Source organism: Ranitomeya variabilis, chromosome 5, assembly GCF_051348905.1.
Source record: "Ranitomeya variabilis isolate aRanVar5 chromosome 5, aRanVar5.hap1, whole genome shotgun sequence".
Lineage (NCBI taxonomy): Eukaryota > Metazoa > Chordata > Amphibia > Anura > Dendrobatidae > Ranitomeya > Ranitomeya variabilis.
Window position 1 is genome coordinate 645,626,325 of NC_135236.1, and position 288,358 is coordinate 645,914,682.

General features: G+C 44.4%; 1 protein-coding gene across 4 annotated transcripts; it reads left to right on the plus strand.

The window, feature by feature from the left end:
- The first annotated feature begins 72,910 nt into the window (after window positions 1–72,910).
- On the plus strand, window positions 72,911–180,162 carry CDX1 (caudal type homeobox 1). 4 transcript variants are annotated; one of them, XM_077266314.1, is made up of 5 exons: window positions 72,911–73,746; window positions 76,824–76,874; window positions 84,956–85,000; window positions 173,203–173,348; window positions 179,451–180,162. In XM_077266314.1, exons 1-5 carry the CDS (start codon window positions 73,314–73,316, stop codon window positions 179,661–179,663), a joined length of 888 nt encoding a protein of 295 aa, XP_077122429.1. In that variant the 5' UTR covers window positions 72,911–73,313; the 3' UTR covers window positions 179,664–180,162. The 4 variants fall into 4 exon arrangements, with proteins under 4 accessions (XP_077122429.1, XP_077122430.1, XP_077122431.1 ...); XM_077266315.1 differs by lacking the exon at window positions 84,956–85,000 and having other exon boundaries at window positions 72,923–73,746; XM_077266316.1 differs by lacking the exon at window positions 76,824–76,874 and having other exon boundaries at window positions 72,986–73,746.
- The last annotated feature ends 108,196 nt before the right edge of the window (window positions 180,163–288,358 follow it).

A 288,358-nucleotide genomic window follows, 5' to 3' on the forward strand; every position in this document is an offset into this window, starting at 1 on the left:
TGGCGGGCGGCGCCACTCTGGGTCCGACTTGACGGGCGGCGCCACTCTGGGTCCGATTTGGTGGGCGGGGGCACTCTGGGTCCGATTTGGCAAGCGGGGGCACTCTCGTCCGATTTGGTGGGCTGGGTCCGATTTGGTGAGCGGGGCAATAATGATAAGACTACAGATAGTGCTTTGTAATTGTGCTGTACTGTCACTTTAAGAGCTGATATTATCTGACAAAACTTGTGACCTGGTGGGCTGGTAGAGTTTATAAGCGTTGGCATAGTAACTGGGTCTCACTGCGCATATCAATGAGGTAATCAGCCAGGTGGCAGTTATTTTTAGAAATTGCCTCAGAAATCAGGCCCATTATAAACGTATTGGAAAATTTCCCTATTGAAATGCATTGAGACACTTTTTTCAAACGCAAATTGCGCCAAAACTACAAATCCGATCGACACGAAAAATACTTAGCACACCTCTCAGGAACGCTGGCTTCGAAATGACACCTCACTGGAGTCTGTGAGTTTAGCGGTTCGGGCCGCATTACGTGCGGACTGAATAATAATAATAAGAACTAGATGGGTATTTCCTGAAGGAACTACAGATAGTGCTTTGGAATGGTGCCCGGGCTGCCCCTGCAAGACTTTCACACTTGGGTGCCCCTCAGGTGCTGGTTTGGTAGTTGTAGCCCCTCAGGGTTGAGGCTTGGTGGGCCGGGTCACTCTGGGTCCGATTTGGTGGGCCGGGTCACTCTGGGTCCGATTTGGTGGGCCGGGTCACTCTGGGTCCGATTTGGTGGGCCGGGTCACTCTGGGTCCCATTTGGTGGGCCGGGTCACTCTGGGTCCCATTTGGTGGCCCGGGTCACTCTGGGTCCCATTTGGTGGCCCGAGTCACTCTTGGTCCGATTTGGTGGCCCGGGTCACTCTGGGCCCGATTTGGTGGCCCGGGTCACTCTGGGCCCGATTTGGTCAACCCGGGTCACTCTGGGCCCGATTTGGTGGCCCGGGTCACTCTGGGCCCGATTTGGTGGCCCGGGTCACTCTGGGGCCGATTTGGTGGCCCGGGTCACTCTGGGTCCGATTTGGTGGCCCGGGTCACTCTGGGTCCGATTTGGTGGCCCGGGTCACTCTGGGTCCGATTTGGTGGCCCGGGTCACTCTGGGCCCGATTTGGTGGCCCGGGTCACTCTGGGTCCGATTTGGTGGCCCGGGTCACTCTGGGTCCGATTTGGTGGCCCGGGTCACTCTGGGTCCGATTTGGTGGCCCGGGTCACTCTGGGTCCGATTTGGTGGCCCGGGTCACTCTGGGTCCGATTTGGTGGCCCGGGTCACTCTGGGTCCGATTTGGTGGCCCGGGTCACTCTGGGTCCGATTTGATGGCCCGGGTCACTCTGGGTCCGATTTGGTGGCCCGGGTCACTCTGGGTCCGATTTGGTGGCCCGGGTCACTCTGGGTCCGGTTTGGTGGCCCGGGTCACTCTGGGTCCGATTTGACGGGCGGCGCCACTCTGGGTCCGATTTGACGGGCGGCGCCACTCTGGGTCCGACTTGGCGGGCGGCGCCACTCTGGGTCCGACTTGGCGCGCGGCACCACTCTGGGTCCGACTTGGCGGGCGGCGCCACTCTGGGTCCGACTTGGCGGGCGGCGCCACTCTGGGTCCGACTTGGTGGGCGGCGCCACTCTGGGTCCGATTTGGTGGGCCGGGTCACTCTGGGTCCGATTTGGCGGGCCGGGTCACTCTGGGTCCGATTTGGCGGGCGGCGCCACTCTGGGTCCGATTTGGCGGGCGGCGCCACTCTGGGTCCGATTTGGCGGGCGGCGCCACTCTGGGTCCGATTTGGCGGCCCGGGTCACTCTGGGTCCGATTTGGTGGGCGGCGCCACTCTGGGTCCGATTTGGCGGGCGGCGCCACTCTGGGTCCGATTTGGCTGGCGGCGCCACTCTGGGTCCGATTTGGCGGGCGGCGCCACTCTGGGTCCGACTTGGTGGGCGGCGCCACTCTGGGTCCGATTTGGCGGGCGGCGCCACTCTGGGTCCGACTTGGTGGGCGGCGCCACTCTGGGTCCGATTTGGCGGGCGGCGCCACTCTGGGTCCGATTTGGCGGCCCGGGTCACTCTGGGTCCGATTTGGCGGCCCGGGTCACTCTGGGTCCGATTTGGCGGGCGGCGCCACTCTGGGTCCGATTTTGCGGGCGGCGCCACTCTGGGTCCGATTTGGCGGGCGGCGCCTCTCTGGGTCCGATTTGGTGGGCGGCGCCACTCTGGGTCCGATTTGGCGGGCGGCGCCACTCTGGGTCCGATTTGGCGGGCGGCGCCACTCTGGGTCCGATTTGGCGGGCAGCGCCACTCTGGGTCCGATTTGGCGGGCGGCGCCACTCTGGGTCCGACTTGACGGGCGGCGCCACTCTGGGTCCGATTTGGCGGGCGGGGGCACTCTGGGTCCGATTTGGTGAGCGGGGCAATAATGATAAGACTACAGATAGTGCTTTGTAATTGTGCTGTACTGTCACTTTAAGAGCTGATATTATCTGACAAAACTTGTGACCTGGTGGGCTGGTAGAGTTTATAGGCGTTGGCATAGTAACTGGGTCTCACTGCGCATATCAATGAGGTAATCAGCCAGGTGGCAGTTATTTTTAGAAATTGCCTCAGAAATCAGGCCCATTATAAACGTATTGGAAAATTTCCCTATTGAAATGCATTGAGACACTTTTTTCAAACGCAAATTGCGCCAAAACTACAAATCCGATCGACACGAAAAATACTTAGCACACCTCTCAGGAACGCTGGCTTCGAAATGACACCTCACTGGAGTCTGTGAGTTTAGCGGTTCGGGCCGCATTACGTGCGGACTGAATAATAATAATAAGAATAAGAAGTTTACCACGGTGGAATAACAGTATAGTGCTTTGTTCCAAAGCACTATAATAAGAAGTTTACCACGGTGGAATAACAGTATAGTGCTTTGTTCCAAAGCACTATAATAAGAAGTTTACCACGGTGGAATAACAGTATAGTGCTTTGTTCCAAAGCACTATAATAAGAAGTTATCCACGATGGAATAACAGTATAGTGCTTTGTTCCAAAGCACTATAACTAGCCTTAAATAGTTGCAGCACGTTTAGGACCTTCAGAGAAGGACCAATGGAGTTGCTGCAGTACCTTAGCATGTGACCCCAGATCTCCACTGAGAGATCTTGCCCTGGGCATGCTCAGAGTGCAAAGCAGGACTTAGTCCTAGCACCTACAAGGACCTTCCAAGAAGGACCAATGACCTAGCTGCAGTACCTGATCATGTGACCCTCGATCTCCACTGAGAGATCTTACTCTGGACATGCTCAGAACGTGAAAAGCAGGACTTAGTCCCAGAAGCGTCTGCTCGCCGCTGCCCAGCACTGACTTCAATGGCAGAAGCAGGAAATGCAGCAGTAACTCTTAGCACAGAGTCAGACTGAGCGAGACGCTGGGATCGACGTCCCCGCTGAGCAGGTTCCACTGCGGCCGGAGAAGAATGGGAGACCGCAGCGGAGATGGCCCGAGATTCCCCCTGTGCAGAGGCAGGAACTCGACCCCTAACACCTACTCACTGCATTCGCCGCTCTGCTTCTCCCTGTGCACTGAGTCCTCATGCAGTGTGCACTTCCAAATTCTGCCATATATCCTTACTGTCTCTACATGGCCTCAGACCATCTGACTATGCTTCTGTCTCACCCTCCTGTACTCCGCATACCTGCTCAGATCGATGGGTCAGCTGCTGTAGGTCCAGGGACTGCCCTGGACTGACACCTGGCCGAGCCTAGCCTTACCACCAGAGGCTGTAGCAAAAGCCAGATAGTTGCTTAGTCATGCCACTGAAGGGTAAGCCTGGCACATGGCGCAGTGGGTCCACACCCATCTCGGTCACAGTAAGCTCAGGATATGGACTCCGCTGACAAATCAGGATTCAGTGACTCCAAATCTCTTGTACAACAGTAAAACCTGCTGATGCAGGCAATCTGTCTCGCCTCTCATCTGTGACCGGTCATCCTGTCACGGGGGAACTGGGTAAACTAATGTTGGTTACCCGGGCCCCTGCGATATCCCTCAGGCTAGGGAAACCCTGTCTGTCCCTTTCCCAGAAGTTACACTAAAGGTGTGCATGTCTGGGCCACCAGGCCTGACCCTGACCCTGACTCCTGTTTCAGCCCTAAGCTGAAACCACCACCCGCCACCCAGTGAAGAGACCTCACAGAAAGCACAGACAGGGAAAACTGAAAAACGCACCACGCCGCAGACACACAGGAATAAACTATAATGTGCACAGGGCAAAATAAATACAAATAGGAAGGAGGAATATGACAAAGGATTATACACCACCAGATACAATATTCCTGCAACAAGACCACCACTCCAGACCGGAATCACCAGGCATAAAGCACAAGCTATAATCGGTGACGCCCAAAGTCCAGCGCGACTATTTAAAGGCCGTGGGCGTGACCCAGCCTCCAACCTGATTACAAGCTAGATTAACCCCGAGCAAGCTGGATAAAATCTAGCCGATGCCACTGAGCGTGTAGTGGACATGAGTGGAATTACTGCTGTCTGTCGGACGCCCTAGTGTGAACAGCGTCCGACATGACACATCCTTCCTCCAGACTATTGATTACTCCTGAGGATCCGCCTCGGTTCCAGTTTCTAGTGGTGCAGCTAAGCTCCAGCTTCCAGTTGCCTCTCGCTTTGATGGACCCCAAGGAGAACTGTGACTTTATTAACAAGTGTCTAATCCTCTTCACTTTCCACCCCTATCTCTTATCTTCAGACCAAGATTGCATTCATGGTTTCTGTGTTGTTTGGGCATACCCCATTTGGGAGCATGGTGGTCCCGAGACCCGTGGCATAAGGAATTTGGAGGAGATGTTCTGAACAGTATTCAAGGAACCAGTATGCACGTTGTCTGCTGCCTTATCCCTACTTAAGGTAGCTTCACACTAAGTGACGCTGCAGCGATACAGACAACGATGCCGATCGCTGCAGCGTCGCTGTTTGGTCGCTGGAGAGCTGTCACACAGACAGCTCTCCAGCGACCAACGATGCCGAAGTCCCCTGGTAACCAGGGTAAACATCGGGTTGCTAAGCGCAGGGCCGCGCTTAGTAACCCAATGTTTACCCTGGTTACCAGTGTAAAATGTAAAAAAACAAACAGTACATACTCACCTTCGCGTCCCCCAGCGTCCGCTTCCCTGCACTGACTGAGCGCCGGCCCTAACAGCAGAGCGGTGACGTCACCACTGTGCTGTACTTTTACTTTACGGCCGGTACTCAGTCAGTGCAGGAAGTGGACGGCGAGGGACGTGTGACAGACATCAGAAGGTGAGTATGTACTGTTTGTTTTTTTTACTTTTACGATGGTAACCAGGGTAAACATCGGGTTACTAAGCGCGGCCCTGCGCTTAGTAACCCGATGTTTACCCTGGTTACCATTGTAAAACATCGCTGGCATCGTTGCTTTTGCTGTCAAACACAACGATACACGGCGATCTGACGACCAAATAAAGTTCTGAACTTTAACCAACGACCAGCGATATCACAGCAGGATCCTGATCGCTGCTGCCTGTCAAACTCAACGATATCGCTAGCCAGGACGCTGCAACGTCACAGATTGCTAGCGATATCGTTTAGTGTGAAGGTACCTTAACTCTGAGACAGGGCATGCACACCATGGCTCAGTATGATTTACGTTTCCGTACCATGGTGGCAGAATTGACCTAGAAGGAAGAAGCCCTGGTGTCAATCTTTTGCCGGGGATGGTCTGGTCATATTAGGGATGAGATGACAGGCAGAGATTTGCTTTCCTCTCTGGATGCCCTTATACACCTGTCCAGTAGGATTGATCTCAATTTCCATGAACAAACTCTGGAACAAGCACAAGTATGTATAGAGACAACGTGTGCATGTACTGCAGAAGCCTGGGACATAAATGTTCATCAATGCCCAGTGACGCCCAGAAGCCTTCAGCGTCTTGAGACAATCGGAGAGACGACCCTGAATTTGAAAGTTAGCTTTACGAAACTTTGGGTCTGTAAAGAGAGGTCTCTCTTCACAGCAGCCCATTTAGACTCTGGCTCTGCTGCCAACTTCATCCATCTGGACATGGTTCTTCAGCTTCAGCTTCCTAAAGCTTGATCTTCCCCTAGCTACTGTCTCCATTGACAGACAACCCCAGGCAAAGACTATTCGACATGTCCCACTTCCAGTGACCCTGCAGATTGAAACCCAGCATTCTGAAAGAATCTCTTTCTACGTGCTACCTAGATCTGTAAACTCTGTTCTCCTGGGTCCCATGGTTTCATCTACATGTGCCGTTTGTTGACTGGTCCACCGGTCTGGTGCTTCAATGGGGACCATCATGTTCTACCAACTGCCATGCCAAGGTCTTGACCAAAACTTCTACAGTGTGACATCCCATGAGATATATGTAGACAGCTATTAAATCTGCCATACCTTCGGACCTGCCTTTCCTTCCTGAGACTAGTGTCTTATCTCAATCTAGATCTGATTCAGCACATCTTTAACTCGGTTAAGATTATTGAAGCGGCTCCTGATCTTGTAAATGACTTCTCGCTGGATAAGATCTTTGCTTCGACTAGGAAGAGCAGAATTCTTTCCTGGGGACACAAATCCAAGCAAGCCAAGAACGTTCAGGACTTTGTATCCGCCTCTCCAGAGTGTAAGGGTACCGTCTCACAGTGGCACTTTTGTCGCTATGACGGTACGATCCGTGACGTTCCAGCGATATCCATACGATATCGCTGTGTCTGACACGCAGCAGCGATCAGGGACCCTGCTGAGAATCGTACGTCGTAGCAGATCGTTTGGAACTTTATTTCGTCGCTGGATCTCCCTCTGTCATCGCTGGATCGGTGTGTGTGACACCGATCCAGCGATGCGTTCACTTGTAACCAGGGTAAACATCGGGTTACTAAGCGCAGGTCCGTGCTTAGTAACCCGATGTTTACCCTGGTTACCATCGTAAATGTAAAAAAAAACAAAACGTACATACTCACATTCCAGTGTCCGTCAGGTCCCTAGCCGTCTGCTTCCCGCACTGACTGACTGCCGGCCGGAAAGTAAAAGCAGAGCACAGCGGTGACGTCACCGCTGTGCTCTGCTTTCACTTTACGGCCGGCACTCAGTCATAGGTTCATAGTCATGGTGCTCCAGCCTGAGCATAGGTTCCTAGTTGTAGTCTGTCTCTAGGTATCCACGTTGTTGCATGTTTGATTTGACTCTCCTGTTACCAGCCCGGCTTGTTTTTCCCCAATCACTCTGATCTCTCCGTCCCTGACTCGAGCAAGGTATTCTGACCCTGTGCTGCTAATTTCGACACTGCCCTCTGGGGTAAGGCCAACCTGTGGCGCAGTGAGCCTACACCCACTTCTGCCACGTAAAATGATATCTGTGATCCATTGTCTTATTCGAGGATAATCCACATTTTTCTTAATATGTAAATTAGCTGTTAAGATTTATGGGCCGTACATAAATTTCCCTGAGAATCTGCCTCCACAGCTTATTATACATGAAAAGGGGTATTACCAGTGTGAGACATGTAATGATTGACAGTCTACTCTTCTGATCTACATGTCTTACACTGGTAATGCTCGAGGAAACAAAAGTGTGAGGGAAAAGTAAGAGGGGAAGTGTGAGGCAACAGTATGGAAGGGCAGTGTGACAGGACAGTATAGGGGAAAAATGTGTAAGGGAACAGTATGGTAGGAGAAATGTGTGAGGGGACAGTATGGCGGGAGAAATGTGTGAGGAAACAGTATGGAAGGAGAAATGTGTGAGGGAACAGATCTTGTATGAAAATGTATGGTCAACAATGTCCTCTCTCTGGCTTGTTAAGTGTAAGCTCTTATGATAAGTGGGGTTCTTTCTCTCCTCTTCCTCATGTATATATTTTTGAGCAATTAAAAGCTTTCCTGTATTGAGATTTATTGTGAATTTATTCACCGCAAATCAAATTTGGGGGAAAATTGAGCAAATTCGAATGGAAAAGATCTGCTCATCTCTACTGTGAATGCTTATTTTTGCACATCTGTTTTACCAGTCCAATTTGACAAGCTTTCAAGCTTATACTGTAACCGGCTGCCACATTTTGCTTTCTGTACATGTACACAGTGGCATAACTAATGACGTATGGGCCCAAGAGCAAAATTTGGAGCTGGGTTCCCCACTGCCAGGATGTAACTCAGATGCGCGGGCTCGAGTGACTTTGATAGAGTCTGTGTTAGCCCATAATAAATAACACAGATAAAATATATAAATCTGACAGAAAAATAACAAAATAATTTAAGTAATACTTCTATCTTATACAGTCATGTATTTAGTGATTAAGAAATATTATTCCCATACTATTACTGAACAAAGTACACTATGCTAACACCAATATTATTTCTATACAATGACAAAATGTGTCTCCACACTATGACTATATATTACGAACACAGGGCAGCATGGAGGCTCAGTGGTTAGCATTGCAGTGCAGGGCTTCTGGGTTCAAATCCCTCCAAGGACAACAGTTGGAAAGAGTTTGTATGTTCTCCCCGTGTTTGGTGGGTTTCCTCTGGGTACTCTGGTTTTCTCCCACACTTCAAAGACATACTGACCAGAAATTTAGATTGTGAGCCCCAATAGGGACAGTGTCTGCCATGATGATGTCTGTAAAGTGCTGTGTAATTAGTGGTGCTATATAAGTGATTAAAATAAAATAATAAAAAAATCATGTCTCAATATAACCACCATCCTGTTATTTAACAAAACCCACTATAGCTAGGCCAATATACCAATAATGCCACCACACCTTGACCATATATTACCATCATACCGATTATTAATAAAAATCACTGTACGAACACTAATATTACCCACATATGAAGTGCCTGTTAGGACCATGGGATACTCGTTACCGGGTCGGCACAGTTCTTAAAGGGGTGGTCACAGTGGCAGTGACCCGGTCCGTAGCCCTGGGCGTCCAGTTAAAGGGTATGAATGGAAATAAAGTCTAATGTAGTAATGTTCGTGACGCCACCTGTGGTACTCGGTCAGAGATGGCCGAGGCTGCTTAAAGAGATCCCCTGTTGCCGATGGTAATGCAGCTTAGATGGTTTTTCTCCCCACAGGTGGAGCAGAGGCCCCAGGGCTACCAGGACAGTCTATGAGGGGTTGTAGATGTTGGGGTGCAGGAAATAATTGGAGGACACAGGATTTGCCGTTCCTTTACCTTTCACTGGTGAAATTGCAGTCCAGGGCACAGGTTACATGTGATCTTTGAAATCCATGCAGCCTGGAAGCGGTTCGGAATCCCCCTTGCCAGGTGGGGTTGGAAGCCTTACTTTCTGCGATGAATTCTGGGTTCCTGATGCTTATAGTTCTCTTCAAGTCCTCTCAATCTGTCCCTTAGGCGGAACACTACCTGCATAGCAGGCAGTTCGAGCCTTTTTACAGGTGCCCCTCTCTCGAGGTGACTCCGTCCTCTAATCTGCGGCTGTGCCTTCGGGTGCCAGTCGTGGCCAGGAGACCTGCAATCTCCTGCCCTTTGGTTTGTGCTGTGGGGCATACAGTTCCCACCTCGAACCCAGGTGTCTGGTTTCTTGCACTTAATCCTGGGAGTGAGCTCAATCGCAGCTGCACTCCCAGTTTCTCTCTCCTCTTGCTTCCTCTCTCTTCACTGTCTCTCACAGACTGAACTCTATCTCCTCCTCTAGACCAGAACATATAGGGAAGAAACCGGGTCTAGAGCTCCCCCTTCTGGCCTGGAGTCAGGAAAGTGTTGTATGTAAGTGTTACCTGCTAAAGGAATTCCTTCTCGCTTCCAGGCATGGCACCATCCTCCCTGGGAGGCAAGCAATGCCACTGTGACAACCGGATTCCTGGGGTGTCACACATACAATGATTATATAGTGCAAAATATCAGTATATACAGTACAGATAACACCAGAGACCCACTTGTTATGCCTCCTATGGAAGAAATTAGTTTTCTCTTTTCTTTTTCATCTTCTATCTTCCCCTGTCCATTTGAAGACATGTTTAAAGGTGAGTTAAAAGATTCCGGGATCATCTACTGTATATAGAGTACACCTCGTTCTGGTTGAAAGAACAGATAGCTTGGTTAAAAGATGTTAACTAAGTTCCCCATGATTTTTACATGTATTAATGCAAATTGTCTATTCAGAGAGAAAGGGGACTAGAACTCTAGTGCCACCTATTGGAAGTAGCGATCCTAGCAGTCAATGTTGACCCTTTAACGAGCCTTGTCCTATGACTTAGGATAAAAGCCAAACCAGAATCTCAGCTTGAAGACACTGTGTTTTGGGGCTTTAAGTCTCCTCATCTCGGCATGCTTAACATGTCACTCTCCACAAGGGGACACGATGCTTCTTGGATGCCAGTCAGACGCCTCTCACACAGCCAAACCAGATCTCACACATTGTACTGATGAGGGGCAGTACCCCAAAACACATTGTCTGTAAATTGAGATTCTGGTTTGGCTTTTATCCTAAGTCATGTGACAAGGCTCATTAAAGGGTCAATATTGACTGTTAGGATCGCTACTTCCAGTAGGTGGCACCAAAGTTCTAGTCCTCTTCCTCTCTGAAGAGACAATTTGCATAATTCCCGCATTGTGGCTTTAAGTCTCCTCCTCTCGGCATGCTTAACATGTCACTCTCTACAAGGAGAGATGGTGCTTCTTGAATCCTAGTCAGACGCCTCTCACACAGCCAAATCAGATCTCACACTTTGCACTGATGAGGGGCAATATCCCAAAACACAGTGTCTGCAGATTGAGATTCTATTTTGGCTTTTATCCTAAGTCATGTGACAAGGCTCGTTAAAGGGTCGACATTGACTGTTAGGATTGCTACTTCCAATAGGTGGCACTAGAGTTCTAGTCCTCTTCCTCTCTTGGCTTTAAGTCTCCTCATCTCGGCATGCTTAACATGTCACTCTCCGCAAGGAGAAACGGTACTTTTTGATCCCGGTTGCATGTATTAAAAAAAGTAGAATTTATACATTCACTTATTGAAGTGTGCTGCCACATGCTATTTTATTCCATTATAATTTTTGCAGCCACGACTCATCTCTGCAAAATGTAACACACTGACATTAGAATTGTCCCCATTGTGAAACCCATTCAATAGTGTTGTCCACCTATTACACCTACACAGGTGTAGCATTCTTCTTTGTGGCGCCAACATAGTAGTAATATTCCGATTTGTGGTCCCATACACTAAATATCTTTCCCTATTTGGCCCTCATAAATGATGCCCCCTATATTATTAATCTTCTCCTATGTGACCATATACAGTAATCCCACCCTATGTTGCCACCATGCAGTAAAATTGCCCCCTATGCGGTCTTCATACAGTATTAGTTTCCTCTAATGTGACCCTATAAACTAATGTCCTGTTATGTGGCTGCCATACAGTAGTTATGTTCTCTTAATAGCCTGTATAAATTAATATTGTCCTCCTATATGTCCTCCATCTAGAAGTAATGCTCCCATTGTGCCACCTCGGTCTGCCCCTACAGTGATCATCACGCTACTATTAAAAATGTAAGTGCAGGTGTCACGATTCCACCCCTTAATGTGTTTGGGATGCAGTTACTGACAGCTCAGCTGGGCAATCTGGTGCAGGGGCATGCTGAAGCTGTCAGTACTTCGATTGACAGCTCAGTCATCCAGACTGGTGCAGGGGTGTGCTGAACTGTCTATGTTTTGATTGACAGCTCGGCCAGCCAATCTGAAACTGGGAGGTTCTGGGCTGCCTTCAGGTGTTGCCTGTTCCCGGTGACTGCCCAGCTACTTAGCTGAACTGTCAGTCCCAGACCTCTGCCAGACATATATTCAGCTCTGTGTAGTTTGTCTCTCTGTGCCTTGTGTTTTGCTCTTGGATCTTTTTGCTGTCTGATCTTGGGACCTCATTCTGACCACCTATTTTTCCCGTTCCCTTTGCTCTGATCTGCTTTCCTCTTGGTAGTGTGACCTCGGACCATTACCTGACTATGCCTTTGACTCTTCATCTATTTATGACATACCCTCCTGGCTTTTGGTGTTGGACGCCTTGACTACCCTGACACTCGGCTTGTCCACGAGAAGTGACAGCATCAAAGCGGGGAAGGGAGCCAGTGGCTCTATACTCCACAATAGTTTTGCTCAATAATCCACAATGGCTAAAATAGTGCTGGCCCTGGAGGGTCTATCACCTGTGACTGCAATCATTAAGCACCTATGTAAACCTATCTACTGAACATTTTTATTTCCTTTGAATAGTAATGTACAAAATGTATGGTAAAAGTGGCAATGGTTATAGACCAAGGCAATATGAGGCTTTGAAGCAAATATATACTTTTTTAATTAATTGAACCTAGCAAGTTTGAATATCAGATGTTTTGATCATTCTACCTAGGACACAATTACTCGCCTGACCCTGCTCTGATATGGGCATATTTTAAAAAATTAGTTTCAGGTTTGAATTATCTTAATCTTCAGAAAAATTCAATAAGCACCAAATTGATTCGTCATTGACACAAATTAAAAATTACCCAAATAGACATTTATTGTGCTCTCTTTCCAGACCCTGAAGCATAATAAATGTAGGGGAGGAGTTTTAAAACAATAACGATTATCCTCACCTATCTTAGACCTGCTTCTCACCTGTCTTCTCAGCGCAGTTCCTTCACTGGTCCTCTGGTCTTTTCTGAATTTTCTGGTCTCCAGTCTTCAGATCTTTTGGCCTCTGGATATTCCGGCCTCCAGTCTACGGACCTTCCTGTGCTCACAGACCACATTAGGCCTAGTCAGTGACGTGAGGCTTAATTGGGCCTCAGACAGATGTGATTTCTAATGAATACTTGAAGATCCAAAGCAACAACTCCTTCTGGCCCAAAAAATAATTTGGCACAATGACAGCAATGTGGCCGCTATTTTACCGGAGAGGAGTGAACTGAATCAATGAAAGATTCAAATTTTGGAAAATCCAAATTTTTTAATGAAATTCGTAACAAATTTGATTAGTTATAGTTGCTAAATGAATTCAATCAACTCTATCATTGACCACCACCATCAGTCTGCCTCAATTAAACTATGACAATGAAGGCTACAATATCATTGATAGCTACTTTTCTGCCATGATAAAAGCCGCATCACCACCGCAACGGTGCCAATGTGTTTCCCTAATGTCCTCATTGCTTTATTAAATGGTTGATTTATTATTGATTTCTTGTTTGGCTATATAGCGGAGTTTTACCTCATAACAAATTTTTGGCATCAGATATCAAATGTTTAAATCCAATATGGGAGAATCCAAAAATTACATCATAATGATCTTTAATATGGTTTTCTTGGAAAACAAAATGTTGTTTCTTCATCAAATATTGGGTAGATCAGCAATGACTATTCCATATCAGATGGGATACATTCTGGATGTTTGAGGACTTTGACTTTGTTACATGACATATACAGTATTTAGGAGGGTGTCACCGTCTCCCTTCCTTCCTTTCATCCGAAATCTCACAGGTCTTTGTTCACACCAAGTATGTTGAAAATAAATTAATTGCTGTCTAAGTGTACATTGCCTGCATTACATGGATTAATGAGATTATCACACTCAAGAAGCTTGTTGCTTTTGCTCCATGCAGTGATGTACAATGGGCTACTGGTCCAAAAGCAATAGGGGGTATGTCATTAGTTTACTTAAGATTAGATAAGATGTTTAATCTTAGACTTCTTGAGAAGAGCCCCACCAAGAGACAGGCTAAACAAATTGACTTGAGATCATGAAATTGCTGTAATTCTGTAGAGAGGAAACCTGGGGAATACTGTTGTATTTCAATTAGAAAAGGCCATAATATTTTTTAAGCACTTGAGAAATGCATATGTGGATGTAGCTGAACAGGAAAAAGTACAGCTGCCCCCTTAGACCCCATACACAATAGGCCCCATACACATTAGACCCCATACACATTAGTGCTTCCACACACATTAGATCAGGGGTCTCAAACTGCATTCCTCGAGGGCTGCAAACCATATATGTTTTCAAGATTTCCTTAGCATTGCACAAGGTGCTGTAATCATTATGTGTGCAGGTGATTAAATTATCACCTGTGCAGTGCAAGGAAATCCTGAAAACTTGACCTGTTTGCAGCCCTTGAGGAATGCAGTTTGAGACCTCTGCATTAGATAGTTGTAAGTCGAACATTTGTTTGCTGGAACACTCGGCTGAAGGTTCAAATTGTTTTTAAAGGGGAGAAATTGAAGCTGGCCATACACATTAGATTTATGTCGGCCAAACCCACCAATGTCGACGGGTTGGCAGACTGTCTAATGTGTATGGGGGCACCCGGCGATTGATGGTCCTAAGAGATGTCCATCACACATGTCCGATTGTGCACTTAGATACTCCATCGGCTGACGTAATTCGGCAGCTTTATTATAGAGAACACAAGAGTGCTCAACTGAATGAGCGCTCTCATGTTTGGGGGATTTGGCTGAGACAGCAGTTGGCTAAATGATTTTTCAGCCTACGGCCATTTAAAGTGTATGGCCAGCTTAACGAAAGGGATCTGGTTGACCTTTATCTCCCTTGACATCATTTGTTGGAGGGGAGAGTTAGAAGGTCCCTATGCACATTGGTTGTCATCTGAGCCCCCCAACACTGGCTGACTTTAGCCTTAAATGTATGGGGGGCAGTGGAGTTGATAGATTCCACCAATTTCAACAGGAAAAGATGACCATCTAATACGAAAGAGGACCTGGCTCTCACATGTTGGATTGCTCTAAACTGAGTGTGCATATATAGGGGATGGGGATCTAAAACGAGTGCTTTTAAAGCACCTTTAAATAAGTTGTTGGGATTTTTAAAAAGCTATCCAACATCTGAAATTGTTATAAAATATTTAATGACCATCACTACCGCTCCAGTGATCCTTGCCAGTCCTGCACCGATGACGTTGCAAGGCCGGATCCTTTTCTCCTCCCTACATCATTTATTGTGGGAGAGTCAAGTGGTCTTCATACACACATTAGACATTTGGCCAATCCTACCGAAACTGAAAGGTTTGAACTGTTTTTATCCAATGTGTATAGAAGCCTTTATGACACTGGACAATTATCTGGAACTAGCATTTCTAGGAACAATTATTTCCCAATTATCGTTTGTTTAAACAGGCTGCCAATCATCTGAATAATGAGAAAAATGCTCTTCCATCTGGTGAAATTAATTTTAAGCTTGATTTTTATGCAAGCTTAAAATTACTTTCACCAGATGGAAGAGCATTTTTCTCAGTCTTCAGGTGATTGGCAGCCTGTTTAAACAGGCGATAATTGTCATTTCCCAATTATCACCTGTTGAAACAAGCTGCCAATCATCTGAAGAATGAGAAAAACGCTCTTCCATCTGGTGAAAATAATATTAAGCTTGCTTAAAAATCAAGCTTAAAATTAATTTCACCAGATGGAAGAGCGTTTTTCTCATTCTTCAGGTGATTGGCAGCTTGTTTCAACAGGTGATAATTGGGAAATGACAATTATCGCCTGTTTAAACAGGCTGCCAATCACCTGAAGACTGAGAAAAATGCTCTTCCATCTGGTGAAAGTAATTTTAAGCTTGCATAAAAATCAAGCTTAAAATTAATTTCACCAGATGGAAGAGCATTTTTCTCATTATTCAGATGATTGGCAGCCTGTTTAAACAGGCGATAATTGGTAAATGACCATTTTTGCTTGTTAAAGCAGGCTGCCAATCACCTGAAGAATGAGAAAAATGTTCATCCATCTGGTGAAATTAATGTTAAGTTTGTTTAAAAATCATTGATCTCTGCAGCACATCATCCTGTGTAAACAGCCCATGTGCTGCCGAGAACAGTGCTATTCTATGCACACAGAGCGATTGCATTAATGGTATTCTGTGGGCATGAAAGTGTGATCGACCTGAATAAACAGAATATTGAACAATTTCCTTGCATAGTCGACCAGTGGTCATTTAACGGTCACATTCGCTTAGTGGATGCATCCTGGACGCTGTTACATTATAACTGTTGGTCAAAAACTTCCGCTTAAATCTTTGTTTTCAAGAGCAAATATTGAGCTCCGAATGTTTTCTCATTGACTTTATATGAGCAGCTTTAAAAAAAAAATGGAGAAAACAAGAAGAATAAAGTTTATCAGTTCAATCTTTATGGCTCCATTGTCTCCCACACAGAACTCTCCTATAGTCAACTCAACATAGTAATGAATAGGGTCCTTCACATACAGGAAGAGACACCTGGAAATGGCCATTGGTTTTCACTGGCTATTAAACTACAGCTTCTGCTTGTTCTTGTTATCTCTATTCATTTTTTATTGCTTCCCATAGCCCCTTTTTTTGGAAGTTTCTAAAGTTCCCTACTAAATTTCAGACAGTCACAGGTATATTTCAATTACGAAAATTTTACCGTGTATAAACTTTGCAATTCGCATTGTCTTTCTTGGTTGGTCTGTGAAGTTTGTGGGTTTGGATGATAGCACAAATCAGAGATCCATTTCTTGACTTTCTCCATCACTTGATCTGTGCTTCTGTTGATTTAGCACATTGCGGAGTTCAGTCTTCACAATCTGGCAGCACATTGCGGAGTTCAGTCTTCACAATATGGCATGAAGACCAAATCTCACGATGACCAAAAATGTACAACATGGCAGAACAATTTCTCCTCCGCCTCTGGCCAACATTTGTTCTCCTGCCTCTTACCTCTTGAAGGTACTTCTTAATTTAGTTCGTTCTGAGACACCAAGGGCCCGATTCATCAAAGCTTCTACACCAAGATTTTGGGATAAAAAGCTTTGAAAAGTCACAAAATTTTAGCACAATGCGAGGTTGGTCTAATTTATTGCGACCTATGATGTTCTTAGGCCATTTTAGCTCAGCTCCAACACAGTGGGTTGGGCGTGTTAACCCCCTTCTCATCAAAATAATGACAAGTGGACGTGTTCCTTATGCAACAAATCTAACTCCAGTCCTGGACTGGAGTAAGATTTGTGCAAGGCGTACAAGGAGGTGTACACCACTTTTCAGGCACTCTTGATTCATTAAGTGGCATGTGCCTCTCAATGATTCATGAGTGTTTGACTCCAGCACGCCTACACATCATGACTGTCGAGAAATTGCCTTAGGTGGGAAGAAAGTTTTCTCCCAATATTGAGCAATAAGCATCTTCCTCTTGAGCTTTTTGTCTTCCCCTGGATTAACACATTAGGTTGAGGGTTGAATTTGAAGGATTTATGTCTGTTTGTAAAGTGCCGCGGAATATGTTAGCACTATAGAACTAAAATGGTTATTAAATTATTATTACCTTCACCCTTAAAACCTATGAAACTATCATGATTCACGAAAAAATTGTCAAAAACACAGATTGCTTGGAATTCCAATCCTAGTGGAGAAAAGGAACCTGACATTGCCCATTTATCCAAACCAAAAGGCCTCGGAAGGCTAAGAACTAGTAAACTCTCAGAGATGGGAGAGCTAAGGGATTAGAATAGTAAGTAACCTGATAGCCTCACCTCAGTCACTGTGCTGGATACACTGCCAATGTGTAAAGTGCAATGAGATATTGCTCAGTTATCTGCCTGACATTATAAAAATTCCTCTGATTAACACCTAAAAGACCAAGGCAAAAATAGTGGTATCACTAAAAAAATAGAGTGACTTGCAATGTACCTTTGTTCAGTGTGAGACCAAACTTTGTGATTTAATTTACCCTCTATATCAGTAGTCTGAATACTGGTCTAATTTCTACTTTTAATCTGAGGCCAAAAAAGCAATTCCTGACCATCATGTAAATTAAAGGAAATCTGCCATCAGGTTTTTACCACCTAATCTAACTGCAGCATAATGTAGAGAGGGAGACCCTGTAGTTTTCATAAAATCACAGTTTTATCAGCAGAAGATTATCATAGAATCATGGAATGTTAGAGTTGGAAGGGACCTCCAGGGTCTTCGTGTCCAACCCCCTGCTCAACGCAGGATTCACTAAACCATCTCAGACAGATGTTTGTCCAGCCTCTGTTTGAAGACTTCCATTGAAGGAGAACTCACCACCTCTCGTGGCACCCTCACTGTTAAAAACTAATTCTAATATTTAATCTGTATCTTCTCCCTTTCAGTTTCATTTCATTGCTTCTTGTGTTTCCATGTGCAAATGAGAACAAGGATGATCCCTCTGTGACGCCCCAGGGTACTGGTTGTCACAGTGGCATTGCTTTCCTCACGGGGAGAGTGATATAACACTTGGAAGCGATGAAAGATCTCTTTTATCAGGCAATCACATACACACATGTTCATACTCCAAGCCAGAAGGGGGAGCTCTGAACCCAGATTAAGGGGAACTTCCCTATATTCTAGTCTGGAGGGAAAGGAAGTCAGTCAGTCTGTCAGAGGACAGAGGAGAGAGCAGTCGGACATTGAGTGTCAGAAGGATTGAAGGGACTGTGCAACCAGAGTTGCTGCAGCTCCTGGAGAAAGAGAAGTAAGAAGGAAGAACAGTGTTAGAGAGCGTGCAGGAGAGTGGAGCACAGGAGAGAGACACCAGGGGAGGACAGCTGTGACTGGGCTACCTCCCTGGAAAGCGCAGAAACCGGTGGCCGGAAAACCGAGGTTGTGTCGGACTCCAGGAGGCACAGCAGAAACCGTCAGGACAGCTGGATTATAAATCACCTGTCCACCTTAATACCCAGGAGGCACAGTGGCACATAGAGCCCAGGTAATGATAGAGACCCTGTAAAAAGGCTCGAGTCACCTGTCATACGGGTTTGTGTCCTAAACTATATGGGGGACAGAGAGAACTGTGAGGACCTTATCAGAAGCCATAGGCAGTAAGGGACTACATCACCACCGCGCTTTGAGGAAGGCTTTCATCTCCACCTGGTAAAGGGGACTCTGGATTCGCTTCCAAGCCGGCCAGGCCCTGCCTGTACCTGTGATCTGGTGCCCTGGACTGCGGTTGCCTGAAGCCTACAGTAAAACAGGTAAAGACTAGAGACTACACACCTGTGTCCTCCATTTCTTATTGCACCATTCACAATCTTCATCTACTCTGGGAGCCCTGGGGACCTACTTCACCTGTGGGAAGTTATACCATCTAGCTGCCATACCATCATCCCAGAGGACCCCTTTAAGCAGCGTCGGTCCCTACTGATCGAATACCACAGGTGGCGTCACGAACAAACTTTATTACCTAGCCCCGACCTATTCAAACGCGCTCTAAAAACCCATCTCTTCAAACAAGCATACCACATTACTCAGTAAACTAACTTTGCCCTGTTCCCTCCTTCCAAATATTATTCTAAATCTGCACCCTACTATTCATCTATCTCCACACCCTCCATGCTGATGATAACTGCACTTGATACTTGACTGTTGCACTTAAACACACAGGCTGATGACCGGATCATGCAGCTTTATATGAAAATCCCTATTTATTATAATTGCCAGACCTGAAATAACAAGCACTTTTCACCTATTGTGTCCCCCCCATTTCCTTGTAGATTGTAAGCTTGCGAGCAGGGACCTCACTCCTAATGTCACTGTTTAAATTGTCTTAACTTGTATTTAATTTGTCTGTACATGTCCCCGCTTAATTGTAAAGTGCTGCGGAATATGTTGGCGCTATATAAATAAAGATTATTATTATAAAGATTATTATTATTACAAATTCCTTTAAAGACATTTCCTTTAACATGGGCGCCCAGGGCCAGGGACTGGGTCGCCGCCACCTTGACATCCCCCCTGTAAGCTGACCGGACCCGGTACCGAGTACCCCATGGCCCTAGCGGGCAACTCATTTTGGCGTCACGAACAGGATGGACTGACCCAGTGAACTGGGTCATGTGCGCCTAAGAGACTGTGCTGTGCTAAGAGACTGTTAACTGTAAATTGCCGCCATTATTGCGCCACGAGGAGCGCAGGAGGAGAAGGGCGTACCATCATGGGTGGGCCCAGCAGAACGGCGCGAAGATCATGCCCGCCCTGTTATGATTTTCCCAATGGCAGGGAAATCAAAAATAACAAACGGACTAGCTCTCGGGTGATGGAAACTAAAGTGACCGTGACCTGAACCTGACACAACACTGGAAGTAGCCGGGGAGTGTTTCCTACGATGCCCTAGACACCACGCGCCAGCCGGAGATCTAACTACCCCTATCAGAGGAGTATACAGGCCTGCCTTACCTCCAGAGATGAACCCCAAAAGGAGATAGCAGGCCCCCACAAATATTGACGGTGAGTCAAGAGGAAAAGACATACGTAGGATGAACAGCAGATTTAGCACAGTGAGGTCCGCTTACTAGATAGCAGAAGTACAGGAAAGAGTTACTTCACGGTCAACTTCAAAACACTACTCAAAAACACCATCCTGAAATTACTTTAAAACTCCAGTGACAACTCATGCCACTGGAGTGGCAATTTCAGTCCACGAGAGCTTCCAGCTGCAGAGAGTCACATTGCAGATAGCTGGACAAAAAATAACATTAACTAGGAACAAAATTCAACTTAGCTGAACTGGAACTTGAGGCAGGAGAATGCAACAGAATGCTACTGATACATTGTTGGCCGGCATCGGACCAGCAGCCAAGCAGCCTTAAATAGGAAACTCCCCTAATGGGTGTCAACAGGTGATCAAGGATAGAAGAAGGCAAATAAGAGGCAATACCATAAAACACCACCGGGGGAGCCCACAAACAGAATTCACAACAGTACCCCCCCCTTAAGGAGGGGGCACCGAACCCTCACCAGAACCACCAGGGCGATCTGGATGAGCACTATGGAATGCACGAACCAAATCAGGAGCATGAACATCAGATGCTGTCACCCAAGAATTATCCTCCTGACCATAGCCTTTCCACTTAACCAGATACTGAAGTTTCCGTCTGGAAACACGGGAGTCCAAGATCTTTTCTACCACATACTCCAACTCACCCTCAACCAGCACAGGAGCAGGAGGATCAGCAGACGGAACAACCGGCACCTCATACCTCCGCAATAATGACCGATGAAAAACATTATGAATAGTAAAAGATGCTGGGAGGTCCAAACGAAAGGACACAGGATTGAGAACCTCCAGAATCCTATAAGGGCCGATAAACCGAGGCTTAAACTTAGGAGACGAGACCTTCATAGGAACAAATCGAGAAGACAACCAAACCAGGTCCCCAACACAAAGACGAGGACCGACACGCCGATGACGATTAGTGAACTGTTGAGTCTTCTCCTGGGACAACTTCAGATTGTCCACAACCTGTCCCCAAATCTGATGCATTCTATCAACCACAGCATCTACTCCAGGACAATCCGAAGATTCCAATTGACCGGACGAAAAGCGAGGGTGAAACCCTGAATTACAAAAAAATGGAGAAACCAAAGTGGCAGAACTGGCCCGATTGCAAACTCTGCCAATGGCAAAAAATCAAGCCAATCGTCCTGATCAGCGGACACAAAACACCTCAAGTAAGTCTCCAAGGTCTGATTAGTACGCTCAGTCTGGCCATTAGTCTGAGGATGGAATGCAGACGAAAACGACAAGTCGATGCCCATCCTGGCACAGAACGCCCGCCAAAATCTAGACACAAACTGAGTACCCCTGTCAGAAACTATATTCTCAGGAATACCATGCAAACGCACAACATTCTGAAAAAATAGAGGGACCAGCTCAGAGGAGGAGGGCAATTTGGGCAAAGGTACCAAGTGAACCATCTTGGAAAAACGGTCACACCCCACCCAGATGACGGACATCTTACGAGAAACAGGAAGGTCAGAAATAAAGTCCATAGAGATGTGCGTCCAAGGCCTCTTAGGAATAGGCAAGGGCAACAACAACCCGCTGGCCCGGGAACAGCAGGGCTTAGCCCGAGCACAAACATCACAAGACTGCACAAAAATACGTACATCTCGAGACAAGGAAGGCCACCAGAAGGACCTAGACACCAGATCCCTGGTGCCAAAAATTCCAGGATGACCTGCCAACGCGGAAGAGTGAACCTCCGAAATAACTCTACTGGTCCAGTCATCAGGGACAAACAGTCTACCAGGCGGACAGCGATCAGGCCTATCCACCTGAAACTCCTGCAAAGAGCGCCGCAGGTCTGGGGAGACAGCTGACAATATCACCCCATCCTTCAGGATGCCAGTAGGTTCGGAATCACCAGGCGAGTCAGGCTCAAAACTCCTAGAGAGGGCATCCGCCCTCACATTCTTAGACCCAGGCAGATATGAGACCACAAAGTTAAATCGAGAGAAAAACAACGACCAGCGCGCCTGTCTAGGATTCAGACGCCTGGCTGACTCAAGATAAATTAGATTTTTGTGGTCAGTCAAGACCACCACCTGGTGTCTAGCACCCTCAAGCCAATGACGCCACTCCTCAAATGCCCACTTCATGGCCAAGAGCTCCCGATTTCCAACATCATAATTTCGCTCAGCGGGCGAAAACTTTCGAGAGAAAAACGCACATGGTCTCATCACTGAGCAGTCAGGACCTTTCTGCGACAAAACTGCACCTGCTCCGATCTCGGAAGCATCTACTTCAACCTGGAACGGGAGCGAAACATCAGGCTGGCGCAACACCCTTTTTGGTCAAATCAGTCAAAGGTTTAGCAATGGCAGAAAAACCCGCTATGAATCGGCGATAGAAATTAGCAAATCCCAAGAATTTCTGAAGACTCTTTAGAGAAGTAGGTTGTATCCAATCACAAATAGCCTGAACCTTAACAGGGTCCATCTCCATAGATGAAGGGGAAAAAATATATCCCAGAAAGGAAATTCTCTGAACCCCAAAAATACACTTTGAGCCCTTCACAAATAGAGAATTAGCTCGTAAAACCTGAAAAACTCTCCTGACCTGTTGAACATGAGATTCCCAGTCCTCCGAAAAAATCAAAATATCATCCAAATACACAATCATAAATTTATCCAGATATTCATGGAAAATATCGTGCATAAAGGACTGAAAAACGGAAGGGGCATTCGCGAGACCGAAAGGCATTACCAAATACTCAAAATGGCCTTCAGGCGTATTAAATGCGGTCTTCCACTCATCCCCCTGCTTAATCCGCACCAAATTATACGCACCACGTAGATCGATCTTAGTGAACCACTTCGCCCCCTTTATGCGAGCAAAAAGATCAGTCAGTAAAGGTAACGGATACTGGTATTTAACAGTAATCTTATTCAGAAGTCGATAGTCGATACAAGGTCTCAATGAACCATCCTTTTTACCCACAAAGAAAAACCCTGCCCCCAATGGAGACAAAGAGGGGCGAATATGACCCTTTTCTAAAGATTCTCTGATATACTCCCGCATAGCAGTATGTTCAGGTACAGACAAATTAAACAAGCGACCCTTAGGAAATTTACTACCGGGAATCAACTCAATAGCGCAGTCACACTCTCTGTGAGGGGGGAGAGAATCAGTTTTAGGCTCCTGAAAGACATCATAAAAATCTGACAGAAATGCTGGGATCTCAGAGGGAGTAGATGAAGAAATGGGAACCAAAGGTGCATCCCCATGAATCCCCCGACATCCCCAACTCAGCACAGACATTGATCTCCAGTCCAAGACTGGATTATGAATTTGTAACCATGGTAATCCAAGTACTAATACGTCATGTAGATTATATAACACAAGGAAACGAATAATCTCCTGATGGTCTGGGGTAAGATGCATAGTCACTTGTGTCCAATATTGTGGTTTATTGCTAGCCAAAGGTGTAGAATCAATACCCTTTAGGGGAATAGAAACTTCCAGAGGCTCTAAATCAAACCCACAACGCTTGGCAAAGGACCAATCCATGAGACTCAGAGCGGCGCCAGAATCCACATAAGCATCCACGGTAACAGATGACAAAGTACAAATCAATGTCACGGACAAAAGAAATTTAGACTGCAAGGTACCCATAGAAAAAGATTTATCAACCTTTTTATCAACCTTCTTTATGCGTTTAGAGCATGCTGATATAACATGAGCTGGATCTCCACAATAGAAGCACAACCCATTTTTGCGCCTGTAATTCTGTCGTTCGCCTCTAGACAATACACTATCGCATTGCATATGCTCTGGTGCCTTTTCAGAGGTCACCGCCAAATGATGCACAGGTTTTTGCTCAGAAGATACCGCCATATGGTGCACAGGTTTTTGCTCAGAAGATACCGCCATATGGTGCACAGGTTTTTGCTCAAAAGATACCGCCATATGGTGCACAGATTTTTGCTCAGAAGATACCGCCATATGGTGCACAGATTTGCGCTCCCGTAAACGCCGATCAATCTGGATAGCCAATTTCATGGCATCATTCAGACCTGTAGGCACAGGGAACCCCACCATGACATCCTTCACGGCATCAGAGAGACCTTCTCTGAAATTAGCTGCTAGAGCGCACTCATTCCATTTAGTAAGTACCGACCATTTACGAAATTTCTGGCAGTATATCTCAGCTTCATCTTGCCCTTGGGAAAGAGCTATCAAGGCTTTCTCAGCCAAAATCTCTAAATTAGGTTCTTCATAAAGCAACCCCAAAGCCAGAAAAAACGCATCTACATTTAATAACGCAGGATCCCCTGGCGACAATGCAAATGCCCAACTTTGTGGGTCACCCCGCAATAGAGAAATAACAATTTTAACCTGTTGCGCAGGATCACCAGCAGAGTGAGATTTCAGAGACAAAAACAATTTACAATTCTCTCTGAAATTCAAAAAACGGGATCTGTCTCCGGTAAAAAATTCAGGCATAGGGATCTTAGGTTCAGACATTGGAGCACGTATAACAAAATCTTGTAAGTTCTGGACCTTTGAAGCCAGGTTATTCAGACCTGCAACCAAACTCTGTGGATCCATGATTCAAACAGGTGTAACCAAAGCCATTCAGAGATTAAGAGGAGAGGAAAAAAAAAAAAGGCTGAAGACTGCAGTTTAAGCAAGGAGTACAAATAAGCACTAAGGTGCACTTTCCAAACACAGAAGGAAAAAAAAAACCTTTTCATATCATTTCCTGCTTTAGTGCATAGTTTTAACACATGTGGCCGGCCAAACTGTTATGATTTTCCCAATGGCAGGGAAATCAAAAATAACAAACGGACTAGCTCTCGGGTGATGGAAACTAAAGTGACCGTGACCTGAACCTGACACGACACTGGAAGTAGCCGGGGAGTGTTTCCTACGATGCCCTAGACACCACGCGCCAGCCGGAGATCTAACTACCCCTATCAGAGGAGTATACAGGCCTGCCTTACCTCCAGAGATGAACCCCAAAAGGAGATAGCAGGCCCCCACAAATATTGACGGTGAGTCAAGAGGAAAAGACATACGTAGGATGAACAGCAGATTTAGCACAGTGAGGTCCGCTTACTAGATAGCAGAAGTACAGGAAAGAGTTACTTCACGGTCAACTTCAAAACACTACTCAAAAACACCATCCTGAAATTACTTTAAAACTCCAGTGACAACTCATGCCACTGGAGTGGCAATTTCAGTCCACGAGAGCTTCCAGCTGCAGAGAGTCACATTGCAGATAGCTGGACAAAAAATAACATTAACTAGGAACAAAATTCAACTTAGCTGAACTGGAACTTGAGGCAGGAGAATGCAACAGAATGCTACTGATATATTGTTGGCCGGCATCGGACCAGCAGCCAAGCAGCCTTAAATAGGAAACTCCCCTAATGGGTGTCAACAGGTGATCAAGGATAGAAGAAGGCAAATAAGAGGCAATACCATAAAACACCACCGGGGGAGCCCACAAACAGAATTCACAACACCGCCCCCTGCCAGCACTGTTATGTGAGATGGAGGTGTCCGTCAATCAGAGAACTCTCCCTTCTAATCAGAGATGGCGGGGAGAGAGAGAAAGAAGCACTGACCCCGGATGAGGGGAAGGAGCATGCGGAGCGGTGTGCAGGGAGGCGACCTGCAAACATGGCAGCGAAGCACACGGGGGACATTACAGAGCACAGAGGATGCAGGACACCGGAGCGCGGGGTGGAAGCAGCAGGCTCCTCTGGCTTAGAGAGCGAGAACCCTGATCCGCTGCCGACGGTGAACCTGGAGCTGGTTAACCAGGAGGTGGAGTAGGTAATGCGACAGATGCTGCGGCTGCAGCTTGTGACTAAGACTAAATGGAAGGAGAGTCTGATGGAGCGGGTGACTGGACGGCAAACAGCGTGGCAGCCCGTGGCCTCGACCTCTGGAACACTTACTGAGACGACCGGTACCAGAACATCAGGTACGCCTACTACCCTGGTAGATGAGGACACCCTGCTAGGGCCCTTTGAACCCCCACCAGCCCCAAAACCCAGCTGGCCAGCTGCTAAGTCACATAGCTTGGGACCGGATGGCAAACATCAGGGGCAAGTTAGCAGACCCATTGCTGCCTGTACCGGCATCACAGGCAAGCATGACAGAGTCTGCAGAACAGACCTGGGGGGAAGGAGCCCTGAAAACCATCCTTACCAGGGAGGAAATATGCCAACAACAACTCTCAGGGCTGGAGGCAGAAAGACAGGAACGCAAACTCTGGCAAAGGTGCTGGAAGAACCTAGTGACAATCTAGCGACCAAAGCCAGGGTCTGCAAAAGCAGACACACTGACCAGGGACCACAGGGACTAGTAACCGTAGTCTCTTTTGACATCAGAAAAGGATGGGGGTTCATTAGAGAACCCGGACTGCAAAAAGACTTATTTGTGACACGCCGTGATGTGGAGTCCCACCTTCACGAAAGTCACCCTTACAGAGACCTGCAACCAGGAGACCGGGTGTCTTACACGCGGCACCAAGGAGAAAGGGGCTGGTATGCCCTTAACGTACTTAAATGTAAAGGTACAGAGGCTTAAACCCGTGAAGCTGCATCAGATAAAGAGACAATAGATGAACAGCCGAGGAAAACACAGTCCACTCAAATGTCTGCTATGGGACTGATTTTGTTTGATCCACAGGAGCATGAACTGCCTGGCCAAAAGGTCATGGACCCCAGGACCTGCCCTGGAAGAAAAAGTGAAAAAGCTCTGTTCTTGAAAGTTATTATGATTGTTTCTGAAAGTTGAAATGACAGTTCCTTAAAGTTTGAAAATTTAAAGAGACAGTGAGGTCATGAGCAATGTATGATCTAAAAACTTTCTTGTATATAGTTGGAGCCTCTTTAGGTGCTTCCTATTGGTTTTACAAAGAACCTTTAAAAGCACTGTTTCAAATGTTGCCTTAAAGTTTATATTTGTTTACAGAGACCTGAAGAAAAACCCGTTTGGCGTGGCAGAACCTTGGGTCTGGATACACGCCTTGTAGCCTGCCCAAGTCCTACATTGAGGGTTTATGATGCGTCCCTCGCATCGTTGCTGCTGTTTAAGTGTTAATATATGATTGACTTGAAAATTGATTGCACTTTTTGAATAGGAAAACGTTGAATTGGTTGCAGTTTTTTTAATAAAGTGATAGTGCTTGATGTATTAAGAGAATAGCCGGATTTGTTGCACTTTAAGAAAGTGGTTAGTGAGTTAGTATAATAATATGCAGATAGTGTTGAATATTATAGTGAGAGATAGTGAAAGAAAGATAGAACTGATGTTTGTTTTTGCACTTCAATAAAGAGAAATCTAAGTAGTATACCTGTAAGGGTAGTCGCCGTTACATAGTATTAAAGGTTATTTATATTTTGTAAATATGTTCCAGTAACGTTAAAGCATCAATTACCTCCCATAAAGGGAAGCCAAAGTTTTATATCCATTTAACCTGTTTACATGCATTTAAAAATTTGTATGTCTTTTTATTAACCTGTAACTGTTTTCTTTTCCCAGTCCGGGAGTACTGGATTTAACAGGGGTGAGTGTGAAGCCCCAGGGTCCTGGTTATCACAGTGGCATTGCTTTCCTCACGGGGAGAGTGATGTCACACTTGGAAGCGATGAAAGATCTCTTTTATCAGGTAATCACATACACACAACATGTTCACACTCCAGGCCAGAAGGGGGAGCTCTGAACCCGGATTAAGGAGAACTTCCCTATATTCTAGTCTGGAGGGTCAGTCTGTCAGAGGACAGAGGAGAGAGCAGTCGGACATTGAGTGTCGGAAGGATTGAAGGGGCTGTGCAGCCAGAGTTGCTTCAGCTCCTGGAGAAAGAGAAGTAAGAAGGAAGAACAGTGTTAGTGAGCGTGCAGGAGAGTGGAGCATAGGAGAGAGACACCAGGGGAGGACAGCTGCGACTGGGCTACCTCCCTGGAAAGCACAGATACCGGTGGCCGGAAGACTGAGGTTGTGTCGGACTCTAGCAGGCACAGCAGAAACCGGTAGGACAGCTAGATTATAAATCACCTGTCTGCCTTAATACCCAGGAGGCACAGTGGCACATAGAGCCCGCACCGTCATAGAGACCCTGTAAAAAGGCTCGAGCCACCTGTCATATGGGTTTGTGTCCTAACCTATATGGGGGACAGAGAGAACTGTGAGCATCTTATAAGAAGCCATAGGCAGTAAGGGACTACAACACCACCGCGCTTTGAGGAAGGCTTTCATCTCCACCTGGTAAAGGGGACTTTGGATTCACTTCCTAACCGGCCAGACCCTGCCTGTACCTGTAATCTGGTGCCCTGGACTGCGGTTGCCTGAAACCTACAGTAAACCAGGTAAAGAGATTGCAAACCTGTGTCCTCCATTTCTTATTGCACCATTCACCATCTTCACCTACATCGGGAGCCATGGGGACCTACTTCACCTGTGGGAAGTTATACCATCTAGCTGCCATAAAATCACCACAAAGGACCCCTTTAAGCAGCGTCGGTCCCTACTGACCGAATACCACAGATGGCGTCACGAACAAACTTTATTACAAATTCCTTTAAAGACATTTCCTTTAACATGGGCGCCCAGGGCCATTGACCGGGTCACTGCCATCGTAACATCCACCTGTAAGCCGAGTACCCCACGGTCCTTGCGGGGACGACTCACCTCTACACTGTGATATCCCAACTTCTGTTGCCACGTAGTGCTCCATATTCATAACCCCGCCCCCATCACTGATTGTCAGCTTTTTGTCTATGCACAGTGCACACAGAAAACTACCAATCAGTGGTGTGGGCAGAGTTATACAGAGCTCAGCATCAAAGAACTGGTAGATGTGCAGAAAAACCAAGGATTATCAAAATAGGAGCAAGTAACCCAGCAAGTGTATGCACACACAAGATCTTCAGCTGGATTCTGCCTAAACTCTGTCAGAACACGCAATCCAATTCACATATGCAAAATGACTGGCTGTGCATATGTTCAGGATTTTGATTCTCTTTTCCACTTCAAGTTTTTGAAATTCCCAAGTGGTAAAAAGAAGCGACATGTCCATTCTTCTGGTGATTTTTCCACTAGGAAGAAACTCTGTGCTTTACAGTACAAGTCAGTGGGAAAGCTGGGCCTGGGCCAAGGAGAAAAATAACTGGACTGTTGCTCAGTGGTCCAAAGTGTTGTTTTCAGATGAGAGTAAATTATGCATTTCATTTAGAAATCAAGGTCCCAGAGTCTGGAGGAAGAGTGGAGAGACCACAATCCAAACTGCTTGAGGTCTAGTGTGAAGTTTCCACAGTCAGTGATGGTTTGGGAAATCATGTCATCTGCTGGTGTGGATCCACTGTGTTTTATCAAGACCAAAGTCAGCGCAGCCATCTACCTGGAAATTTTAGAGCACTTCATGCTTCCCTCTGCCGACAAGCTTTTTGGAGATGGAAATTTCATTCTCCAGCAGGACTTGACACCTGTTCACAATGCAAAAAGTACCAATACCTGATGTAAAAACAACAGTATCACTGTGCTTGATTGGCCAACAAACTCGCTTGACCTTAACTCCACACATAATCTATTTGGTATTGTCAAGAGGAAGATGAGAGACACCAAACCCAACAATGCAGACTAGCTGAAGGCTGCTATCAAAGCAACCTGGGCTTCCATAACCCCTCAGCAGTGCCACAGGCTGATCACCTCCATGCCACGCCTCATTGATGCAGTAATTGATGCAAAATGAGCCCCGACCAAGTACTGAGTGCATTTACTTTACTGAACATACATTTCAGTAGGCCAACATTTCAGATTTAAAAAAAAAATCAAAAATAAAATCAAATTTTTGTAAGAGGCACCACAAGTTGCCGCACTGATTTCTCTATTACACAATGGAAACACAATATACAAATAAACCTTTGCTTCCACTTTGCTTCCAATAGGGAACAGTAATTTTCCTCTAAGAACAGTGTCCATCACTCTTAACCACTTAGTAATAGTTGTTCCTCTCAAGTAGAAGGAAGGTTTACTACTCACAATGGTTTATGGTTCAGTGTAAAAGGGTTAGGACAGTTGTAGACACTTCCCCTTTAGTCCACCAATCCACACACAGACAGAGAGCTCTCTGTTATGACCTTTGGCCAGGCATTCGGGCAACCAGTCCTCACCACGCGCTGTACTTGTCTCCGGCTGTTACGATACTCTTTGCACTTTATATAACCACTGGTTCCCATGAACCACAGTTTCCCTTTCGGTGTTACAAGCTCTCTGGCTTCTTCAAGTGTCGTATCAGTGGGTCTCAGTATGTTGTCTTTCATTCACGATTTCTCCATATCCATGTCCTCACTATATTTTTAACATTTTTAGCTCCTTATGGCTGTCCCAGGCCTAGACCTCTAGAAGCTCACACAACAATTCTAGTTATTTGTCATACCACTCTTTGTGCACACTCAATTACCAAATACAGTATATGCCTTACTAAATGCATCTCAAACTTCTCTTGTTGAGTTGTGGAGCATCATCTGGGCGTCATAACGCTCAAGGCAAATCAGCATAAAGGCCCTGTCACACATAGCGACGCTGCAGCGATACAGACAACGATGCCGATCGCTGCAGCGTCGCTGTTTAGTCGCTGTGTGGTCGCTGGAGAGCTGTCACACAGACCGCTCTCCAGCAACCAACGATGCCGAGGTCCCCGGGTAACCAGGGTAAACATCGGGTTGCTAAGCGCAGGGCCGCGCTTAGTAACCCGATGTTTACCCTGGTTACCAGTGTAAAATGTAAAATAACAAACAGTACATACTCACCTTCGCGTCCCCCGGCGTCCGCTTCCTGCACTGACTGAGCGCCGGCCCTAACAGCAGAGCGGTGACGTCACCGCTGTGCTGTACTTTCACTTTCCGGCCGGCAGTCAGTCAGTGCGGGAAGCAGACGGCAAGGGACCTGACGGACACCGGAATGTGAGTATGTACTGTTTTTTTTTTTACATTTACGATGGTAACCAGGGTAAACATCAGGTTACTAAGCGCGGCCCTGCACTTAGTAACCCGATGTTTACCCTGGTTACCAGTGAAGACATCGCTGGATCGGTGTCACACACACCGATTCAGCGATGTCAGCGGGACCTCAACGACCAAAAAAAGGTCCAGGCCATTCCGACACGACCAGCGATCTCACAGCAGGGGCCGGGTCGCTGGTACGTGTCACACATAGCGAGATCGCTACTGAGGTCGCTGTTGCGTCACAAAACTTGTGACTCAGCAGCGATCTCGCTAGCGATCTCGCTATGTGAGACGGGGCCTTAAGACCACACTGCTGATTCATGTCTACTTAACTTGAAAGCAGTCATCTAAGAGATCCTGACGTAGGATATTCTATAAGGATCTGGCAATACTACTGCAGACTCCACAGGTAGCCCATTCACAAATTCAGCTACTGTTAAAGCTCCTTGAGATGTCAGCTTTTCATGTACAAGTTCTATTCATGTTTTTCACAGATAGAGACTAATAGGTATTCATTCTATGAGGTTATTCATGGGTCTGTAAATTTTACGTACCTAATGGTTCACACTAAAAAAAGGAGACATGGCCAATTTTGATCAAATCCACAGACCAAACTTGCCAATACAAGTCCATGAAAAAGATCAGACAAAAATCAGGTACCATCAGTGTGCTGTCTGTATTTCAGGGACTGTTTGAAAGGAAAAGCTTGAGAAACCTCCATCATTTTTTTTTTTTTTTAAATATGAGAAAAACTGATGAAACTCTTAAAATCTGGTCATTTTTTGTGTTTGAGAAACATCACTGGAAGTCTGAATGAGCCTTTAGGGTATGTTTACATTGGGTCTTTAGAGTGAAAGCTGAGTGTAAACGCCAAGGTCTTGATTCATTAAGACTGGTTGTGTATATGACACACCTGCCAGAACCGGGCTGGACAGTTCCTTGGGGGAGGTCATGGGGCCATGATCCGTCTCTGTGGCCCTGGCTGTGTCATAAAATGGGGGATGGTTATATGGACTTGAGTCGTGACGCCACCCGTGGTGTTCGGCAATGGGTGGCCGACACTGCAGTTCAGGTTCACTGGAGCCGATGGTGACGCAGCAAAGATGGTACAGCTCCCCACAAGTAGAGCAGGGCCCCAGGGCATATACTTTTGGCAGTTCAGGTGGTGGTGAACGTTGGGTTGCAGAGAATAATTAAGGGACTCAGAGAAGTGCAGTTTTCTTTACCTTTTACTTCGTGGTAGATGAAAATGCAATCCGGGGTACCAGTTACAGATGACAGAAGGAGTCCGGCCAGAATGGAGACATTCAGGGGATCAACCCTGCCAGGTGGGGTTGGGGACCTTCCTGCTGCACTCTTTTCGGGTCCCTGCTGCCTGTAGCTAAGATTAAGCCCTCTCCTGCGTGTTGGTTTTAACCTGTATGGCAGACAGCGTGAGCCTATCATGGGCACTGCCTTTTCACTGGCAGCCTCGGGGCCTTGGTCTGCTGCGGTGCCTCCTGGTGTTCAGTGTGGCCAGGGAGCTTGCAGTTCCCTGCCCTCCAGATTCGGCTGTCGGGGCGTACAGCACCCGCACAGCCAAGGACTCTGGCATCCTTTTTGTCAGCGCTCCGCTCCGGGGTAATTTCTGACGCAGCTTCAATTTCCCAGAGTCCTTGTCTCCACTCCTGTCCCTTCCCTCTCCCCAGACTAACAGCCCAACAGACTTAACTGACTCCTCCTCCCGACCAGAGAGAACAGCTCCCCTGAAGTCAGGTCTAGAGCTCCCCCCTCTGGCCCAGTGCAGGAATTGCGATGCATGCTGTGTATTACCTGGCATGGAGACCCCTTCCTGCCTCCAGGCATGAGATCACCCCTCTGAGGGAGGCAATGTCACCGTGGCAACCGGACTCTGGGGTGGCACATATATGCCTGTGTTAATGAAGGGGCGTTTTGGAATAGAATGCGCCAAATTTATTAATCAGTGCATGCCACTTAATGAATTTGATGTATCTTTTCAATGGCATGCGTCTTCTTGAGATGCACCAGAAAGGCTACTCGTGTCTGTAACTGGTGCAAAAAATGCTACATCTCTTGATGAATTTGATGAGTATTGCCATGCCTTGTCCTGCAGAGTTTATACTCAGCCCATTTTGAAGTTTTTGTGAAATTTCCAAAAAGTAGCTAAATATTTGCAAATTTTCATTTTTGCAAGTGTTTTTCACCATTTTTTTTGGTTTAACCATTTTGACAAAATTGGGGGCCCAAGATTTTGAGGAGGAATTTGAGAATTTCTGCACAGTTTCTGCTTCAAAAACTACTGTGAAATGTGCACCCAATGCCATTTTCAGGTGGATTCTGTCAGAAAAAGTAGTCAATAAATGTAAAAAAGAATGATCACATGGCGAAAAAAAGACGCCATTGGCTAAGCTGCCTCAAAAATGACAAAAAAAGATGGCAAAGAAGATGTTTCAGGAAAAACACAGCCACCGTTACCCAAACTCTCCAAAAACCAATGGAGAGTTGGAAAGTTTCAGCTCCAAAACCCCCTAAAAGAAAACCTCAGTGTGAACTTACCCTTAGGCTGCATTTACATATCCATGTTTAAACACGCACATGAAAAAATGGTACCGGTCTCATCAGTGTTGTGCATCAGTTTGATATCTGTTTGTCCATTTTTACCATCAGTGTGCCATCCTTATGTCCGCTTTTACCATCAGAGTCATCAGTTATTTTCATGGATGTGTAGGAAGATGGACCAGAATAGTAGTCTCTCTTGCGTGTCTGGGCCAGAACTGTCAACATTGTTGCCAGGGGAAGCACTTTCTGACTGGAGTAGACCTTTGCACCTGACTGCTGGGAGCGGGTGTGATATAAAAGAGACGTGGAAACGGGGCTTTTGGCGGGTACCCAGCGTGCCCTACCGAAGAAGGTTGACTCGCTCTCCGCTGACCGACGCCAATTGACAAGACCGCTTTGCAGTGCTCCTTCCCCTGCGTACATAGACTGTGCATTCCCTGTTACTGTCCGACCTTCACAGCACTAACCAGTCGGTACATCTGACACCTTCTGTCCCTCTTTGTGGCACTGGTCCACCCTTGCACGAGATTCGTAGTGGTGAGACTGCGGCCTCCAGTCCAGGACTTTGTACATCTTTAACCGTGCAGCAGACCTTTCCCTGTTCAGCACCTCGTTCCAGGATCACAAGACCACAGGAAAGAAGAACAGGACGCTTTGTTGCCATACAGAGACAGTGCTACACTTTCCTTCAGGACCGGCTCAGGGACTTCACGCGTCACTTACGGCGCCATCGTGGGAATTTTCAGCCACCATCGTCCAGGAACCAGAGACTGATAAGTTAACCCGTTATTTCACCCGTTGTAGTCACTTTATTGCTATATACACATTGTGGGCCTGTATGTTTGCACCCTCTTACTCGTGGAGTCTTGTGTGGAGTATTTACTGTTGAGACATTTATATATATAAAATCTGTTAACTCCTGCTCTGCCTCCTGCCTGTCACTGCATCCCGCATTCCTGCTAATATCTTACAGATGGATGAAAAAATAAATACAGTACAAAGCTTCTCCTATTGTCTGCAATGTTAAACACGGACAGCACACAGATGACACACGGCACCTCCTCGCACCATGCCAAAAATGCTACTCCAATTAGGGACTGGAATAGCATTTATGGCATAAAAAACACCAATGCTTTTGCAGAATTTAATGTACTGGCTGGAGTCACACCTCATCCTGCCCCGGCTCCTCCCCAACTCCACCTATTCTGCTTCAAACTGGGGTAGAAAAGCCAAAAGCAAATCTGCGCTAAGATAGATAGATAGATAGATAGATAGATAGATAGATAGATAGATAGATACACCATCCCGTACAATGTAAGCCCGCAAGGGCAGGGTCCTCGCCCCTCTGTATCAGTCTGTCATTGTTAGTTTGCTTACAGTAAGTGATATCTGTAATTTGTATGTAACCCCTTCTCATGTACAGCACCATGGAATCAATGGTGCTATATAAATAATAATAATAATAGATAGATAAATAGATAGATAGATAGATAGATAGATAGATAGATAATAGACAGATCGATAGATGATAGATAGATTGATTGATAGATACAGTGGGGAAAAAAGTATTTTTTTCAGCCACCAATTGTGCAAGTTTTCCCACTTAAAAAGAAGAGAGAGGCCTGTAATGGACATTATAGGTAGACTACGTAGACTACAACTATGAGAGTCAAAATGAGAAAGCAAATTCAGAAAATCACCTTGTCTAATTTGGCAAGAAAGATAGACAGATAGATAGATAGATAGATAGATAGATAGATAGATAGATAGATAGATAGATAGATAGATAGATAATAGATAGATAGATAATAGATAGATAGATAGATAGATAGATAGATAGATAGATAGATAGATAGATAGATAGATAAAAAATAGATAGATGATAGATAGATTATAGATAGATGATAGACAGATAATAGATAGATAGATAATAGATAGATAGAGAATAGATAGATAGATAGATAATAGATAGATTATAGATGATAGATAGATAGAGAATAGATAGATAGATAATAGATAGATGATAGATGATAGAGAATAGATAGATAGAGAATAGATAGATTTTTTATTTTATTATTCTGATCATGATGTCCGTCTCTTTGTATGATGTGATAATGTTCCTCAATGTGAGGACCTTGTCCGGTGACTTCATTGTTGAGTTGCCCATAGCTATTCTTCTATTGACTTCCGGTGTCGTCGCTGAGTGATCATTGATCTGAGTAGGTTGAACTCCTTTACAACTTCTAGTTCGTCGCCGTCCATCTCTAATGTGTCCTGTTCGTACCTGGCAGTAGTCAACATCTTTGTCCTCTTTGTGTTGAGGAGCAGTCCCATGTTCACCATCAAATCATGGCAGTCATCATTAATAATAATAATAATAATAATAATTTTATTTATATAGCGCCAACATATTCCGCAGCGCTTTACAACTTATAGCGGGGACTTGTACAGACAATAGACATTACAGCATAACAGAAATCACAGTTCAAAACAGACACCAGGAGGAATGAGGGCCCTGCATTATCAGGGAATTTCTATTTATTTAATGCAGTCAATACTGAAGAGTCAGGCTGGGTATAACACCTTGGGGTCATGTCACTTTCTGTTATTATGGTTCATTTAGCTAATAAGTAGGGACAAGTTTCTGGAAACCTGGTGAATAAGATCATCTGCATTGGACATTGTGCAAAAAGTAACATGTTAGCCTAATGTCGCAGATCTAGTTAACACTTAAAAAGCTGCAACAAACATCCAAACAACAGATCCTGCTTCCCATTTATAGTACTTTTTTGTTTGTTTGTGTGTTTGTATGTTCTTTTGTTACTATCCTATAGATACAAGCAAGACCTTTTCCTCCTGGAAGACCATTGAAAAGTGAACAGACTGCTTGCCCCACTCTTCCTGGCCAATAACTTTATTGAAGGTCACGCAGAGGTTGATGAGGCTCATTAATGTAAATTGTCCACATCAAACAGACCCACCTGCCACATCCTAAACCCACCCACCCCTATAGCTATTCCCACACTAGAATCTACCTGCTTCTCTTTCTTTCTCATTCTGTTTTTTCTTTATCATAATGCCGGTTTCTTTAAAAATAGAGATAAAAGCAAAATTACATTTTTGCGCTTACGGAGTATAGTATTTTGCTGTAATTTGCAGAACTGTATGATACAATTTATCATGTCAATAACAATTATCCACTTCAATGAAGTTTGTGCTTTGGGTACAAATGTACAGTTATATGTACTGTATATATAAAGGACAATAAAAATACTACAATCGGTTGTAATGATAATAATAGTCACAGGCTTAACAGTAATTACACTGAATTGTGCTATAAAGTATCCTAGATTCCTATTGGAATTTCATTGCAAAGGTTAACCCTTTTGCAACTACAATATGTTTATGTACACATCTGGAACATATGTATATAGGAAAATTGTTTAGCTATGTGGGATGCAGAGGCAGCAGCTGCACACAGGCATGGGTGCCCTAGGGGCCCAGGAGGTGTTAGGACTCATTCACGACAGTTTTTTTAAATATGATAAAAGCTTACTGAGTTTCATCAGTGAATTTGGTCCGAGTCTCATCAGTTTTTCTCGTACGTGAAAATTTCTTTTTTTTAAATTTTCTCCACCTTCTCTTGTCAGTCATTGAAATTGAACTGCACTCAGATGGCATCTGTGCTCTCTCCGATTCCGATTTTTTCCACTGATCCACAGACTTCCATTGCTGATTTTAATTCGATACTCGGATCAATGATTTTGGGCGGACCTCTTGGTTTGTGAAAATTTAAGGCATGTGATTGACACCGTTCAGTGTTCAGTAAAGTTCGGGGTCTGAAGCAAACACCTAGTGTCCATATACGGACCCCAAACTTCTCCAGGAAGTCTGTGTTAGGCCGGGGACACACACAACGTATAAAAATACGGTCCGTTTTACATGAACGAGAATCGCACAAATGTTTACAAAACAGTGATCAGTGTGCAGTGCGAGGATGCGATTTCCTCGCATCAAATTATCCGTATGGCATCCGTACGGCGAGCTTTCCTTGCCGGCTTGCAAAACGGACATAGAATGGATCCATGGCCTCAAATATTAGTAAAAACATAAATACAGTCTAAATATATATACATATATATATATATATATATATATATATCAGCGAGACACATATATATACATATATTTATATTTCATACAGTGCAAGATAGCAGAAAAGCCGGTAATTCAATTGCCGGCTTTTGCTATCTCCTTCCCAAACCCGACAGGAAATGAGACATGGATTACATACAGTAAACCATTTCATATCCCATATTTTTTTACATATCCCTAACCACTAATGCTAGAAGTGTCTGTGTGCAAAATTTGGGGGCTCTAGCTGTTAAAATAAAGGGTTGAATCGCAGAAAAAACTGGCGTGGGCTCCCGCACAATTTTCTCCGCCAGAGTGGGAAAGCCAGTGACTGAGGGCAGATATTAATAGCCAGGAGAAGGTCCATGGTTATTGGCCCCCCCGTGGCTACAAACATCTGCCCCCAGCCACCCCAGAAAAGGCACATCTGGAAGATGCGCCTATTCTGGCACTTGGCCTCTCTCTTCCCACTCCCGTGTAGCGGTGGGATATGGGGTAATGAAGGGTTAATGTCACCTTGCTATTGTAAGGTGACATTAAGCCTGGTTAATAATGGAGAGGCGTCAATAAGACACCTATCCATTATTAATCCAATAGTAGTAAATGGTTAATAAAACACACACACATTAGGAAAAAATTATTTTAATGAAATAAAGACACAGGGTGTTGTAATAGTTTATTAAACACTCAATCCAATTGAAGACCCTTGTCACCTGAAACAGAGTTAATATAAAAAAATAACAATATCCCATACCTCTCCTCTTTTTAGCCGGGGGGGGGGGGGGGGGGGGCGATAACCATGGACCCTCTCTAGGCTATTATTATCTGCCCTCAGTCACTGGCTTTACCACTCTGGTGGAGAAAATTGCGCGGGAGCCCACGCCAGTTTTTTCCGCGATTTAACGAGTTATTTTAACAGCTAGAGTCCCCAAATTTTGCACACAGACACTTCTAACATTAGTAGTGAGGAATATGTAAAAAAAATAAGGGATATGAAATGGTTTACTGTATGTAAGCCATGTCTCATATCCTGTCGGGTTTGGGAAGGAGATAGCAAAAGCCGGCAATTGAATTACCGGCTTTTCTGCTATCTAGCGCTGTATGAAATATAAATAAATATATATATATATACACTCACCGGCCACTTTATTAGGTACACCTGTCCAACTTCTTGTTAACACTTAATTTCTAATCAGCCAATCACATGGCGGCAACTCAGTGCATTTAGGCATGTAGACATGGTCAAGACAATCTCCTGCAGTTCAAACCGAGCATCAGTATGGGGAAGAAAGGTGATTTGAGTGCCTTTGAACGTGGCATGGTTGTTGGTGCCAGAAGGGCTGGTCTGAGTATTTCAGAAACTGCTGATCTACTGGGATTTTCACGCACAACCATCTCTAGGGTTTACAGAGAATGGTCCGAAAAAGAAAAAAAATCCAGTGAGCGGCAGTTCTGTGGGCGGAAATGCCTTGTTGATGCCAGAGGTCAGAGGAGAATGGGCAGACTGGTTCGAGCTGATAGAAAGGCAACAGTGACTCAAATCGCCACCCGTTACAACCAAGGTAGGCCTAAGAGCATCTCTGAACGCACAGTGCGTCGAACTTTGAGGCAGATGGGCTACAGCAGCAGAAGACCACACCGGGTACCACTCCTTTCAGCTAAGAACAGGAAACTGAGGCTACAATTTGTACAAGCTCATCGAAATTGGACAGTAGAAGATTGGAAAAACGTTGCTTGGTCTGATGAGTCTCGATTTCTGCTGCGACATTCGGATGGTAGGGTCAGAATTTGGCGTAAACAACATGAAAGCATGGATCCATCCTGCCTTGTATGGAGCATCTTTGGGATGTGCAGCCGACAAATCTGCGGCAACTGTGTGATGCCATCATGTCAATATGGACCAAAATCTCTGAGGAATGCTTCCAGCACCTTGTTGAATCTATGCCACGAAGAATTGAGGCAGTTCTGAAGGCAAAAGGGGGTCCAACCCGTTACTAGCATGGTGTACCTAATAAAGTGTCCGGTGAGTGTATATGTCTTACTAACATATATATATATATATATATATATATATATATATATATATATATATATATATACCTATACTATGTGTAGACATTAATTTTATTTGTTCTATTCAAACATGTCAGTGTGATTTTACTGTATACTGCACTGAATCACGAGCTTTTCTATAGAACACCGGTGCGTATTTCTCGCAGGTCACACTGATGGTCCATGTGTAATCTGATTTTTTCTCACCCCCATAGACTTTCATTGGCGATTCTCGGCCGAGATACGCTGGCAATCGCAGCATGCTGCGATTTCACTCGGATCCTGAATACGACTGAGAAAACAACGGATAACAGGAGCTGCCCCATAGATTAACATTGGGCCGAGTGCTATGCCATTTTTTATCGCATTGCACTCTGCCATATTACGGTCTAGTGTGACTCTGGCCTTACTATTCAAGTTCGGCAGCCCAAACATCGGGTGCTTCCCATGCTGCCATCTGCGTGACAGCGCGAAAAACACCGGCTCTGATTGGTGATAAGTTCATTACCACCGATCAGAGCGATGCGGTTCCCATGCTGCCACAGAGACGACAACGTGTGAGCCAGCAGCTCTGACAGTCAGTAAAAAGGTTCCGCCGGTCATAGGCATCGACTGATGAGAGAACTACTCTCATCATCATACGCCTGCTCTCGCTGATAGCAGCAAGAGCAGGAGTATAATGATGGAAGTACTCACCAACTGGCGCTTGTGCAATAAATAAATGGGGTCCCTTCTATTTTTGACAACCAGCACTGGCAAAACCGACAGCTGTGGACTGCATCCAAAACAGAGGGGTCCCCATGCATTTTTTTTTAAATATTTAAATAAATAATAAAAAAATGGTGTAAGTTCCCCCCACATTTTTGACAGCCAGTCAAGCTAAAGCAGACAGTTGGGGGCTGGTATTTTCCAGACTGGTAAGGGACTATGGATATTGCCTCCCCTGCCTAAAAATAGCAGCATGCAGCCACCCAGAAAAGTCACATCTTTTAGATATGCCAATTCTGGTGCTTTTCCTGGCTCTTCCCTTGACCTGGTGCAGTGGCAAGTGGGGTAATAGTTGTGGGGGTTGATGTCACCTTTGTTTTGTCAGGTGATCTCAAGCCCACAGGTTAGTAATGGAGAGATGAACCCCATAGTCAGATTGTAATAAAGAAAAGAGAAAGTGAAAAAGCAGCACAAAAAGTAGTCTTAGGCTGGAGTCACACTCAGCGTAAGACAATACGGAACGTTTTTTACGGCCGTAATACGGAGAAATGTTCCCAAAATAGTGATCCGTATGTCCTCCGTAGGCAGGGTGTGTCAGCGTATTTTGCGCATGGCATCCTCCGTATGTAATCCGTATGGCATCCGTACTGCGATATTTTCTCGCAGACTTGCAAAACCGACATCTAATGGATTTATGTGCTCAAATGTCCATTAAAACATATATACAGTATATATATATATATATGTCATTAAGACACATATATATATTCTGTATTTATATTTAATTCAGCGCGATATATGTGAAAAGCCGGTAATTCAATTGCCGGCTTCTCATTTCTCCTTCCCAAACCCGACAGGATATGAGACATGGTTTACATACAGTAAACTATCTCATATCCCCCTTTCTTTTTTTTGCATATTCCACACTACTAATGCTAGTAGTGTGTATGTGCAAAATTTGGTTTCTGTAGCTGCTAAAATAAAAGGTTAAATGGCGGAAAAAATTGGCGTGGGCTCCCGCGCAATTTTCTCTGCCAGAATGGTAAAGCCAGTGACCGAGGGCAGATATTAATAGCCAGGAGAGGGTCCATGGTTATTGGCCCCCCCCTGGCTACAAACATCTGCCCCCAGCCACCCCAGAAAAGGCACATCAGGAAGATGCGCCTATTCTGGCACTTGGCCACTCTCTTCCCACTCCCGTGTAGCGGTGGGATATGGGGTAATGAAGGGTTAATGCCACCTTGCTATTGTAAGGTGACATTAAGCCAGGTTAATAATGGAGAGGCGTCAATTATGACACCTATGCATTATTAATCCAATTGTCTGAAAGGGTTAAAAAACACACACACATTATTAAAAATTATTTTAATGAAATAAACACACCGGTTGTTTTAATATTTTATTGCTCTCTCAATCCACCTGAAGACCCTCGCTTGGCAAAATAATAAACCCGCAATATACATACCATCCGAGGATCTGTCAGGTCCCACGATGTAAATCCTTCTGAAGGGGTTAAATCAATTTACAGGCAGGAGCTGCGCTAAAGCACTCGCTCGTGCCTGTAATCTCCAGGTGCTGAAAGGAAAGCTGGGTGATCTGTACTTACATTGAGTTGCGGTGAGGCGCCCTCTGGTGGATGTTCTCATGAACTGGAGCCTTGGAAAAGTTCCCACGCTCGAGTTCATATGAGTTCATCCACCAGAGGGCACCTCACCGCAACTCAATGTAAGTACAGATCACCCAGCTTTCCTTTCAGCACCCGGGGATTACAGGCACGAGTGAGTGCTTTAGCGAAGCTCCTGCCTGTAAATTGATTTAACCCCTTCAGAAGGATTTACATCGTGGGACCTGACAGATCCTCGGATGGTATGTATATTGCGGGTTTATTATTTTGCAAATCGAGGGTCTTCAGGTGGATTGAGAGAGCAATAAAATATTAAAACAACCGGTGTGTTTATTTCATTAAAATAATTTTTAATCATGTGTGTGTGTTTTTTAACCCTTTCAGACAATTGGATTAATAATGGATAGGTGTCATAATTGACGCCTCTCCCTTATTAACCTGGCTTAATGTCACCTTACAATAGCAAGGTGGCATTAACCCTTCATTACCCCATATCCCACTGCTACACGGGAGTGGGAAGAGAGTGGCCAAGTGCCAGAATAGGCGCATCTTCCAGATGTGCCTTTTCTGGGGTGGCTGGGGGCAGATGTTTGTAGCCACGGGGGGGGGCCAATAACCATGGACCCTCTCCTGGCTATTAATATCTGCCCTCAGTCACTGGCTTTACCATTCTGGCGGAGAAAATTGCGCGGGAGCCCACGCCAATTTTTTCCGCCATTTAACCCTTTATTTTAGCAGCTACAGCAACCAAATTTTGCACATACACACTACTAACATTAGTAGTGTGGAATATGCAAAAAAAAAAGGGATATGAGATGGTTTACTGTATGTAAACCATGTCTCATATCCTGTCGGGTTTGGGAAGGAGAAATGAAAAGCCGGCAATTGAATTACCGGCTTTTCACTAACACCGCTGCGTATTTCTCGCAAGTCACACTGCTGGTCCGTGTGGAATCCGTATTTTTCTCGCCCCCATAGACTTTCCTTGGCGTATTTTTTGCGCAATACGCTGACAAACGCAGCATGCTGCGATTTTGTACGGCCGTAGAAAGCCGTATAATACGGATCCGTAATATACGGCTGATAGGACCAGACCCATTGAGAATAATTGTGCCGTTTGTTTGGCGAGTTTTACGGACGTATTTTCTGCGCTCTTACGTCCGTAAAACTCGCTAGTGTGACTCCAGCCTTAGGGTGCAAAAGCTTCCCAGGTATGTACCAATCCTAGTAAGTATATCCACAAATATGGAAGCAGCACACCATGGTAGAGTCAATCCACGTTCAGTTTAATTGCCCATATGGTGATGTTTCGGTCCCAAAAAAGAGTGTGAAAAAAGGCTTGAAAAAGGTCCACACTCTTTTTTGGGACCGAAACGTCACCATATGGGCAATTAAACTGCACGTGGATTGACTCTACCATGGTGTGCTGCTTCCATTTTTGTAGACAGATTGTAATAAAGATACAGCAAGAATAAAAATGCTTTATTTGAAATAAAAGCTCCCCACCCTCTATTACCCATTTATTACTGTAAAATAAAATATGATAAAACACCATATTTCTCACCTGTCTGGTGAGAAGATATTTCATATCTGTCCCACAAAGATCCGGATGGCTTGGAGAACAGTCTCATTAGTAATGGGACCACTCTCCACTCCAGCCGGCCCAAACTAAGCAGATCATGAGAAGCGCTGCGTGCCTGTGACAGGCGGTGATATCACAGAGGTTACCGCCGGTCATAGGCAGAGCTTCTCACGCTTTGCTCAGTGTGTTGCGGCTGGCACGGAGAACGGTGGCATCACTGATGTGAATTACAGATTGAATGGGGTGCAGGTATCGTTCTCGTACCCAAACCAAACTTTTTTAATATGCTAGATTTTTTTGTATTGGGCAAGGGAACCTTTTGGGCCCTCATAGCCTCCAGATGCGATTACAACCCCTGCCCCTATTATAGTTACACTCCGGCCAATATCCCTTCCTACTAATGTGACATGAATTAAAGTGAAAATGGTACATAAACCTTCCACCATCGTTACGTTACAAGTGTAACATCATTAGAGGATTTCTTTTTTTTTAAAAAGGTAGTTAGGCTGATGTACTGTAATATCTAATTAACTATCTTTTACCTAAAAATTATTCTCTCTAAAAGAAAAACTGACCTTGTTGCCCCTAGTAACCAATCACAGAGCAGCTTTCATTTTACCAGAGCTGTTTAATACATTGAGGCCCTGTTCACACTATGAGTTTTTGATGCTGCGTATGAGTCAAAAATGCAGCGCCTTACACTTCCAGCTGAGTGGATGGGATTTATAGATATCTCCTGCCCACTGGGCTTTTTTTTTTACACTGTGTAAATTTACCTTTTTCTATGTGGAACTGCCAAAAGTTCCATAGAAAATGAATAGAGCAATGGTGTCCACGTCTGGTCAGCAGTCTACTTAGATGGGACACTTCAGAGCTCCATTCTTGGAATAAGTGGAGGTCCCAGTGGTCTTAACAGCAAGCTATTATCACCTCTCCCATGTATGGGTGAAAACTTTTAAAGGTGGGAATAACGCTTTCATTAATGTAATGAACCATTTAATTAATTAAGTAACGGTACCCTGCCCTCCTAATTAGTCCATCTGGTGTGGAATCGATGATTTCTGGTCACCCCTGTATTTTCCAAAAATGGCCTCCAGCTCCTCAGGCTACTCTATTCTTACTGTGATTCTGCAGTCTGAGATATTGCAACTAGGCTACAGGTACTTTACCTATATGTTCCCCACATTATGTGAAAATTTCATGAAGGGTCCCTTTACGTATTTTTCAGACGTCAACATATTAGGGCACTTGCAGAGGGGTTTATCTATATGCATCGAAATACAGCAAGTGTCAAGCTCATCCATATAATGAGATAGTGACAACATAATAACAGCCTTCCATATCTTGAATAAAATAGGATATATGGAGCAAACTGTATTCTTGTGTGTCATATTCCTCAGGTTTATGATTGACTTCAGTATAGTCCATTGTCTTTACAATCTATTGAGTATCGGTACAGTATATAATTATTAGTGATGAGCGAATATACTCGTTACTCGAGATTTCCCGAGCACGCTCGAGTGACCTCCGAGTATTTTTTAGTGCTCGGAGATTTAGTTTTCCTCACCGCAGCTGAATGATTTACATCTGTTAGACAGCTTGATTACATGTGGGGATTCCCTAGCAACCAGGCAACCCCCACATGTACTTATGCTGGCTAACAGATGTAAATCATTCAGCTGCGATGATGAAAACTAAATCTCCGAGTACTAAAAAATACTCGGAGGACACCCGAGCGTGCTCGGGAAATCTCGAGTAACGAGTATATTCGCTCATCACTAATAATTATGTTACTGTTGTAGACAAACTAGACAGTTTATTTTAGAGTCTCAGGGATGCCCAGTAGCGTTTAGGGCAAATTTATATCGGAAACACTATTTTGTCAATCAACTGCCAGTTGGATAGATCCATTACCATTTTATATGACTTTATTATTTTCATGGACCCATAATACTGTAAGAAGATGGACATACTGCCCATGTTCCCCCTTGAAGAACATGTGAATGTTTTTATTCTGTAATGTGAACTCTGATGTGAGTTAATGTGGTTAGTATTGTGAATTGCTTGAGAGTAGGGACCCCAAGAGTTAAAGTTTGGGGCTAACTAAGAGTGGGATGGGCTAAGCTGAAGTGACAAGAAACAGTTCCTGTCAGGAAGGCAGAAAGGGCCCGGAGTGCATAGAGAACAGACTTAAGGTCTGGTGTGAGCAATTCCATATTTCATGGGTGTCCCTAGTAATGAGAGGAGACCAGGAGAAATAGATAGTGTGATCTGGAGCAGAAATGAGGAAGAGTGACTGAGAGACAGAGTGATTTACCAGAGACAGGTCCTGGGAGAGGACGCCTAGTAGTATGGCCCAGAGTTTATAGCTCCTAAAGGTAACAGTAACGGTCCTAGACAGGACGGAGTACCCAAGACAAAGAAAATGCCCAGGGAGGGAGAAGATAAGTACTGGGCACACTGGTGCCATAGTTCCTTAGGGAGAAAAGAAGACACAGAACCATGGGTTGAGCAAAGGACTCTTGCTAGCTGAACTCTAGTGTCGAGCTATGTTGTGGTGAGGTAGTGAGGAATAGTGAAGAGAGGGTTCAAGGAAAGAGAGGGAAAAGAAGGGAACTGAATTTGTGTGATGAAAATGTTAAGCATTATGATGGAAACTTTGAGAAGATATGTACCCGCTATCTTCTGTATGTAACCCTCAACAAGGTTTATTTTGAACTGGTGGCCTTTCTCATTGAACTGTGAAACATCTGGTCCTGGCGATCCAGCAACACGGGTTACATGCGGCCTGCATGGGCGAAGCGCCCTCACAGAACATTCAAAACATTCAGCCAGGACCCCCACTTTCATGTTACGTGCTGGGGTGAAATAGATGAGTACCTCGCTCATGGCTACCCTCATGTTACGTTACAATATAATACTTTATTATTGTTCCATCGGAAAACAGACTACCAGTAGAATCAGCCACCATAGGGTTTGCTTGTGAGGGTGGCACAGGGCCCATTTCGAATCTGCCAATTCTAAATACATTTCTGAATATTGCATAATAATACAATACTTTTATCAACAGTAAAAGATGCATCGGTAATTTTTATTTTTAGGCTGATAATTCCAGTCAGATTGACCTTCTATCAGTATCTTACAAGTAAGGCCACGTGCACACATTGAGTATTTGGTCAGTATTTTACCTCAGTATTTGTAAGCCAAAACCAGGAGTGGGTAAGAATGCAGTAGTGTATTCATTATACGTTTCCTCTGATTGTTCCTCTCTTGGTTTTGGCTTACAAATACTGGGGTAAAAAAACTCACCAAATACTCAATGTGTGAACGTGGCCTAATGCTGTCAATGAGTTCCAGTGGTGAACATATCAATGGTGCAATCTGTCCAGCCACACAGGGGCCTAAGAGGTAAAGAGATCCATATACACCTCTAGGCAGCAAACACATACACATAAAGAGGTGCATCATTGTTCTTGCACAGGTGCCCTCTCCTGTCTGAATCCACCCCTGATAAGTTCATGTTAGTGTATTATCAGGGTTGTCCAGTCTTGGGGTACAATTCTGAGTCATAGTGACTCCTCACAGCGCACGCAGTGCACGCTGTAAAGGATTCCCAGTAGGTGCTGGGAGCAGTGGGCACGTAAAGGGATGTATGCGATTTGCATTGCATACATGAGATCACATGACGACTAGACGTGCCCAGTTTTTCTCCTTGCAAGAGCATTGAGCCATGCTGGACACGTCTAGTCGGAACGTGGCCGGAAGTATGCAAATCGCAGTTAAATGACCACTTGCTTTTGGCACCAGAGGATTCAGGACAGGACTTTTTAATCACTGTATATGAATGGTCTCTATTTTTTTTTAAGATATACAAGTGAAAGTGAGAAAATTGTACTTTCAGCGCTTGTTTAGATGTAGCCTTTTTTATACATTTTTTTCTGTATTTTTTGGGCAAAACAAACAGGTTTTCACAGTAACAGCAAAATAAATTAGATTTTTAAAATCTCATTCACACGGTGCATTTTTTTCTTGCAGTTTTTGAACTGTGGTGCGTTTTTTCTTTTAAAAATGCAACATGCCAATTTTTTTTACATTTTTATTGCAGTTTTCTTCCTATGAGATCAACATGGCTTAGCACCAAAAAGATCATTAAAAATGAACCAAAAAATGTGTCAAGGAAGAATCAAAAATGCACTTCAATTTCCGCAGCATTCTACCTGCAAGCGTTTCCATAGATTGCATTTTATATTTAAATTAATAGCTTTTAATGCACAGAAAAAAATGCATAGAAAAACTATGTGAGAACAGACCATAAAATATAGAGCGGGTTCAGAAGAGTGTGTGAAAAATTATCCATTTCACAATGATTTTCCTTCCATTTCATATGTGCAAAAAAATCACATCCAAAACTCGTCCATCTGAATTGACCGATTGGCTGAGTATGTGGAGTGCTGTGCTGTGTTGTGCTGTGCAGTGGTGTGCTGTGCTGTTTTGTGCTGTGCAGTACCGTGCTGTGTTGTGCTGCATTGTGCTGCGTTGTGTTGTGCTGTGCAGTGCACTGCAGTGCTGTTTTGTGCTGTGCTGTGTTGTGCTGTGTAGTGCTGTGTTGTGCACTGCAGTGCTGTACTGTGCAGTGCACTGCAGTGCTGTTTTGTGCTGTGTTGTGCTGTGCAGTAATGTGTTGTGCTGTGCAGTGCAGTGCTGTTTTGTGCTGTGCTCTGCTGTGCTGTGTTGTGCTGTGCAGTGCTGCGCTGTGCTGTGCAGTTTAGTGCAGTGCTGGCTATGCGCAGTCGAGTGTACACATGAACCGTTCACAAAACTTAAAATAAAAGTTTCTCTAAACTGAAGCTTAATTTGAAAAATTAATTGTCAAATTATGTAAAATATCTCAAATTGACTTATTTGAAATATTTGGTCTGCATACATAGAAAATTACAATTCTTATGACTAAACTTTTGTTGAAAATTTGTAACACTTAAAGCAATTAATATTTGTAAAATTAAATAAAAATGAGTGAGTTAATTGCAGAAATATACGGTAATAATAATCATAATCTTAATAGTAGTAATATTAGAAGTTTTACTTGTTGATACTTTAGTGATAATAATAATAACAAAAACATCCTGCACACAAATAACAAAACAATAATCGTTCTTCTGAAACCTTAATGTGCATATAATAATAATAATAATAATAATAATAATACTATTACTATTTGAGCATTAAGGTTTGAGAAGAACGATTATTGTTTTATTTGTGTTATTCTTTTTTTTTTTATTTTGTGAGATTTTTTTTTTCATTTTTCCCCTTTACTCTATAAAGCACAGAGCACATAATTCGCTGTGTACAAACCTAATCTACAAAAACAAGTGGCCATAAAAACCCTGATGACAAAGAATACAAAATTATTTCCCTAATAAGACTTTCATTCCTTTTATTTAGAATTTATTTTTTATATACTAGAAACTATAGAAAGAAAAATAGTTTATTATAAGGCAAAGTGAAAACAGCAGAACGTCCCTAATCCCCCAGTAAATGTTTTCTCTGGTCACATTTTATATTTAAATAAATAGTAAAATAATGTCCATGGATCTCCCCAAATATTGGATTTTTTTATTTTTTTATTGTATGTCTTCATGTAACTAGATCATGCAATTTTTGTAATTTTTGCTTGACAGTCAGCAACGTAGTTGCCAGATAAATTCATAGATAGCGAAATCATGGGCATTTAATACAAATACTCTACTTCTTGTAATAAACTTATAGCCGACAGTTTGTTATATCTCAGACGTCTTTGTAATCGTATCGTAAAATACAAATATATAATATTCAGTATAGTCACACATACATTATATTTTGTTTTGATATATATATATATATATATATATATATATATATATATATATATAATATATAATATTCAGTATAGTCACACATACATTATATTTTGTTTTGATATATATATATATATATGATATATAATATTTTGTATAGTCACACATACATTATATTTTGTTTATATATATATATATATATATATATATATATATATATATATATATTATATTATAAGTACATATATTATATATAATTTTTTGGGATACATCAAAATCATATCTATGTATATATATTTATATAATGTGTATGTATGTATATAACAATTTATAATATTATATATTATATTATATATTGTTATATCTTTCAAAATTTATATGAAATACATTTTACATTTTATAATATATATATAAAATCTAATATAGACTTTGTTGAATATTATATATATATATATATATATATATATATATATATATATATATATATATATATATTCCTAAAGTATATAGAATTTTTTGATAAACAAAATTCTTACACGATTAAGAAGGCCTCTGTGATATAACATTCTACGAATATATGTCTGTGACTTTACTGAATGTGATGCACCAGGTGAGAAACAGTTAAAGAACTTTCTTTTCACACACTGATACTTTGACCGGTCTAATAACTGATAAAAATGTGCCACTTCGGCACTCCAGAGCATTAGCTGAGATCTTCCCGAATCCTCTTGCTATTTGTCCCCGACAGGTTTCTAGCTGGCACAGACTTTCCTTATATAATCTTGGTTTTGATTTCAATTTAATTCTTTTTCTTTTTTATAAAAATAATGATCCAATATTTTTCTACCTACTATATTTTTATTTAAGGCACACCACAGCGAGCCTCTTGTCTTAGGCCATGTTCACACCTTCAGTATTTTACCTCAGTATTTGTAAGCCAAAACCAGGAGAGGAACAATCAGAGCAAAAGTAAAACATAAACACGTCACCACTTCTGTATTTATCACCCACTCCTGGTTTTGGCTTACAAATACTGAGGTAAAATACTGACCAAATACTGATAGTGTGAACATGGCCTTACAGGGAATTTACACTGTATGATTATCGTGAAAGCTCATTTCATGATAATCAGGCAGCGTAAAGAGGTTGCTGATCACACAATGAATTAGAAAAACGCTGTTCGTTTGTGAAATGATTTTTTGGGCTTGCGCAAAAGGAGATCATTATTATCGGCAGCACATTGTCCTGTGTAAACTGGACCTGTGCAGTCGAGAACAATGACAGTCTATGCACACTGAATGATTTATTACAGATTGTTCAGTGCACATCTGAAGTGTGGTCTCTTTGTATAAACAGGTTATTAAAGCGAATCTGTCACCCCCAAAAGATGAGCTAAGCCCACCAGCATCAGGAGCTTATCTACAGCATTCTGTAATGCTGTAGATAAGCCCCCGATGTATCCTGAAAGATGAGAAAAAGAGGTTAGATCATACTCACCCAGGGGCGGTCCCGCTGCGGTTCTGGTCCGATGGGCGTCGTGGTCCGGGGCCTCCCATCTTCTTACGATGAGGTCCTCTTCTTGTCTTCACACTGCGGCTTCGGCGCAGGCGTACTTTGTCTGCCCTCTTGAGGCCTCTCTGACCTTTCCTGGTGCCTGCGCACTGCAGTACTTTGTCTCCGCGGTGTTGGATGTTTTGATCTCCCCGAGGTCATTCATCCTTATGTTTATTGCCATGGAGCCGCAGCGTGAAGACAAGAAGAGGACGTCATCGTAAGAAGATGGGAGGCCCCGGACCACGACGCACATCATACTGGACCGCAGCGGGACCGCCCCTGGGTGAGTATAATCTAACCTCTTTTTCTCATCTTTCAGGATACATCGGGGGCTTATCTACAGCATTACAGAATGCTGTAGATAAGCCCCTGATGCTGGTGGGCTTAGTTCACCTTCGATTTTGAGGGGGGTGACAGGTTCCCTTTAAAGGACTGTTGACCGGCAAACATTACCGTCTCGCATCTGTCTAACACTGCGCATAGCGCTGTAAATATAAGGCTCAAGGCCGCATTCCTATGTAGCGTAAATTCAGTGTTTTTCTGTGTTAACACCCCCCTTTGGGTTTGTGCATATGGTGTCATCTAGATGCCACCACAGGGGCCAAGTTTTCCCAGGTGAAACTTCTTCAGAAAAACACCAGTGGTCCTTTTTCCGATTCAACTTCACAGGTGGCTTTGCCACCGTACAGCTGTATCATATTGACATTTTTATGCATTATGTTCATTTTATGGGGCACTTCTTCAGGCAGCTTTTCGGTTTGAATCCTCCTCAAAAAGCTGTCTTGTGCACATACCCTGAAGCTATGACCATGCAAAGTCTTTTTGCTGAGTTTTCAGAGCAGAACCTGAGTGTAAACTCACTGTTTTTGAGGCATTTTGCGATTTGAAAAATTTTGAGTTTTCTCTCAATTTTGCTCAAAACATCCCACGTAAAACTTTGTACATAGCCTAATTCTATATTAGCAAGAGTTCTCCTCAAAAACTGCTATAAAAAAATGCTTAGAAAACTCTACCTATGGAAAATCCTCTACGCTGTTAATATGAAGAGAATTTTGAGTTTTTTATTTTTGCAAAAAAAAGCGCGTTATGTCTTCGAGGTTGATCCTGATTGCCAAGTAAAAGACTACAATAAGTGCATAAGGAAAAAACCTCATCCATAACAATTCAAAAATTCTTCAGTAACAATACTATAGGAAATAGTTTTCAAAAATGGTTTCTGCTTGAAAAACTCATCGTTTTTGAATGCCTCAAAAAATTTCTGCGTTAACATAACCCTAGAGTCTTTAATGAAACTCAGTATTTTCCTTTGAACCAGAATATACTGCAAGAAAAGCCATGAATGGCAAGAGAGCGGAGGGGATGGGAAATATTTAGCATTTTATGATATGGAGGAAAGCAATTGGTTCTTTGTTTTTATTATTTGACTATCCCAGTTCCTGAAAACCCTTGAACAATAGCAGACAAACTGCTCCCAAGACTGAGGTGTGAGGTGGAACCAGGGATGAAAGGATGTCCTAGAGGAATAAGGGCTGGACCTCTTTGTCTGTAAGGTTAGATTCAGATATCTAGGAGCCTGATAGTCTATGAAGGTGAAACAACTGGAGGGGGCAGGGAGGTCTTGAGGAGTGAAAGGTGGAGGTGGGGAATATTGGCCAGAAGAACAGGATGGACAATAATGTGGCACCTGGCACAAGTCAAACCACTCACTTAACTCAGATCAGGATTTGGGATCATTTGCCTGTACAATACATGGGTTCACGTCAATTACTTGTCTATTCAATTAAGAATTTTCTGGTTTTGAGTCTGTAAATTCATTTAGTGGTGCCAATACTGATGTTCCACTGCAAGTCAGAACTAGAAATATATAGTAATCTCCGAAAAGGTGAAAACAATGGGGTATTAGATTGACTTTCTTATGATACCCATCTATCTGTAAATTCATGGGCCTCTCTCCTGACCACCCTCCAAATACATGGACAATCAGTTCACGAGAAGGTTGCTGGTTCTGCAGAAACTGGTAGGTTTTGATAATTTAGGCCTCATTCAAACGTTCGTGTTGCACGTTCGTTTTTTCCACGGATAGAAGACGTACACATTATAATCTATGGTTCTATTCACATTTCCGGGTTTTTTCACGGACAGGTTGTCCACGCAAAACTCATGGAGACAAGTCCATGCTTCTCTGGTAACATGAATGAAAAGGGCCAATACAAGTCTATGGGTCGGTGAAAAACACGTAGAGCACACGGATGACATCTGTTCGCCATCCGTCTGCTGTATGTTTTTAACATTGCAAAGTATATCAGAATTTATTTATTTGTCCTTCCCTGAAAAAAACACTGATGGTAAAAACACATGGACAGTTCAATGATGACACACTGATCCAAAGCACTAATGACACCGGTACCATTTTTTGACGTATGTGTTTAAACTTGACGTGTGAATGAGGCCTAATTGGAGACAACTATAATATAAGTCTATCTACGCAGAGAATAGAAGGAGTTGTCCAGGGTTAGAAAAAACTGCCTGCTTTCCACTAATAACAGCACCACCTCTGTCTACAAATGGTAAGTGGTATTGCTGATTAGCTACAGTGATGATAATCTGTTATACCGGACACAACCTTTGGACAGATGTGGTGCTGTTTCTGGAAGAGAGAAGCCATGTTTTTGATAAATAAGGTGCTCAACCTGAAAGACGATGAAAGTCAGTAAGGTAATACAATACATATGTAAATTGCCTCTTTAGAGAGGAAGAAGAATGGAACTCTATAGCGCCACCTATTGGAAATAGCAATTTTTCCTCTCTGAAGAGGCAATTTGCATATTTAATTTCACAGAGGAGCATGCATGGCATATAAGTCTCCTCACTCTGACACACGAGACCTGTCTTGTCACTCTCCCCAAGTAGAAACCTTACCCCTTAGATACAATGCATAGGCATAGGAGGTGCCAAAAGTTGTAGCTTTTGAAGGCCACTAAAATAGCTTGGGTCGTTAGGGAATTGAATAGTGCAATTAATATGCAAGTCGCTGGGCAGCCTGTGCCACAGAAGTCAGTGTAGTGTTGGTCTACTTTTCAGCTAAACCCTCAGAGAAGCAGATCACTTTTTTCCCACTTTATTTCTAGTCTTCCAAGAGCAATAACAGTTTTATTCTTCCATATCTATTTGTTATCTGTTTTGTTTTGCTGGACAGGTTGTGGGCTGGAATGACTCATTGATTGTTTTTTTTAAGTTGGCTTAAGATTTTTGTTTTTAGGTTTATTTTGTTTTAAAAACTAATGGTCAGTATTTGTATATACAGTATATTGCTAAAGAAGACGTTTGGCTTCCACTGTGATATTCTGAGGGCCTTAACTTTTTTATCTCTTGGGTGACGAATTATATAGGGCCTTGGTTATAGCAACACAAACTGTAGTTTTTATGGTACTTATTAAGGTTCATACAACTTTCTGATTTTTTTTAAATTATTTTTCATTCCGTTTTTTGTAAGCGGGTGAGATGGGAGGTAAAGTGACAAAAAAACCCAGCAATTTAAAATAAAACCTTAACATTTCAGCATTCACCATATGAGATAAATATATTTTTTAAATTAATTGCTATTTACATTTTGGGAAAAGTTGGCTGATTTGATCTCTCACATATTTTTTCTTCAAAATTCTTTTTAGTAGGGGATTTTTACAGTAAAGGGGATAATGGGTTAGGAAAGCAATGAAGGGAAAGGAAGGCAACCAAACAAAGGAAAAGAGGAAAGGGGTTAGGGAGGAAGAGGAGAGAAGGAAAATTAAGGGAAATGAAGATCATCTTAACATAGTTGCACCATAACAATTAACATACCAAGTGCAAAAACAACATAAAATAAAGTATAGATTTAAAGTGTTCTGGCAAAGTAATAAGACATCAAATAAAGAAAAAGCAAGAAAAGCCTTTTTATTTGATGTCTCACAAATTTTTTATGCTTTCGTTTTTCTAATCCCCTTAGTAGGCTTGAACCTGTGATGTCCATAGTATTTTAATATTGGATCATTCATTACCAATCTCCTATGAAGTCCAGCTACAGGTCAGGCTTCAACAATGTACAAATCTCCAGCCTCCATGACAATGCCATTAGTACTCCTCTATCATTCCGTTCGGGTGGCATGGTCAAAAGAACAGGTGCCATCCCATTTTCGACCTCTTAAATTAAATACTGCTCTCCCGGTTGACAGCTGCAAGTGGAAAAAAATTGTGATCGGAAATACCTTCAATATAATTCGAAAGCACATTTTATTCTCGGGTGCCATCACCTGCACAGTGTGGAGCAGGCTCAGCTCCTGCTCCTGCTGGTTTGGTTGCTACTGTGTTTTCCTAGCGTGGTGCAGCACCACGTACCCGGCTTACATAAGTCGCGCAGCAGAAGTTGCCATCTAGTTCTAGACTAAAGGCCATTCGGAACAATATTGCACATAGTTTACAGTCCTGTGTAAATCATTTGAAGAAATCTGTATATAACAAGAGATTTCTTACCTGGAATTTCCCCGATGATATTTATAGAATTTATGGATCATAATTAAATACTGTATATTGTTCCACGTGTCATCCATGCTGTCGACACCTGGCTAACCCTTGCTCTATCGGTGCATGTACTCCAGTGCGAAAAGGTCCAGCAATTACAGAAAACAAACTGGAGGCTTTACTGATTTATAAACCACCCTAGCTGCCCTACTTGGTGGATACGCTGGAAAGTTTTGATTTACGGGTGAGAAATCCATGGCGTATTAGAGTAGCAAAAAAGTGGACAATTTTTTTATGAAGTCTCATCCAAACACAGTGAAAAATTAATTACCAGAAATTGATCTACACTGTGGAATCTAAATTCTCATCAAGAGAATGCCAAGAGTGTGCAAAGCAGTCATCAAAGCAAAAGGTGGCTACTTTGAAGAACCTAGAATATAAGACATAATTTCAGTTGTTTCACACTTTTTGTTAAGTATATAATTCCACATGTGTTAATTCATAGTTTCGATTCCTTCAGAGTGAATGTACAATTTTCATAGTCATGAAAATACAGAAAAATCTTTAAATGAGAAGGTGTGTCCAAACTTTTGGTCTGTACTGTATATATATATATATATATATATATATATATATATATATATATACATATATATATATCTTCCATCCTCATATATATACCCCATTCTTGTATATACACTGCTCAAAAAAATAAAGGGAACACTAAAATACCACATCCTAGATATCACTGAATGAAATATTTCAGTTGTAAATCTTTATTCATTACATAGTGGAATGTGTTGAGTAAAATAAAACCTAAAAACTGTCAACGTAAATCACAACTAATATCCCACAGAGGTCTGGAGTTGGAATGATGCTCAAAATCAAAGTGGAAAATAATATCCCACGGAGGTCTGGAGTTGGAATGATGCTCTAAATCAAAGTGGAAAATGAAGTTAAAGGCTGATCCAACTTCAGTGGAACTGCCTCAAGACAAGCAAATGATGCTCAGTAGTGTGTGTAGTGTGTGTGGCCTCCACGTGTATGATCGCCCTACAACGCCTGGGCATGCTTCTGATGAGGCGGTGGATGGTCTCCTGAGGGATCTCCTCCCAGACCTGAACTAAAGCATCTGCCAACTCCTGGACAGTCTGTGGTGCAACGTGACGTTGGGAGATGGTGCGAGACATGATGTCCCAGATGTGTTCAATCAGATTCAAGTCTGGGGAATGGGCGGGCCAGTCCATAGCTTCAAAGCCTTCATCTTGCAGGAACTGCTGACACACTCCAGCCACATGAGGTCTGGGATTGTCGTGCATTAGGAGGAACCCAGGGCCAACTGCACCAGCATATGGTTTCACTAGGGGTCTGAGGATTTCATCTCGGTACCTAATGGCAGTCAGGCTACCTCTGGCGAGCACATGGAGGACTGTGTGGCCCTCCAAAGAAATGCCACCTCACACCATTACTGATCCACTGTCAAACCAGTCATGCTGAAGGATGTTGCAGGCAGCAGATTGCTCTCCTTGGCGTCTCCAGACTCTGTCACGTCTGTCACATGTGCTCAGTGTAAACCTGCTTTCATCTGTGAAGAGCACAGGGCGCCAGGGGTGAATTTTCCAATCCTGGTGTTCTGTGGCAAATGCCAAGCATCCTGCACGATGTTGGTCTGTGAGCACAACCTCCATCTGTGGAAGTCGGGCACTCGGGCCATCCTTGTAGAGTCAGTTTCTAACCGTTTGTGCAGACAATGCACATTTGTGGCCTGCTGGAAGTCATTTTGCAGGGCTCTGGCAGTGCTCCTCCTGTTCCACCTTGCACAAAAGCTGAGGTAGCGGTCCTGCTGCTGGGTTGTTGCCCTTCTATGGCCCCCTCCATGTCTCCTGGTGTACTGGCCTGTCTCCTGGTAGCGCCTCCAGCCTCTGGACACTACGCTGACTGATACAGCAAACCTTCTTGCCACAGCTCGCATTGATGTGCCATCCTGGATGAGCTGCTATCTGAGCCACTTGTGTGGGTTGTAGTGTCCGTCTCATGCTACCACGAGTGTGAAAGCACAACCAACATTCAAAAGTGATGAAATCATCAGCCAGAAAGCATTGGTACTGAGATGTGGTCTGTGGTCCCCAGCTGCAGAACCACTCCTTTATTGAGTGTGTTTTGATAATTGCCAATAATTTCCATCTGTTGTCTATTCCATTTGCACAACAGCATGTGAAATTGATTGTCAATCAGTGTTGCTTCCGAAGTGGACAGTTTGATTTCACCGAAGTTTGATTTACTTGGAGTTATATTCTGTTGTTTAAGTGTTCCCTTTATTTTTTTGAGCAGCGTATGTCCCTTATCTCAGGTCCCATCCTGATATATACTGTATATCCCTCATGCTGGTATATAAGTCCCTTATCCTGGGCCCCTTCCTGATATATATATATATATATATATATATGTGTATATATGTATATATTTATATCTCCCATCTTGGTAATATGTGCTTTATCCTAGCATATGCCACTGTTCTTTAATGTACAGAGAAAAATAAACCACTATACTCACCTCCCCTGCAGCGTGGCGTCTTCTTCTGAACCCGACAGATGACTTCCGAGGGCAAGCTACAGGAGCACATGATATCACTAGCATGTGCCCCCAGTCACGTGCATACCGACATCAGCTGCTGGCCTCCGATGAGTCTGTGCACCTCAATACACTTCAACTGGATGTGTGTCCAAAGATGGACATCCATTTAAAGTTTCTGCTGTCGTCTGTAGACCGCTGAACTGCACAGACCCCAACACGCAATGGCCTGAACTTGGGCACGACTGCTGTGACCAAGGTTTTTACGCCTCTGCACGTCAGTTAAAAGCTAGTGGACTTTTTGCTAGAACGGTTTAGCTGGCGACCGTGTCATTGGCTTTTGCTGCTCTGCCACCAATGTCTTTTCTCTATATTTTGAACTATACAGAACAGAGAGCTTCATTTGGAATAAACATATCACTTCTTTTATCTGCTTTATGGTTTCTAAACCTTGAAGCTGTTAAATTACCCCTTAATTAATTTTGACGCACATGCAAGTCAAAAGTCGTGTCCCTGATTTTGATGTAGGCTCACACTTTGACCCACATCTGTTCCTGTATCCTTCCCCGAAACTCTGCCTGCGGCCGTTAACCTGTTAAATGCTGCTGTCCATCTCTGACAGTGGCATTAAACACTCGCCAGCAGGGGTGAGCGTCATTCCATCCACCCATCGGCGCGCCCGTGACATGATCGCATATATTGCCATGGCAGCCGGGTGTCTACTGAAGACCTCTGTACCTATCATTACGAAACTATTGTGAAAGCCAGCATTTAGATGCCGTTCATAGGATACCATGATTTTCACTATACATGCTGCTATGCAAAGCACAAGCGATCAGACGATTGCAGCGTCAAGTCTCCTAAGTGTCCTATTACATACAGTAAAAAGTGAAAAAATAAGTTTTTAAAAGTATGAAAAAATAAAAATATCACAAAAGTTCAAATCACCCCCTTTTGCCCCATTAAAATTACAAAACATCGTATCGACGAGTGGGCTCGGCCTCGCTCCATACACTTGTTTGCTTTCGCACCAATATTATTCAATGAGGCAGTGCAGATATGCAGATTTTTTATCAGCTGGAATTTGAGGAAACAATCGAATGGGTGTGAGAAAAAAAAATCACATGCCATGTGGACCATCAGTATGGTGCCTGATTTGTAAGGAATCGGATACATTACAATTCTGCAGCATAAGAAACTGTAAATGGTCCCGTAAAAGATTAGTGGCATCTGAGTAAAAAACGGATTGTATACGGATGACATGTGGGAAAAAATCACCCACTCTCCTGGATGAGACTGGGACCAACTTTGTATATGCTCATGTCGGCGAGGCCTTACACTTACTTTATCCAAACGCACACAGTCAAGGCACTCAGTGCCAGAGACAACAAAACAACCCCAAAACATTTGAACCTCCACCATATTTGACTGTAGGCACTGTGTTCTTCTCTTTGTAGGCCTCATTCTCTTTTATGTAAACAATAGAATGATGTGCTTTTTCAAAAAGCTTTGTCTTGGTCTCATCTGTCCACAAGATGCTTTCCCAGAAGGATTTTAGCTTACTCACATACATTTTGGCAAATTGCAGTCTAGCTTTTTTATTTCTCTATGTCAGCAGTGGGATCCTCCTGGGTCCCCTGCCATATCATTAAATTTTATTCAAATGTCAAAGGATAGTTTGTGCTGACACTGATGTAACTTTAGCCTGCATTTCAAATTCTTTGGAACTTGATTGGAGCCGCTTATCCACCATCCGGACTATCCTGCGCTGCAACCTTTTATCAATTTTTCACTGCCATTGAGGTCCAGGAAGATTAGCTACAGTGCCATGGGTTGTAAACTTCTTGATTACATTGCACACTATAGTCAAAGGAATATCAAGATCTCTGGAGATGGACTTGTAACCTTGAGATTGTTTATATATTTCAACATTTTTGCTTCTCAAGTCCTCAGACAGTTCTCTGGTCCTCTTTCAGCTCTCCATGCTAGAGTGGTGCACACAGACACATAATGCAAAGATTGAGTCAACTTCTCCCCTATTTATCTTGTTTCAGGTGTGATTTTTATACTGTTACTTGCCACAGGTGAATGGAATTGAGCATCACATGCTTGAGACAAAGTTGTTTACCCACAATATTGGAAAAGTGCCAACAATTTTGCCCTGCCCATTTTGGGGGTTTTGTGTGATATTGTGTCCAATTTGCATTTTTTTCTATTTTTTTGTGTTGTTTCAATACACAAATAGGAAATAAACATGTGTATTACAAAACATGTGTAATAGGAATAATTTTCTAGGAGAATTACTTCCTTTTCTGGAACAATTTCAACGGTGCCAACACTTTCGGCCATGACTGTATGCTCTTTTATTAAAATTATATTCCACCCTCAAAGGACCTCATATACCTTAGACTCACGTGAGCTGAATCCACCCACATCAACAGGTTCGTCCGTCTGTCTAATGTGCATAGGGGCCCCTGACTCTTCCTTGACTAGGGTTGAGCAAAACGGGTCGGCCATTTTAGAAGTCGCCGACTTTTGGCAAAGTCGGGTTTCATGAAACCCGACCCGATCCCTGTGTGGGGTCGGCCATGAGGTCGGCGATCTTCTGAATCTGGTATCGGAATTCCGATACCGAGTTCCGATATGTTTGCGATATCGGAAATCGGTATCGGAATCCACATTTAAGTGTAAAATAAAGAATTAAAATAAAAAATATTGATATACTCACCTCTCCGGAGGCCCCTGGACATCGCCGCTGGTAACCGGCAGCCTTCTTTGCTTAAAATGAGCGCGTTTAGGGCCTTCCATGACGTCACGGCTTCTGATTGGTCGCGTGCCGCTCACGTGACCGCCACGTGACCAATCACAAGCCGTGACGTAATTCTCAGGTCCTAAATTCCTAGAATGAGGAATTTAGGACCTGAGAATTACGTCACGGCTTGTGATTGGTCGCGTGGCGGTCACATGAGCGGCACGCGACCAATCAGAAGCCGTGATGTCATGGAAGGCCCTAAACACGCTCATTTTAAGCAAAGAAGGCTGCCGGTTACCAGCGGTGATGTCCAGGGGCCTCCGGAGAGGTGAGTATATCAATATTTTTTATTTTAATTCTTTATTTTACACATTAATATGGATCCCAGGGCCTGAAGGAGAGTTTCCTCTCCTTCAGACCCAGGGAACCATAGTATCCCATTGCACTTCATTGGGTTTCGTGTTTCGGCCGACCCCGACCCCGACTTTTTTATAGGATCAGCCGATTTCACTAGACCCGACTTTTGAGAAAGTCGGGTATCGTGAAACCCGACCCGATCCTATAAAAATAAAAGTCGCTCAACCCTATCCCTGACATATAAAAATCTGAAATGTCAGATTTTGGACTTTCAATCCTTGTGTTCTTTAAGAGATAATCCAACACCAGAGTCTAGCATTTCTCTGAGGCCGGGGTCATTTTCCCGTGCAATGCAAGAAACTTGCGCGAGTCTCTTGCATCAATACCCGGCACTGCCGCCGGCACTCGGGACCGGAGCGTGCGACTGCATAGAAATACATGTAGCCGTAGGCTCCAGCTCCGAGTGCCACCGAAAGTGTTGGGTATTGATGCGAGAGACTCGTAGAGATTACAGGAGCGCATGACAGAAGGAGCGCTCTCGTGAAATGGAAAGTTGGGCGAGATAGCTGCCAGGTGAACCATTGTATGATTACCAGTGTGCTCGTTCATTCATCCGATTTTCAGTTACGAGAGCTATCCATGGTTTTCATGATAGTACGTGTACCTATGATAGTCTATACCTACAGTATGCGGTTGAGCAGTGGTCAGTGGAAAATATCAAAGACATGTCCAATTTTGATCCAAGTGTTGGTTCAAAATCTGCAATTCAAATCTATGGATCCATGAAAAAAGCGGTTCGATTTTCATGAACTGTCAGAAAGGAGAAGATGGAGGTTTTTTTTCCACTGATGACACTTGGACCACACTTTGATCAAACTCTGACCAGAATAATCGTGGAAAATACTGACGTCTGAATGGGCGCTAAGTCCTTCGTCAGCTCTATTTCTTGCTATTCCCTGGGCAAGACCTTTTTGGCTCTAAGGAGCCCCTGGGTGATATCATTTTCTCCTCTGGGGATTTATTTTTTGCTTTTGTAAATGTACTAATGTAGTAACAAAGAAAATAACAGTAACCATGAGACTGATAATAGTAGCAGAGTGCAGCCATCGATTTAGGAATCACCTTCTTATAATAACTTGATCACCATAAATCTCTGGACAATTATCCCTGTATCTGAAGTCATCCTGTATATTGCACCAATTGCATTGATTAAAGCGAGTGGCTGGTGTTATATTTATGGTTATAGTCAGTAATTATGGCGGTTTATGCTGATGATTCTGATCTTTATGTCACAGAAGAGGAAACGACAAATAAACAAGGGCTATAATAACCTAGAACTGGAATGAATTAATAATAATAGTGATACGATGTAAAGCGGAGTTGGACTCAATTCACAGAAAAACTGCTTCATCTTTAACAAGCAGAAGGCAGGGAATACAAATGGAAATGAAAATGAGATATTATTCTTGTAACTTATTATTTTCATTATTATTATTACATTTATTATTGCTGTTATTATTTGCTTTATTATTTATTATAATTTATTATTGATATTGTTATAATTACTATTGGTACAATTTATTATTATTATTATTATTATTATTATTGCTATTGTTAATATAATTTATTATTGATATTAGTATTTTTATTATTGATATTATTATTATTGCTATAGGCATTATTATTTATTACCATTTATCATATACTATTGTTATTATTTTTATTATTGGTATTATTGTTGTTGTTATTATTATTTATTACAATTTATTTTTGCTATTATTATTTTATTTTATGTTGTTGTTATTATTATTATCATCATCATTTATCATCATTTATGATTGATATTAGTATATTTATTATTACTATTATTCTTATTATTATTGCTATAGTGATTATTATTTATTACCATTTATTATTTATATTATTATTTATCATATACTATTGCTATTATTTTTATTATTGACATTATTATTGTTATTATTACTATTTACTACGATTTATTATTGCTATTTTAATTTTGTTATTATGTTATTATTATTATTATTATTATTATTACAGTGTTAGTTATTAGTGACAATGAAATAATTATGGGTCCCATACACAAGCTACTTAAAGGGGTTGTCCATCTTTGGGGACAGCCTTTTCTTTCTTACTTGAATGCATGCAATTGTGGCTAAAAATCATTTATTCAATTGGGTTTGATTAAAAATGTTGCAGAGTTTGCCTCCTATAGCCGCTGTATTAGGCCGAGGTCACATGGTCGTTGATTCTGTCATGGACAATTATGCAAATTACACTCTGTCAGCGTCTGATCTGAGTGTCATTGCTCTGTGCGCCGATCCTCTCGCATGAGAGAATCAGATCACAAGTGCGGAGGAGACGGAAAAAGTAATTTCTCCATCTTCTCCATAGCCGGCGCCTGTAGTAATTGGACTGCACTCGGATGACATCCAAGTGCAATTTACACCTTCTCCTCACAGGAAGAGATTTCAGAGTTTCTGTGCAAAAAATATGCAGCATTTACCCTACATGTGAACAAGGTCTAAATGACCAAGCAAAGTGGATGCGATTCGATGAAATCTCCACCCTCTGTGGTCTAAGGACACCTCTGAACTATGGGGTATTGGTTCATTTTTCTCCATGTGGAGCCTGAAAAAAATTCAAGGGGAAAAAAAACACCTCTGCATTTTTAAGTGCAGAATCAAAACTTTTCTGTACTATTAAAAAAGCATTAAAAACGCACATTCACATTTAACACCAAAAATGCATCAAATATGGGGGGATTTATGGGCATAAAAGAAAGGCAACAAGCACACAATAATGAGAGAGGATTGTTATTGTGTCGTGTGGTGCGGACACCTGCAGAAAACGTGCAGGAAAAACATAGTAGAAAATACGCAGCGTTTGCGCTACGTGTGAACACGGCCATTTACCGATCCCCATAAATAATCTGATCGCTGTGTTGTGCGGGTCGTTATAACTATAGAGACACCCAATATATCTGAGAGTGGTGGGCTAACCTGAAGCCCCCTGCTCCACCAATGAAAACAAATGTATCAAGTCAACGTCATGCTACCACCGATATAGGCCAAAGTGGGGGAACCCATCTGGAAATCCGGGACATGTGTACTGCTCTGGATCTTGGAAAATATCGATGCTACTTTCTTTTTTTCTACTTTTTGAAATTTTAAAATCCTCAGAATTTGGTGACCAGGGCATAACCCCACATTGCAATGAATTAGAAAAGTTAGTTTAAGTCACCACTCCAGTATTAGGCTAAGTGCACACGTTGCAGAATTTCTACGGAAATTTCCCTGGCAATTTCGCAACTCCTGCCGCGGGTATATCGCATGCGGAATTGGCATGCGCATTCCCGCTAAACACTAGCGTTTGACAAACGTAATTAGCTTGCTGAATGCTAGCGTTTTCCAAGCGATCTGTAGCATCGCTTGGAAAACTGATTGACAGGTTGGTCACACTTGTCAAACATAGTGTTTGACAAGTGTGACCAACTTTTTACTATTGATGCTGCCTATGCATCAGTGAGGATTTTATCAAGCACCAGTGGAAAGATAGTTAAAGCTTAGCCTTTAATCATGTGGAATTAAAAAATTGGTTGAATGTGCATGAGTTAAAAAAAAATACATAATTCTTATGCGTTTCGGGTAGAGAAACCCTTAATCAAATCTGTGATTAAGGCTTTTTTGGCCCGAAACGCGTAAGAATTACAAAAAAATTAATATGTGCACATTTTGCCATTTTTTTTATCCTATATGATTAAAGGGTAAGTTTTAACTACCTCTCCATCGGTGCTGGAGAACATCTCCTCTACTGGATCCCCATATTACACCAATGCTCCGGAGTCTGTTACCAGAGAAATACATTAATTGAACAGTTAGATTTTCCAGATTAATTCTATTTTTTTTATTCTTTTCTTTCCTTATGTCTCTTGCTTTAGTTTCATGGGTAAATCACCTGAATATTATTTGGTCATTATAATTTATAAGTCAATGATGCCGCACTAAAGCTTCCTCCGACCTTCATTATTTGCACAGCTCCTTAGAGTAGAGACAGACAGACTCTACCCAACACGTAATTTCCATAAAGATGTTGTGGTTAAGCCTTTTCACAGATTTTGGAGAATAACTTAATGGGCCGTGTCTTTACTTAGAATCTTTATGGTCAATTTACACACTTCATGGCGCCATTTTATGCTCCATGGCTCAATAAGCGTGCTCTAACGAGGGCCATATATCAAAGAGATACCAGGTTACAAGTCACTTGGTTTTGATCGGTGTCACATTTGGACCTGCAGGGTTGTTAGCCATATTTAAAAAAAAAAATCCAAATTCTGTAGAGTAATTTTCTATAAACGGGAACTTTTTAGTACAGCTATGAAGTACAATGATATGTATTATCTGTAAAGCAAAGGAAGCCATTCACAACTTACCGCGGAACTACCCGATTACAAGAAGTGATTGTCAGTCAGTGATTACAGACCAGCAATATTGCTTGGGTACTGTTCATATGAGCACAGGAAACACACAGCCTACCATACACATGAGACGGCTTTCGGCAGAACGATACTTAGGCCGATTGTTCGACAGGAAGCCATTTTGGCAAGCTCTTCTATATACAAGAGCGCTTGTTCGACCGAGTGGTCTTGTGATCATTGTGTGGAAGTCAAGTACGGCGGCGGCTTATCTCCAGAACAAATGCATGTCTAGTCGATATCTAGCCGGATTCTAGATAGTCTGAGGCACGTACGGTATCCGTCAATATCGGTGGGTTTGGCTGATATTAGTCATGTGTATGGGGGCATTTAGGGTGCATTTAATTATTAGCTACATGCAAGCCGATTGGTGGTCATTTAATGGTCGGTTTATGGAGGTCAACTATCATTGTTCTCGGCAGCCCATGTCCTGTTTAAATTGGATGATGTGCTGCCGAGAAAGCAGGATAATTTGAAAGTTTAGACAGGCTCTTTCCTGATTATCGGCACCTTGTATTTATTTTTTCTCTGTTCATTCATTTACCTTAAAGTGGGCTCCATCTTGAATGGAGCGGATGTGTGTAAGCTCAACCTCCATTCCATTCATCCTATGTGGGACTGAAATAAAGAACAGAGGACAGCTCATAGACAATGAATAGCACGGAGGTCAAGCATCCCATATTCAGGATGATTGAGAGTACCACCATCCAACGGAAAAGGGATAACTTACTATCTTGGGAATAACCCTTTAAAGAATGTCATTCAGCCCAAACTGACATTATAAGCTCAGCACATTGCCTTGAAGGGAATAACACCCCTATAAAAATCGTATCATTAATGTTTTAATTACTGCCTCTGTTCTGCATAAATTACGGTTTAATCAAATATGCTAATTAGGGTTTTTGGTGCCACCTTGACAAGACCGACAGACTCAGTGCTCAGTGGTAATTAGGCTGCTTGGTGCACCCTTGGTGTGGCCAAGTGGCTCAGTCAATAAACGACTCTGGCCACTGATATTGCATGTCTTCACCTCCATCACTGATGATTGACAGCACTGGCTTGTCTGCAGCAAGCACTTTTACTAGTAAGGAAAGCAAAACCAGTCAGCAGAACGATGCCGTGAGCCTCTTGGCCACAGCCAGGGTGCACCGAGAAGACCACTGAGCAGACTAATAAATACATTTGATTAGATTTACATTCCGACAGAATGGATGTAGCAAAAAAACAAAATAAAAACTAAAATTGCATATTTTTGTAAGAGTAATATTCGCTACCAGGCTTTTTGCTTAGTTTATACTATCAGCTACTCTTTAATAAAAAATAAAAAAAAGTTATATTTCGTGTAAAATGATTTAGGGAAACATTACTATGTGTAAATTCATTTTACCCAGTGACTGGTAAAATATAGAAGCCTTTATTTCCTCCTCCTACTCATGTACATACTTTAGAGATTAGCAGTTTTTTTTACATCATGCACATATATTGTACTTTGGACCGACCAGTGTTACATAAATCCAAGTAGACATGGAGCAATCCTGCTTGAAATGACTTGATGAACAATTATTCAATCTGCCCACATGTGCATGACCAAATGGTACTAGATCCTCCTTTCTATCCTTTGAAACAAGTAGTCAGATCTCTGCTGGCTCCCAGTAGTCTGCAGTCGATTACCGTGCAGATGGCTCCATTAAGCAAACTGTATTTAGCAAAAGAGGCGTAACATCAAGCACCAGGCACCAAATTCAAAATGTGACCAGAGCCCCCACCTACTATGCGCTATGAACAGTATATCACGATCACATAGGAGTCTTCTTCTTACTCTTCTTCTTTTTTTAATGGATCATTAATTCCATTGTGTTACACAAGTGCATACAAAATACATAAAAAGTACAGAGGAAGACCCTACTGGTCCACCTATATTGGTGGATGGCGAGGGTAAAGGAAGCAGATCAGGTTGTAATGTGGCAGCAGGCATTTATGAAGAGCTTGGCTTTCAAGTTGCTTTTGAAGGCTTCAATCATGGAGAACGTTGTGATATGTTGAAGTAGCAAATTCTAGCGTAGGAGGGAAGCATGGGAGAAGTTTTGGAGATGATTTTCTAAGTAGTGAGAAAAGGCGTATATCTTGTGATGACTGGTAATGACGCGTAGAGAGATTTGGTCAGAGATGTATGGAGGGAACAGATAATGGTGGACAGTCTTATTTGTCATCGTTAATATGTGAAACTGAATTATGTGGGTAATAGGGAGCTAGTGAAGCAATTAGCACAGGGATAGGATGAACCGGCCAACAGATTTGAGGCTCAAGGGTGTTAAATAGGAGACCACAGAGAGGGATGTTGCAGTAGCCTAGGCAGGAGATGATGAGGGTGTACATTATCATTTTTGTTGACTCAAGGTTGAGGAAGAGGTAGATTCAGGAACTGTTTTTCAGTTGGAAGCGGCAGGAGGTGGTAAAGGCTTGGATGTTTGGTCTGAAGGACATAGTAGAGTTGAAGATTTCTTATGTGACAGGAGTACACTTATTGCCTCTCCCCCATCAGCCCGAGGTAACTGCTACTTCTGTGCTCCCTATAGCCAATGCTCAGCTTTCATCTTGTCAGTACCAATTCTCAATGAGTGATATTACAGCAGGTCGAGCTGTGTATGGAGAAATAGAGACTCTTCTGGCAATCAAATGAGTAAAACTGTCAGATTGCGTAATCTTTCCTTTCTGAAGGAAGGACCCACCTTACCTTATACTGGTGACACCTACAGCGCTGGGGATATTTGTTCAAATTCTCACCAAGGACAACATCTGTAATGAGGTTGTAAGTGGTCCCCATGTTTTTGTGGGTTTCCTCCAGGTTCTCCAGTTTCTTTCTACACTTCAAAGACATACTGATAGGGGACTTAAATTGTGAGCAACTATGGGGACGGTGATGATAATATCTGTAAAGCTTTGTGGAAAGTATTGGCACTGCGTAAGCTAGTAAAATCAATAAATACACATTAAAGTCATCCAAACCTGACAATTTTGTCAAATTCGGCTGAACATCTAACATGAATGAGTCTCCTGACTCTCCCGTAATAATTTTTTTGGGGGAGGAGGATTGAGCTGAGAGTATATGGTAATGATGTGGTAATTTGTAGTGGAAATTGACTTTTTTTTCTGTGCTGCTGGTGAGGACCCAAGAAACACAGGATGAATAAACGCAGTTTTAAAATCTACGCATTTTGAAGTTATCCAACTTCTTCCTCCGGATACTACCATACTGTTTGGCCACCTTTAGGACTTACGGGCGGGCACATGCATGGAGACTGTAGGTCATGGTATGAGGCTGGACATTCCCCATGCATTACCCTACCGTACGTCTCTTGTAGGCTCTCTATGTCTTCCAAAAAAAAAAGTGGATATATACAGATGGCTTATGCATCTCTATGGCAGTCCTTGGAGGGCCACTGTGCTAAACAGAGCAATAATACAGCCGTACAATGAGTAGATTTATCACCAACAGCTTTATGGCCAATCATGTTCTTTTCATCTCTATCTTTCTGTATCGTATAAAGGAAGGCTGGATGGCATATTACTCTACCTGCAGTAAATATGTTTAAGCCCCACTATAAAAATATAATGACTTAAAATTATATAGGGAAAGGAATAAGGGGTAGGGCTGTGATAGAAATGGTCCATATTTAAGCTTTGATATTGAGAGGGAGACCACGGAAAATTCAGCTGGTGGTGATTTCACCCATAAAATCTCCAGAACTAATTTAAAGGAAAGCAGATGCATGGATAGGAGGGAAGCACAGGTGTGTGGACATAACTGAACCACAGGTGTGTGGACTTTACTGACCCACAGGGGTGTGGACTTTACTGAACCGTGGGTGTGTGGACTTTACTGAACCAGAAGTGTATGGACTTTACCGACCTATAAGTGTATGGACTTTTCTGAACCACAGGTGTATGGACTTTACTGACCCATAAGTGTATGGACTTTATTGAACCACAGGAGTATGGACTTTACTGAACCACAGGTGTATGGACTTTACTGACCCATAATTGTATGGACTTTACTGACCCATAATTGTATAGACTTTACTGACCCATTAGTGTATGGACTTTACCGACCTATAAGTGTATGGACTTTAGTGAACCCCAGGTGTATGGACTTTACAAGCTCTTAAGGGTATGGACTTTAGTGGCCCTTAAGTGTATGGACTTTAGTGACCCATAAATGTATGGACTTTACTGAACCACCGGTGTATGGACTTTACTGAGCTACAGGTATATGGACTTTACTGACCCATAAGTGTATGGACTTTACTAAACCACAGGTGTATGGACTTTACTGACCCATAAGTGTATGGGCTTTACTGGCCCTTAAGTGTATGAACTTTACTGGCCCTTAAGTATATGGACTTTACTGGCCCTTAAGTGTATGGACTTTACTGACCCAAAAGTGTATGGACTTTAGTGACCCATAAATGTATGGACCTTACTGACCCACAGGTGTATGGACTTTACTGAATCACAGGTGAATGGACTGAACAATAGATAGACAAACTGGACTGAACTACAGATGGATGACGTGGAGTAAACCAGAGGTGCGTGGACTGGATTGCACTAAACCATCGGCACATGGACTGGACAGGGCAATAAGTGTATGGATTAGACTGAACTACAGGTGCATGAAGTGGAGTGAACCAGAGGTAAATGGACTGGATTGCACTAAACCGTGGGAACATAAACTGGACAGGGCAACAGGTGTATGGACTGAACTGAACTATTCATATTTTGACTGGACTGAACCATAGGTGCATGGAAACATTGAACCACACCACAGGTGCGTGTGCAGCGCCCCAGAGTCCTGGTCGTTGCAGTACTGTTGCTCCGCCACTAAGGGGGGCTATGGTATGTCTGATGGCACTGAAGGAGTTCATCTGACCAGGTATCACAGACACCAATACATTTCACAGTCTGGCCTCCAGGGGGAGCTAAGAGCACTATGCATTAGGCCACTCCTCACAGTCTGGTAAAACTGGGGGTTGGATAGGAAGTTAGATCAGAAAGCTGACTGGGTTGGAACCAGGCAACACCTTGTGGCAGAGGGTGTTGTAGGGGAAGATTCAGAGGGGTCCCTGTCAGGGGTGGGATCCTGACAGAGGCCTAGCAACCAGAGAGAACGTTACGGGACCGCGCCTGCATGATATAGTGGCGGTACCCCAAGAAAGGACAAGAAGCGAGGTTTATTGTGCTGAGTGAGAAACGAGATCAACGCAACAAGGAGAATACCAGTAGGAGTCGTGCTGTAAGACGAGGCAACATCCTACTGAGGCGCGTAACCGGTGGCCGGAACGCCGAGGAAGTATAGAGCTCCAGGCCAAACTTCAAACCTACGGCAGGGCAGTCAGTTATAGGCGGGCTGTCTCACCCAATTGACCTAGGAAGACACAGGGGGGTAACAACAGGAGTGGGGCGACGCTAGAGTCCCGGAAGAGCTCCGAGCCTCCCCGTCATACGGGTTCATCCTAACCATAAGATCTGGTGGACGTGGAAGAACATCAGAATCGAGTTGTGAGGGAACACGAGAAACAGACACAACAGTTGTGGAGACTATCCCGTAAGCACAGCAGGGGAGGACCACAACACACAAGCGCTAGAAGGTAGGCACAGATTTCCACCTGCAAAGGGAGCTCTGGATGTGCCATCAGACCGGCCAGGCTTGCGCAGCCCGGTTAACCATATTCCGGATTGAGGATCCTGAAGCCTTCAGTAAAGAGATAAAGAGACTGCAACCTGGTGTCCTCGTTATTTACCGCGACCGGCACTTCACCGCACCATAACGACATCCCATACCTCCACCTTCATTGTACGCCCCTCAGCAGGGTCACGGACCGGGTCTAGCCACCGTGACAACCCCAGAACAGAGACTCAGAGGCCCGGTACCGTGTACCCCTCGGCCCTGCGGCAGTGGGGGCGCTACACGTGCATAGACTAGAATGAGCCACAGCTATATGGACGTGGCTGAATTACAGTTGTATGGACTGAAGAGAACAATACGGTCATGGGCAGCCTGAGCTACATATATATGGAGTGGACTAAACCCTAGGTGTGTGGAATAGAGTGAGGTACTTGGGCTACAAAGCATATGGACTGGCTAACAACATGGCACTGACTAGTAAAGATACATGGACTGAAGCCAATAACAAGTAAATGGACTGGACTATGGGTTTGTGGACCAGATTGAATGACAGATACATGGATTGGATTACACCACCTAATTGTATATAGTCATTATAGTTGATGAAGGTTCATCACATTAATCTGCTGTCATTCCTAAACCAATATCCATCTATAGGTCAGGTTTGGACAATTCCTATCAAGTTACAGGTCCTTCTGGCCCAAAAAGTCTTCAAAATGAAAGAACAGAAAGAGCGCCATTCTTCTCCGTAGGCCATGTCTGGTATTGCAGCTTATCCGTATGAAAGTAGATGGGGTTGAGTTTGAATACCATGACAAGAGAGTGACAAACGTTTGGCAGATTATGCTTATAATCCTCTACGTACTATAACCTTTGGCCGCTTCAGTGCAAGACCCATTACATAAACAACACTAATCTGCCATGGATGCATTGTAACTCTCCCCATCCACATACAATTCTAAGACTGAATGTACAAAGCTGATCTGACATGAGCCAGATAAGATAAAAAAAAATAAAATTGTGACCAACGAAACTCGAAGGTTTAAGAAGCCACAAAGTGATCCTGCAGTATGTGACTTTTCAGAAGTCGCCATATACAATTTACAACTTCCCTTTGACAACGGAGCTGGTATTTCAAGGGCAGCATTCACCTGTTCTTCTGTATACGACTTATCTGGTCCCGGTGAACTCTGGAAGATTTGTAAGTTTAACATAGTAAAAACTTTTTAGTGTTTGACTTGGATTTCGAGTGCTTTGGTTTGTTAATTGAGCTTGGAGTATTGTCCTTGGGATGATTTTTTTTTTCTGGAGACACACACACACTGACACACATCGTGACTATCTGTGAAGCAATTTGTACTATTTGAATTCACCTAGTGGCTTCCACTTTGATTCTTGCACTTGAGTTCCTTTGAAATGCAAAGCTGTCTTTCAATGCAAATAGTAGGCCTACTGGCCCAATAAAAGGGTTTAGACAGGGAGGTGCCTATCAATGTGATTACTAGTGAGCTGCCAAAGAAGGTGAAGGGAACAACAGTCAACCAGGAAGAAGTAGAGCAGAGTTGAGGAGAAAACTCTCATGATACAGCTGGAAGGCACATTATGTGCACTGGACTAATCTTGGAAAATGTACGTCGGTTATCTTTTGGATAAGGACAGCAATATGTACCCCAACCCTGTTAGGCATCCTGGTCTGAACCTCAACCCCCAAAATTATGTTCCTGCTCCTCCTCAGTATTCTGATTTTGCCAGCTATCATCATGTCCCTGGGATTAACAGCGATCCACATCATGGGCAACCGGGTGGCACTTGGAGTTCGCCCTATGCCCCTAGCAGAGATGACTGGCATTCTTACGGACCAGGACCACCAGCATCTTCTGCCAACCCAGGACAGATTGGATTCAGCCCACCTGAATTTAACCCAGTTCAACCACCAGGCTCTGGACTTTTGCCACCATCTATGAACAGCACTGCGCCTCCTCTGTCACCTAATACACAGAGGCGCAATCCTTACGAATGGATGAGGCGGAGTGGAGTGCCGCAAAGTAACCCCAGTAATGGTGAGTTCAATGTATGAATAATTATCTGGATAGAAGGTGGATGGTGTTGTTATAAATGACGGTGGCCGATGGCTATACATTTTCAAGAATAAATACAGTATATATATATATATATATATATATATATATATATATATATATATATATATATATTAATGTGTGCAGCACCAGCAAAGATTAATGGGTGCCAAAGCTTCAAAAAGGTCCTCATGGGGGCCAAAATGTCACCATTATACGCCAATAAAAATCCCTTTTATATCTAACCTTGTTGTACTGAATCGCTGCCTATTTCTGTTATGTATATCAAAAAGGGAAAAAATATATATTTTATTATTATTATATCTTAGTGTATTGGTTTCGTGTCTAGCATACACTCACCAATTCTGCCAATTTCTTGAAGATTTGTGAGGGTGTGTGTATATATATATATATATATATATATATATATATATATATATATATATATATATATATATATATAGTCGTCATTTACTAAGGTGGTCTCTCCTGCTTTTTGTCAGAAATTCTAGTGCCAAGCCCTTTAGACGGAATTATTAAACACTTGCTAGAAAAGAAGAATGACCCCGTGAGCCATGTTCACATTTATGGGTGCATGTAAGTGAAGTTTGATTTATGCATAATTACTATTGGCATCCGCCATTAAATTTTAGAATTTCACAGAGTGCTTATGATAAATTAAGTACAACTTTTGACAGCTGAAAATAAGTTTAAGACGTCTAATGATTAGATGTCATTAGTGAATTTTGTTTATTATTCATATAGCGCCATCATATTCCACAGCGCTTTTACAGACATTATCATCACTGTCTCCACTCACTTATACGGCTTCAATAATTTCCACATCGATTTATAGACATCATCATCATCACTTGGGCACCATAATCTAAATTTCCTATCAGTATGTCTTTGGAGTGTGAGAGGAAACTGGAGAACCTGGTGGAAACCCATGCAAACACGTGGAGAACATACAAACTCCTTCCAGATGTTGTCTTTGGTGGGATTTGAACCCAGGACCCCAGCGCTGCAAGTCTAGCCACCGAGACCGCGTACATAATTGTTTGCTATATATATATTTTTCAATCACACAATGTCTACATTATGTAGGGTCCCCTGTTCCTTATCCTGACTGCTCTCCTCTTATACCGAGCTATTTTCTATATTCTCTCTGGATAATGTCGTGATTGTTGTTTTATGCAATTTAGAGCAAAATACAAACCTCTAAGCTTGTTGATAATTTAGCTCATTAAATATAATTACTCAGTGTTTCGTCTATTACATCTGGGCCTTTTGTAGGATGGTAATGCTTAAAAGCAAAATATTAAAATGTACAAATACAAAAAAAAATCCTCAAATCCAGTATGTGTAAAAAAAAAAAGCAATACATTGTTATGAAAGAATTTCACATTAATTACCGGTAGTTCCCATTGACATTTATTATGGCAGGTCTTTTTTATTTTTAGGATTTATAGAAAGTGTTAATGCATTCATGTATACAAATTTTTAATGTTATTATGCAGTTGGAAGGAGACTGGAACACTGTCCGGACTGGCCGGCGACTCTCCTGACCTGAGACTGACAGCTTCGTGTATTTCAATGCAGCTGTCACACTTGGGTCGGGAGAGCCACAGTCAGTCGAAGCATTGCATTGTGATCTCTGATTTATACGGCCTTTTGACTGCACCCTTTGATTAATGGTCCCAGTACACATTATATAGCTGTTGGCTGAACGATTTTTGGAATGATAGCTGTCTCTCATGACTTGCCCAATCAGAGGAACACTCGGAGTCCTCTGAGAGAGTCACTACCACACTTTTCTGGCCGTGTCTTATCTGAGTTGACCAAAACGAATGGCCGTTGAAGTTCAACGCTATGAATTCTTGTCTCAGCTGAGATTCAGGAGGCCCCCATACACATCAGATGGTCTGTCAATCCCACCAAAATCAGTAGCTTAGGCCAACTTTTATCTAATGCGTATGCGGAAGTCCTTGAGGCTGAAGGTGCGCCTTAAATAAGTCAGGCAACTACTATTTCCCCCGATGCCCCCCTAGACATGCACGCTCCAGTTGGTTATCAATGTGCGGTGGTGAGGGGAATATTCTTCTGCCATATAATTCTTTCGACAGCTTATCTCCTGCAGGAACAAAAGGATTTGGGAATATAATTTAACTAGAGTAGTGCTTCTCTCCCCAAACATCATCTGTCGAGGGATATTCAGGAGGTCCCAATACACTTTAGATGGTCAGCCAGTTCCATCAGAATCGGTAGGTTTGGCCATTGATAACCTTATATGTATGATTTGAGCATATGCGATTGGTAGGTCTTATTGTTCTAACAAAATTGTACCAAACCAGTGGACTAATATAAGGCCATTGTTTAAGGTTGCACCTTCCACATCTATGACAAAATATGTTGTGCAATATCTTGAATGGGTTTTTTTTTGGACAACTTCACCCCCAAACATAAAACGGGTTCCTTTGACCACTGAGCATATTACTGGGGTCCCACCACCAAGTCAAATCAGCAATTTTTGAAATCTCCAAATTATTCAGGGAACTTATGGGCAGCACGGTGACTCATTGGTTAGTTGCTTCTTTGCAATGCTGCAGTCCTGGGTTCAAATCCCACCAAGGACAACCTCTGCAAGGAGTTTGTATGCACTCACCATGTTTGCTTGGGTGTTCTCAGGTTTCCTCTTACACCCCTAAAAGACTTACTGATAGGGAATTTAGGTTATAGGAACAGTGATGACAATATCTTTAAAATTTTGCCAAATATATTAGAGCTATATAAGCCAGCATCATAAATAAGTCAACGTGGTTTATGATTAATGAGCTAGACCCTTCGGAGCACAGATACTCTTTGGACCTCTGGTTTTTTCAAACAGGAAAAATGAAGGGTTTTATGGGGTGTCATCCACTCAAGCCTCCCATCTAACAGAAAATATGTAAAGGGGTTGTGTAAGCTCCTGAAAATGGATGCGGTAAAGCGCAATATAGTTGCCAACCATAGCAGCTGTAAAAACTTCATGTTATCTAAAATATGTGTCATTTTTATAGATAGTCCTTTACATTTATTGGCAGCAAACACAGTCTGGCCAGCAGAGACAAGTGAGTACCTAAATGGTTCGGGACCACTTAATCCATAGAATTTACTGTATATTTGGTCCTGTCCAATAAGTACCGTATGTGAATTGTGGTTTTATTGTTGAATAATACTGGCATTATCTACAGCCATTTTGCAATTCAGGGGTATAACACTGTTTGAAAAAATATTATGACCATGCGTTAACTCTAGACTAAGGAAGCACTTAGAAATCTATATATTTCCTCCAGAATATATATTCTAGAGACAATTGCTTCTATTAAAAAATAACGCCTTAGTACTTTTTGAAGAAGTTTGATGGCAATACGCAGTAAATAAAGCGTTTCGCCTCACATCTCAGTGCTGCCCCTTTCTTGCCCCCTTTGCACCCCACACTGCTAGACGAATCGTTATTTTGGAACTTCAGAAGGCCGAGATCATTGGCCGGTTATTGCATTTGGCTGAACAAACTATGTTTCCCAACTCGCTCATAAACACACAATTGCTCGATACGATACGCGGCAAACAGACATCTCTGGCGCCACTTATCTTCCTGACAATCAAAACATCCGACATGATAAAATCTTGGCTCTCATTACAGTTATGATACATTAAGTGTATGGCCAGATTTCGTTGTTTTCGTTCGTCGGTATTTTGACTTTTTTTTATTGACTGAATTTGTTTGCTTTAATTGCATAGTAAAAAAAAAATCATAAAAATTCACCTTAAGCCACAAATGTGTTTTTGTTCCATTTGTTAGTGTTATTTTACATGTTAGTATGATGCACAGTAGCATTAACCTTACACAGAGGCGTAGCTAGGGGTTTTGGTTCGGTTTGGCAAAACTTCTGAGTGGACCCCTAACCAGGTAGTCTTGATTACAACTATGGTGGCATAAACTAAGGGTGAATGTAAGAGAACCTCAGCAGATGACCGCGCTGTTACTGAAAATAATCTCTATACAAAGACCAACACTGATATTACCGCCATACGATGAGCATATAGTGGTAGATACCAGTCCTGCAGAACACATAAGAGATTACAGCACAGTTATAGATGGTGACTTATAGCTGATGTTCTTTCTGGTGGAGTCATTCACTTTTCCCATTTTTTCCATCTGGCCCAGACCGACATGACAACTTTACCACCCAGGACTCGTCTGCAGAGATTACAACAAAGACACATCTGACTTCTCACATTTCCAGCACTGTCCCCATCTATCCCCAACTTGCACAAACTACTCATCTTGCTGATAACCCAATGCTGAGCCGCAGCTGCCGTATGTGTCCCTATTACTGCACCTGCTGTGTGTTACTGTGTGCCTCTAGATGGTAAAACAACCCTCTACAATATAGTAATGCTGTGTGCAAGCGCCCTAGAAAACAGTGCCTACGTTTTGCCCCTTAGAAAGTAATTATGTGCCCCTTTGACAGTAAAAATAACCAGTCTGTCTCTATAACAATAAGTGCCCATTTAACATTTAATAATGTCCCGAGTTTCCCCCCTGTACAGCTTCCCTCTTCTCAGTAAGATGCTCCCCTCTAAGCAGTATAATGCCCCCACACAGTATACTGACCCCTTAGTAGCCCAAAACTGTTTGGTGGCTCCAACACTGTATGATGGCCCCCATACTGTATAAAGACCCTACATTAGCTCCCACATTGTAAGATGACCCAATCTCTCTAATCCCCATGCTGTATGATGGCCCCTTCACTGTATGATGGCTCCCTATATAACCTTCATATAGTATAATACATCTTATAGTCCTCCAGTCCTCCATATAGTATACTGCACTCCTTACAGACCTCTATATAGTATGATGCACTCCTCATAGTCCTCCATATGGTATAGTGCACTCCCAATAGGCCTCTATATAGTATAATGCATTCCCCATAAAAAAATACTCACTTTTCCTCCTCATTTCCCAGCTGTTCTGAGCGCCACTACATCTCAGCACAGCAGGCGCCATGTACTGACATCATTGCACCCGCTGCCAGTGTTTGTGTCATTGATGTCAGACACAGAGGGGAAATCATGGGAGAGGGAGCATGTAGGTCCCTGTCTCATCATTTCTTTCAACTGTATCGACATCCAGTCAATACCGTTGAACTTGCGATGAATCACGGGGGGCCTGGTGCCTCCTCCCTTCCTGCTCAAGGGCCCCATGGCGGCCAGGTGGCAGTGCAGAGAGATTGAGTCTTTCTGCTCTGCCGCAGAGTGCAACTGTGTGGGTGCACTGCGCAGGCCTATACAGTTGGGTAGCTTCGGGTGGGCCCCTCAGAGCGCCCCCTCTGCTCTTCCACACCCACGCTACTTACCTTACAGTATAATGGCAAAAATGGAAACTGGCATGAGTAGGCGGGCTGCACTGTGGGAATGCGAGCCTTGGGATTCTAAATCTGTGGGTTTTTTTTTAATAAATACCAACGCATTTCTGAGTCGGATCAGTGACTTTCTCAAGGTATAAAATCCAAGCAGAAACACATTAGGATTAATAGAAATTGATTTGTTATCCCAAGGCTCTCAATTCCAACAGCGCAGCCCTCCTGATTGTGCCAGTTCCCATTTTTGCCATTATAGATCTGGAAGAACCCTTCCCTCTAACCACGAGGCGGCAGCAGCGGTTTAGGTATTCTGCCTGCACACAACACCGCAGATGAGCACTACCATCGATTACACTTATCCTTTTCTAGATGGTATTGCCCTATTCTGTGTGCGATTCTGTCCCTCTCCGGGGCCTTACAGTGTAGTCTGCAATATTACTGTGACGTTTTTCTGTATTATAGCGATTTTAGTTATTAGTGATATTAAATACCGTCCTCACAATATGGTGAGATCAAGAGATAAACACAGACCATTGATTAGATATATCTATCTTAATTCATGCATCCAGGCCTTAGCAATACACATGTAATCACATTACGATTTTATATATACATATAATGTGAGTTTAATATATATTATACAGTCTTAGATTTTAAGTTACATGCGTGTATGTATATATATATATATATATATACATATATATATATATATATATATATATATATATATATTACACTATACTCCTACTTAATTTCACATAAGTATAAATATAGGTATGTTTTGTTATGCTTTAATACAAATACATTTTTCATTATTTTTTCTTATATTTACTTTCCTACTTACACATATAGTGTGTATATATTATTATTTTATTATATTATATATTATTATATTATTTCTTCTTATATTTACTTTCATACTTACACATATGTATATATAGTGTGTATATATATATAAATATATATTACATACATATATATTATATGTATACGGTATATGTTATGTGTATGTAATAATGTTGAAAAGTTACTGATAAGTTGTTTGACCAGATATAAAATTAAATTAATTCCAAATTGTCCATTCTCGATAGCATCAATGCACAGATAAAATAGGAAACAAAAAGGTCATTTAAGTAGTTTGGTAAAAGAAAAAAACAAAAAGAAAAATGCTAATCATTAGTATCACTATGATTTTTAATTTTATAATTTTTTTCCATTATTATTAATAACTTATTCACTAGGAAATGTCAATAAATTGTGGCGATTAGCATATTACTACTACTAATTAGTAGTAGTTATTAAAATATACCGTAATGTAATTTGTATGGAAATATGTTTTTTTTTTTTAAGTTATGAATATTATAATATGTATGTTCAGTTTTTTAAATAATGTAGAAACTTATTAGCCAAAATTTTAGTAATTTTGTCAATGATGATAATGAAATGAGAATTAAAGTTTTCATGTTCTGAATATTTGCACTGCAACCGGGCGATTTTTATTTGGCTGTACCTTTTTTAACGGCACTTGTAAGTTATATACTTTGCACCATTTATTTGTCATTGGTCATTAAATGCCAATCATAAATCATGCTTGTAAAGTTTAAAGCGCGGCGCTGACACTTTATAGCTTCTTACTCTATTGTAAGAAACAATGGGTAATGATATTGCAGAAAATGTCAATATGTTGATGTGATTTTCATAGCGGAATGGCAGTGATGTACGATGAGAAAGATAAAAGGATATAATAGATATTATACAGTATAGGAAGATAAATAGGAACATTTCAGAAATTCCCAATTTCGCTATAATATATAAAATACAGTATCTACTGAAATTAATTTTACATTTCAAAAAATTGTTATTATATTTTTTATATTACTACTATTATTATAACTTTCATTTTGCTAACTTTTTTTATTATTCTGTTGGGAATATATTACTTGGGTTCATGAATATGCTCAGGATTAGAAATGGGCGAACCTGAAAAAAATGTTCGGTGTTCCTACTGAACAGTCACTGTTCGGGCCTGAATGTCGAACATGGACTTTCTGCTGAAGTCCAGTGTAGTGTTTGGGGTAAGTCTGTGGTGGTGCGGAGGAGAGAGAGCGAGAGAATTCAGGTTCTGGTGAAAGCTCGGGTGCTGTTTTGATACCTGAACCGAACATTCTAAAAAGTTTGGGTTAGGTACCAGAATCCGACCTTCCACCGGTCTTCCCATCCCTATGCAAGATCCATAATATAACACCTATAAAAGTCTATATGGACCTCTATATTCCTTTGGTTAAGTATTATTTAACGGTCTATTGAATGACATACATAAAATTTAGGGTGCCTATAGATTGGTAGTATAGAGTTGCGTGGTTCCGTGAGCCGCCAATCAGTGAACGCATTTCACTAATACAATTACTCAATACTGATTTTGAAAGTTCTGGATAGTATCAATCCATATAAGCATAAAAACCAGACTTGAGTGATTTGTGATCTGTCAATATCATTGCTTATCTGAAGATTTTAAAGTTTCTGATTACTTGTAACGTTTAGAGTCTTGCATGTTTACTACTGATAATTTCACATTTTTTGTAGATTTTTTCTATACGATTTACACATTTTTGCTCCTATCCTAATTGTTTCCCTAATTTAAAAGTCATAGTTTTAGGGCCTGCATTCTTATAATGATATGGGCCTCCATGCTAGAATGTCATGATTACAACATTCTAGCTGATTTTTGTTGGCACCAAGACAATAATTTGACCATGAGTGCTGATAGGTCGTTCTTTCCTTTTCCTACATTTTTTTTTCCTCCAAAGCTTGACAGTTTGCGTCACCTATCTTGAGCTTGTTTTCGAGTCTAGAGGAAAAGCAAGGAAGGAAACATAATTTAAAAAAGATATTCTCCTGTTATTAATTTAATTGAAATCCAACATGATCAATATTTCTTTTGATGAATAGTTACACATGGCTTGGGTGTAAATGTTGACTGGTCCTCAGGAAATCAGTAGCTTCTCCCAACATTCATCTGTCAAATAACAGAGAAAAAAACTCAAAGCAAAGAACACACATAAAATATCCGGGATAATATGTAAGATGAAATAAAATAAAAAATACAAAATGCCCGCCTCTGTGTGTGCCTACATGGATAATTAAACAAGGACAATCGGAAAATACCATCAACAACGAAGAAAAACACCTGAAATAAGTCCAGTGATAAAACCAAAATTTTTATTTAAATAAATACCAAAATGATAAAATAAAGTAAGGGGGAAATTGGTGGGAACAATACCAGAACTTAGAGGGGCACACCGAACAGACTGACAAACTGCAGAATATTAAATAGCATCAGATAAATACATGGATACATAAAATAGGGAACGGCAGAAAATATATATAACAATTAATAAATACATACAGAAAGAGTTAATAAATATACTGCCATTCTAAAAAAGTGCAAAAAGTGCATGCAAAAGGTGGCATTGATAAGGTACACAATAATAATACCAATTAAGGTGCACATGAAGAGTGTAAACAGGGATGGAGAAAGACCAGCACAATCGCTGGATAATACAATACCAAGTGATAGTATCTTTATAAATATATACTGCACAAATACAGTCTCCAATAAGGCCCTCCAAAATAATTACCTTAAAGTATACTGCAGAGTCCCCAGGATGCGCCTGACCACGACGCGCGTTTCGGCGTCTGCCTTCATCAGGGGGTCAACATTCATCTGTGTATGACCACATCATGGTATATTATTCATTTACTTGTTATATTAAGATAAAGTAGGTACTTTTTAAAGATGGTCGAACAGCTGAACATTAGTTTGATGGACAGCCATCTCTCCCGATTCCCCCCATATATATGGTATAAGCACTTTGCTCGGTATAATTGCTCAATTCTTCTCTCCCTCAACATAAACTTTTTTGAAAGATTTGGAAAGATCCCATGGATATCAGTTACACCATGCACCAAAATTAGCAAGTTCGACTAACTTGTTAGGGTATGTGTCCACGTTCAGGATTGCATCAGGATTTTGTCAGGATTTTATGCAGGTAAAATCCTGACCAAATCTGCACCTGTGGTCACTGGCAGGTCACCTGCGTTGTTCTTGCATTGTTTCAGCATTGTAAGGACATGCTGCGTTCTGAAAAGACGCGCCGCATGTCTGTTTCCGCAGGTATACCGCATGCGTTTTTTAATGCATAGTGGAGACGGGATTTCATGAAATCCCCTCCACTATGCTGTAACATCTGGAAGCTGCGTGTTTGACGCTGCAGCTCTATGCAGCGTCAAACAAACAGCGTTTCCTGAACGTGGAAACATACCCTTAATCTAATGTGTGTGGCGGGCCACCCATATCGATAAGTTTGTCCAACAGTCAAATTTGTATGACAGGCACTGGCTGACTGATGTTCGGGGGGAGATGTCGATTGCCTATATCCGATTTCAGACTGTCGATCGCATTGTTCTCCCTGAGATAACCCACCAGCTGACGTGTCAGTCAGCGTCTTTCTCATAGAGAATACAGGAGCGCTCAGCCAACCGAGTACTTCTGTATATGGGAGTGTCAGCTGAGGTGGCTGTTGGTCGAATGATTGTCTGAAGATTTGTTCGGCTGACAACCATCTAATATACATGGTCAGCCTAAGTCCTCATCACTATTGCCCTTTTTCTTTTAGAAATTAAGATACCATCTGACTTGAACCTAAAGGCCCTTTCATATGTAGGAACGATCATTTCTCAGATTAAGCCTGACCTGCAATCAAAGAACAAGAAAATACTTGTTTGTCTTTGATCATATCAAACCTTCTCATTTGTAGAGATCATTCTCCCTGAAATAAATAAGGAATGTGCTGGTGACCACAATGAAAGTCAGCTGGTACAGATGATCATATGAAGGACTGTTCAAGCAAACCCCTTATGATCATTGTCACATGAAAATGAAAGTTATAGAGCACCAATTGACTTTCTATATCATGACTATTCATTGTCTGTCCATGTAAAGGGGACCCTAAAAGGCTATTACCAAAATTCACTCTGCAGTTGCTAATTTGGATGCCACTGTCATAAGTTTATGTTTTACTACAGTACACAGACTTCTTGAATCTTCTTGGAAGCGCTCAGTTATGGAGCTGCTCCATCTACTGATAGTAGCCACAGCCAACAGTGAGAACAGCTGATCGGTGGGGGCGCTGAGTCTAGTACCCCCAACGATCAGACATTGACAACCTCTTCAAGCTGCATTTAAACTGAAACATTACCATGAGCAAACGTTCCTAGGAACACTTGTTTCACAAGAATCTTCCAGTGCTGCTGATAACTCAATGAAGGAGCAAATTATTTTTAAGCTAGCCTAAAAATTATCGTTGTTGGTAGCACATCATGCTGTGTAAATAGGACACTCGCTGCCGAGAACAACGACAGCCTATGCAAACTGAACGGTCTACTACCGATTGCTTTAGCGCCGTTTGCCCGTGTAGATAGGCTGTTAAATAAATGCTGATCGGCAGTTATTTAGTTCCGCCATTCGGTTCATGTAAAAGGACCCTTAGTTTTAATGTAAGTGAACATGTTTACTATGAGTGTCTAATACCACTATTATCACTATGTACGACTAATCCACCTGCACAAATTGTCACTGGACTGTTTTACTGTACGTATATCACCTTTCTGATTTATTTATTTTTTTACTTGGTTTTGCATTTATAGTAATTATTAGAATTCCATATTCCTAGCTGTCAGGACCAAAAATTGTGTGATTACATATAATTTCTATTGTCTCATAGAAAATCTTGTATTGATCCCAGGAAAAGGTGAGGAGCACGGACAAGGTAGGACTCGTATTTTTTTTTTTTCCTTAGAAAGTGGAAGCAAGTCCCCATGAAAAACCAAATAAGCATGTTTTGCAAATTACAGTTCAAAGGCTGCCTGGGTAGTATTTGATAGAAGGCAGTAGTTTTTTAACCCTGTTGTTTCAATAGACCTATTGTCTCTTGTAGGTCGTTAACATTAGCTTCGTAGTGTCAAAAAAGATTAGAAACAGCTTTTACTTTTTTAACAGTTTAGTTTTTCGAAACTAAAAAAAAACTTGAACATAAATTGACTGCAAAAAATATTAGAAAATTAAAAAATAAATAAAAATCCCTCCTATGGACATTTAATATCTTTTACATCCAGAGTATCAATGTGATATTTCAATATGTAAGGTCAGCATAAAGCTGGACATACACATGTGATAAGACAGCCGAGTCTGCTGACAACTATTGGACATTCAGGTGTCTATCGGCTCATATACTTTCATTAGGAATAGTTTTATCATCAGGCAACACATGGGTAAAAATCCCACCTGTCTGACCCTTGCTCGCCTCTGGCTTTCCCCATAGATTCCAAGAAAAAAATAGAAAATGATCTAATCTTTATAGCCAACAGCTTGACTGTAAACAATTTTACTCTTTTAAGGGTCTTTAAATCTCCATTTACATGATAGGGTAACATTTGAACTGCAAATTAATAATATTGTAAGAAATGTAAGTTTTTTTATGGGACCATTTAGACGACTGCCGATCAGCTACTTGGTTGCCTATCGGTGTTCTCTTAAAGGGAACCTGTCACTAGGTTTCGCCGTTAAGACTTAAGGCCATCACCTTTCAGGGCTGATATACAGCAGTCTATAATTCTGTATATCTGCCCCCAACCCGACCTGCAAGAGAACAGAAATAACTTTTATTATACTCACCTGCGGGGCGGTCTGGTCCAATGGGCGTCACTAGTCTTGATCCGGCTCCTACCATTTTCTTACGATCCCTACTGCTTGTTTCATGTGGATGACATGCCCCTTCGTCATCTACAGAGTCTCCTTGACACAGCTCTACTGTGCAGGCGTACATGTGCCGGGGCTTTTTGACCTTTCCCGACACCTGCGCACTGCAGTACTTTGCTCTGCCCTCAATAGGGCGACACTTATTGGACCAGACCGCCCTGTAGGTGAGTATAATGAAAGTTATTTTTCTTCTCTTGCAGGTTGGGTTGGGGGCAGATATACAGCTTTATAGAATGCTATATATCAGCCCTGAAAGGTGATGGCCGTATCTTATTGGCCAAACCTAGTGACAGATTCCCTTTAATAGCCTGTTTAGGCAAGGCAGACGTGCTTCAGATGAGCACTGAACCATGTTTTCTTGGGCGCATCGCTCTCTCATCAAGGGAACGACAGCCTGTTTCGACTGCACGATGAATAAACGGGTGTTCCTAGGATTCGCTCATTCACGATAATCGCGCAGTGCAAATGCACCTTAAAAAATTGGCCATAAACACAAAAGACTTGCTCCTACCCAAGCTGAGATTGATACCATTCATTAGGACCCCCTAAGGGAATAATTCTCCCAATTGCTTCCACTGTTGAAAATATCCATCCTGCATTATGTCCAAAAAGTAATTATACGTTTAGGACCGCAGCAAATTTGAAAGTAAAAAAGAACAACTATAGTTGTAAGTAACGGAACAAATATCCAGTTGTCAGAACCAATTGATTTTGAGCTAGAGGCAACAGAAAGATTGTCATTGATTATCACTGGCTTTGGTTACCCTTTTGAGACTTCTGCGTACTAATTCTACTTGTATGTACCTTTTTCTTTCAACCATCTTATAAATGTAGAATGTGTAGTGATTTTATGTAGATAATAAAATAAAATTCCCTATATTAAAGTTGCGGCAATTTTTTGAACAATTTTTAAGATAATTTTTTTTCACTTTTTGAGTTTTCTAGATGATTATTAGAGATGAGTGAGTATACTCGTTGCTCGGGTTTTCCCGAGCATGATCGGGTGTCCTCCGAGTATTTGTTAGTGTTCGGAGATTTAGTTTTCATCACCACAGCTGGATGATTTACAGCTACTACCCAGCCTGAGTACATGTGGGGGTTGCCTGGTTGCTAGAAAATCCTGTGTTCAAGCTGTCTAGTAGCCGCAAATCATGCTGTTGAGGCAATGAAAACTTAATCTCCGAGCAGTTACAAATACTCGGAGACCACCCGAGCGTGCTGGGGAAAACCTGAGCAACGAGTACACTCACTCATCACTAGTGATTATATGATGTCATACTATGGAAGCACTATTCAGAAAGAGGTGCCTAGTTGGAGGTTATCAGCAACTTGCTTGGAAAAACTGGTAACTCTTTTCCCAAAAAGTCTAGATCTTCGGCAGCCAACAGCAATACCAAAACTCCAGCTTTGATCAGGTCTCATGTGTCACAAACGTATCAGTGTAGATTTTGTATCATAAGGTTATTTATCTAGATGTTATAACTGGTAACAATCAGCTTTCAATAAGTCATTTTTGCATTACTTTGTCATCATAGGATTATCACACATTAAGTCGGATTTTGAGGTTTATGTTTGAGGTTTACTATTAGTAGCTTAAGGACTTATCAACACAGAGTTAGCTGAATGAACACTCCCTGGATGAAGCAGAGTAGGTGAAACTCGAGTTAAACAAGTGTTCAAGACACATTCTTTGGACTATAGTGCAAGAAACCTTTTTACTGCTAACTTTTGTGGATTTTGTGAGTGTAATAAATGCATTTTGGCTGAAGGTATTATTTAGTAATGGTGCTTCTCCATTGTGGCTTACTCTACACTAGTCGATTTATGGAATTCTGTCCATTGTTCAAAATCTGGATGTCAGGAAAAAGAGATATTGGTGTTTCCAAGTACAGTCATATGAAAAAGTTTGGGCACCCCTATTAATCTTAAGCTTAATGTTTTATAAAAATTGTTTTTTTTGCAACAGCTATTTCACTTTCATATATCTAATAACTGTTGGACACAGTAATGTTTCTGCCTTGAAATGAGGTTTATTGTACTAACAGAAAATGTGCAATCTGCATTCAAATAAAATTTGACAGGTGCATAAGTATGGGCACCCTTATCATTTTCTTGTTTTAAATACTCCTACCTACTTTTTACTGACTTACTAAAGCACTTTTTTTTGGTTTTGTAACCTCATTGAGCTTTGAACTTCATAGCCAGGTGTATGCAATCATGAGAAAAGCTACTTAAAGTGGCCACTTGCAAGTTGTTCTCCTGTTTGAATCTCCTCTGGAGAGTGGCATCATGGGCTCCTCAAAACAACTGTCAAATCATCTGAAAACAAAGATTATTCAACATAGCTGTTCAGGGGAAGGATACAAAAAGCTGTCTCAGAGATGTAACCTGTCAATTTCCACTGTGAGGAACATAGTAAGGAAATGGAAGAACACAGGTACAGTTCTTGTTAAGGCCAGAAGTGGCAGGCCAAGAAAAACATCAGAAAGGCAGAGAAGAAGAATGGTGAGATCAGTCAAGGACAATCCTCAGACCATCTCCAGAGAGCTGCAGCATCAACTTGCTGCAGATGGTGTCACTGTACATCGGTCAACTATACAACGCACTGTTTTTTTGCCGCCATGCATAACGCCTTTTTGTATTAGAAAACAACTCAATCTTGGTTTCATGAGTCCACAGGACCTTCTTCCAAAAAGAAATTGGCTTCTCCAAATGTGCTTTTGCATACCTCAGCTGACTCTGTTTGTGGCGTGCTTGCAGAAACGGCTTCTTTCGCATCACTCTCCCATACAGCTTCTCCTTGTGCAAAGTGCGTTGTATAGTTGACCGATGCACAGTGACACCATCTGCAGCAAGTTGATGCTGCAGATCTCTGGAGGTGGCCTGAGGATTGTCCTTGACTGATCTCACCATTCTTCTTCTCTGCCTTTCTGATGTGTTTCTTGGCCTGCCACTTCTGGCCTTAACAAGAACTGTACCTGTTTTCTTCCATTTCCTTACTATGTTCCTCACAGTGGAAATTGACAGGTTAAACCTCTGAGACAGCTTTTTGTATCCTTCCCCTGAACAACTATGTTGATTCATCTTTGTTTTCAGATCATTTGACAGTTGTTTTGAGGAGCCCATGATGCCACTCTTCAGAGGAGATTCAAACAGGAGAACAACTTGCAAGTGGCCACTTTAAGTAGCTTTTCTCATGATTGCATACACCTGGCTATGAAGTTCAAAGCTCAATGAGGTTACAAAACAAAAAAAAGTGCTTTAGTAAGTCAGTAAAAAGTAGGTAGGAGTATTTAAAACAAGAAAATGATAAGGGTGCCCATACTTATGCACCTGTCAAATTTTGTTTGAATGCAGATTGCACATTTTCTGTTAGTACAATAAACCTCATTTCAAGGGAGAAATATTACTGTGTCCAACAGTTATTAGATATATGAAACTGAAATAGCTGTTGCAAAGAAAACAATTTTTATAAAACATTAAGCTTAAGATTAATAGGGGTGCCCAAACTTTTTCATATGACTGTAAGAACTGTTAATATCTTTCAGCTCAGTCCCTCTTTTATGAGCGGTGTTTCTATAGCATGGCTTTTTAAAATTGGGTATTTACCAACGCATTTCTACACCAACTGCAATATCCTATGACTTTGTTGTCCATAGGATTGTTCCTATTTAGATATGTTTTTTGTCTAATGTGAATCTATTAGATAAATAATTTGTTTTAATTATTTTCACAAATATCTGCTTTTTTTAATAGTATTTGTACTTTTTAAAAACAAATTATTGATTGCGATGGTCAAATCATCAAAAACTAAGTAATGTATGACCACCCGTGTGCCTTTTTTTTCGACTGTGCTACTTCTGGAGGTCAAAATGAGGGGAGTAATGGTTGAAGCTGGAAGTGATTCTCTTTAGAGAAATCAAAATGTTAGAATCTCCTAGGTTTTTTTTAATGCAAATTGAGTATAGTGAAATCTTGGAGAGACTCATTGGCAGGAAGTGGGAGGAGAGAGACAGGAGTCTTCATAGATACCATTGTTCTTCGGCTTTGTCTTCAGTTGTTCTGTGTGGAGATACAGAAGGAAAAAGCCTTTGATCTTTGACACAGTTCTTACATTTTAAATTCAGAAGATTCTTCTTGCTCATTGAAAATACAGAATGAGGAAAAATTGCATGAGAAAGTCCACAGAGCTCCGTCACACTGGCCAAGGCTTGAAGACTTCCTCTTGATGCAAAAGAGAAAACTACTCTAAGACCATAAAACATATCAATGGAAATGTGAAACATTTTTGCCTTCTCCGTTGGAAAACTTCTTATGGTGTGGTTGAAATTTTTCTGGAAATTTTTTTTTAAAGGGCATTTCCACCACCCAATGTTTTTTTTCGTATCTATTAATTTTGTTTCTTAAGATCAGCTTACACAGACCGACCGGTGGCATGATACGACCGCCAATTTGGTAAATTTTTGCCAATTTTGATTACACAGGCAGACCAAAGTAAACCTTACACTGTGAGTGATCTATACTAGATAGCTAAGTGCCCATAGGTTTCCAAGGTTCTCGGCAGTGCAAGTCCTGTTTATACTGAACGATGCACCGCCGAGAACGATGATCTTTTGTGCTGCCCGAAACTTAATTTCACCCTACGAACAAGCGTTTTGCTCATTCATTGGGTGATCGGCAGCCCATTTGCACAGCTACATAATCGTAAAACAAGCGTTTTTTAACAATGCTCGTTCACAGTTATCTTGCAATGTAAATGCCCCTTCAGACTGTTTCCACCTATGTTTTACTCGGCAATTTGGGAATTTGAATTGTAGGTTTCACTGTATAACCAAATTGATTTATCCATTGGTTTGAAATGAATACAATGATCCACTATTGTAAATGTAAGAATGCATCCATTACTTGTGGATTCATTTAGCATTCGGGTGTGGATTCAGGACAGACTCCACCAACAATGGAAAATAAAGGCGGAATTAAAGAGCCTGTTAACATGCTGTAGAAAATATCAGCTCAGTGATGGGGTGAGGGGTGGTTGAGTGTGTTTTACAGTACTGCATTAAAAATGATCTGGAAACATGATTTTTCCCGGTCAGTTTGATTAAGGTGATGGTAAACATTTATAGTTTTTTCTTATTTAAGTGGTAAAAAAATTCTGAAAATTGTAAATAAAAATAATGTCTTTTCTCACCATTTTCTGAGACCCTAGCTTTTTAATTTTTGTGTCGATGGCTGTGTGAGGGCTTGTTTTTTGCACATCAAGCTGACATTTTTATTGCTATAATATGATGTTATGATCGCTTATAATGCATTTATTTTAGGGAGGTGAAGTGAACATTTGGCATTTCAATTTTTCCTTCTATAAAACGTTTTGTTCTTAGTAAGTGATTACTGTATATATCAGGCCATAGTAGACTAAAAAAAATTTTTTTGTAGAAAAAGATTAAGCAAAGCCATCCCTCAGAACATGAGAAAAAGGAGAAGAAAGTAGAGTTTTAAGGGCTATAAAGTTCTTTACTGATGCAAAATATTGAAAAAAACATTATATATACAATTATAGACAAGTTAGGTAATAGGAGAAAAAGGGGAACCACAAGCAATGAGCCCTAGAGGTAGATAAGTATGGAGGGGGAAAGAGACACGTGAGCATATAAACAGGGCCGGCTCCAGGTTTTCATGGGCCCTGGGCGAAAGAGTCCCGGTGGGCCCCTTTAACACATACCACAATTCATAATGCACAGATACGGCAGAGAAATATAGATATAGTACAATGCCAAAGATTTCACTTACTTCTTACATTACATGAGAGATATCTATTGTGCATTCTACATTAGCTCAGAAACCGGACAGTATAGTCCTCTATACAGAATAATGAGCCCCATATATTTCTCCAAACAGAATAATGAGCCCCATATATTGCCCCATACAGTATAATGGCCCCATATAGTGCTCCATACAGTATAACTGGCACCACATAGTCCTCTATACAGAATAATGAGCCCCATATATTGCTCCAAACAGAATAATGAGCCCAATATTATGCTCCATACAGAATAATGAGCCTCATATAATGCTCCATACAGTATAATGGGCACCACAGAGTGCTCTATACAGAATGAGCCGCATATATTGCTCCATAAGGAATTGACCCCATATAATGCTCCATACAGTATAGTGAGCCACATACAATTCTCCATACAGTATATGATGGGCCCCATCTGTTGCTCCATATATAATGGGCCTCGTATAATGCTCCATACAGTATATGATCGGCCCCATACAGTATACTGAGTCCCATATATTGCTCCATACAGAATGGGCCCCATATAATACTCCTTACAGAACGTGTGCCATATAATGCTCCAAAAATAATTGGCCCCATAAGATGCTCCATGCATAATGGGCCCCATATAATGCTCCATATATAATTGGCCATATAAAATACTCCATATATAATTAGTCCCATATAATGCTCCATATATGGGCCCCTTCTGATGGTCCCTATATATTGCTCCAAATATAAAAAAAAAATGAAATACTCACCTCTCGTTGCTTGACGCTGCTCTGCTTTGGACTCCTCACCGTCGGTTTCTTCCTGCTCTCTGTGCTGCGACTGCTCAGGCAGAGGGCGCGCACTGGTGACGTCATCGCGCCCTCTGACCTGAACGTGACAGTCAGAGGATGGAAGACGCTGCAGCGCTGGAACCGGGAGAGGTAAGTATTGCAAGTGCCGGGGCCCAAAGCAGGCAGGGGGTCCACTCGCGGGGGCCGGCACTATAGCGCACCAGTGTCCCTGACGGCGAGTGGGCCCCCGGCCTGCTCAGGGCCCCGGCACTTGCCCCGGTGCGCCGGGTGCTGACGCCGGCCCTGCATATAAATCACCATTGTACTTATAAACCTTCACAAAACTATCCAACCAACAGTCACAAATTCAGCCCACAGTTGGCAATTCTTACTTATTATGCAGGATGTGGTCCCAAAAAACACCTATAGGAAATCCTCAATGCGCGTTTAGCTTGTTATAACATTGCTTTATCAAGAGAAGAGTAAATAAAAGAAGTACCCTGCAGGACCTTATAACTCCAAGACCCCAGGTCACATGACCGGTGGTCAACCAATGGGATTGAACCGTTGGCGCATGGGCAGATCGCTGCATGCGCTCACCAGCCATCAAGCTGCCAGTGCTCATATGCGGGAGCAAGGATATGTTGCCAAGACTCTCAGACATGCTCAGACAGCATAAAGATGCCGGAAGACTGACGGGAGCACAAAGGGGGGAAAAGCGCACTTGCACACTGATCCCATCGGTGAATAGTTCACATTCAGCCCATTTTTACCTATCAACCATACAGAAAGACTTGAATCATGGAATAAGTAAAACAGAGGGAAAAACGGATCTCAGCATATTGCCAAACAAATACTTCATACTGTATGCATTTTATGCATTTGGTGTTAATAAAATTCTCTCTTAGGGTATGTTACCACAGTCAGGAATGGTTCAGTATTTGCTCAAGATTTGACGCAGGTAAAATCTGCATTAAATCTGCAGCTGAGGACGCAGATCACCTGCGGTTTTGATGTGTTTTTTTACATGCGTTTTTGATGCCGTTTTTCATTGCATGTGTTTTTTTGCCCCTTGAAATAAAGCTAATTGAAAGTTGGCTTCTGGGAAGGAATAAAAAAGTGATTTCCTGTTTGCAGCTATATTTGGATATGTTCCCACGATCAGTAAACGCTGCGGGTTGGACGCTGCGTACATCTGCAGCGTTAAGCCCACAGCATCAGATATTACAGCATAGTGGATGGGATTTCACGAAATCTCATGCCCACTATGTGTGCACCAATGCCCACGGCTCACCCGCAGAAACGGATATGCGGCGCATCTTTCCAGACCGCAGCATGTCAATTTATGTAGTGGAGATGCTTCGTCTCCACTGCGTAAATTACCCATACACTTTCATTAGATGTGGTAAAACCACATTGTCTTCCTAGTCACATGTGTATTAAGTGCGGTAACGCAGCTTACTACGCATGTGTACTAATTTACATAACGGTCCATCTTGTGACACAGCCGGACGTACATGACACAGAAAGTGGAGGAAAGCACACAGAGAGGTCCCCTCCTTAATAATAAATAAACAATATTTAAAAAAAAAAAATAGTGTGGGGTCCCCCTATATACTGTATGTTAACCAGCCAGAGTAAAGCAGACTACTGGTACTGATATTTTCAGGCTGGTAAGGATTCAATATCCATGAACCTTACCATCCTGATAATACCAGGCCGCAGCAGTCTGCTTACCTTAGATGGTTAGCAAAAATAGTGGGATCCCCTCCAAAAAACACGACGTGGAGTCCCCGTAATTTTGTTAACCAGCGAAGGAAAAAGCAGACAGATGCGGCCTGGTATTCTCAGGCTGGCGAGGCCTATGGATATTGGCCCTCACCAGCCTAAAAATAGCAGCCTGCAGCCAACCCACAACTGGCACATCCAACGATGCGCCATTTGTGGCACTTTACCCGGCTCTTCCCACTTGCCCTGTAGCGGTGGCAAGTGGGGTAATATTCGTGGGGTTGATGTCACCTGTGTATTGTCCGCTGACATCAAGCCCACGGATTAGTAATGGAGAGGCATCTATAAGACACCTATCCATTACTAATCCTATAGTTACATGGTCAATAAACACACAGCCAGAATAAAGTCCTTTATTAATCTGAACTAACCATACTTACAACATCACCTAATCCCCGAATCCCTCGATCTCCTGCAAAAAAAATAAAATAATAAACCAACAACATAAATAGACATTAGTCTCCGCAACATAAATAGACATGTTGCGGTCTATAAAGACGAGCCGCATGTCTGTTTACGCAGGGAGCCGCAGGCATCTTTTAACGCATAGTGGAAATGGGATTTCTTGAAATCCCCTCTACTATGCTGTAACATCTTGACGCTGCGGGTTTGACGCTGCGGTTGTACGCAGTGTCAAACCCGCACTGTTTCCTGACCATGAAAACATACCCTAGCATATATAATATGGCAAATATTGAAACCAATAGTTAAATCCCAATTCCATCATGTTTTTTGATTCGTTCACTTTGTTTACGTACAGTATTCCATCTGACCTATCAGCTATTTTGTTCTTCGGACAATTTACACCTGTTTGAAAAATATCCTTGGAGGAAAGCTTGAAATAATCTGTGATGTCTCAGGATCATGTATACATTCAGTGGAATTGGGATTTAACTACGGTATGTGTTCCAATAATTGCCATTTTACAAATGCTGGATACATATTGATTGTTTATTATTTTATGTATAATGTTTTTTAATATTTTGTGTAAATAAGAACTTTTTATCCCTTTAAAACTCTACTGCTCCTTTTTTCGCAAAGTTTAACGTAGAGGTTGATTAATTTTATATTTTGTGAGATCACAATTTTTTATGGATGTGGCAATACCAAATATGCTTTTTTTTTACTTCTTTATTAGAAAAAGGATATACCTGGATGGTTTAAATGTTTATATTTTTAAAAACTTGCTTTAAAATTATACTGCAATTTTACCCCCTTTAACCCCTTCACCCCCGTAGCTTTTTCCGTTTTTTCGTTTTCGTTTTTCGCTCCCCTCCTTCCCAGAGCCATAACTTTTTTATTTTTCCGTCAATATGGCCACTTAAGGGCTTATTTTTTGCGGGACGAGATGTACTTTTGAACGACATCATTGGTTTTACCATGCCGTGTAACAGAAAACGGGAAAAAAATTCCAAGTGTGATGAAATTGCAAAAAAAGTGCAATATCACACTTGTTTTTTGTTTTGCTTTTTTGCTAGGTTCACTAAATGCTAAAACTGAGCTGCCATTATGGTTCTCCGGGTCATTATGAGTTCATAGACACCTAACATGTCTAGGTTATTTTTTATCTAAGTGGTGAAAAAAAATTCCAAAGTTTGCTAAAAAAAAAAAATTGCGCGATTTTCCGATACCCGTAGCGTCTCCAATTTTCGTGATCTGGGGTCAGGTGAGGGCTTATTTTTTGTGTGCCGAGCTGGCGTTTTTAATGATACAATTTTGGTGCAGATATGTTCTTTTGATCGCCCGTTATTGCATTTTAATGCAATGTTGTGGTGACCAAAAAAACGTAATTTTGGCGTTTTGATGTTTATTTTCGCTACGCCATTTAGCGATCAGGTTAATCCTTTGTTTTATTGATAGATCGGGCGATTCTGAATGCGGTGATACCAAATATGTGTATGTTTGATTTTTTTTTATTGTTTTATTTTGATTGGGATGAAAGGGGGGTGATTTGAACTTTTATATATTTTTTATTTTTTTTTATATTTTTAAACACTTTTTTTTTTAAATTTTGGCATGCTTCAATAGCCTCCATAGGAGGCTAGAAGCATGCACTACACGATCGCCTCTGCTACATAGAGGTGAAGCACAGACCACCTCTATGTAGCAGAAAGGCAGGGTTGCTTTGAACGCCGACCACAAGGTGGCGCTCAAAGCAATCGGCCATCAACAACCATGGAGGTCTCAAGGAGACCTCTGGTTGTTATGGCAATGCACCGTTGACCCCCGATCATGTGAAGGGGGTCAGCGGTGCGAGCGCTTCTGGCCGCACGGCTGGGTGCGCTAGTTAAATGCCGCTGTCAGCGTTTGACGGCGGCATTTAACTAGTTAATGGGCGCGAGCGGATCGCGATTACACTCGCGCTCATTGCGCGCACATGTCAGCTGTACAAAACAGCTGACATGTCGCGGCTTTGAGGTGGGCTCACCGCTGGAGCCCACCTCAAAGCGGGGGATCTGCCAGCTGACGTACTATTCCGTCAGCTGGCAGAAAGGGGCTAAAGACCTAGAACCAGCAATAATCTGCTTGTTCCATATACTGCTATACGATGCATTGTATAGTTGAAGGGGTTTTCCCATGAACAAAGTTAATTTTAATCAATAGATTTTGGAATAATAATAATTTTCACAATTGGATCTGTATTAAAGGGCCACTGTCACCCCCCTCCAGCCGTTATGAACTAAAAGAGCCACCTTGTGCAGCAGTAATGCTGCAGTCTAACAAGGTGGCTCTTTTAGTTTTTGATTCATTTATTACCTCAATAAAGCGTTTTGAAAATTGTCCACAAATACCAGATATTGTACCTGGAGGCGGTCCTAAGCGTCCTGTATGAATCCCCCAACGGCCGTCACTCTTCTCTTCAGGGGCGATGGTTTCCGCCCCCTTCGCGGTGTTTCTTCTTAAATCCGGCGCCTGCGCTGTGTTCATTGTGAGTCACACTCAGACGCAGGGTGCCTGACTGCGCCTGTGCGGGCAGTGCGGCCACCCTGTTGCTGAATACAGCAAGCCTCTGCCATCTGTTCTGCACCAGCTGCAGGAAAACTACATTTCCCAGCGTCCCCTGATAGACCTGGCAGTCAGGGCATGCTGGGAGTTGTAGTTTTCCAGCTGCTGGAGCGCAGTGACGTCCATGGAGCCTGTACAGCGCTGGATAACACCGTACAGCGCTGGATAACACCGCACCGCGCCCGGAGGAGCCTGAAGACAGCGGCCACCACTGGGGTAACAGCTCCGCCGCCGCTATCAGGAGCCCTGGATCTGCGCTATGACCGACAATGAACACTGCGCAGGCCCCAGGCAGGCACGCACAGCGCAGGCGCCGGATTTAAGAAGCAACAGCGCGCAGGGGGCGGCGACCATCGCCCCTGAAGAGGAGAGTGACGGCCGTTGGGGGATTCATACAGGACGCTTAGGACCGCCTCCAGGTACAATATCTGGTCTTTGTGGACAATTTTCAAAACGCTTTATTGAGGTAATAACTTAATCAAAAACTAAAAGAGCCACCTTGTTAGACTGCAGCATTACTGCTGCACAAGGTGGCTCTTTTAGTTCATAACGGCTGGAGGGGGTGACAGTGGCCCTTTAAATAAAATGTTCCTGTGCTGAGATAATCTTATAAATGTGCCCCTGCTGTGTACTGTGTAATGTCTGTGTCTAACCGTACAGGAACATGGTCGGATCATACCACAGCTCCTGGGCAGGGGAGGAAGCGAAAGAGTATACAGACAGGACAGCATGGGATCGCAAATGATTCTTTCTTTGGGGTAAAACATTTTTTTAAAGACAGGCAGATAAATGCTTTATTGCACAAAATAATCAGCTGTGATCCCATGCTGTGCTATCTGTATTCTCTTTTACATCCTCCCCTGCCCAGGAGATGTGGTACGATCAGACCATGTTTCTGCACGGTCAGACACGGGCATTACACAGTACACAGCAGGGGCACATTTATAAGATTATCTCAGCACAGGAACATTTTATTTAAACACATCCAATTGTGGAAATTATTATTATTATTATTCAAATATGTACTGATTAAAATCAACTTTAAAACGGACTTTGTTCATGGGAAAACTCCTTTAAAAAGGCGCTATCTAATGAAGCATAGCCACCGACTGGGCTTCACAGGAGCACTATGATGGCAGTCATGAGGTGCTGCTTCTAGTGGTCTCTGTCTTCCAAAGCAACCTATTGGCCCCACACAGGTGGTAAAGGAGAGCTAGCCCACACGGGCACTGACAATCACATCCCTGACAGATGCCACTCTCAGTTATTGACAGTGGAATTTAAATGGTTAAATATCAGCAAGCAGAAAAAGGCATTGGGAGGATGATTGTAGTCTTTTGATTGCATTTACATACTGCAGTGCTACATATCTTAAAAGCTACGGCGTGCTCGTAAGGCTTTGTTCACATGGAGCTTTTTCGTTTCTGAACACTTCAATGAGTTTTTCAAGGCACCTCAATAAAGCTTCTTTTTGGGGATTTTAGGGAATTTCTCTTTTTTCCTAAAGAGGTTTGAAAGAGTTTTAGAAGTGCGTGTGTGTGTGTGTGTGTGTTTCTGCAGAATGTTTCACTTATTTTTTTTTCTAAAAAACCCAAAACCGTGCAGTTAGGAGCAAATTTCAATAGGATAAACATCCATGAAGTGACATGCACTTTTTTTTATTTTTATTTTTTTTTACACTGGAAGTTCTAAACTTTTTCAGGAAAATGAAAAATGCTTTAACCCCTTAGTGACAGAGCCAATTTGGTACTTAATGACCGAGCCAATTTTTACAATTCTGACCAGTGTCACTTTATGAGGTTATAACTCTGGAACGCTTTATCGGATCTCGCTGATTCTGAGATTGATTTTTCGTGACATATTGTACTTCAAGTTAGTGGTAACATTTCTTCGATATTACTTGCGATTATTTATGAAAAAAATGGAAATATGGCGAAAATTTTTAAAATTTTGCAATTTTCAAACTTTGTATTTTTATGCCCTTAAATCAGAGAGATATGTCACAAAAAATAGTTAATAAATAACATTTCGCACATGTCTACTTTACATCAGCACAATTTTGGAAACAATTTTTTTTTATTAGGGAGTTATAAGGGTTAAAAGTTGACAAGCAATTTCTCATTTTTACAACACCATTTTTTTTTAGGGACCACATCACCTTTGAAGTCATTTTGAGGGGTCTATATGATAGAAAATAACCAAGTGTGACACCATTCTAAAAACTGCACCCCTCAAGCTGCTCAAAACCACATTCAAGGAGTTTGTTAACCCTTTACGTACTTCACAGGAACTGAAACACTGTGGAAGAAAAAAATGAACATTTAACTTTTTTTTGCAAACATTTTACTTCAGAACCATTTTTTTACATTTTCACAAGTGTAAAAACAGAAATTTAACCACAAGTTTTGTTGTGCAATTTTTCCTGAGTACGCCGATACCCCATATGTGGAGGTAAACCACTGTTTGGGCGCACTGCAGAGCTTGGAAGTGAAGGAGCACCGTTTGACTGTTTCAATGCAGAATTGGCTGGAATTGAGATCGGACGCCATGTCGCGTTTGGAGAACCCCTAATGTGCCTAAACAGTGGAAACCCCCCACAAGTGACACCATTTTGGAAACTAGACCCCTTAAGGAACTTATCTAGATGTGTGGTGAGCACTTTGAACCCCCAAGTGCTTCACAGAAGTTTATAACGTAGAGCCATGAAAATAAAAAATCGCATTTGTTTTCACAAAAATGATTTTTTCGCCCACAAATTCTTATTTTCACAAGGGTATCAGGAGAAATTAGACCACAAAAGTTGTTGTGCAATTTCTCCTGAGTACGTCAATACCCCATATATAGGGGTAAACCACTGTTTGGGCGCACCGCAGAGCTTGGAAGTGAAGGAGCACCGTTTGACTTTTTCATTGCAGAATTGGCTGGAATTGAGATCGGATGCCATGTCGCGTTTGGAGAGCCCCTGATGTGCCTAAACAGTGGAAACCCCCCACAAGTGATACCATTTTGGAAACTAGACCCCTTAAGGAACTTATCTAGATGTGTGGTGAGCACTTTGAACCCCCAAGTGCTTCACAGAAGTTTATAACGTAGAGCCGTGAAAATAAAAAATCACATTTTTTCTACAAAAATTATCTTTTTGCCCCCAAATTTTTATTTTCACAAGGGTAACAGGAGAAATTAGACCACAAATGTTGTTGTGCAATTTCTCCTGAGTACGTCGATACCCCATATGTGGGGGTAAACCACTGTTTGGGCGCACCGCAGAGCTTGGAAGAGAAGGAGTGTTGTTTTACTTTTTCAATGTAGAATTGGCTGGAATTGAGATCGGACGCCATGTCACGTTTGGAGAGCCGCTGATGTGCCTAAACAGTGGAGACCCCCCACAAATGACACCATTTTGGAAACTAGACCCCTTAAGGAACTTATCTAGATGTGTGGTGAGCACTTTAAACCCCCAGGTGCTTCACAGAAGTTTATAACGTAGAGCCGTGAAAATAAAAAAAAAATCGCATTTTTTCTACAAAAATGATCTTTTTGCCTCCAAATTTTTATTTTACCAAGGGTAACAGGAGAAAATGGACCCCAGAAGTTGTTGTACAATTTGTCTTGAGTACGCCGACACCCCATATGTGGGGGTAAACCACTGTTTGGGCGCATGGCTGAGCTCGGAAGCAAAGGAGCGCCATTTGACTTTTCAATGCAAAATTGACTGGAATTGAGATCGGACGCCATGTCGCGTTTGGAGAGCCCCTGATGTGCCTAAACAGTAGAAACCCCCCAAAAGTGACCCCATTTTGGAAACTAGACCCCCCATGGAACTTATCTAGATGTGTAGTGAGAACTTTGAATGCCCAAGTGCATCACAGAAGTTTATAACGCAGAGTCGTGAAAATAAAAAATATATTTTTTTTAACAATAAAGATTTTTTAGCCCCCAAGTTTTTATTTTCACAAGGGTAACAAGAGAAATTGGACCCCAAAAGTTGTTGTCCAATTTGTCCTGAGTATGCTGGTACCCCATATGTGGGGGTAAACCACTGTTTGGGCGCACGGCAGAGCTCGGAAGGGAAGGAGCGCCATTTTGGAATGCAGACTTTGATAGAATTGTCTGTGGGTGTTATGTTGCGTTTGCAGAGCCCCTGATGTACCTAAACAGTAGAAACCCCCCACAAGTGACCAAATTTTGGATACTAGACCCCCTAAGGAACTTATCTAGATATGTGGTGAGAACTTTGAATGCTCAAGTGCTTCACAGAAGTTTATAATGCAGAGTCGTGAAAATAAAAAAATATTTTTTTTTTCCACAAAAAAGATTTTTAGCCCCCAAGTTTTTATTTTCACAAGGGTAACAGGAGAAATTGGACCCCAAAAGTTGTTGTCCAATTTATCCCGAGTACGCTGATGCCCCATATGTGGGGGTAAACCACTGTTTGGGCGCACGGCAGAGCTCAGAAGGGAGGGAGCACCATTTGACTTTTTTAGCGCAAAATTGGCTGTCGTGTTTGGAGACCCCCTGATGTACCTAAACAGTGGAAACCCCCAAATTATAACTCCAACCCTAACTCCAACACACCCCTAACCCTAATCTCAACCCGATCCATAATCCTAATCACAACCCTAACGATAATCACAACCCTAACCCCAAAACAGCCCTAATCTCAACCCTAACCATAACCCTAATCAAAACCCTAAATACAACACACCCCTAACCCTAATCCCAAACGTAACCCTAATACCAACCCTAATCCCAAACGTAACCCTAATCCCAACCCTACTCCAAACCCTAACCCTAATCCCAACTCTAACCCTAACTTTAGCCCCAACCCTAACCCTAACTTTAGCCCCAACCCTAACCATAACTTTAGCCCCGTCGTCACAAAAAAAGTTCAATGTAACCTTTTTTTTGTACGTCGCGTCCGCCATTTCCGCGCATGCGTGGCCGTAACTCTGCCCCCTCCTCCCCAGGACATAGACTGGGCAGCGGATGCGTTGAAAAACTGCATCCGCTGCCCACGTTGTGCACAATTTTCACAACGTACGTCGGGCCGACGCATTGCGACCGCCTCGTACCGACGCAAGTGTGAAAGAAGCCTAAGGCTACTTTCACACTAGTGTCGTACTCGGCCCATCGCAGTGTGTCGGGCCGATGTACCGACGCTAGCGTTGTAAGCGCCGCACAACGGGTGCAGCGGATGCTGTTTTTTCAACTCATCCGCTGCCCCATTGTGAGGTGCGGGGAGGCGGGGGCGGAGTTCCGGCCGCGCATGCGCGGTCGGAAATGGCGGACACGTCGCACAAAAAAGTTACATGTAGCTTTTTTGTGCCGACGGTCCGCCAAAGCACGACGCATCCGTCGCGTGACGGATGCGACGTGTGGCAATCCATCGCAATGCGTCGCTAATGCAAGCCAATGGAGAAAAAACGCATCCTGCAAGCACTTTTGCAGGATGCGTTTTTTCTCCAACGACGCATTGCGGCGGAAGCCAAAAAACGCTAGTGTGAAAGTAGCCTAACCCTAACCCTAACCCTAGCCCTAACCCTAACCCTAAATTTAGCCCCAACCCTAACCCTAACCCTAAATTTAGCCCCAACCCTAACCCTAACCCTAATTTTAGCCCCAACCCTAACCCTAAATTTAGCCCCAACCCTAACCCTAACCCTAACCCTAAATTTAGCCCCAACCCTAACCCTAACCCTAATTTTAGCCCCAACTCGTCTCTCCTGTCGGCCGGCAGATGGCAGCAGATGGCGGGCGCATTGCGCATGCGCCCGCCATGATGAAAAAGCCGGCCGGCAGGAGAAGACAGAAGAGGACCCAGGGACACCGGGTGAGTATGTTAGGGTCCCCGAATCCCCCTATTTCTCTGTCCTCTGATGTGTGATCACATCAGAGGACAGAGAATTACAGATCGCTTTTTTTTTTTTTTTTGCGGTCGCCGGTAAACTGTTAATTACCGGCGATCGCAAAACAGGGGTCGGTGCAAACCGACCCCGATAATGTTCTTTGGGGTCTCGGCTACCCCCGGCAGCCGAGACCCCAAAGATCTTCCGGGTGCCGGGCGGCGGGCGTACTGCGCATGCGCCCGCCATCTTTTCCCCGGAAAAAAGATGGCGGCGCCCATCGGGAGCCACGAGGAGCACCGGGGGAGGTAGGTGAGTATTGGGGGGCTATCGGGGACCCTATTTCTCTGTCCTCCGATGTGCGATCACATCGGAGGACAGAGAAATTAAATGGCAAATCACGTTTTTTTTTTTTGTTGCGACCGCCGGTAAACGGTTAATTACCGGCGATCGCAACTCGGGGGTCGGTAAAAACCCCCCGAATCATGTTCTCTGGGGTCTCGGCTACCCTCGGCAACCGAGACCCCAGAGAAAATCTGACCCTGGGGGGCGCTATTCACTTTTTCCACAGCGCCGTTAATTAACGGCGCTGTGGTTTAAGTACCTTTAGCGGCCGCCGTTAAAAGGCGTATCGGCGGTCGTTAAGGGGTTAAAAAAACTCTTTGTTTGAAAGCAAAGTGATTTTCATACAGAAATGAATACAATTTTTCAATTATTTTTTTAATTTGTTTTTGTTTTAAGAAGGATTTTGGAGAGGATCCGTTCAAATAAAATACGGAAAAAACTTTGTACTTTAAAACTGATGATAATCTCTACTGCTTTACAGAATGATAATCTGTACGCAGCAGATATTTTACCCTGCAGATTTTCTGAAAGTACCGTATATACCCGAGTATAAGCTGACCCGAGTATAAGCCGACCCCCCTAATTTTGCCACAAAAAACTGGGAAAACTTAATGACTCGAGTATAAGCCTAGGGTGGAAAATGCAGCAGCTACCGGTAAATGTCAAAAATAAAAACAGATACCAATAAAAGTAAAATGAATTGAGACATCAGTAGGTTAAGTGTTTTTGAATATCCATATTGAATCAGGAGCCCCATATAATGCTCCATACAGTTCATGATGGGCCCCATAAGATGCTCCATACAAAATATGCCCAATATAATGCTCCATGCAGTTCATGATGGGCCCCATAAGATGCTCCATATTAAAATATGCCCATATAATGCTGCACAAATGTTGATTATGACCCCATAAGATGCTCCATAGAGACATTTACCCCATACAATGCTGCACAAATGCTGATTATGGCCCTACAAGATGCTCCATACAGACATTTGACCCATATAATGCTGCTCAAATGCTAATTATGGCCCCATAAGATGCTCCATACAGACATTTGCCCCATATAATGCTCCACAAACGCGGATTATGGCCCCATAAGATGCACCATAGACACATTTACCCCGTATAATGCTCCATAAATGCTGATTATGGCCCCATAAGATGCTCCATAGACACATTTGCCCCATATGCTGCTGCTGCGATAAAAAAAAAATCACATACTCACCTCTCGTCGCTCAGGCCCCCGGCACTTGCTATAGTCCACCGCTGGGCGCCGCTCCGTCTTGCTCTGCACTGACATTCAGGCAGAGGGCGGTGCGCACACTAATCGCATCATCGCGCCCTGTGACCTGAGCGTCACTGCAGAGGAAGACGGAGCGGCGCCCAGCGGTGGAACACGGACAGGTGAATATCGCGCAATGACCCCATACTCACCTGCTCCTGGCGCGGTCCCTGCACATCCCTGGTTCTCCAGGCGCCGGCAGCTTCTTCCTGTGTTGAGAGATCACATGGTACCGCTCATTACAGTAATGAATATGCGGCTCCACCCCTATAGGAGTGGAGTCGGGTCCATATTCATTACAGTAATGAGCGGTACCATGTGACCGCTCAACACTGGAAGAAGCTGTCGGTGCCCGGAGAACCAGAGATGTGCAGGGACCACGCCAGGAGCAGGTGAGTATAAATAGACAGCTGCCGCTCCCCCTCCCCTGCCGACCCCTGGGAATGACTCGAGTATAAGCCGAGAGAGGCAATTTCAGCCTAAAAAAATGGGCTGAAATTCTCGGCTTATACTCGAGTATATACGGTATTTGCTGCAAATTTCCTGAAATCTATTAATGTTGTACAAAAATACAACTTGACCATAACTAAAATACAACTTTTAGAGCATGTTTTTTTTTTTTGATGTATGCATACTCGAGAGTCGTCATCTTGACTTTTATTTTTGCTGAGCTGTTTATAAAAAAATAAATCACAGACAAGCAGTACTTTTTTTTACAGACAAATTGAAAAATCATCATACATCATTATAATTATAAGTGATATATGTCCATAGCCCAATATTCGGATATTAAGACATTAGCTGCATTTACTGCAAACTGATATTAGTTACAGTCCAAAATAATGTGAAGTTTCTTCGGCTTCAAAAAAAATCAGGAATGTCTCAAATTTTTCCGAGAGGAAAGTTAAGATTTTTTCAAATTTATGCAACACCCTATGACGAATAAGGGGTAGTGGACAATCTTTTTCTTTAAAAAAATATCACTACTATCCCCACTAGTGACATAAAGCCCAGGGGTCAGCAATGGAGAGGTGTCTATAAGATGCCCCCATGACTAACCTCATAGTAATATGGAAATAAAGGACTTTATTCATTCTGTGTGTTCATTTGAAATAAAAATCATCACCCTGTTTTACACATTTAAAAAAAATAAAAAAACTAAGTTATATTCACCTTACGCCTAATCCATTCAAGCCCTTGTCCCCTGTAAAAAACAAACAAACAAATCATAAACAACCATATCCCTGTCCAAAGTGCATATTAGCAATTCTGTTCCACGCAATAATCTATCTCTCCAACAACTGATTTTCATCATGAACAGTGCCATGATGCTACTGTTCAGTCTGAAAAGTGGGACCCAATGAGCTTCTGCACCTCAATGAGATCACTGCAAGCACGGTGAGAAAATGCTCATGGTGATCTCATTAAGGTCACCTCAGTTCAATGTCCCAGCTCTCATTGCGGTGACATCTATGACATCACTACTCATCACTGAAGCTGCACTCACAGCACCTCATTGTGTCCTGGTTTTCAGCCTTGATGGTTGCATCATGGCACCATTTAGGTCATAAAACAGTTATCGCAGAGATGGATTACAGCGTGGAATTTTATTGATAATTTTCACTTCGGACAGGTTAGGTATATGGTTGCTTATTATTTTTGCATTTTTACTGGTGACGTGGGTATCTGTGGATTAGGTGTATGGTGAGTAGTATAATGGTTGTTTGTTATTTTCTGTTTTTTGTTTTTTTTTAACAGGGTACAAGGGCTTCAATTGAATAGTCGTAAGGTGTGAATAACTATGCTTTTTTATTTTTATTCCAAATAAAGGAGAATGTGTCTTTCTTTTAAATAAAAGGACTTTATTCTGGCTGTGGCGTCCTTTTTACAATCTAACTATGGAGTTAGTAAGGGGGGGCATCTTATAGTCTCCTTTCCATTACTAACCTGTGGGCTTGATGTCAGTGGCCATAAAACAGCTGACATCAACCCCACAACCATTACCCCACTTGCCACCGCAAATAATTTTAAAAAATGGCATGGGGACCCCTCTATTCTTTATTACCAGCCATGATAAAGCTGACAGCTGAGGATTACAGCTCGCTGCTGTCAGTCTTCATGCGCTGGTTATCACATTTTTTTTCTTTTTATCTATTTATAGCACAGGTGCCGGCTGATTCATACTCCCATCAGAGGTGAGTACTATCACTGTTATCAGTGACAGCAGGCGTAGGCTGATGGGAGTAGTACTCTCTCATCAGCCGATGCCTGTGACCGGAGGTAACCTTTTTACATCCGTTCACAGCTGCTGGCACATGCTGTTATCTGACAGCATGGGAACCACAGCTCTCTGACAATGGTAATAATCTTACTGCTGATCAGAGCCGCTGGTGTTTCTCGCACTGTTATGATGATGACAGCGTGGGAAACACCCGATGTTCGGGATGCCAAACCCAAACAGTAGCACAAAATTCCTGGAGAAGTCTGTGTTAAGGTTTCTCTGCTCCTATAAGAATAGGGCAACAGAAGAGATCAGCAGCAGTGTGAACACAACTTTAATGTGATTTGCTATCGCTTTCTAACATTTCTTTATGTGGCCAGGGGAGAAAGAAATGATAAATGTATAAATCCCAACAGTCTCAAATTCAGTGGGACTGTGCTGATTTGAGGGCTCAGTCCCACGACATCAAGGCTTTGTCCCAGCTTCTAATACTCATCTCTCTTTGACGTCTTCCTTCCTCCGTTGCTGCTCCTACTCAGGTGCAGGACTTCACCTTTATGTTCTGTCATAAATGTAATAAACTATTCCCTTCTCTTGTGATCTGGTCTCCCCAAGAATGAAACTGATGACCTTCATGTTGTAGGCAGCAGCTCTAACTGTGGGCCACAGCCCCCAATGATAAACATAGGAGAATTTAGTACTGTTGAGCTGTATTGCAGTTACCCCAGAAGCAGATTATACTGTACATGTGCATAGAGATACATTATACATAGTGTATCTCTATGTCCCGATATTCTAGAGGTGAAGAAAAATCAAATTTTCTTATTCCTATAAAGAAAACTAAAGATTAGAGATGAGCGAACTTGATCGGAAAATGTTCACCAATCTCAAATTTGTCAGGAATGTAGTTCATTCGGATTCGTGTTGGGCTTCCCGAGCATTTTTCTGCGAAGTCGGTTAAATTTGGGCCCAGTTTGTTAAAAGTGGACATGTTGTTTTACCGAGGCTATTTTCTCAGTGTAACAATGCAGAGAGGCTGCTCCTGCTGCTGATGCAAGTTGTCATATAGTTGTTGTGGTAGGATCTAAAGTGATCCTTCACGGTTAACTCAGTGATTTCCAAATCAATCTACAGGGCGTTGCCGGCAACTGAAAATGACCAGACGGAGACGTGTGTCTCTGTTTGGGGGGGGATCAAGCAGATCTCTGGGCCCCCGTTTATTGTGTATGACTTTTCATAGTCATAGAAATTATACTTCAACCAATCAGCATAAGAACACGCTTACAATTCTTAACCTATAAGAATACAGGAACAGTCTGTGCGTCAAAGTCTCGTAGAACAATATACCCTCAGTCTCATGTTCTGTTTAGATTGCAACAATCAAGGTCTCATAACAGCTGTAAACTTTAGCCTAGTAACAAAATTTATCTTAAAACAGCAAAATGGAGTCGAAAAGCACAAAATGGAGAATCTTTCCTAATTTGTCCCTTCACATAGTTAAATATGATCCTGTCCTGTGTTAAACCGACCTCCCAACATCTAACTAGTTTGTGCTAATACTGTTGTGCAGGCAGGAGTCCACGTTTTCTAATCCAAATTGTTTTGGCTAAGGCCGGCGTCACACTAGACAGTTTTACGGACGTATGAGAGGCGCAAAAACAACGCATTGCACACGGACCAATGTTTCTCTTTGGGGCAGCTCCTATCTGCCTTATATTTCTCGGCCGTATTTTACGGGCTGAGAAAATCACAGCATGCTGCGTTTGTCAGCGTATGGACTCATATTCACTTGCGCAAAACTCGGATGAGTCACGCACGGCAATACCCGGCACTGCTGCCAGCACTCAGATCGGACTGTGCGGCCGCATAGGAATACATGCAGCCGCACGCTCCGCTCCTCTGTGCCAGGTGCAGTGTCGGGTAATGCCGTGCGAGACTCATCCAAGTTTCGCTCAAGTATGAGCCCTATTGCACAAAAAATCCGCCAATGAAAGTCTATGGGGTGATAAAAATACGGATTACACACGGACCATGCATATGACTTGCTAGAAATACGCAGCGGTGTTCTATAGAAAAGCGCGCTGTACAGTAAAATCACACTGACAGGTTAGAATAGAATAGATAAAATAAATGTCTACACATAGTATAGGTATATATATATATTTCAGTGAGACATATATATTTATATTTAATACAGAGCTAGAAAGCTTAAAAGCCGGTAATTTTGCTATCTCCTTATCAAACCCGACAGGATATGAGACATGGTTTACATACAGTAAACCATTTCATATCCCTTATTTTTTTACATATTCCTCACTACTAATGTTAGAAGTGTCTGTGTGCAAAATTTGGTGGCTCTAGCTGTTAAAATAAAGGGTTAAACCATGGGAAAAACTGGCCTGGGCTCCCGCGCAATTTTCTCCGCCAGAGTGGTAAAGCCAGTGACTGAGTGCAGATATTAATAGCCTAGAGAGGGGCCATGGTTATTGGCCCCCCCTGGCTAAAAATATCTGCCCCCAGCCACCCCAGAAAAGGCACATCTGTAAGATGCGCCTATTCTGGCACTTATCCTCTCTCTTCCCACTCCCCTGTAGTGGTGGGATATGGGGTAATAAGGGGTTTATGTCACCTTGCTAATGAAAGGTGACATTAAGCCTGGTTAATAATGGAGAGATGTCAATAAGACACCTATCCATTATTAATCCAATAGTAGTAAAGGGTTACTAATACACACACACATTATGAATAAAATATTTTAATGAAATACACCCATGGGGTTTTAAAATCTTTATTGTACTCTTAAAAACATAAAAAAGCAACAATATCCCATACCTTTCCAGCAACCAGTCATATCCCACGCTGTAAATCCATCTGAAGGGGTTAAATAAATTTAGAACCAGGAGCTCTGCTAATATACCTATTGCTCCTGGTTAGAAAGATATGGGTCAAAACAGACCCAGAAAAACGACCAAAAAACCCCAAAAATGTATTAAAAATCAGCTTTATTATTGCAAAAAATACATTAACATGTATAAAACATACCAATTATAGAAAACAGGTGAGGCTCAATACCGCAGGATGTGCAAGGACACCACTGAAAGAGCATATAAGGGACGCACGGAGCCGGTATCAAAGTTTAACCCATAGTGGTACATGGTGGGCTGTTATGACCCCAATGGCGAGGGTCTCAGAGATATCAGCAAGTCTGCAAAGTACAAAAATCCAGCTCATAGGGCAGTGGTAACTGGGTTGACCATATATCTACTCCTAACGCCAACCCTAGCAGTAGCCGGGGAACATGCCTACGTTGGTCGCTAGATGTCTCGCGCCAGCCGGAGAGCTAACTACCCCTAGAAGAGGAAAACAAAGACCTCTCTTGCCTCCAGAGAAAAGACCCCAAAAGTAGGATACAAGCCCCCCACAAATAATAACGGTGAGGTAAGAGGAAATGACAAACACAGAGATGAACTAGGTTTAGCACAGAGAGGCCCACTTACTAATAGCAGAATATAGTAAGATAACTTATATGGTCAACAAAAACCCTATCAAAATCCACGCTGGAGATTCAAGAACCCCCGAACCGTCTAACGGCCCGGGGGGAGAACACCAGCCACCCTAGAACTTCCAGCAAGGTCAGGATACAGATTATATACAAGCTGGACAGAAAATGCAAACAAAAACGAATTGCAAAAAGCAAAAAAAACAGACTTAACTTAATCAAGCAGGAACCAGGATCAGTGGACAAGAGCACTACAGATTAGCTCTGATATCAACGTTGCCAGGCATTGAACTGAAGGTCCAGGGAGCTTATATAGCAACACCCCTGACCTAACGACCCAGGTGAGCATAAAAGGAATGACTGACATATCCAGAGTCAAATCACTAGTAGCCACTAGAGGGAGCCAAAAAGTAAATTCACAACAGTACCCCCCCCTTAGTGAGGGGTCACCGAACCCTCACCAAGACCACCAGGGCGATCAGGATGAGCGGCGTAAAAGGCACGAACTAAATCGGCCGCATGCACATCAGAGGCGACCACCCAGGAATTATCCTCCTGACCATAGCCCTTCCACTTGACCAGGTACTGAAGCCTCCGCCTGGAGAGACGAGAGTCTAAGATCTTCTCCACCACGTACTCCAACTCGCCCTCAACCAACACCGGAGCAGGAGGCTCAGCAGAAGGAACCACAGGCACAACGTACCGCCGCAACAAGGACCTATGAAATACGTTGTGAATGGCAAACGACACCGGAAGATCCAGGCGAAAAGATACAGGATTAAGGATCTCCAATATCTTGTAAGGACCAATAAATCGAGGCTTAAATTTGGGAGAGGAGACCTTCATAGGAACAAATCGAGAAGACAGCCATACCAAATCCCCAACGCGAAGTCGGGGACCCACACCGCGGCGGCGGTTGGCAAAACGCTGAGCCTTCTCCTGTGACAATTTTAAGTTGTCCACCACATGATTCCAGATCCGCTGCAACCTATCCACCACAGAATCCACCCCAGGACAGTCAGAAGGCTCCACATGTCCCGAGGAAAAACGAGGGTGGAAACCAGAGTTGCAGAAAAATGGCGAAACCAAGGTGGCAGAACTAGCCCGATTATTAAGGGCAAATTCAGCCAACGGCAAGAAGGTCACCCAATCATCCTGATCAGAAGAGACAAAACACCTCAAATACGCCTCCAGAGTCTGATTAGTTCGTTCCGTTTGACCGTTAGTCTGTGGATGAAAAGCGGACGAAAACGACAAATCTATGCCCATCCTACCACAAAAGGATCGCCAGAACCTGGAAACAAACTGGGATCCTCTGTCCGACACAATATTCTCAGGAATGCCGTGCAAACGAACCACGTTCTGGAAGAACACAGGAACCAGATCAGAAGAGGAAGGCAGTTTGGGCAAAGGAACCAGATGGACCATCTTGGAGAAACGATCACATATCACCCAGATGACAGACATGCCCTGAGACACCGGAAGATCCGAAATGAAATCCATAGAGATGTGTGTCCAAGGTCTCTTCGGGACAGGCAAGGGCAAGAGCAACCCGCTGGCACGAGAACAGCAAGGCTTAGCTCGAGCACAAGTACCACAGGACTGCACAAATGACCGCACATCTCTTGACAAGGAAGGCCACCAAAAGGACCTGGCCACCAGATCTCTAGTGCCAAAAATTCCCGGGTGCCCTGCCAACACAGAGGAATGAACCTCGGAAATGACTCTGCTGGTCCATTTAGCAGGCACAAACAATCTGTCAGGTGGACAAGAGTCAGGCCTACCAGCCTGAAATCTCTGCAACACACGTCGCAGATCTGGAGAAATAGCTGACAGGATAACTCCTTCCTTAAGAATACCCACAGGTTCAGCAACTCCAGAAGCATCAGGCACAAAGCTCCTAGACAGAGCATCGGCCTTCACATTCTTAGAACCTGGTAAATATGAAACCACAAAGTCAAAACGGGAGAAAAACAATGACCAGCGGGCCTGTCTAGGATTCAGGCGTTTAGCAGACTCGAGGTACATCAGATTTTTGTGATCAGTCAAGACCACCACACGATGCTTAGCACCCTCGAGCCAATGACGCCACTCCTCAAATGCCCACTTCATGGCCAACAACTCCCGATTGCCCACATCATAATTTCGCTCTGCCGGCGAAAACTTCCTAGAGAAAAAGGCACAAGGTCTCATAGTAGCACAACCAGGGCTTCTCTGCGACAAAACGGCCCCTGCCCCAATCTCCGAAGCATCCACTTCAACCTGAAAGGGAAGCGAGACATCAGGCTGGCACAAAACAGGCGCTGAAGTAAACCGGCGCTTCAACTCCTGGAAAGCCTCCACGGCAGCAGGAGCCCAGTTAGCCACATCAGAGCCTTTCTTGGTCATATCCGTCAATGGTTTAACAACGCTAGAAAAATTAGCGATAAAACGACGGTAGAAGTTAGCAAAACCCAAGAACTTCTGAAGACTCTTAACTGACGAGGGTTGAGTCCAATCATGAATAGCTCGAACCTTGACTGGGTCCATCTCCACAGCAGAAGGGGAAAAGATGAACCCTAAAAAGGGAACCTTCTGTACACCAAAGAGACACTTTGAGCCTTTAACAAACAAAGAATTTTCACGCAAAATCTTGAAAACCATCCTGACCTGCTCCACATGCGAGTCCCAATCATCAGAAAAAACCAGAATATCATCCAGATAAACGATCAAAAATTTATCCAGATACTTCCGGAAAATGTCATGCATAAAGGACTGAAAAACTGAAGGTGCATTAGAGAGCCCAAATGGCATCACCAAGTACTCAAAATGACCTTCGGGCGTATTGAATGCGGTTTTCCATTCATCTCCTTGCTTAATGCGCACAAGGTTGTACGCACCGCGAAGGTCTATCTTGGTGAACCACTTGGCACCTTTAATCCGGGCAAACAAGTCTGACAACAACGGCAAAGGATACTGGAATTTGACAGTGATCTTATTTAAAAGCCGATAGTCAATACAAGGCCTCAAAGATCCGTCTTTTTTAGCCACAAAAAAGAATCCCGCACCAAGAGGGGAAGAAGAAGGACGGATATGCCCCTTCTCCAGAGACTCCTTGATATATGAACGCATCGCGGTATGTTCAGGTACCGACAGATTAAACAGTCTTCCCTTAGGAAACTTACTGCCTGGAATCAAATCTATTGCACAGTCACATTCCCTATGAGGAGGCAATGCACTTGACCTAGACTCGCTGAAGACATCCTGATAATCAGACAAATACGCCGGAACTTCCGAAGGCGTAGAAGTAGCAATAGACACGGGCAGGGAATCTCCATGAATTCCATGACAGCCCCAACTTGACACTGACATTGCCTTCCAGTCTAAGACTGGATTATGGGTCTGTAACCATGGCAACCCCAAAACAACCAAATCATGCATTTTATGCAGAACAAGAAAACGTATCACCTCCTGATGTTCAGGAGTCATGCACATGGTAACCTGTGTCCAAAACTGCGGTTTATTTTCTGCCAATGGCGTAGCGTCAATACCCCTAAGAGGGATAGGATTTTCTAATGGCTCAAGAACAAAACCGCAGCGCTTGGCAAATGACAGATCCATAAGACTCAGGGCAGCACCTGAATCTACAAACGCCATGACAGGATACGATGACAGTGAGCAAATCAAAGTTACAGATAGAATAAATTTAGGTTGCAAATTACCAATAGCGACAGGACTAACAACCTTAGTAAGACGCTTAGAGCATGCTGAGATAACATGTGCAGAATCACCACAGTAGTAACACAAGCCATTCTGGCGTCTATGAATTTTCCACTCATTTCTAGTCAGGATTCTATCACATTGCATTAAATCAGGTGCCTGTTCAGATAACACCATGAGGGAATTTGCGGTTTTGCGCTCCCGCAACCGCCGGTCAATTTGAATTGCCAGGGCCATGGAATCATTCAGACCTGTGGGAATGGGAAAACCCACCATCACATTCTTAATGGCTTCAGAAAGGCCATTTCTAAAATTTGCAGCCAATGCACACTCGTTCCACTGGGTCAGCACGGACCATTTCCGAAATTTCTGGCAATACACCTCAGCCTCGTCCTGGCCCTGAGACATAGCCAGCAAGGCTTTTTCTGCCTGAATCTCAAGATTGGGTTCCTCATAAAGCAAACCGAGCGCCAGAAAAAAACGCATCAATATCAGCCAATGCCGGATCTCCTGGCGCCAGCGAGAAAGCCCAATCCTGAGGGTCGCCCCGTAAAAAAGAAATAACAATTTTCACTTGCTGAGCGGAGTCTCCAGAGGAACAGGGTCTCAGGGACAAAAACAATTTACAATTATTCCTGAAATTTCTAAACTTAAATCGATCTCCGGAAAACAGTTCAGGAATCGGTATCTTAGGTTCTAACATAGGATTTCTGGTAACATAATCTTGTATGCCCTGCACACGAGCAGCAAGCTGGTCCACACTTGTAATCAAGGTCTGGACATTCATGTCTGCAGCAATCACAAGCCACTCAAAGGTAAAGGGGAAAAGAAAAAAAAATGAGAGAGAGAAAAAAAAACTCAGAGCTTTCTTTCTTATAATCCCACTTCTGCAATGCATTTAACATTTAATACTGGCCTGGCAAACTGTTATGACCCCAATGGCGAGGGTCTCAGAGATATCAGCAAGTCTGCAAAGTACAAAAATCCAGCTCATAGGGCAGTGGTAACTGGGTTGACCATATATCTACTCCTAACGCCAACCCTAGCAGTAGCCGGGGAACATGCCTACGTTGGTCGCTAGATGTCTCGCGCCAGCCGGAGAGCTAACTACCCCTAGAAGAGGAAAACAAAGACCTCTCTTGCCTCCAGAGAAAAGACCCCAAAAGTAGGATACAAGCCCCCCACAAATAATAACGGTGAGGTAAGAGGAAATGACAAACACAGAGATGAACTAGGTTTAACACAGAGAGGCCCACTTACTAATAGCAGAATATAGTAAGATAACTTATATGGTCAACAAAAACCCTATCAAAATCCACGCTGGAGATTCAAGAACCCCCGAACCGTCTAACGGCCCGGGGGGAGAACACCAGCCGCCCTAGAGCTTCCAGCAAGGTCAGGATACAGATTATATACAAGCTGGACAGAAAATGCAAACAAAAACGAATTGCAAAAAGCAAAAAAAAACAGACTTAACTTAATCAAGCAGGAACCAGGATCAGTGGACAAGAGCACTACAGATTAGCTCTGATATCAACGTTGCCAGGCATTGAACTGAAGGTCCAGGGAGCTTATATAGCAACACCCCTGACCTAACGACCCAGGTGAGCATAAAAGGAATGACTGACATATCCAGAGTCAAATCACTAGTAGCCACTAGAGGGAGCCAAAAAGTAAATTCACAACACATAGTAAGTGTAGTTAGCGTACCTTATATCCCCATGCGACTTGTGAGTCCCGCCAAAAGGGAAACTTCCGGATAGCGTCCATCATTGCGTGCCGTCCCCCAGATATGACGTTGATCATTACGCGCCAGTTAACAGAAGTCGCGCTATGCGTTCCACCTAACGCATGCGTAGTAATCACAAGGCCGCGCATGCTCAGTATGTATTATTCGTTACGCTCGATCCTCTATGATGAAACGCAAATGCGTTCCTTTCAGCGCACGCGCAGCACCAACAGATTCGTAGGGCACTATTCCATGCCACATAAAAGGTAAATCGCTAAAGATTATACATTTTAAGAAACACTTACTTAATAGCCTATGTTCCCACTAGACCGTGATAATAAAGATAACCGTAGATCCGTAGATCCATTGGTCCAAGATAGGATTAGGTCAGTATTATTATTATATATAGTATATGGTATGGTTATCTTTATTATCACGGTCTAGTGGGAACATAGGCTATTAAGTAAGGGTACTGTCACACTATACGATTTACCAACGATCACGACCAGCGATACGACCTGGCCGTGATCGTTGGTAAGTGGTTGTGTGGTCGCTGGGGAGCTGTCACACAGTCAGCTCTCCAGCGACCAACGATGCCGAAGGCCCCGGGTAACCAGGGTAAACATCGGGTTACTAAGCGCAGGGCCGCGCTTAGTAACCCGATGTTTACCGTGGTTACCAGCGTAAAAGTAAAAAAAAACAAACAGTACATACTCACATTCCGGTGTCTGTCCCCCGGCGTTCTGCTTCTCTCCACTGTGTCTGCGCCAGCCGGAAAGCACAGCGGTGACGTCACCGCGTCACCGCTGTGCTCGCTTTCCGGCCGGACGGCGCTCACAGTGCAGGGAAGCAGAACGCCGGGGGACAGACACCGGAATGTGAGTATGTACTGTTTGTTTTTTTTTTCTTTTACGCTGGTAACCACGGTAAACATCGGGTTACTAAGCGCGGCCCTGCGCTTAGTAACCCGATGTTTACCCTGGTTACAAGCGAACGCATCGCTGGATCGCTGTCACACACAACGATCCAGCGATGACAGCGGGAGATCCAGCGACGAAAGAAAGTTCCAAACGATCTGCTATGACGTACGATTCTCAGCAGGATCCCTGATCGCTGCTGCGTGTCAGACACAGCGATATCGTATGGATATCGCTGGAACGTCACGGATCGTACCGTCGTAGCGACAAAAGTGCCGCTGTGTGACAGTACCCTAAGTGTTTCTTAAAATGTATAATCTTTAGCGATTTACCTTTTATGTGGCATGGAATAGTGCCCTACGAATCTGTTGGTGCTGCGCGTGCGCTGAAAGGAACGCATTTGCGTTTCATCATAGAGGATCGAGCGTAACGAATAATACATACTGAGCATGCGCGGCCTTGTGATTACTACGCATGCGTTAGGTGGAACGCATAGCGCGACTTCTGTTAACTGGCGCGTAATGATCAACGTCATATCTGGGGGACGGCACGCAATGATGAACGCTATCCGGAAGTTTCTCTTTTGGCGGGACTCACAAGTCGCATGGGGATATAAGGTACGCTAACTACACTTACTATGAGACTGATTGAGTCCGGCAGGGACAGGATGGACATTGTTTCTCCACTGCAATAGAGGGAGCACCGCTCTGACTATGTTCCTTATTACAGTCAGATAAGTTCATTTTGTTCTTAGGCTAGGTTCACATTGCGTTAGGGCAATCCGTTAAGCGCATAGCGCTAGCGAATTGCGCTAACGCAATGCTTCTCTAGGGTCCGCGTTCGGCGTCCCCGCTAGCGCAGATCCCCGATCTGCACTAGCGAGGAACGGACCTCGGGCGCGCCGCGGACGCTGCAAGCAGCGTCCGAGGTCCGTCACTCAAATGACCCAACATCTCTAGCGCCCGCCCAATGTGGGCGTGCGCTAGCGATGCGCTCACCATTACAGGCTATGGCGGCGTTAACGGACTACGTTAACACCGCGTTATGCCACGGTGTAACGTAGTCCGTTAAACGCGGTCACATAACGCAATGTGACCCTAGCCTTACAAACGAGTCTTTTTTTTATATATAAGTATGTCTCCTGATGAACCTATACAGGGGAAACGCGTCGAGAATTCAACATACTTGTGTATATGAACAGAATAGTATTATTTGCTTATATCAGCTGATTAATCTATGTCACTATATTTTTGTGGATTTTCACGTTGTTGCACTATTTTTGCACTTTATTGCTAGTTTTTCTTCCATCGCTTCCTGCCTTATTGTCTTTATATATTAAGGAGAGTTTGGGATAGTCGACTAGAGCGGGGGCGCCACTTGCGCAGGAATCTAGGGTGCCAACCTCCGCAGGCAGGTAGGGTGGAGGCAGGTTAAGGATAGGGGTACAGGCTAACCTTATTATAGGTCCAACGAATAGTGCATTACATCTTTTAGTGTGTCTAATAAGCTAACACACTATTGCACTAGCCTGTATACATATATATTTTTCTCCCTTTCTTTTGGCCTATTAGAGTGCAATACACATTTTTTTAGGGGTGTGTTAACATATGAACACACCTCTTGCACTATTTTGTGACAATTATATGTCTGTCTGTTATGTATGGTCTGCTGAATGTGTAATATCTATCTTCTGCACGACAGGGCCTATTAGGGCCAGTTAGGATCAGTCTACGCTGACCAGGGGCGCCATTGCGCAGGTATAAATAGGGTGCCAACCTCTGCTGCTAGGAAGGGTACAGACAGAGGTCTGGTAGGGAGTTTGTGCACCCTGTAACTTTTTCAGCAGCCATATGAGTTTTAGATCGTGAATGTTATAGTGTGTTTTATTAAAATGAAGTAAATGTTAAGTTTTATTAGTCATCTTTGAAATAGTGTCTTTTTCTGCGGTGAAAAATAATTGAGGTAGGACGCTTTCTATAAGGTTTATTCTGTGAAAAATTGTTTGTTTCTGACCAAATACTTATTTTACACCATAATATGCAAATAAAATGATAAAAAAATAGACAATGTGATTTTCTGGATTTTTTTGTCTCAGTTTGTCTCCCATAGTTGAGGTCTACCTATGATGTAAATTACAGACGCCCCTCATCTTTTTAAGTGGTGGAAGTTGCACTATGGCTGACTGACTAAATACTTTTTTGCCCCGCTGTATATATATATATATATATATATATATATATATATATATATATATATATATATATATATATATATATATATACACGTAGACTGTATATATGTTTTCACAAATATTTCAGCCCATGGATCCATTCTATGTCCATTTTGAAAGCCGGCGAGAAAATCTCGCTGTATGGACGCCATGCGGATGACACACGGATAATTTCTAGAGAAAAAATTGCATCCTCGCGTTGAATACGGATCACTGTTCAGGATCTTTTCTGCATATTACAACTGTAAAAAACGGAGCGTATTTCCCTACGCTAAGTGTGACGCTGGCCTAATACTAATACTTTATTGCAGTCAGGAGTCAGGAGGTCACATTTACTAATCAAAATTATTTGGACTAACATTGGGTTGCAGGCAGCAGGCCCCATTTCCTAATCCAGATCACTTGGGGCTAATATTGGGGTACAGGCAGGAGTCCACGTTTCATAATCCAAATAGTTTGGGATAATAATCTGGGGCAGGCAACAGCCAAGATTTCATAATATAAATCCTTAGTGCTAATACTATGTTGCAAGCACCAGGCCTCGTTTCATAATCCAAATTGTTTGGGCTAATAAGGGATGCTATACTGGAGTATCTGAAGAGGAATAACTGTCACGGGGAGACTAGGTGAGCGAGAGCTAATAACCCGGGCCCCTGCAATTTCCCTCAGACTAGGGAAATCCTGACTGACCCTCTACCTGGAGTTTACACTGATGGTGTGCATGTCCAGGCCTCGAACCTCACCCTGTCTCCTGTTTCAACCCTAGGCTGAAACCTCAGCCCATCACCCAGTGAAGAGGTAATACACCAATACCCACAGTTAGCACAGACAAGGATAAAGGAAAATATACACCACGCCGCAGTCACTCAGGAATACACTATAAATGTGCAGGGCAAAATAAATACAAATATAGGAAGGAGTAAATAAGACAAAGGAAAATACACCACCAGCAACGAATCTCCAACAACCAGCTCTCCACTCCAGACCGAGATAACAACGCACAAGACAGAAACTATAATCGGCGACGCCCAATGATCAGGAGAACTATTTAAAGGCAATGGGCATGGCCCAGCTTCCAATCCGAGGATCAGGTAAATTAACCCCGGAACAGCTAGATAAAATCTAGCCGACGCCAATGAGCACATAGTGGTCAAAAGCGGAATTACCGCTGTCTGTCAAACGACCTGGTCTGAACAGCGTCCGACATGACAGTACCCCGCCTTCTACGAGGGACCCCAGGGCCCTCACGGCTTATAGGGTCCGGCTTGTCTGGATGGCGACGATGAAAAAACCTGACCAGCCGATCCGCATGAATGTCTGAGGCTGGTACCCAGGACCTCTCCTCAGGCCCATAACCACGCCAGTGAACCAAGTACTGTAAAGTGCGGCGCACTACTCGAGAGTCAACCACCTTGGAGACTTCAAATTCCAAATTACCATCCACCAAGACTGGAGGTGGCATAGGCGCTGCGTCCACAGAACCCACCACCTTCTTTAGAAGAGACCTGTGGAACACGTTGTGTATCTTATACACTGTAGGGAGCTCCAATCGGTACGCTACTGGGTTAATGATGGCGGTGACCTTAAATGGACCAATAAACCGTGGACCCAATTTAAGGGACGGTATTTTGAGTCTTATGTTTTTTGTGGATAACCACACCCAGTCATCCACACTCAGGTCCGGACCTGGCACACGCCTACTGTCAGCCACACGTTTGTACCTAGCACCCACACTCAACAGACGCTGTTTAACTCTCCTCCAGACTGATGACAATTGTGCTCCCAACTGGTCCTCCACCGGAATGCCAGAAGAGCCCCTCTGACTCAAAGTACAAAATTGAGGATGTAGCCGGTAAACACAAAAAAACGGAGACTCCCCAGACGACTCCGGGCGGTGATTATTGATGGCAAACTCAGCCAAAGGAAGGAACGTAGACCACTCCTCCTGGTTATCAGAGACAAAGCAGCATAAGTACTGTTCCAAATTTTGGTTCATACGCTCAGTCTGACCATTTGACTGAGGATGAAACGCCGAAGAATGAGACAACTTGATCCCCAGCCGTGAGCAAAATGCTTTCCAAAATTTTGCCACAAACTGAGACCCCCTATCAGACACGATGTCAGACGGAACCCCATGAAGTCTGACCACCTCCTGCACAAATACCTGAGCCAGAGTCTTAGCGTTAGGCAACGAAGGCAAAGACACAAAGTGCGACATTTTTGAAAACCGATCAACTATCACCAAGATGACCGTGTTCCCAGCTGATGAGGGCAAATCAGTGATGAAATCCATGGAGATTTCCGTCCATGGCTTACTAGGTACCTCAAGAGGAAGTAGTGTGCCAACAGGACGGGAGCGGGGCATCTTAGCCCTAGCGCACGTGGTACAAGCTGACACGTATGAGACCACGTCCTGTCAGATCTTGGGCCACCAAAACCGACGTGACACCAACTCCAAGGTACCTCTAACCCCTGGGTGGCCAGCCAGGACAGCATCATGATGCTCCGCCAAAACCTTTAAGCGGAGATGAAGCGGTACAAAAGATTTGTTGATGGGAAGCTCAGATGGAACCTCCTCCTGAGCCTCGGCAATCTCAGCCTCAACCTCGGTAGTGAGAGCCGAAACCACAACACCCTTTTGGAGGATGGGTACTGGATTCTCCCGAGGTTCTCCCCCTGGAAAACACCTGGACAGAGCATCAGCCTTAGTGTTTTACTTAGACAGCAGAGGACAGATGTTAATAAAATTACCAGTTTTACCACAGTAAAAACAGGCTCCCTGCTTCCTGAGCTCAGGGGCTCGACGCTTCACATGTGACACCCCTGCGATTTGCATAGACTCCGTGGGCTCACCTGCAGCAACCTCACGTGAACCTAAACCCTCTCCCATAGGCGGTGTCTCATGCTCCCCCTGACGCAAACGGGGATCAATGCGGACAACCAGACTCATAGCGGAATCTAGAGAAGCAGGAGTCTCGTACATCAGAAGGGCTTTTTTAACCCTTCCAGAAACCCCATGAATAAACTGACTCCGCAATGCTGGATCATTCCATTGTGCATCGATCGCCCAGCGACGAAATTCAGAACAGTAATCCTCTGCAACTCGCTCCCCCTGGCGAATAGTGCGTATCTTAGATTCTGCTAGAGCCATTCTGTCAGGTTCATCGTAGATTTTTCCAAGAGAGGAAAAAAAACTCTCCACAGAGTCAAATGCAGCAGAATCAGATGGCAAAGAAAACGCCCATGCTTGGGGATCCCCGCTTAACAATGACAACACCAGGCCCACACGCTGAGCCTCTTTACCCGAGGAGATCGGGCGCATACGGAAATATAGTTTGCAAGCTTCACGAAAAGAAACAAATAAAGAACTATTTAAAGGCAATGGGCATGGCCCAGCTTCCAATCCGAGGATCAGGTAAATTAACCCCGGAACAGCTAGATAAAATCTAGCCAACGCCAATGAGCACATAGTGGTCAAAAGCGGAATTACCGCTGTCTGTCGATCGACCTGGTCTGAACAGCGTCCGACATGACAATAACCTCATGACCCAGTATCAGCACGGGTTTACTAGGGACCGTTCCTGTCAGACTAATCTGATCAGCTTCTATGAAGAGGTAAGTTCCAGACTGGACCAATGGAACCCAGTGGACGTAGTGTATATGGACTTTTCAAAAGCTTTTGATACGGTGCCACACAAAAGGTTGATACATAAAATGAGAATAATGGGTATAGGGGAAAATATGTGTAAGTGGGTTAAGAGCTGTCTCAGGGATAGGAAACAAAGGGTGGTTATTAATGGAACACACTCAGACTGGGTCGCGGTTAGCAGTGGGGTACCACAGGGGTCAGTATTGGGCCCTCTTCTTTTTAACATATTTATTAACCCCTTCACCCCCAAGGGTGGTTTGCACGTTAATGACCGGGCCAATTTTTACAATTCTGACCACTGTCCCTTTATGAGGTTATAACTCTGGAACGCTTCAACGGATCTTGGCGATTCTGACATTGTTTTCTCGTGACATATTGTACTTCATGATAGTGGTAAAATTTCTTTGATATAACCTGCGTTTATTTGCAAAAAAAATGGAAATTTGGCGAAAATTTTGAAAATTTTGCAATTTTCCAACTTTGAATTTTTATGCCCTTAAATCACAGAGATATGTCACACAAAATACTTAATAAGTAACATTTCCCACATGTCTACTTTACATCAGCACAATTTTGGAACCAACATTTTTTTTGCTAGGGAGTTATAAGGGTTAAAAGTTGACCAGCAATTTCTCATTTTTACAACACCATTTTTTTTTAGGGACCGCATCTCATTTGAAGTCATTTTGAGGGGTCTATATGATAGAAAATACCCAAGTGTGACACCATTCTAAAAACTGCACCCCTCAAGGTGCTCAAAACCACATTCAAGAAGTTTATTAACCCTTCTGGTGCTTCACAGGAATTTTTGGAATGTTTAAATAAAAATGAACATTTAACTTTTTTTCACAAAAAATTTACTTCAGCTCCAATTTGTTTTATTTTACCAAGGGTAACAGGAGAAAATGGACCCCAAAAGTTGTTGAACAATTTGTCCTGAGTACGCCGATACCCCATATGTGGGGGTAAACCACTGTTTGGGCGCATGACAGAGCTCGGAAGCGAAGGAGCGCCATTTGACTTTTCAATGCAAAATTGACTGGAATTGAGATGGGACGCCATGTTGCGTTTGGGGAGCCCCTGATGTGCCTAAACATTGAAACCCCCCACAAGTGACACCATTTTGGAAAGTAGACCCCCTAAGGAACTTATCTAGAGGTGTGGTGAGCACTTTGACCCACCAAGTGCTTCACAGAAGTTTATAATGCAGAACCATAAAAATAAAAAATCATATTTTTTCACAAAAATTATTTTTCGCCCCCAATTTTTTATTTTTCCAAGGGTAAGAGAAGAAATTGGACCCCAAAAGTTGTTGTACAATTTGTCCTGAGTACGCTGATACCCCATATGTGGGGATAAACCACTGTTTGGGCGCATGGGAGACCTCGGAAGGGAAGGAGCGCCGTTTGACTTTTCAATGCAAAATTGACAGGAATTGAGATGGGACGTCATGTTGCGTTTGTAGAGCCCCTGATGAGCGTAAACATTGAAACCCCCCACAAGTGACACCATTTTGGAAAGTAGACCCCCTAAGGAACTTATCTAGAGGTGTGGTGAGCACTTTGACCCACCAAGTGCTTCACAGAAGTTTATAATGCAGAACCGTAAAAATAAAAAATCATATTTTTTCACAAAAATTATCTTTTCACCCCCAATTTTATATTTTCCCAAGGGTAAGAGAAGAAATTGGACCCCAAAAGTTGTTGTACAATTTGTCCTGAGTACGCTGATACCCCATATGTGGGGGTAAACCACTGTTTGGGCGCATGGGAGAGCTCGGAAGGAAAGTAGCACCGTTTGACTTTTCAATGCAAAATTGACAGGAATTGAGATGGGACGCCATGTTGCGTTTGGAGAGCCACTGATGCGCCTAAACATTGAAACCCCCCACAAGTGACACCATTTTGGAAAGTAGACCCCCTAAGGAACTTATCTAGATGTGTTTTGAGCGCTTTGACCCACCAAGGGCTTCACAGAAGTTAATAATGCAGAGCCGTAAAAATAAAACAAACTTTTTTTCCCACAAAAATTATTTTTCAGCCCCCAGTTTTGTATTTTCCCGAGGGTAACAGGAGAAATTGGACCCCAAAATTTGTTGTCCAATTTGTCCTGAGTGCGCTGATACCCCATATGTGGGGGGAACCACAGTTTGGATGCATGGGAGGGCTCGGAAGTGAAGGAGCGCCATTTGGAATGCAGACTTAGATGGAATGGTCTGCAGGCGTCACATTGCGTTTGCAGAGCCCCTAATGTACCTAAACAGTAGAAACCCCCCACAAGTGACACCATGTTGGAAAGTAGACCCCCTAAGGAACTTATCTAGATGTGTGGTGAGTGCTTTGACCCACCAAGGGCTTCACAGAAGTTAATAATGCAGAGCCGTAAAAATAAAACAAAAATTTTTTCCCACAAAAATTATTTTTCAGCCCCCAGTTTTGTATTTTCCCGAGGGTAACAGGAGAAATTGGACCCCAAAATTTGTTGTCCAATTTGTCCTGAGTGCGCTGATACCCCATATGTGGGGGGGAACCACCGTTTGGACGCATGGAAGGGCTCGGAAGTGAAGGAGCGCCATTTGGAATGCAGACTTAGATGGAATGGTCTGCAGGCGTCACATTGCGTTTGCAGAGCCCCTAATGTACCTAAACAGTAGAAACCCCCCACAAGTGACACCATGTTGGAAAGTAGACCCCCTAAGGAACTTATCTAGATGTGTGGTGAGTGCTTTGACCCACCAAGGGCTTCACAGAAGTTTATAATGCAGAGCCGTAAAAATAAAACAAAACTTTTTTCCCACAAAAATTATTTTTCAACCCCCAGTTTTGTATTTTCCTGAGGGTAACAGGAGAAATTGGACCCCAAAAGTTGTTGTCCAATTTGTCCTGAGTGCGCTGATACCCCATATGTGGGGGGAACCACCGTTTGGATGCATGGGAGGGCTCGGAAGGGAAGGAGCGCCATTTGGAATGCAGACTTAGATGGAATGGTCTGCAGGCGTCACATTGCGTTTGCAGAGCCCCTAATGTACCTAAACAGTAGAAGCCCCGCACAAGTGACCCCATTTTGGAAACTAGACCCCCCAAGGAACTTATCTAGATGTGTTGTAAGAACTTTGAACCCCCAAGTGTTTCACTACAGTTTATAACGCAGAGCCGTGAAAATAAAAAATCTTTTTTTTTCCCACAAAAATTATTTTTTAGCCCCCAGTTTTGTATTTTCCCAGGGGTAACAGGAGAAATTGGACCCCAAAGGTTGTTGTCCTATTTGTCCTGAGTACGCTGATACCCCATATGTTGGGGTAAACCCCTGTTTGGGCACACGGGAGAGCTCGGAAGGGAAGGAGCACTGTTTTACTTTTTCAACGCAGAATTGGCTGGAATTGAGATCGGACGCCATGTCGCGTTTGGAGAGCCCCTGATGTGCCGAAACAGTGGAAACCCCCCAATTATAACTGAAACCCTAATCCAAGCACACCCCTTACCCTAATCCCAACAGTAACCCTAACCACACCTCTAACCCTGACACACCCCTAACCCTAATCCCAACCCTATTCCCAACTGTAATCTAAACCCTAACCGTAACTTTAGCCCCAACCCTAACCCTAACTTTAGCCCCAACCCTAACTGTAGCCTTAACCCTAGCCCCAACCCTAGCCCTAACCCTAACCCTAATGGGAAAATGGAAATAAATACATTTTTTTTATTTTTCCCTAACTAAGGGGGTGATGAAGGGGGGTTTGATTTACTTTTATAGCGAGTTTTTTAGCGGATTTTTATGATTGGCAGCCGTCACACACTGAAAGACGCTTTTTATTGCAAAAAATATTTTTTGCGTTACCACATTTTGAGAGCTATAAATTTTCCATATTTTGGTCCACAGAGTCATGTGAGGTCTTGTTTTTTGTGGGACGAGTTGACGTTTTTATTGGTAACTTTTTGGGCACGTCACATTTTTTGATCGCTTTTTATTCCGATTTTTGTGAGGCAGAATGACCAAAAACCAGCTATTCATGAATTTCTTTTGGGAGAGGCGTTTATACTGTTCCGCGTTTGGTAAAATTGATAAAGCAGTTTTATTCTTCGGGTCAGTACGATTACAGCGATACCTCATTTATATTATTTTTTTATGTTTTGGCACTTTTATACGATAAAAACTATTTTATGGAAAAAATAATTATTTTTGCATCGCTTTATTCTCAGGACTATAACTTTTTTATTTTTTTGCTGATCATGCTGTATGGTGGCTCGTTATTTGCGGGACAAGATGACGCTTTCAGTGGTACCATGGTTATTTATATCTGTCTTTTTGATCGCGTGTTACTCCACTTTTTGTTCGGCGGTATGATAATAAAGCGTTGTTTTTTGCCTCGTTTTTTTTTTTCTTACGGTGTTTACTGAAGGGGTTAACTAGTGGGCCAGTTTTATAGGTCGGGTCGTTACGGACGCGGCGATACTAAATATGTGTACTTTTATTGTTTTTTTTTTTTATTTAGATAAAGAAATGTATTTATGGGAATATTTTTTTTTTTTTTCATTATTTTGGAATATTTTTTTTTTTTTTTTTTACACATTTGGAAAATTTTTTTTTTACTTTTTTACTTTGCCCCAGGGGGGGACAATACAGATCGGTGATCTGCCAGTTTGCATAGCACTCTGATAGATCACCGATCTGCGAGAAGTGCAGGCTGCTTCACAGTGCCTGCTCTGAGCAGGCTTCTGTGAAGCCACCTCCCTCCCTGCAGGACCCGGATCCACGGCCATCTTGGATCCGGGTCTGGAGCAGGCAGGGAGGGAGGTAAGACCCTCGCAGCAACGCGATCACATCGCGTTGCTGCGGGGGGCTCAGGGAAGCCCGCAGGGAGCCCCCTCCCTGCGCGATGCTTCCCTGCACCGCCGGCACATCGCGATCATGTTTGATCGCGGTGTGCCGGGGGTTAATGTGCCGGGAGCGGTCCGTGACCGCTCCTGGCACATAGTGCCGGATGTCAGCTGCGATAGGCAGCTGACACCCGGCCGCGATCGGCCGCGCTCCCCCCGTGAGCGCCGCCGATCGCGCTGGACGTACTATCCCGTCGGCGGTCATACGGGCCCACCCCACCTCGACGGGATAGTACGTCGGATGTCAGGAAGGGGTTAATGACCTTGTAGGGGGCATTCAGAGCAGAATTTCAATATTTTCAGATGACACTAAACTCTGCAGGGTAATCAATACAGGGGAGGACAATTTTATATTACAGGATGATTTATGTAAACTAGAAGCTTGGGCTGATAAATGGCAAATGAGCTTTAATGGGGATAAATGTAAGGTCATGCACTTGGGTAGAAGTAATAAGATGAATAACTATGTGCTTAATTCTAAAACTCTGGGCAAAACCGTCAATGAAAAAGACCTGGGTGTATGGTTGGATGACAAACTCATATTCAGTGGCCAGTGTCAGGCAGCTGCTACAAAGGCAAATAAAATAATGGGATGCATTAAAAGAGGCATAGATGCTCATGAGGAGAACATAATTTTATCTCTATACAAGTCACTAGTTAGACCACACTTAGAATACTGTGCACAGTTCTGGTCTCCAGTGTATAAGAAAGACATAGCTGAACTGGAGCGGGTGCAGAGAAGAGCGACCAAGGTTATTAGAGGACTGGGGGGTCTGCAATACCAAGATAGGTTATTACACTTGGGACTATTTAGTTTGGAAAAACGAAGACTAAGGGGTGATCTTATTTTAATCCAATTTTAATGTGGATACCCCCAAATGAAAGCTGAAAGTCTGAACTTCAACTGCATCTGAATTGTTTTGCTTAAAATTCATTGTGGTAATGTCTATAACCAAAATTAGAAAAATGTCGTCTCTGTCCAAATATATATGGACCTAACTGTATATGAGGGGACAATACAAAGACCTTTCTGATGATCTTTTTAATCATAGACCTGAGACAGGGACAAGGGGGCATCCTCTACATCTGGAGGAAAGAAGGTTTAAGCATAATAACAGACGCGGATTCTTTACTGTAAGAGCAGTGAGACTATGGAACTCTCTGCCGTATGATGTTGTAATGAGTGATTCATTACTTAAATTTAAGAGGGGACTGGATACCTTTCTAGAAAAGTATAATGTTACAGGGTATATACACTAGATTCCTTGATAGGGCGTTGATCCAGGGAACTAGTCTGATTGCCGTATGTGTAGTCGGGAAGGAATTTTTTTCTAATTTTTTTTTTTTTAGTAAGTGGAGCTTACTATTTGCCACATAGGTTATTTTTGCCTTCCTCTAGATCAACATGTTAGGGCATGTTAGGCTATGGGTTGAACTAGATGGACTTAAAGTCTTCCTTCAACCTTATTAACTACGTTACTATGTTACTATGTAATACTCTGAGGCAGGCATTAGGCCTCATTTGATAATCCAAATTGTTTGAGTTAATACTATGATGAAGGCACCAGGTCACATTTCATAACCCAAATCATTGCCACCAGTCCACATTTCAGCATCTAAATTCTTTGTGCTAATTTTGTGGTCCAGCCACGAGTCCACATTTCAGCATATACCATACATTTTTTGTGCTAACTCTATGCTCCAGCCACACTATCTCAGCCAATAAATACTGATTATTAATTTAGTGACAGGTAACTGCCACATCTGGGCTTAGAATTGTGAAAAAGCTGGTTAAAAGAGGGGAAGCGTACATCCAACATGAGTGGGAAAAAACAAAGTTGTGGAGGAAGGGGGAATAGGCTTGGTGTTCGAGGTGTACGTGGAGTAGGTGGTAATGTTACTGAAAGCTTTACTGAACAAACACCGGCTTGTCCTATCCAAAAACAACTGACAACTTCTGTTACTGGACGGGCTACTCGACTCGCTTTCTTTGGCAGAGGCACAGCGGTACGCCTTGTAGATAAGGGCCAGAAAGAGAATGTGCTCCAGTGGATGACAAGCGCTACATCAAGTGGACTTTCCTCCTCTTCCTCCACCTTAACATCACACACTGAACAGTCCTCAGAGGTGGCACCACAATTACTCTTGCTTCCCCCCACGTCACAGCTCTCCAACTGCCCAACTGATCCAGAGTACAAATAGTATAATTGCACAACATGGATGCTTGGGACCATGATTGGTTCAGCATTTCTAGCTGAAACATTGATCAGTAACGGGTGGATTGTGACAGGTGTAGGCCTGGTGCTATGAGAGCTCTGGCAAATTCAGGCAACACAGGAAGGAGACTCAACTTGGAGTCCAAAGATTTAAAAAAAATAAGGGCAGACACCACTAAAGTGTCATCAATTTCCCCAGAGTAGAAATACTATAGTGGCACTCTGACTCCCCTTCCACTACAGGCAACCCACCAGATGGAGACACAACTTGGAGTCTCCACATTTCAAAAAATTGTTAGTAACATCACCAGCAGTAGCAACAGCAGGCACAGAAGTCATGACAAAGGTGTCACAGACTGCTATAATGCAAGATTATTGCAGCACACTAAACCATCGCCTTGTCTACACAGTCTGTGACTGGGGTGCAAAAGTCATTGGAGATCCATGACTTGTTCATTTTGATGAAAGTTAGGCGGTCTACACTTTTAGGGGACAATCAAATTAGCTTATCCGTCAGGTGTCAGGACACCACCATCAGTGTTCTGAGAGAATATTGGCTGTCAGGCATTATGAAACCTCCAAGGCGTGACAGGCGAGCTCAGGCCGCTCTTCCATTTTTGAAAACCAAAATGCAAAAGGGTCCAACCCCTCCCTGATGGCATTGATATTGAGCTAGAGATACTCCTGCATTATCCTCTACAGTCAGTCACAATGTGTCAGACATGCTGGGGCACAGGGTGGTGTAAAAAATGTGTGAAATTACTCACAGAAATTGCTTCTGCCACCTACACTGCTGCTGCTAATATTTTTGCGTTGACAACGCAACGTTCCCAGGGTTGAAAGTCTATAACTGTGATGCATGCTGTGTGCCTGACTGTTGTCTTGGGGAAAACCACTCTTAAGATTTTCTACAAGCGTTTTTTGATGCTCCAGCATGCGCACGTCCTTTTCCAGGTGGGTAAGCATCTGGCAAAATTTACTCTTGTACCATGGATCTAACAGAGTGGCAAACCAGTGGTCATCAGTAGGGTCGAGCGACTTTCATTTTTTTAAGGTCGAGTCGGGTTTTGTGAAACCCGACTTTGTCCAGAGTCGAGTCGAGTGCAGTCGGCCGACTATCGCTAAAAGTCGGGGATCGACCGAAACACAAAACCCAATGCAAGTCAATGGGGAAGCATAGTCGGCAGTGAGTGGAGGCCAGGAAAACACCTACAGTGCCCATTTTAATGGCAGAAACATCCATTCTTGTTTCTGAAGCTTGTCAATCTTAATTAACTTTATAATAATAGTTGTTCATTGGAACTTGGGGGTCATTTGGCAAAAGTTGTGGGGGGTAGGGCTGGTTCAAGGTTTTAGTGGGCCCAGGAATCGTGGACTACGTCACGGCGGTGGAGCAGGGAGAGGTAAGTATTTCAACTTTGCAAGTGCTGTGATCCTGAGCAAGCAGGGGTGGCCCACTCGTTCACATTGGCACTGGCACAGGGCCCCTCAAAGTACAGCGGTGTGTTTGCATGGCGGGGGTGCCTCCCACCAGCAGCGACACTTTTGCGTACTCTGAGGGGCCCTGTTCCAGTGACGTCGCCAACGAGTATGCCCCCCCACCTGATGAAGGAACCTGCACTTTCATCTGCACCTTCCTCTTTGTCCCTGTGTAAGGTGGTATAGCATGCGGGAAGGGGAACCTTACTTTCAGCAGGGTCAGATTCTGGCTGTGTAGAGTGCAAGGGGAATGTAGTGGTCTAGGTCAATGTACCAGCAGACTCATCTAGCAGTGGCTGGGCAATGGGCAGGGGGAGGAGGAAACAGATATAGGGCCAAAGAATAAATTAGGCTAAATGCAGTTCAAAATTGGTAACAGGACTAAACAGGCGGCATTGCTTTGTTCAGTGGAGTAGCAAACCCAAGAGCAGCAGACACTGTTTTAAGGGCCCAACCACACTAGTAGGCCAAATGCAGTTTAATATCTGCTACTATAGGCCCAAAGCCAGAAGGTTGAAGCTCAGCTTTATTCAGTTGAGGGCAAACACCAGGGAGGGGCAGACACCGTTAGTAAGCCGTAACCAAAGTTGAAGGCCAAATGCAGTTTAATATCTAATTTTATAGGCCGAAAGCCAGAAGGTTGAAGCTCAGCTGTATTCAGTTGAGGGCAACACCAGGGAGGGGCAGACACCGTTAGTAGGCCCTAACCACCAATTTTTAAAAACACAGCACTTAATGAGAGCCAGAAGGTTGAAGCTCAGCTGTATTCAGTTGAGGACAACACCAGGCAGGGTCAGACACCGTTAGTAGGCCCTAAACACCTATTTTTTTTTTTTTTAAATTCACTTAATGAGAGCCAGAAGGTTGAAGCACAGCTGTATTCAGTTGAGGACAAACACCAGGCAGGGGCAGACACCGTTAGTAGGCCCTAAACACCTATTTTTTTTTTTTTTTTTAAATTCACTTAATGAGAGCCAGAAGGTTGAAGCTCAGCTGTATTCAGTTGAGGGCAATGGAGCGCCCCCACACCGCCGCAGGGCCGAGGGGTACCCGGAGCCGGGCCTCTAGGTCTCAGTCCTGGGGTTGTCACGGTGGCTAGACCCGGTCCGTGGCCCTGTCTGTCAGTGGGGGACGTCCGGTGCAATAAGTGGTGTAGTAACGGTGTAGCGGTGCAGTTGTGGGGTGCAGGTCGCGGTAAATAACGAGGACACCAGGTTGCAGTCTCTTTACCTCTTTACTGAAGCTCTCTGGGTCCTCAGTCCAGAATACGGCTCACCAGGCTGCGCAAGTCCGGCCGGTCCAATGGCACTTCCAGAGCTCTCCTTGCAGGTGGAAATCGGTGCCTTCCTTCTAGCGCTATGTGTTGCAGTCCTTCCCTGCTGTGCTTACGGAAAGTACCCCACAACTGTTGTGTCTGTTTCTCGTGTTCCCTCACAACAACTTAATTCGCAATGATCTTCCTCGTCCCTCCAGATACTATGGTAGGAACGCACCCGTATGACGGGGAGGCTCGGAGATCTTCCGGGACTCTATCTGCGCCCCTCTCCTGTTGGTACCCCCCTTTGCCTTCCTGGGTGATGCGTGAGACAGTCCGCCTAAAGCTAACTGCCCTGCCGTAGGTCTGAGGTATGGCTTGAAACTCTTTACCTCCTCGGCGTTCCGGCCACCGGTAGTGCGCCTCAGTAAGGTGCTGCCTCTTTCAGCACAACCCTCACTGGTATCTCCTTTCGCTTGATTTCGTTTCTCACTCAGCACAATGTATCTCGCTTCTAGTCCTTTCTTGAGTCCCGCCGCTTCCAGGAGCCTGCGCGGACCCGTTACGTTCTTTCAATGCCAAGCCTCTGCCAGGATCCCACCCCTGGCAGAGACCCTACAGTCTCTCCCTTCACAACACCCCCTGCCACAGGGTGTTGCTCCGTTCAATCCCGTCAGCGTTCTCTCTAACTTCCTGCCTGACCCCCAGTTTACCCACTATGGTGGGGAGTGGCCTAATGAATAGCACCCTTAGCTCCCCCCGGAGGCCCAGCTGTGAAATGAATTGGTGACTGTGATACCTGCTCAGAGAACTCCTTCAGTGCCATCGAACGCACCATGGCCCCCCTTAGTGGCTGAGCCATGATACTGCAACGACCAGGACTCTGGGGCGCTGCACTCCCCCCTGGTTAAACACAGTACTCCGGGACTGGGAAGAAAAACAACAATACAGGTTAGCAAAAAGACATACAATTTTGTTGAGTGCAAATAACAGTAAGTATACTTAAGTAAGCTTCCCTTTATGGGAGGTGAGGACACTTTTAACGTTACAAACATAATCAACATTATAAATTACAGAGCATAAATAACTTCTGTTACCCAACCGGGTATTCTACTTAGTGCAATTTTTGGAACAATAACTTAACATTGCCTTTAAGAAACTCACACTCTTAGTCTATCAAAGGCCTTCCTATAATCACATTATAAGGCATTTCAACTTTACATTCTCCTTCTTGTGAACCTGCAGGACCGCCTGTCCCTACGGCACCAGACCTACTGCCTCTCCTTTCTTTTACAGGACCGCCCTGTTCAGCCAGGGCCTACTGCCTTTCGCTACTATACACAGTATAGACATAACATTCCTTTCATTTAAAGAACTCTGAGCCCGCTCTACTCGGCTCCTTTAAGGACTCACTCTCTAACCCCTACGGGTTCACTCTCTGTCCTTAGTAACAAAGTAACTTTTCAATGGGGACGCGGGGTTTACCTTCTATCCTCACCTTCATTATTACTTCTTTTACTTTCAACTATGCAGGCTTCTACATCTACCCCTACGGGCTCTCTGCATCTTTCCTTTCTACAAAACATTATTCAGATTTCACATTTCAACAACTTCAACACATATAACTCAGCATGTAAAACAGTTACATTTTCTTTTTCAAGGCATCATTATCACATTACTGTTCGGTAACAGTATCTCTTTCAAATTTACTTCGTCACATCCCCTTTAAGAGGGGACCAAGTCTTTCTGAGGTAGCTCGTCTTCTCAGCCTACCAGTCTTATGCAAAGTTCCAGCCGGGATCTTCACAAAGTGTCTTTAACTAGGACTAGTAGGAAAGGTTTCTTCGCAAAGTGTCTTTAACTAAAACCAGTAGAGAAGGAATCTTCGCAAAGTGTCTTTTGGCTAAAACCAGTAGGGAGCACCTTTAAGAAAGTGCAAACTATTTACAAAGGAAGTTTGAATCATGCACTGTTCATGATTCAGCAGTTTTTATAACATTGTGGAACAAAAAGCAAAAATGAAAGTGAAAGCAAAAATAAAAAGCAATAGGGATCCCGGGTAAACAAAGGGATCCCTTTAAGAGTTAACCCAGGACGGGTTTTAGCAGCAAAACAGCAAGGAAATAAACAATTAACTATTTACAGTTTCAGGTTTCCGAGGCTTAGTTGGACGGCTTCCAGGGCTGCACCTGGCACTTAACCCTTCTTGGCCTGGGCAAAGTGAGGTCCAGGGTTACACCCAGTGCTGGACAAACGCCGTTAATCCGTCTTTCATGTATGGTTAAATCATGCGCAGCGATGGAGGTCTGCGCAGCTTGAGTATGGGCATTTGTTGCAGCAGAGGTAGAGGCTGCTGCAAGATCAATCACTGGAACGGGGTCAGCAGCTGTGGCACCAGCAGTCACGGGAGTGGTGTCAGTCATCAGGGCAGGGTCGTCCTTCATACCTGCTTCAGATGCGGTTCCTCCGGTGCTGGTCTGCTCTGCCTCCGCTGGGGTCTGGAACGCTGGCTGCGGGGCCTTGCGCTGCGACGCTGTCATCTCTGCTTGCAGCACCTCGCTTTCCGGCAGGGCCTTGCTTTCCAGCTTCGGAGCGCTGGGACTTCTTCCCTGCTCCGGACCAGATGAGGCTGCCGACAGATGTCCGGTGAGGCTCCTGATGATGGCCTTCTTCCACCCGGCCTCGGTGCTCAGCTGCGTCCGCCGGGGTCGGTCGCTGAGCTCGTCCACTCCGACCTGCAGGAATTCAGCATCAGCGGTGGAGGCCTGGTTGCGGTGCCCCTCCGGGTGGCTCGCCATGGCGTCCTCCATGTCGCTGACTTCTTCTTCCTGGTCCTTTTCCCGCTCTCTTCTTCGTGGGCGGTTTCGTTTTCTCTGTCTCTGCCCACCATTAAGGATCAGGAGGCGGATCTCGGCTGCTGACGGACACGTCCTCAAGGGGCCGAGATATTTAGACTGGGCGGCCATTGTCTTTCGCGCTCTTCAGCTTGTTCACGCCCACTTCCACGCCCTTCTTCTTCTCCTGCGCTCTCCTCAGCGCTGTAATGGCGGCGGTTTTGGCGGGAACTTTTGGCGGTAAATGGCGCAGCACAGTCTTTGCAATAAAGTACAATCCAAGCACAACAAATCACAGTCTCTAGGCACACATGACCTGATTCTTCAGGCTTAAGTAGATCCTGTTCGTGACGCCAAGTTGGAGCACCCCCACACCGCCGCAGGGCCGAGGGGTACCCGGAGCCGGGCCTCTAGGTCTCAGTCCTGGGGTTGTCACGGTGGCTAGACCCGGTCCGTGGCCCTGTCTGTCAGTGGGGGACGTCCGGTGCAATAAGTGGTGTAGTAACGGTGTAGCGGTGCAGTTGTGGGGTGCAGGTCGCGGTAAATAACGAGGACACCAGGTTGCAGTCTCTTTACCTCTTTACTGAAGCTCTCTGGGTCCTCAGTCCAGAATACGGCTCACCAGGCTGCGCAAGTCCGGCCGGTCCAATGGCACTTCCAGAGCTCTCCTTGCAGGTGGAAATCGGTGCCTTCCTTCTAGCGCTATGTGTTGCAGTCCTTCCCTGCTGTGCTTACGGAAAGTACCCCACAACTGTTGTGTCTGTTTCTCGTGTTCCCTCACAACAACTTAATTCGCAATGATCTTCCTCGTCCCTCCAGATACTATGGTAGGAACGCACCCGTATGACGGGGAGGCTCGGAGATCTTCCGGGACTCTATCTGCGCCCCTCTCCTGTTGGTACCCCCCTTTGCCTTCCTGGGTGATGCGTGAGACAGTCCGCCTAAAGCTAACTGCCCTGCCGTAGGTCTGAGGTATGGCTTGAAACTCTTTACCTCCTCGGCGTTCCGGCCACCGGTAGTGCGCCTCAGTAAGGTGCTGCCTCTTTCAGCACAACCCTCACTGGTATCTCCTTTCGCTTGATTTCGTTTCTCACTCAGCACAATCTATCTCGCTTCTAGTCCTTTCTTGAGTCCCGCCGCTTCCAGGAGCCTGCGCGGACCCGTTACGTTCTTTCAATGCCAAGCCTCTGCCAGGATCCCACCCCTGGCAGAGACCCTACAGTCTCTCCCTTCACAACACCCCCTGCCACAGGGTGTTGCTCCGTTCAATCCCGTCAGCGTTCTCTCTAACTTCCTGCCTGACCCCCAGTTTACCCACTATGGTGGGGAGTGGCCTAATGAATAGCACCCTTAGCTCCCCCCGGAGGCCCAGCTGTGAAATGAATTGGTGACTGTGATACCTGCTCAGAGAACTCCTTCAGTGCCATCGAACGCACCATGGCCCCCCTTAGTGGCTGAGCCATGATACTGCAACGACCAGGACTCTGGGGCGCTGCAGCAACAACAGGGAGGGGCAGACACCGTTAGTAGGCCGTAACCAAAGTTGAAGGCCAAATGCAGTTTAATATCTAATTTTATAGGCCGAAAGCCAGAAGGTTGAAGCTCAGCTGTATTCAGTTGAGGGCAAACACCAGGGAGGGGCAGACACCGTTAGTAGGCCCTAACCACCAATTTTTAAAAACACAGCACTTAATGAGAGCCAGAAGGTTGAAGCTCAGATTTATTCATTTGAGGACAACTTGAATTAGGGACTGCAGACAGACTTACCAGGCTGTCCCCTGTGTGGACCATGCATCCAATACATTAACCCATTGCGCCACAAAGGACACGTAACCTTCCGTGGCCATGCCTACAGGTCCATGTGTGTGTTGTCAGGTGTACCTTTGGACTGACAGATTGCCAGAGTGCATGGACAATGCGGTCTTTTACATGCTGGTGGAGGGTTGGGATGGCTTTTCTCGCAAAAGAAGTGTCAACTGGTTAGCTTGTAGCGTGGTACAGCGTAGTCCATCATGGCCTTATTAATAGTAAATAAAATATATAACTAGGCTCTATGAACTTTTAAATAGGTTCCAGGGGTACACGGGCAGCATTGGTGTGGTCAGTGGAGGAGTATTGCAAGTAGGGGCCGCAGACAGGCTATCAAAGGCCTAAAATAACAAACAATAGGCAGGCATGGCAGTTTTACATCGGTTACATGGATACACAGGCAGGCAGCATTGTGGTCAGTGGAGGAGGATTGCAAGGAGTGTCTGACACAGTTAGTACTCCAAAAAAAAATAAAAAATAATGTCTCGCAAAACAACGATAAGTAAAAAAAGGGTGGCATGCTTAGGTACAGGGGTGGGCTCATCTGCAGAGTTTATGACAAAGTAATTTGGCAGTAAATTAGTATTTACTGGTGTCAACATAGGACACTGCCCCAGACTACTACTTTAACTAGCATCATAGATGCAAACAAATTAGTATTGTTTGTCAGTGCCAGGCATTGAATGATGTCAGTGCATAGACTAAACATTGGTGGAGCTGTGCGAGATAATTTTGCACGTGGTAGAGCACAGTTTGAGCTGGGGGGGGGGGACTCTCTTGTGGCCGGCGGTACCGTCCCAGGGCCCCTCATGTTACAACGGTGTGTCTGACGTTGGGTGCGCACCACCACCGCCAGAGACACTACATTGTACTATGAGGGACCCAGTGGCAGTGCCGTCGACCAAAAGCGGGCACACCCACCTCTTCAGACAAACAGCACTGTAACGGGTGCTTGCGCCAAGTGGCGATACAACGGCCCCGTGGGGGGATTTTTCCCATTGGGGGAGGTGTAAACATGTCGTATGCTGGACAAACAGCTGCTGCAAATTAAGAGATAGGAACACTCAGTAAGACCAGTCCAGAAGCAAGACCTTTTTATAGGAAAGCTAGGTGTCAGCCGGGAAAGGTGGGGCAAAATAATTTGAAATCCAGGAGTGGTTCATTTTAATGAAGGTGAGATCATCCACATTTTGGGTAGCCAGACGAGTCCTTTTTTCGGTTAATATTGAACCAGCAGCACTGAATACTCTTTCTGATAGCACACTAGCTGCTGGGCAAGCAAGCTCCTGCAACGCATATTCTGCCAATTCAGGCCAGGAGTCTAATTTTGATGCCCAGTAATCAAATGGGAATGACGGTTGAGGGAGAAAATCGATAAGGGAAGAAAATTAGTTAGTAACCATACTGGACAAATGTTGTCTCCTGTCACTTTGAATAGATGCTGCAGTACCTGTCCTGTCTGCGGTCATTGCGAAATCACTCCACAACCTGGTCAGAAAACCCGTCTGTCCAACGCCACTTCTGATCTGTGCACCTCTAACACCTCTGCCATGTAGCCCCCTGCAGCTTGTGTGAGACTGAGAACCATCACCGGCGCTGTGTGCTGGGAATGCCTGAATCAAACGGTCTACAAGAGTAGCTTGTTTGGTTGCTAATATTTGTTCGAGGTTCTCATGTGGCATAATATTTTGCAATTTGCCTTTATAGCGAGGGTCAAGGATGCAGGCCAACCAGTAATCGTCATTGCTCATCATTTTAATAATGCGTGTGTCCCTTTTGAGGGTACGTAAGGCATAATCCGCCATGTGTGCCAAAGTTCCAGTTGTCAAATCTGCGGTTGTGCTGGTTGGAGGGGCTGTTACAGGCAAATCTACGTCACTTGTCTCCCTTAAAAAAACAGAACCCGGCCTTGCAACGCCACTAATTTCTGTTGGCCCAGGAGAAGCTTCCTCATTCAAAAAGTACTCATCCCCATCATCCTCCTCGTCCTCCTCCTCCTCTTCGCCCGCTACCGCGTCCTCTACACGGCCCTGACCAGACAATGGCTGACTGTCATCAAGGCTTTCCTCTTCCTCTGGTGCAGACGCCTGCTCCTTTATGTGCGTCAAACTTTGCATCAGCAGACACATTAGGGGGATGCTCATGCTTATTATGGCGTTGTCTGCACTAACCAGCCGTGTGCATTCCTCAAAACACTGAAGGACTTGACACAGGTCTTGTAGCTTAGACCACTGCACACCTGACAACTCCATGTCTGCCATCCAACTGCCTGCCCGTGTATGTGTATCCTCCCACAAAAACATAACAGCACGCCTCTGTTCGCACAGTCTCTGAAGCATGTGCAGTGTGGAGTTCCACCTTGTTGAAATGTCGATGATTAGGCGATGCTGGGGAAGGTTCAAAGACCGCTGATAGTTCTGCATACGGCTGGAGTGTACGGGTGAACGGCGGATATGCGAGCAAAGTCTGCGCACTTTGAGGAGCAGGTCTGGTAACCCCGGGTAACTTTTCAGGAAGCACTGCACCACCAGGTTTAAGGTGTGAGCCAGGCAAGGAATGTGTTTCAGTTGGGAAAGGGCTATGGCAGCCATGAAATTCCTTCCGTTATCACTCACAACCTTGCCTGCCTCAAGATGTACAGTGCCCAGCCATGACTGAGTTTCTTTCTGCAAGAACTCGGACAGAACTTCCGCGGTGTGTCTGTTGTCGCCCAAACACTTCATTGCCAATACAGCCTGCTGACGCTTGCCACTAGCTGTTCCATAATGGCACACCTGGTGTGCAACAGTGGCAGCTGCGGATGGAGTGGATGTGCGACTGCGGTGTGTGGATGAGGTCTCGCTTCTGCATGAGGAGGAGGAAGAGGAGGAGGGGGGGCTAACGCCTACAGCCAACTCTTTCCTTGACCGTGGACTAGGCAAAACTGTCCCAATATTGCTGTCCCTTGTGGACCCTGCATCCACCACATTCACCCAGTGTGCCGTGATGGACACGTAACGTCCCTGGCCATGCCTACTGGTCCATGCATCTGTTGTCAGGTGCACCTTTGTAGTCACAGACTGCCTGAGTGCATGGACGATGCGGTCTTTAACATGCTGTTGGAGGGCTGGGATGGCTTCTCTAGAAAAGAAGTGCCGACTGGGTAGGTCATAGCGTGGTACAGCGTAGTCCATCAGCGCTTTGAAAGCTTCGCTTTCAACTAACCGGTAGGGCATCATCTCTAATGAGATTAGTCTAGCAATGTGGGCGTTCAAACCCAGGGTACGCGGATGCGAGGATGAGTACTTCCTTTTCCTAACAAGAGTCTCATGTAGGGTGAGCTGGACTGGAGAGCTGGAGATCGTGGAACTAGCGGTGGTGCCGGTGGACATGGGTGAGTGAGAGAGGGTTGGAGATGGTATTCTTGCCGGTGCCCTACATGCAGTGTTTCCTACAGCAAACCTGGTGATTCCCTGACTGCTTTGGCCTGGCGACGAAAGCTGCACAGATACTGCCGGTGGTGCGGGAAATGGTGGGTTTACAGTGAGGGAAGGGATGTAGCGTTGCTGACTAGCTTCATTGGCCGAGGGTGCTGCAACCTTTAGGGACATTTGGTAGTTATTCCAGGCTTGCAAATGCATGGTGGATAAATGTCTATGCATGCAACTTGTATTTAGACTTTTAAGATTCTGACCTCTGCTTAAGGTAGTTGAACATTTTTGACAGATGACTTTGCGCTGATCATTTGGATGTTGTTTAAAAAAAATGCCAGACTGCACTCTTTCTACTATCGGATAACTTTTCAGGCATTGCAGACTGAGCTTCTTTAACCGGATGGCCACGCTGTCCTCCAACAGGTTTTGGTTTTGCCACGCGTTTTTGGCCAGATACGGGCCCGGTAGATGGAACCTGTTGTGATGTTGATGCCTGCTGCGGCTCCTCCTCCTCCGCTTCTGAACTACTGCCGCCTGCACCCTGTTCCCCCAATGGCTGCCAATCAGGGTCAACAACTGGGTCATCTATGACCTCCTCTTCTATGTCGTGTGCAACTTCGTCTGTGTCACCGTGTAAGCCGGTGGTATAGCGTTCGTGACGGGGCACCATAGTCTCCGCTGGGTTTGATTCTGCCTTAGTACACTGCGAGGGCAATGTTCTTGTCTGAGTCAAAGGAACAGCATAGTAATCTGGCTGTGGCTGTGCATCTGTGCACTCCATGTCCGATTCAACTTCTAATGGGCATGGCCTGTTAACTGTTTCACTGTCTAACCCAGGAACGGTATGTGTAAAGAGCTCCATGGAGTAACCCGTTGTGTCGCCTGACGCATCCTTCTCTCTTGTTCTGGGTGAAGGACACAAGGAAGCGACTTGTTCCTGACCGGGAGCATCCACTGATGATGCACTGCTCTGACATTTGGCACTTTCCGAGGAGGAGGCGAAAGAGCTAGAGGCAGAGTGAGCAATGAAAGCCAATACTTGTTCCTCCTGCTCCGGCTTCAAAAGTGGTTTTCCTACTCCCAGAAAAGAGAGCGTTCGAGGCCTTGTGTAGGCAGACGACGTTTTTGGCTCAACAACTCGAGACTTAGGTGCTGTACTGCTTTTACCACGACCACCTGATGCTCCACCACCACTACCATCATTACCAGCTGACAATGACCGCCCACGGCCACGACCTCTTCCACTAGACTTCCTCATTGTTTGCAAAACGTAACCAAAGTAACGCTATTTGTTACTGTAAAACAACTTATAAGGTGAACTCAAACTTCTGTAGAATTTATATATACCTTTAAAGGTGCCTGACACTGAAAGGAAAATCAGGCCCAATGTTACACACTCGGTTTTTTGTGCCCCAATAATTTGAGACAGATGGCACACACAGGAGCAGCACTCAAGCAGACTTGCCAATATTTATCTCCCACTAATTTTTTTTTTTTTTTAAAAGGGAGAATGTAGCCAAAAAAAAAAAAAATGGCCAAGTATCACACAGTGGTTTTTTCGGTGCCACACAATGAGAGTGAGATGCCACCCACAGCAATGGCACGGAGGCAGACTTGCCAATATTTATCTCCCACTAACTATTTTTTTTTTTGAAAAGGGAGAATTTACCCAAAAAAACCAAAAAGGCCCAGTATTACACACTGCTTTTCGGTGGGACACAATGAGAGACAGATGCCACACACAGGACTGGCACGGAGGCAGACTTGCCAAGATTTATCTCCCACTAACTATTTTTTTTTTTTGAAAAGGGAGAATTTAGCCAAAAAAAAAAAAAAATTGGCCAAGTATCACACAGTGGTTTTTTCGGTGCCACACAATGATAGTGAGATGCCACCCACAGCAATGGCACGGAGGCAGACTTGCCAATATTTATCTCCCACTAACTATTTTTTTTTGAAAAGGGAGAATTTAGCCAAAAAAAAAAAATATGGCCAAGTATCACACAGTGTTTTTTTCGGTGCCACACAATGAGAGTGAGATGCCACCCACAGCATTGGCACGGAGGCAGACTTGCCAATATTTATCTCCCACTAACTATTTTTTTTTGAAAAGGGAGAATTTAGCCAAAAAAAAAAATGTCCAAGTATCATACAGTGGTTTTTTCGGTGCCACACAATGAGAGAGAGATGCCACCCACAGCAATGGCACGGAGGCAGACTTGCCAATATTTATCTCCCTGCAGTTATCTCAGAAAAGTATGGCAGGCAGCTAGAAAAAGGACTGCTGCACACAAAAGTGTGGACAAACACACAAGATAGCTGTGCAGAAAGGAAGGAAATACAGGATTTGTGCTTTGAAAAAAGCAGTTGGTTTCCCAGCGGCGTACACACAAAGCAACGCAGCTATCAGGGTCAGGGAGCCTTCTAGGGCAGCCCAATGAGCTACAGCGCTGAGGAAAAAAAAAAGTAGCTTCCACTGTCCCTGCAAACAAAAGGTGGTGTTGGACAGTGGAAATCGCTACAGCACAAGCGGTTTGTGGCTTTATGTACCCTGCCTATCACTATCCCTGCTTCTGAAGAAGCGGCAGCAACCTCTCCCTACGCTCAGATCAGCAGCAGTAAGATGGCGGTCGGCGGCAACGCCCCTTTATAGCCCCTGTGACGCCGCAGAAAGCAAGCCAATCACTGCAATGCCCTTCTCTAAGATGGTGGGGACTGAGATCTATGTCATCACGCTGCCCACACTCTGCGTCCACCTTCATTGGCTGAGAAATGGCGCTTTTAGCGTAATTGAAACGCGACTTTAGTCGCGTACCGCATGGCCGATGCAACGCTGGGATCGGCTCGGTTTCATGAGACGCCGACTTTGCCAAAAGTCGGCGACTTATGAAAATGAACGATCCGTTTCGCTCAACCCTAGTCATCAGTATTTCCAATACTTACAATCTGGGCATGATGCTGCAGATAGTAGAACAAGGAGGCTCTCATGTGTCAGGCATGCACCTGTGTGACTGCGATCTCCAAGGCATATTAGTTTAAACAGTGTCTAAATGCGAGGAACCCTAGCTGCGCAGTAAGGAGGAGGAGGTGATTCTCTTTGCACTGTTAGAACGTGTGATTCATTAAGGCAAGGGTTGAGGGTTCAGGTGGAGGCCCCAGAGGAGGTGGAGGAGGCAGAAGCAGTGGAGGAAGTGTTAGATACAGAGGTTTGTCTCGCAAGCTTCGAGGATTCTAATACTTGGTGTCTAGTGGTTTAGTTCACCATCTCTTGGTGTCTTGTGGTTTAGTTCTCTATCCCCTGGTGTGTAGTGGTTTAGTTATCCAACACTAAGTGTTTAGTTATTTACTTCTCCAACCCCTGTTGTCTAGCAGTTTAGTTATCTATCCTCTGAAGGGTAGTGGTTTAGTTCTGCATCCCCAAGCACCCTGCAAGCCTTGGTGATTCCAAGACTTGTGGAGCAGACCCTTCCCCACTTTCCCCCACAGCGACTAGAGTCACCCAGTACCCAGTCGCTGAGTTGTAACACCCCTAGCCATGCTCGCTCATCCAGGTGTCAGTGGTGAAATGCACCATGTCAGACAGATTTTTAAAAGGAATGGGTGATGTTACCTGCGACATGCTGGTGCAGCACAGGCACAGCTTTCTTAGAGAAGTAATGGCGACTGGGCAACTGGTACTGGGAGACTGCGATGGGCATCATCTTTCAGAAAGGGTCTGTATACACCAGGCGGAAAAGAAGCATTTCCGTGGCCCCAGATTATAGATGGTGAAATTCAAGCTCTTAGCTTTGCCATGTATAGGAGGAAACAATCTTTTACATGTCCACAACTGCAGGACTGAGGGTTGGCTTCTTGTTGAGAAAGGGTGGAGTAAGGTGAGCAAGGCAAACTGCTGGACTGTGAATTAGGTGCAGGCAGAGACGCTATGGTGGATTGATAAAGATGTGATGTGCTTGGTGTCAGAAATCTGTCAAAAACAGCAGGTATGTCCACGTCTGACTGTAGGGAGTAAACAAGTGAATTTTCTGCAGCCGGGGACCTGTGCAAAAACACTTTCCACGTTGATGGAGGAGGAAGCAGCAGATGCGGTTGATTGGGCGGCCAGTGGTTGGCGAAGCCCACTAGGCCGCATTTTGGCGCAGTGAGATTTCCAGAGTAACGCAAGCTGACCACTCATGTGCCAGTTCATGCATGTAGTAGTCATTATCACATTATTAGAATTTTTGCCTTTACTGTGTCTTTAAAAAAAAAAAAATATGCAGATAACATGAGCTGGGTCATCTTTTTCAGTCTCAAAAAATTATCAGGCTAGGCAACCCTTGCCGACCATGTGAACTGCAGATCCTTGACTGGTGGTGGACAAAGTCAGAGTCGTAGCTGAGGATGCAGTGCTTATTGTGGTTGCATCATTCCGTGTCTGTACGGCAAGCTGCAATGTAACTTCTTTGTCTTCTTCCTCCTCCACCCTCTTTGCTGAGCAACTCAGCTGCGTGACTCTGGGTTCACACCAAGTGGGATGTACAACCTCATCATCATCCTCTATGTTCTCCCACTCCTTGCCCTGAGAGTCACCATCCTCTTCTTCCTGCCCTGACAGCACAGTACAGTCCACGTGCGCATCAGGTATCTGACTCTCATCATGATTACCTCCACCCCCGGGGGTTAACATCTGGCAATGTCGTTTGGACCTGGATCTAAGTGAAAAAAAAATTTGAGCATCAGTGCAGATGTTTTCCTTCTCTTGAGTTTGTTAATATTTGGAGCAGACCCCTGATGCCCATGGAACAGAATGTGTGAACATATCTGCACACTCGCACATCTGTAGTTCCCAACAGTCAGTTGGGCGGTTGTAGAGTTGTGTCGCTTGGGAAAACAAGTGTAATTGGGGGGGCCACCTCTGAGGACTGTACTGTACGTGATGTTAAGGTGGAGAAAGATCAAGGGAGGCCACTTGATGCAGCATTTGCCATCCACTGGAGCACATGCTCTTTCTGGCCCATATTTACAAGGCATTGATGAGGGCGTCCCGCAAGCTTGCTGCCTTGGGGTAACCCTGGACTCTGATCTCTCCTTCATAACATATATCCATGCTCTTTTCACTTCCTGATAAAAAAAAAATATTTATTGGATCCGTACATTCCTTAATCAAGACTCTGGAAGAACCCTAGTCCATGCACTCATCATCTCCCACCTCGACTACTGGAAGCTCCTGCTTATAACAGTTTTGCACCCCTCCAATCTATTCTAAACTTTGCTGTCTGACTAATCCGCCAATTTCCCAGCCTCTCCTCTATGTCAATCCTTTCACTGGATTCCCATTACCCAGAGACTCCAGTTCGAAATGAAAACATGGCATACAAAGCCATCCACAACATGTTTCCTCCATACATCTGTGACCTAGTCTCCCGGTACTTACCTGCACGCAACCTCCAATCCTCAAGATCTTATTTTCTACTCCCTTCTTATCTCCTCTTCCCACAATCGCATACTAGATTTCTCCCATAGATCCCCTCTACTCTGGAACTCTCTACCCCAACATATCATACTCACACCTACCATGGGAACTTCCAAAAGGAACCTCTTCCGACAAGCCTACAACGTTCAGCAACCATTGTTCCACTATACCGATACCACTGCACAAGCAGCTCTACCCTCACCTATTGTATCCTCATACATCCCTTGTAGACTGTGTGCCCTCATGGGCAGGGTCCTCTCTCCTCCAGTACCAGTTAGTGACTTGTATTAAGATTATTGTACTTATTATTGTTTTTATTATGTATACCCCTTTTCACATATAAAGCACCATGGAATAAATGTCGCTATAACAATAAATAATAATAATATTATCACTAAGGGGCTGCCAAAGAAAGGTAGTAGCCAGTCCAGTAACAAAAGTTGTCAAAAAAAAAGTGATGGTTTAGTTTTTAGTGTGCTGCAATGATGTTGCGTTATTGCAGTCTGTGAAAACCTCTGTCATGGCTTATGTGCCTGCTGTTGGTACTGCTGGTGATGTTACTAACAATTTTTTGAAAGTGGAGACTCCAAGTTGTGTTTCCATCTGGTGGGTTGCCTGTAGTGGAAGGGGTGTCAGAGCGCAACTATAGTACTTCTACTCGAGGAAAATTGATGCCACTTTAGTGGTGTGTGGCAATAATTTCTGGAAATGTTGGGACTCAAAGTTGGGTCTCCTTCATGTTGGGTTGCCTGTAGCAGTAGACATCCGAGACCAGCAGGACGTCACTTACTTTCAAACAAATACCTGTGTTACTATCCTTAAATATTTCTAACAATATTAGTATATTAGTCGATGAAGCTGATATTTGTGCCACCTGAGTGTGGCTGAGCAGAAAAGCAGTTTGAGCTGTTGCATGAGGTATCAGGGCTCCCAGCAAAACAGGCTTACACTGGTCCCTCACCCACCTCGTCTTAATTTAAACTTAAATTAAAAACTATAAATTCAGGCTCTGACCCTGATACCTCATGCATGGCCCATGGCTGACTGCTGCTGTGCCATTATCAAATTTCTACTGTGGTTCAATTGATGCCACTTTTCATCAGGTCTGTCCCTAATTTTTGGAAATGCTAGGACTTCAAGTTGGGTCTCCTTCATGCTTGTTGCCTGAATTTGGCAGGGCTCTCAGTGCACCAGGCCTACACCTGTCGATAAATCTGAACTCATCATCTTTCCTCCATCTCATAGATCTCCCTTACCTGACCTATCTATCGCAATTAACAACATCACACTTTCCACCGTACCGGAAGTCCACTGCCTCGGAGTAACCCTTGACTCTGCCCTGTCCTTCAAACTGCACATCCAAGCTCTTTCCACCTCCTGTCGCCTCCAGCTCAAAAATATCTCCAGAATCCGTCCTTTCCTCAACCGTCAATCTACTAAAATGCTTGTACATACCCTCATCATCTCCCGCCTTGACTACTGCAACATCCTTTTCTGTGGCCTCCCTGCTAACACCCTTGCACCTCTCCAGTCCATCCTTAACTCTGCTGCCCGACTAATTCATCTCTCTCCTGGCTACTTCTCCACTTGCCCCCTCTCTTCACTGGCTTCCATTCCCTCAGCGTATCCAGTTCAAATTACTAATACTAACCTACAAAGCCATCCATAACCTGTCTCCTCCATATATCTCTGAACTAATCTCCTGATATATTCCCTCACGTAATCCTCCCAAGACCTCCTTCTCTCCTCCACACTTATTCGCTCCTCACCCAACCGCCTCCAAGACTTCTCCCGAATATCCCCCATCCTCTGGAATTCTTTGCCCCAACACGTCCGACTATCAACCACATTCGGATCCTTCAGATGGAACCTGAAAACCCACCTCTTCAGGAAAGCCTACAGCCTGCACTGACCCCGCTGCCTCCTCACCACTACCGAAGCTACGCCCTCACCAACACCGGAGCTCCTGCAACCCTCAATCTATTGTCTCCTTCCCCACCATCCTGTAGAATGTAAGCCCGCAAGGGCAGGGTCATCACCCATCTGTATCAGTCTGTAATTGTTAGTTTGCTTACTGTAAGCTATATCTGTAATTTGTATGTAACCCCTTCTCATGTACAGCACCATGGAATCAATGGTGCTATATAAATAAATAATAATAATCCGCCTGTTACTGATCAATGTTTCAGCAAGAAATGCTGGTCCAAGCCCTGTCTCAGGCCCTGTCCAATGCATCCCTGCTGTGCAATTATACTATTTGTACTCTTAAGGTACCGTCACACTAAACGATATCGCTAGCGATCCATGACGTTGCAGCGTCCTGGCTAGCGATATCGTTGAGTTTGACACGCAGCAGCGATCTGGATCCCGCTGTGATATCGCTGGTCGTTGCTGAAAGTTCAGAACTTTATTTGGTCGTCAGATCGGCGTGTATCGTCGTGTTTGACACCAAAAGCAACGATGCCAGCGATGTTTTACGCTGGTAACCAGGGTAAATATCGGGTTACTAAGCGCAGGGCCGAGCTTAGTAACCCGATGTTTACCCTGGTTACCAGTGTAAAAGTAAAAAAAAAAAACACTACATACTTACATTCCGCTATCTGTCCCCCGGCGTTCTGCTTCTCTGCACTGTGTAAGCACAGCGGCCGGAAAGCAGAGCGGTGACGTCACCGCTGTGCCCTGCTTTCCGGCTGGCACTTACACAGTGCAGAGAAGCACAGCGCCGGGGGACAGACAGCGGAATGTAAGTATGTAGTGTTTGTTTTTTTTTACTTTTACGCTGGTAACCAGGGTAAACATCGGGTTACTAAGCGCGGCCCTGCGCTTAGTAACCCGATGTTTACCCTGGTTACCCGGGGACTTCGGCATCGTTGGTCGCTGGAGAGCGGTCTGTGTCTGTATCGCTGTAGCGTCGCTAAAGGTACCGTCACACTAAGCGACGCTGCAGCGATACAGACAACGATGTCGATCGCTGCAGCGTCGCTGTTTGGTCGCTGGAGAGCTGTCACACAGACCGCTCTCCAGCGACCAACGATGCCGAGGTCCCCGGGTAACCAGGGTAAACATCGGGTTGCTAAGCGCAGGGCCGCGCTTAGTAACCCGATGTTTACCCTGGTTACCAGTGTAAAATGTAAAAAAACAAACAGTACATACTTATATTCGCGTCCCCCGGCGTCCGCTTCCTGCACTGACTGAGCGCCGGCCCTAACAGCAGAGCGGTGACGTCACCGCTGTGCTGTACGTTCACTTTGCGGCCGGCCGGAGCTCACAGTCAGTGCAGGAAGCGGACAGCGAGGGACGTGTGACGGACATCAGAAGGTGAGTATGTACTGTTTGTTTTTTTACATTTTACACTGGTAACCAGGGTAAACATCGGGTTACTAAGCGCGGCCCTGCGCTTAGTAACCCGATATTTACCCTGGTTACCATTGTAAAACATCGCTGGTATCGTTGCTTTTGCTGTCAAACACAACGATACACGGCGATCTGACGACCAAATAAAGTTCTGAACTTTAATCAACGACCAGCGATATCACAGCAGGATCCTGATCGCTGCTGCGTGTCAAACACAACGATATCGCTATCCAGGATGCTGCAACGTCACGGATCGCTAGCGATATCGTTTAGTGTGACGGTACCTTTAGCCAATTGATGACACTTTTCCAGGTGTCTGCCCCTAATTTCAGCTGTTTGGAAAGCTTTTTGGCCCCCTTTAGGATGTTGTCTATGCCTTTGGTTTAGCATCCCATTGGATTCCGTAAGGTTCAGGCATGTTTGTTGAACTGTTCGGTGATCATGTGGATGTTCGCTGGACCGAACCGAACCTTGAAGGGTTCGCTCATCTCTACTAAAGATACTCAAAAACAAATTAAAAAATGTAAAAAATTTTTAGTTTTATGTCAATCTTCCTGGGAATAGAACAACCTCTATATTTGCAGGCAGGCGTTAAATCTATTGAGCCACGCATTCTGATGACTTCACTGGGAAAATTTGGAATACTTGATCTGCATTGCAGGCAGTGACCCACAGGCAGATTATACTGATACATAGAGATACGTTGTATATACCAGTGTATTTCTATGTCCCCATATTCTAGAGGGAGAAGAAAAGCTATTTTTTTCTTTCCATTAAATTACTAGAAAATAATTAAAAACACAATAATTTTATTTTTAATGCACTTTTCTAAAAATTAATAATAAACCTCACACATCAGCAAATAACATACATATTTGGTGTCCTTATAATCTCAATGACCTGCACAACACTGCGATCAGATTGTTTACGCAGGTTGTTAAACGGCATGAAAAATGGCGTAATTGATATCTTTTCTCTATAAAAAGTAATAAAATGTAATGCTGAAGTGTAAATCCTGTGGATTTTTTTTACTGTGGTTTTTTTCACGCATGTTTTGTGCAGGAGTCCATGACGCAATAACAATCTTCTCTGACTATTGCATGTTTGCTGTGTTTCTTTTATGTGTTTTTTTTCCATATTTGATGCATTTTTGGTGCAAAGGTGAAGCTGCATTTCTAATGTTTTTAATACTACAGACAAACTTTGATTCTGCATTTAAAAGTGCAACTGCCCTACCCCCCTTTCCTCTTCTTTCGCTTTTTTCAGGCTCCACATAGAAGCCTGTAGAGAAAAAAGCACCAAAACCGCAGTGTCTTTAGGCGTACAGAGAGTGGAGTGTTCATGAAATCACATCCACTTTGCTTGTTGACATGTAGCATAAATGGATCAATTTTTCAACATAAATTCTTTAATGAGTAATTTCATGAAAACTACGCCCCCTGTGGTCTAAAGACCAATCAAATTATCAATGTGGCTTCATATCTGCCTCAAATAAGCAAGAACCAGAGAAGAAATTCTTGTTATTGTGTAGTTAGGTGCAGACTCCTGCAGAAAACAAAAACCACATGATTTATGCTGTATGTGAACACGGCCTTACACACACAAAAAACCCAGGTGTGATATGCTGAAGCTACATAAAAATCACAACGTTCTGGTGGCTACGACTATGAATGAATGAATGAGCAAAAAATAATTCCACAGGTCCCAACTAGAGATGAGCAGGACGCACAGATGATGTCACGGTAGCTCTGGCTAAACAAAAGCAGTGCCGTGGATGTCGGAAGTTAAGAGATTTGCGGCCTCCCATCCAGCTTCCAGGTACTACTGACCTGCATGCTGGACCGGAGTCCCGTTAATTGATCGGCTCACCTCTAGTCCCAACTGTCCTGGAAACAGCAGGACAGTCCCAGTTTTGGGTCTACACTCTACGGTCTCAGATGTCTTCTGAATTTCCCTCACTGCTACTGCTAACATCTCCTCCTGCCAGAGTAGAAGGAAATGGTAAATGGGCGTGCATTGGGGTGTGACCAGGGGCATGGCCGAAATATGTCACAGCCCACATAGCGCACCTCATTATTTATCTATCTTTCTGTTCTTCGAAAGTTGGAAGGTATGTAAATTGGTGTGGCTATCATGTGTGGTTAAGGACGATCGCAAAAATTTAACTCTGCATAGTATGCATGCTGTATAATCTGGCCTTCTTTATGTTCTTTGAACGGTGGGAGATATGATAAAACAGTATCTGCACAGTCTTACATGGGCTATTTGCATGAAATCAAGTCAGTTAATATAGCTAAAGTGCCTGAGATCTCTTGAGGACCAAATCTGTTAATTATTACTATTTTTTATTACTATAACACCAGATATTCTATGGCGCTTTCAATGTGAAAAGGGGTAAACATAATAAAACCAAGTACAATAATCGTGAACAAAATGAGTCTCCCACTGGTACAGGAGTAGAGAGGAACCTGCCCACGAGGGCTCACAGTCTACAAGGGATGGGTGAGGATACAGTAGGTGAGGGGAGAGCTGGTCATGCAGTGGTATGGTGGAAAGAGGGTTTCTGCAGGTTGTCCGCTTTTTGGAAGAGGTGGGTCTTCAGGGTCCAGTTGACAGGTATCTGATAGCTGCTTAGTCTCCATTGAAATCACATGCACACTTGGCTGCAACGAGCATGCACAGGGGTGACACAAGTAATATAATGTTCATCCAAAAGTTATTATTCTAGCATCAAGATATGACTAAAGTGTAAAAAAAAATGGCCCTAAAGACTAGATCAAAGATTAATGTATTATTGCTTCTTATTTAGCTCCATGATATTCCACCATACTTTGTACTTTATAGATTTGATTCTTCAAAGTGTCTATGGCAGTTTTGGTGTAAAACACTTTAAAAAGTCACAATTTTTCTGCAATGTGGAGGTAAGTAAAAATGTTGTGACTTTCAGCCTTTCACACCAGTTTCAAGCAACTCTGACAAATCCATCAATGTAGCTGGCGTTTTTTATGCCAGAAACGCTGCTCCAGACCCTGACTGTAGTAATATTTTTGCCAAGTATAATTCCTTGTCAGTATTGCCTTTGGAGTGTGGAAGGAATTCCCACAGAAACATGGGGAGAACATGCAAACCACTTACACATGTTGTCATTGGTGGGTTTTAAAGTTGGAGCACAGGCACGGTCAAACAACAATGCTAAACGTTGTGCCATCGTGTTACATCTCACCATCCACTACTGCTTCAAATGTGAGACTACCAAATTTTATAGACAATTGTCTTGGCTATCTCGTACATAAATTTTACTTTGCAACTATTTATCATTATCACTGTTTTGTTACTGTTTTGCTCCTGTTGGTGGAAAAAGCATTTTCTTCCTACATACTATAAAAATACAACCTGTTCTCACATTCACTAATAGTTCAGTCTGTTATTAGGTTGATTCCCAAGTGAAAGATGGAGGTTTGAATCAAGCAACAGCCATGAAAAAGATTTCCAAAGAAAAGAAAAACATCATCATCCAGATCATCGATATTGATCTCTCCGCCAAGACAATTGCCAAACTGCATCAAGTATCAAGTGAGCACCACGACAGTTGAAAGAATACAAAATGAAGTCCGTCCATCCAAAAGCCAAGCGGTGAACATCCAGGCAAAATATCGGAGTTGGCTCATCACAAGATCTATCAGTTCTGGCACCACAAGCACGGCAGTAGAGGTGGCTAGTATACTTCATAATAGTGAGTTCACATGGGTCCATGGAAGCACTGTGAGTTGCATGCTGCACAAGTGCAGAATAGTGGATCAACAAAAAGGTGAAGAAGCCTCAACTTCAATATCATCATAAGAAGCGTTGGCTCGAGTTTTCAAAAAAGTATGAAAAGTGGGCAGTAGAAGATTGGAAACGGGTGATTTGGAGAGATGACACGAACGTCAATACACTAGGTTCTGACGGGTGCAAATGGGTCTGGAATAAGCAAGAGAATAAGGGGATAAGTGATCAAGAAATTGAAGGAAATGTCAAGTTCGGAGGCGGAAGTCTCATGATGTTGGGTTATTAGACAGCCAAAAGGATTGAATACATGACTAGGTTCAATGGTGGTCTCAAGCCTGAGCTATATGTGAGTGTCCTATAAGACAAGTTACTTTTTACCCCCAAGTACTATGGATATGAAAAAGGCGACAGTGTTTGAGCAGGACAACTACCCGAAGCATGCATCAAGATTGACAAAGAAATGATTAAATGACAATGAAGTAGAGGTGCTGTATTGGCCCCTACAGTCCCCAGACCTCAACCCAATCAAACACTTGTGGGTAGAGTTGAATAAAAAAATTGCATATATACCCAAGTGAGTCGTCTATTATGCACCAACCTTGGGAACGTGTGGAAGAGACCTGGGATCAGATTTCAGTCACGTTATGTTTGATTTTAAGAGCATGTCTAGAAGGATTCAGGCAGTGTTGAAAGCCAAAGGTGGATTTACAAAATACTAGCAAAATAATAAAAAATGTACGGTAATTTAGATTTTTAGGAGCAAAGCTGTAACATGACATGCAGTGACATGACTAGAATCTGCATAACTAATGATATGCTAAATAAAGTAAGTCAAATTTATGTATGAGATCGACAAGATGATTGCCTATAAAGTGATGGTAGTCTCGCTTTCAAAGCAGTAGTCGATGGTGAGATATGGAGCCTGGAAATCAAAAGTTCATGTCTGTATAGGACAGGATGGTGGCTCAGTGGTTAATACCTTCGCTTTGCATTGCTGAGGTCCTGGGGTCAAATCTCACCAAGGACAATATCTGCAAGGAGTTTTTATGTTCTCCCCATGACTGCATGGGTTTCCTACGGGTTCTCCGGTTTCCTTGAACACTCCATAGATATAGTGATAGGGAATTTAGATTGTGAGCCCCAGTAATAATCATGCATTGTCTGGTCATAGACATCAGATATTGGTTACAGGATTCTGACAATTTAATCAATATTCAATGGCAATTTAATTCCTGTGACCTTCAAGGGATGCCGTTGCAAAAACAATGTATTTTCCAAACATTTTATTCTAATTAGAATTTATTTTGTAATTGTAGAAAATGTGAAAAATTAAATTTCAAATTTTCATAGTTCCCTCGCTAGACACTCAAGAGAGCTGCTGCTCACATTTTCCAAGGAAACAGACCACTAATGGGCAGGAGCTCTATTTTACTACCCACTAGTGGATTGGAGCTGCTCCCATTGGTGTGATGTTCACAAATGGTGGGGGGAGGGCACATATTCAAAACGCAGAGCAGAGTCATGTTGTTGGTGACTGCATTATGACAACAGATAAGAGATCCTTTGTGAACACTTCGAGACCACAACCCTTTTAGCTAATGTATGTCACCAATTTTCTTCAATGTTGTCTTATAATAGTTATAAGCTCATGTATCAATTTGCTCCCACAGCCCTTGATGGTAATTACTGGCCGCCATACAAGTCAACTTCAATGGCCCCTCTAAGCATCCATCAAGCCACTACTGAATGGCAACTTGCTGTGCCAAAGTCCACCATGGTCCCTCTATAACCCAACTGGACCAGCCATGACCTTCAATGGGTCATGGCTGGTCCAGTGCTATCATTGTTTCTGCATATTGGTCCTGGCAGGAAAAGGTTCAATGGAGCTCAACCAATTTGCTGGGTTTCAAAAACCTCATTCTATGCTCCCATTCCAGGTGTGAGTTGCTCATGCATACGCAGTGCACACCTAATATGGCTAGTATCAAGAAGATAGGGCCAGAGACCGTCCCTGCTCTCCAATACAGTCATTATGCCTTATTAAGCATAATCAAATACAAGTAGTAACCCCATAGCACCAAGAAATACTATTAATTAACTGTGATTTACTATTGAAAAAATAATAGAATTTACATATTAAACTATTAAAACATCTGTGTTAAAAAATGTTAATTAATAAATGCCTATTATTAATTAAAAATGTGACATTTAATTTAAGTGCATTCTCCAATTTTGACAAACCCTTTTTGATAGAAAGGTAGTTTAAAGGGATTGTGTAATTTGGAAATGACTTATTTTCACACTGGCCGCTGGGGCTACATTTTATTTTAATTTCCTATTGTTTCAGGAAAGAACACATGTATATAGCAACAATGGTCGGCTCCCGACTCTATTCTTTGTTTTGACATTTTTAATGAGCATGTGCAGAGGTCATTGTGATGAGGTGGGAGCAGGGTCAGGTGTAATATCACATATTGAGAAATGTTATCTGTTGTCTCAATCCTGTCTGTAGTAATATGGAGCCATTCTGTAAACTCACCCTGTGGCCAGTGGGAAAAAGGCATAATTACTAATTTGTGTCTTTTTATGCAATACCATATTGACTGTGTTCTGTCCTCACTAAATGAGACAGGCCCAAGTAGCTATCCAGTCAGCTAAACCGCTATACCGGGGTCCAATAAGGAGACTGTGGTTGAGTCTGTGCTTTATTAAACGTATTGGTATATTGATGCGGTGAAACTGTGAACAATGATATACATGGAATCAGTACATGGTATAGAACGATACATACTACACATGATAAACGTTATGCATTACATTTAGAAGGCTAGTAACTGAACTAGGAGTGCAACTGGTTAAGCTAGGCTAATATAGAGCAGAAATATCTAGAGAAAAACATAAAGACATACCGGCAATGCAATCGCAAGGGGAATGAAGTGTAAGCGTCTTTCCTGGAAGGCAAACTAGAGGAAGTGAATGAAAACTGGAGGGAAATGTGGGCTGAGCTACCATAATGCATTGCAAAGGAGGATCAGACATAAAAAATACATAGCAGAAAAATAGAACAGTCAACATATCTCTGACCGCTAGAGGGAGCCAAAACACTACAGATAAAGGTATGAATATATCAAGTCCTGTATACTGGCTGAGAAACTGCAAATTATACAAACAGATAATGGAGGTAACAATTTAGATGGCGGAGACAGAACACTCCCCGTCTGACATCAACGGATGTCACTACTCCTTTCTTCCGAAGGCAACAATAGGACCAGTTCAGATACCGGTCTGGAAAATGTCTTAGGTTCATTCCCTTTGGTCATCCTTAGTTCAACATTGCGGACATTGCCATCCTTGCTCGGGAACGTTGCGGTAACTAGACCAAGTGGCCACTGGTTCCGGTGAATTTGACAGTCTTTCACAAGAACAAGGTCACCTACGTTCAGATTAGGTTTAGTAGATTGCCACTTCGTACGTGGCTGCAGGGTAGACAAATATTGTTTGCGCCACCTGTCCCAGAAAGTATTTGCAAGACTTTGTACCTGTCTCCATTGGCGCTTGTAGAGGTCCTTAGCGTCGAATCCTCCTGGAGGGGCACTGGACAGTCCCGTTTTCTGGGTAAGTAGAGTAGCTGGAGTCAATAGCAAGGGCTCCTCAGGGTCGTTAGGAACTGGAACCAGGGGTCTTGCGTTAATTATAGCTGCAGCTTCTGCCATGAAGGTGATGAGGCTTTCATGGGTGAGCCTCGCTGTTCCTTCTTGAAGAAGAGTGGAGTCAAGAATCCTCCGTACTAGACCAATCATTCGCTCCCAAGATCCTCCCATATGTGAAGAATGAGGTGGGTTGAATGACCATGTGCAACTTTGGTCACTGAGGAACCTCTCAAGAGTCTTATAGTCTAGGTTTGAAGGTATTCCCAATTCTTTTGCTGCACCGACGAAGTTGGTACCTCTGTCTGAGCGTATGTGCTTGATAGGACCACGGATGGCAATAAAGCGTCTTAAGGCATTGATGAAGCTTGACGTGTCGAGGGACTCAATGACCTCTATGTGGACGGCTCTGATTGACATGCAAGTGAACATGACTGCCCAACGTTTACTATTGGCTTGGCCGCCTCTAGTACGACGTGTAACAACTGACCAAGGCCCAAACACATCGAGACGAACACTGGTAAAGGGAGGGTCTGGGCTGAGTCTATCTGCTGGTAGGTCAGCCATCTTTTGCGTTTGAGTCGAACCACGAAGCTTACGGCAGGTAATACATTTGTAGATGACACTACTGATGAGTCTCTTTGCACCAACGATCCACACACCGGCAGACCTGATGGCTCCTTCAGTAAATAGTCTTCCTTGGTGCTTGACCAGATTGTGGTAATGTTGTACGATTAGGTAGGCAACATGACATTTTCCGGGAAGTATAAGAGGGAATTTCTCCACAAACCCCATCTCAGCTTCTTTGAGTCGGCCTCCTACTCTCAGTAGGCCACTGTTGTCGATGAATGGGTCGAGTTTTCTCAATACGCTGCTCACTGGTATTGGAGCTTTGTTGATAAGACATTGGATTTCTGCAAAGTAGGTTTCTCTTTGAACAGTGAGGATGATGTGATTTCTAGAGAACTCTAAGTCGGAGGTAACATAGGTATTTTTACAAAGATGCCAACCTTTACATTTTTCTGTGCCACAAGTTCTGGTGGTCTTGAATGAGCGAGCTATATGAGTCAGGCAGGTAATAGCTCGAGTAAGTGACTTCCAACTTGAGAATCTGTCGAACCTGCAAGATCCAAGCTGGATAACAGAGGTCATTGTATGAAGTGTAGACACCTGAGGGCGGATTTCAGCATCTGAGTCCTCTCCTACTAGTTCAAAGGTGTCTGGAAAACATTCCTCAATGTACAATAGTTTTGGTCCTGACAGCCACGTTGTGCTTCCTAGTCGACTTGCGTCAACTGCTCTAGTTGCATGATCTGCAGGATTCTGGTCTGTGGGTATGTAATGCCACTGCTTTGGATGAACTGATCTCCTGATTCGTAGCACTCTGTTATTGACATAAACATAGAATCGCCTGGTTTTGTTGTGGATATATCCCAGGACTACTTTGCTGTCTGAGTAGAACTTGGCCTGTGTCAGGTCGATATCCATTTCGGATGTGATGAACTCTGCTAACTCAATGGCTAGGACTGCGGCACAAAGCTCTAACCTGGGTATAGTGTGCTCTGGTTGTGGTGCGAGTTTGGCCTTTCCCATAATGAAACCAATGTGGCACTGACCTTTGGAATCTACAGTTCTCAGGTAGGCAACAGCGGCAATTGCTTTGACAGAAGCATCTGCAAATACGTACAGTCTTTGGCTTTGTATTTCAGTAGATGGCACAGGGGCGTATGGTCTTGGCACATTCAGGTTGGAGAGTGCCGCTAACGAGTTCTTCCACTCTTCCCACTGGATCCTCTTATCAGGTGGCAGAGGTGCATCCCAGTCAGATGTTTCCCTAGTTAAGTCTCTTAGTAGGGCCTTGCCTTGTATAGTAACAGGAGCTGCGAAACCCAAGGGATCGTACAGACTGTTGATGGTAGACAGGACGCCTCTACGTGTAAAAGGCCTTTCTTCCTGGTTGACCTGAAAGGTGAAAGTTTCTGACTGTAGATTCCAGAGAAGCCCGAGGATGCGTTGCATTGGTGCGGGGTCTGACCCCAGGTCCAGGTCTCTGAGACCATTACATAGGTCCTGAGAAGGGAACGCTTCCATGAGTTCTTGGCTGTTTGAGGCTATTTTATGAAGCCTAAGGTTCGAGCAGGCAAGCATGTCCTGGGCTCACCTGAGAAGACTGATGGCAGTCTCATTTGAAGGCATTGCTTTGAGACAGTCGTTGACATAAAAGTCCTTTTCTATGAATCTTCTGACATCTTCTCCGTATTCTGCTTCTCCTTCCTGAGCTGACCTTTTGAGTCCGTAAATGGCGACGGCAGGGGAAGGACTGTTGCCGAAGATGTGCACTCTCATGCGGTACTCTGTGACTTCTTTAGTAGGATCATTGTCTCTGTACCAGAAGAATCTTAGGAAGTTCCTGTCTCTCTCTCTCACAAGGAAACAATGGAACATTTGCTGGATGTCAGCGATGAAGGCAATGGAATCCTTACGGAAGCGCATAAGTACTCCCAGCAGTTTGTTATTGAGGTCTGGTCCTGTTAGTAGAACGTCATTTAGGGAGACATCATTAAATTTGGCACTGGAATCGAACACGACTCTAATCTGGCCAGGTTTCTTAGGGTGGTATACTCCGAACATGGGTAGGAACCAGCATTCTTCAGAGTCTTTGAGAGTGGGAGCTAGTTCTGCGTGACAGTTTTCAAAAATCTTTGACATGAAGGAGAAAAAGTGATCTTTCATCTCTGGTTTCTTTTGCAGATTACGATTGAGAGAGGAGAAACGTTGTAATGCCTGATTTTTGTTGTTCGGTAGACGTGGTCTGTGGGTTTTGAAGGGAAGAGGTGCGACCCAGCTGTTGGTCTCATCTTTAACGAGTCCCTTGTCCATTACCTCTAAGAACAACTTGTCCTCTACCGACATTGCCACTTGGTTGTCCTGTTTAGTTCTCTGGAAGACTGTGCACCCTAACTGATCCTCATAGCTTCCCGACACTATACTGCTGTCGTGAGTAAAGTCTATTAAATGATTGGGCAGTTGGATGCTGTGTGGCAGTTCCCTGACATGGAACTCATTGTTACAAGGTTGAAACAGAGATGGTCGTCCTTTCTCCAATGTATTTGTCAGCATGCTTGTTACAGAGGATGGGGCGTGCATGCGTCCCAAGCATACGTTGCCAATTATGACCCATCCTAGGTCTAGCCTTTGGGCATAGGGAGCATTGTGGAGTCCATTGATATGACGTCTCACTTTATGAACCTGCAGGATATCTCTCCCCAACAGCAGAATTATCTGGGCCTGATGGTCGAGTTCTGGTATAAGGTGTGCTATTTGCTTTAAGTGAGCGTGATGGATTGCTACATCTGGCGTAGGGATTTCAGATCTGTTGTCTGGGATCTGGTTACATTCGATGATCGTAGGTAGTGGTAGGCAGAATTGTCCGTCTAATGACTCGATTTGGTAGTCTGTAGCTTTCCTGCCCGCTGTTGTCACAGTACCTGCACATGTCTTTAATGAGTAGGGAGTGCTTGGCCCTTTGATGTTGAATAGGTCAAAGAAAGTTGATCTAGCCAAGGATCGATTACTTTGATCATCCAAGATAGCATACAGTCTCACAGCTTGGTCTCTATGGCCCTTTGGGTATACTCTGACGAGGCATATTTTTGAACAGGACCTACTGTCTATTGTCCCTTTGCAGACCTCGGTACATTGTGAAGTGATCTCTGGCATAGCTGTATCAGTGTTCCTTTCCTCCCCGCCATGCTCACTGTCAGCTGGCGTGTTTTGTGCACTCCATGGAGCCGGGCCAGGGTGTAGAGCAGTGTTATGGTCTGTGGTGCCACATTCTGTGCATTTTACACTGACCTTGCAATCCTTGGCGAGATGAGTTGTGGATGAGCAGCACTTGTAGCAGATACCGTTCTCTTTCAGGAAGCTTCTGCGGTCTGGCATAGATTTTCCTCTGAAGGCTCTGCATTTCAGGAGAGGATGAGGCTTCTGATGAAGTGGGCACTGCTTGTCAGGGTCCTGCACCTTTGTGTCTGATTGGGAGCAGCCAGCAGACCTGTAATTAGAACCTGGAGAAACATAAGTCTTGTGTACTGCCACAGATGTTCTGCGTGGATTTGCAGGTGGTGACGGTGTGGCATATGGCATTGCAAAGTCAAAGCTGGGATCGTTTCTAATTCTCGCTTGTTGGTGTATAAAGTCTACAAAAACGGAGAAGGGAGGAAATGGAACACTGTGTTTGTATTTGTACGTGGAACCATGTGTGAGCCACCTCTCCTGTAGATTGTAGGGCAACTTCTGGACTATAGGGTTAACACCTCTGGCTGTGTCGAGAAATGCAAGTCCCTGTAGGTCGTCCTCGTATTTGGCAACTTGGACTTCCTTTAGTAGGTCGCTTAGCTCTCTAAGTTTCTGGAGACCTTTGTTAGAAATTTTAGGAAAGTCATCGATTCTTTTGAACAAGGCTCTTTCTATTACTTCTGCTGAGCCGTAACACTCATCCAGCCTCTTCCAGATCTCTTTGAGGCCGGTCTCAGGGCGGTTTATATTAATGTCTCTGATCCTTACTGCGTGTTTGACTGACTCTCCTCCCAGGTATTTGACTAATAGGTCTATCTCTTCCCTGTGTTGTAGCCCCAAGTCTCTAATGACATTTTGGAAGGAAGCTTTCCAAGCTCTGTAACCTTCAGCTCGGTCAGTGAATTTCATGAGTCCCTTGGCAACCAGTTCACGTCGTGTGAAGAACTTGGCAAATTCTGTTGTGAACCGGTTGTCGGTGGAGTACACTGGTGATGAATCGCCCTGATAGTGATGTGAGGTGCGTTCATACCTGTTAGTGTCCTCAGGGTGGCGCCAGCCGGTGTCGTATTGCTTCGGTCTGACGTACGGTGTGTCAGCAGGGTGATCCACGTTGGTTACCTGGTGAGGGGCAAGGTAGTCATTAGCAGAGTTGTTTTGTCTCACGTTTTCGAGTTTGTTTCTGTCCTGGAGCTGAGCCTCGTGGTGACTCTCGCTCACTTCGCTGGAGACGTCGTATTCTCGTTCTGGTGCTGGTTCAGGGTTATAGTTTGGATCAGGAAGTTCATTAACATACTGAGATGTGCGTTGTGGTGTGTCTTGTAGTGGAAACTCCAGACTCGACGTACTGCTTTGGCTATGCAGCTTGGGGCTTTGCGCGGCTTCTAGCGATTCCGCTTCAGCGAGGGCTGCGGCAGCTTCCCTTTTTGCTGCTAGGCTTTCTAAGGCGGCATCCACACGTGCCTTCTCTAACTGTGTCCTTCTCTCTTCATCATCTAGGCGTGCTTTTTCTAATTTAAGTTTCATCTCTTGATCAGCAAAGCTTGCTCGCATTTTGGCGGCTTCGGCATTTGCGCGGGCAATGGCGACCGCGCTGCTGATGGATGTTGTCTTTGAGGAAACGGAAGTAACGGATCTTGTTCTATGCGATTTGTGAGACATGGTGTCTTGGGAAAGTGCTTGGCTGTGCAGAGATTGCTGTAGCTGTATTTAGTCTCTGAGTAGCCGGTGACTTGAATCCCACTAGTTGGATGGCTGCCGTTTCACTGTTCTGTCCTCACTAAATGAGACAGGCCCAAGTAGCTATACAGGCAGCTAAACCGCTATACCGGAGTCCAATAAGGAGACTGTGGTTGAGTCTGTGCTTTATTAAACGTATTGGTATATTGATGCGGTGAAACTGTGAACAATGATATACATAGAATCAGTGCATGGTAGGGAACAAATACATACTACACATGATAAACGTTATGCATTACATTTAGAAGGCTAGTAACTGAACTAGGAGTGCAACTGGTTAAGCTAGGCTAATATAGAGCAGAAATATCTAGAGAAAAACATAAAGACATACCGGCAATGCAATCGCAAGGGGAAGGAAGTGTAAGCGTCTTTCCTGGAAGGCAAACTAGAGGAAGTGAATGAAAACTGGAGGGAAATGTGGGCTGAGCTACCATAATGCATTGCAAAGGAGGATCAGACATAAAAAATACATAGCAGAAAAATAGAACAGTCAACATATCTCTGACCGCTAGAGGGAGCCAAAACACTACAGATAAAGGTATGAATATATCAAGTCCTGTATACTGGCTGAGAAACTGCAAATTATACAAACAGATAATGGAGGTAACAATTTAGATGGCAGAGACAGAACAGACTGAGCTTGTTAAGCACTTACTAACATCAGGCAAAATGTTAATATATTATCCTCCTTTTTCCACCCAGCTGTTACTCTTTTCAGCTCTGTGGTGCGCATGTGTTCTGTCTCCCCTGCGCGAGCTGTGGCCCAGCCGGCACCAGTGTCTGAGTGCTCCTGCGTCGCCGATGATAATTTTTCCTTGGTGATACCACTCTCTCTGACCATGTCCAGAGGATAGAAGTTCCTCTATCCAGGAGGTTCTCAGACAGCGCATGCTCTGTTATCATAGATCCGATATACACAAAATCATGGTTCCGCGACTTTGCTATGACGTTTGCTTCTTCCATTGGCTACATGCTGATTGAGGCCGGCTATTTATATTTACCTTCCTGCTCCTTCCTTGACCTGCGCCCCTACGAAACTGGGTGGAATGCTTGAACGGTCGCTGTCAGGGCTTCAAATTCACATCATGCCAGTCTGCAACTAATTACTTTGCTATTTGATTTGAATGTAACACCCTATGGACTACACCTTAAGAATGCACCTTAATATGTTCTATATGTACTTACTTACATATTCTCTGTAGCCCCCAATGTTACCTTATTGATCGTTTATTGAGCTACGTTTTTTTTTATTATTTTTTTCTGAGTATCTTTTTTATATATGAATAAAGTTTGGGTTTTTTTTAGACATGTTTGTAGCACCTTTTTTTCTTTTGAATTATTTCATGATTTGCACGTGTGTCTCTGCTACGTTGCCTTTCCATTGGCTTTAGGATGTTAGTTACTTTTAAAATTTAAAGCCAACTAAGTCCTCTGATACCTCTCCAATTGATTCTTAAGCATCAGAATCCCAGGTTCCTCCCTCCAGTATTGCATTCAACCCTTTCGGCTGCCTAGAACATGAATGTCCTCCTAACACCCACACCGAGGGCTTGACTGCAACTGAAACTGAAAAACAGATTAGATCAAATCAGGTCAACTAAACCTGGAAAAACATTTAGAGCATCATCATCTAAGACTCTGCTCATCCCCTTTGCATAGGCCCATTATAGCTGCCGATATTGTTATTATTATTATTTATTATTCTTAATGTATTCTTAATTTTTTATTAATTATTCCATGGCGCTATACATAATAAAAAAAAACTACAATAATCTTGAACAAAACGAGTCGCCGACTGGACCCTGCCCACGAGGGCTCACATTCTACAATGGATGGGTGAGGTTACAGTACAGTGGAAAGAATTTATCCCATACTCAATTGGATCCAACTCAACTCACTTAAACAGTGGCATAAAATGTGCTAAAGCAGGGTGTTTGATCAAATGGGAACCATCCTCATGAGAAAGGAAAACATTCACGGCTGTTTAAAAGCAAAAAAAATACCTTAATCTGTCACATAAAAAAAACTCTAAATGGTGCAAGGGGCTAAAACTGGGATAGATGATAGCAAGAAATTTATACCGTACTCTACACTGCCCGCCTCATAGCTGCCACCAAAGGGAAAAAATTCTAGCAGGGTAACTTTTTTACACAATCCTGAGAATTCCTATGTCTCCAGACACACCAGCCACCAGCAAATGTAGCACAGAATCGAACGGATCCTAACTTGTCCATCCAAATCGCGAAATCTCAGTTGGATACTTCAGACGACACGAGGCAACTGTATGAATTGAAGGTCTGAAGGAAATGTCTCCAGACCTACAAATCTAAGATGAGATTTATATACTATGATCTGGTTGTTTCACACCTTTGGTTGTCAGAGACAACCTGTAGGAAAAAAACTCTGCCTTTGGTCATGATGAAGCATGTAAAGGCCAAAAGGTCCAGCAATGACAGCATCTTGCTGAGGGTAACTTTAAGAATGAGACACGAACTTTGTCAGGTAAAAAAAAACCTGTCTGACTTGTCACTGTCATTCTCGATGACAAAAAAATACAAAGCAGTAATAGGACCTTCAGTTTTTTCCAGCTGAAACACTTCATAAAAAGAATTAAAGTATATATAATTGGCATTTTTGGTTCCCTATGCATGCCGAAACAGTTGGGGTGCTGTCACATTGCATTCCGGCAACCATTCAGTGTCTCTGTCTGAACCCCAGGAAAACAGGAGTTGGACGTATGCGTCGACAGGGCCATAGACTATAATGATGTCGGCACGGCAAATGTGTCAGTCGTGCATCACTTTTGAGCCTATATGCCTACTGGAGGTGGACACTCAGACATAATTGAAGTCATGACTTGCGCTTGACTTGGATTAAAGTGAAGAAGAGTTGCACAGTCGTCAACCTCACTCTCTCGCCCGTACCTATCGAGCCCCAGTGGCAAGAACTAGGTGAGACAACTGGAGATAGGTCAGGGTGCAGTGGATGGCCAGCAGTGTCCTATATGTGCCTCGCTGCACCCTCTCAGTGCTCCACAATGCTGTGTTGGAAATCGCTTGTCAGTCCATTGAATCTTGGTTTCTTCCGCACAGTCTGCCATATCCAGTCTTCACATGCAAGGGTACGCAAACCCTTGAAAATCACTGTAGGTCTCGAAGAAACCCAACAGCTACCCTCACCTGGTTTGGCCTGCCTGCCGAGGCGGTGTACCGGGGTGTACCCGCTGCCGCATGCTAGCAGCTACTTGGAGGTACAGGTGAGAGTTGAGCATCAGATGAGGACAAAAGATGGAAGAGCTGTCCAGAAAGGACACGGCAGGCACTCCACCAGAGGTGGTACCTCAGGCATAATAGACTGTGTCTAAATGTCTGAATTCAGTCGGAGTATACGGCAAAAATATGCTCGTCCAGAGTTTCAGCATAATACGTGGGGGTTTCGACATAAGCCCCAACGAGGCCACCGAACGGGTGCCGGAAGGCAATGTGAAAATGTGAAAGCACCCTAAGGGTGATGTAGTTCTGTGTTGTCCCCGCTTATGGATACAATTCTAAATAGATGGGAGAGGAGCTACAGGCAGAGCTCCTACTCCTCCAATTTGGACAGAATCTTATCAGTAGCAGCTGTCATCTCTTATCTCAGCAATTGCAGCAATTGGAGAGTCTGTCTTCACTGAATTCAGATTTTACCTCAGAACTGAGAATTTTGATAATGGTAATGACCAATTTTGGCAGAGAAAGAAGCAAATTTTTCAGATAACACATATTAGAAAGTTTCTTATTTTCTCGTGTATTATTGATTTATAAAATGAAAATGTTGGCTACGCTTTAAGAATACATACATACATATGTTCCTCAACATTAAAATTGCAACACCAAGAAGGAAAAGTTGCAGAATTATGAAAATAAACATGTTAATGATATTGATGAAAAGATGAAAACTACATTTTCGAAACATCTCATTCAATATAAAGTATGTGCACCACGTGCAGAAATCCCGCACTTATACGCCTTGGCTGCTATCAATGAAGTTATTAACGTTCATCTGAGGAATGTTCTGCCACTCTAAATACATTTAGGTAAATCTTCAAAATCCACTGCTGGCTGCTGCCTTTGGAATTGCTAACCAATGACATCTCAGATGTGCTCAATGGGAGACAAGTCAGGGGATGCTGTAGGCCATAGTTGCACCTTTCGACTTCCCAGACTGCTCACATTTGAATCAGTAAAATACAGCCTGGTGTTTAATTGAAGTAAAGCTCCTGGGACGCTTACACATGCTATCGTGAAGGCTTCTTCATGACATTGCCCATGTGGTCTCCAGACCAATCCGTGGATATAATTGTGTTCAAGACAAAGGCGTAACTCATCACTGAAGAGGGTAGACCTTGATTCCAGGCTCCATTGAGGTCTTGCTCTGCACCATGATAGCCTTTCAGAGTGGTGATGCGAAGTCAATCGAGCCCTTGTAGCAGGACTTCTGGCTAGTAGCCCTATGCCATGCAAACACCTTCTGATGGCGCCTTAAGCTTGGTCCGTGACATCTAATTTTACTTGTAGTACAGAATAGATCATTAAACACCAATCCTCAAATCTCATGTGAGCAACTCCATACAAAGGCCTTTATTAGGGAGCGTCATGACTGTCCTACTCCTGGAATTATGGTATGGCTTATTGTACAGTAGTCAGACTCCTCTAGTCGTCATTCTAGGTATACTAAAACCTTGGTGTTACATTGATTTGATTGTAGAACCAGAGGTATGGCCATTCCTCCAAAGTGTCTCCAGAGCCATTTTTCAACCTGTTCTACTATGAGTAGCCTGCATGCAGCATCCTTAGACTCGTCTCCCATCAAGCACAGCAGGGGCATCATCTGACAGCAATTGCGAAATACACTGCCAGCAGCGGATCTTGATGACTTAATTGCCGAAAAGCATTCAGCATGGCAGAACATTCCTCAGACAACCATTAATAAGCTAATTGTAGTCAAGAAGTGTAAGGACGTGTGTTTCTGCGTGTGATGGTCATACTCGATACTGAAATAAATCAAGATTTTTTTTTTTAAATGTGGTTTTCATTTTTTCATCATTTACATATCATTAACCTGTCTATCCATCTGTGATTTCCATAATTCCAAACACTTTTTCTTCTTTGTGTTGCATTTTCATTGTTGATGAGAATACAGTAGAAAAAATGGTGAAATATCTCTTCAAATATGACCAGAAGTTTAGAAAAAGACAGCCTAGGTTATGGCTATAATTTACCTGTAAAAAACCTTTGACTCTCCACCTCAAAATGTTCTCATTTGACATAATTAGTGATAGGGTTAATGTGCCACTGATTATTGCTGTAGCTTCTGTAGAAATCAATAAAGGTGGGTCTCCAAATGCTGCCCAGATTAGATAGTTGTCTGCTGCTTGGAAAGGAAATTAATACCCGGCTTATCACATAGACAGTTATAAATCATTATACATCAGAGGAATATAAATGAAGTGGCTCATTAATGCTGATAAATAAACAGACGGTTTACGTGGATACCAATGTGGCAATGACTCAAAGGTGCAGTCCCTTTCTTTTACTGCAAATCTATAGGAAACAAATCACTCTTTTCTCAGTATTTGCATATGAAGGTATATATACAGACATACCAGGGCTATAACTATATACAGTTGGGAAAAAAGTTTTTAATCAGCGGCCAATTGTGCAAGTTCTCCCACTTAAAAAGATGAGAGAGGCCTGTAATTGACATAATAGGTAGACCACAACTATGAGAGTCAAAATGAGAAAACAAATCCAGAAAATCACCTACGGTAATGTGATGCTGGCCTTATACAGATTTTGTACTGAGGCCTTGAAGTTCATAGATCCATATAGTGCTGTGTAATTTATCTTCAGTGCTTACTTAGGCAGCACACTCTGGCTGGCAGAACTTGTGGACTCATGTCATGTGACCCTGATGACCTCATGACAGGTCCCTCTGCACTTCTATGTTGCTGCTTGCTCATGATTGGTCAGCATCATACAGGAGACAGAAGTACACACGCCCAGTTAAAACTATCTATCAATCCTCACCTGGACTTAAAGCGTAACCGTTGTTTTAATTTTATTTATTTCATAAATCAGTAGTACACATGAACATAAGCATCTTTGTGATATATCTTATCTGAGAGATTTGAATCTTTCTCTTCCAGAATTGATCAGTCAGTCTGAATTTTGAGGTAAAATCTGTATTCGGTGAAGACATACTTTCCCATTACTTAGATAGGAGATGGCAAGTGCTATTGATAAGATTCTATCTAGATGGGAGGGGAAAGAGGGAGGAACTCTGGCTCTAGCTCCTTCCTCCTGACTCCATAGAAGTCCATCAGTAGTAGCTATCATCTCCTACCTCAGGCGAGCATATATAAAATAGACTTTAAAAAAATCCACAAATAAAATAATGAATTGGGTGTAAGAAAAAGTTAAAGGTGCAAAACACAAAACTAGACAAAAAACAGGCACAAAGGCAATGATGAATCTGGGTCTATTACAAATTATAGTGCATGCAACCACCACCAATGTTGCCTTCAACCAGGGGCATTACTAGAGGTCTCAGAAGATCATTGGCCCAAGCCCCAAAGGCTATGTCACCAAATACACCAACACAATTGAATAAGTTTTTAGCTCAGACAGTAATAATGCCATGTGTGCTCTTTTTGAAGGTTTTTCGTAGAATATTCTACGACTAAGGGCTATGGCCAGAAATGCGTAAGAATGCTACATGATTTTATCATTTGTCAGAACTAATTTTTTTTAAAGAATGAAATAAACAAGATTTTTTTTATTGAAATTCAATTTGCTGATCCATTTTTTTTTCCTAACTTATCCGATGGTCAAACGGAATCTGGATCCTGACTGCAGTATCAGAGGCTATCTAGCATATATACACAGTGAGGCACCATTCCCCTTTTTTGTTTTCTTTTTCTCTATTTTACTGTTGTTTGGGCATCCCATAGGTGCCTTCTGGTGGGCTACTGAAAAATGGTTGTCATGATCTGTCTGGAACCGGCTGGTCTTGACAATTGCTGCCTGAGATATAAACATACAGACAGGCTCGGGGAGACACATGTAAATTCCCTGACCCAATAATGATACTTAATTATGAGTCATTTATTAAACAAAACTCAAGAAATGGGGTGCCAATTACACTCCTCTCTCTGAGAGCCCTTTCAGCCAATCAGATGGTCCGGAAGGTGTGTCATGACTTGCTTTTCTGCTGCTCTATCTTCTTTGACACTTGAGGTGATGCAGCATTTTTTACTAGCCTCCTGATCAGTAGCATTATGATGGTTCGAGGGATTTTTAGCTATAAATCACACCCAGTAGTTCAACTTTGATAAGGCATTGCACAGATGGTATACTCTTGTCCATTTCCTTTAAAACCATTAGTTTTATTTTCCTTTTTTTAACTCGAGATATTGAAGCAAAGTGTCCCAACCGGGGCGGTAGATCTTAGGCTATTGATTTTAGCAAATGTAATGATTTAGATATGCATCTAGACTGCAGGCCTCCATGTTTAAAATGGGCAAGCTAATAACTGTTGACTGTGAGGAAAAATCAATAATTAAGTGCTAGACAAACTTTGCATGGTCCTTTGATCTTAAAGTGTGACAAATAACCTCCTTCGACCCGCAGATGTCAAATCCAAGCTAGCCAAATCAGGTCACTAAGTGAACAGTATTGGTGTCAAAACCCTTTATTCTCGTCAACTCTTTTTGCAATTACAAAAAATCAGCAATTAAATGCTAGACAAACTTTACATGGTCCTTTTGATCTTAAAGGGTGATGATTCAACCCTCAGGTGTCAGCGTGAAAATGGAAGATAGCCAAATCATGTCACTATCACTAAGTGAACAGCATTGGTGGTCAAAACATCTTCAACCTTCAGGTGTCAATATGAAAATCAAAGCTAGCCAAATCGGGTCACCAAGTGAACAGCATTGGTGGCCAAATGCTTAATTCTCATGGCCAAACTCTGTTGACAATTAAAACATATGAATAATTAAATGATAGACAAACTTTACATGGTCCTTTTGATTTTAAGGGTTGACGATTCACCGAATTCGACTCTCCCGTGTCAACGTGAAAATGGACGACAGCCTGCCAGATCATGTCACTAAGGGAACAGCATTGGTGGTCAAAAAGTCTTTAACCTTCAGGTTTCATTATGAAAATCCAAGCTAGCCAAATTGGGTCACCAAGTATGTTCGTTGGTGGCGAAACGCTTTATTCTCATGGCCAAACTCTGTTGACAAATAAGAAATATTAATAATTAAATCCTAGACAAACTTTACATGGTGCATTGATGTTAAAGGGTGACAACCCCCTATTGTCAATGTGAGAATCCAAGATAGCCAAATCAGGTCACTAAGTGAACAGCATTGGTGGCCAAACCATTTCAACCTATTAGCATCAACGGGAAAATCAAAGGTAGCCAAATCGGATTACTTAAGTGAACAGCATTGGTGGCCAGACCCTTTATTATGGCTTAAATTAGAATTTTACATTTGTATTTATCCTTTAATGTACGTACAGCCAAGATGTATCATTCTTTTAGATATCAGGATCTACTGAAGAGCTCCTTCATAGCTGAGAACTAGATCCTGTATTTGTGTGGGTGCTTGTAGACATGTTGAAAAGAAAATAACCTTCTCCTCAAGTTGGAAATAGGAAAGTGTAGGGCTGGACAGCGTATCTACCACAACGATGCTGCCCTACACTCAGAAATGGGTTCTACCAGAGATACAGTGCTCATCGCACCTAATAGTTAATGCACTATAATATATTATCTTCTAGACATACTCTTTTAATTCAGATAAGTAGCTGGTGGATAACTCCATTTTATCTGAAAAAGAAAGAATATGCAAGAACAGTTAAAAATTAAAGTCCCTCCATTCTCCTTAGATACAATTGTTGAGCCAGCAGCTTCTCTCCCGACGCCGTCATACAGAGAAGAGCAAGCGCTCTTGTGCTGTCTATAAGAGAGCTGCTGCCAGACATCTCTGGCATCGACTTATCTCTTCGAGAACAAAAGGATTGGCAGTTTGAAATTGGACCTCTTCCTCTTTATTTCAGTTTTTTACAACGATTTTCAAACTGTAAATTTTGTGGTTCGCACCGGACACTTAGTGTCCGATGCTCAACTCCGAACACAGACTTGAAAGAAAGACACACAGACCCCATTAACTTCTCTGGGGTTTGGGTTCTGGTTGAAGATCAGGTAGAGTTCTGGTACCCACACTGAATTTGGGACTAAAGTTCGGTTGAATCCCAACTTCCACAGGTCCTCTCCTCCCCAGTCGGAAACTCATTGTAAAAAGTATATGATGCAGTTTTTTATATGGATTTTGGAGCAAAGTCTATTTCTAAATCTTCATCGAAAAACTCTGAACATATGAGGGTGCTGATTGGTGGAGGTAAAAATCCTATAAGTAAAATTTGCATCTATCAAACCTTTATAGTATATATTTTCAATATGCCATAAATGTTATAGAAGGTATATCCCCTTTAATTTTTAGTGAGGCCCTTGGATTGGTTCAGTATGACAATGTGTCCCTTGGACAAAAAAAGGTTGTTTTCCCACTGTATGAATTCAATGGTGGATCCTATAAAAATTGCCTGGATTTAAGTATGGTCAAGTTAGAGAAATATAGCAATATTTGTAGTCTTCTACAGTGCTTTTTTAGGTGAACAACAGTTAATTGTGTCATATACCAACCATCCATGCAATCATTACTACATATAATGTAGAGGACTTGGAAGTAGGAAATATCTGGAATAGGATGGTGAAAGTAGGACGTCATGTCAAAATCAGGTATTGGGTCCTGTTGGAATGACTCTTTATGAAGGGTATGTAAGAAATTCTTCTCAGTAGGTAATGCCTTTATATGCAAGGAAGAGAGTTGATAAATTATAGCGGTGCTCCCCAACTCCGGTCCTCAAGAACCACCAACGGGTCATGTATTCAGGATTTCCTTAGTATTGCCCAGGTGATGGAATTCTTGCCTTTCCAGGTAATGCAATGATCACCTGGGCCATACTAAGGACATCCTGAAAACATGACCTGTTGGTGGCTCTTGAGGACCAGAGTTGGGGAACACTGAATTATGGGGTCAATAAATCAGCGGATATTTGGCTGCACAAATGTCGGAGAAATGAAAGCAAAATGATTGTGTAATATAACCAAATGAGTGGATGTAAACTGCGCTGCCATCATTTAGTACAACATGTGGATCGTGAAGCCATATCCTAGACCATCGAGTGTAAAATACTATACCTGTAAATGTTATATTGACCATAATTGGCTTATGTTTGGCCATATAGTTATAACACACCCGCCATTTCCTTGGAAGGAAGACAAACAAACGTTTTATATTGGCCTATTATACCAAAATGAAAACCATATATGGAGTCTTAAAACTTAAATACAGGCATAAATGCTAATTGCTATGCTTTCACTAAAGTGGGTAAATTAAAAGTTTAGCAGAATGGCGGAGGCTTCCTAGGATATACCGTAATAGAAATCTCTGTTTATCTTTTTTCATGTCCATTCTTTAGCTTTAGCCCAGAATATAGGGTTAGGTCCCCAATCTTGTTACAGAAGGGCACATCCACAGAAGTTGGTGCTCCAGCTCAAAATCAAAAACCTTTCAAGCAAAAAGGGATTGTTAAAACAAAAAGGCAAAACCTTCGTGGCATATTTTTGGAAGACGTTTCCCATTTTTAAGCTACTGTGTTACATGTCTTTTGTGTTTTCTTTTAGGTAAGACAAGAACAAAAGATAAGTACCGTGTTGTATACACAGATCATCAACGTCTTGAGCTGGAGAAAGAATTTCACTACAGCCGCTACATTACAATACGCAGAAAAGCAGAGTTGGCAGCCACATTGTCACTAACAGAGCGACAGGTAGTTCTTACAATATGTCTTTAGAGTTCTCTGTTTCAATATTTTTAACCTACTCAAAGGGTTCATCTCCACCAGTTTTTCTCAACTCCAGTCCTCAAGACCCTCCAACAGGTCAAGTTTTCAGGATATCCTTAGTATTGCACCGGTGGCAATTTCATCATCTGCTCAATCATTTATTCCATCACCTATGCAATACTACGTAAATCCTGAAAACATGACCTGTTGGTGGGTCTTGAGGACTGGAGTTGAGAAACACTGATCTACACTCTTTTTTTCTCATGGATTCATAAGAAAGTTTTGATAAAATAAATATTGTGAAACACTGCATGGTATACTGTTACCAGACAGAGGTGTAGGTAGGGGTATCCTTCAGGATGGTGGCAAAACATCTGAATGGGCTCCTAACCAGGTAACCCTGATCACAAATAAAGTGGAGCATACACATCGTGGGAATAGGGCACTGTTTTGCAAACTCCAGTCCTCACAGTTCTCGAACAGATCATGTTTCAAGATTTCCTGGATTTCCTTACTTTTGCACAGGTGAGACTGGTAAAGAGGAACCAGGCTGTTTCTGAAAATAAATGTCGATGCAAAGACCAACATCAATATTACTGCCATACGGTGACCATATAGCGGTAGATACCAGTGCTGTAAAACACAAAGAGATTACAGTACAGTCATGGATTCTGATGGAGTCATCCCAATTTTTTGGTGACATTTGCCTTCTCGTATTTTCAGCACTGTCCTCATCTATTTTCAACTTGCACAAACTCCTCATCCTCCTCTCACACCAAAAGTGAGCCTCTTCTGCCATATGTGCCCCTATAAGTAGACCTGCTGTGTAACATAAAAACAATGCTCCTCTTAATGCCCAACATAATAATATCCACCACTGTGCCCCTTACAAAGTAAAATGGCTACTTTGTACATTCTAGATGGTAAAATTGCCACCGAGAAAATATTAATGTCCGAAGTAGAAAAAATAGGTTAAAAATTCCCTTTATTAAAACATGGAACAACAGCAGCTTCGGTGGGAGGATAGTGGAGGACTTCTTGGAACAATGGGTGTTTCACTCTAACTGCCCTTCAACCGGTTTCGAAACCTGTTGAAGCGGAGTTATTGTGAAACGGTCGTTGTTCCAAGAAGTCCTCCACTATTCTCCCGCCAAAGCTGTTGTTCCATGTTTGAATAAAGGGAATTTTTAACCAGGTGGTGAATGCAACCTATTTTTTCTACTTCGGACATTGCAACCTTTCATGTTTTCTATTGGTATGCACCTATAGTCCAATAGCTGATTGTAATTTGCTGACAGGCGGATAAGGCGAATTTCAGCTGCTCCCAGCCAGGGATTCAGTGCCGGTAACTCCTTTTTTCCTGTGTTTCTAAGAGAAAATATTAATGCCCTGTGCAAGTGCCATAGAAATTAGTGCTCACATTCTAGAAAGTAATAATGTCTCCTGTGTGCACCTTTGACAGTCACAATGCCCTAACTGACTACCCCTATAACAACAATGCTTCTTAAGTGCCTATTTAATATTTAGTAAATTTAATAAAGTTCCCTGAGTCCCCCCATGTATAATAATAATGTTCCTTGAGTCCCCATGTAAGTTAATTTCCCCTGTGTCCCCCACATACCATACAACTCCTCCATATACTGTAAAATGCCCCTACAGCTCCTCTATACAAAGAGTGATTCATTTATATCTCCCTTACACAAGTGTGATACCCCCACAGCTCCCTTATGCAGTGTACAATGGGCCCATCTCCCTTATACACAACTTGATGGGCACTCAGCTCCTTTATACACAATGTGATTGACCCACAGCTCCCCTATACTATACAATATGATGGGCCCAAAACTTACCTATACACAGTATCATGGGCTCACAGCTCGCCTATACACAGTATGACGGATCCACAGCTCCTCTATACTCAGTATGATCGCCCCAGTAGCTACCCTATACAGTGTAATGACCCCTATAGCTCTTCTATACACAGTATAATGTCCTCACACTGTATGATGCCCCCTCAATAGTCCTCACATTGTATGATGCCCTCACATTAGTCACCCCATTGAATGATGCCCCCATTGTCTCTAGACGTACTATCAAAATAAAAAATAAACATCATATATTCACCTAATCCTAAATCCAGGCAAGTCCAGGCAGCAGACAGCAGCAAGGCATGGGTGGACCAAAACACTGATGTCATCACATCGGGGCATGCATAGAATGTCAGAGTCCTGGCACAATAACCTCATCACATTGCTCTTCCCCCTGCCCAACACTCATCTATTGCATTACCCTGCTGGTTTGTAGGCTTCAGGCCATGTTTACCACAGAGTCTAACCACATCATCGAGCTGTTTACACTGATACAGTTAAGAATGGCGGTCGCTTCTGGTGGGCTGTGCTCCTCTGAATGAGGGGACTGGGTACAGTGGAAATGTAGCCTCCTGCCTGCATAGCAGAGCTGACTGGGTGACATAGGACCCAGCAGCTCCTGTTCCCGCCCTATACTCTGTGATCATGTGACCATTGGGCCAAGAGATGAAAATGTTGTTAGCACTTCCAATTACTTTGTACACAGAGCATCTTTAGCGCTGTGTATACAACAATCAAGAAGGCAGAAACAGTAATAAACAATCTCTGCCTTCTCTATGGGAAACTCGGCTGTGTCTGACAGCTGACTCTCTTCTCCCACACTTCTGGAATCTCATGCAGTTGCTCTATGATGCAGAACAGAACTTGGTCTGCCCAGAAGTTTAAAGTCAGCGGTCCAGAAGTAGTTCCATTCTTGAGGATATCCAGAGCTTGCTATGATTATCTGGAAACTCATTACATTGCAAGATTATACTTTATCTAATATATAAAGCTGAATGTGTGTGTGTATGTGTGTATGTCCGGGATTGGCATCTGCACTGTCACAGCTACAGCCACAAAATTTTGCACAGTCACACGTCTAGACCCCAAGAGCGTCATAGGCTATGTTGTGAGGTGAAATTTTAACCCCGCGCTTTCCAATTCACCAAACAATTTTGCCCCTATCTACATAATGGGGAAAAAGTGAAAGGAAAAGTGTTGGAGGTGAATTGACAGCTGCCAGATGTGAACAAGGGGGACTTAAAGAGTGAGAGCGATGGTGCCAAAGAGTATATATTGTACAGTTACTAAGGTGGGGCCCCGACATGGGATACTAACCACACACGGGGATATGAACACACACACAAAATGCGCCACACACTACCACGTGCTTGAACACATATACCACCCTCAGCGCACATTTCACCACACATACACCAACCTCGCTACATAAAAGTCGAAACACAAAAGTCGCCGCTCAAAACTCGCCACGTGCAAAATGTGCCACATGCAAAACTAGGCTCACGCAAAACTCACCTCATGGAAAACTCGCCACACACAAAACTTGCACACGTGGAAAAATTGCCACATGCACAAAAGTTGCAAAAGTTGCCTCACACAAAACTTGCACATACTCAAAACGTACCACAAATGTACCATATAGGAAATACGGCAACTGTCAGTCACATGACCTGTCTATTATGTGTATGCGTGAGCTAATATATACCGCCAGGGGGGAGGGCTTCCTGTTGGCTGGGGATTTATCAGGCTGCCAATTTAGCTTACAAATACTGAGGTAAAAATACTGAGCAAATAACGTGTGAACGTGATCTAATACAGGAGGAGATGACACACGTATACACTATATACAGGAGGAGCTGACATACAGGTACATACTATATAAAGGAGGAGATGACACACAGGTATATACTATATACAGGAGCAGATGACACACAGGTATATACTATATACAGGAGGAGATGACTTACAGGTATATACTATATAGAGGAGGAGATGACATACAGGTATATACTATATACAGGAGGAGATGACATACAGGTATATACTACATACAGGAGGAGATGACATAGGTATATACTATATACAGGAGGAGATGACATACAGGTATATACTATATAAAAGAGGAGATGCCACCTAAGTATATACAGGAGGAGGTGACATACAGCAGGTATATACTATATGCAGGGGAGATGACATACAGGCATATACTATATACAGGAGATGACATACAGGTATATACTATATACAGAAGAGTTGACATACAGGTATATACTATACACAGGAGGAGATGACACATAGGTATATACAATATACAGGAGGAGATGACACACAGGTATATACAATATACAGGAGGAGATGACATACAGGTATATACTACATACAGGAGGAGATGACATAGGTATATACTATATACAGGAGGAGATGACATACAGGTATATACTATATAAAAGAGGAGATGACACCTAAGTATATACAGGAGGCGGTGACATACAGCAGGTATATACTATATGCAGGGGAGATGAAATACAGGCATATACTATATACAGGAGATGACATACAGGTATATACTATATACAGAAGAGTTGACACACAGATATATACTATACACAGGAGGAGATGACACATAGGTATATACAATATACAGGAGGAGATGACACACAGGTATATACTATACAGTATATAAGGGAGATGACAAGCATGTATATACTGAGGGGAAAATGAGAGGTGTGAGGTGAAAATGAGAGGTGTGAGGTGAAAATGAGGTGTGAGGTGAAAATGAAAAGGTATGAGTGCAAAATGAGAGGAGTGAGGGAAAATAGTGGAGTGATCGAAAAATGACAGATGTGAGGTCAAAATGACAAGTGTTAGGGGGAATGAGAGGAGTGAGGGGGGAATGAAAGGAGTGAGGGGGAAAATAAGAGGAGTGAGGGGGAAAATGAGAGATGTGAGGGAGAAAATGAAAGATGTGAGGGGGAAAATGAGAGGCATGATGGGAAAATAAGAGAAGTGAGGTGCTATAACTAACCACAGATATTTACTATGCCCAGGCAACGCCGGGCTCTTCAGCTAGTAAACAATAAAGAGGCTGTTCAGCCACTAACATTAAGAAAAAAACCTGTCAGAATGGTGTAAAATATTAAAGGTTGTCACATTGACAACATATTTATCACAGGAAAAATTGACATGTTGCATATTTAAAAAACGCACCACAGGTCAACCGCAGCGTAAAAAGCACAGTGTGCATGAGGATTTATAGATCCCATAAAACTGTAATATGCAACGTAAACAAATGCATTAAATCTTCATCTTAGCAACTTAGCTTATAATGAACATATGACGCTTCTGACAATCACTGGCTGTAGCGGGTCATCACTATGGCAAGTGATTGACTGCAGCATAAGGGACCAGTAAGTGCAGGGTCAAATTAAAGAGGAACCGTCACTTGCCATAAATATGTAACATTTTTTAGATCTGGTGTACATGCCACTATTCTCTTTAATCTTGAATTGTCTATTTCTTGGTTCTGTGCCTCTTCTTGTCCGAGTTATGGCCCATTCATCCTTATATATAAAGCTAAATCTTGTAGTCAAATGGGCATGGCCATCAAGAAGACTCCAATAGAGAAGAGTTTGGAACAACATCCACTTGGCTAAAAAGACAAGTTTTACTAACAAGGAAAAGGGGCCATATTTTAGGGGTAGGATCAAAATACAAACTACGGTATGCCAGATTCAGGAGAACAGCGGCATTTACACCTGGTAAAAATATATATATATATATATACACTGCATGTAGAATTGTTAGGCAAGTGAGTATTTTGACCATATCATCATCAAACTTGAATGATGAAACATCAAGACTGGGTGGAGAATTATCTGAAGACAGATTTTTCAAAAAGTTCTATGGAATGAAGAGATGAGTGATTCTTGATGGAACAGATAGATGTCCCGTGGCTGGGTGGTAACTGGCATGGAGCGCCTCTTTGACTCAGATGTCATGAAATTAGAGGTGGGGTACTGCTATGGGCTGTTATGACTAAAGATGAGCTAGTTGGACCTTTTCAAGTTGAAGATCGACTCAAAATCAATTCCCAAATGTACCACCAGTTTTTAGAAGACACTACATTAATCTTTAATCTCTTTAAGGCTATCGAGCACTGTTGTGAGCATTGTACTTGAACCGTTTATGTACTTACTACCTGTTTTTCTTTTTTCTATAGGTAAAAATCTGGTTCCAAAATCGAAGGGCAAAAGAAAGAAAAGTAAACAAGAAGAAGATGCAGCAGCAGACTCAACAGGCTACCACCACCACGCCGACACCCCCCACTGTTGGGACCACCGCAGGGATGGGCGGCATTTGCAGTAGCAGTAGTAGTAACAGTAACATGGTATCGCCAACAGGACTGACTATCAAGGAAGAATATCTCTCTTGAAGTCTTGAGGCTTTCAGACACCAGGACTATGGAAAAGGCCCATCACTAAGTGTGATCCACACAAAGAAGCTTCTAGGGAAACATATAACTGGGTCTCGCACATTTTGTTGCCAGGACCTTTTGCTTTTTTAAAGAACTGGTAACACATGTTCCACCACAACAAGACGCAGCAACTATCTCTGTCTGCTTTTGGACTATATCTAAAAAATGTATGTGTAACTGTATATTTAAAGAAGAAGGAACGTATAATCTATGGCTGGAATTTTTTTTTATTATGTACATTTTTTTTCTAGTTTCTGCAATGAGTGTTTGTACTGTAAAAATTTATAAAACTTTCTCCTGCTCTAGAGCCAGAGAAAAGATGTGATAGAAATCACACAACCTGATTGTTCTTTTTCTATAAATTAAGGTCATTGTCATCCCAACTGTCTATAATACACATTATTTGTATGTTTTTAACTTTGATTAAATTTCTTGTTACTATTTTATGCAGGTAAAAGTTTGCACAAAGTTTATTCTGTCTTTGTTTTAGTGATAGAATAAAATTATTCAAAGGTAGAACTTAACTCACGCACTCATCCCTGAAGGATTGTCGATTTTGTTCTCTTATAAAGACGTAGCAAGTTGGTCTGGTGGGGCATGTGCCTTGAGTTCTGACCATCCAACTACAATTTTTCTTTAAAAGTACAATGGCATGTAAAGGTTTGGGCAAACATGGTCAAAAATTACTGTTATTGTAAACAGTTAAGCAAGTTAAAATGAAATGATCTCTAAAAGGGCTAAAGATAAAGATGATACTTTTTTTTTTTCATTTTAGGCAAAAACAAAATGTATTTTCATCTTTTACATTTTAAAAATTACAAACAGAAAAATGGGCCAATTCAAAAGTTTGGACACCCTTGGAGATTTGTGTGTTTTAATAACTTTGACAAAGGTTTCAGACTTTAACTAGCCTCTTAAGGTTATGGCTTGTTCACTATCATGGTTGGAAAAGACCATGTGATGCAAATTTCCCAGATTTATAAAAACTCAGTCTTCTCTAATGTTGTGCCAAAAAACAGCAGCCATGGGTTCTTCTAAGAAGCTATCTAGCACTCTGAAAATTAAAATGGTGGAGGTCCACAAAGCAGGAGAAGATTATAAGAAGATGGCAAACTGTTTCTTTAAATATCCGTTTCCTCAGTTTGAAATGTAATTAAGACAATGGCAGTTAACAGGAACAGTGGAGGTCAAGATAATGTCTGGAAGAGCAAGCAAAATTTCAATGAGAGCTTTCCTAGGATTGCTAGAGAGGCAAATCAGAATCCCCGCTTGACTGCAAAAGACCTTCAGAAAGATTTATCAGACTCTGGAGTTATGGTACATTGTTCTACTCTTCAAAGACACCTGCACAAATATAGCTTACATGGAAGAGTCATCAGAAGAAAACCTCTCCTGTGTCCTCACCATAAAATTAAGTGTCTGAAGTATGCAAACGAACATTTAAACAAACCTCATGCATTTTTTTAAACAAGTCCTGTGGATCCATGAGGTTAAAGTAGAACTTTTTAGCCACAATTATCAAAGGTATGTGTGGAAAAAAAGGCATCACAATTTCAGGAAAAACCAACCATTAAGCATGGGGGGGGGGGTGAATCAAGCATGCTTTGGGGCTGTGCAGCAGCAAATGGCACAGGGAACATTTCACCGGTAGAGGCAAGAGCGGGTTCAATAAAATTTTAACAAATTCTTGATGCAAATATAACATCATCTGTAAAAAAAATGAAGTAAAAATTATGGCTTTTACAAGTGCATTTTAAACACAAGTCCAAATCGACAATAGACTACCTGAAAAGGTGCAAGCTGAAGGTTTTATAATGGCCCTCACAGTCCCCTGATTTGGACATCTTTGAAAATCTGTGGCTAGACCTCAAAATAGGAGTGCATGCAAAACGATCCAGGAATCTCATGGAACTGGAAGAACTTTCAAAAGGGGAGTAGGGCAACGGTGTTCACACCATGTATTAATGAGGCAGTGATCCAGAAAAGTTCAAAACAAATGTATTTAATTTCCAAAAGCTCACAAAATGAACAGCACATGGTATTCTCCGGATTGCAGCCAGGGAGTCAAAACAGTTCGCATCCGAGACCTGTTGCTGAGGGCGACTGCATCACTGTGTCACACTGAAAGGTGCCAGGTGTTCGCTGCTCTTGGCTCTGTGTCACCTCACACAAGCCAGCTGTTGCAGAGCCACCTGCTCTGCCACTTGCAAACAAATACTGACACACCCAAACCTTTTACTGCAGGGTTTTAAAATGGAATCTGTGGCCATGGGCCACTTGTAAGACCCGGCTGGAGGGAGCAAACCACCCCACTACCATCCTGTAGTTTGCTCCAAAAATAAAAGCCCATGCCGGTTTTCCTAAATCTGCCTTGGGCAAATAGCTTGTCCCAGACCACACTTACCTTTATTCTGCATTGCAACCACAGCTAAATCTGTGACTGAAATGCACTCCAGCAGCCTTAACATGCTTCTATATGCATCCCTCGCATGTAACACCCATCACTGCCACATAGGGGGTGCTACTAGGTACATATATATATATATATATATATATATATATATATATATATATATATATATTTATTTCTTTTTTTACCTAAAATACAAAGGAAATGAGTCGTGTTTAAATTTAGCTCTTTTAGAGATCATTTTATCTTCTACTTGCTTAACTGTTGACAATAACAGTAATTTTGACCAGGGGTCCTCAAACATTTACTTGCTACTGCATATTGAAGTAAAACTAGAAATGGTTGGGTTAATTTTTGTGTTTTGTGTTGAACTCCACTATCTCCAATTTGTTGGCCATGGAAATACTACCTTTTCACCTGGTGGATTGTTATGACCCCAATGGCGAGGGTCTCAGAGGAACGTGGAAGTCTGCAGAATACAAAAATCCAGCTCATAGGGCAGTGGTAGCTGGGTTGACCATATATCTACTCCTAACGCCAACACTAGAAGTAGCCGGGGATCATTCCTACGTTGATTCTAGATGACACGCTCCAGCCGGAGAATCTAGCTACCCCTAGTAGAGGAAAACAAAAGACCTTTCTTGCCTCCAGAGAAGGGGACCCCAAAGCTGGATAGAAGCCCCCCACAAATAATAACGGTGAGGTAAGAGGAAATGACAAACACAGAAATGAACCAGGTTTAGCACAGAGAGGCCCGCTAACTGATAGCAGAATAAAGAAAGGTAACTTATATGGTCAACAAAAACCCTATCAAAATCCACACTGGAAATTCAAGAACCCCCGAACCGTCTAACGGTCCGGGGGGAGAACACCAGCCCCCTAGAGCTTCCAGCAAAGGTCAGGATATATATTTGGAACAAGCTGGACAAAAATACAAAACCAAAACAAAATAGCAAAAAGCAAAAAGCGGACTTAGCTGATATAACTGGAACCAGGATCAGTAGACAAGAGCACAGCAGACTAGCTCTGATAACTACGTTGCCAGGCATTGAACTGAAGGTCCAGGGAGCTTAAATAGCAACACCCTTAACTAACGACCCAGGTGCGGATAAAAGGAATGACAGAAAAACCAGAGTCAAAAAACTAGTAACCACTAGAGGGAGCAAAAAGTAAATTCACAACAGTACCCCCCCCCCTTAGTGAGGGGTCACCGAACCCTCACCACGACCACCAGGGCGATCAGGATGAGCGGCATGAAAGGCACGAACTAAATCGGCCGCATGAACATCAGAGGCGACCACCCAGGAATTATCCTCCTGACCATAGCCCTTCCACTTGACCAGGTACTGAAGCCTCCGCCTGGAGAGGCGAGAATCCAAGATCTTCTCCACCACGTACTCCAACTCGCCCTCAACCAACACCGGAGCAGGAGGCTCAGCAGAAGGAACTATAGGCACAATGTACCGCCGCAACAAGGACCTATGAAATACATTGTGAATAGCAAACGACACAGGAAGATCCAGACGAAAAGATACAGGATTAAGGATTTCCAATATCTTGTAAGGCCCAATAAAACGAGGTTTAAATTTGGGAGAGGAGACCTTCATAGGAACAAAGCGGGAAGAAAGCCATACCAAATCCCCAACGCGTAGTCGGGGACCCACACCGCGGCGGCGGTTGGCAAAGCGCTGAGCCCTCTCCTGTGACAACTTCAAGTTGTCCGCCACATGATTCCAGATCCGCTGCAACCTATCCACCACAGAATCCACCCCAGGACAGTCAGAAGGCTCCACATGACCCGAAGAAAAGCGAGGATGGAAACCAGAGTTGCAGAAAAAAGGCGAAACCAAGGTGGCGGAACTAGCCCGATTATTAAGGGCAAACTCAGCCAACGGCAAGAATGTCACCCAATCGTCCTGATCAGCAGAGACAAAACACCTCAAATAAGCCTCCAAAGTCTGATTGGTTCGCTCCGTCTGTCCATTAGTCTGAGGATGGAAAGCAGACGAAAACGACAAATCAATGCCCATCCTACTACAAAAGGATCGCCAGAATCTGGAAACGAACTGGGATCCTCTGTCTGACACAATATTCTCAGGGATGCCGTGCAAACGAACCACGTTCTGGAAAAACACAGGAACCAGATCGGAAGAGGAAGGCAGCTTAGGCAAAGGAACCAAATGGACCATCTTTGAGAAGCGATCACATATCACCCAGATAACGGACATGCCCTGGGATAGCGGAAGATCAGAAATGAAATCCATGGAGATATGTGTCCAAGGTCTCTTCGGGACAGGCAAGGGCAAGAGCAAACCGCTGGCACGAGAACAGCAAGGCTTAGCTCGAGCACAAGTCCCACAGGACTGCACAAATGACCGCACATCCCTTGACAAGGAAGGCCACCAAAAGGACCTGGCCACCAGATCTCTGGTGCCAAAAATTCCCGGGTGACCTGCCAACACCGAGGAATGAACCTCGGAAATGACTCTGCTGGTCCACTTATCCGGGACAAACAGTCTGTCAGGTGGACAAGACTCAGGCCTATCAGCCTGAAATCTCTGCAACACACGTCGCAGATCCGGAGAAATAGCTGACAAGATAACTCCATCTTTAAGAATACCAACAGGATCAGCGACTCCAGGAGCATCAGGCACAAAGCTCCTAGAAAGAGCATCGGCCTTCACATTCTTTGAACCTGGTAAATACGAGACAACAAAATCAAAGCGGGAGAAAAACAATGACCAGCGGGCCTGTCTCGGATTAAGGCGTTTAGCAGACTCGAGATACATCAGATTTTTGTGATCAGTCAAGACCACCACACGATGCTTAGCACCCTCGAGCCAATGACGCCACTCCTCAAATGCCCATTTCATGGCCAACAACTCCCGATTGCCCACATCATAATTTCGCTCGGCAGGCGAAAACTTCCTAGAGAAAAAGGCACAAGGTTTCATAACAGAGCAACCAGGGCCTCTCTGCGACAAAACGGCCCCTGCTCCAATCTCTGAAGCATCCACCTCAACCTGAAAGGGAAGTGAGACATCGGGCTGGCACAAAACAGGCGCCGAAGTAAACCGGCGTTTCAACTCCTGGAAAGCCTCCACGGCAGCAGGAGCCCAGTTAGCTACATCGGAGCCCTTCTTGGTCATATCCGTCAAAGGTTTCACAATGCTAGAAAAATTAGCGATAAAACGACGGTAGAAGTTAGCGAAACCCAAGAACTTCTGTAGACTCTTAACTGACGAGGGCTGAGTCCAATCAAGAATAGCTCGGACCTTGACTGGGTCCATCTCCACAGCAGAAGGGGAAAAAATGAACCCCAAAAAGGGAACCTTCTGTACACCAAAGAGACACTTTGAGCCCTTGACAAACAAAGAATTTTCACGCAAAATTTTAAAGACCAACCTGACCTGCTCCACATGCGAATCCCAATTATCAGAAAAAACCAAAATATTATCCAGATAAACAATCAAAAATTTATCCAGATACTTCCGGAAAATGTCATGCATAAAGGACTGAAAAACTGAAGGCGCATTGGAGAGCCCAAAAGGCATCACCAAGTACTCAAAATGACCTTCGGGCGTATTGAATGCGGTTTTCCATTCATCACCTTGCTTAATGCGCACAAGGTTGTACGCACCACGAAGATCCATCTTGGTGAACCACTTGGCACCTTTAATCCGGGCAAACAAGTCAGACAACAGCGGTAAAGGATACTGAAATTTGACAGTGATCTTATTTAAAAGCCGATAATCAATACAAGGTCTCAAAGATCCGTCCTTTTTTGCCACAAAAAAGAATCCCGCACCAAGAGGGGAAGAAGACGGACGAATATGTCCTTTCTCTAGAGACTCCTTGATATATGAACGCATAGCGGTATGTTCAGGTACCGACAGATTAAACAGTCTTCCCTTAGGAAATTTACTGCCTGGGTTCAAATCTATAGCACAGTCACAGTCCCTATGAGGAGGCAGTGCACTGGACTCAGACTCACTGAAGACATCCTGATAATCAGACAAATACTCCGGAACTTCCGAAGGCGTAGAAGAAGCAATAGACACAGGCAGGGAATCCCCATGAATACCACGACAGCCCCAACTTGAGACTGACATAGCCTTCCAGTCCAGGACTGGATTATGGGTCTGTAACCATGGCAGCCCTAAAACAACCAAATCATGCATTTTATGTAAAACCAGGAAACGTATCACCTCGCGGTGTTCAGGAGTCATGCACATGGTAACCTGTGTCCAATACTGCGGTTTATTTGCTGCCAATGGCGTAGCATCAATACCCCTAAGAGGAATAGGATTTTCTAATGGTTCAAGAGTAAAACCACAGTGCTTAGCAAATGACAGATCCATAAGACTCAGGGCAGCACCTGAATCTACAAACGCCATGACAGGATAAGATGACAGTGAGCAAATCAAAGTTACAGACAGAATAAATTTAGGTTGCAAATTACCAACGGTGACAGGACTAACAACCTTAGCTATACGTTTAGAGCATGCTGAGATAATATGTGTAGAATCACCACAGTAGTAGCACAAGCCATTCCGGCGTCTATGAATTTTCCGCTCATTTCTAGTCAGGATTCTATCACATTGCATTAAATCAGGTGTCTGTTCAGACAACACCATGAGGGAATTTGCGATTTTTCTATCACATTGCACCGAATTAGGTGTCTGTTCAGACAACACCATGAGGGAATTTGCGGTTTTGCGCTCCCGCAACCGCCGGTCAATTTGAATAGCCAGTGCCATAGTATCATTCAGACCTGTGGGAATGGGAAAACCCACCATAACATTCTTAATGGCTTCAGAAAGGCCATTTCTAAAATTAGCGGCCAGTGCACACTCGTTCCAATGTGTCAGCACGGACCATTTCCGAAATTTTTGGCAGTACACTTCAGCCTCGTCCTGCCCCTGAGACATAGCCAGCAAGGCCTTTTCTGCCTGAATCTCAAGATTGGGTTCCTCATAAAGTAAACCGAGCGCCAGAAAAAACGCATTAATATCAGCCAATGCCGGATCTCCTGGCGCCAGCGAAAAAGCCCAATCCTGAGGGTCGCCCCGTAAGAACGAAATAACAATTTTTACTTGCTGAGCAGAGTCTCCAGATGAACAGGGTCTCAGGGACAAAAACAATTTACAATTATTCACAAAATTCCTAAACTTAAACCTGTCTCCGGAAAACAGTTCAGGAATCGGTATTTTAGGTTCTGACCTAGGATTACTGATAACATAGTCTTGTATGCCCTGCACACGAGTAGCCAGCTGGTCCACACTTGTAATCAAGGTCTGGACATTCATGTCTGCAGCAAGCATAGCCACTCTGAGGTAAAGGGGAAGAAGAAAAAAAAAACAAAAAAAAACTCAGAATCTTCTTTCTTATAATCCCTCTTCTGCAATGCATTAAACATTTAATACTGGCCTGGCAAACTGTTATGACCCCAATGGCGAGGGTCTCAGAGGAACGTGGAAGTCTGCAGAATACAAAAATCCAGCTCATAGGGCAGTGGTAGCTGGGTTGACCATATATCTACTCCTAACGCCAACACTAGAAGTAGCCGGGGATCATTCCTACGTTGATTCTAGATGACACGCTCCAGCCGGAGAATCTAGCTACCCCTAGTAGAGGAAAACAAAAGACCTTTCTTGCCTCCAGAGAAGGGGACCCCAAAGCTGGATAGAAGCCCCCCACAAATAATAACGGTGAGGTAAGAGGAAATGACAAACACAGAAATGAACCAGGTTTAGCACAGAGAGGCCCGCTAACTGATAGCAGAATAAAGAAAGGTAACTTATATGGTCAACAAAAACCCTATCAAAATCCACACTGGAAATTCAAGAACCCCCGAACCGTCTAACGGTCCGGGGGGAGAACACCAGCCCCCTAGAGCTTCCAGCAAAGGTCAGGATATATATTTGGAACAAGCTGGACAAAAATACAAAACCAAAACAAAATAGCAAAAAGCAAAAAGCGGACTTAGCTGATATAACTGGAACCAGGATCAGTAGACAAGAGCACAGCAGACTAGCTCTGATAACTACGTTGCCAGGCATTGAACTGAAGGTCCAGGGAGCTTAAATAGCAACACCCTTAACTAACGACCCAGGTGCGGATAAAAGGAATGACAGAAAAACCAGAGTCAAAAAACTAGTAACCACTAGAGGGAGCAAAAAGTAAATTCACAACAGTGGATACAGACAGTTACTGAAATTTGATGGTCGTCCCAGTCCCCAGTACCAGTTGCCCAGTCTCCATTACTTCTCTAAGAAAGTTGTGCCTGCACGACACCAGCATGTCACACACAACATCACCCGGTCTTTGAAAAAATCTTTGTCTGCCAGGGTGCATTTCATCACTGACATCTGGTCAAGCAAACATGGGCAGCAGCGTTACATCTTGATGACTAGGCACTGAGTGACTCTGGTGGCTGTGGGGGCAGGCAGTCAAGGGGCTGCTCCACAAGTCTTGGAATTCCCAAGGCTTGTGGGTCAAACCTCTATATCTAACACTTCCTCCACTGCTTCATCAGGCTCCTCCACCTCCTTTAGGGACTCCACCTGTGCCCTCAACCTCTCCCTTAATGAGACACGCATTCAAACGGTGCATAGATGCAGAGAGAACACCCACCCACCTATGTACTGTGCAGCCAGGGCTCACTGCAATCAGGCAGTGTTAAAATGAACATGCCTTGGAGATCGTAGTCACACAGCTCAAGAGTTGTGGACAGCTGCCCAGGCCAAGTTAAAGTGAGCAATGGCTGTCTTCACTGAACCTGGAGCCAGTGAAGGGCGGGTGTGATAATGGTGCAAACCTGGTAGCGGCCATACGCAGGGGCAACCTCACACACATGCCTTGCATGGCTTACGTCCTCAACCTGGTGATACAACAATTTCTTCTCCACTATCCCGGATTGGATGCACTGCTGCAGAAAGCACGGTTGCTGCGTGATGACTTACGACAATCGCACACTGCAGGCTATCGACTTGCATAGCTGCAGAGGTCTTTTGGCCTATCAGTTAACCGTTTGATTTGCGATGTTCCGATACGGTGAAATACACTCTGCACATGTTGCAGCGACTGTGGTAACAACGCAGAGCACTGGTGCAGAATGTCTTTTTTTTTAATAGCCTGGGCCAATGCAGTACAGATATGGTGCAACTCACGCTTGCGGAGTGGGCACAGATGAAGGACCTCTGCACCCTTCTGCACAGTTTTAAAATGGCTACTAAGATGGTTAGCGCTGACAATGCCTTCATCAGCATCACTGTTCCGGTAATCACATGCTGGAGCAAACTTTGAATAGTCTGCGTGAGGAGGTGGAGTTCCCAGAGGAGGTGGTGGAAGTGGAGGAGGATATGTCGTCGCACATGCGGGTGCCATGGGACATTGGATGACAGAGATCCAGAGGGGATCATGGTACCAGACAAACTGTTAATGAAGGTGCAGAAATCGAAGAACAAATTGAGGAGGATGAGGAGGAAGAGGTGATGAGTGCACAACAGTCAGGAGATGAAGAGGATAATGATCCCCTCTCTGTTCTCCATGATTGGTGTGAGGGGACAGAATAATCAACATTGAGTGTTCCCCAACCACTAACACATCATGGACTTAGACCTTATTCTTAGGGTTAGAAATAGTGCTGACTACTGGGTTGCCACTCTGTTAGATCCATGGTACAAGAGTAAATTTTGCCAGATGCTTCCCCCCCGGAACAGAGTACAAGTCTGACACATTGTGAACGACTAGAGAAGATCGTACAGGAGCATCTTGAGCTCACTATCAATGCCATCAGGAGGAATTTGGACCCTTTTGCATTTTGATCTTTAAAAATGAAGAAGTGGCCTGAACTTGCCTGTTGCACCTTGGAGATTTTGTCATGACGGGCAGCCTGCGTTCTCTCACATGTCTTCAGCACTGCTGGTGGTGTCCTGATGGATAAGTGCATCTGGCTGTCCCCGAAAGTGTAGACCACCTAACTTTCATCAAAATGAACAAGTCATGGATCTCCAATTGCTTTTGCACCCCAGTCGCAGACTAGGCAGACTAGGCGATGGTGTATTATAGTGTCATGCATTGATCTTGCATTATTGCAGTCTGTTTCACCTTTGTCGTCGCTTCTGTGCCTGCTGTTGTTAGTGCTGCTGATGTTCCAAACAATTTTTTGAAATGTGCAGACCCAAAGTTGGGTCTCCATCTAGCGGGTTGCCTGTGGTCGAAGGTGTATCAGAGGCCTATTATATTGTTTCTGTGGAAATTGATACCACTTTAGTGGTGTGTGACAATAATTTTTTAAAATGTGGAGAATCCAAGTTTGGTCTCCTTCATGTGCGTTGCCTGTAGAAGTAGGGCTCCCAGACAGGCAAGGCCTGCACTCACTTTCACTAAACTACCTGTGTTACTATTCTTACATGTTTCTACCAATAGTATTCTATAAAACTTATGTCTGTGTCTGAGTGTGGCTGGGAAAAAAACAAACTGTTGCATGAGGTATCAGGGTTCCCAGCAAAGAAGGCTTACACGAGTCTCTTCAATTCACAGGGAAACTTTAATTCACACTGTACATGCTGGCCAAGACCCTGATACCTCATGCATGGCCTGTTGAGAATTCTGCTCTTGGGCTCCCTCCGGTGGTTGTAAGTGGTAGCGCTGCTGTCTCTGAATCACAGCATTTATCAGGTGTTTTCACTTTTTGCAATTTGGACAGGGCTATTTAGTCTTGCTTCACCCTTTAGTCAGTGCCAGTTGGCCATTGTTCCTGGAGGATTCACATCCCTGCCTGGTCTCTCCTGCTTTGCAGTTCTTTTCAACAAAGATAAGTTCTGGCCTTGATTTTGCTGTCCACATGCTGTGGTCTTATTGTTCAGTTATTTTCCATGTTTTGTCTTGTCCAGCTTGGTCTGTATAAGGATTTGTTTAGCCAAGCTGGTATCTCTGGAGATGCAGATATACCCTCCATGTCTTTAGTTAGCTGTGGAGTTTTTGTATTTTCTGTGGTGGATATTTTCTAGTGTTTTAATACTGACCGCATAGTACTCTGTCCTGTCCTTTCTATTTAGCTAGAATTGGCCTCCTTTGCTAAATTCTTATTTCAGTCTGCGTATGTTTTTTCCCTCTCCTCTCACAGTCAATATTTGTGGGGGGCTGCCTGTTCTTTGGGGATTTTCTCTGAGGCAAGATAGTTTTCCCTTTTCTATCTCTAGGCGTAATTAGTCTTCCGGCTGTGTCGAGATGTCTAGGGAGCGCTAGGTACATTCCACGGCTACTTCTAGTTGCGGTGTTAGGTTCAGGGTCTGCGGTCAGTACAGGTACCACCTTCTCCAGAGTACGTCTCATGCTGCTCCTAGGCCACCAGATCATAACAATGGCCCATGGCTGACTGCTTCTGTGCTATTATAAAATGTTCTACAGTGGGTCAATTGATCAGTCAACTACCTGTGTTACTTTCCTTACATTTTTCTACCAATAGTACTCTATAATACTTATGTTTGTGCCATGTGAGTGTGGCTGGAAAAAAAAACCTGTTGCATGAGGTATCAAGGCTCACAGCTAAGAAGGCTTACACATGGGAGCGCATCTTCCTATCCATTAAGAGAGCACGGTGAATCTACCAAAGTCACGTGCTCACAGACTCCTGTCAGATTAACATTCAAGAAAATGTTTCTGTAAGTGTACCAAGGCCAAGGCGAATTTAATGTACCACCGGGATTACCTACTTAGACAAAAAAAAATGTGATCTGCTAATTAAAAGTATTTGGTAATTTATAATGACAATTCTTTTCTTTACTTATGCTTTATATAATTTTCTCTAATCCTGTAGAATCCCTTAAATAATATCTTTAAATTACTTGGAGCTCAATTTTTTTAGTATAGAACCCCAAATGCCTTTATAAAGTTATAAAGTTAAAGCGAACCTGTCATCAAGATTTTGCTAAGTAAACTACAGGCATTGTCAAGTTGGTGCTGTTACACTGATTAAAATAACTTTGTTGAATAAATCCTTCCTGTGGTTGCTGTTTAATCTTTGGTTGGCATTTTCAGTTAACGAGATTCTCGTGCTTCTGGGCGGCCTGTGGGTGGGACTTTATGTGGTGCGCTTGCCTCATCTTAATCCTTGTGGGCTTAAATGACAGGTCACTGAACTTTCAGTGACCTGGCTCCTATTTTCAATTCTGTGCTTCTGCAGTTTATATTGTGGTCTTTAAAAAAAATTAACTCTAGCAAAATAGCGCCTGCGGTGGCGTTTGCGCAGTAGTATCTATCGCCTGCCAATAGATGCTACTGCGCATGGGCTGCTGCCAGCGCCATTTAGCTGGAACCAAATTTTTTTTTGCTCCAACAAGTTGGGGCTGGTGCATGCGCAGCAGCATCTATCGACAAGCGATGCTCTCAATCTGCGCAAGCGCTGCCCACCAAGCGATAGATGCTACTGCACAGGCGCCATTTTGCTGGAGTTATTTTTTTCTTTTTAAAGTCACAATATAAACTGTGCAAGCAAGTTTACTTAGCAAAATCCTGATGACAGGTTCGCTTTAAATGAAAAAAAATTGTGTAACTACAGGCACCATTAGAGGAAACTTATGTACCTATTAAATATTTAGATTATTATAAACATCAGATACAGTAACCTGGTCATAAAAAGATTATTCTCAGAGTATCACGAGACCTGAGAAGAAAAGGTTCGGCAAAATTGTGGCTGGCGTTGACTGAACCATTTACAGAGTGGGCCACGTATATGGATACACCTAAATAAAATGGGAATAGATGGTGATATCAACTTTCTGTTTGGGGCACATTAGTATATGGAAGGGAGAAAACTTTTCAAGATGGGTGGTGACCTTGGTGGCCATTTTGAAGTCGGCCAATTTGGATCCAACTTTATTTTTTCCAATGGGAAAAGGTTCATGTGACACATCAAACTTATTCAGAATTTCACAAGAAAAACAATGGTGTGCTTGGTTTTTGTTTTATTTAGGTGTATCCATATAGATGGTGCACCCTGTATAATACACATGCCATAGAGAAACACTAAAAGGAGACCTGTCACCTTCCTATAATGCCCTAATGCATTAAATTTGACCCCTCCATTTCTTTAGACAGCCAGGAAAGTTTTAATTTGTAGGAAATATGTTTTTCCTACTTTCAGAGATCTAAACTTAGGATATGTCTTATAATAATAATAATAATTATATTTATATAGCGCCAACATATTCCGCAGCGCTTTAAGTGAGGTGCGTCTTATAGTGAGGTGCATCTAATAGTCCCACAAAATACAGTAATTAAAAACATTTTATAACAGAACTGGTAAGTTGACAAACTTAAAGGTGGAATTGACATTGCCTGTAGCCCTCTGTCACGGGGTCCTTCTCTGATACCGCACAATCAACAGAGCGAGGGAAGTGTGAACAATCCCAAGACCTTTATTATAGGCAAAACTAAAAGGTCCATAAACAATCCACCACACTGAGGATACAATAGTCCAGAACTCGAATGCTGTTCAGTAACAGGATAAAATGTCCAAGGAGATGAGAGTCCAATAATCCAGCAGACAGAGGATAAAAAATCTATATGCTTCCCTTTCTCTTTGACGTGCTGTGTTCACACCATCCTCACCACACAGGAATTGACTTTTTTTCAGGTCCTGTCATCCCCAGCCCCCTCCTCATGTCCAGGGGTAGTCAGACAGGTTGGGGTGGTTTTCAGACCTCCCAAACCTGACAAAGGTGCCTCGGGGATTAAGGCACTACCGGGGCTCATCAAGAGGCATAGATACAGTCAGGCTGCAGACAGTAAGTGAGCTAATTCAATTATCAGCCTTTTGGAAGGTAATTGAGACTCTAGACAATATGGGGAATACACGGAATGATACAGGGCAACAAGAGAACACTATGAAAATCAGTAAAATATAAATATACACAAAATGATACCCACATAACATATCACACCATCACACCCTCCCATTCATTCATGTAGAGAGCTTCTGTCAAAAACTTGTAAGTATTGAGTAGTACGTGGGAAACAGGATTACAAAGTAAGGAACTTTGAACTCTGTTTTGCCTTTACTTTTTACTGGACACAATAGAGCAGGCTACTTTTTTGGTGACACAAATGGTAAACACAAAATGTTATTACTATATGATAAATAAAATTCCAACAATCTTAATACTAATGATCATCAACAATTGCATTAACATGATCACTAGATGATGTGACTATCATTAAACCCTAGATTGTGGTCCTGTAAAAGCAATGCTAACTGCACAACACAGACACAGCATAAAAATAAAAAAATTATGACATGATGTGAATGGTTAAAAACATAAACATGCTCCAAATCTGTATGGTCAAAATAGGTTACGTCCTTGAAGGATTCTCAAGTTGAAACACCACATTTAAGAATGCAAGACTTGTTGAAGATCATGCAATGGTGCTGAAGACTCTACTACTGTCACAGGTGTGACTCACTCTGCATCTGGCTGCAGAAGGTCTCTGTGTTTGGCATTACAGACACCTCCGCAATCCATCTGACTTTTGGACCGAACATCAACCTCCCTCAGGCTCTAGTTGACATACCTGGACCTGGGTGTTTATAAATCACCAGTCTGCTGCAGAGAGTCGCCAGTGATATTCACATTTACCCTTGTGAAGGCTTGGAGCTATAGCAGTCGGCTAACTTCCTCTCTGGAGCTGTTTGAGGACTTTTGGTGTTACCTTTCTGAGTCTGCTTAAGCTACGTTCATCCCCCTTGTCTGTCTACCTTTTTGTCTTTAGTTTACTGTGGGGACTGACCAGTGTTCATCCCACCCTCTCCCTATCCAGGGCTTAGCTCTAGGGAGATACAGGGCTTAGATTTCCTGCTTGGCGATTGGTGAGGAACCAATTTAAGGAAGGTAGGGCAGGTAGGGTGTTTTTAGATCTTAGACTAAGATTTAAAAAAAAATATTAATCATCAGCCATGATGGTATTATAGGATTTAGAAAAAGGTGAAATTGGAGTAAAATAGATTAAAAACAATAAATTGTATCGATACATTCAGTAGTAATTTATAAAAATCCGTGAAAAAGACAGACAGATAACAAACACTGATTATCCAAAAATATTGAAGAAGGTTAAAATAAGTGCCTGTGTGCATAGGTAGATCAGACTGTAAGCTGGATTCCAATAGCAAAACATGAAGGTATACCAAGCAATCTTGGCATAATTTAAGTAATACTTATCAGGAATCATCTTAACCACTGGCAGGAATTCAGGTTGTCATCAGAGAATAGGTATTAACATCCCTGACGTGCATTTTGCAGATCCTTAACCTCGCTTTCTCAAGGGGAGTTATAGTATTGGTACCTGCCAGGACCTTTTTATGTCCATGGCAATGGTCATGTGGAAGAACCATGTGACCTGCGACTAGTCAATGGGGTTTAGCAAAAAATGGTGCATGCAAGCCACGACAGCTGCGTCACGCTGATATCACCTGGCCATCAAATCAAGTAGGCACATGCGAGGGAGGGCGGCAGGAAGCCAAAGCTCCCAGTCAAGCGCCGAAGACATATTGATGCCAAATGGCGGGAACAGGGGTGTCATAGCGCGCATGCGCACTGTATTCCCTAAGGAGTATAACAATGTTCATTCAAAGAGAATCAGAAAAGCCCCATAATAACAGAAACAGAATGGTAGTAACACACATAAAGATGTTTAACAACCAAGTATAACTTAATAGCATCGTATTGTATTTTGTGTTTAGTTGTCTGTATACAGGTGCGTGATGGTATTTTGATGTGGTAGCAATATATCCCATGTGCCAGAAAAGGGACCAATTGATAATTAAAAACTGAAAACAAACAGCGAAAAAACAATTAAATGCACATAAAGACTTCACATATAATCGGTTAAAAATTGGAGGGCAGAAGGATAAAAAGACATGAATAGAACATTAGTTTCACAGAAAGAAGGTGAAACTGAGTGGCTCCCTAAGACCACCCGGGGTCATTGTACCAAATGTAACCATCCATTTAGCTTTACTTTGTGCCATGAGTTTCTTTATATTATTCCCCTCTACGCCCAGCATGGACGATGCCAATACCCCTAACTGAAAATGATTTTGAGTCACAATTATGGTAAGCATTCAAGTGTCAGGGGATGGTCATTAATACAGAAATATCGGCCACTGTGTTGGCTGCACCAATGTCCCGTACATGCTCCCATACTCACAATTCTCTTGATGTAAGGCCAACATAGATTATCGAGCAGCTACATGCTGCAGTAAAGATAACATTAATGCTACTGCAAGATATATTATGTTTCATCTGAAAATGTTTATGCCCATCTCCAGTCGAATGTTGTGAAGCAAAGGACATTGGCACAGACAAGACAGCGACCGCAGGTGAAGCATCCTAGAACTGGTCCTCTAGATCCGAAGAAGTTTGTTTTTTCCAGGACATAATTGCTCTTTATTAGCAGATCTATAAGATTTCTGGATTTCCTAGGTGTCATTAATCGTAGGTGGGCTAAATGGGGTCCCAAGGAGGGTTCGGTCTTAAGTACTGCCCAACATTCGGCATTAATTGCCCTCATATTTGTCTACTCGTGGTTATATGTAGAAATAAATCAGATTTGATGGTATTATAGGTGGCTTATCTCCAGAGAGAAGAAGGGCATTAGGAATTTAAGGTTGAAATGCCCAATAGTCTCACCCACGGGGCAGCACGGTGGCTCAGTGGTTAGCATTGCAGCACTGGAGTCCTGGGTTCTAATCCCACCTTGGACAACATCTGCAAGGAGTTTGTATGTTCTCCCCGTGTTTGCGTGGGTTTCCTTCGGGTACTCCGGTTTCCTCCCACATTCCAAAGACATACTGATAGGCAATTTAGATTGTGAGCCCCATTAGGGACAATGATGATAATGTGTACAAACTGTAAAGCGCTGCGGAATATGTAAGCATTATATAAAAATAAAGGTTATTATTGTATTAGACTTTTAGTTAGTCCTGAATATTCGGTCCACCATACACTAACATAAATGGTAGCTCAGGGTATGCACCGGTTCCCTTTACCTTATTTCTTTCCACAGAATTATCTTTATATCATTTAGGCATTTATTCATTTAGTCATATTGGTACTAGCAGGGTCGTCCCGAACGTATAGGCGAACTAGGCGGCCACCTAGGGCGCCGACCCTAAGGGGGCGCCAGAGAAAAAATCGAAAAAATTATAAAAAATCTTTTCAAAAGGCAAAACGTGTATGGAGCGGAGCTGAATGTGTATGAGGTGTATGGAGCAGAGCCGTGTGTGTATGAGGTGTACGGAGCGAAGTCCTGTGTGTATGAGGTGTATGGAGCAGAGCTAAATGTGTACGAGGTGTACGGAGCGCAGCCGCGTGTGTAGGAGTAGCTATGTCTGGCTAGTTATGAATGGGTGTGGTCAGAGGCGTGGCCTAAAGTTTGCCGCGGCGCGCTTCGTGCGCCGCAAACTTTGTCCCTCTTTCCCATCTTCAAAAGTTGGGAGGTTAGTAGGGGCGCAACAAAATAGTTTTGCCTAGGGCGCCGTAATCTCTCGGGCCGGCCCTGGGTACTAGCTGTTTTTAATTAATGTAAACTGATTGGCTTCATGTTGCTACTTGGTTACTGCTCAAGCAGCGTTCCTTTATGCTATGACAAAAGACTCATTTGATGTCTGAAATGCGTCAGCAGTAACATGCTTGTCCTTGATGATGGATTTTTAATATACGGCATAAATAAAGCCTGAACATTTTTAGTGCATAGTGAGATGCTGGAGCTTCAGCTTTGAATATCTAAACTAGCTGTTACACGAGAATGGTCTCACATACTGTACTTGTCTATATCTTGCATATTCTTCTGAACTGATTCCAAGTGTATCTCTTTTACTTAACAAAGGATTCTATGAACCTCAAAACTCCTTGTATGGTCAAGAGACTATAAAAATAAAGTAAATGTATTGTACTTCATCGTCATGGCTTCATGTAGTCTTAAGCTGGAGTCTTGTGCATTCGCTCGTTTCTCTGAGCTCCAAACCACGTGGTATGATCAAGAGACTACGCCAATGAAGGCCATACTGTATATCGTTCTTCATCATCACAGCTTCATGTAGTCGTCAGCTGAAAATTTGTGGCTTCACTTGTTTATCTCATCCACAAAATGCGTGTTTGGTCCAGGGCCTTTAGCAGTAAAGGAAATATATCTGTCTTCATGATTATGACTTTGTGTAATTAGCACGGGTTTTCAATTTTCATGGTATATTTAACCATGATATTGCTCTATTCTGAGTATGGCATTCCAGAGCAAAGTTTCCCATACCTATATTGAGTAGGGTTGAGCGAAACGGATCGGACAATTTCAAAAGTCGCCGACTTTTCGCAAAGTCGGGTTTCGTGAAACCTGACCCGATCCCAGCGTGGGATCGGCCATGCGCTGGGCGATCTTCGCGCCAAAGTCGCGTTTCGTATGACGCGTTCAGCGCCATTTCTCAGCCAATGAAGGTGGACGCAGAGTGTGGGCAGTGTGATGACATAGATCTCGGTCCCCACCATCTTAGATAAGGGCATGACAGTGATTGGCTTGCTTTCTGCGGCATCACAGGGGCTATAAAGGGGCGGTCCCGCCGACCGCCATCTTACTGCTGCCGAGCTGAGCATAGGGAGAGGTTGCTGCCGCTTCGTCAGAAGCAGGGATAGCATTAGGCAGGGTAAACTAACCCCCAAACCGCTTGTGCTATAGCGATTTCCACTGTCCAACACCACCTTTTCTTTGAAGGGACAGTGGAGGCTAGATTTTTGTGCATCAGCTCTGTAGCTTATAAGGTTCCCTGATAGCTGCATTGCTGTGTGTACGCCGCTGTGCAAATCAACTGCTTTTTTAAAAGCAAAAATCCTGTTGCTCTTTCCTTTCTGCACAGTTCTATTGTTTATTTGTCCACACTTTTGTGTGCAGCAGTCCTTTTTATTGCTGGCTGCCATACTTGTCCTGACTGAGATCATTGTAGGGAGATTGTTATTGTAGTACAGTCCCTTTTTTTTAAAATATATCTGCCAGCCACTGTCTGCCACTGAAACTGTGTAGTGTAATACAGTGGGTCAGATTTTTTCTGCATTGTCCCACACATAAAAAGCGAGATTTATATTGCCACTGAGTGCATCTGAGTCAGTCCTGTTTGTGGCATATTTCCCAGCCACTTTCTGCCACTCAAACTGTGTAGTGTAATACAGTGGGCCTGATTTTCCCAGCAGGCTCCCACACCTATAAAGGGAGATAATTTAATTCACAACAAGTTTACGTACACCTTCTACCTGGTTTTACAGTACCATATAACGGTTGTTAGCTTGGTTACAGTTTTCCAAGAATGAGGAAGTCTGGTGGAAGAGGTCGTGGTCGTGGGCAGTCATTGACAGCTGGTAATGATGGTAGTGGTGGTGGTTGTGGAGCATCAGGTGGTCGTGGGAAAAGCAATATAGCACCTAAGTTTCGAGTTGTTGAGCCAGCGTCATCGTCTGGTACACAAGGCCTCGAACGCTCCCTTTTCTGGGAGTAGGAAAATCGCTTTTAAAGCAGGAGCAGCAGGAAAAAGTTTTTGCTTTCCTTGCTGACTCTGCCTCTAGCTCTTTCGCCTCCTCTTCGGAAAGTGCAAAATTTAAAAGCAGCGCGTCGTCAGTGGATGCTCCCAGTCATGGACAAGTCGCTTCCTTGTGTCCTACACCCAGAACAACAGTGAAGGATGCGTCAGGCGACACAACAGGTTACTCCATGGAGCTCTTTACACATACCGTGCCTGGTTTAGAAAAGGAAATTGTTAACAGGCCATGCCCATTACAAGATGAATCGGACATGGAGTGCACAGATGCACAGCCACAGCTAGATCATTATGCTGTTCCATTGACTCAGATCACAACATTACCCTCGCAGTGTACTGAGCCAGAATCTGACCCTGATGAGACTATGGTGCCCCGTCCCGAACGCTATAGCACCGGCTTACATGGTGACACAGAGGAAGGTGCACAGGACATAGAAGAGGAGGTGATAGATGACCCAGTTGTTGACCCTGATTGGCAGCCATTGGGGGAAGAGGGTGCCACTGCCTGTAGCTCAGAAGCGGAGGAGGATGATCTGCTGCATCCATCTACATCGCAAAAGCTGTCATCTAGGAAGGCCTGCAACATGCCCAAAACGTGTGTCAAAAACCACAACAGGTGTAGGACAGCATTGCAATCCGGTGATAGTAGCATGGCGTGCAAAGCCTGAAAAGGTATTCCATAGTAGGACGAGTGCAGTGTGGCAATTTTTTAACCAAGATCCGAATGATCAGTCCAAAGTAATATGTAAGAACTGCTCCAAGATCTTTAGCAGAGGGAAGAATCTACAAAGTTTAAATACAACGTGCATGCATAGACATCTAACCAGCAGGCACTTGGAAGCATGGACTAACTACCAAACTTCCCGTACCTTTGATGCACCTCCTCATATTGAAGTTAGTCAGCAATGCAACTTTGCTTCCCTCACTGGAAGCCCATCGGTTATGGCACCACCAGTGACAAATGTGGAGGTATTGTCGCAAGGCCAAAGCAGTCAGGGAATCACAAGGTTCTTGGTTGGAAACACTGTAGGTAGGCCCACATCAAGAATACCATCACTAAGCCTCTCTCAATCTGCCATGTCCACAACCCCCCCCTGCTAGTTCCACCATATGCAGCTCTCCAGTCCAGCTCAGCCTACAAGAGACTCTAGATAGGAAAAGAAAGTACTCTTCCTCTCATCCGCGTACACAGGGTTTGAACGGCTACATTGCTCAACTAATCTCGTTAGAGATGATGCCTTACCAGTTGGTTGAAAGCGAAGCTTTGAAAGCCCTGATGGCCTATGCAGTACCACGCTATGACCTACCCAGTCGACACTTCTTTGCGAGAAAAGCCATCCCAGCACTCCACCAACATGTCAAAGAACGCATTATCCATGCACTGAGGCAATCGGTCAGTAGAAAGGCGCACCTAACAACTGATGCATGGACCAGTAGGCATGGCCAGGGACGTTACGTGTCCATCACGGCACACTGGGTTAATGTGGTGGATGCAGGGTGCACAGGGGACAGCCATAGTGGCACAGTTCTGCCTAGCCCATGGTCTAGGAAACAGTTGGCTGGCTGTAGGCGTTTGCACCTCCTCCAGAAGCGAAAGCTCGTCCACAGAGCTCAGTCGTACGAACACTCCATCCGCAGCTGCCAGTGTTGCACCCGTGGTGTCCCATTATGGAACAGCTTGTGGTAAGCGTCAGCAGGCTGTGCTGCAAATTAAGTGTTTGGGCGACAACAGACACACCGCGGAAGTACTGGCCGAGTACTTGCAGCAAGAAACTCAGTCATGGCTGGGCAGTGTACATCTTGAGGCAGGCAAGGTAGTCAGTGATAACGGAAGGAATTTTATGGCTGCCATAGCCCTTTCCGAAATGAAACACATACCTTGCCTGGCTCACACCTTGAACCTTGTGGTGCAGTGCTTCCTCAAGAATTACCCTGATTTACCAGCCCTGCTCCTGAAGGTGTGCAGACTTTGCTCGCACATCCGCCGGTCGTCCGTACACTCCAGCCGTATGCTTAACCATCAGCGATCGCTGAATCTTCCCCAGCACCGCCTAATAATAGTCGTTGCAAGAAGGTGGAACTCTACACTGCACATGCTTCAGAGGCTGTGCGAGCAAAGGCGTGCTGTCATGTATTTGTGGATGGATACACATACACGGGCAGGCAGTTGGATGGCAGATATGGAGTTGTCTGGTTTGCAGTGGTCAAAGCTCCAAGACCTCTGTCAAGTCCTTCAGTGTTTTGAGGAATGCACACGGCTGGTCAGTGCGGACGACTCCATCATAAGCATGAGCATCCCACTAATGCGTCTGCTGATGCAAAGTTTGACGCACATCAAGGAGCAGCTGTCTGCGGCTGAGGAGGAGGGAAGCCTTGATGACAGTCAGCCATTGTCCGGTCAGGGAAGTCTCCGGGACGAGGTGGCGGATGAAGAGGAGGAGAGGAGGATGATGGGGCTGAATATTTATGGGAGGAGGATGCTTCTCAGGGGACAATAGAAACTGGTGGCATTGCAAGGTCAGGTACAGGGTTTTTGCGGGCCACAAGTGAGGTAGATTTTCAAGAAAGTGCTCCTCAACCCAGCACAAGCAGTGAATTGACACCTGGAACTTTGGCCCACATGGCAGAGTATGCCTTGCGTATCCTAAAACGGGACCCCCGCATTATCAAAATGATGACCGATGACGATTACTGGTTGGCCTGCCTCCTGGATCCACGATACAAAGGCAAATTACAAAATATCATGCCACATGAGAACCTTGAGCAAATATTGGCTACCAAACAAGCAACTCTTGTAGACCGTTTGGTTCAGGCATTCCCAGCACACAGCAGCGCTGATGGTTCTCACACGAGCTGTAGGGGGCAACATGGCAGAGGTGCTAGAGGTGCACAAAGCCGAAGTGGCATTGGACAGAGGGGATTTCTCACCAGGTTGTGGAGTGATTTCGCAATGACCGCAGATACAGCAGGTACTGCTGCATCGATTCAAAGTGACAGGAGACAGCATTTGTCCAGTATGGTTACCAACTATTTTTCCGCCATTAACGATGTTCTCCCTCACAGGTCATTCCCCTTTGATTACTGGGTATCTAAACTAGACACCTGGCCCGAATTGGCAGAATATGCATTACAGGAGCTCGCTTGCCCAGCTGCTAGTGTGCTCTCAGAAAGAGTCTTCAGTGCTGCTGGTTCAATACTGACTGAAAAAAGGACACGTGTGGCTCCCCGAAATGTTGATGATCTAACCTTCATTAAAATGAACCAATCATGGATTTCGAATTATTTTGCCCCACCTTCCCCTGCTGACATGTAGCTTGCCAGAAAAATTTCTTGTTTTTGGCCTCCTCTTACTGACTGCTCCAATTCCGCCATTTGCAGGTGCCGAATATCCACCATAGGCCATTTGTATACCTCCCTAAATGGGATGACTCCCCCCACAGGGCCGTGGTCACAATGTGCCCACTCTTGGGCCACGGCACTGGCACAGGGTCCCTCATAGTACAATGAAGTGTCTCTGACGGTGGTGGTGCACAACCAACGTCAGACACACCGTCGTAATATGAGGGGCCCTGGGCCAGTACCGCTGCCCACGAGAGAGTGTTCCCCCCAGCTCGAACTGTGCTCTACCACTTGTAAAACTTTCCTCTCCCTGCCCCACCACTGTGTAGTCTGGGCTGTTAAATCCTTAAATGGCACTGCCATAACAAATTTGTTGCAATGATAGATGATAGTAAAAATATACAGGGGCCCTGGCCTCCATTTAGACCCCTTAATACTTTGCGCCAACTACCCCTGTCTGCAACTCTGCAGAGGAGCCCACCCCTGTACCTCGCTATGCCACCAGTTTATTTATAGACCAATTCCTTGGCTGACATTTAGCCCACTTTAGTATTTTGGCCTACTAACTGTGTCAGCCACATCTAACAGTTGACCTCCGCTGAACAAAGCTATGCCACCTCTGTACTCCTGTTACCAATTGTGAACTGCATGTAGCCAACTTACTTATTTGTGCCTAGTTACTGTGTCAGCCTCTCATAACAGCTGTCCTCCCATGCTGAAACAAGCTAGGCCGCCAGGTTGGTCCTGGTAGCAGTTTAGAACTGCATGAAGCCACCGTTTTTTATTTTAGGCCTCTGTCTGTCCATCTGTCTGTCTGTCGGCGCCACACATTACAACAGTCCCCCCCTGAAACAAGCTAGGCCACCAGGCTAGTCCTGCTAGCAGTTTAGAACTGCATGAAGCCACCGTTTTTTATTTTAGGCCTCTGTCTGTCTGTCTGTCGGCGCCACACATTACAACAGCCCCCCCCTGAAACAAGCTAGGCCGCCAGGTTAGTCCTGCTAGCAGTTTTTGAACTGCATTTAGACACCTTTTTTTAGGTTAGGCCTCTGTCTGTCTGTCTGTCTGTCGGCGCCACACATTACAACTGTCCCCCCTGAAACAAGCTAGGCCGCCACGTTAGTCCTGCTAGCAGTTTTGAACTGCATTTAGCCACCTTTTTTTATGTTAGGCCTCTGTCTGTCTGTCTGTCTTCGCCACACATTACAACTGTCCCCCCCTGAAACAAGGTAGGCCGCCTGTGTACTCTCCTTAACAATCTAGAACAACATTTAGCCAACTTATTTATTTTGTCCTAGTAACTGTGTCAGACTCTCACAACAGTTGTCCTCCACCGCTGAACCCAGCAAGGCCGCCTGTGTACTCCTCTTACCAATTGTGAACTGTATATAGCCTTCATTTTAATTTTACACCTACTCAGTGTGTCAGAGCCACTAATTACAATTGTCCTCCTCCGCTGAACCACGCTATGCCGACTGTGTACTCCTATTCCAAATTTTGAACTGAAATTAGCCACCTTTTTTAATTGTAGGCCTACTCTGTCTGTCTGAGCCACTTATTACAGTTGTCCTCCGCTGAACAAAGCTATGTCGCCTGTGTACTCCACTAACCAATTTTGAATTGCATTTTGCCTACTTTCTTATTTATGCCTACTAACTGTGTCTGCCTCCCATTACAGTTGTCCTCCACTCTACAAAGCTGAGCCTCAGTTTCCATCCGATGTCAGATATTTAACTGCATTTGGCCTACTTGTTTGGTTGGGCCCTAGAAACAGTGTCTGCTGCTCCTTGGTGTTCTCCTCCACTGAACAAAGCTGAGCTTCAATCTTCAGGCTTTCGGCCTATAGGAAATTTTAAACTGCATTTGGCCTACTACTTTGGTTGGGCCCTAGTAAAGGTGTTTGCCGCTCCTTGGTGTTCTCCTGTGCTTTTCATCTGAGCTTCAATCTTCAGGCTTTCGGCCTGTATTTAGAATTTTAAACTGAATTTGGGCTACTAGTTTGGTTGGGCCCTACTAACGGTGTCTGCCGCTCCTTGGTGTTCTCCTCCACCGATTAAAGCTGAGCTTCAATCTTCAGGCTTTCGGCCTGTATTTAGAATTTTAAACTGCATTTGGGCTACTAGTTTGGTTGGGCCCTACTAACGGTGTCTGCCGCTCCTTGGTGTTCTCCTCCACCGATTAAAGCTGAGCTTCAATCTTCAGGCTTTCGGCCTGTATTTAGAATTTTAAACTGCATTTGGGCCACTACTTTGGTTGGGCCCTACTAACGGTGTCTGCCGCTCCTTGGTGTTCTCCTGTTGTTTTCTCCTGAGCTTCAATCTTCAGGCTTTTGGCCTGTATTTAAAATTTTAAACTGCATTTGGGCTACTAGTTTGGTTGGACCCTACTAACGGTTTCTGCCACTCCTTGCTGTTCTCCTCCACCGATTAAAGCTGAGCTTCAATCTTCAGGCTATCGGCCTGTATTTAGAATTTTAAACTGCATTTGGGCTACTAGTTTGGTTGGGCCCTACTAACGGTGTCTGCCGCTCCTTGGTGTTCTCCTCCACTGATTAAAGCTGAGCTTCAATCTTCAGGCTATTGGCCTGTATTTAGAATTTTAAACTGCCTTTGGGCTACTAGTTTGGTTGGGCCCTACTAACGGTGTCTGCCGCTCCTTGGTGTTCTCCTCCATCGATTAAAGCTGAGCTTCAATCTCCAGGCTTTCGGCCTGTATTTAGAATTTTAAACTGCATTTGGGCTACTACTTTGGTTGGGCCCTACTAACGGTGTCTGCCGCTCCTTGGTGTTCTCCTGTGGTTTTCTCCTGAGCTTCAATCTTCAGGCTTTCGGCCTGTATTTAGAATTTTAAACTGCATTTGGGCTACTAGTTTGGTTGGACCCTACTAACGGTGTCTGCCGCTCCTTGGTGTTCTCCTCCACCGATTAAAGCTGAGCTTCAATCTTCAGGCTTTCGGCCTGTATTTAGAATTTTAAACTGCATTTGGGCTACTAGTTTGGTTGGGCCCTACTAACGGTGTCTGCCGCTCCTTGGTGTTCTCCTCCACCGATTAAAGCTGAGCTTCAATCTTCAGGCTTTCGGCCTGTATTTAGAATTTTAAACTGCATTTGGGCTACTAGTTTGGTTGGGCCCTACAAACAGTGTCTGCCGCTCCTTGGTGTTCTCCCCCACCGATTAAAGCTGAGCTTCAATCTTCAGGCTTTCGGCCTGTATTTAGAATTTTAAACTGCATTTGGGCTACTACTTTGGTTGGGCCCTACTAACGGTGTCTGCCGCTCCTTGGTGTTCTCCTGTGGTTTTCTCCTGAGCTTCAATCTTCAGGCTTTCCGCCTGTATTTAGAATTTTAAACTGCATTTGGGCTACTAGTTTGGTTGGATCCTACTAACGGTGTCTGCTGCTCCTTGGTGTTCTCCTCCACCGATTAAAGCTGAGCTTCAATCTTCAGGCTATCGGCCAGTATTTAGAATTTTAAACTGCATTTGGGCTACTAGTTTGGTTGGGCCCTACTAACGGTGTCTGCCGCTCCTTGGTGTTTTCCTCCACCAATTAAAGCTGAGCTTCAATCTTCAGGCTTTCGGCCTGTATTTAGAATTTTAAACTGCATTTGGGCTACTAGTTTGGTTGGGCCCTACTAACGGTGTCTGCCGCTCCTTAGTGTTCTCCTCCACCGATTAAAGCTGAGCTTCACTCTTCAGGCTTTCGGCCTGTATTTAGAATTTTAAACTGCATTTGGCCTACTAGGTTGGTTGGGCCCTGCTAACGGTGTCTGCCGCTCCTTGGTGTTCTCCTCCACCGATTAAAGCTGAGCTTCAATCTTCAGGCTTTCGGCCTGTATTTAGAATTTTAAACTGCATTTGGGCTACTACTTTGGTTGGGCCCTACTAACGGTGTCTGCCGCTCCTTGGTGTTCTCCTGTGGTTTTCTCCTGAGCTTCAATCTTCAGGCTTTTGGCCTGTATTTAGAATGTTAAACTGCATTTGGGCTACTAGTTTGGTTGGACCCTACTAACGGTGTCTGCCGCTCCTTGGTGTTCTCCTCCACCGATTAAAGCTGAGCTTCAATCTTCAGGCTATCGGCCTGTATTTAGAATTTTAAACTACATTTGGGCTACTAGTTTGGTTGGGCCCTACTAACGGTGTCTGCCGCTCCTTGGTGTTCTCCTCCACCGATTAAAGCTGAGCTTCAATCTTCAGGCTTTCGGCCTGTATTTAGAATTTTAAACTGCATTTGGGCTACTAGTTTGGTTGGGCCCTACTAACGGTGTCTGCCGCTCCCTAGTGTTCTCCTCCACTGATTAAAGCTGAGCTTCAATCTTCAGGCTATCGGCCTGTATTTAGAATTTTAAACTGCATTTGGGCTACTAGTTTGGTTGGGCCCTACTAACGGTGTCTGCCGCTCCTTGGTGTTCTCCTCCACTGATTAAAGCTGAGCTTCAATCTTCAGGCTATCGGCCTGTATTTAGAATTTTAAACTGCCTTTGGGCTACTAGTTTGGTTGGGCCCTACTAACGGTGTCTGCCGCTCCTTGGTGTTCTCCTCCATCGATTAAAGCTGAGCTTCAATCTCCAGGCTTTCGGCCTGTATTTAGAATTTTAAACTGCATTTGGGCTACTACTTTGGTTGGGCCCTACTAACGGTGTCTGCCGCTCCTTGGTGTTCTCCTGTGGTTTTCTCCTGAGCTTCAATCTTCAGGCTTTCGGCCTGTATTTAGAATTTTAAACTGCATTTGGGCTACTAGTTTGGTTGGACCCTACTAACGGTGTCTGCCGCTCCTTGGTGTTCTCCTCCACCGATTAAAGCTGAGCTTCAATCTTCAGGCTTTCGGCCTGTATTTAGAATTTTAAACTGCATTTGGGCTACTAGTTTGGTTGGGCCCTACTAACGGTGTCTGCCGCTCCTTGGTGTTCTCCTCCACCGATTAAAGCTGAGCTTCAATCTTCAGGCTTTCGGCCTGTATTTAGAATTTTAAACTGCATTTGGGCTACTAGTTTGGTTGGGCCCTACTAACGGTGTCTGCCGCTCCCTAGTGTTCTCCTCCACTGATTAAAGCTGAGCTTCAATCTTCAGGCTATCGGCCTGTATTTAGAATTTTAAACTGCATTTGGGCTACTAGTTTGGTTGGGCCCTACTAACGGTGTCTGCCGCTCCTTGGTGTTCTCCTCCACCGATTAAAGCTGAGCTTCAATCTTCAGGCTTTCGGCCTGTATTTAGAATTTTAAACTGCATTTGGGCTACTACTTTGGTTGGGCCCTACTAACGGTGTCTGCCGCTCCTTGGTGTTCTCCTGTGGTTTTCTCCTGAGCTTCAATCTTCAGGCTTTTGGCCTGTATTTAGAATGTTAAACTGCATTTGGGCTACTAGTTTGGTTGGACCCTACTAACGGTGTCTGCCGCTCCTTGGTGTTCTCCTCCACCGATTAAAGCTGAGCTTCAATCTTCAGGCTATCGGCCTGTATTTAGAATTTTAAACTGCATTTGGGCTACTAGTTTGGTTGGGCCCTACTAACGGTGTCTGCCGCTCCTTGGTGTTCTCCTCCACCGATTAAAGCTGAGCTTCAATCTTCAGGCTTTCGGCCTGTATTTAGAATTTTAAACTGCATTTGGGCTACTAGTTTGGTTGGGCCCTACTAACGGTGTCTGCCGCTCCTTGGTGTTCTCCTCCACCGATTAAAGCTGAGCTTCAATCTTCAAGCTTTCGGCCTGTATTTAGAATTTTAAACTGCATTTGGGCTACTACTTTGGTTGGGCCCTACTAACGGTGTCTGCCGCTCCTTGGTGTTCTCCTGTGGTTTTCTCCTGAGCTTCAATCTTCAGGCTTTCCGCCTGTATTTAGAATTTTAAACTGCATTTGGGCTACTAGTTTGGTTGGATCCTACTAACGGTGTCTGCCGCTCCTTGGTGTTCTCCTCCACAGATTAAAGCTGAGCTTCAATCTTCAGGCTATCGGCCAGTATTTAGAATTTTAAACTGCATTTGGGCTACTAGTTTGGTTGGGCCCTACTAACGGTGTCTGCCGCTCCTTGGTGTTTTCCTCCACCAATTAAAGCTGAGCTTCAATCTTCAGGCTTTCGGCCTGTATTTAGAATTTTAAACTGCATTTGGGCTACTAGTTTGGTTGGGCCCTACTAACGGTGTCTGCCGCTCCTTAGTGTTCTCCTCCACCGATTAAAGCTGAGCTTCAATCTTCAGGCTTTCGGCCTGTATTTAGAATTTTAAACTGCATTTGGGCTACTAGGTTGGTTGGGCCCTGCTAACGGTGTCTGCCGCTCCTTGGTGTTCTCCTCCACCGATTAAAGCTGAGCTTCAATCTTCAGGCTTTCGGCCTGTATTTAGAATTTTAAACTGCATTTGGGCTACTACTTTGGTTGGGCCCTACTAACGGTGTCTGCCGCTCCTTGGTGTTCTCCTGTGGTTTTCTCCTGAGCTTCAATCTTTAGGCTTTTGGCCTGTATTTAGAATGTTAAACTGCATTTGGGCTACTAGTTTGGTTGGGCCCTACTAACGGTGTCTGCCGCTCCTTAGTGTTCTCCTCCACCGATTAAAGCTGAGCTTCAATCTTCAGGCTTTCGGCCTGTATTTAGAATTTTAAACTGCATTTGGGCTACTAGGTTGGTTGGGCCCTGCTAACGGTGTCTGCCGCTCCTTGGTGTTCTCCTCCACCGATTAAAGCTGAGCTTCAATCTTCAGGCTTTCGGCCTGTATTTAGAATTTTAAACTGCATTTGGGCTACTACTTTGGTTGGGCCCTACTAACGGTGTCTGCCGCTCCTTGGTGTTCTCCTGTGGTTTTCTCCTGAGCTTCAATCTTTAGGCTTTTGGCCTGTATTTAGAATGTTAAACTGCATTTGGGCTACTAGTTTGGTTGGGCCCTACTAACGGTGTCTGCCGCTCCTTAGTGTTCTCCTCCACCGATTAAAGCTGAGCTTCAATCTTCAGGCTATCGGCCTGTATTTAGAATTTTAAACTGCATTTGGGCTACTAGTTTGGTTGGGCCCTACTAACGGTGTCTGCCGCTCCTTGGTGTTCTCCTCCACCGATTAAAGCTGAGCTTCAATCTTCAGGCTTTCGGCCTGTATTTAGAATTTTAAACTGCATTTGGGCTACTAGTTTGGTTGGGCCCTACTAACGGTGTCTGCCGCTCCTTAGTGTTCTCCTCCACTGATTAAAGCTGAGCTTCAATCTTCAGGCTTTCCGCCTGTATTTAGAATTTTAAATTGCATTTGGGCTACTAGTTTGGTTGGGCCCTACTAACGGTGTCTGACGCTTCTTGGTGTTCTCCTCCACCGATTAAAGCTGAGCTTCAATCTTCAGGCTTTCGGCCTGTATTTAGAATTTTAAACTGCATTTGGGCTACTACTTTGGTTGGGCCCCGCTAACGGTGTCTGCCGCTCCTTGGTGTTCTCCTGTGCTTTTCTCCTGAGCGTCAATCTTCAGGCTTTCGGCCTGTATTTAGAATTTTAAACTGCATTTGGGCTACTAGTTTGGTTGGGCACTACTAACGGTGTCTGCCGCTCCTTGGTGTTCTCCTCCACCGATTAAAGCTGAGCTTCAATCTTCAGGCTTTCGGCCTGTATTTAGAATTTTAAAATGCATTTGGGCTACTACTTTGGTTGGGCCCTACTAACGGTGTCTGCCACTCCTTGGTGTTCTCCTGTGCTTTTTTCCTGAGCTTCAATCTCCTGGCTTTCGGCCTGGATTTAGAATTTTAAACTGCATTTGGGCTACTAGTTTGGTTGGGCCCTACTAACGGTGTCTGCCGCTCCTTGGTGTTCTCCTCCACCGATTAAAGCTGAGCTTCAATCTTCAGGCTTTCGGCCTGTATTTAGAATTTTAAACTGCATTTGGGCTACTAGTTTGGTTGGGCCCTACTTACGGTGTCTGCCGCTCCTTGGTGTTCTCCTCCACCGATTAAAGCTGAGTTTCAATCTTCAGGCTTTCGACCTGTATTTAGAATTTTTTTTTTATAAATTCTTTATTTAAGAATAAGTGATAACAAAGAAATCATGTAAAGCATAATGTTATCTTGTGTGAAGAAGAACAGCATTAAACTTTCAGATGCTATGGATTTAAAAGGAGAGGAACAGGGGAATGGTGAGGAGAAGGGAAGGGGAGCACAGCCTGGTAGAATAGGGGTAAGGGTAATTGGGTGATGGGGGAGGAAAGGAGAAAGTAGGGGAAAAAATTGAAGGAAAGGGTAGGGTAGGGTATTTAAACTAGAACAGCATGAAATGGTACCATAGTGTAAGTTTTGGCAAAGAGCAATTAAATTCTATGAAAATACAACAAGTTCTTACAAATAACATCTGGGGCACACGTTAAGAAGCAAAGTGAAATCAATTATAACCGCTTGCTCGAAACTCCCTCCAGGGGGCCCAAATCCTAACGAACAGATCGTGGGTGTTCATTTCCCAGCTAGATAATTCTTCGAGTCTCGAGACTTGGTCATTGGTCAATTTTTGACAGCCATTCAGTTAATGTTGGGCGGGAATCATCTTTCCAATGCAATGTGATTAAATGTTTTGCGGCACTAAGTAAGGGTAAAAGTCTGTGTTTCCTAAGTCTGTAATTGCTAGATGGGCAGGAGAGTAGGACCTCAGGAGCCTGCAAATTAGTTTTAATTAACTTGTCTCTTAAGGAGCTTATTAATCTCCTCCCAAAATTTAGTCAATTTAGGACATTCCCAAAATATATGAGTGTGGTGGCCCAAAGAACCATGACACCTCCAACATGAGCTGTCGTCTATCAGTCCCAGATGGGTCAACTTAACAGGAGTCAAATGCCATCTGGTCAAAATTTTGTAGGTGTTTTCTTGAAGTAGTATACATCGGGAGAATCCTTGTGCATTGGCTAGCATTTTTGAGGTTTGCGTCTCTGTAAAAGTCACCCCCATCTCCAACTCCCAGGAATGAATAAATGTAGGTTTAGTGCAGTTGTTGATGGAGTTGAGTTGAGAATAGATTCGAGAAACGCTTTTCATTTCAGGGTGAGGGGTTTTATACATTATATCAAGCCATGACCATTTAGATTTATGGAGAAACTTCTTTTTGAAAGCAAGGAGTGTGCGTCTAATATGTTGAGTTTGAAGGAAGTTTTTGGGTCGTGTCAGGGCGCCTGTAGGCCAGGTCCCTCTATGAAGGATTTTCTCATTATAGAAGTTCTTCAAAGGTTCCTTGGGGAGTGAAGGCCATAATCCGTAAGGGTCTATATAGCTCGGGTCTAATAAGAATGGTATGGAGCAGATTGGGGCAAATGTGGAGGGGTAGGAGTCTAGAGGATGTTCCTTATTTAATAAACGCCTGATTTTGAGTGTTGTCGAAATTACCTCATCCAGTCTGAATTCGTTAGGAGGTTTAGCCAGTGACCAGAGACAAGGTATTCCCATTGGTCCTAGCAATTCTAGGTCCACATTATCGCAGTCACCTTTCTCGAAGCTGGTTACAATCTTAAGCCATCTACATATGTGGACTGCTCGGAAATATAAAGCCGGGTCAGGGACTTTCAAACCACCGGTCAATGATGAGCGGGAAAGGAATCTATATGTGATTCTAGCAAGTTTCTGTTTCCAGATAAATTTGGCTATTGTAGACTGGAGGTTTTTAAAATAAGCTTTTGGGATATGGATCGGGATCATGTTTAACGTGTATAGGATTATAGGCATGATGTATGTCTTGAAGACGTTAATGCGTCCTAACCAAGACAAAGTGGGTAAATTATATGATTTCAGTAAACCTTGCAACTTTTTAGATAGAGCGGAATAGTTTGCTTTGAAGAGTTGGCTAGGGTCTCTTGTAATATCTATACCTAGGTATTTTATAGAATGTGTAGCCCAAGAAAAGGGGCACAGGGAGTGTAGCGCGGTGAGTCGCGAGTGGGGAAGGGAGATGTTTAAGGCTATAGATTTTGCGGTATTGATTTTAAAATTGGATAGAAGCCCAAATTGTTGAAAAATGTCTAGAATTTTCAGGAAGGCTTGGAATTGGTTGGCGATCAAGAAAAGTAAGTCATCTGCAAATGCTAAAGTTTTTAACTCCAACGAGCCAATCCCCAGCCCCTCGATCAGAGTTTCCTGTCTTATTGTTTGAATTAAGGTTTCTATGACTAAGATAAATAATTACGGGGACAATGGGCATCCCTGCCTCGTACCATTGTGGATATTAAAGCTATCTGACAGGGTGCCGTTCACTCGTACCTTAGCCGTAGGTTGCGAGTAAAGGGAGAAGATTGCGTCAATAAATTGCGATGGAAAGCCAAACTTAATCAAAGCCTGTTCCATGAAGCACCAGCTCACCCTGTCAATGCTTTTTCAGCATCCGTTGATAGGAGGACCAAGGGGGTCCCCATATTCTTAGCAAAGGCTATTGACTGAATAATTTTGGCTGAGTTATCTTTACCTTCTCTACCCTTCACAAATCCCACTTGATCTGTGTGGATCAATTTGGGTAAAAAGGAGCTCAATCTATTAGCTAGGAGTTTAGCCCAAAGTTTAATGTCTGAATTTAGAAGGGAGATGGGTCTGTAACTAGAGCAGGCTGTGGGGTCTTTGCCTTCTTTAGGAATTACCGAGCTGTATTTAGAATTTTAAACTGCATTTGGGCTACTAGTTTGGTTGGGCCCTACTAACGGTGTCTGCCGCTCCTTGGTGTTCTCCTCCACCGATTAAAGCTGAGCTTCAATCTTCAGGCTTTCGGACTGTATTTAGAATTTTAAACTGCATTTGGGCTACTAGTTTGGTTGGGCCCTACTAACGGTGTCTGCCGCTCCTTGGTGTTCTCCTGTGCTTTTCTCCTGAGCTTCAATCTTCAGGCTTTTGGCCTGTACTTAGAATTTTAAACTGCATTTAGGCTACTAGATTGGGTGGGCCTACTAACTGTCTGCCACTCATTACAGTTGTCCTCCACTGAACAAAGCAATGCCGCCTGGTTAGTCCTGTTACCAATTTTGAACTGCATTTAGCCCACTTTATTATTTGGGCCTATATCTGTGTTTCCTCCTCATCCTGCCCATTGCCCAACCACTGCTACATGAGTCTGCTGGTACATTGACCCAGACCACTACATTCCCCTTGCACTCTACACAGCCAGAATCTGACCCTGCTGAAAGTCAGGTTCCCCTTCCCACATACTATACCACCTTACACGGGGACAAAGAGGAAGGCGCAGATGAAAGTGCAGGTTCCTTCATCAGGTGGGGAGGGCATACTCGTTGGCGACGTCACTGTCACAGGGCCCCTCATAGTACGCAAAAGTGTCTCTGCCGGTGGGAGGCGCCCCCGCCGTCAAACACAACACCGTACTTTGAGGGGCCCTGTGCCAGTGCCAATGCGAACGAGTGGGCCCCCCCTGCTTGCTCAGGATCACAGCACTTGCAAAGTTGAAATACTGACCTCTCCCAGCTCCACCGCCGTGACGTAGTCCGCGTTTCCTGGGCCCACGAAAAACTTGAGCCAGCCCTACCCCCCCCACAACTTTAGCCAAATGACCCCCAATTTTCAATGCCTAACTATTATTGTAAGGTAAATTAAGATTCACAAGCTTAAGTGACACGAATTGATGTTTTTGACATTAAAATGGGCACTGTAGGTGTTTTCCTGTCCTCCACTCACTGCCGACTTTGCTCCCCCATTGACTGACATTGGGTTTCGTGTTTCGGTCGATCCCCGACTTTGCGCGATAATCGGCCGATTTCACTCGACTCGACTTTTTACAAAGTCGGGTTTCGCGAAACCCGACTCGATCCTAAAAAAGTAAAAGTCGCTCAACCCTAATATTGAGTATTGAAGGCATCAGAAGTAGCATTTTCCAGTTACATTTTACTATACACGTCTATTGTGGTGATGGCCACTGAAGCACGACCAACCCCAAAGGTGAGTTCGCTTATTTTACCCTTTTCACTTCTAGCCCTAACCTACTGGCCTTATGTGCGCCATTCTCTAGCTTTTCTAAATATTATTGAGATTCTGAACCACGTCTGCAGGACCAGAATCAAATCAAGTTAAGGGGCTCACATACTTAATTTCTATGTTTAGCCTGATCTTCGTAAAGGTTTTAATTGAATTAACCAGGAAAGCAGTACCAGGATCAGGACAAAGGGCATATGTCTAGTCTCAATAGTTCCAGCTGAATGAACAAGTACTGAAGGATCAAGACCTAGACAAGGGGCTCACAAACATTATGATTTTGCCTAGCTTGGTTATCTCAGATGCTTCCAACAGAAAGAATCAATGATGCAGGACCAAGGTCACGATCGCACACACTTTAAGAAAGGCCCATAGGGTGTACAGGCCACATGACAATACAGAGGGTGTTGAGAAAAGAGTTAAAGGAGTTAAATGGGAAATGTCAGAAAATGTGTGTGGGTTTTATGATTGGAGGAAAGGGTTGGGGGTAGGATTAAGAATGGATAAAAGGATGTGAATGGGACCCTTACCTCCTCTTGATTCCTGGGACACAAATGAAGATACAGGAAAACAGAACGTGAAGCCATGGCAGACCTGGCAGACTTGATGGCGCTGGTGAGGGTAGCAGTCTGTACATCCACAACCACAGCAGAGACATGTTCACCCGGCCCCGCAACACAGGGTCGGCGATCTCAGCTGCCGTAGCTCTATTCACCTGAAGGTGAAAGACCACACAAGATGCTTCAGGAGCCCCCTCGGGGACCCTCTTGGGCTGGGTGAGCAGCACGAGTCTGTAGCTTCTTCTACAGTATCAAGGAGGAATCCTCTTCAGAACTGAGTCCTACTGGAAATGGGGGTTCCCGAGCTGCGACCTACTTCTGGTTCACCTCCACATTCCGGACCAGCATTGCGGTGGCTCCTGGTGATGTGTAGGCTGGGGGCCAAACCCAGCAGCGGGAGAACATTAGTCAGACTCCTTGCTGGTGAGAGTTGCTGCCATTCTCTGGAGTGAGGCCTGCCAGGCTCCAGTCATGGGTAGCGGTAGTCCCAGGGAAGGGTATAGTCAGGGACATATCCTGCACTTGAGGGATCAGGAGAATCCTTCTTGAAGTCAGTAGGGAGGGTTGTGGCCTGCTAGGCCCCAGTCTAGCAGGGCTTTAACAAGTGCCGGGGCATCAGCCTGGGATCAAATCTGGTATTCAGAAAGATTTGAGTGGCCCTTCTGCAGTTGACAGGGGGGATCTGAGGCAGCTGATGAACTGGAGCTTGAAGAAGATTTCCTCGGGCCCCTATTTTCAGCTGGGGCCTGCAGGGGCAGCAAGCCCAGAGGTACACTTTACAGTTTTTCGGCCAGGAGACAGAAACAGTATGTGGAGGAAGAGGAGCAAAGCGGAATGACCATGGAGGTGGAGCGTAGGCAGCACGGGCGGCACCTCCTGCGGCTTTGTCGAGGCCTGATGACGTCATGCGGAGCCCTAAGTCAAATGGGGAAGGAGGCAAGATTTATCCAGGAATGTCAGTAGATGAACAAGTCCCAGCAGGAGATGTTGAGGCTGTTCCGAGAATTTCTCTGAGGCAGTTTGGTGAGGAAAGATTGTTGCTAATTTACCTGTTGTGTCGGATTTTGGTACTGACTGGGGGTTAGTAATGTTGAGGTAGTTACTATAGATAGTTAAATAGCAAATAGGAGTGAGCCTGATTTGTGGGGTCAGTTATTGAGGGTATTATAGGGTTTAGCACCACAGCGGGCGATAGTCAGTAATCCGAGGTCTACAGTGTGTGCATGGGTGGTTCTGGGTTGGGAGTCCGACAGGTTGAGGTAGTCATGTAGGATACTGCTGTGCTCGAGCAACAGGGTGGTGCTTCAAATGTTTGGAAAAATGTGCTAGTGAAAAAGAGAAGGAGGATGAGGTTGTGTGTTTGGAAGATAGGCCCAGGATTGTATGTATGCTTTGAGGGCCTGTTGGGGGTGCACTTGAATAAGAAGGTCAGGGAAAAGATATGAAAAGGGGAGAGTGTAGAAATATACTCATTACTTCCGCTAGAGAAATTCAATTTGTACAAGGTTAAGCCTAGTGATTCCAAACAGGAGAAGGATGAGGAAGTGAAGCGTAGGCATTGGTTAATTTCAAGGACATTTGTAAATTGGATGCAGGCGTTTGCAATTTTGGCAAGTGTGATTGGGGAAAAGGAGCCAAAGCATTGCTTGGCTATTTTTGGTTATATGGACGCAAAAGAGGTTAAGGCATTGGTAAAAGGGAAGACCTCGGTGAGAGTTGCAGCGATGCTTCAATTTTTAAGTAGATACCCAGATTCCACATTACTTAAGCTTGGTTTTTCGGACGGATTTAGGATCCCGTTCGATCCGGGGGTGCCTGTTATTTTGCTAGGAAATTTAAGGTCAGCAAGGGAGCATCCTGTGGCAGTGAAGGAAAAGTTAAGCAGCGAGGTAGCATTGGGGTGCATGGCGGGTCTATTTCGTTAGCTGTCATGGCTGAAGTTAAGGGTTTCTCCCTTGGGAGTTGTTCCCAAGAGGGAACCTAATAAGTTTCTGCATCCTATTAAGCGAGGGAAACCGTGAATGATGGCATCTCGTCTGAGTTATCTTCAGTGTCTTATGCTTTGTTTGAAAGGGCCTTGGATTTGGTTGGGGCAGGGGGCTGGGGGCTTTGAAGCAGCCTTTTACCTGGTCCCTGTACACCCTAACAGTCTGCATCAGTTATGGTGTGTGTGGGATGGTGAATTTTATGTTGATCGGTGTTTATCCATGTGTTGTTTCATCTCGTGTTCGTATTTCGAGGCTTTCAGTTCATTTGTTCAGTGGGTTGTGCGGGGTGTGTCAGGTGTTCTATTGATAAATTATTACTTGGATGATTTCTTTTATGTTGGTCCATCAGGTTCATTGGTGTGTTCAATTTTATTCATAACGTTAAAAAAAGGTGGCAGCATTGTTCAATATTCAATTGGCTCCAGACAAGACTAAGGACTCGCCTACGGTGATATGTTTTCTGGGCACAGAGATAGAGACAGAATTGCCATGGAACATAGGCTTCCTGAAGACAAACTGATGGTAGTGGCTTTGATGCGAGTAAAATTGTTAGGTAGAAGGTGGAACAGGCTTTGTTGGGTAAGTTTAACCTTGCTTGCTGAATTATGCCAGTGGGCCAGGTGTTGTACACGCGGTTGACAGCAGCCATGTAAGGGAAGTCTGCCCCTCATCATTTTGTTTGCACTACATAGGAGATCAAGGCTAATTTGGTGGTTTCGGATTCCTTTTTAAAGGAATACAATGGTCTCACTTTGCGGATGGATAAGGTAGTGTCCAATTGTTGCTTGCAGCTTTACATGGATGCTGCTGGCTTAGTTGGTTTTGCTGCATTCATTCGGGGTCACTGGTGTGCTGGACATTGGCCTCTGTCATGGCAGGCAGCAGGTTTAGTGAGGAACTTGTGCTTGTTGGAGATATTCTCTATTGTAGTGGCTTTTGAGCTGTGGAGGGTCAGAATTTATTGGAAAAAAGGTCTGTTTTTATTGTGACAATTTGTCGATGGTCTACAGAGTAAATTCACTTGCAGCTAAATCTCCTCCAGTAGTAGCTCATCTGCATCTGGTTTTAAGTTTGGCAGGTTATGACATTTGGTGCCTTGGGTAGACGAAGTAGGAGAAGAGTGTCCCAATTTGCTGAGAACCTGGTGAAGGTGAAGTGTTTGATTAAATTAGGCACTCGGAGACTGAGGCTACGTGGAGTCCTTATCAAAAAGTTTGGGCAGAATGGAATGATTTTGGTGGTAATGCAGACGGGTATTCTGAAAGAGATAGGTTGTTGTTAATATCCTTTCTGGGGCAGGATTTTGTATCCGGGAGATCGGTGTCTGTGGTGTCCCAGAGGTTAGCTGCATTGGCATTATTTTAAAACTGGAAGGCATAAAGGATGTAAAAAAGTAATTTATGGTGAGCCAGGCACTGAAGGGTTTTCGAAAAGGAGCAATGAGTCGGGATAAAAGGAGACCGGTTTCCTTTGATCAGTTGGTTAGGTTGCTGTGTTGTGTGAATTTGGTTTGTCTAAATATGAGATGTTGTTTTCAGCAGCTTTTGTTTTGGCTTTTTATAGTGCATTTTGTATTAGTGAATGTGTTAGTGCGTCATGGTTGGTTGAAGGGGGGTTATATTTGGGTGATGTTTGCTTATTAAATGACAGGGTGGAATGTTTTTTATGGTGTTCCAAGAAGGATTAGTATTGAGGCAAGTTGGTGGCTTTGTATGCAATTCTGAGTCATGATGCCTGCCCTATTGCGGTGGTGAAATGCTTTGTGGAAATCCGGAGAGGTTTTCCAGGTTCATTCTTGAAGCATAAGGATGGTTCTTCACTTTCAAAATATCAATTCAATGCATTTTTTAAGCAATGTTTGTGGAGTATGGGTGAGAGACCTGAGCTAAATGGGTCACAGCGATGGAGGCTTCCCGCTGGTGTTTGGGAGAAAAGATTGTTCACTGTATTGGACAGTGAGAATCAGCACGGTTTCATTCCTATGTTCGCCCTCATCTTATGGCTGTAAAAGGTTGAGTGGGCCTGGAGCCATTTTATGTGGTTTGGTTGCAGTAATGCATGTATTATTATGGTGATTGTTTTGTTTCACTATAGGGAAATGCTTAATTTGGATCTTGGGCCACTCTTATGTGTTCTGGGGGCGTTGCGCGCCTATGTTGGTCCAGATGGTTGGCAGCTTGGGCAGGCCAAGTCCATGGCGCAGATCAAATGGCTTGGAATTCTAGGTATGACTTGGAGGAGGGTCTCGTATTATTGGTGTCACAGTTTCACCCCTCAGTGTGTCTGGCATACAGTTATTGAAAGTTCAGCCATCCATTCTGGTACAGAGGCGTGCTGAGCTGTCACTGTATTGATTGACAGCTCGACTATCCAATCTGAGACTGGGTGGTACTGGTTGTCTCCAAGTATTCATTATCCCAGGTGATTGCCATGCTACTTAACTGAGCTGTTTCTCCAATACCTATGCCAGATGTATGTTCATCCAAGTGTGGTTTGTTTCCTCTATGACTTAAGTTCTGTAATTTGGTCTTTCACTGCGTCACCTTGGACCTCATTCTGACCATCTGTATGTTTAACCCCTCTGCTCTGATTCGCTATCCTCCTGGTATTCTGACCTTGGAACGTTACCTGACCATGCTTTTGTCTCTTTGTTCTGTTTATGACATACCGTCCTGGTTTCTGACCTTGGACTCCTTGACTATCCTGACTCACGGCTTGGCCGTGAGAAGTGACTAGCGTCACAACTGCAGAATGGATCAACCACCGAATGTGCTGGTATTGCATTTGGGAGTAAATGACCTAGGAGTTAGATCATCTCGGGAGTTAATCAGAGACATCAAGTTTGATCTTTTAAGGTTGTGATCATCTTATCTGGGGATATTTATCATTTAGTCTGACATTGTGGCATGGATGAGGCGGAGTTACGCAAAAGTGGGGAAGCGGATTATTAAGACCAGGATTAAAGTTAACAAGACAGTGGGTCGTTTTGTGGAAAGGAATGGCGGTATTGTGGTGAGAAACAAGGATTTGGAGGTGCCTTTAAGGGAACACTTGAGGACGGATGGAGTTCATCTCAATGCAATTGGCATTGACTTATGGATGTTGGGCTTAAGGGCTGATATAGAGCATTATCGAGGTTAAGTGTGACCAGGCCATGTTAGGTGTCATGTGGCCAGGTTTGTGGCGGGGGATAGGTCTGGTTCAGAGGCTGGTTGTTGGTAATGTACATTTTGGTGGGAAGTCACTAGTGGGGTGCAGTGGCTTCTGCTACAAGTCAAGGTATCTTGTTGGTGCAGGTACTGCAAGGCTAGGGATATTAATTATGAGATATTGATACCTCATCCCTGGGCTGGTGTGTTGTGGCCAGGGAAATCCGTTGGGGTTGCTTCTAGACCAGACTTATCTATTGTTATTATATATGTAATGTTTACATGGTTATTGTTTAGAATGTTATAATATAATTGTTTTGGCTGCCTCAGGTTGTGTGTGTAATATTTCATAAAAGGTTTCTGTGGCCATTTAACCAAAGTCGCAAGCAGCCGTGTGTTTTATTTAAAGGTGTAGGTAGGAAAGTGGTTGGTGACGGTACAACTAAATCTCTTCTTGGATTGTCATGTCTATGTCTAGCCTATTCACTTCAATTGTTCCAATTGAATGAACCAGGACTGCAGGCTCAGGATCAGGACAATTACAAGGGGCTCATATAGTTGATGTCTTTATCTAGCCTGATCATCTCAATGGTTCCAAATGAATGAACCAGGACTGAAGGATGAGGATCAGTACCAGGACAAGGGAATCACATAGTTGTTGTATATACCTTACCTGTTCATCCAAATGGTATCAAGAGATTGAACCAGAAGAGTATGTATTTGACCAAAATGTAAAATAAATCTAGTTAAAGTACTTGCTTTTAGCTATTGCAGCAAGTGGGTGAAATTTCTAAACAAAAATTCTAAAAGGTGTGGAAAAGGTTAACTGGATTATTAACTAGTGAAAGGTGTATAACCCATAAGACAGGTGTGATGGGAGAGATAGAAAAACACAACAGGAGGTCAAAGAACAAGGCCAAACCCTTATAAAATCTTTGGATTCTGACCAGCATCCCAGAATCTGGTCTAATCAGTGTTTACGACTTACAACAAACTGAAAATCCCAATGCCATAAACTTGAAACATTCCGAGATATCGGTGGGAGCAGCTGGCAGAGGAGAGAGCAGACAACAAGCAAAGGACTAAAGTTAAAAAGGTCATTGCCCTTAAAGAAAAAAAAAACATGAAATTAATTATTTACATGTTGGAAATGTGTAAAACAGGAAACTCATTCATGTAAAATTATTTGCGGGAAGCATATAAATATCTTGGCCAAACTAGATTGTCATTACGCACATGAGGTTTTTGTTCTCTACCAACCATGCACCTCAAAGTATATGACACCAGACATATTAGTCAGACCTACAGTATATATACTGTATATTGTGTTGCACATTAGTTATAATGTTTTATTTTACAGGTCAGCTGTACAATAGGCCACACTGTGCTATGCTCCCATTGCATGTTCGATACTCTGCCTGGTCAAGGAATGACAGACTTCTGGGCAATAGTGGCGAGGGTCAGGAAACTCAGTCAACTGCGGACAGAGCGCGGTGACATTGATATGTCAGACTGAGCAGTGGAAAACCTAAAAAAAGGAGGAGGAATGTGTCATGATTCCCAATGGCAGGGACATGGGCAAAAACGGACTAGCTCTAGGAAGATGGTATCTCAGGTAACCGCGATGCTGAACCTAACACGCAAATAAAAGTAGCCAGGGGGTGTGCCTACGTTGTATCCCTAGACACCTCGCGCCAGCCGGAGAGCTAACTACCCCTATAAGAGGAATACACAGACCTGGCTTGCCTCCAGGGAAACCCCAAAAGTTATAGTGGCCCCCCACATGTAATAACGGTTAGGTAAGAGGAAAACACAAACGCAGTATGAATATAGATTCAGCAAAGTGAGGCCCTCTGACTAGATAGATGAAAATACAAAAGAGGACTTCGCGGTTACCTCAAAACCCTAAGCAGCCATCCTGAAACCACCTTAACTCCGTTATCAACTCATGACACCGGAGTAGTAATTTCAGATCACTAGAGCTTCCAGCAGCACGAGAAATATAAATGCATGCTGGACAAAACAAACACAAAAAGCCAAAGATTTCAACTTAGCTGAATTGCAGACTTGGAGCAGGTAGCAAGCAACAGAGATGCTCTGGTAACATTGATTGCCGGCACTAGAGTGACTGAGAAGCCAGACTAAATAGGAAACTCCCAATTTCCTGATGAAAACAGGTGCACTGGAAACACAAGACCAAAGTCAACCAGTACCACCAGTAGCCACCAGAGGGAGCCAAAAACAGAATTCACAACAGGAATGGTACCAATCCAGGGAGCGTAGACTTGTAAGGGTGTGACAGGAGCTGTCATATGCCTCTCCCCTAATGACAACGTGAACTGTTATAATAAGGTTTTATTGTATTGTATGAGTAAGGTAAATTGTGAAACTCCATTGAATCTTATAAATACTAATATGTATAACCACAATAGAAAAAGAGCCTAAGTACAAAATGTGTAAAATTCGTATAAATCTTTATTTACCATTTTTTTTAACAAGAAATTTCAAGAAAATACAAATACAGAATGCCAAGTTAGAGGCCGCAGAAACCCAAGACAGTCTAGGGAGCCCTTTAGTCAATCTTAAACTCATATGTGGAATCTTGATTAGCATAAGCATATATAAGATGCTGGAAAAGGGCTTAAAAAGGAAACAAATGCTGCTAAAAAGCATGCTGACATATTTATTAATCTTATAAAGTGCTATATTTATATATAAAGTGCTATTGCGTAAGCTTGCATAAAATATGCAAACATAATATTCAGTGCTTTACCAGAACAACCAGTGTTGTAACAATAATGTGCACATATAGGCATGAATGATCATAATATGAGAAACTTACATATGAGTAGAGTTCGATGCAGGTGCTCCCGCCACCCCAACGCACGTTTCGTGATAGTCACTTCCTCATGAGGTGTGTGTTGGGGAGGGAGGTCAGCACATTTATAAGGCAGATTAACCAATAGCATAATAAAAACACATAGGTATATAATTACTGCAGCCATAGGAAATGAAGAAAATGGAATGTGTCCGCATGCGTAATGATGAATCTCTGACGTGATAAATAGTCATTTCCACTTGCGGTCCGGTGGAACGCAAGCTCAAGCGCGTCGCTATGCGATAGCGCATACGCAAACTTCCAAATGGATCACTTACAGAAGCGCCCATGAGAAAATCATCGCGCAGGCGTCTAAGGACCACCATTGAAAGATTTAGAATATTAGGTAACGGAGAAAAGTATTGGAGCAAAAATAAGCACGTGAGTGGAAAATGAAGGACAGGAAGTGAAGACTGAAAAAGTGTGGAGACAATAAATATGTGAAAGAATGAATGGCAGAAAGAAAGGTACTAATATGTGTAGTGAATGTATAGTGGATGTATAGTGTATTTTATATTAAACATTTAGTCATAAGCTTAGGATAGCATAAGGTTTAGGATAGGACATGGGATAGGATATAGTGCTAATATCAGATATAAGCTAGGGAAAGTGAAGTTGTGGGCACAATAGATTCAGGAAGTAGATTTGCACAGGTTTAGAATACAGTTAAATAGTTGGGACCAGCCCAGACAATGGGAGGGGTCAAGGTAATAATAAGGGGAGCATTTCCTGATTAAGATCAACTACAGTTGGATTTTAGTTGTGATAGCAGAAGTTCAGCCAGTGGGCTGGAGGGCACAAACAGTTACAGACTGTCAGGCTGTATGAGAACGGGCGTGACAAACTTCAACGGGTCTTCCAGGGACATCTGAGCCTTTGGCCTGAATTAGGCATGAAGAAGCCTGCCTTGGCTTAATTTCGCTCCTCAAGGGAAAACCGGAAGGGAATCACTTATGTCTGTCAGGACGGGACATGTGGGAGGTACAAAGCTGAGCATAGTATTCCAGGGGCCAGAGATGCCAGAGAGGAAAGGGATATCCCAGGCTGAAGAAGGAACTGTAACTTCTACAGTGTATTGTGCTGTAAAAAAAAAAGAACTTTTTGAGGGGTATTGGAGAGGAAAAGTGGCTATGTGCATACAACGTCTTTTTCAAGTGGATTCCTTCACGGAAACCACCTAAAAATAACTATTATAAAACATTGAAAGAATGAACATAAGCACTTCCATGAACAAACCACTTGCTGTGCATATATTCAGGTTTTGAATGTCTTCAGGTTTCTAAAACCACCAAGTGGTTAAAAGAGATGACACGTCCATTAGTCTTACAGTAAGGAGAATGGAAGGGACAGAGGGGACGGTCACCTGTACCCCTTGCTCAGAAGGGCCCACCTGGCATGAATGCCACTTTTAACTATATCGAACTACATAATTAACCTTTACGGTAAAGCAGAGAGCTATTCTTTCCTTGCACTACTGCTCTCTGTTCTCACCCCCTGATGAAGGCAAAGTGCTGAAACGCACGTTTGGGGAGGACGCCATCCAGGAGTCAGGGATCTACAGTTTCACTGTGAGTGATTTCCCACTTTGGTATCAATTGTTTTACACTAATATTGTGATCGTCTGCTCTTTTTCACCATTATTCTTACCCTATGCTATTATTTGCTGTTTGAATCATCATCTGGTTATACAATCACATTGTCTTGACCCCCTCATCGTAGCACAGCGTGTGTTTCACATATTCTTGTGTTGTTGCTTATTTTTGACCATTACATAGTATGTATTTATACCCATGGTTTCTATACCAGGGTAACACGTTTTGTTATATCGCACTAGCACTTTCATTCATGTGGGTATATATCATTTTATTCTACCTTATTAATTATTTTTAGGATTGTTGTTCAGTGATTCTTGTGTATATACGATTTATTATTTTTTAGATCCATATACCATATACACCGTTGTGTTCCACCCGTTTCTATTTCCATTTTCTTTTTACTTCTGGGAGTGCGTCCCTTTTGTATAACTTTGTACCTTTTGCATTGCGGTCTGTATCATTATTCATTTTTACCTGTATTTATTTTCCACTTAAATTTGTTCTTACTAGTATTATGTTTTAATAAAATTATATTATATTGGACTGTATGGTCGTTTTTTGGGCTTTTTTCTTCTGTGCTCTCTGTTCTGTAGACCACAGGTCGCCTTAAGCCTGCAGCCTAAAAAACGGCAGGGTAATGCATAAAATAAGGCAAGGGTGGATCGATGACGTCACCGCGTCAGGACTATGGTGTCCTGTGCATGCATTGGTGAAATGACATCAACACATTGGTCCGCCCGCATCTTGCCACTGTCTGCTGGCGAACTTGTGAGTATCCACGTTTAGGTGAGTATATATGGTGTTTTTATTTTAATTAGTATTTGTGGTTTGTCTATGGGGTCAACAAAAAGTGTGGGGGCCCTCATACACTATAGGGGCTACTGCAACAGGACATCATGCATGAGGGAATTACTGGGGGGCACCCTGAGAAAATGTGGGGTTTACTGTGGAGGTCCTCATCAAGTGTGGGGGCATCATAAAGTTTGGAGGCTATTGTGGGTGCCTACATACAGTGTGTGATTTACTGTGGGGACATCATAAAGTGTAAGGACCACTGTGGGGGCATTTATACAGTGTGGTGGCCAAAATGTAGTAGGGATGAGTGAACCTGTTCGGAAAACATTCACCAACCTTAAATTAAGCACGAACGTAGCACACTCGGATTCGTGTTCACATTCCTGAGCATTTTTACTCAAAATCAGCAACATTCGGTCACTGTTCGGTAAATCATCACGTTTCCACTAATGCTTTAGTTATGGCTTTGGCTAGGAGAGTGGTGCGGAGCGGAGGAATTGGGTGAACGTGTTTGATGAGGGTAGGGGGCGCGTTTAGGTTAGAGGAGCTGGGGAGTGTAATTTTTTCTTTAATAACTTAATGTCTGCACATACTGGCAACCAATCCTGGCGCAAAAACCATCCACAACGTCATGACACAAGATGTTCTGTAATTGGCTGCCGAAGTGACATGTCCCTGTCCATATTAAAAGTGGACATCCTGTTTTGTGAGTGCCATTTTCTCAGTGTCACAGCGCTGAGAGGCTGCTCCTGCCACTGCTGCTCCTGGTGAAAGTGAACTTGTCAGTTAGGTAGATAGGATCCTGTCTTGTGTGAAATGGATCTTCCAGCATCTAACTAGATTGTGCTAAAACAGTGCTGCAGTCTCAGGAGGCCCCGTTTGCTAATTCAAATCGTTTGTGATAAAGCTGTGTTTCAGTGACAAATCAGAAGGCCAGATTTCCACTTAAAACTTGTTAGGCCTAATACTGAGGTGAAGCCAGGCCGTATTTGCTAATGCAAATTGTTAGGGATAAAACTGTGCTGCAGTGAGGAATCAGGAGGCCACATTTCCTCTTAAAAATCATTAGTCATAATATTGGGGTTCAGCCAAGAGGCCCAATTTGCTAATCGAAATTGTTTGTGATAAAACTGTGTTGAAGTGAGAAATCAGAAGGCCATATTTCCTCTTAAAATTGTTAGGTATAACAGTGTTGTTCAGACACACCCCATCACTCTCCTTCTTGGTCAAATAGCCCTTACACAGCCTGGAGGTGTGTTTGGGGTCATTGTCCTGTTGAAAAATAAATGATGGTCCAACTAAACGCAAACTGGATGGAATAGCATGCCGCTGCAAGATGCTGTGATAGCCATGCTGGTTCAGTATGCCTTCAATTTTGAATAAATCCCCAACAGTGTCACCAGCAAAGCACCCCCACACCATCACACCTCCTCCACCATGCTTCACAGTGGGAACCAGGCATGTAGAGTCCATCCGTTCACCTTTTGTGCCTCGCACAAAGATCTCAAATTTGGACTCATCAGACCAAAGCACAGATTTCCACTGGTCTAATGTCCATTCCTTGTGCTCTTTAGCCCAAACAAGTCTCTTCTGCTTGTTGCCTGTCCTTAGCAGTGGTTTCCTAGCAGCTATTTTACCATGAAGGCCTGCTGCACAAAGTCTCCTCTTAACAGTTGTTGTAGAGATGTGTCTGCTGCTAGAACTCTGTGTGGCATTGACCTAGTCTCTAATCTGAGCTGCTGTTAACCTGCGATTTTGGAGGCTGGTGACTCGGATAAACTTATCCTCAGAAGTTAGAGGTGACTTTTGATCTTCCTTTCCTGGGGCGGTCCTCATGTGAGCCAGTTTCTTTGTAGCGCTTGATGGTTTTTGCAACTGCTCTTGAGGACACTTTCAAAGTTTTCCCTATTTTTCGGACTGACTGACCTTCATTTCTTAAAGTAATAATGGCCACTCGTTTTTCTTTACTTAGCTGCTTTTTTCTTGCCATAATACAAATTCTAACAGTCTATACAGTAGGACTATCAGCTGTGTATCCACCAGACTTGTGCACAATGCAACTGATTGTCCAAACACCATTTATAAGGCAAGAAATCCCACTTATTAAACCTGACAGGGCACACCTGTGAAGTGAAAACCATTCCCAGCGACTACCTCTTGAAGCTCATCAAGAGAATGCCAAGTGTGCAAAGCAGTCATCAAAGCAAAAGGTGGCTACTTTGAAGAACCTAAAATATAAGACATATTTTCAGTTGTTTCACACTTTTTTGTTAAGTATATAATTCCACATGTGTTAATTCATAGTTTTGATGCCTTCAGTGTGAATGTACAATTTTCATAGTCATGAAAATACAGAAAAATCTTTAAATGAGGTGTGTCCAAACTTTTGGTCTGTACTGTAGTACAATTCTCAGAGATGGCAATCCATCCACCCTTGTTCCCCCTGCATCAGAAATTTCAAAAGGCCCAACTGACTAGGGGGAACCACAGATGGGCCATTCTGAAGAGCTGTTCACACATTCTTTTTTATGGGCATCAGAGGTCTGCTCCAAAGATTCACAGAATCTAGAGGAGGAAAGTGTCTGAACCGGTGCCCTAAATAGTTTCCATGTTGGATCCGGGGCCTAATAAAGTAGGGTCCGAACAGAATACAGACCCTCATCACCAGACGTTAACCACTGGTGGTGAAGGTGATCCTGATGAAACTGTATTGTGATGTCAGGGTAGGAAGAGGAGGAGGGTGACTCTCAGGGTGAGGTGTGTGAGAACAGAGAGGATGATAATAAGATTGTACTGTAGATCCCACTTGGTGTGAACCCAGAGGTATGCAGCTGAGTAGCTCAGCAGAGGAGGTGGATGAGGAGAAAGACGAGGAGGTTACATTGCAGGTTCTTGCACAGACACGAAGTGATGCAATCATGACAAGCACTGTATCCTCAGCCACAACTCTAGCTGTGCTCAGAACCGGTTGTGAGTGTGCAGTTCACAGGGGCAGCAAGGGTTGCCTAGCTTGTGCCTTTTTTGAGACTGCAAAGGATGACCCAAATCAAGTTATCTGTCAAATTTGAAAAAATATCTCAGCAGAAGCAAAAAATTGCAATAATTTGACAACTACATGCATGAACCAACACATGCGCTATCAACATGCCTTAGTCTGGGAATCTCACTTGTTGTGAAATTGGATTCTGGGCTCCCCCGGTGGCCACTTGTGGAATTGTACTTGTGTGCATCATCCCCTCTGTTCACCTGCTCCTATCAGGATGTGGGAGTCGCTATATAACCTTGCTCCTCTGTCAGTTTCATGCCGGTCAACAATGTAATCAGAAGCCTTTCTGTGCATGTTCCTGCTACTAGACAACTCCCAGCTAAGTTGGACTTTTGTCCTTGTGTGTTTTTGCATTTTGTTCCTGTTCACAGCTGCTGTTTCGTTACTGTGTCTGGAAAGCTCTTGTGAGCGGAAATTGCCACTCTGGTGTTATGAGTTAATGCTAGAGTCTTAAAGTAATTTCTGGATGGTGTTTTGATAGAGTTTTCTGCTGACCATGAAAGTGCCCTTTCTGTCTTCTTGCTATCTAGAAAGCGGACCTCGATTTTTGCTAAACCTATTTTCATACTACGTTTGTCATTTCATCTAAAATCACCGCCAATATATGTGGGGGCCTCTGTCTGCCTTTTGGGAAAATTTCTCTAGAGGTGAGCCAGGACTGTCTTTTCCTCTGCTAGGATTAGGTAGTTCTCCGGCTGGCGCTGGGCATCTAGGGATAAAAAAACGTAGGCATGCTACCCGGCCACTTCTAGTTGTGCGGCAGGTTTAGTTCATGGTCAGTATAGTTTCCATCTTCCAAGAGCTAGTTCTCATATATGCTGGGCTATGTTCTCTCGCCATTGAGAATCATGACAGTTTGACCGGCCCAAAAAAAAGGGTTAAATTACTGGCTGAGAAAGGAGAGAAAAAAAGAAGTCTGCTACAATTTTTTTTTTTTTTTTTTTTCCTCTAGTTCTGAGTGTGCTCTTAATTGAATCACTTGCTAGTCTGCCTATACTGCAGCCTTCCTCTCTTTCTCTCCTTCTAATCCTTGAATGGCTCTGTGTTCACCTGTTTCAAATGGATCTTCAGAGTGTAGCTACAGGTTTGAATAATCTCGCCACAAAGGTACAAAATTTGCAAGATTTTGTTGTTCATGCACCAATGTCTGAGCCTAGAATTCCTTTGCCTGAATTCTTCTCGGGGAATAGATCTCACTTTCAAAATTTTAAAAATAATTGCAAATTGTTTTTGTCCCTGAAGTCTCGCTCTGCCGGAGACCCTGCACAGCAGGTCAGGATTGTAATTTCCTTGCTCCGGGGCGACCCTCAAGACTGGGCTTTTGCATTGGCACCAGGGGATCCTGCGTTGCTCAATGTGGATGCGTTTTTTCTGGCCTTGGGGTTGCTTTATGAGGAACCTCATTTAGAGCTTCAGGCGGAAAAGGCCTTGATGTCCTTGTCTCAGGGGCAAGATGAAGCTGAAATATACTGCCAAAAATTCCGCAAATGGTCTGTGCTTACTCAGTGGAATGAGTGCGCCCTGGCGGCGATTTTCAGAGAAGGTCTCTCTGATGCCATTAAGGATGTTATGGTGGGGTTCCCTGTGCCTGCGAGTCTGAATGAGTCCATGACGATGGCTATTCAGATCGATAGGCGTCTGCGGGAGCGCAAACCTGTGCACCATTTGGCGGTGTCTACTGAGAAAACGCCAGAAAATATGCAATGTGATAGAATTCTGTCCAGAAGCGAGCGGCAGAATTTTAGACGAAAAAATGGGTTGTGCTTCTATTGTGGTGATTCAACTCATGTTATATCAGCATGCTCTAAGCGTACTAAGAAGCCTGACAAGTCTGTTTCAATTAGCACTTTACAGTCTAAGTTTATTCTATCTGTGACCCTGATTTGTTCTTTGTCATCTATTACCGCGGACGCCTATGTCGACTCTGGCGCTGCTTTGAGTCTTATGGATTGGTCCTTTGCCAAACGCTGTGGGTATGATTTGGAGCCATTGGAGGCTCCGATACCTGTTGTGAATTTGGATTCTGGGCTCCCCCGGTGGCCGCTTGTGGAATTGGACTTGTCATCCTCTTTCCTGTTTCACCTGATTCCATCAGTAGTGGGTGTCGCTATTTAAGCTCATTTCTCTGGTGGTTTCTTGCCGGTCAACAATGTTATCTGATGCCTCTCAGTGCTTGTTCCTGCTTCTGACAACTACTAGATAAGTTGGACTTTTGTCCATGTTTTGTTTTGCCTATTTGTTCCAGTTCACAGCTGAAGTTTTGTTACTGTGTCTGGAAAGCTCTCGTTGATCAGGGATTGCTACTCTGGCGTTATGAGTTAATGCCAGAGTTTAAGGTAATCTCTGGATGGTGTTTTGTTAGTGTTTTTCTGCTGACCATGAAAGTATACTATCTGTCTTCTGCTATCTAGTAAGCGGACCTCAAATTTGCTAAGACTATTTTCCTGCTGCGTTTGTTGTTTCATCTGAACTCACCGTCATTATATGTGGGGGGCTACTGTCTTCTTTGGAATATTTCTCTAGAGGTGAGCCAGGTCTTATATTTCCCTCTGCTAGCTATTTAGGTCTTAGGCCAGAGCTGGGCATCTAGCGATAAATAGGAAATGCTACCTGGCTATTTCTAGTTGCGCGGCAGGCTTAGTTCATGGTCAGTATAGTTCCATCTTCCGAGAGCTTGTCCCTCTATAGGCTTGCTATGATCTCTGCCTGCAGAGATCATGACAGTTTGACCGGCCAATAAAGTGTTAAAGACCCAGGTTGAGAAAGGAGAGTTATAAGAAGTCTGCTGGAATTTTTTTTTTTTTTTCCTCCAGTCTGCCTTGCTGCAGTCTTTTTTCTCTCTCTCCTCCTAATCTCTGTATGCTCTGTGTGCACCTGACAATAATGGATCTCCAGAGTGTAACTGCGGGTTTGAATAATCTCATCACGAAAGTACAAAATTTACAAGATTTTGTGGTACATGCTCCGGTATCTGAGCCGAGAATTCCTTTGCCGGAGTTCTTCACAGGGAATAGAGCTAGCTTCCAGAATTTCCGAAATAATTGTAAGCTTTATTTGTCCCTGAAGTCTCGTTCAGCTGGAGACCCTGCTCAGCAGGTTAGGATTGTGATTTCCTTGCTCAGGGGTGACCCTCAAGATTGGGCCTTCTCATTGCCAGCAGGGGATCCTGCGTTACGCGATGTGGATGCGTTTTTTCTGGCCTTGGGCTTGCTTTATGAGGAACCTCATTTGGAACTTCAGGCAGAAAAAACTTTGATGGCACTATCTCAGGGGCAAGACGAAGCTGAAGTTTTCTGCCAAAAATTCCGTAAATGGTCTGTGCTTACTCAGTGGAATGAGTGCGCCTTGGCGGCAACTTTCAGAGAAGGTCTCTCTGATGCCGTTAAGGATGTTATGGTGGGGTTCCCTTTGCCTGCAGGTCTGAATGAGTCCATGACAATGGCTATTCAGATTGATAGGCGTCTGCGGGAGCGCAAACCGGTGCACCATCTGGCGGTGTCTATGGAAAAGACGCCAGAAAGTATGCAGTGTGATAGAATTCTGTCCAGGAGCGAGCGACAGAATTTTAGACGGAAGAATGGATTGTGTTTCTATTGTGGGGATTCTACTCATGTTATATCGGCATGCTCTAGGCGTACAAAGAAGCTTGATAAGTCTGTTTCCATTGGCACCATTCAGTCTAAGTTTATTTTGTCTGTAACCCTGATTTGCTCTTTGTCATCCATTGCCACGGACGCCTATGTTGACTCTGGCGCCGCTCTGAGTCTTATGGATTGGTCCTTTGCCAATCGTTGTGGTTTTGATTTAGAGCCTTTGGAGACTCTTATTCCTCTGAAGGGGATTGACTCCACCCCATTGGCTAATAATAAACCACAATACTGGACACAAGTAACCATGCGTATCAATCCGGATCACCAGGAGATTATTCGTTTCCTGGTGCTGTATAATTTACATGACGATGTGGTACTGGGATTGCCATGGTTGCAGTCTCACAACCCAGTCTTGGACTGGAGAGCAATGTCTGTGTTGAGCTGGGGATGTAAGGGTATTCATGGGGACGTACCTTTGGTTTCTATTTCGTCGTCCATTCCCTCTGAAGTCCCTGAGTTCCTCTCTGATTATCAAGACGTCTTTGACGAACCCAAGCTTGGGTCGTTACCTCCGCACCGTGAGTGCGATTGTGCCATAGATTTGATACCGGGTTGTAAATATCCAAAGGGTCGTTTGTTTAATTTGTCTGTGCCGGAACATGCTGCTATGCGGGAATATATAAAGGAGTCTTTGGAAAAGGGACATATTCGTCCATCTTCTTCTCCCTTGGGAGCTGGGTTTTTCTTTGTCTCAAAAAAAGACGGCTCTTTGAGACCATGTATTGATTATCGGCTTCTGAATAAGATCACTGTTAAGTATCAATACCCATTGCCATTGCTTACTGATTTGTTTGCTCGTATAGAGGGTGCTAAGTGGTTCTCTAAAATTGATCTTCGTGGGGCGTATAATTTGGTGCGGATCAGGCAGGGGGATGAGTGGAAGACCGCATTTAATACGCCCGAGGGCCACTTTGAGTATTTGGTCATGCCTTTTGGTCTTTCTAATGCCCCTTCAGTTTTCCAGTCTTTTATGCATGATATTTTCCGCGATTTTCTGGATAGATTTATGATAATATATCTGGATGATATTCTGATTTTTTCTGATGACTGGGACTCTCATGTCCAGCAGGTCAGGAGAGTTTTTCAGGTTCTGCGGTCTAATTCTTTATGTGTGAAGGGGTCTAAGTGCGTTTTTGGGGTCCAGAAAATTTCCTTTTTGGGGTATATTTTTTCTCCCTCTTCCATTGAGATGGATCCCGTCAAGGTGCAAGCTATTTGTGACTGGACTCAGCCCTCCTCTCTTAAGGGTCTTCAGAGATTTTTGGGCTTTGCCAACTTTTACCGCCGATTTATTGCTGGTTTTTCGGATGTCGTTAAACCACTGACTGATTTGACCAGACAAGGCGCTGATGTTGCTAATTGGTCCCCTCATGCTGTAGAGGCCTTTCAGGAGCTTAAGCGCCGTTTTGCCTCTGCCCCTGTGTTGCGTCAGCCTGATGTGAATCTGCCTTTTCAGGTTGAGGTTGACGCTTCGGAGATCGGAGCTGGGGCAGTGTTGTCGCAGAAAGGTTCCGACTGCTCCGTCATTAGGCCTTGTGCCTTCTTTTCTCGCAAATTTTCGCCCGCAGAGCGGAATTATGATGTTGGGAATCGGGAGCTTTTGGCCATGAAGTGGGCGTTTGAGGAGTGGCGCCATTGGCTCGAGGGGGCTAGGCATCAGGTGGTGGTATTGACTGACCACAAAAATTTGATTTATCTTGAGACTGCCAGACGCCTGAATCCTAGACAGGCGCGCTGGTCTTTATTTTTTTTCTCGCTTTAATTTTGTGGTGTCATACCTACCGGGTTCTAAGAATGTTAAGGCAGATGCCCTTTCTAGGAGTTTTGACCCGGACTCTCCTGGTAATTCTGAACCCACAGGTATCCTTAGGGAGGGAGTAATTTTGTCGGCCGTTTCTCCTGATCTGCGGCGGTCCTTGCAAGAGTTTCAGGCGGATAGACCGGATCGTTGTCCGCCTGATAGACTGTTTGTTCCGGATGATTGGACCAGCAGAGTCATCTCTGAGGTACATTCTTCTGCATTGGCGGGTCATCCCGGAATTTTTGGTACCAGGGATTTGGTGGCAAGATCCTTCTGGTGGCCTTCTCTGTCACGAGATGTGCGAGTCTTTGTGCAGTCATGTGACGTTTGTGCTCGGGCCAAGTCTTGTAGTTCTCGGGCTAGCGGACTGCTGTTGCCCTTGCCTATTCCTAAGAGGCCTTGGACACACATCTCGATGGATTTTATTTCAGATCTGCCTGTTTCCCAGAAGATGTCTGTCATCTGGGTGGTCTGTGACCGTTTCTCTAAAATGGTCCATTTGGTTCCTCTGCCCAAGTTGCCTTCTTCTTCTGAGTTGGTTCCTCTGTTTTTTCAGAATGTTGTCCGATTGCACGGTATTCCTGAGAATATTGTTTCTGACAGAGGTACCCAATTTGTGTCTAGATTTTGGCGGGCATTCTGTGCTAGGATGGGCATAGATTTGTCTTTTTCATCTGCTTTTCACCCTCAGACTAATGGCCAGACCGAGCGGACTAATCAGACCCTTGAGACATATCTGAGGTGTTTTGTCTCTGCTGACCAGGATGATTGGGTTGCTTTTTTGCCATTGGCAGAGTTCGCCCTCAATAATCGGGCCAGTTCTTCCACCTTGGTGTCCCCGTTTTTCTGTAATTCGGGGTTTCACCCTCGATTTTCCTCCGGTCAGGTGGAATCCTCGGATTGTCCTGGAGTGGATGCGGTGGTGGAGAGATTGCATCACATCTGGGGGCAGGTTATGGACAATTTGAAGTTGTCCCAGGAGAAGACTCAGCGTTTTGCCAACCGTCATCGTCGTGTTGGTTCTCGGCTTTGTGTTGGAGATTTGGTGTGGTTGTCTTCTCGTTTTGTCCCTATGAGGGTCTCTTCTCCTAAGTTTAAACCTCGGTTCATCGGCCCTTATAGAATATTGGAGATTCTTAATCCTGTTTCTTTCCGTTTGGACCTCCCTGCGTCCTTTTCCATTCATAACGTTTTTCATCGGTCGTTATTGCGCAGGTATGAGGTACCTGTTGTACCTTCAGTTGAGCCTCCTGCTCCGGTGTTGGTTGAGGGTGAGTTGGAGTACGTTGTGGAGAAAATTTTGGACTCTCGTGTTTCCAGACGGAAACTCCAGTATCTGGTCAACTGGAAGGGTTACGGCCAGGAGGATAATTCTTGGGTCAATGCATCTGATGTTCATGCTTCTGATCTTGTTCGTGCCTTCCATAGGGCTCATCCTGGTCGCCCTGGTGGATCTGGTGAGGGTTCGGTGCCCCCTCCTTGAGGGGGGGGTACTGTTGTGAATTTGGATTCTGGGCTCCCCCGGTGGCCGCTTGTGGAATTGGACTTGTCATCCTCTTTCCTGTTTCACCTGATTCCATCAGTAGTGGGTGTCGCTATTTAAGCTCATTTCTCTGGTGGTTTCTTGCCGGTCAACAATGTTATCTGATGCCTCTCAGTGCTTGTTCCTGCTTCTGACAACTACTAGATAAGTTGGACTTTTGTCCATGTTTTGTTTTGCCTATTTGTTCCAGTTCACAGCTGAAGTTTTGTTACTGTGTCTGGAAAGCTCTCGTTGATCAGGGATTGCTACTCTGGCGTTATGAGTTAATGCCAGAGTTTAAGGTAATCTCTGGATGGTGTTTTGTTAGTGTTTTTCTGCTGACCATGAAAGTATACTATCTGTCTTCTGCTATCTAGTAAGCGGACCTCAAATTTGCTAAGACTATTTTCCTGCTGCGTTTGTTGTTTCATCTGAACTCACCGTCATTATATGTGGGGGGCTACTGTCTTCTTTGGAATATTTCTCTAGAGGTGAGCCAGGTCTTATATTTCCCTCTGCTAGCTATTTAGGTCTTAGGCCAGAGCTGGGCATCTAGCGATAAATAGGAAATGCTACCTGGCTATTTCTAGTTGCGCGGCAGGCTTAGTTCATGGTCAGTATAGTTCCATCTTCCGAGAGCTTGTCCCTCTATAGGCTTGCTATGATCTCTGCCTGCAGAGATCATGACAGATACCTCTGAAAGGGATTGACTCCACCCCATTGGCTAGTAATAAACCACAATACTGGACACAAGTGACTATGCGTGTTAATCCGGATCACCAGGAGGTTATTCGCTTTCTGGTGCTGTATAATTTACATGATGTTTTGGTGCTGGGATTGCCATGGCTGCAATCTCATAACCCAGTCCTCGACTGGAGAGCTATGTCTGTATTAAGCTGGGGATGTAAAGGAACTCATGGGGACGTACCTTTGGTTTCCATTTCATCATCTATTCCCTCTGAGATTCCTGAATTCTTGTCTGACTTTCGTGACGTTTTTGAAGAACCCAAGGTTGGTTCACTACCTCCGCACCGGGAGTGCGATTGTGCCATAGACTTGATTCCGGGTAGTAAATACCCTAAGGGTCGTTTATTTAATCTGTCTGTGCATGAACACGCGGCTATGCGAGAATATATAAAGGAGTCCTTGGAAAAGGGACATATTCGTCCTTCGTCATCTCCCTTAGGAGCCGGTTTTTTCTTTGTGTCTAAAAAAGACGGCTCTTTGAGGCCGTGTATTGATTATCGACTTTTGAATAAAATCACGGTTAAATATCAATATCCGTTACCACTGCTTACTGATTTGTTTGCTCGTATAAAGGGGGCCAAGTGGTTCTCTAAGATTGATCTCCGTGGGGCGTATAATTTGGTGCGAATCAAGCAGGGGGATGAGTGGAAAACCGCATTTAATACGCCCGAGGGCCATTTTGAGTATTTGGTGATGCCTTTTGGTCTTTCAAATGCCCCTTCAGTCTTCCAGTCCTTTATGCATGACATTTTCCGCGATTATTTGGATAAATTTATGATTGTGTATCTGGATGATATTCTGATTTTTTCGGATGACTGGGACTCTCATGTCCAGCAGGTCAGGAGGGTTTTTCAGGTTTTGCGGTCTAATTCCTTGTGTGTGAAGGGTTCTAAGTGTGTTTTTGGGGTTCAAAAGATTTCCTTCTTGGGATACATTTTTTCCCCCTCTTCCATCGAGATGGATCCTGTCAAGGTTCAGGCTATTGGTGATTGGACGCAACCCTCTTCTCTTAAGAGTCTTCAGAAATTTTTGGGCTTTGCTAACTTTTATCGTCGATTTATTGCTGGTTTTTCTGATGTTGTAAAACCATTGACTGATTTGACTAAGAAGGGTGCTGATGTTGCTGATTGGTCCCCTGATGCTGTGGAGGCCTTTCGGGAGCTCAAGCGCCGCTTTTCTTCCGCCCCAGTGTTGCGTCAGCCTGATGTTGCTCTTCCTTTTCAGGTTGAGGTCGACGCTTCTGAAATCGGAGCTGGGGCGGTGTTGTCGCAGAGAAGTTCCGACTGCTCCGTGATGAGACCTTGTGCTTTTTTTTCCCGTAAATTTTCGCCCGCCGAGCGGAATTATGATATTGGGAATCGGGAGCTTTTGGCCATGAAGTGGGCTTTTGAGGAGTGGCGTCACTGGCTTGAGGGGGCCAGACATCAGGTGGTGGTATTGACTGACCACAAAAATTTAATTTACCTTGAGTCTGCCAGGCGCCTGAATCCTAGACAGGCGCGCTGGTCGTTGTTTTTCTCTCGGTTTAATTTTGTGGTGTCTTACCTACCGGGTTCTAAGAATGTGAAGGCGGATGCCCTTTCTAGGAGTTTTGAGCCTGACTCCCCTGGTAATTCTGAGCCCACAGGTATCCTTAAAGATGGAGTGATATTGTCTGCCGTTTCTCCAGACCTGCGGCGGGCCTTGCAGGAGTTTCAGGCGGATAGACCTGATCGTTGCCCACCTGGTAGACTGTTTGTTCCTGATGATTGGACCAGTAGAGTCATCTCTGAGGTTCATTCTTCTGCGTTGGCAGGTCATCCTGGAATCTTTGGTACCAGGGATTTGGTGGCAAGGTCCTTCTGGTGGCCTTCCCTGTCACGAGATGTGCGAGGCTTTGTGCAGTCTTGTGACGTTTGTGCTCGGGCCAAGCCTTGTTGTTCTCGGGCTAGTGGATTGTTGTTACCCTTGCCTATCCCGAAGAGGCCTTGGACGCACATCTCGATGGATTTTATTTCGGATCTGCCTGTTTCTCATAAGATGTCTGTCATCTGGGTGGTGTGTGACCGTTTCTCTAAGATGGTCCATCTGGTTCCCTTGCCTAAGTTGCCTTCTTCTTCCGAGTTGGTTCCTCTGTTTTTTCAAAATGTTGTTCGTTTGCATGGTATTCCGGAGAATATCGTTTCTGACAGAGGGACCCAATTCGTGTCTAGATTTTGGCGGGCATTCTGTGCTAGGATGGGCATAGATTTGTCTTTTTCGTCTGCTTTCCATCCTCAGACTAATGGCCAGACCGAGCGGACTAATCAGACCTTGGAGACATATTTGAGGTGTTTTGTGTCTGCGGATCAGGATGATTGGGTTGCTTTTTTGCCTTTGGCGGAGTTCGCCCTCAATAATCGGGCCAGCTCTGCCACCTTGGTGTCCCCGTTTTTCTGTAATTCGGGGTTTCATCCTCGATTTTCCTCCGGTCAAGTGGAATCTTCGGATTGTCCTGGAGTGGATGCTGTGGTGGAGAGGTTGCATCAGATTTGGGGGCAGGTGGTGGACAATTTGAAGTTGTCCCAGGAGAAGACTCAGCTTTTTGCCAACCGCCGTCGTCGTGTTGGTCCTCGGCTTTGTGTTGGGGACTTGGTGTGGTTGTCTTCTCGTTTTGTCCCTATGAGGGTTTCTTCTCCTAAGTTTAAGCCTCGGTTCATCGGCCCGTACAAGATATTGGAGATTCTTAACCCTGTGTCCTTCCGTTTGGACCTCCCTGCATCCTTTTCGATTCATAATGTTTTTCATCGGTCATTGTTGCGCAGGTATGAGGTACCGGCTGTGCCTTCCGTTGAGCCTCCTGCTCCGGTGTTGGTTGAGGGTGAGTTGGAGTACGTTGTGGAAAAGATCTTGGACTCTCGTGTTTCCAGACGGAAACTCCAGTATCTGGTCAAATGGAAGGGATACGGTCAGGAGGATAATTCTTGGGTCACTGCCTCTGATGTTCATGCCTCCGATCTTGTCCGTGCCTTTCATAGGGCTCATCCTGATCGCCCTGGTGGTTCTGGTGAGGGTTCGGTGCCCCCTCCTTGAGGGGGGGGTACTGTTGTGAAATTGGATTCTGGGCTCCCCCGGTGGCCACTTGTGGAATTGTACTTGTGTGCATCATCCCCTCTGTTCACCTGCTCCTATCAGGATGTGGGAGTCGCTATATAACCTTGCTCCTCTGTCAGTTTCATGCCGGTCAACAATGTAATCAGAAGCCTTTCTGTGCATGTTCCTGCTACTAGACAACTCCCAGCTAAGTTGGACTTTTGTCCTTGTGTGTTTTTGCATTTTGTTCCTGTTCACAGCTGCTGTTTCGTTACTGTGTCTGGAAAGCTCTTGTGAGCGGAAATTGCCACTCTGGTGTTATGAGTTAATGCTAGAGTCTTAAAGTAATTTCTGGATGGTGTTTTGATAGAGTTTTCTGCTGACCATGAAAGTGCCCTTTCTGTCTTCTTGCTATCTAGAAAGCGGACCTCGATTTTTGCTAAACCTATTTTCATACTACGTTTGTCATTTCATCTAAAATCACCGCCAATATATGTGGGGGCCTCTGTCTGCCTTTTGGGAAAATTTCTCTAGAGGTGAGCCAGGACTGTCTTTTCCTCTGCTAGGATTAGGTAGTTCTCCGGCTGGCGCTGGGCATCTAGGGATAAAAAAACGTAGGCATGCTACCCGGCCACTTCTAGTTGTGCGGCAGGTTTAGTTCATGGTCAGTATAGTTTCCATCTTCCAAGAGCTAGTTCTCATATATGCTGGGCTATGTTCTCTCGCCATTGAGAATCATGACACTCACTGCTCTAAATTTTCGACTAGCGGGCCTCGCCAACCACAGGCCATCCCATCAACCACATCTGCTGCTTCTTTCTCCTCCCTCACCATGTTAAGTGTTCTCACACAGGTCTCCAGCCACAGAAAATCCACTTGTTTAGCCCCTACAGTAGGGGAGAGTGAGAGCCCATCAGCTTTTATGAAAGTGGACATGCATGCTATTTTTGTGTCAGCTAGCACAACACATCTTTCTCAGTACACCATAACATCTCCGCCTGCACCTCACTCACGGTCCAGCAGTTTGTCCTCTTCACCTTACCCCACCATCTCTCAGCATATCAGCCAGAACTCGGTCCTGCAGTTGTGGTCATGGCAGTTTCCAAAAGTTGATGGTTGTTGCAGTCCCACAGTACCAGTTGCCTAGTTGCCATTATTTCTCTAAGAAAGCTGTGCCTGCACTACACCAGCATGTCGCAGACATCACTCATTCCCTGAAAAAATCTATGTCTGCCAGGGTGCATTTCACCACTGACCACTGGACAAGCAAACATGGGCAGTGGTGCTACATCTCCATGACAGGGAACTGGGTGACTCTGGTGGCTGTGGGGGCAGGAGGTCAAGGGGCTACTCCACAAATCTTTGAATGCCCAAGGCTTGCAGGACAAACATCTATATCTAACAGTTCCTCCACTGCTTCTGGCTCTTCCGCCTCCTCTAGGGCCTTCACCTGTGCCCTCAGCCAGTCATTTAATCAGACAAGCATTCCAACAGTGCAGATAGAATCCCCTATCTCCATACTGTGCAATCATGGCTCATCACAATCAGGCAGTGTTAAAATTATTATGCTTTGTAGATTGCAGTCACACAGTTCAAGAGTTGTGGACAGTTATGCAGGGCGAGTTAGAGCAATGGCAGTCTCCACTGAACCTGGAGCCAGGGAAGGCTGTGTGAGATAGCGGTGCAAACATGGAGATGGCCCTAAGCCAGGGCAACTTCACACATGTCCCTTGCATGGCTCGCAACCTCAACCTGGTGATAGAGCAATTTCTCCGCCACTATCCCGGCCTGGATGTGCTGCTGCAAAAGCACAATTGCTGTGTGTCACTTCCGAAGTTTGCACCCAGCAGGTCATCGACTTGCATCGCTACAGAGGTATTTCAGCCTACCGGTTAACCATTGATTTGCGATCTTCCAACATAGAGGAATTCCCCTCTGTACATGTTGCAGTGACTATGTCAGCAGCGGCAAGCCATGGTGCAGTATGTGCTTTTGCATAGCCTGGGCCAATGCAGTACAGACGTTGAGCAAATCACACTTGCGGAGTGGGCACAGATGAAGGACCTCTTCACCCTTCTGCACAGTTTCAAAATGGCTACTGATATGGTTAGTACTGAAGATGCCATCATCAACATCACTACTTCAGTCATCTACATGATGGAGCACACTTTGAATAATCTGCGTGAGGAGGTGGTGGTCCCAGAGGAAGAGGAGGAAGCAGAGGAGGATGAGGAAAGGATAACAATATCTCAATATCTGGACTGTCGTCACACAGGAGGGTGCCAGGGAAGGGTGGATAACAGCAATAGAGAGGGACTCATGGTACCAGACAAGCTGTTAGTGAAGGCGTAGGAGCAAAGGAACAAATAGAGGAGGATGAGGCGGAAGAGGAGTAACAGTAAGGAGATGAAGAGGATAATGATCCCCTCTCTGTTGTCAGTTGTTGGTGGGAGGGGACAGAGGAACCAACCTTGAGTGTTACCCTGCCACAACACACCATGGACTTGGACCTCATGGAAGCACCCAACACATGAGCTGCACTATCTTCAACAAGATGTCCATATTCTTAGAGTTAGAAGTAGTGCTGATTACTGGGTTGCCACTCTGTTACATCCACAGTACAAGAGTCAAGTTTGTCAGATGCTCCATCCCTGGAAAGGGCATGCACATGCTGGAGTATTGAAACAAGCTTGCAGACAATCTTAAGAGTGTTTTTTCACAAAACTACAGTGAGGGCACACAGTGTGCATCACAGTTGTAGAAGTCCAACCCCGGAATCGTGAAGTCATCATCGCAAAAACATTAGCATCAGCAGCGTAAGTGGCATAAGCAATTTCTGTGAGTCGTTTCACACATTTTTTTAGACCAGGCTGTGCACCAGCAGAACAGAGTACATGTCTGACAAGTTGCGAATGACTGGAGAGGATTGTGCAGGAGTATATGGAGCTCAATAGTAATGCCAACTGGGGGGGCTTGGACCCTTTTGCATTTTGGTCTTCAAAAATGGAAGTATAGCCTGAGCTCATATGACACAAAGGGTTTGTCATGCCCAGCAGCTAGCGTTCTCTCAGAAATCAGCTGACATGTGCTCATTGTTGGAGCCCGCAGCAAACAGGGGTGGGGGTCGACCTTGGACGTACTTATACGTCATAGGTCAATACGGGGTTGTCCAATTCAAGGTTTGGAAACCCCAGAGCCATTAAAAGAAGTAACATCATCATTATTCTGGCCGTCCCTCTCTCTTAAAGAAAATATAAGGAAAAGACACAGCAAAAACAAAGGAAACGCTTTTTCCTGAAGCAGCTTTGTGAAAGAAAACTCTGGCGGCTCCGCCATTGGATAAAAGATCCATGTGCCACTGTCTGCTCCAAAAACTCACGGTCTTTTCTTCAGGTGGGCAAATCTTTTTTTAAGATGAAGACTCTTCAAGAAACACCAGTTTATATTTTTCCTGAAGCATCTTTTTTAACGCTTTTTTGGTCATTTCCTGAGCATTTTTCCATAGTTTTGACTACTTACTTTTTTAGCCTTTCTCCAGAATGTTTGTGGCATATTTGTTACTGGTGTTTTTAACTCATTTCATCAATTAAGGTTCTGCTAGTGGTATTTCAAACAAAAACAGTCAAAAATATCATGTTCTGGGTGTCTTTTGAGCCTTCTTATTGACTTCTATTATAAAGTATAGAGCATTTTCAGAGTGGAAAACACCTGGAGAATCAGGTCACGAAACTTATAATATTAAACCTATGAACAGCAAGTCATTTTTATATAGAAAGGCATATGTTCATTTTTTTGAACATTTTGTTAGCATTTTTACACGTGGTTTTCACTGCGGAATCTGCCTCAAAAAGATGTCATGCGAACATACCCTAAGGCTCTATTTACACATTTATCAGTTTTTAGAGAAGATCTGCTTCAAAATTCTCCTAAAAAACTGTATAAGGACATGTGCACTGTGTCTTTTTCAGGGACAGCAGTATTAGCAAAATTGATGTTCACATGTTCAGTCTCTTGTTACTTCTTCTAACCATTTCAGCATTTGGAAACAATGAAGAGATTAAAAGAAGTAGCATGCTCATTCCCCATTCTGTGGCCACTCATTGGTTAGTGTCTTTTTTCTGTAATTTAGACTACAGTATAACGGTGGAAAATTGCAAGAATAACACCATAAATCGCCAGCAAATCTGCATAAGGAAAAAGACAGCATTTTTTTGAAGTAGGACAATTTCAGTTGATGCACTGGTGTCCTAAAGGCAGGATGTGCACATATCTTAAGGGTAGTTTCAGCCTATCTCCCTGCCTCCTGCTTGTGATAATGTTTTCTTTGTCAGTTTTTACAAGCAGAAGGCAGATGACACAGACTGCCTTATATGATAAACAAGAGCGCCTGCTCACAGCCCTTAACAGATGGTATTCACAGTCAGAATTAACCAGGGTAGATTTATAACTACAGCCAATCATTATAGGGACTTACTTACCACATGCCTCTAACTTCTAGCAGTTTCCAAGAGTGTAGAAAAATAACCCGCAAAAGCTAAGAATTAGTGAAACCACACCCAGAAATTGGTATTTTCAGGCATTATAGCTGGAATTCCAGGGTAGTCATGAAGGCTAGGCTTAAATGTCCTGAATTTTGCACTGGACATGTTGGTAACTGTACAAAAGAAAGCACTTACTGGAAAGGTTGTCAGATCGGAGTCACAACTGCCCATAATAAAGCATCAAAATATATTGATTTCACTGAGCTAGGATTAACCATATTGCACAGCTAGAATACTGTAGGTAAGTGCTAGTTTACAAAATAACATTCTTGTGGCCTTTAGTTATCATTAAAAGAAGCTTATTACACGCTGTGTCTTTATTGAGCACAATATAGTACAGTAGGCTTCTAAGCTCCCTTTAATGGCGGCTGCAGGCAGACATAAATTTATTTTTTTTATTTAATTTTTAATTATTTTTTTTTTAACTTATTTCCATAATCAATGTATTAAAGGGATTATCCACTACTCTGACAACCCCTTCTCAATTACTCTATTTCCCCCACGTAAAATAGTAACAACTTTACTCACCTCCAGTGATGTCGGTGCCTACTCTCTCGGCGCTCAAGGTCACGCAAGCCCTGCAGCTAATCAGCAGCTGCTTCACTCTCACCTCCTTGTCACGAGACTACGAGGTAGCAAGTGTGCTCCTATACTGCCCCTCAGGCTAGGGGTACCTAGCTATCTCTGTCCATAGGATTAACCCTGAAGGTGAGGATGCCTGGGCCTTGTTCCTTACTATGCTTCTTAACAGCACTAGTCAGTAAAGTGTATGTGGGAAATACAAACAAGACAGGCAGGGCAAAACAGAAGCTCAGACAAACTGCACGCTCTCAGGGAAACACGGAATAAGGAGGAGGAATAATAATAATAAGGAATTAAAGTGTAAAGCCCGTGAGGCAATAAAGCAACATAAAGATATCTAGGGAAAAAAGAAAGGTTTAAGCAAACACCGCTCACAACAACTTTGGAAATAACCAATAGTAACTGCAATGTGTCCAACTCTCCAGACCAGGATAGAACTACTACACATATTGTTGACATTGCTTGAATGGAAAAGCCAGCATAAATAGAGAAACACCAAACATGACTAGTTATCCTGCAGCGTATGACCAAAGACAATTAACCACCTTAGTCCAGCAAAGACTGGAGCTCTAAAAGTTGATGCACTAGTCATCCTGCGCAGATCATAGCTTTCCATGGAGTCATAAGGAGGAGTATGTGAATCTGTGGAATACACAGACATAACTGGCATTCGGAGCAAGTCAGAGAGCAGCAGCACACTTTCACCTCTTCCAGGTGTCAGTTTTTGTACGAAAGGAGAGTGTAGCGGCCACTGATTGGCTGCAGGTCTCACATGAAGTAACAACGTCACGCAAGCCCTGGAAGAGCAGACGCCGACATCGCAGGAACACTGCTGATATCAGGGGTGAGTATAGGTGTTATTATTATACATAGAGGAAATATAGTGATTGATAAGGGGTTGTCTAAGTAGTGGACAATCCCTTGAAGAAATGAGTCAGAGCAATGTTTTGAACAGCCCCAAGTAGGGCGGAAATCCACTTTAAGGGCTAAAGACTCATCAGAGGATAAATTTATTTTCTGTTAAAGGGATTGTTCCATCAGGAAACGTCTGTTTTTTTGTCTTATTAGATGGATATTATACAGAAGGATTTCCTGCTTGATAAGCTGAAATCCAACATGTCTGATCCTAATCCTTGTATTCCGTCTGTCCATAAGGAAAGAAGCCATTATCAGTTTGTATAAAACCATACGTGCCTTTTCTAATCATGCCATTAGTTTTCGCAGAGGGGACCAAAGATCCTCATTAGACTAATTTTGGCCAAAATATCGACGGACGTTATCGACAGACTAATGTGTATGGGGCCACCTGACAGGTGATAAAGCCCCGTCATTTCCAATTTCGGGCTGCCAATCCTTTTGTCCTCTAGCAATAAGCTGCCACCAGAGGTGTCTGGCAACTGATCTCTTATAGACCACACAGGAGAGCTCAGAAGAGAAAGCTCTTCTGTGTATGGAGGAATCGGAAGAGATAGTCGCTGGCAAAATGATCAACTGAACCATCATTCGGGTGACAACTATCTAAGGAGTATGGAGGCTTATCTCACCTTAAGGAGATCAGCTGTATATGTAGTCCTATTAGAGGAAACAAGGATGCAAGTAACTCTCCAAATGTGAGCAGTTATGGAAGTGGACCACCAGTTGGCACTTGAAGGATGGCTTATCTCATTCTGAGTTATTGTGCACCCAAAGTTGGGCAATTTTTAACACATCGTTTGTGTATCATCTCAACAAGTGATTGGATCTAACCCCAAATGGTGTTGCTTCCTACTTGACTTTGGAAATCCTGCTACACTAGTCTGCTAATTTGTCCTCTGACAATCGGGATTCTTCAGTATACATCACATTATTCACTGCTTCTTCCAAAAATTTGTGTAAAAAATGACAGAGCTTTTATGAAGGAGGCAACAAATAAAGAGAGAAGCTGCGGCTGATACAATATCTTGGTTGTTTAAACAGTCAGGGCAAAGGTCCTCCACTATGTGTGATCATCACAAGGTGTGTACCGCAGCAGGTGCTCTCGGGAAAGGCAATAAATATGAGGCCTCTAGTCGTCACCCTTCCATCCTATGCATAAACAGATGATGTTTGGGGGAAGGGTGCTGCTGACTCTTCTCAAACGGAGCACGTAACACTGGATTAACACTTCTGTGGAAAACAGTCAGAAAGGACTTTATCACTGTCGTAGGTAAAGTGCCACCACCAGCAATGCTTTACCATAGATGAACTTCCGAGAAATCAACATTAGGAGGAAACATAGGCTCGAAATCCACCCAGTTTCACCCGTGACGCCCAACTCCATAAATTCTCCTGAACCTGAACTATCAATTATTAAATTCCACTTCATAAACCTGTACGTATTACATCCTAATCACACCCGCTACAATGAGAGATGGGAATAAAAGCGTCAGAGATAAACGTCAAGACAAAAACAACGTCAACGTTGGCTGTTTATGAAAAAGAAAAACTTCATAGTGATAGCTTGGGAATATGACAACACTGTCGGAGCCATACGTCAATGTGATTTAGAAAGTGGATTTTGCATTCACGGGAAGGGTATATAAATCGGACAAGTGCTATCCATGGTTTTGACGGATAGGACTTGTATCCATGCTATTCTACAGTACGAGGCTGTGCATCTGTCCAATTATCTCCTTGGTCCGAGTGGTCCAAGAAAAAAAATCACAGCAGACATGATTTGCTTTCGCGAATCGGATTTTCTTGGACTAACACAGTGGAGAAGGTGGAGAAACTTTTTTTTTCTCTCTCCACCTGTGAGAAAATCAGATGCCTCTCTGATCATACTCTGATCAAACTCTGATCAGAGTGTGACGGGCATAATAGGTCGGATTTTCTCGGATGGAGAGAAAATGGTCGTCTGCTCCTAACCTAACAGCGCGTACATGGATCCGAGAGTAAGTTAGGTGAAGTCCAGTATTGAAGGCATAATGACTGCAATGAAGGGATATGGATCTTTCTAAAAAGACATTTGTTTCAATACTGTGCAATTTTCACAATTACTATCCACTGGCAATGAACACGGATGCAATATTTTTGCCTTCACGTGAGCTCCAAGTGTTTGGTGCCAACTGAAGGGAGCACTGCCATAGCCAGGGGGTTTATAAAAAGGTCTTAAGCCCACCATATACATTAGATGGCTGTCAGTCAAGCGATGGTTTGGCCATTTGACCCAGTTCTCCTGTGTCTCCGCTGCCAGACATGTCTAGTGGAGGCTTTTCTTAGGGAGACAATATGATCAGTAGTTCAAAACCAGACATGCCAGATTGGTATTTATCCCTACAATAATTTATCAGGGGTCCCCATACAGATCAGACTGTCATCTTTGCCATTTTTCCCATATAAAGGAATTCTCATTTGGCCAAGTGCTGGTGTGTTCTTTATGAAAAAGCTGCCGCCACTGGCGGCGGCTTTTTTCCAGCAGACAATATGATCAACAGTAGGAAATCATACATGCGCAATCATTGTTTCTCCCGATAATAAATTGTCAGGGGTCCCCATACACATTAGACTCTCTGTCGAACCCATTGATATTGGCGGGTTCAGCCGATATTAATCTAATCTTGATGAAGTAAAGCCTATCTCCAACTCTCAATAAATCGGGGGGTGGGGGTATAGGGATTTATCATATGGCGCAAATCTGAAATGGGCATAAATTTGGTTTTATTGTGCACCTCAGGACAGGTATGTTCCTTTTAAAAGGTACGGTGGCTCAGTAGTTAGCACTGTTGCTTTGCAGCGCTGGGATTTTTGTCTGTATGTGGTCCCCATGTTTGGGTGGGTTTTCTCCCACACTCCAAAGACATACTGATAGGCAATTGAGATTGTGAGCCCCAATGGGGACAGTGATGATGTCAGTAAAGCGCTGCGGAATTAGTGGCGCTAAATAAACAAAGCATAATAAATAAGTTTTGATTGCAGCTACATAAAATTACACAGCCAGAGAGTACTCACCCTCCCCAGGTCCAGCGTCAGCTCTAACCTATTGCTCCAATCTCTGTGCTTTAGCTACAGTGGTTCTGTAACACTGGACCCGTGGCGAGTGACTACTATCTGGTTTTGTTAGTTTACATGACTTGTTTTAGGACCACTTTGTTCTAAAGTAAAAACCCTTAAAAGGGATTCTGTCAGCAGGTTTTTGCTATGTAATCTGACAGCAGCATGATGCCTGGGCAAAGACCCTGATTCCAGCGATGTAGTTAACTGTGCACAGCAGTTGTGATGGAATCACACTTTTCTCTGCTGCAGATCTAGCACAACTGGAATGCTGAGCTGTGTGTAACCATTGATTGGCCACTTTCTGTGTCCATTGTGTGCAAGGTGGGGGTGTGGTTGGACTAGGAAGCACAAGTCACTTAGTCCTGGAGTGATAATCTCCTGCTGATAAAATACTGATTTTATTAAAACGGCAAAACACAGCCCAGTAAGAGACAGATTGCCGGAATCAGGGTCTCTGCCCCTACATCATGCTGTTCTTAGATTACATAGCAAAAATTTGCTGACAGATTCCATTTAATAAAGTCATGACATCTAACTCCAGCTGCCTTTTATTACTGATAGAGTATGTTGGGGGAACATGTGATTAAACGCATACAATTGAAGAACTCAGCACATGGGAAATGCTTTGCAAATGGATGAGATCGATGGACAGTTCAAGCCACATGATCCTCCATCAGTGGCCATTTTGTGGAAAGGAGAGATGTCAGGTCTGTAAGGAAAGGCGCACTAACAATACAGGAGCAGAACCTGTAATACTTAGGTATAAATTAGTGCCATAAAATCATATAGCGTCAACACATTTATTAATATATAGAAAAAGTGGACAACAATAAAATACTCACCCGGCTCCCTCGAAGCGTCCTCTCCGCGCCGCACCTTCTCCTGTATGAGCGGTCACGTGGTGCCGCCCTTTACAGTCATGAATATGCGGCTCCACCCCTATGGGAGGTGGAGCTGCATATTCATGACTGTAATGGGCGGCACCACGTGACCGCTCATACAGGAGAAGCCGACGGAGAGGATGCAGCGAGGGAGCCGGGTGAGTATTTTAGTAACAGCGGGCGGGCGCACAGGGGGTGGGAGGTGGGAGGGGACAGGGATCTTTATTTTAAACACGAAAAACAACAAAAAAAAAAGGATTTTTCATATCTTCTCTCCAGCGAACGCTGCTGGAGAGAAGATATGAATGGCGGCTTCAGCACCACGTTGGGGGGACAGCGCTTACTGTAGCGCTGTCTCCTGCATGGCACACGGACTGCACATGGACAGCATGTTTTACATGGACCCATTGACTTTAATGGGTCCGTGTAATCCGTGCGCTCCCACGAAAACTGACATGTCTCTGTGTTTTGCACACGGACACACGGTCCGTGAAAACACGCTGACATGTGCAGAGACACATTGATTTTAATGTGTCTACGTGAGTCAGTGTCTCCGGTACGTGAGGAAACTGACACCTCACGTACCGGAGCCACTGACGTGTGAAACCGGCCTTATGGAGAGTGACAAGTCAAACCTGGCTTGTCAGAGTGAGGAGACTTATAAGGCCATGCATAATTTGTAAAGCGCTGCAGAATATGTTGGCGCTATATAAATAAAAAATTATTATTATTATTATTATATTACTCTGGAAAATTAAATATGCAAATTGTCTCTTCAGAGTGGAAAAGGACTAGAACTCAAGTGCCACCTATTGAAAGTAGTGATCCTAAAAGTCAATATAGTCCCCTAAACGAGCTTAAGTCATGTGGCAAGGCTCGTTAAAGGGTTGATATTGACTTTTTGGATTGCTACTTCCAATAGGTGGCGCTAGAGTTTGCATGATTAACCATTCAATTACCCAATGTGCGTAGTTTTTATTATCCAGATGCCTAATTCATCATTTGTAACTTTTTGAAATGTTGCAGTATTTTTGCGCAATTGCACCCGTTTAGAATACACAATCTGTCTACCTTTATTTTTGTGCCTCTGCAGACTAACGTGCGCCATTTTAAAGTATTCATGTGTCTTTTTGCTTTAAGAAGGCAGAAAAAAGTAAAAGACGAAAAAAAAGTGTACAAAATTCATCAACATGTGCCACCTTGAAGAATTTGGCGCCAAAAAAACACAACAAAGATCAAAAGACAAAAAAGAAAAATATGAATTGGTGCCTTAGTCTATGTTCACATTGAGTTTTTTGAGGTGTTGAAAAATGACAAGGTTTTCAAGTGGAAACCGTATCAGGAAACACTCCTTTTTTATTTTTTTTTCACCTGAAATGGTTTTGAAGAGTTTTGGGGTATGTTAGCACAAAGTTTTTTTTATGTAAATTTTTCAGGCTGAAAAATCCACACCTAGAAACTGCTTCTCAATGACACTTGGTTTTTGGTGCTGATTTGTTAGAACACATGATTTTTTTATGTTGTTTTGTTTTAACACAATTGTGAAGATTTTTTGTCAGCTTGGATTTTGATGCTGTAATGATAATATGGAGTGTAGCAATAAGGTGTATTTTGGGGGGTAAATTTCCACTGCAAAAACTTTGCAAAACTGCATTAAAAACGTCAATAAAAAATGTGTAAAAAAATTTGTTTTGCCATAATTTACATAGAGGAAGTGTGCTTAAAAAATTGATATGATGAAAAAACGACTGATGCTTTTTCTCGTTCATATGAACATAAAGCTTGTTGCAAAAATATTTGAAGATTTTTTTTTGTGAAATTTGGAAATGAGCCCCTGCTAAAAAGCTGTTAGGCTAAAGTCCCACGATGCGCTTTGGTGAGTTATTGATGCTGCAGATTTTCTGCACCCATTAAGCAAAATAGATTACTTACTGTAGATTTTTTCAGATATACGCTGTGTAAAAACTCCCCAAAAACTCATCGTGGGAAGGTAGCCTTAAATCTCCACGTGAACATACCTGTGTAATATATTCAGTATTTGGTCAGTATTTTACCTCAGTATTTGTAAGCCAAAGTCAGGAGTGGGTGATAAATACAGAAGTGGTGACATGTTTCTATTAGGCTGCCGTCACACTATCAGTCAGTATTTGATCAGTATTTTACCTCAGTATTTGTAAGCCAAAACCACGAGTGGAACAATAAGGGTATGTTTCCACGGTCAGGAAACGCTGCTTGTTTGACGCTGCGCAGAGCTGCAGCGTCAAACAAGCAGCATCCAGATGTTCCAGCATAGTGGAGGGGATTTGATGAAATCCCGTCTCCACTATGCGTGGAAACCCGCACGCGGCGGCCCTGCGACTACGGACATGCTGCGCGTCTTTTCAGATCGCAGCATGTCCGTACACCTTGCGGGGACGCAGCGTCCCCGCAAGGCATATCACAGGGCCCTATGGGAGAGAGCGATCATCCCGGATGTGAAGAGTTAACACATCCGGCATGATCGCATCCCAGAAAGGGGGCGGGGCTTAGCGCCGAGCGGCTTCGCCGCTGCGGCGATACCGCCGGCCATCCTGACAGTGGAAACATACCCTAAGGGTACATTTCCACTGCCGAGAGACAAATCGGTCCGTAATCTGGACCGAAAAAACGGATGTAACATATGCGATTGTCATGCAAGTGCAATGCGAGTGCAATGCGATTTTTAATCGCATCATCCGTATGACATCAGTATGACATCCGTATTGCTGTCCGATTTTTACGCACCAGTGTCCTTTGAAAAGCCGGCAAATCAGCGCCGTGTACAGTAAAATCACACTGACAGGTTAGAATAGAGTAGATATATGCACATAGAATGTGTGTATATACATATATATATGTCAGTGAGACACCTATATATGTATATTTATATTTAATGCAGCGCTATATAGCATAAAAGCCGCTAATTCAATTGCCGGCTTTTGCTCTCTCCTTCACAAACCCGACATGATATGAGACATGGTTTACATACAGTAAACCATCTCATATCCCCTTTTTTTTGCATATTCCACACTACTAATGTTAGTAGTGTGTATGTGCAAAATTTGGCCGCTGTAGCTGCTCAAATAAAGGGTTAAATGGCGGAAAAAATTGGCGTGGGCTCCCGCGCAATTTTCTCCGCCAGAATGGTAAAGCCAGTGACTGAGGGCAGATATTAATAGCCTAGAGAGGGTCCATGGTTATTGGCCCCCCCCTGGCTACAAACATCTGCCCCCAGCCACCCCAGAAAAGGCACATCTGGAAGATGCGCCTATTCTGGCACTTGGCCACTCTCTTCCCATTCCCTGTAGCGGTGGGATATGGGGTAATGAAGGGTTAATGTCACCTTGCTATTGTAAGGTGACATTAAGCCAGATTAATAATGGAGAGGCGTCAATTATGACACCTATCCATTATTAATCCAATTGTTGGAAAGGGTTAAAAAACACACACACACATGATTTAAAAGTAGTTTAATGCAATAAACACAGCGGTTGTTGTAATAATTTATTGTTCTCTCAATCCATTAGGAAACCCTCGCTTTGAAAAATAATAAACGCACAAGATACATACCTTCTGGTGAACCGTCTCGTCCCACGAAGTAATCCATCTGAAGGGGTTAACTAATATTACAGGCACGAGCTGCGATAAACCACTCGCTCGTACCTGTAATCCCCGGGTGCTGAAAGGAAAGCAGGATCTATACTTACATTCAGTCGCGGTGAGGCGCCCTCTGGTGGATGTTCTCATGAACTGCAGCCTGGGAACTTTTTCCCACGCTCCAGGTCATATGAGGACATCCACCAGGGGGCGCATCACCGCGACTGAAGGAAATGTAGGTCAATGACCTACATTTCATTCATTCGCCGGGGATTACAGGCACGGAGCACAGCTGCATTAGCAGGGCTCCTGCTTGTAAATTATTTTAACCCCTTCAGATGGATTACTTCGTGGGACGAGACGGTTCACCAGAAGGTATGTATCTTGTGCGTTTATTATTTTTCAAAGCGAGGGTTTCCTAATGGATTGAGAGAACAATAAATTATTACAACAACCGCTGTGTTTATTGCATTAAACTACTTTTAAATCATGTGTGTGTGTGTTTTTTAACCCTTTCCAACAATTGGATTAATAATGGATAGGTGTCATAATTGACGCCTCTCCATTATTAATCTGGCTTAATGTCACCTTACAATAGCAAGGTGGCATTAACCCTTCATTACCCCATATCCCACCGCTACAGGGAGTGGGAAGAGAGTGGCCAAGTGCCAGAATAGGCGCATCTTCCAGATGTGCCTTTTCTGGGGTGACTGGGGGCAGATGTTTTTAGCCACGGGGGGGCCAAGAACCATGGACCCTCTCCTGGCTATTAATATCTGCCCTCAGTCACTGGCTTTACCATTCTGGCGGAGAAAATTGCGCGGGAGCCCACGCCAATTTTTTCCGCCATTTAACCCTTTATTTGAGCAGCTACAGCGGCCAAATTTTGCACATACACACTACTAACATTAGTAGTGTGGAATATGCAAAAAAAAAAGGGGATATGAGATGGTTTACTGTATGTAAACCATGTCTCATATCATGTCGGGTTTGTGAAGGAGAGAGCAAAAGCCGGCAATTGAATTAGCGGCTTTTATGCTATATAGCGCTGCATTAAATATAAATATACATATATAGGTGTCTCACTGACATATATATATGTATATACACACATTCTATGTGCATATATCTACTCTATTCTAACCTGTCAGTGTGATTTTACTGTACACCGCGCTGAATTGCCGGCTTTTCAAAGGACACCGGTGCGTAAAAATCGGACAGAACTCGCATGGTGCGAGTGCTGTGCGATTTTTTTCTCGCACCCATTGACTTGCATTGGCGAGTCTCGTCCGAGACTCGCAGCAAATCGCAGCAAGCTACGATTTTTTTCTCAGTCCAATTTCGGCCGAGAAAAAAATCGCAAATGAAAAGACACCTATTGAATAACATTGGTCCGAGTGCAATCCGATTTTTTATCGGATTGCACTCGTCCGTTTTCCTCGCCAGTGGAAATGTAGCCTAAGAGGAAAAGTATAATAGAAACGTATGCACCACTTCTGTATTTATCACCCACTCCTGGTTTTGTCTTACAAAGGGCTCATTTCCACTGGCGAGGAAAACGGACGAGTGCAATCCGATAAAAAATCGGATTGCACTCGGACCAATGTTATTCAATAGGTGTCTTTTCATTTGCGATTTTTTTCTCAGCCGAAATCGGACTGAGAAAAAAATCGCAGCATGCTGCGTATTGCTGCGATTCTCGGACGAGACTCGCTAATGCAAGTCAATGGGTGCGAGAAAAAAATCGCACAGCACTCGCACTATGCGAGTTCTGTCCGATTTTTAGGCACTGGAGTCCTTTGAAAAGCCGGCAATTCAGCGCGGTGTACAGTAAAATCACACTGACAGGTTAGAATAGAGTAGATATATACACATAGAATAGGTATATATACATATATATATGTCAGTGAGACACCTATATATGTATATTTATATTTAATGCAGCGCAAGATAGCATTAAAGCCGCTAATTCAATTGCCGGCTTTTAATTTCTCCTTCCCATACCCGACATGATATGAGACATGGTTTACATACAGTAAACCATCTCATATCCCCCTTTTTTTTGCATATTCCACACTACTAATGTTAGTAGTGTGTATGTGCAAAATTTCGGCGCTGTAGCTATTAAATTTAAGGGTTAATTCGCGGGAAAAATTGGCGTGGGCTCCCGCGCAATTTTCTCCGCCAGAGTAGTAAAGCCAGTGACTGAGGGCAGATATTAATAGCCAGGAGAGGGTCCATGGTTATTGCCCCCCCTGTGGCTAAAAACATCTGCCCCCAGCCACCCCAGAAAAGGCACATCTGGAAGATGCGCCTATTCTGGCACTTGGCCACTCTCTTCCCACTCCCTGTAGCGGTGGGATATGGGGTAATGAAGGGTTAATGCCACCTTGCTATTGTAAGGTGACATTAAGCCAGATTAATAATGGAGAGGCGTCAATTATGTCACCTATCCATTATTAATCCAATTGTATGAAAGGGTTAAAAAAACACACACACATGATTAAAAAGTATTTTAATGAAATAAACACACAGGTTGTTTTAATATTTTATTGCTCTCTCAATCCATGTGAAGACCCTCGCTTGGAAAAATAATAAACCAACAATATACATACCCTCTCTGATGAACTGTCACATCCCACGAGGTAATCCATCTGAAGGGGTTAAAATATTTTACAAGCAGGAGCCCTGCTAATGCAGCTGTGCTCCGTGCCTGTAAGCCCCGGGGAATGAAGGAAATGTAGGTCAATGACCTATAGTTACCTTCAGTCGCGGTGATGCGCCCCCTGCTGGCTGTTCTCATGAACAGCAGCCTGGGAACTTTTTCCCACGCTCGAGGTCATATGAGGACATCCACCAGGGGGCGCATCACCGCGACTGGAGGTAACTATAGGTCATTGACCTACATTTCCTTCATTCTCCGGGGCTTACAGGCACGGAGCACAGCTGCATTAGCAGGGCTCCTGCTTGTAAAATATTTTAACCCCTTCAGATGGATTACCTCGTGGGACGTGACAGGTCATCTGAAGGTATGTATATTGTTGGTTTATTATTTTTCCAAGCGAGGGTCTTCACATGGATTGAGAGAGCAATAAAATATTAAAACAACCTGTGTGTTTATTTCATTAAAATACTTTTTAATCATGTGTGTGTGTTTTTTTAACCCTTTCATACAATTGGATTATTAATGGATAGGTGTCATAATTGACGCCTCTCCATTATTAATCTGGCTTAATGTCACCTTACAATAGCAAGGTGGCATTAACCCTTCATTACTAGTGTTGTGTTGAGCGATACTTTCCGATATCGGAAAGTATCGGTATCGGAAAGTATCGGCCGATACCGTCAAAATATCGGATCCAATCCGATACCGATACCCGATCACAATGCAAGTCAATGGGACGAAAATATCGGAATTAAAATAAACCCTTTCTTAACTTGTAGGTTCATTCTACATGAAGGAAAACAACTAAGAATAATGTAGGATGTATTGGGGGACGTGGCGGAGACATTAAAGGCACAGAGGTTTAGCCCAATGTAATAGAATAGCAGGATTTTGTTTTGTTTTTTATGACGTTCGGCGGTAGAAAGATTTTGACTATGTTAATTTTTTTTTTATTTTGTCAGATATTGATGTTTCACTACTTCCACGCCCTTCACCTTCTTTTTTACTTCTCCCACACTTTCTTCTTCATTATCTTCATCATCAGCTTCTTTGACATCAACTTCTTCACCTTATTCATCTTCTTCTTCATCTTCTACCTATTATTTTTTTGGTTACATTGTTCATATTCTTTTTATTTTACTATTATCTTCATCATATTCTACTTCTTCATCATATTCTTATTTGTGACAGGCATTCCCGTAGTTGTTATCTATAAAAGTTTGAAGATTACACCTTCCGTTCTGCCTGTCACAAAACAGTTACATTTGTCCGCGTTCAGTTTGGCCTGCAGCATCAGGCTTTATCCAGGGGCACCACGAGGAGGAACGGACTCACCCCCATACACTGCTTAGTCTTCTTCTGCTTATAATTTAGATAATATTTTTTGCTCTGATATTTAGTGTTATGCTTAATGTTCTTCTGCTCTTTGTTCTGCAGCCTCTTGTTCTTCTGCTTCTCGGTCTTCCAGGTCGTCGTCGTCTCCAGGGTCGTCGTCTCCGGGGTCGTCGTCATCGGGGTGGTCTTCAGGGTCGTCGTCTCCGGGGTCGTCGTCATCGGGGTGGTCTTCGGGGTCATCGTCTCCAGGGTCGTCGTCATCACAGTGGTTGTCGTCTCTGGTGTCGTCGTCATCTTAGGGGTGGTCTTCCGGGTCATCGTGTTTAGTCTCTTGAACTTGGAAATGTAGCAGAAGGTACAAGAAGGCTGAGAAAATGCCGAGAACCAGCTGATGGAACTGGAACTCGGATGGCTACCCGAAGGTCCAAGAGCCAATGGAACTACCGAGGACCAGCTGACGTTACTGGAACCCGGTTACTAAGCAGGAGGTACCCGTGCCTGAAAGCACTACCAAGGACCACCTGACGTTGGTGGAACTCGGATACCCAGAGGGAGGCACCTAAGCCAAAGGCTCTGCCCGGAACCAACTGATGGTACTGGAACCAGGATGGGGAGCAGAAGGTACAAGAGCAAAAGACACTGCCGAGAACCAGCTGACGGTGCTGGAACCCGGATGGGTAGCCGAAGGTCCAAGAGCCAATGGAACTACCGAGGACCAGCTGACGTTACTGGAACCCGGTTACTAAGCAGGAGGTACCCGTGCCTGAAAGCACTACCAAGGACCACCTGACGTTGGTGGAACTCGGATACCCAGAGGGAGGCACCTAAGCCAAAGGCTCTGCCCGGAACCAGCTGACGGTACTGGAACCAGGATGGGGAGCAGAAGGTACAAGAGCAAGTGTCTGCGTGGCTTTTGCAGGACACGATGCCGGCTGCACAGCAGGGGAACAGCTGGCGGTGCTGAACCCCACTGACACATTGGCTGGTGTTTTTCTCTGTGCAGCTAGCAGTACCGGGCCCCAACTGGCGGTGTTAGAGCCCGGGGTCAGCAGGAGGAGGAGATGGAGCAGAGTGTAGGCCGAAGCCTGCACTGGCGGCAGCTTTTGGGTCTGTTGTGCCTGCGTGGCAGTTGCAGGACACGTTGCCGGCTGCACAGCAGGGGAACAGCTGGCAGTGCTGAACCCCACTGACACATTGGCTGGTGTTTTTCTCTGTGCAGCTAGCAGTACCGGGCCCCAACTGGCGGTGTTGGAGCCCAGGGCTCTGCAGGGGGAGCAGAGTGTAGGCCGAAGCCTAATTGAACCAATTTCAAAGGTAACCTTTAACCCCCCCTCAGGGGTTACAAAGTAGAAGAGCCACAGCTTATGCAGCAGTAGTGCTGCACAAGTCAAAGGTTGCTCTTTTAATTTCGCTCCTTGCACACGCTGAATGAAACACGTATAACATTTAGCCCTTTAAACAGTCAAACTGTGTTGGAGGCGCGAGTTCCCTTTGTAATGAGACGCAGCACAGATGTCAAGAATCCCACCTTGGTGCTGGGTGCAGCCTCCTGAGCGTTGTTATTTGCTGTACAGGAGTCTGCGCTGTCGTGTGATCCCCTGGCCTAGCGCTGTTAGCGCTGCCCATGTTCTGGCATCATTTAATGTCGGCCGGTGCGGTTCGCGATGACCATGAATCCCAGCCCCGCAGTGTCTTAACATTGTTAAAACACTGCGGGGCTGGGATTCAGGGCCTGGCGCAGCACATATGTTCGCCTCTGACACTCGGGTCCTTACACCCGCTTCAGACTGTGCGGCGTCATCTGATCCCTTATCGCATGCCACGGCCATGAAGCTGCACAGTCCGCAGAAGGCGGAAGGAGATGAGGGACAGGCGAACTGATGCACTGATCATGCCCGTCAATCACACCCTCACAGTCCCAATAAATAAGACAACGAGGGGCGTTGTGTGGGTCAGGGCGGCCGCGGAGGCGCAGGCAGCCAAACAATGATGCCAGAAGACGGGCAGCGCTACCAAGGGGGTTGCAGCGTGTCATTACAAAGGAAAGTCACACCACCGGGACGGTTAAATGGTCACACAGAGGACACATTTTAGACGTGTTTTCAGTTCCACCTGTGCGAGGAGAATACGTTTATGAGCCACCTTGCACACATGCAGCATTACCGCTGTACAAGGTGGCCTTTAAAACGTACAAACGCCTGGGGGAGGGGGGACAGGTTCCCTTCAATTTCAGTTCTTGTGTCTGCGTGGCTTTTGCAGGACACGATGCCGGCTGCACAGCAGGGGAACAGCTGGCGGTGCTGAACCCCACTGACACATTGGCTGGTGTTTTTCTCTGTGCAGCTAGCAGTACCGGGCCCCAACTGGCGGTGTTGGAGCCCGGGGTCAGCAGGAGGAGGAGATGGAGCAGAGTGTAGGCCGAAGCCTGCACTGGCGGCAGCTTTTGGGTCTGTTGTGCCTGCGTGGCAGTTGCAGGACACGTTGCCGGCTGCACAGCAGGGGAACAGCTGGCGGTGCTGAACCCCACTGACACATTGGCTGGTGTTTTTCTCTGTGCAGCTAGCAGTACCGGGCCCCAACTGGCGGTGTTAGAGCCCAGGGTCAGCAGGAGGAGCAGGGGGAGCGGAGTGTAGGCCGAAGCCTGCACTGGAGCAAGTTGAAAGGAAACCTTTAACCCCCCCCCCCAGGCGTTTGTAGCTGGAAGAGCCATCGTGTACACCACTAATGCTGGAAAAGGTAAACTTAGCTCTTTTAATTATGGTCCTTGCAGATGCTGAACCTAACACTTATGAAATGTGTCCCCTCACAGCGTTCAACCGTCCGGTAGGTGGAACTTTCCTTTGTCATGTGACGCAGCACAGCCGTCATTTTTACCCCCTTGGCGCCGTGCGCCGCCTCCTCAGCGTTGTTTGAATCTGTCCCGGAGCCTGCGCTGTTAGGTTACCCCTTGGCCATGCACACATTTCGCGCTGCCCGTCTTCTGACATCATTTGCTGTCAGGCTGGCTGCGCCTGTGTGGGTGCGCTGTCCGAGATTCAGCCTCGCGGTGTCGTGTAATGTAATCCCACCGCGGGCCTGGGATCCGTGGCCATGCGCAGTGCATATCCTCACCTCTCACTCCCCTCCCTACGGCTTCTTCAGACTGTGCTGTGTCACGGCCGTGGCATGCTATTAGGGATCAGCTGACACCGAACAGTCTTTAGAAGCCGTAGGGAGGGGAGTGAGAGGCGAGGATATGCACTGCGCATGGCCACGGATCCCAGGCCCGCGGTGGGATTATATTACACGACACTGCGAGGCTGAATCTCGGACAGCGCACACACACAGGCGCAGCCAGCCTGACAGCAAATGATGTCAGAAGACAGGCAGCGCAAAATGTGTGCATGGCCAAGGGGTAACCTAACAGCGCAGGCTCCGGGACAGATTCAAACAACGCTGAGGAGACGGCGCACGGCGCCAAGGGGGTAAAAATGACGGCTGTGCTGCGTCACATGACAAAGGAAAGTTCCACCTACCGGACGGTTGAACGCTGTGAGGGGACACATTTCATAAGTGTTAGGTTCAGCATCTGCAAGGAGCACCACGAAAAGAGGCACTTTTTCCCTTTGCATCATTACTGCTGCACAAGGTGGCTCCTTCAGTAACAAACGCCTGGGGGGGGGGGGGGGACAGGTTCCCTTAAATTTAACTTGTTGTGCCTGCGTGGCGGTCGCAGTACACGTTGCCGTATACACAGCAGGGGAACAGCTGGCGGTGCTGAACCCCACTAACACATCTGCGAGGTGTTTGGCTCTGTGCGTACAGCACTTCTGGACGGCAACTGGCGGTGTTGGAGCCCAGGGACAGGTGGAGGAGGAGGAGGTTGGAGGAGGTTGGAGGAGGTAGGAGGGATTGCCACACACACAGCAGGGGAACAGCTGACGTTACTGAACCCCAATAACAGAGGAGGGACTGTTGACTGTGCGTACAGCACTTCTGGACGGCAACTGGCGGTGTTGGAGCCCAGGGACAGGTGGAGGAGGAGGAGGTTGGAGGAGGTTGGAGGAGGGATTGCCACACACACAGCAGGGGAACAGCTGACGTTACTGAACCCCAATAACAGAGGAGGGACTGTTGACTGTGCGTACAGCACTTCTGGACGGCAACTGGCGGTGTTGGAGCCCAGGGACAGGTGGAGGAGGAGGAGGTTGGAGGAGGTTGGAGGAGGTAGGAGGGATTGCCACACACACAGCAGGGGAACAGCTGACGTTACTGAACCCCAATAACAGAGGAGGGACTGTTGACTGTGCGTACAGCACTTCTGGACGGCAACTGGCGGTGTTGGAGCCCAGGGACAGGTGGAGGAGGAGGAGGTTGGAGGAGGTTGGAGGAGGGATTGCCACACACACAGCAGGGGAACAGCTGACGTTACTGAACCCCAATAACAGAGGAGGGACTGTTGACTGTGCGTACAGCACTTCTGGACGGCAACTGGCGGTGTTGGAGCCCAGGGACAGGTGGAGGAGGAGGAGGTTGGAGGAGGTAGGAGGGATTGCCACACACACAGCAGGGGAACAGCTGACGTTACTGAACCCCAATAACAGAGGAGGGACTGTTGACTGTGCGTACAGCACTTCTGGATGGCAACTGGCGGTGTTGGAGCCCAGGGACAGGTGGAGGAGGAGGAGGTTGGAGGAGGTAGGAGGGATTGCCACACACACAGCAGGGGAACAGCTGACGTTACTGAACCCCAATAACAGAGGAGGGACTGTTGACTGTGCGTATAGCACTTCTGGACGGCAACTGGCGGTGTTGGAGCCCAGGGACAGGTGGAGGAGGAGGAGGTTGGAGGAGGTTGGAGGAGGGATTGCCACACACACAGCAGGGGAACAGCTGACGTTACTGAACCCCAATAACAGAGGAGGGACTGTTGACTGTGCGTACAGCACTTCTGGACGGCAACTGGCGGTGTTGGAGCCCAGGGACAGGTGGAGGAGGAGGAGGTTGGAGGAGGTTGGAGGAGGTAGGAGGGATTGCCACACACACAGCAGGGGAACAGCTGACGTTACTGAACCCCAATAACAGAGGAGGGACTGTTGACTGTGCGTACAGCACTTCTGGACGGCAACTGGCGGTGTTGGAGCCCAGGGACAGGTGGAGGAGGAGGAGGTTGGAGGAGGTTGGAGGAGGTAGGAGGGATTGCCACACACACAGCAGGGGAACAGCTGACGTTACTGAACCCCAATAACAGAGGAGGGACTGTTGACTGTGCGTACAGCACTTCTGGACGGCAACTGGCGGTGTTGGAGCCCAGGGACAGGTGGAGGAGGAGGAGGTTGGAGGAGGTTGGAGGAGGGATTGCCACACACACAGCAGGGGAACAGCTGACGTTACTGAACCCCAATAACAGAGGAGGGACTGTTGACTGTGCGTACAGCACTTCTGGACGGCAACTGGCGGTGTTGGAGCCCAGGGACAGGTGGAGGAGGAGGAGGTTGGAGGAGGTTGGAGGAGGTAGGAGGGATTGCCACACACACAGCAGGGGAACAGCTGACGTTACTGAACCCCAATAACAGAGGAGGGACTGTTGACTGTGCGTACAGCACTTCTGGACGGCAACTGGCGGTGTTGGAGCCCAGGGACAGGTGGAGGAGGAGGAGGTTGGAGGAGGTTGGAGGAGGGATTGCCACACACACAGCAGGGGAACAGCTGACGTTACTGAACCCCAATAACAGAGGAGGGACTGTTGACTGTGCGTACAGCACTTCTGGACGGCAACTGGCGGTGTTGGAGCCCAGGGACAGGTGGAGGAGGAGGAGGTTGGAGGAGGTAGGAGGGATTGCCACACACACAGCAGGGGAACAGCTGACGTTACTGAACCCCAATAACAGAGGAGGGACTGTTGACTGTGCGTACAGCACTTCTGGATGGCAACTGGCGGTGTTGGAGCCCAGGGACAGGTGGAGGAGGAGGAGGTTGGAGGAGGTAGGAGGGATTGCCACACACACAGCAGGGGAACAGCTGACGTTACTGAACCCCAATAACAGAGGAGGGACTGTTGACTGTGCGTATAGCACTTCTGGACGGCAACTGGCGGTGTTGGAGCCCAGGGACAGGTGGAGGAGGAGGTTGGAGGAGGTTGGAGGAGGGATTGCCACACACACAGCAGGGGAACAGCTGACGTTACTGAACCCCAATAACAGAGGAGGGACTGTTGACTGTGCGTACAGCACTTCTGGACGGCAACTGGCGGTGTTGGAGCCCAGGGACAGGTGGAGGAGGAGGAGGTTGGAGGAGGTTGGAGGAGGTAGGAGGGATTGCCACACACACAGCAGGGGAACAGCTGACGTTACTGAACCCCAATAACAGAGGAGGGACTGTTGACTGTGCGTACAGCACTTCTGGACGGCAACTGGCGGTGTTGGAGCCCAGGGACAGGTGGAGGAGGAGGAGGTTGGAGGAGGTTGGAGGAGGTAGGAGGGATTGCCACACACACAGCAGGGGAACAGCTGACGTTACTGAACCCCAATAACAGAGGAGGGACTGTTGACTGTGCGTACAGCACTTCTGGACGGCAACTGGCGGTGTTGGAGCCCAGGGACAGGTGGAGGAGGAGGAGGTTGGAGGAGGTTGGAGGAGGGATTGCCACACACACAGCAGGGGAACAGCTGACGTTACTGAACCCCAATAACAGAGGAGGGACTGTTGACTGTGCGTACAGCACTTCTGGACGGCAACTGGCGGTGTTGGAGCCCAGGGACAGGTGGAGGAGGAGGAGGTTGGAGGAGGTTGGAGGAGGTAGGAGGGATTGCCACACACACAGCAGGGGAACAGCTGACGTTACTGAACCCCAATAACAGAGGAGGGACTGTTGACTGTGCGTACAGCACTTCTGGACGGCAACTGGCGGTGTTGGAGCCCAGGGACAGGTGGAGGAGGAGGAGGTTGGAGGAGGTTGGAGGAGGGATTGCCACACACACAGCAGGGGAACAGCTGACGTTACTGAACCCCAATAACAGAGGAGGGACTGTTGACTGTGCGTACAGCACTTCTGGACGGCAACTGGCGGTGTTGGAGCCCAGGGACAGGTGGAGGAGGAGGAGGTTGGAGGAGGTAGGAGGGATTGCCACACACACAGCAGGGGAACAGCTGACGTTACTGAACCCCAATAACAGAGGAGGGACTGTTGACTGTGCGTACAGCACTTCTGGATGGCAACTGGCGGTGTTGGAGCCCAGGGACAGGTGGAGGAGGAGAAGGTTGGAGGAGGTAGGAGGGATTGCCACACACACAGCAGGGGAACAGCTGACGTTACTGAACCCCAATAACAGAGGAGGGACTGTTGACTGTGCGTATAGCACTTCTGGACGGCAACTGGCGGTGTTGGAGCCCAGGGACAGGTGGAGGAGGAGGAGGTTGGAGGAGGTTGGAGGAGGGATTGCCACACACACAGCAGGGGAACAGCTGACGTTACTGAACCCCAATAACAGAGGAGGGACTGTTGACTGTGCGTACAGCACTTCTGGACGGCAACTGGCGGTGTTGGAGCCCAGGGACAGGTGGAGGAGGAGGAGGTTGGAGGAGGTTGGAGGAGGTAGGAGGGATTGCCACACACACAGCAGGGGAACAGCTGACGTTACTGAACCCAATAACAGAGGAGGGACTGTTGACTGTGCGTACAGCACTTCTGGACGGCAACTGGCGGTGTTGGAGCCCAGGGACAGGTGGAGGAGGAGGAGGTTGGAGGAGGTTGGAGGAGATAGGAGGGATTGCCACACACACAGCAGGGGAACAGCTGACGTTACTGAACCCCAATAACAGAGGAGGGACTGTTGACTGTGCGTACAGCACTTCTGGACGGCAACTGGCGGTGTTGGAGCCCAGGGACAGGTGGAGGAGGAGGAGGTTGGAGGAGGTTGGAGGAGGGATTGCCACACACACAGCAGGGGAACAGCTGACGTTACTGAACCCCAATAACAGAGGAGGGACTGTTGACTGTGCGTACAGCACTTCTGGACGGCAACTGGCGGTGTTGGAGCCCAGGGACAGGTGGAGGAGGAGGAGGTTGGAGGAGGTTGGAGGAGGTAGGAGGGATTGCCACACACACAGCAGGGGAACAGCTGACGTTACTGAACCCCAATAACAGAGGAGGGACTGTTGACTGTGCGTACAGCACTTCTGGACGGCAACTGGCGGTGTTGGAGCCCAGGGACAGGTGGAGGAGGAGGAGGTTGGAGGAGGTTGGAGGAGGTAGGAGGGATTGCCACACACACAGCAGGGGAACAGCTGACGTTACTGAACCCCAATAACAGAGGAGGGACTGTTGACTGTGCGTACAGCACTTCTGGACGGCAACTGGCGGTGTTGGAGCCCAGGGACAGGTGGAGGAGGAGGAGGTTGGAGGAGGTTGGAGGAGGTAGGAGGGATTGCCACACACACAGCAGGGGAACAGCTGACGTTACTGAACCCCAATAACAGAGGAGGGACTGTTGACTGTGCGTACAGCACTTCTGGACGGCAACTGGCGGTGTTGGAGCCCAGGGACAGGTGGAGGAGGAGGAGGTTGGAGGAGGTTGGAGGAGGTAGGAGGGATTGCCACACACACAGCAGGGGAACAGCTGACGCTACTGAACCCCAATAACAGAGGAGGGACTGTTGACTGTGCGTACAGCACTTCTGGACGGCAACTGGCGGTGTTGGAGCCCAGGGACAGGTGGAGGAGGAGGAGGTTGGAGGAGGTTGGAGGAGGGATTGCCACACACACAGCAGGGGAACAGCTGACGTTACTGAACCCCAATAACAGAGGAGGGACTGTTGACTGTGCGTACAGCACTTCTGGACGGCAACTGGCGGTGTTGGAGCCCAGGGACAGGTGGAGGAGGAGGAGGTTGGAGGAGGTTGGAGGAGGTAGGAGGGATTGCCACACACACAGCAGGGGAACAGCTGACGTTACTGAACCCCAATAACAGAGGAGGGACTGTTGACTGTGCGTACAGCACTTCTGGACGGCAACTGGCGGTGTTGGAGCCCAGGGACAGGTGGAGGAGGAGGAGGTTGGAGGAGGTTGGAGGAGGGATTGCCACACACACAGCAGGGGAACAGCTGACGTTACTGAACCCCAATAACAGAGGAGGGACTGTTGACTGTGCGTACAGCACTTCTGGACGGCAACTGGCGGTGTTGGAGCCCAGGGACAGGTGGAGGAGGAGGAGGTTGGAGGAGGTAGGAGGGATTGCCACACACACAGCAGGGGAACAGCTGACGTTACTGAACCCCAATAACAGAGGAGGGACTGTTGACTGTGCGTACAGCACTTCTGGATGGCAACTGGCGGTGTTGGAGCCCAGGGACAGGTGGAGGAGGAGGAGGTTGGAGGAGGTAGGAGGGATTGCCACACACACAGCAGGGGAACAGCTGACGTTACTGAACCCCAATAACAGAGGAGGGACTGTTGACTGTGCGTATAGCACTTCTGGACGGCAACTGGCGGTGTTGGAGCCCAGGGACAGGTGGAGGAGGAGGAGGTTGGAGGAGGTTGGAGGAGGGATTGCCACACACACAGCAGGGGAACAGCTGACGTTACTGAACCCCAATAACAGAGGAGGGACTGTTGACTGTGCGTACAGCACTTCTGGACGGCAACTGGCGGTGTTGGAGCCCAGGGACAGGTGGAGGAGGAGGAGGTTGGAGGAGGTTGGAGGAGGTAGGAGGGATTGCCACACACACAGCAGGGGAACAGCTGACGTTACTGAACCCAATAACAGAGGAGGGACTGTTGACTGTGCGTACAGCACTTCTGGACGGCAACTGGCGGTGTTGGAGCCCAGGGACAGGTGGAGGAGGAGGAGGTTGGAGGAGGTTGGAGGAGGTAGGAGGGATTGCCACACACACAGCAGGGGAACAGCTGACGTTACTGAACCCCAATAACAGAGGAGGGACTGTTGACTGTGCGTACAGCACTTCTGGACGGCAACTGGCGGTGTTGGAGCCCAGGGACAGGTGGAGGAGGAGGAGGTTGGAGGAGGTTGGAGGAGGGATTGCCACACACACAGCAGGGGAACAGCTGACGTTACTGAACCCCAATAACAGAGGAGGGACTGTTGACTGTGCGTACAGCACTTCTGGACGGCAACTGGCGGTGTTGGAGCCCAGGGACAGGTGGAGGAGGAGGAGGTTGGAGGAGGTTGGAGGAGGTAGGAGGGATTGCCACACACACAGCAGGGGAACAGCTGACGTTACTGAACCCCAATAACAGAGGAGGGACTGTTGACTGTGCGTACAGCACTTCTGGACGGCAACTGGCGGTGTTGGAGCCCAGGGACAGGTGGAGGAGGAGGAGGTTGGAGGAGGTTGGAGGAGGTAGGAGGGATTGCCACACACACAGCAGGGGAACAGCTGACGTTACTGAACCCCAATAACAGAGGAGGGACTGTTGACTGTGCGTACAGCACTTCTGGACGGCAACTGGCGGTGTTGGAGCCCAGGGACAGGTGGAGGAGGAGGAGGTTGGAGGAGGTTGGAGGAGGTAGGAGGGATTGCCACACACACAGCAGGGGAACAGCTGACGTTACTGAACCCCAATAACAGAGGAGGGACTGTTGACTGTGCGTACAGCACTTCTGGACGGCAACTGGCGGTGTTGGAGCCCAGGGACAGGTGGAGGAGGAGGAGGTTGGAGGAGGTTGGAGGAGGTAGGAGGGATTGCCACACACACAGCAGGGGAACAGCTGACGCTACTGAACCCCAATAACAGAGGAGGGACTGTTGACTGTGCGTACAGCACTTCTGGACGGCAACTGGCGGTGTTGGAGCCCAGGGACAGGTGGAGGAGGAGGAGGTTGGAGGAGGTTGGAGGAGGGATTGCCACACACACAGCAGGGGAACAGCTGACGTTACTGAACCCCAATAACAGAGGAGGGACTGTTGACTGTGCGTACAGCACTTCTGGACGGCAACTGGCGGTGTTGGAGCCCAGGGACAGGTGGAGGAGGAGGAGGTTGGAGGAGGTTGGAGGAGGTAGGAGGGATTGCCACACACACAGCAGGGGAACAGCTGACGTTACTGAACCCCAATAACAGAGGAGGGACTGTTGACTGTGCGTACAGCACTTCTGGACGGCAACTGGCGGTGTTGGAGCCCAGGGACAGGTGGAGGAGGAGGAGGTTGGAGGAGGTTGGAGGAGGGATTGCCACACACACAGCAGGGGAACAGCTGACGTTACTGAACCCCAATAACAGAGGAGGGACTGTTGACTGTGCGTACAGCACTTCTGGACGGCAACTGGTGGTGTTGGAGCCCAGGGACAGGTGGAGGAGGAGGAGGTTGGAGGAGGTTGGAGGAGGTAGGAGGGATTGCCACACACACAGCAGGGGAACAGCTGACGTTACTGAACCCCAATAACAGAGGAGGGACTGTTGACTGTGCGTACAGCACTTCTGGACGGCAACTGGCGGTGTTGGAGCCCAGGGACAGGTGGAGGAGGAGGAGGTTGGAGGAGGTTGGAGGAGGTAGGAGGGATTGCCACACACACAGCAGGGGAACAGCTGACGTTACTGAACCCCAATAACAGAGGAGGGACTGTTGACTGTGCGTACAGCACTTCTGGACGGCAACTGGCGGTGTTGGAGCCCAGGGACAGGTGGAGGAGGAGGAGGTTGGAGGAGGTTGGAGGAGGTAGGAGGGATTGCCACACACACAGCAGGGGAACAGCTGACGTTACTGAACCCCAATAACAGAGGAGGGACTGTTGACTGTGCGTACAGCACTTCTGGACGGCAACTGGCGGTGTTGGAGCCCAGGGACAGGTGGAGGAGGAGGAGGTTGGAGGAGGTTGGAGGAGGTAGGAGGGATTGCCACACACACAGCAGGGGAACAGCTGACGTTACTGAACCCCAATAACAGAGGAGGGACTGTTGACTGTGCGTACAGCACTTCTGGACGGCAACTGGCGGTGTTGGAGCCCAGGGACAGGTGGAGGAGGAGGAGGTTGGAGGAGGTTGGAGGAGGGATTGCCACACACACAGCAGGGGAACAGCTGACGTTACTGAACCCCAATAACAGAGGAGGGACTGTTGACTGTGCGTACAGCACTTCTGGACGGCAACTGGCGGTGTTGGAGCCCAGGGACAGGTGGAGGAGGAGGAGGTTGGAGGAGGTTGGAGGAGGTAGGAGGGATTGCCACACACACAGCAGGGGAACAGCTGACGTTACTGAACCCCAATAACAGAGGAGGGACTGTTGACTGTGCGTACAGCACTTCTGGACGGCAACTGGCGGTGTTGGAGCCCAGGGACAGGTGGAGGAGGAGGAGGTTGGAGGAGGTTGGAGGAGGGATTGCCACACACACAGCAGGGGAACAGCTGACGTTACTGAACCCCAATAACAGAGGAGGGACTGTTGACTGTGCGTACAGCACTTCTGGACGGCAACTGGCGGTGTTGGAGCCCAGGGACAGGTGGAGGAGGAGGAGGTTGGAGGAGGTTGGAGGAGGTAGGAGGGATTGCCACACACACAGCAGGGGAACAGCTGACGTTACTGAACCCCAATAACAGAGGAGGGACTGTTGACTGTGCGTACAGCACTTCTGGACGGCAACTGGCGGTGTTGGAGCCCAGGGACAGGTGGAAAAGCAGAGGAACACAATGTAGGCCGAAGCCTGAGAAAGTCGAAAGGGAACCTTTAACCCCCCCCCAAGGCGTTTGTAGCTGAAAGAGCCAGCTTGTGCAGCACAAAAGATGCAAAAGGAAAAGGTGGCTCTTTTCATCATGCTCCTTGCAAACACAGAACTAAACACTTATAAAATGTGTCCCCTGCAACCGTAAAACCGTCCTGGAGGTGGGACTTTCCTTCGTAATGTGACGCAGCACAGCCGTCATTCCTACCCCCCCCGGCGACGCACACTGGCTCCTCAGCGATGTTTGATTCTGTCCCGGAGCCTGCGCTGTTATGTTATCCCGTGGCCAGGCACACTTAGCGCTTCCCGTCTTCTGGCATCATTTGGTGTCAGGATGGCTGCGCCTGTGCGGCCGCGCTGGCAGAGAGCCCGCCTCGCAGTGTCTTCTGATTTAATCCCACCGCGGGCCTGGGATCCATGGACATGCGCAGTGCATATCCTCGCCTCTCACTCCCCTCCCTACGGCTTCTTAAGACTGTGCGGTGTCACGGCCGTGGCATGCTATTAGGGACCAGCTGACACCGAACAGTCTGAAGAAGCCATAGGGAGATAAGTGAGAGGTGGAGGTTCAGATATGCACTGCGCATGTCCATGGATCCCAGGCCCCCAGTGGGATTAAATCAGAAGACACTGCGAGGCGGGCTCTCTGCCAGCGCGGCCGCACAGGCGCAGCCATCCTGACACCAAATGATGCCAGAAGACGGGCAGCGCTAAGTGTGCCTGGCCACGGGATAACATAACAGCGCAGGCTCCGGGACGGAATCAAACAACGCTGAGGAGCGGGTGCGCGGCGCCGGGGGGGTAGGAATGACAGCTGTGCTGCGTCACATTACGAAGGAAAGTCCCACCTCCGGGACGGTGTTACGGTATCAGTGGACACATTTTATAAGTGTTAAGTTCTGCGTGTGCAAGGTGCTAAACAAAAATAGCTACCTTTTCCTTGTGCAGCATTACTGCTGCACAAGGAGGCTCTTTCAGTAACAAACGCCTTGGGGGGGGGGGGACAGATTCCCTTACATTTCAGTTGTTGTGTCAGCGTGGCGGTCGCATGACACATTGCCGGCTACACAGCTGGGGATCAGCTGACGTTACTGAAACCCAATAACACTGGGTCGTATGTTTTGACTGTGCAGACGGCACTTCTGAGCCTCAACTGGCGGTGTTGGAGCCCAGGAATTTAAGTTCAGGTGGTAGAAAGATGAACACAACAGGAGACCTGGATAACGTATACAGTGACCTAATTATTTAATCAGGAGGAGGAGTGGCAAATTCCTGCGAGATCCAGGCCTTGTTCATTTTCAGGAAAGTAAGCCGGTCAACGTTATCGGAGGATAGTCGCATGCGACGGTCAGTTAGTACACCACCTGCAGCACTAAAGACACGTTCCGATAATACACTGGCCGCAGGGCAAGACAGCACCTCCAATGCATACTGGCTTAGCTCTGGCCATGTATCCAGCTTTGAGACCCAAAACTTGAAAGGGGAAGAGCCGTCTGGGAGTACAGCAAGAGGGCAAGACATGTAGTCTGTCACCATCTGACGGAACCGTTGCCTCCTGCTGACTGGAGCCGTCTGTGATGGTGTAGACTTTTGTGGGGGGCACAGAAAACTGTGCCACAGTTGGGCCATACTGGTCTTGCCTTGGGCAGAGGCACTGCTACTGCTCCCTCTTTGTGCAGAGCCTCCACCACTGCCTGGACGCACTGAGCTGCTTTGGAATGCACTAGCAGCACTTCTCTCAGTTGGAATGGAGAAGATGATGGAATTGACCAGTGTGTCTTGGTACTCCCGCATTTTTCGCTCCCGGTTCAACGGTGTGATGAGGCTTTCTACGTTGTCCCGGTAGCGAGGATCGAGGAGGGTGAACACCCAATAATCAGACATGTTGAGAATGTGGGCGATGCGGCGGTCGTTTCTCAGGCACTGCAGCATGTAATCCACCATGTGCTGCAGACTGCCAACTGCCCAAGAAACGCTGTCCCCTGCTGGAGGCGTGATCTCTGCCCGCTCGTCATCACCCCACCCTCGCTGTACACACTGAGTACTGGACAATTCGGTAACTCCCTCCTCTGGACGGACGTCTTCCTCCTCCATTGACTCCTCCTCATCCTCCTCACAAACTGTCCCCTGCCTACGCGTTTGTGAGGAACCACGTGGCGCTGACTGTCCAGAAGATGATGGAAATGGTGAATCCTCATCCTCCACCTCTTCCACAACATCATCCCTTAGCGCTTGCAGTGATTTTTCAAGCAGGCAGATAAGGGGGACAGTCATGCTGACTAGTGCATCATCTGCACTCGCCATCCGCGTGGAATAATCAAAGGGACGCAAAACCTGGCAGACGTCATTCATAGTGGCCCACTCTGTGGTTGTGAAGTCTGTACGGCGCTGACTGCGACTTTTTTGCGCCTGAAGCAGCTGGTACTCCATTACAGCTTGCTGCTGCTCACACAACCGCTCCAACATATGTAACGTGGAATTCCACCTGGTAGGTAGGTCACATATGATGCGATGTTCCGGCAGGCGGTGTCGGCGCTGCAGAGCCGCAATGCGCGCTTTTGCCGTGCTGGAACGCCGCAAGTGAGCACACTCTAGGCGGACCTTGTGCAGCAGTGCATCAAGATCCGGATAGTCCCTCAAAAAGCTCTGCACGACCAAATTGAGCACATGTGCCAGACATGGGATGTGAGTGAGGTTGCCGAGGCCCAGAGCTGCCACCAGATTTCGGCCATTATCACACACTACCATGCCTGGCTGGAGATTCGCTGGCACAAACCACACATCGCTCTCCTGCTTGATGGCATTCCAGAGCTCCTGCGCTGTGTGGCTACGATTCCCCAAAAAAATTAATTTCAACACGGCCTGTTGACGTTTGGCTACGGCTGTGCTCATGTCGGACATAACAGGTACACGTTCATCACGGGTCCATGTGGAGGTGGACTGTGACGGCTCCTGCAGCGATGATTCTGAGGAACTGGTGTAAGAGGAGGAGTCAATGCGTACAGAATGGATTCCTGCAATCCTTGGAGTGGGCAGGACACGTCCTGCGCCACTCGCACGGTCTGTACCCGGCTCAACGACATTAACCCAATGGGCAGTGAGGGAAAGGTATCGCCCCTGTCCATGTTGACTGGTCCACGCATCGGTGGTGAGGTGGACCTTGCTACTGACGGCGTTCAGTAGCGCGTGTTTTATGTGTCCCTCCACATGCTTGTGCAGGGCAGGGACGGCTTGCCTGCTGAAGTAAAAGCGGCTGGGCACATTGTACTGTGGGACTGCCAATGACATCAAGTCACGGAAGCTGTCAGTCTCCACCAGCCTGAATGACAGCATTTCCAGTGACAGAAGTTTGGCAATGCCTGCAGTCAGAGCCTGTGCTCGTGGGTGGTTTGACGAGAAAGGCCGCCTTTTCTCCCATGCCTGTACTACCGATGGCTGTAGACTGGGCTGGGAGTGTGTGGATGACTGGGAAAGTGGTGCTGCGGGTGGAATTACAGCGGGTCTCTGGACAACAGGGCCAGAGGTTCTTCCACGGCGATCCTGGGAGGAAGCCGAACCAGCTGCGTGTGAGCTAGAGGAAGAGGCAACACGAGCTGAAGAGGTGGTAGCTGCCGCTGTTGGTTGGCCTACCTCTTCAGTGTGTTTTTCTAACTCCGCCGGGTGCCTGTTGCGCACATGTTTCCACATGTTGGAGGTATTGAGGTTGCTGACATTTTTCCCTCTTTTGACTTTTTGATGACACACGTTGCATCTGACATAGCAAATGTCATCTGCAACTGTGTCAAAAAAGGACCAGGCACTGCAAGTCTTGGGAGCGCCCTTTTTGGCTTTTGGAAGAGACATGCTCCTAACGGGTGCCAAAGCGGAGGCTGCAGGATCCGCAGTCTTCCCCCTCCCTCTCCCTCTTTGGGCCGTACGGGGAATCTCTTCCTCAGAGCTGCTCCCACCACCTTCCTGTCCCTCACGCCAAGATGGGTCGAGGACCTCATCATCTACACTACCCTCTGCCCCCAACTGCTCCTCCTGGGTAGTCTCAGCAGCAGAGCACGCACCAGTAAGTGGCACCTGAGTGTCATCATCAGCTGATGCGGCCTGCGATGTGGTGACCGGAGCCACTGGCCCACCCGCCTCTTCAGAGGAAGACAGAAAAAGCTGTTGGGCATCACTGCACCCTGCCTCTTCTTCCATTTCTCCAATGCTGCTTGGCTGGCCCCCTGTTTCCAAGCCAAGAGATTCAGAGAACAGAAGTAGAGACGGCTCCTGTCCTGGGCTCTCTGTCTGCCTGGGCAATTTGGCAGGTGGTGAAGAGACAGATGGCTGCTCTCCAGTGCTCTGTGTCTGAGAGGATGTGGCACTAATGGAAGTTGATGCATTAGCTGCCATCCATCCGACAACAGCTTCAATTTGTTCTTGACGCAGCAGCGGTGTACGGCGCTCTGACACAAAGCTGCGCATGAACGACTGTTGCCTGGTGAAAGTGGGTGCTGATGAGTCACCGGTGCCCGCAGCAGGCACAGAATCCCCACGTCCCCTCCCTGCTCCGCGCCCACGCCCACGCCCACGTGCCTTACTCACTGCCTTCTTCATCTTGGTTGACTGATAAAGATAAGCAGAAAAGTACTAACGGATTTGTGTGCTTATTCCTGAGCAACTCCTCCTAACAGGTATAAGAAACACTAATTTTCTAAAGTGTGGACTAGACTTTAATATGAGCTAATGTGGCCTACACAAATGTAAAGTGGTGTAACTGGTGTGTTTGGTGAACTTTATTATTTATTTCTTTTTTGGGGGCTGAACTGACAACAGATAGAGCTGCAGTCACACGGAGACCGTGCAGACAGACGTAAACGGCGCTGCAAGGCCCAAAAACCCTCCTCTACTTTATCCTATGTAGTGTTTTTCCACAAGTTAGCTGGAGACGGGTGGAAAGACACTAATAGGATTTTTTTAAATAAATTAGCAGCAACCTACACTACTTGAAAAAAAAAGAAAATTGATTTGGCGGTATGACGCAGTGAACAACCCTGAGCTGGAGACAACCAGGCTATGGCTGCTCACAGACTACAGGGCGAGCTGCAATCACACGGAGACCGTGCAGACAGCCGTAAACGGCGCTGCAAGGCCCAAAAACCCTCCTCTACTTTATCCTATGTAGTGTTTTTCCACAAATTAGCTGGAGACGGGTGGAAAGACACTAATAGGATTTTTTTAAATAAATTAGCAGCAGACTACACTACTTGAAAAAAAATTAAAATTGATTTGGCGGTATGACGCAGTGAACAACCCTGAGCTGGAGACAACCAGGCTATGGCTGCTCACAGACTACAGGGCGAGCTGCAATCACACGGAGACCGTGCAGACAGCCGTAAACGGCGCTGCAAGGCCCAAAAACCCTCCTCTACTTTATCCTATGTAGTGTTTTTCCACAAATTAGCTGGAGACGGGTGGAAAGACACTAATAGGATTTTTTTAAATAAATTAGCAGCAGACTACACTACTTGAAAAAAAATTAAAATTGATTTGGCGGTATGACGCAGTGAACAACCCTGAGCTGGAGACAACCAGGCTATGGCTGCTCACAGACTACAGGGCGAGCTGCAGTCACACGGAGACCGTGCAGACAGCCGTAAACGGCGCTGCAAGGCCCAAAAACCCTCCTCTACTTTATCCTATGTAGTGTTTTTCCACAAATTAGCTGGAGACGGGTGGAAAGACACTAATAGGATTTTTTTGAATAAATTAGCAGCAGACTACACTACTTGAAAAAAAAAAAAAAAGAACAGTATGAGGCAATGAACCACCCTCCCTGAACTGAATACAACCAGCTATGGATGGCCTATGTGGCTGCACTCAGACTAGAGAGTGGGCTGCACTCACACACACACACAGACCTTGCAGATCGCTGTGAAAACAGCGCTACAAGGCAAAAGCAAGGTGAATAGTAGGTGAACACAGCGGTTGCTAAATTAGCCTTTGGAAAGCACAAAGAAGCAAATCGCTATCTCTAAACTGTCCCTCAGTCAGCAAACAGCGTCCTGTCACTAACTGAATTCACAGCAGAGTGATCGCAAAATGGCGCCAGCGACTTTTAAACTGCAGCATGACATCATTTCAGCAGCCAATCACAGCCTTGCCAGTAGTTTCATGCCCTCCATGCTAAACAGGATGTGCCCACACTTGGAATCATTCTCATTGGCTGAATTTCTGCATTTTGAATCTTTGAACTTCCGATTCCGGTATCCGATACGCGGCAAGTATCGGAATCCCGGTATCGGAATTCCGATACCGCAAGTATCGGCCGATACCCGATACTTGCGGTATCGGAATGCTCAACACTATTCATTACCCCATATCCCACCGCTACACGGGAGTGGGAAGAGAGTGGCCAAGTGCCAGAATAGGCGCATCTTCCAGATGTGCCTTTTCTGGGGTGGCTGGGGGCAGATGTTTTTAGCCACGGGGGGGCCAATAACCATGGACCCTCTCCTGGCTATTAATATCTGGCCTCAGTCACTGGCTTTACTACTCTGGCGGAGAAAATTGCGCAGGAGCCCACGCCAATTTTTTCCGTGAATTAACCCTTAAATATAATAGCTACAGCGCCGAAATTTTGCACATACACACTACTAACATTAGTAGTGTGGAATATGCAAAAAAAAGGGGGATATGAGATGGTTTACTGTATGTAAACCATGTCTCATATCCTGTCGGGTATGGGAAGGAGAAATGAAAAGCCGGCAATTGAATTAGCGGCTTTAATGCTATCTTGCGCTGCATTAAATATAAATATACATATATAGGTGTCTCACTGACATATATATATATGTATATATACCTATTCTATGTGTATATATCTACTCTATTCTAACCTGTCAGTGTGATTTTACTGTACACAGCACTGATTTGCCAGCTTTTCAAAGGACACCGGTGCGTACAAATCGGACAGTAATACGGATGTCATACTGATGATGCGATTACAAAAAACGGATGATGCGATTAAAAATCGCATTGCACTCGCATTGCACTCGCATGACACTCGCATGACAATCGCATACGTTACATCCGTTTTTTCGGTCCAGATTACGGACCGATTTGTCTCTCGCCAGTGGAAATGAGCCCAAATACTGAGGTAAAATACTGACCAAATACTGCTAGTGTGACGGCAGCCTAAGGGTATGTGTCCACGGTCAGTAAACGCTGCGTGTTTGATGCTGCAGCGTCAAACACGCAGCGTCCAGATGTTCCAGCATAGTGGAGGGGATTTTTTGAAATCCCGTGTCCACTATGCGTGGAAACCCGCACGCGGCGGGCCTGCGACTCCGGACATGCTGCGCGTCTTTTCAGATCGCAGCATGTCCGTACACCTTGCGGGGACGCAGCGTCCCCGCAAGGCATAACACAGGGCCCTATGGGAGGGGGGCGATGATCCCGGATGTGTACAGTTAACACATCCGGCATCATCGCGTCCAAAAAGGGGGCGGGGCTTAGCGCCGAGCGGCTTCACCGCTCCGGCGATACCGCCGGCCATCCTGAACGTGGACACGCAGCCTTAGGGTATGTGTCCACGTTCAGGCTTGCTTCAGGCTTTGGTCAGGATTTTATGCAAGTAAAATCCTGACCAAAACTGCACCTGAGGTCACTGGCAGGTCACCTGCGGTGTACCTGCGTGTTTTGCTCATTGTAGCAACATGCTGCGTTTTGAAAAAACGCACCGCGCATGCGTTTTCACGGCAAAAACGCATGCGTTTTTTAACGCATAGTGGAGTCGGGATTTCATGAAATCCCCTCCACTATGCTGTAACATCTGGACGCTGCGTTTTTGACGCTGCGGAAAAACGCAGCGTCAAAAACGCAGCGTTTCCTGAACGTGGAAACATACCCTTATAGTTTTCCTCTGATTGTTCCACTCCTGGTTTTGGCTTACAAATACTGAGGTAAAATTCTGACCAAATACTGAACTTGTGAATGTGCCCTAGGTGTCAATTTGCTTACATGTTGAGTGTTTGGTGAGTTTTTTACCTCAGTATTTATAAGCTAAAACCAGGAGTGTGTGATAAATACAAAAGTGGTGACGTGTTTCTATTATACTTTTCCTCTGATTGTTCCTCTCGTGGTTTTGGCTTATAAATTCTGAGGTAAAAAACTCACCAAATACTGAACGTGGGAACATGGCCTAAAAGATTTTTTCCTAAAATTTTTTTGCAGCCTTTAGATTTGATGGTGCCTACTTTAGAGAGGAAAACCCCTAAAAAAAAAACCTAATCGTATGAATAGAAAAGTGGATTTCCCAAATAAATCAATTGGAAGAGTTAAAAAAATTTAAACAGTTTTTGAGCATAATTTCAAAGCTGATTCTCTCCAAAAACTAATGAAACCCTCTGTGTGAACATACCCTCACTGTGCGATCACTCCACAGCTTACAGCTGATTGCTGAGGCTCCCTACAGGCTCGGACTGGCCCGCTGGAGAGCAGGAAAATCCTCCGGTAGGCCCCTGTGAAGGATTGCTAATCAGTAGTGCTGTTACACTTGATTCACAATTTGCAGAAAAAGGTATAAACTAATCATTTATTAAACAAGCTAGAAAAGTTAATATTACATAGAAACAAAAGTAAATGTGTGTACTAGGTTATTTTTGCGTGTAGCTGAGTAGTGGGCCCCAAGAATCAATGTCACTGGTGGGCCTTTGCCAACCCAGTCTGGCACAAGCTTATTGTAGAGCCACCCCTTTAACGAATAACTATATAAAACAAATACAAATAAAAACTCAAATGCCATAGGCTACGGCCATTTATATCACTCACAAACCAGAGAAAAAATTACAATAGTGAAAAGATATGGGTCTATGTGGGTTGAAACTTCTAGCAATTGCCCACAAAGAAAAGAGAAATCATATCATATTGATACATTTTCATCTAATTAATTATTTTTTAAAAAATTTTCTCAAGTGCTAACAAGCACTTGTTGGGCGTCTGACTGTGTGCATTCACTGCAGGCACTGACATCGCACTGTATGCAGTACCGCATATGTACCAGCAGATGGTGCCCTGCAGCACTAAGATATCCAGCAGCAGCTGTTTCGTTAGGAAGGTGTTAGAGACTCTTCTTCACAACTTCTTTAATTAGATTTTTTATGCAAATTTTCAAAGTGGTAGGAAGTGGATGAAAAAGGAGGCAATGAACTAGTATAGAATAATCCGATATATGAGAAATCATAGCTACAAGTATATCCAATGCACAGTAACTCATTATTAGATTATTAGAGCTCTTTTAACCAGAAAGGTAATTAGAATGGTTCAAAGAACTGAGATTTTGGGACTTTTTCTAATTAATTTTTTCAGCCTACGGCTGGAGACACACTAGCGATTTTAGAATCGGTCCGATTCTGATGCAGGAGAGTCTGACGAGTATAATGCAAGTGTCATGTGAGTGTCATGCGTTTTTCATCCGATTTTTCACACCTAGCATCCGATTTACATCCAAATGCAGTGTGATTGCTATCTGACTGCAATGCAATTTTAACATGAGCTTTTACATCGAGAAATTCTCTAAGGCTGGGGTCACACTAGCTTAGAATACAGATAGGCATAGCACTCGGACCAGTATTAATCTATGGTGCAGCTCACATCACCATATTTTTTCTCAGGCGTATTCAACGTGCGTGTAAGATAGCAGCATGCTGAGATTGTACGTGTATATAATCTGAGATTCGCCAATGGAAGCCTATGGGTGCAAGAAAAAAATTGCACAGCACTCAGACCATGCGAGTGCTGTCCAATTTTTACGCACTGGTGTCCTTTGAAAAACTGTCAATTCATGTGCCGCAAATGGAAAATCACACTGACAGGTTAGAATAGAATAGATAGAATAGATATATACACATAGAATACATATATATAAAGATGTCAATGACACACACATATATATATACTGTATGTATATATATTACTTAGATAGAAAAAAGCCGGCAATTCATCTGCCGTGTTCTGTAAAATTACTGCAGGAGCCGACAGGATAGAAGAGATAGATTACATACAGTAAATACAAATGGAATAGGTAGATATATAGATGTCAGCGACAAATACAATTAGTACAGTGTGTGCGCAAATTACTGGACATGTATTTAATTAACCCCTTCCCGACATTTGACGTACTATCCCGTCGAGGTGGGGTGGGCCCGTATGACCGCCGACGGGATAGTACGTCATCACCGATCAGCGGCTGCATATCGCAGCTGACATCCGGCACTATGTGCCAGGAGCGGTCACGGACCGCCCCCGGCACATTAACCCCCGGCACACCGCGATCAAACATGATCGCGGTGTACCGGCGGTATAGGGAAGCATCGCGCAGGGAGGGGGCTCCCTGCGGGCTTCCCTGAGACCCCCGGAGCAACGCGATGTGATCGCGTTGCTCTGAGGGTCTCCTACCTCCCTCCTCGCCGCAGGTCCCGGATCCAAGATGGCCGCGGCATCTGGGTCCTGCAGGGAGGGAGGTGGCTTACCGAGTGTCTGCTCAGAGCAGGCGCTGGTAAGCCTGCAGCCCTGCACAGCAGATCGCAGATCTGGCAGAGTGCTGTGCACACTGCCAGATCAATGATCTGTGATGTCCCCCCCTGGGACAAAGTAAAAAAGTAAAAAAAAATTCCCCACATGTGTGTAAAAAAAAAATAAAAAAAATATCCTAAATAAAGAAAAAAAAATATATATTATTCCCATAAATACATTTCTTTAGCTAAATAAAATAAAAAAAACAATAAAAGTACACATATTTAGCATCGCCGCGTCCGTAACGACCCAACCTATAAAACTGCCCCACTAGTTAACCCCTTCAGTAAACATCGTAAGAAAAAAAAAAAAAAACGAGGCAAAAAACAACGCTTTATTATCATACCGCCAAACAAAAAGTGGAATAACACGCGATCAAAAAGACTGATATAAATAACCATGGTACCGCTGAAAACGTCATCTTGTCCCGCAAAAAACGAGCCGCCATACAGCATCATCAGCAAAAAAATAAAAAAGTTATAGTCCTGAGAATAAAGCAATACCAAAATAATTATTTTTTCTATAAAATAGTTTTTATCGTATAAAAGCGCCAAAACATAAAAAAATGATATAAATGAGATATCGCTGTAATCGTACTGGCCCGACGAATAAAACTGCTTTATCAATTTTACCAAACGCGGAACGGTATAAACGCCTCCCCCAAAAGAAATTCATGAATAGCTGGTTTTTGATCACTCTGCCTCACAAAAATCGGAATAAAAAGCGATCAAAAAATGTCACGTGTCCGAAAATGTTACCAATAAAAACATCAACGCATCCCGCAAAAAACAAGATCTCACATGACTCTGTGGACTCAAATATGGAAAAATTACAGCTCTCAAAATGTGGTAACGCAAAAAATATTTTTTGCAATGAAAAGCGTCTTTCAGTGTGTGACGGCTGCCAATCATAAAAATCCGCTAAAAAACCCGCTATAAAAGTAAATCAAACCCCCCTTTATCACCCCCTTAGTTAGGGAAAAATAAAAAAATTAAAAAATGTATTTATTTCCATTTTCCCATTAGGGTTAGGGTTAGGGCTAGAGTTAGGACTAGAGTTAGGGCTAGGGTTATTGCTAGGGTTAGGGCTAGGGTTGGGGCTACAGTTAGGGTTGGGGCTAAAGATAGGGTTAGGGTTTGGATTACATTTACGGTTGGGAATAGGGTTGGGTGTGTCTGGGTTAGAGGTGTGGTTAGGGTTACTGTTGGGATTAGGGTAAGGGGTGTGTTTGGATTAGGGTTTCAGTTATAATTGGGGGGTTTCCACTGTTTAGGCACATCAGGGGCTCTCCAAACGGGACATGGCATCCGATCTGAATTCCAGCCAATTCTGCGTTGAAAAAGGAAAACAGTGCTCCTTCCCTTCAGAGCTCTCCCGTGTGCCCAAACAGGGGTTTACCCCAACATATGGGGTATCAGCGTACTCAGGACAAATTGGACATCATCTTTTGGGGTCCAATTTATCCTGCTACCCTTGGGAAAATACAAAACTGGGGGCCAAAAAATAAGTTTTGTGGGAAAAAAAAGATTTTTTATTTTCACGGCTCTGCGTTGTAAACTGTAGTGAAACACTTGGGGGTTCAAAGTTCTCACAACACATCTAGATAAGTTCCTTGGGGGGTCTAGTTTCCAATATGGGGTCACTTGTGGGGGGTTTGTACTGTTTGGGTACATCAGGGGCTCTGCAAATGCAACGTGACGCCTGCAGACCAATCCATTTAAGTCTGCATTCCAAATGGCGCTCCTTCCCTTCCGAGCTCTGTCATGCGCCCAAACAGTGATTCCCCCCCACATATGGGGTATCAGCGTACTCAGGACAAATTGATCAACAACTTTTGGGGTCCAATTTATCCTGATACCCTTGTGAAAATACAAAACTGGGGGCTAAAAAATCATTTTTGTGAAAAAAAAAAAGAAATTTTATTTTCACGGCTCTGCGTTATAAACTGTAGTGAAACACTTGGGGGTTCAAAGTTCTCACAACACATCTAGATAAGTTCCTTGGGGGGTCTAGTTTCCAATATGGGGTCACTTGTGGGGGGTTTGTACTGTTTGGGTACATCAGGGGCTCTGCAAATGCAACGTGACGCCTGCAGACCAATCCATTTAAGTCTGCATTCCAAATGGCGCTCCTTCCCTTCCGAGCTCTGTCATGCGCCCAAACAGTGGTTCCCCCCCACATATGGGGTATCAGCGTACTCAGGACAAATTGGACAACAACGTTTGGGGTCCAATTTATCCTGATACCCTTGTGAAAATACAAAACTGGGGGCTAAAAATCATTTTTGTGAAAAAAAAAAGAATTTTTATTTTCACGGCTCTGCGTTATAAACTGTAGTGAAACACTTGGGGGTTCAAAGCTATCAAAACACATCTAGATAAGTTCCTTAGGGGGTCTACTTTCCAAAATGGTGTCACTTGTGGGGGTTTTTAATGTTTAGGCACATCAGGGGCTCTCCAAACGCAACATGGCGTCCCATCTCAATTCCAGTCAATTTTGCATTGAAAAGTAAAATAGCGCTCCTTCCCTTCCGAGCTCTGCTATGCACCCAAACAGTGGTTTACCCCCACATATGGGGTATCGTCGTACTCAGGACAAATTGCACAACAACTTTTGTGGTCTAATTTCTTCTCTTACCCTTGGGGAAATAAAAAAATGGGGGCGAAAAGATCATTTTTGTGAAAAAATATGATTTTTTATTTTTACGGCTCTGCATTATAAACTTCTGTGAAGCACTTGTTGGGTCAAAGTGCTCACCACACATCTAGATAAGATCCTTAGGGGGTCTACTTTCCAAAATGGTGTCACTTGTGGGGGTTTCAATGTTTAGGCACATCAGGGGCTCTCCAAATGCAACATGGCGTCCCATCTCAATTCCAGTCAATTTTGCATTGAAAAGTCAAATGGCGCTCCTTCCCTTCCGAGCTCTGCCCTGCGCCCAAACAATGGTTTACACCCACATATGGGGTATCAGTGTACTCAGGACAAATTGCACAACAATTTTTGGGGTCCAATTTCTTCTCTTACCCTTGGGAAAATAAAAAATTGGGGGCGAAAAATCATTTTTGTGAAAAAATATGATTTTTTATTTTTACGGCTCTGCATTATAAACTTCTGTGAAGCACTTGTTGGGTCAAAGTGCTCACCACACATCTAGATAAGATCCTTAGGGGGTCTACTTTCCAAAATGGTGTCACTTGTGGGGGGTTTCAATGTTTAGGCACATCAGGGGCTCTCCAAATGCAACATGGCGTCCCATCTCAATTCCAGTCAATTTTGCATTGAAAAGTCAAATGGCGCTCCTTTCCTTCCGAGCTCTGCCATGCGCCCAAACAGTGGTTTACCCCCACATTTGGGGTATCAGCGTACTCAGGACAAATTGTACAACAAATTTTGGGGTCTATTTTCTCCTGTTACACTTGGTAAAATAAAACAAATTGGAGCTGAAATAAATTTTGTGTGAAAAAAAGTTAAATGTTTATTTTTATTTAAACATTCCAAAAATTCCTGTGAAACACCTGAAGGGTTAATAAACTTCTTGAAAGTGGTTTTGAGTACCTTGAGGGGTGCAGTTTTTAGAATGGTGTCACACTTGGGTATTTTCTATCATATAGACCCCTCAAAATGACTTCAAATGAGATGTGGTCCCTAAAAAAAAATGGTGTTGTAAAAATGAGAAATTGCTGGTCAACTTTTAACCCTTATAACTCCGTCACAAAAAAAAATTTTGGTTCCAAAATTGTGCTGATGTAAAGTAGACATATGGGAAATGTTACTTATTAAGTATTTTGCGTGACATATGTCTGTGATTTAAGGGCATAAAAATTCAAAGTTGGAAAATTGCGAAATTTTCAAAATTTTCACCAAATATTCGTTTTTTTCACAAATAAATGCAAGTTATATCGAAGAAATTTTACCACTATCATGAAGTACAATATGTCTCGAGAAAACAGTGTCAGAATCGCCAAGATCCGTTGAAGCGTTCCAGAGTTATAACCTCATAAAGGGACAGTGGTCAGAATTGTAAAAATTGGCCCGGTCATTAACGTGCAAACCACCCTTGGGGGTGAAGGGGTTAATAAAAGATTTTTTTTGGAAAAAAATGTTGTGGGCTCCCGTGCAATTTACGTAACCAGCAGAGGGAACGCCAATGGCTGGGGCAGATGTTTATATCCTGGGAAGAGGGTAATACCCATAGAGCTTCCCAGGCTACTAATATCAGCTCACAGCTGTATACTTAGCCTTTACTGGCTATTAAAATGGGGAACCCCCAAAAATGAGGTAGGGTCCTACTATAATTAATAACCAGCAAAGGCTATGCAGACAGTTGTGTGCTGATATTAATAGGCTAGGAAGGGGCTGGGGATACTGCCCCCCAGGGTAAAAACATCAGCTTTCAACCGCCCCAGAAAAGGTGCATCTCTAAGATGCACCAATTCTGGCAATTAGCCTCGCTCTTTCCATTTGTCCTGTAGTGGTGGCAAGTGGGGTGATAGTTGGGGGGGTTGATGTCACCTTTGTATTGTCAGCCCTGAGGCTAGTGATGCAGAGGCATCAATAAAATACCCCCATTATTAACCCCATAGTCACATTGTATGAAAACACAGAATAAAATCCTTTACTTGAAAGAATGACACAGACTCCTTTTATAATCTTTATTAAACCATACTTACAACCTCGCCCGTTGCACTGACACCCTCGTCATCTGCAAGAGTTAAAAAAAATATATTCCTCACCTTTCCGCAGAGATGCTGCTAATCCATTTGTCCCACGATGGGTCCAGCTCTGCTACATTTAGATGGCAGGCTGCATGGATGCATGATGCGACCATACAGCCTGTCATCCAGCAGAGACATGCTCCTAAAAGTAAGTTATTTTGCAAATTATTGCTTATTAAAATTTCCAGCTGTTTTTGAGATATTAACACTTTTCTCTTGTTTATATCTCATTGTTTTGGAGACCGACCACCTCAGCTAGACAGCAGGACCTTTGCAGCAGGGGCGGAAAATGACAACTTGGGGTCCCTGTCTGTCCCCCTCTCCTTTTATGGCAACAAAGCTACAGATTATGAATATGTACAGCTCTGGCAAAAATTAAGAGACCACTGCACAGTTTTATAAAAATCAGCTTCTCTACATGTCTTTCAGCCATTCCATTCCAGTGTCAGTTGAAATCCAACCAGTGTACACCTCATTCTACTTAATGTGCTTCTGGTTAGGTTATCACCTGAACCAAATCTTATTTAAGGAAGGAAAGTATAAAAATCACTGCTGTGGTGTTCACAATCCTCTTGCAATAGGACAAGCTGGATGGCAAAAAAAAGTGCTAGTAATATCCCAAAAGTAATAGGAATGAAAAAATTACTTTTAACCATGTCAAAGGAATTGAAAAGAAAAACCTTGAGTGAGGAAAAGAAGGGCTCAATTCTGGCTTTACTAGCAGAGGGACACAGTGAGCGTCATGTTGCCTCCATCCTTCAAATTTCTAAGACGGCAGTCCATTACAACAAGGTCAAGCAGCAGACATTGGGGACAACGAAGCTACAGACAGAGGGCAAAAACGACTGTCCACTTACCGGGATGGCCGTCATCTTATTCAAATGTCACTCAGCAACAAGTGACCTACAAAAGGAATGACACATGGCAGCTGGGGTGATGTGCATGGCAAGAACAGTTCGCAACAGGCTCCTAAAGGCAGGACTCAAGTCATGTAAAGCTAGAAAAAAGCATTTCATCAATTAAAAGCAAAGGAGAGCCAGCCAGAAGGTAACCAAAGACTATAAGGATTGGACCATAGAGGACTGGAGTAAGGTAATCTTCTCTGATGAGTCTAATTTTCAGCGTTGCCCAACACCTGTTCATCTAATGATTAGACGGAGACCTGGAGAGGCGTACAAGCCATAATGTCTTGCACCCACTGTGAAATTTGGTGGAGGATTGGTGAAGATCTGGGGATGCTTCAGCAAGGCTGGAATTGGGAAGGTTGTTCTTTGCGAAGGACGTATGAATTAAGCCGCATACAAGGTTATCCTGGAAAAACAGTTGATTCCTTCTGCTCAGGCAATGTTCCCCAACTCTGAGGACTGGTTTTTCCAGCAGGACAATGTGCCATGACACACAGCTAGGTCAATCAAGGTGTGGATGAAGGACCACCACATCAAATCCCTGTCATGGCCAGCCCAATCTCCAGACCTGAACCCCATTGAAAACCTCTGGAATGTAATAAAGAGGAAGATGGATAGTCACAAGCCATCAAACAAAGAAGAACTGCTTACATTTGTGTACCAGGAGTGGTATAAGGTCACCCAAAAGCAGTGGTGAAAGACTGGTGGAAAGCATGCCAAGACGCATGAAAGCAGTGATTAAAAGTCATGGTTATTCCACAAAATATTGATTTCTGAACTCTTCCTGAGGTAGAACTATTATTATTGTTGTTTCTAAATGATTATGAACTTGTTTTTTTGCATTATTTGAGGTCTGAAAGCAATGCATTTTTTTGTTATTTTGACCATTTGTCATTTTCAGAAATTAAATACAAAATTTATTGCTTGGAAATTCGGAGGCATGTTGTCACTAGTTTATAGAATAAAAGAACAATTTACATTTTACTCAAAACTATACCTATAAAGAGAAAAATCAGACAAACTGAACATTTTGCAGAGGTCTCTTAATTTTTGCCAGAGCCGTATGTGTATATATATTTATATATATATATATACACAGTATATATAGCGATTTTTAATTTTTCGAGCACAATATACAAAACCATTTTTTTAGTGCTCACATCACATTTAAAGTCACTTTGAGGGGTCTATATGACAGAAAATACCCAAAAGTGACACCAATGTAAAAACTGCACCCCTCAAGGTGCTCAAAACAATATTTAAGAAGTAAAATAACCCTTCAGGTGCTTCACAGGAATTTTTGGAATGTGTAAAAAAAGGACCTTAAACTTTTTTCACAAAAATGTTTATTCAGATGCAATTTTTGTATTTTGACAAGATTAACAGGTAAAAATGGACCACAAAACGTGTTGTGTAATTTCTCCTGAGCATGCCGATACCCCATATGAGAAAGAAAACCACTGTTTGGGTGGACGGCAGAGCTCGGGAGGGAAGGAGCTCCATTCGAATTTTTGAATGCAAAATTTGCTGGAACAATTAGCGGACGCCATGTCACGTTTGGAGAGCCTCTGATGTGCCTAAACAGTGAAACTCCCCACAAGTGACACCATTTTGGAAGCTAGAGCCCTCTAGGTGGTGGTGAGCACATTGAACCCCCAGGTGCTTCACAGAAGTTTATAACGTTGAGCCGTGAAAATAATAAAATCACATTTTCCCCACAAAAATGTTATTTTAGCCCCAAATTTTGCATTTTCATAAGGGTAACAGGAGAAATCGCACCATACAATTTGTAGTGCAATTTCTCCTGAGTACGCTGATGCCCCATATGAGGGAGAAAACTACTGTTTAGGCGCTCAGAAGGGAAGGAGCATCATTTCACTTTTTGAAAGTTAAATTTCCCCAACAGATGACCCCATTTTGGAAATTAGACCCCTCAAGGAATGTATTTAGATGTGTGTTTGGCAGCTTGAACCAAAAAGTGCTTCACAGAAGTTTATAATGTTGAGCTGTGAAAAATAAAAAAAAAATCACATTTTCTCCACAAAAATTTTATTTTTGCCCCAAATTGTGCATTTTCATAAGGGCAATAGGAGAAATTGCATCATACAATTTGTTTTGCAATTTCTTCTGAGTACACTGATACCCCATATGTGGGGGAATACTACTTTTGAGGCACAGTGCAAAGCTCAGAAGG

Excerpts from the sequence above, each read along its gene's own strand:
- CDX1 (XM_077266314.1), top strand. The coding sequence starts at position 73,314 with ATGTACGTCGGTTATCTTTTGGATAAGGACAGCAATATGTACCCCAAC. Across the intron at positions 73,747-76,823 it reads GCAAAGTAACCCCAGTAATG|ATAGTCCTTTACATTTATTG; the intron begins GTGAGTTCAATG and ends TCATTTTTATAG. Across the intron at positions 76,875-84,955 it reads AGTCTGGCCAGCAGAGACAA|AAAATCTTGTATTGATCCCA; the intron begins GTGAGTACCTAA and ends ATTGTCTCATAG.